This window comes from Mchenga conophoros, linkage group LG17 (assembly GCF_057382185.1).
Source record: "Mchenga conophoros isolate Kocher_MC1m ecotype Shallow Benthic linkage group LG17, M_conophoros_male_GT1.1, whole genome shotgun sequence".
NCBI classification, from domain to species: domain Eukaryota; kingdom Metazoa; phylum Chordata; class Actinopteri; order Cichliformes; family Cichlidae; genus Mchenga; species Mchenga conophoros.
Genome location: NC_140542.1, coordinates 5421721 through 5710078, shown reverse-complemented (window position 1 = coordinate 5710078; position 288358 = coordinate 5421721). Strand labels below are relative to the sequence as shown.

At 40.4% G+C, this 288358-nt stretch overlaps 9 protein-coding genes across 22 annotated transcripts in view; 5 read left to right on the top strand and 4 right to left on the bottom strand.

Annotated features, from left to right (window-relative positions):
• Positions 1 to 7154, top strand: part of LOC146554952 (basic helix-loop-helix ARNT-like protein 2) — a 25426-nt gene extending 18272 nt beyond the window's left edge. For both annotated transcript variants that reach the window (XM_085251451.1, XM_085251449.1), the window contains exons 10-17: positions 442 to 679; positions 3418 to 3524; positions 3680 to 3830; positions 3958 to 4013; positions 4101 to 4212; positions 4443 to 4533; positions 5356 to 5458; positions 6428 to 7154. In XM_085251451.1, coding sequence (XP_085107577.1) covers positions 442 to 679; positions 3418 to 3524; positions 3680 to 3830; positions 3958 to 4013; positions 4101 to 4212; positions 4443 to 4533; positions 5356 to 5458; positions 6428 to 6585 — 1016 coding nt within the window. In that variant the 3' untranslated portion in view covers positions 6586 to 7154. The remainder of the gene's footprint in view (positions 1 to 441; positions 680 to 3417; positions 3525 to 3679; positions 3831 to 3957; positions 4014 to 4100; positions 4213 to 4442; positions 4534 to 5355; positions 5459 to 6427) is intronic.
• A 4697-nt stretch (positions 7155 to 11851) lies between these two features.
• On the bottom strand, positions 11852 to 50731 carry LOC146554951 (uncharacterized). 5 transcript variants are annotated; one of them, XM_085253080.1, is made up of 6 exons: positions 50596 to 50731; positions 30823 to 31328; positions 14685 to 14876; positions 14273 to 14426; positions 14006 to 14191; positions 11852 to 13456 (listed from the first exon to the last, which is right to left on the bottom strand). In XM_085253080.1, the coding sequence occupies exons 2-6, from the start codon at positions 31106 to 31108 to the stop codon at positions 13123 to 13125; spliced, it is 1152 nt and encodes a 383-aa protein (XP_085109206.1). In that variant the 5' UTR covers positions 31109 to 31328; positions 50596 to 50731; the 3' UTR covers positions 11852 to 13122. The 5 variants fall into 5 exon arrangements, with proteins under 5 accessions (XP_085109206.1, XP_085109205.1, XP_085109207.1 ...); XM_085253079.1 differs by having other exon boundaries at positions 30823 to 31333; positions 50596 to 50729; XM_085253081.1 differs by having other exon boundaries at positions 30823 to 31333; positions 50562 to 50693.
• A 188-nt stretch (positions 50732 to 50919) lies between these two features.
• Positions 50920 to 74858, top strand: slc13a4 (solute carrier family 13 member 4). 2 transcript variants are annotated; one of them, XM_085253075.1, is made up of 16 exons: positions 50920 to 51047; positions 57614 to 57742; positions 61361 to 61497; positions 61623 to 61798; positions 61971 to 62034; positions 62278 to 62317; positions 62459 to 62545; positions 62668 to 62852; positions 67988 to 68107; positions 68349 to 68450; positions 68674 to 68775; positions 69020 to 69126; positions 69415 to 69536; positions 69797 to 69958; positions 71818 to 71955; positions 72125 to 74858. In XM_085253075.1, the coding sequence occupies exons 1-16, from the start codon at positions 50925 to 50927 to the stop codon at positions 72260 to 72262; spliced, it is 1932 nt and encodes a 643-aa protein (XP_085109201.1). In that variant the 5' UTR covers positions 50920 to 50924; the 3' UTR covers positions 72263 to 74858. The 2 variants fall into 2 exon arrangements, with proteins under 2 accessions (XP_085109201.1, XP_085109202.1); XM_085253076.1 differs by having other exon boundaries at positions 57614 to 57746; positions 61365 to 61497.
• coa6 (cytochrome c oxidase assembly factor 6) lies at positions 73556 to 76743 on the bottom strand. The gene is made up of 3 exons (XM_085253082.1): positions 76550 to 76743; positions 75770 to 75915; positions 73556 to 75555 (listed from the first exon to the last, which is right to left on the bottom strand). Coding segments are annotated over exons 1-3 (246 nt in total). The 5' UTR covers positions 76551 to 76743; the 3' UTR covers positions 73556 to 75456.
• A 9862-nt stretch (positions 76744 to 86605) lies between these two features.
• ptprz1b (protein tyrosine phosphatase receptor type Z1b) lies at positions 86606 to 154622 on the top strand. Of its 4 annotated transcripts, XM_085253059.1 has the most exons (33): positions 86606 to 86990; positions 109712 to 109780; positions 132394 to 132573; positions 134153 to 134304; positions 134392 to 134487; positions 134636 to 134702; positions 136011 to 136168; positions 137168 to 137318; positions 138197 to 138381; positions 139362 to 139488; positions 139656 to 139708; positions 140067 to 140540; positions 140700 to 140883; positions 141225 to 141428; positions 142199 to 143599; positions 144532 to 144676; positions 144767 to 144855; positions 144947 to 145032; positions 146017 to 146037; positions 147723 to 147819; positions 147915 to 147997; positions 148073 to 148207; positions 148528 to 148659; positions 148738 to 148895; positions 148991 to 149126; positions 149741 to 149887; positions 149988 to 150081; positions 150589 to 150662; positions 150752 to 150880; positions 150986 to 151135; positions 151220 to 151362; positions 151448 to 151583; positions 152246 to 154622. In XM_085253059.1, exons 1-33 carry the CDS (start codon positions 86927 to 86929, stop codon positions 152387 to 152389), a joined length of 5664 nt encoding a protein of 1887 aa, XP_085109185.1. In that variant the 5' UTR covers positions 86606 to 86926; the 3' UTR covers positions 152390 to 154622. The 4 variants fall into 4 exon arrangements, with proteins under 4 accessions (XP_085109185.1, XP_085109186.1, XP_085109187.1 ...); XM_085253060.1 differs by lacking the exon at positions 146017 to 146037 and having other exon boundaries at positions 86607 to 86990; XM_085253061.1 differs by lacking the exon at positions 142199 to 143599 and having other exon boundaries at positions 86615 to 86990.
• Positions 154623 to 155741: 1119 nt separating this feature from the next.
• Positions 155742 to 163174, bottom strand: LOC146554947 (HMG box-containing protein 1-like). Of its 2 annotated transcripts, none has more exons than XM_085253063.1 (13): positions 163042 to 163174; positions 162020 to 162121; positions 161591 to 161680; positions 161298 to 161502; positions 159163 to 159289; positions 158865 to 158976; positions 158668 to 158777; positions 158400 to 158556; positions 158175 to 158319; positions 157843 to 157961; positions 157546 to 157729; positions 157318 to 157459; positions 155742 to 157240 (listed from the first exon to the last, which is right to left on the bottom strand). In XM_085253063.1, the coding sequence occupies exons 1-13, from the start codon at positions 163157 to 163159 to the stop codon at positions 157223 to 157225; spliced, it is 1629 nt and encodes a 542-aa protein (XP_085109189.1). In that variant the 5' UTR covers positions 163160 to 163174; the 3' UTR covers positions 155742 to 157222. The 2 variants fall into 2 exon arrangements, with proteins under 2 accessions (XP_085109189.1, XP_085109190.1); XM_085253064.1 differs by lacking the exon at positions 163042 to 163174 and adding an exon at positions 162916 to 163020.
• Positions 163175 to 164554: 1380 nt separating this feature from the next.
• On the top strand, positions 164555 to 187252 carry pik3cg (phosphatidylinositol-4,5-bisphosphate 3-kinase, catalytic subunit gamma). Its single transcript, XM_085251981.1, has 24 exons — positions 164555 to 164754; positions 165851 to 166070; positions 166156 to 166327; positions 166447 to 166709; positions 169937 to 170023; positions 170116 to 170216; positions 170345 to 170514; positions 170600 to 170787; positions 172730 to 172837; positions 172958 to 173042; positions 173127 to 173556; positions 173665 to 173763; positions 173845 to 173980; positions 176546 to 176611; positions 176742 to 176885; positions 177682 to 177763; positions 181743 to 181846; positions 181998 to 182144; positions 182228 to 182318; positions 182453 to 182583; positions 184472 to 184583; positions 184718 to 184875; positions 185001 to 185082; positions 185301 to 187252. The coding sequence occupies exons 2-24, from the start codon at positions 165858 to 165860 to the stop codon at positions 185498 to 185500; spliced, it is 3369 nt and encodes a 1122-aa protein (XP_085108107.1). The 5' UTR covers positions 164555 to 164754; positions 165851 to 165857; the 3' UTR covers positions 185501 to 187252.
• Positions 187253 to 196747: 9495 nt separating this feature from the next.
• ano2b (anoctamin 2b) lies at positions 196748 to 273394 on the top strand. Of its 3 annotated transcripts, XM_085252920.1 has the most exons (27): positions 196748 to 196907; positions 206858 to 207054; positions 208647 to 208688; positions 212243 to 212653; positions 223496 to 223594; positions 223945 to 224096; positions 224477 to 224531; positions 224625 to 224676; positions 228085 to 228140; positions 230218 to 230265; positions 231011 to 231075; positions 232609 to 232743; positions 233346 to 233506; positions 235844 to 235926; positions 236230 to 236319; positions 239265 to 239348; positions 244650 to 244724; positions 245221 to 245422; positions 247667 to 247778; positions 247913 to 247970; positions 248103 to 248203; positions 249676 to 249818; positions 256477 to 256629; positions 257210 to 257262; positions 259002 to 259180; positions 266911 to 267016; positions 269515 to 273394. In XM_085252920.1, exons 1-27 carry the CDS (start codon positions 196871 to 196873, stop codon positions 269893 to 269895), a joined length of 3330 nt encoding a protein of 1109 aa, XP_085109046.1. In that variant the 5' UTR covers positions 196748 to 196870; the 3' UTR covers positions 269896 to 273394. The 3 variants fall into 3 exon arrangements, with proteins under 3 accessions (XP_085109046.1, XP_085109047.1, XP_085109048.1); XM_085252921.1 differs by lacking the exon at positions 208647 to 208688; XM_085252922.1 differs by lacking the exon at positions 239265 to 239348.
• A 14653-nt stretch (positions 273395 to 288047) lies between these two features.
• The window catches only part of LOC146554944 (uncharacterized), an 11061-nt gene continuing 10750 nt past the window's right edge, over positions 288048 to 288358 (bottom strand). For both annotated transcript variants that reach the window (XM_085252196.1, XM_085252195.1), the window contains exon 6: positions 288048 to 288358. This exon is cut by the window's right edge and continues 75 nt beyond it. In XM_085252196.1, coding sequence (XP_085108322.1) covers positions 288344 to 288358 — 15 coding nt within the window. In that variant the 3' untranslated portion in view covers positions 288048 to 288343.

The window sequence follows — 288358 nt, the reverse complement described above, 5'->3', positions numbered from 1 at the left end:
GTTACACTGTTAAGCACTGTTCTCATGTTTGCTTTTTCTTGTTTAAAAGAATCCACATGAGAAATTCAGAAGTCAAACCTCTCTTTGACAGGCTTACTGTCTGAAACCAGAAGAACTGGCCAACCCAGTTTCTGGTTTTCTGTAAAAAGCTTAAACAAATATGAACCCACGTGTTGAAACTTAAACAATACCTGTAGATTTTTGTCTTCAGGTAAGCTGTAACGGCAGCTGTGAATTAAAGCATGTTGTTTTTATCTAACATGGAGTGACGTTTGAAGGAGTAGCTGCTTCCTCATGTTGCCTGAAAAATAAGCTGGACTGTTGAAACCAGGTCTGATTTTATGTTCTGTGCCACTAAATATACACAGTTCACCCAAAACACAATCTAACAATACTAGAAAGGATATTATATCATACACACGACTTGTTTTCTACCTGCAGACACTTACAGATTCTGCACACTGCACTGCACCGGGTACATGCGGAGCTGGCCGAGCAGCCAGCTGGACTCGCTGGAGGCCGACGCCGACAAGGAAAGCTCGACCCTGACGTGCCTGGTGACCATGTGCCGCCTCTACTCTCACGCGTCCCATCAGCCTTCCAAAGACATCAACGTCAAGCCCACTGAGTTCGTCACTCGCTGTGCGATTGACGGCAAGTTCACTTTTGTAGATCAACAGTGAGTTTCCCCTTTCTAACTACATTCATGTGCACCATGTATCTTTCCGCCGTGAGTCATGGATTTGTTGTGCGCACGCAGTTCTGCTGAGAAAAGAATGGCAGAGGCGTTGCGTGGTGTGGAGGCCTCTGAGCGCAGCAGTGTGAGATTTGTCGGTCGGACTGTCAGTGGAGATAATCATTTCTGTGTCTGCCGTTGTTTCTCAGAAAGACCTGAGCATCTTGAGGGCATCACGTGAAAATCTCTTCTCATTTTTTGGGAAGTAATTTCACAACACAAGTATAGTGAATCACTTTATTAAATGAATTACCCATGTGTGTGACTGATGAATGTTACATGAGAGGCTTATTTATACTATGCTAACACTTTATGATAAGGGAGGTGAAAACTTTCTTAGTTGCCGAAGAACGAATCAGGAATGCCTTAATGAATACTTACTATAAAACAAGCCAACATCTACTTCAAAGTACCATATCACCCTGGCAGAGCCTTGACTGACTGCTGGCTTACTTGAATACTTACTAGAGTATTTAAAAGTACCCTAGCTTTCAGCTGTCAGGCCTCTCTTCTGTGACACCAGCTCCTAGTTTGGATTCAGAAGACAGACACTGTCTCTCCTTTCAAGATTAGACTTAAAACTATAGTTCAGGCTGGATCAGGTGACCCTTGCTTAGTTATGTTACAATAGGCCTAGACTGCTGTGCCTGTGAGGCACTGACTGCTTCTTCTTTTTACTGTATATGTTTATACACCATCTAATCATTAGTTATTACTAATTACTATTATTAATTACTCTGGCTTGGCTCTCTTCCACAGTGTGTCTTTGATCTGTCTTCCTACCTCCTCTCACCCCCAACCAGATGGCTGCCCCTCCCTGAGCCTGATTCTGCTGGAGGTTTCTTCCTCTTAAAAGGGAGTTTTTCCTTCCTGCTGTCACCAAGTTTTTGCTCATATGGGGTTGTGTGACTGTTGAGGTTTTCTCTGTATTATCGTAGGATCCTAATCGTACTTAAAGGAGCTTAAAGCGACTGTTTTTGAATGAAATGAACATATGCTATTTCAGTGGCGTGTCAAGTATGAATTAGTTCATAACTGTCTGGAAGCTAATCTCCCTGTTTCTTCATTAGCCTTCCTGATCAAAATGTAACCATTTATTTATTACATATTATCCAAAATTCCAATCAATTTCAGTCAGATTTATTTGCAATGTAGCAAATAAACCATCCACAAATATGACATAAACCCATTTGTGTTTAATGGCTGAATATTTTGGTTTCATGAAACATACATTAAATGACATTATTAATAGCATTTTTTAGACATGAAGCAAAGGAAAAGTCATGACCAGAATCACAGTTAGTCTTTTCTCAGATAGTGGGTGACAGATCAGCTTGGCCCCCTAAGTTTTTCCTGAAAAAAGGATTTAACAGTCTTTGCTCTGTGGTAAGATAAAATGGACTGTATCGCCAACAAACAGCACCACACAGAGGTTCCAGCATCATCTCCTTCACTAATGTGGATTTGTGATTCATCACTGAACATCCACTTCATCCACTCATCCACTATCACCCCGTCTCTGTCGTCACTGTAACCCAGTTTTCTGCAGTTATTTTTTTAAGCTTTTCTGGATGTAATCACATGTCATTCAGCCCATTTCTTCCAGTTGTGACGCTAACACAGACGCTTGTTTCTCTACTCTGTTTTTCATTTGTTTTGTTGTCCATTTTCGAGGCATATTGCTTAATTTTTCTATTCTGATGCTTTGTTGACCTCCGTCTAACCATATCTTTTCTTTCTATTATCTTCTAATTTACTTTTACTTGCTCTAAATTTTAGGCACAGGTGAACTGAATATGAGTATCTAAATATGATGATTACAGTCTCAACAAGGCAATAATTGTAAAGACAATCATCGCGTAACTGCATTGTTACCCTGGAATACAAAAGTAGTTGGTAATTTTTGAGTAATGTTTAAGTTGTGTGCTGTTACAGTAGATCCTCCACAGTAACTATGAATCATGACTCTTTTTGGCAGCACAGAAAGAGGAACATGCTAATGAATAAATAGTTAGTGGAGGGGTTTTGTGCAGGGTTTGGATCTAGAGCTATTAGGAAAGTATTAACTACAGCCTGTCCAATAAAGGATTTTTAAGACCAGTGCCTATATTGGTTATAGGTGATTGAGGAATTTAATAGGTTGCTTTTTTTTTTCCGCCCAGATGTACGAAACATAACATTCCCCTAACATTCATCCACACTCTGTCCAGCTCTGATCCGATCAGTTGATCGCTGGATTTGTAGTATTTGAAACACATCTTGGCAACAGGGAAGTGGCACAGTGCCCTCTGGTGGACAAACTGTGTAATGCCAACATTCATATCATAGCTGAAGGTTGTTTTTTTTCCTATTTCTCCTTTTTAAAATGTTAATTTATCGGATATTGCTGATACCACTAGACTGCAAAATACAGTAGCTAATAATTAAATAGAGCAATCTATAAGCTCTAGTCCTAACGAACAACTTTGTTAGCGATCAGATTGCTCCTGATTCGTTCTTTGTTTGTTTGCAGGTGACTAAGCAAATTTTCGTGTCCCTTTTTGTGAAGTGTTATCTATTCTGTATTTGCTTTGGTTCCATTTCCCTCTACTATTTTTAATTGGCACAATCCTGAGAGGCAGTGAAAGAAGCAAGACCAGAATCACTAAACTCCATCTTTTTCCTCTCTTTTTTTCCCTCAGAGCCACAACCGTCATTGGTTATTTGCCGCAGGAAGTTCTCGGCACATCCTGCTATGAGTACTTTCACCAAGATGACCTGCAGCACCTTGCAGGAAAGCACAGGCAAGGTAATTAGCAAAGCCACAACTGATGCCAAACTGAATCTATGCTAAAATAACTGTAGCTCAGTTTGTCTTCAGGTCAGAAGGAAAAGAAAAGGAAAGCGCTTGTAGTGACTTTTTTCACTTTGCTTTGTGATGACATGTGTCAAATCTCTTGGCAGTGCTTCGAAGCAAAGAGAAGATTGAGACACAGTGCTACAAGTTTAAAACAAAATACGGCTCCTACGTTTCCCTCCAAAGTCAGTGGTTTAGTTTCACAAATCCATGGACCAAAGAAGTTGAGTTTATCGTGTCTTTAAATAGGGTTATTTCGTAAGTACCAATTGCTGTCGTTTCAACTTTATTGTTGCTCTTTCATATGCACCGTGCTGCCGTAGTAAAGCTTTTAATACAACTCTGTTCTGGATGAAGCAGTTAAAATACTCCATTGCACCAACAGGGGGCCCGGTCACACAAAAGATGAGGAGGAGGCAGGCAGCTCAAAGGCACTCCAGGGTAAGAGATGCACACAGAGCCGTGTATTCACCGTGCTGTCATGTGTCTTTTTTGTCTGAGCTTTTTTTTGTCCTCCTGCCTTAAAAGACGACATAAAGCAAATACCAGTAATTCCCGGCTTCTCCAGTGGCACCGGCACAATGATCTACGCTGGCAGCATTGGGACCCAAATCGCAAATGAGCTCATCGACTCCTACAGGTACAGTCTGTCAACTCTCTGTTTGTCAAGGCTCGATGAATTTAAAATCATGTTGCTTTTCTTCGTAGAAAGGCGTCATATTTTCTGATAGATGCTCCAATAAATCTGAACATTTGGTACAAAAACATCCAGAATAACACTGAAACCCCGTTTGTGATAAATCCAGTGTTTTACTTACCTGGATGATTGAGCATGCATCAAGACCCAATGTTTTATAATTTTTTTGACAGGGTGAACTCATCTCCATCAAGCGGAGCTTCGAGTCCGTTTGGCCCAGCCCAGGAGAAATGTCCACTGGTGTCCCCACAAACCAGCAGGAGTGTGAGTGACCTAAATAATAGGACAGGCAACTTCCCCACTGTTACTAACAGTAACCATGAAGCACCAACTGGAATCAGTTTGCTTGGTGTGCTGCTGGGGGTTAATTTATTCATAATATTTCATCCTTTAGTTTATAGTTTTTGCCCTTTTTTGAACTTCTGGCACTTTTTTTTTGAAATCCTGAATCTTTACTGTTTGGATTTGGAGGAATGGTGCGATTCGTTTTCCGGTGAAACATTAGGAGTATTTCTCATTCTGGTTGATCATTTTATGGAAATTTGGATAAACATGCCATTTTAATGGGGGCCACCTTACAGCAGGAAGGTTCCTGGTTTGAACCTCGTGGTTGGCTAAGGCCTTTGAGTATGGAGTTTGGACGTACTCGCTGTGCTTCCTCTGGCAACTTCAGCATTTCTCTCAGAGTAAATAAACCTGCATGCTTGGCCACTTAGTGGCCTAAAGTGGGCCTAAATTCAATAAGCAGTTTGTAAAATGGATGAATAGATGGCTGGATGGTGACATGGGGAGGTCCGATATTGTGATTGAATTCACAATAACACTTTTATAATTATCTAAAGTATCAAGATTTGTCAGTATGCCATTACTTTATATAATGCAAAGCTCTGAACTGTACTTCCACCACAGCATCCTCACAAGGTGTATCATCATCCCCGTAGACAAGAAACTCTTCAAATGTAGGAGGAGATGTGTGTGAGAAAGAGGAAAGCAGCTTGTTTTCCTGAGTTTAATTACACACTTCAGTGGAGAAAGGTGAAGCGCAGGGTCCTGCACGCTGTTTTAATGTATAATGGCTTGTTGCAGGCATCCTGCAGGGAGGACGCAGCAGGCAGTTCATCACAGTCCCAGTCCCAGTCTGACTCAAGGACGGCAGCAGGGACGAGCAGCTCAACTTCTGAAAGCGCAGGTACTGCCAGCAAGACCATCACAAATACACTCTGTTAACAGTTTCTGTCTTTTCTTTTTCCTGTACTGCAGTCTGCAGTGAAGGACAAGAGTAACTGAGCACCACTTTATATTTTGTATTAGTAAATACCTCGGCTGTTTATGGTGTGCATCCCACTCGTGATTTCACAGCTGCAGGCCAAGAAAAGATGTAAGCAAGCAATCCAAATTTAGGCAATACAACAGCAGTTTATGGATAAACTTCATAAAAGCAGAATATACTGTATACACATGCACAAAACTGAGGTAAAGTCAGTGAGTGACACATTTAAAAAATGTAACAGTTTCTGAACTGAAGCTTCATCACTTCACTTCCCAATGATTTTGCCTCTGTCTTTCCTTAGAATAAAAAAGGATGCTAAAGCAGTGAAGCTGAAGCCAGTGTCTTCTGTAACTTTGCCAAAGCAAAAGAAGCTAACTGAAACCAGCTAACCTAGCAGCTCCCACAAGCTAATGGTAAAATGCTACTTTAAAATGAGCATTTTAATTAGCAAAAATGAGCAAACTAAAATTATTGATGAGATTTTTGGTCATTATTCAAAAAGAGTAACATATTATTCATTATTATTATTTTAAAGCTATGCATTATGTTACTTACATCACTTATTAAATTATGTTAGCGTTGCTTAGAGATGCTTTGGCACATAAAAGTACATAAAATAAATAAAAGCTGGACACAGAGCCATGTGCTAGATTGTTGTTGTTGTTTTTTTCATTTTTAAAGACAACAGCAGCGTAAACCAGTCCAGACAGCAAATATTGTTTCCCACAGCAGTTGTACTGTAGGAACATTTCCAGCCCATCACTGCTGAAGCTCAGGCTCCGGCTGCTTGACTTGACGTCACTCTGTTCTTTTCCGCTTACCGGACACTGTTAAAGGTGTTATTTTTTTCTCAGATCTCATTTTTTGTTTTGCTCGTGTTTCACTCAGGCGAGCCCGCCCAGCTGGACCTGGACAGCATGGTGGTGCCAGGCCTGAGCAGCTTCAGCAGCGACGAGGCTGCCATGGCGGTCATCATGAGCTTGCTGGAGACGGACGTGAACATGGGTCAATCAGGGGAGTTGGAGGATTTACACTGGCCTTTCTAGAGGGTGCTCAGACTCTTGGCCTCGCTCTCTCTCACAGCTGAGAACTAGGCAGTTCAGTTAATTCTGATCTGCCTGATACCTGAACTGGCCTTGCACAATTGAACTTACAGGACTTGTACCAAAAGTCACAACATGTCAGACTTGAGGACCGCTGAACAGGAAGTGTACAGGAAGTGTTGTGACTGAGATTAGCCTGCGGGTACTTCGTTTTTGCTTGAAAGAAGGTCTGGTTGAAGATCCCTTGGAGCCTGCGGTGATACAGTGTCTTCCTTAGTAACACTTGTGCATCCTGAATAGGGGTTGGAGACGAGACCTTCAACAGCAGGGAAATCTATTTGCTCTGCTGCCCTTAGTCACCAAGGCCACCAAGGTCTGAAGGAGCATAGAAGTCCTGTAATGTGCAGTAGTGCTGCTACAGAAACCTCAAACACTGACATTTGTGGAACCTTTGGTACAGTTTTAGGAATGACTTGTTTTTCATACATTGTCTGATTGTTCAATTTTTTTATCGTATGTTAAAGATTCCCATCAGACACATTTTAAGTAAAAGTAAAAAAAAAAAGAAAAAACTGATGAGTAAATTGCTGAAGAAGGTTAAAAAGAATGTGTCCTTTTTAGCTCCTTGATTAAAAACTGCAGCTAAATATGTACAAATCAGGGCACCTCAGTCCTTGAACAACCACTACTGGTTCAGCTAATTTTCATTTTGGACATGCCCAGCACAGCCACGCAGTGTGGGGTGAGTTAAAAACACTGTGTCACATATAAATACTGTTACCTAAAATTCTGCAGTGATTCACAAATGCCAAATTTTTGTAAGATCGTAATTGCAGGAGAAAAAAAGTTAATCACCTTGTAGTTTCTCTATAAAACAAACCCCTACTGCTTAATTAGTATTATTTAAGTATTTTGTGAATTCTTCATTCTCCATCGCACTTCACAAACCTGTAGTGGCAGTAATGGGGTGAAGAAAACAACACAAACTAGACACTAGACAACAGACACTGCTGGGGACATGCAGATCATGGGCTGTATTTGATAATGGACTATCAGAATTGCGAGATTGCCAAAGACACCCAGCGCTTGAATCACACGTACTGTATTATTTAAAAGAAATTGTGTTCATTCCTAATCATTTGTATACACAAATGATCCAGAAGTGTGTCTGATTTTTGCTTCTACTGAGCTAGCCGAGCACTTTTGTCACCTAATCGGACCACATGAGCAAAGATGCTTGGTTTACACTTAGAGACAATCAAAGAATTATAACAATAATGTGGTTAAAAGGTTTCATGTTATTATCTAGCACAATCAACACACAGATTCCAACTTTGACATTTAGCTAGCAATGGGGCTACTAGCAAGGATCGCTAATGCTACGAGGACCTACGAAGGGAATGTGTTTCAAGGAGAACGCTTTACTTCAGGACTGTTTTTATTAAAATAAATACTTGAATATTGAATACTGTTTACAGTTCTGATTGCTGAATGAATGGTAGGAATGGTAGACTCTGTAGTCTTTATAAATTTCTTACATATGTCTGACCACCTGGTTTCTCATTTAACAGGAAGAAGCTAAACCCTAGTAATAAATCAGCTTCACATTTAACAGTTTAACCACACAAAACAAAGTTGTATGGCAAGAATATCATGTGGAAGTGTGACTTTACAAATCACAGTCATGTATTTACAGTTTAGAGAAATGTGATTACGGCCTCCTTGTAAAAATCCATAGATTAAGTAAAAGAGAACACAAAGAAAACAAAATGCAAGGGTGTTTATATTCAGTATGTAACATAAAGCTGGTCAAATCTATGTTTCTATCATGAATTAACACTAAAGGATGAAGTTGAAGTCAGGCTGTAGTGTTTGCCCGTTAACAGAGATGTTCTAACATGATGCTAACGTGATCTCTTGTACAATGAACTCCTTTGAGGAGCCAAAGGACTCTGAGGACAGATTTCCTTTGTTTTGGCCCCAGAATATCAGCATAGAAATGAGCTGTGATATTTGTGTAGTAGAGCCACTCGTGAATAATCTCAACATTGTAGGTAGCTCAGATATACTGTCATTAGCTGTCAGAGGTCAGAATGCAAGCGGCCGTTTAGATTTGAGCAAGAGCTGTAGCCACAGTCGTTACCGAGCTTACTCTGAGGTTACAAGAGTGAAAGTAAAGGTGAATTTTAGTTTAATTTGCAGTGACTGGCCTCAGTATAGCTCATGTAGAGTCTGGTTATACCACTGGTTCCTCAAATCTTGAAAGTATAATGTGACTCTGTTGCCTTGAATGCATGTCGCATCTGACAGGGTTCAGTTGGAAGTCATGAGTAAGACGCTCTTTTTGGCTTTACAAGGAAAACTCACCACATACTTTTGCCATCTGTGCCATGTGAAATGGACACTGAAGCATGATGAACATGCCCTGCTATCAAAGACAAAGTGTCTGATGTTTGTATGTGATAACTGTTGTCATTGTATCTGCTGTAACAGAGCCGAGGGGGAAGACTTTGTCAGTAAAAGAGCATTTTTAAGTAATTGTCCCAACAGTTTTTTTCATTTTAAAATTAATGTCTTTATTTGATACCAGTGCCAAAATGGTTTTCGCACAGTAATTACATCCATGCTTGAAAGTTTTTAAAGCATGAATTTGCCAATATGGTGAAGACAGTGAACTATTTAATTCATTTTTAAAATAATATTAATATACAACCACTTACAAAAGGAGTCAAATCTCACAAACAACACAGATAATGATGTCATGTTATCCATAGAGTTATTCCATTAGACATTTAAAATAATTGCTTTACAAAGAAGAGGAAGCAAACAACGAAGAAAACAACCAATAAGGAAAAGAGGACGTGAAAATGAAAAATTATGCTCCATTTTTAAGAACAGCTTTTATTTTTAATATAGAGAAATTTTTATGTAACACATTAATTTACAGTTATGTATAACATTTAATTATATAACATGTCAACTACTACTTATAAAAATATTAATTCCCAACAACATTATTAACGTATGCTGTGTAGGAGACAACTGGCACCAAATTGAAATGAACTATTAGAAAAAATTTAAAATTTTTGTGTGACATATAGATGTTGTCTCAGAACAAAAGCAGATAATCATTAATATTATACTATTAGGAGCAGTTTTGGCTTACAGGAGCAGATTTAGATATGTTCAACCTTGGTTCAGTTCAATATGAACATCGGACACAAGAAGCCTGCTTCCTTTAACACTGGGATTCTTATAAATGGCAACTATTTTTTTCTGTCAATGCCTAAACTTCAAGATAACCTTAGATTGCAATATAGCTAGTTTTGGTTCATTTTTTATGTTCATCTCTGCAATAGATTTATATAATATAATATAATATAATATAATATAATATAAAAATGTATTTATCACGGTGGTAAGCACTGTTGCCGCACAGCAAGAAGGTCCTGAGTTCAATTCCACCATCAGGCCGGGGTCTTTCTGTGTGGAGTTTGCATGTTCTCCCCGTGTTTGCGTGGGTTCCCTCCGGGTACTCCGGCTTCCTCCCACCGTCCAAAGACATGCAGCTTGTGGGGACAGGTTGATTGGAAAATCCAAATTGTCACTAGGTTTGAATGTGCGAGTGAATGTGAGTGCGAATGGTTGTCTGTCCCTGTGTGTTGGCCCTGCGACAGACTGGCGACCTGTCCAGGGTGTTCCCCGCCTCTCGCCCTATGACAGCTGGGATAAGCTCCAGCGCCCCCCGCGACCCTGAAAAAGGATAAGCGAATGGATGGATGGATAATATAATATAAAATATAATAACCACAACACAACCAAAGCTAAGACTCTGCTTTAAATCGAGGCTTTAAACAAAAACACTGGATTGCAGTTGTTACATTTTTTCAGCAGACGTTCCTCTTTTCATATGGTATAGGTATAGGTTGATCTTCTATAAGATCAACCTCTGGTATGGGCTGATCTTGTGGTGAACTCTCTCTGCTTGCTCTCTTAAAGTCTTCTTTTTATGGTACACTTGGAAAAATTTGATGTCTCTCTCCTGGTAAGTATTCTTAAATTAGCTGGATGTACATGGATTACATGACATACCCACTTTAGTATGTTTTAGGGCGCCAAGGGACAAAACACTTTTAGGCCTAATTAATATCACCTGTTAGGACACTTTGAAACTTTGCTGTGCATAAGTAGAATGTAAACGGTATAAGTAGCAATGTGACTGTAGTTTCTAACAGTGTCAAAACATACTTTGTGTTTTTGCAGATTTGGAACTTCATCGCCAAAGCCTTTAGGGAAACAGCTACTTCTTTTTAGTTTCTAAATGCAAGGGTTTCCATAGCAACTTTGCGTTAAACATCACAGTCTTCTATGCTGTGGGTAATTCCCTTGTGCAAAGTCTATATAAATGCAGACTTTTGGAAGGAGTGTATAAAAAGCACTTAATATCTGGGAAAATGTCCCCATGCCCTTGGACATTTTGACAGCAGGACAGCCCTGAGGTCTAAGGGTCTTGTGAGCTTAAAGCTTAGTTGATGGAATAAGCTCAAAATCTTTAAGTTTGTGAGTGCTAAGGTTGTGATTGAGTCATAGACCTTGTTTTTACCTCAGAAAGTATGAGCCACGTTGCACCATGTGCCAGCTCTGTAAAGCTGTTACAGATATCTGAATGTAGTGAAGTAGATTCTGGGGTTGGATTTTACATGATGTCCTAACCTAAGTCACACTTCATCGTGTTGACACAAAAGCCCGGGCGGTGTAATAATCTTGGTCTTGCATTAGTTGCAATCAAATGTCCAGTTAGTGGACTTGTGGCTATGTAAACTTTTACCTTTGCCTTTACCTTTGAGACAGACAGGGTTTCCTTTCCTCCAAAAACACCCAAGGTTGGGAAGATGGTATGAGCGATGTACCAGATTTCATGATGTCATCAGAGATCCCCAGTTATCGTTAGTCGTGGCAGGTGGCTGCCCCTCCCAGATCCTGGTTCTATGGGAGGTTTCTTCCTGTTAAAGGGGAGATTTTCTTCCCACTGTCACAGAGTGTTGCTTATAGGGGTTTTTTAATTGTTGGGTTTTTTCTCTCTATTATTGTGAGGTCTTAACCTTACAACATAAAGTGTCTTGAGGAAACTGTTGTGATTTGCTGAATGTGAAAAACATGCTGAAAATGTAGGCCAGCTTGTCATTTTCAGCTGCCCGGACACAGTGATGAATTGGGTCTGTAATCATCTCTCCATGCATTCCTTTTGAAAAACTCTTAAAACACATACTGAACATATTGAACTCTCTTTATTCAGCATTTATGGCAGTCCTGTTGTTATACAAATAGTTTACAGTAAAAGACTAGCCATTTAAAAAAGGGTTAAAGTGCAGATTTATTAGTGTTCTATTAAAAATAAAAGTAAATGGGCCTTGCACAGTTTATGATTTAAATGCATTTAAACAGTTCAAAGGAACAATAAAGGTTTAGCATCTCCACCCACTGCAGACTCAGTGTGCCTGACTTCCTCATGTTTCACTAACATTGCACAAAAGATCTTCATAAAATTAAATATGTTGTCATAGAATTAATTATAACGTGATGATTTTTTTTAAAATTATAACCCACAAGCGTCCCCAGAATAACCACGCTGGAATGTTTCACCAGCCACAGTGCTGATCACTAAAGCTTTTCTTATTAATTTTCTTATTGTACTACACAAATAGCTGCAAGAAGGAAACATAAACAGACACAGACAGAAGAAAAAGTTAAAAGTAGTTAACAGTGTTGAAAGAAAGAATATGTGAATTAACAATAGCCAGTGTGCTGTTAAATCCACACAAGCTGGCTTTGCTCAGTGGTTGCTACAACGGCGCTTGCTGCCAATAAAAGCCCTCATTACTGTGTTTTACCCATTCATTGTGGGAAAATACCTCAGTGTATTAACAAGAGCTGCTTTCATTACATCACACATGGCTCTGGTAAAAAGATGGGTATGATTCCAAGAAGATATGTCAAAAAATATATATTTGTCAATTTATTTAGCTCAAGAGAATAATATGTGCGATGATGGCTGATTATTTCTAAACAGTTAGCTATTAAAATGTACATTTCTGAGAGCTGCCTAAACAAAGTCTTCCTTCAATGAACAAAATTAGTGGAATCTAAATAACAACTCTTTGTGTCCCTTTGTTGCTAGGCTACATCGGGTTTCAGTAATGACGATCTGGTGGTTGTTAAACAAAAGCAGGGTTTTCTCCACCAGTCTCCCCCTGCTGGTAACATAGCTTCATCTGAGTGAGAATCAAGGGGAAAAAAGTTGTTAGGTTCCCGCTCAGTCCAAACTGAGAAGTCCATCAAGCATGCACAACAAAGGGGAGCTTCTACGCTGGCTGCATGTCCATTTCTACATGTCTGCTTTAGATTATTGGCACTGGCAGACCTCTGTGGGAGAAAACTGGGATAAGAAAGAGTAAAAAGACTTCATGTGTCTCTGAACATGCCCGTTCTTCAGTAGGAGCACCACAGCGCCCAGAAAAAATGGAAGCGGAAGTACGTAGCTTACTGCCATGGCCTCTGTGGTGTTGGATTGGGGTTGGGATAGATGGGCGCCGGTGTTGGGTGGTGGTAGTTTGGCACTACATTGGGTTTTGGAGGATATGTTGGGGTGGGGTACTGTGGCATGCCGTGTGGCTGGCTGTGGGGGATGGTGTGGGCGGGAGAGGAAGCGGCAGAAGAGGAGTCAGGGAGGTGAAGGTAGAGAGGAGCCGAGGGAGCAGTCGGAGCGGACGGTGCAGTCGGCGTTGGGACCCTCTGCAGGACAACATGTGGGTAAAGCTGAGACTCGGAGCGGTAGAGCCCGGGCATGGAGGCCTTCAGCAGACTCTCCTGACTCCTGAAAGACAGAAGCACAATAAGCCATCTGTTATTACAAACAAGAGAACTCATATGAAATGTATCCACGTTAGGCTAAGGCTTCACTTCAAGATTAGATTAAAGTACAGATCGAAACAAACAACTGGTTTATTGAAACATGTCAGGAATTATAGAAATGCTACAACTATAAAATAACCCAAGTTTAACTTGACTCAGCAGATGGTTGTTACACAGAACCGTTAGTGAGTGTTTTCACACCGTAATTGCTCTCAAGTGCAGATCAAAACAACCCCACCAGGACCCTCAAGAGGAAGTGGTCTTGGTCTGGTTCCAAATGATCATGATTCATTTCCCTTTTTTTTTTTTTACATGTATAACACAATACAGGCATGTTCAATTTACTTGTATCAGTCGCATGTATCCAAAATAAAGGTCTAAGGTGTAAACCTTCTTACTTACTATATTTGTCTCGGCACAATTTGGGAGAAATGTTGAGTTTATTTTGTTTTTAGTGACTTTTAAAAAAGATTTTCTGTGTGTTTGGTTCCTGTGAATGTTGCCAGGTTACCTTTGGTATCCTCTGTTCTCGTATCCACTGAGGCCTTCCGTCAGGTAGAGCGGGCTGTCTGGAGCAAGACGGGGGTTCATCCTCTGGGACAGGTGGAAGATCTTAGGTGGAGGGAAGGCTTCCCATTCGCCCTCCTCTCTCTCTAGCCAGCACTCGCTGCGACGGGCGGAGCGCTTGTCTCTGCGTCTGACGAGGTCACAGGAGAGATTTATCAGTTTTTGAGAGTTTGATACCAACATAACTCCGCACCGCCATCCCCATTCCTACCTGATCCGTCCATCTTTCTTGGAACGGTCCCGGCTGGATCGCTCCTGCAGACAGCAGATGAGAAAGGACAGGGACATGGCGAGGATGACAATGCCACTAACAACTGAGGCCAGCACAGCCACTCTCAGTCCACGGTCCTCCGGCCTGGGGATAGCTGTTGGGAGAGCAGAAATGACTCTTCAGGTTCTCTCTTCTTTCCTCTTTGCTTTGATTGCTTGCATGTTGAGAGGAACAGTTAGACTTGTTCCCTGAGCACACAAAAGAACTGTGTACTGTCAATGAGTCTTTTTTTTTCTTTCTTTTATAAAAGTAGAAGTTTGAATGGTGAAAACTAAAAAAAAGTAAATGCAGGAGAGAAATCTTTGGGCTAATGTATTTAAGTTTTAGGTTTTCCATACTTAAATCTACACACCTTCACAGACAGGCAGGTAGTTGCTCCACTGCGCTTTACCATTCCTGACATGGCAGTAGATTTTGTCGCTGCCAACCAGCTGGTATCCATCTCTGCACCAAAAGGCCAAAGCACTCCCGATCGACACACCTGTTCCACCTTCCACATAGAAGGAACCCCGACGTGGTGGCAGGACAGGCATACAGGACAGACCTGATGGGATGTGGGACAAAAGTGCTTAGATCAACCAAACACATGGTCATTGTGCTAAAGAAAAAGGGGATTAAGTTAGACAGGGCGCCCTCCAAAAGTCCTCAAGGGGGCACTGAGGTTTAGTGAGTTGAGGAAGGTACACCTTCCTTTAAGCCTTCTTTATTCTGATTGAAAGCCCCTCGCAAACAAAAGGCTGGATGAGTAGGGCTGCTGCACTCACAGCCAGAGGTGTGCCAGAGATAACTATGTTAGGGATATCTACTCTCAGGGACACCGCAGAGCAGGCATCAAGACACCAAGAGCCTAGAATAGAAAAATTATGCTTAGAGCTCATTACAAAGACCTCATTTTAACCTTTATCCATGTGGAATATCAACTTTAGGTCCTATAACAGTATATGTATGCGACCGAGCAAGGAAAAGTATAGTAGAGCCCTCTAAAGGTTTTTTCACTGAGGTCATGAGTTAGTGTGTGTGAGCCAACATTATGCCTTTTCATGGATTAGTGCCATTTGATTTCTGTGGAGTTAATGTCTTTTCCAATAGCTGGACCATCTTTAGCAGAGTTAATGTCCCCCCCCCCCTCTTTTCCCGCTTCTTTATCCATGTTCGTTTCAGGCATAACCACAGCTTGCTCCCAAGTTTCTGCAATCTGTGGTGGGGCATTTAGATTACCATTTTCACTAGCAGAGAGCGATAGATGGAGAAAAGCAGAGGCATGCAGCACTATTTTTATCTTCCTCATGCTACAATACACAAATACCTCTGAGAGGTCTTGTGATACAGCAGCTATTGTTAGCTTGTGCTGTGGGGATTTTTGAAGCTCTCAGAAAATCTCATGTAAACATACAGCATCACTGATTGCACAAAATGTGCCACATTTTTATACTGCAGCTTACAGAAAAGCAATGCAAGCATTTTTTTGTTTGTTTTTTGCATCGCTGCAAAGAATGATAGAAAAAAATGAACATATGATGCAACACTCCCATTTAGCCAGCTCAGACTTAATTTTATTTATTTTATGTTTAATTATACACACTCTATTGAGCCTGCACTTTATGATTGCATATATTTATCTATTTATCTACTTTTTTAATATATATATCTATATATATATGTATTTTTTTTTTTACGGATTTGACTTATTACGATGACTAAGCTGACCACTTATTTTAAATCTTAGACCTTTTTTTTGTTTGTTTGTTTGTTTGTTTGTGCAGGGGTGTGGGTCCACTTTGTATTATTAGCTTGGATCTCTCTCTCTCTCTCTCTCTTTATTTATTTATTTTTTTTACATCTACTGGCACTGTTGTAATTATGATGTGGGAATGTATGTCTCATATTGTTTTACGTTCTTCAAAAAGAAAACAGCATACTGTGCAATTTGTCTTTTGTAAAATTGATGCATAAAATTCAACAAAAATATCTGGGGGGAAAAATGAACATGCGATAGGGGCTGACAGGGTTGTGCATACAGTCGATAGTAGTGACGATTCAGCAGTCACCAGGTGTAAATTGAACTGCAGAAATTCTGGGTTTTAAAATTTTTTTGCCAGAATGTTGCATTTGAGTTATATCTGCAGAGTTTTATACTAATAATGGCGGATATCCAGCAGAATGTACAGAAATATGTTTTGACCTCATCATGGAATTGGAAAGCTGCATTATCACTTGAATTATTAACTGAAGAAAACTTTCACAAAGGAAACAAGACACTTGTCACCAATCGGTTTATTGTGTTGGCTGGTCACTAGACAATATTCCAGGCTCTGGTAACCCTCTAATGGATTAATTATCCTGTCATATAATACTTTAGCTAACTACACTAATCAACTAGTTGCTTCAGTTGCCCACGTAGACGCTGAACTTGGTCCACCCATTTTGCGTCACCAGTGTTTATAGCACCCATCGTTACCTGAAGTCTCAGAGTATTGTTGACTTTTAATGTGGTCCAGATTAACTTGGAAATTGGAATTTTTGAGTCCCAGTTGGGATTTTCAACTGGAAAATCATCAGATTCAGCCCAATTTAATCTGTTGGGCATTTTGTTTGGACTTCAGACAACAATTCTGATTGCTTCACTGCCAGACAATGTAAAATTTTAATATGAACTTTTAATCTATACTGCCACTGCTATTTGAGATTTGCTAAAAAAAACAACCCACGCAAAGCACTGACCAGGATCCACCCATGAAGATGCTGCAGCGGTGGCAAATAAGCATCGTGCTGTATCGATAGTGATGCATGAATGTGTTGACCTTTCTAAAATGCAAAACAAATCCTGTTTTCTGACTTTACTATTGGAACGCACTAACGCAGTTACTAGGGTTTCTATAGTGTCTAGTAGCTAAATGCTATGCTAGCAATCAAATTTTTGCTGCACTTTTTTTTTTTGGCCCAATAATTATAATATAATTATTTTATAATTATATTATTTCATGCCTATGGAAAAATGTAAAAATATGTAATTTCCTTTGGTAAAATTATCTTTAGTTTATTGTGATTTCATTTCGGTTTTGGAAAGTAGCCCTGGGTCATCCTTGAATATAGGCTAACTTTTTTCTCTTTCTCATCTACTTTTACGATACAGTGTAGGTTCACACTAGATGTGTGGTATGTATAGTGCCATCATGATCCTAATATTTCATGTTTTAAATATCAAATCGGTATATCACAACAGCCCAGAAAGGTTTGCTGAACACAGCAACTGGAAGCAGGTTAGAACATGAATTTCTTAGACTTGAACAGTTAATCTGCACGAGATTAAAGCTAAATGCTAAGTTGAAAGATGCTAATGGAGGATGACCAGGTTGATTCTTTGTGGGTTGGACACCTTTGTTCTATCTATAGTAATATTTTCTATTTTTAGTAAAAAAAAATAATCATTTGTGCTTTAAAATGGATTAAAGAATTAAACACAGAAAGTGTTTGCTATTATGGTGTTTTAATGAGTAATGGCCAGAGGAGCGCGTGATACCGTGGAATGCTTTGCTGTGTCACTATTAGTGTAATCTTGTGTGTGTGTGTGTGTGTGTGTGTGTGTGTGTGTGTGTGTGTGTGTGTGTGTGTGTGTGTGTGTGTGTGCATGGGAGAGAGAGAGAGAGAGAGAGAGAGAGAGAGAGAGAGAGAGAGAGAGAGATCATCCCTATGAACATACAAGCTGCTCTCTGCTGATTAGGAGCGACAGATGGGAGGATTTCTGCTGCGTTAGAGACAGTGAGGGAGAGGATCCCGTGATCCTATGCGAAGATGACAGCATCCTCTCCCTCACACACACACACACACAGAGTTACACAGCACAGCATACACGAGACACGTGCGTGATTGCTACAGTACAGGGAAACAAGGACAAGCTGACTCTGTTCTTTTTTAAACGGGGGACTAAAAGCCTTTCTGTTTCCCTTAAGAGACCTTTTACTCATGCTTTGTGTTTGTATGTAGTATATATCTATCTGGCGACCATCATGTATTTTGTAGAGGGGGCTTTATAGTGTACTTAAAAAAAAAACAAACGCTTGAATTTTTTAGGTCCTGATGTCTGTATTGGCAGAGCATGCACACACGGCACTAAGATAAAGAAATGACATTAAAGGACATCATCTGTTTAAATGATTCAAACAATCTGCTTTACAGTCATGAAATACAGCACACCTTTAACTTATAAAAGACGTTATGTTTAACCTTGTTCAAGAAAAGTTACACACTCAAGATGTCATCAGTGATGTGGATCAGACTCAAGTCAAATTTCTTTTATTTTCCAATACTTTGCTCTTTTCTTTTGCTCCTTTGCAACATTCAATATTCCTGCTGTGGAAATAAAAAGTAATTGCTCATTTGTGTTGTAGTGGGGCAAACCTCTCACAGAAAGAATATTAAAGAGATAAATTTGCATTTGAATGAAAGCTAAATGATCTTTAATTAAAACGAGGTGAATGCAATTATCATCAGAGATTCATCTGGTGAGTTTATCAGACATTATTACGGCACCAGGAGCTCTCAGTTTATGACCTATTAAAAGGCAGCGCACTAAACAACACATTGTTCACTGTCCTCATGGTCATATTGATTATCAACTGGTGGAGATTATCAACCATATGGATTTGCATTTAGCTGCTTTATTTACAGTAGGATTCTAAAGGAACTTGCAGATTTACAGAGAGCCAATGACTGGAGGTCAGTGTTTCCTGACCACAAACCACAGCATGCATTAACAGTGTACTATAACAAAACAATGTCACTATCGTTGCTCAGCAATGGACTCACTCTGTTTTAAATCAGCAGGCTATTACAGTATGGATGGATTTGTAGTACTCAGAGAGACAAGATCAATTTTAAATACTTTAATGACTAAAGCAACATTAGCATTCATTTTATTACATTTTTCAAAGGTAACTTTCTTGGTTGTCACTTACTCATAATTACAATTCCTGGCAAGTACCATCTAAACGGTTCACCCTGTTCAACAGCTAGCAGTTAACTTTGGCTATGTGTGATCTGCAGCTAGTGGACACTGGGCTTGAGCTACAGTGTGTTTACAATGAACAACAGGTTCTTGGTGTGATGACAATTGAGACACTGAGGTTTAATGCTAAAATGCTCAGTAAAGCTGAAAGGAATGGACAGGCAGGCTCACAGCCCCTCCTCTCACTAGCAGCTGAACACCTGAACAGAGGAACTTAAAGCTCCCATTTCAACAGCACTTAAATTTTAAAGAGTTATCACAAATGCTAAACTGGCTGGCACACATGTTAACCATAGCCATTTAACTATTAGTAGTACCTGATAGCTGCATTAGCTATCTGTTAAGTTACAATTAAGGTAGTGAGTAGTGGCTAGCAGTCATCATTACCAGCCCTGTCCCAGTAGCAGCCCACTTTACCAACTCGATTTAAAAAATAAAAAATACAGCCAACATAAAGTACCTTAAACCTGCCGGAAAATGGCTCTTTGTTTTAACCTCTTTCTTGCTGTGCTTAGTCATTTTGGGTCATATTTTTCCCCGCTGTATTGAAAATTGTAATATTGTGACAAAACTAGTGTTCAACAATAAGAAATAAATAAACATAAAGTAATCCTATTCGCTCTCGAGGTTAAAACACTATACACGAAATAATGGTAAATGGCCTGGCCTGTGTTTATATAGGGCTTTACTAGTCCCTAAGGACCCCAAAGTGCTTTACACAACCAGTCATCCACCCACTGGTGATGGTAAGCTACATTGTAGCCACAGCCACCCTGGGGCGCACTGACAGAGGAGAGGCTGCTCGCCCAAGGACACAACGACCGAGACTGTCCATGCCGCGGCTCGAACCGGCAACCTTCCGATTACAAGGCGAACTCCCAACTCTTGAGCCACGATTGCCCATCAGCCACGATCGCCCATAATGTTAATTGTGTATTGCTGGTGCAAAAATGGTCTCTTTATGTAATTCTGCAGCTCATGACCATAAAAGGGTGTGGCTATTTAAAAGTACTGTTGAATGTCAACTGTCGTTTTTATTTTATTTTAAGCCTGTTTTTCACCAGATATAATTAACCATTAGTTGGCCAGCCAATTATTCATCCAGTTTCAAAAAATCTAAGATTCCACCAGCCAAAAGCTTCAAAATCCAATGAGGTTTATCGTGGTGGCTTTATGTAGTCCTTTGACAAAGTCAGAGTCATCCCATTAACTGATATCCATTTATCAGCAGTGTTTAAAGTGAACTTACTAAGCAACACATTAGGAAACAGGGTGCACTATTTAAGACTCTGAGATGTCTTTTGAGATTCTTAGCTTCTTCCCTCTGGGTTTTTACTGTAGAAAAGGAACAATGAAGACAGTGTAGAGCAAACAAGCATAGTGTCCTCAGTGGTGCTCAGAAGCAATGAAAAGCAAAATTAATGCTGAAAAGATTGAATCTGTGTTGGCTGTGTTGGAGTGTACTTTTTTCTTTATCTGACTTTAACTGAAATGAATGCTCACAGGGGACGTGTGAGCGGGGGACTGACAGCAGCTTCCAAGCACAGACTTCGTTTGCTTCTGTGAGGTATGCTGGTGTTCAGGTATTGTGTGTTTTCCCCAGAGAGAAGACAGTATGAGCGCAGTGAGGGTATGTGTGTGTGTTAGCTCTGTGCTGTGTTTGCCCAGTCGATTTGTTTCAGACCCATTCAGAAAAAAAATATCAAAGAGTTTGGCTGCCAACAGGGTACTAATACAACTCTGCCCCCCACCCCTCCCCACTCCCCAAACCAGGCAACCCCACACTGTCCAACCAAACATCCACTGGGTTGTATTCTTCTTTATCACCTCCCTCACTCGTCTCTGTCATGGAAGCACTCGGAATAGTTTGTGATTAAATAAAGATTAGGTTCTCCACATTAAAGATTCAAACACATTCACACGCAGAGGGAACACATCCAATACACACTATCTGTACCCACAGCATGCACAAATGAAAATGCAGTGAATAAAAAATGCATGCGTGTTTTTATTAACAGCAGGTTTATAGAGCCCTTTACCCATTTTATTTCAATTTCAGCTACTTATAGAAACTCAAATTTATAATCTTACCTAAAAAAGGCAATTGTAATACTTGTCTTATGTATAAAAAAACAAGCATTTCACAGAGTTGGGGGATAGTTCAGGAAAAACATGGCTAGTGTCCACAAAACCTATCCTTGGATACACAATGCTTCCAAATAAACTTCATTTGAGTCACGCAGATGCTAAAACTCTGAACTGATATTAATGAGAGATGGGGTATCTGGCTGACTTGCTGCATCTTGTTTGTCCTCAAGTTCCTATCTTCTTGAGCACTTCTTTTTTTGCTCCATTTGCTCCAGCTGCTCTCTTACATGGTCTGAGCTCAAACAAACATCGTGCTTCCCTGTCCTATCCATCAGTGGATCTATTTCTGTGGCACCTTGCTGATGCGCTGCATCACAGCTGATTACCTAATGCCCGCAGCTCTCTCTGCTTGTGCAGCGTATGCTCCTGTGCAAACCCTTAAAACCTCAGCTGTGAATTAGTGCATGTGTTTATGGCATATGTTTAATCCTTTTTCCTAACATGTGAAATGATCATCACATTTATGAGGGATTATCTCTTGGTTTATGTTTTCCTTTATTCATTGAGTGTGCAAAAACTACAGACGTTAGCCGAAAGCTGCCAGATTTGACCAAGGATAATTTTTCCAGGTAGAGATCTGACAGTAGGACTGAATTTTGAGCATCGATAGTGTCTTTTGAGTTTCTATTAGCCTTGGCGACAGCTCCATGAATTCAGTACATTCTGCACAAAATAAAAAGGGGGAAAAAAGAAGAAAAAAAAGCACATCAAATTTATATAACAGGACTATTCCCACTTTCTCCGCGTGCATGTTCCACCATAGTGCCTGTCACTTTGTTTCAAATGCAGAGAGTCAAGTAAAACTCATGCTTGCCTTTTAAAAATGTAGGAAATGGAAATACTGAGAGGATAAATTAGTATACTTATATCACAAAAGAAAATCAAAAATGACAGAGTGCAAGAGCAGTTGTTCCCCTTCTGCTTCACCCATCAAAGAAGAGAGAAGGCTCATTTCCAGCTCCAGCTTAGTGACTTTGTTGAGCTAGTTTTAAGCTGTGGGAAGGTAATAATGAAGTTGAGTCACTGCCAAACGCCATATTGGATTGACAGGCCGGGTACAGAGGCAAGTCTTTTTTGTCTGAAGCTCACCGAGCTGGACAGCTCTGGAGTGACGACAGTGTTTGTCATTGACAGAAATACCCCTGGATCTACGTGTGTGTGTTTATACATCATCGTGAGGACCAAAAGTAGGAGTGCTACTATACTTGTGGGGACCAACAGTCGCTTATGGGACAAAATGCCCATAGAACGAGTTTGAAGGCATTTTTCAGACTCAAATTTGGTTTTACTTTCAGGGTTACAATTACATTATGGTTAGGGTTAGACATTCATTTTTGATGGTTAGGGTTAGGGTAAGCATTGTGTCAGTTAGATGTCCTCACTAAGATATGAAAACAAGTGTGTGTGTCGTGGCTTGTACCATACTTGTCCCCAAATAAATTCCTGTCAGTCAAACTGCAGAAATCTAGAAACTGCCAACATTATCTTTGCCAAAACGCTCCTCTGTGTATCACCTTTCTTGAGTGTTTCTCGCTGAAGGGAAATTAGCGAACATTATGCGGTAACTGATACTAGAGGTTGGATTGGATGGGCAGCGCTGTTGCCCCACAGCACGTCCATTTATGGCCCATTTTGTGTGGAGCTTGCATGTTATTCCTGTGCCTGTGTGAGTTCCACTCAAAAACATGAGATTAGTGATTCTAGACTAACCACAGATGGGCTAGCTAAAGGTAGATAAACTGAGTAAAGTGTATTCAATTAAATGGCATATGGAAAAAATGTGCTTTGAGTGGTTAGTAAGACTAAAAACATGCAACAGTATTATACATAAGGGAAGAAGATTAAAATGGTGTGCTAATGGGAGAAACGTATGTTATTTTTAGCTGGTGGAGAAAATTTTTTTATATACAAGTGGACAGAAGTAACTCATGTTAAAATACACTGGACTCTATCTGCTACCAATGAATGCATCTTTATCCGCGTGTGTCAGCGTGTCAGTAACAGGATTTCTTGCACTAGATGTAACCTAGAATAGGCAAAGGTAATAGGCTCTGCCAAGAAGGTAATCAGATTAAAAGCATTAAAACATTTTACGTTTACGTTTTTGGCTGACCTTTTTATTTAAAGCAACTCAGAGTGAATAAAAGCAGCTTACAAGCAACACTTAAGTAGACAATGTGTCTAAAATTGAACTTTATTGTTCTTATTCGCAAAGTTGATTCGCTTTAGAGTATTTAACTTGATTAACTTGATTAAAAACACACTAAAATATTATCTATCTATCTATCTATCTATCTATCTATCTATCTATCTATCTATCTATCTATCTATCTATCTATCTATCTATCTATCTATCTATCTATCTATCTATCTATCTATCTATCTATCTATCTATCTATATATATATCTATATATATATCTATCTATATATATATAGATAGATATATATATCTATCTATCTATCTATCTATCTATATATATATATATATATATATATATATATATATATATATATATATATATATATATATATATATATATATACATACATATGTTGTCTCATTCAGTCAAACAATTGTAGATTTTTTAATAAAGATTTTTTGGACAGAAATGTCTTTAGAGGGAAAATAAGCAATATCCCAGACAGTCTAAAAAGGATTCGCTGTCAATTTTGGCTTGTTTAGATTAAATAGCCCAAAGGTCTGCCAAGTAACAGATATAGGCCTAATTTAGGGATTAACATTAACTCTTACACTCTGTCGCGGTTAATAGGTTGTGTTATCATGTTAACTTTGAGGCTTACAGCTTTTCTAAAGCTGAAATAACTGCTGCTTATCAGGAGTCTGCCAGTTCCTCCGCAGGAAGTCGATCTGGACATCAACATGCACTGCTGCAGCTTCTCACTCCATCTCCAGCTCAGTCTGCTATTGACCACATATTTAAAGCTATATAAACCTGAGAAAAGTCGTACAAAACAAAGTATTTCTACCAATGATTTCTTTTTATGCTGATATCTAAGTGTGCAGTGTTCAGTTCGTTTCAAGTTCCTACTTTCCAAAATTTCCAACCCTAAGACAACTGGTTTCTAATTTTATTCAGGTCTATTATTTCTATCTGTATGCTAATCTGAAGGGGTGTAGAGCTGCCAATGTCAGTCTACTGGTCAGTTTAACATTTAGGCTTCAAATCCTCATACAATATTTGATGAATCTTATTCCCCTAAAAATTTGTCTTAATCCTTTTTTGATTTTTTTTTTTTTTTACCTTCAGCATCAGCAAGGAAACCACATATTGCATGTTTTAGCTTCATAATTTGCACCTTCCTGGTCGCTTCATGAATCCTAATATTTTAATCATTCATTCAGTTCCAGGATGAATCTTGTGTAGTTTATGACTAAATGTCTCCTTTCATGCAAGGAACATTATGTACAATGTAAGTTCTGTGTGAAAGATACTGCATGGAACGTTTTGGATGGTAGGTGAAATGAAGGCTGTGAATCATAATGATCTGATTTTGATTCTGATCTGATTCGATCTGAGATAAAAATCCATCGATAATTTAATAGTATGAGTAAAAACTAATAAACGTGCATTATTTGAAACATTTCACAAGAAGAGAGGAAAAAGAAGAGAAATGTAAACATAGTCAGATGTAAAAGAAGAATCACTTGATCAATAGAGATCAATTTACTTCCAGGCAGTGGTAAGGATTCCTGGATGAGCTGCATAATGAATCGCAGCTTCTATCGATTCAGTCTGAAAGCTCTGTTTTACCCGACACTCCAAGGATCTTTGAACTAAACTTTAAGACACCTGCTTCGCCAGCCTCATCGATATTAACACTGTGAATTCTGCTAACAGGACATCTCAGTTGTGTTTTCAGACACTAAATCTTGTCTTTAATAGCTATAAATAAATAAAAGAATTGACCTTGCTTATAATAGATGCAGATTTTTTAAAGCATATTATTACAGTACAGTGAACTGATGTGGTTTGATCTTTGGGACATCCTGCTGGAAGCAGCCATAAGAAGATGGGTACACTGTGGTCATTAGAGGATGGACACCCAGTGTGGTCTTCTGCTGCTGCTGCTAATCTGCTTCAGTTTTGATAGGTTACGCATTCAGAGATGCTCTTGGTTGTTATGAGGGATTTTCACCCAGAGAACTGCCTGCTTACTGGAAAATGTTTTCAACCGTTGTCTGTAAACCCTAGAGGTGGTTGTATGTCAGCAGTTTCTCGAATATTCACACCGTCTGGCTCCAGCAATCACCAATTCAAAGTCACTTAAATCACCTTCTTCTCCATTCTGATACTCAGTTTGAAATTCAGCATGATTACTTGAACATGTCTACATGCTTAAAGGCAGTAAATAAATAAAAGAGTTCCTGACATGGCTGGTTAGTTTATAGTCATGTAGTGTTGAATGGTTAAAGCTGTTAGCTGATCGTAACAGCTCAAAAGTAATTGAAAAGTGGTGGAAACAGCTGTAAATAATGCATTAAAGGCTCAATGAAACTGCTCAAAGTGAATGTTAAACGGTCCAAACCAGTTTTTCCAACCGTTTGGAGCCACGGCACATATTTCACCTTAGAAAAATCACACAGCACACCACCAAACAGAAATGTCACAAAAACCATTTTCACCATTTCCCCCCACACACCAGGCGTAGGGGAATTGGCTTAGTTTGTCCCCAGTATACCTTTTTTGCGTTCTTCTAACCACTACTAATGCTAGGGCCTTCATTTGGGTCAGAATTTTCTCCAGGACCCAGGTCAGACTGACTACTTTTTCTTTTCAAATATTTATCTATTGCTAATACACGCTGCATCGGCTCACATCATGTGATTTGTTCTTCCTCTCCTTCTGTTTTACTGGCAGTCGGCAACCCATTTAATTAGGGCAGGTAGTTGTACTGCCCTTCAGTGGAAGAAAATGTTGTTCTGCCTGTTACGCTGATCGTTGGTTAGATAATCTTCCACAGCATACCTGATAATTTCTCATGGCACACCTATGTGCCGTGCCTCAGTGGTTGGGAAACACTTGCCTAAACAAGCTAAAAGCAATGGACAAATAGATCAGTTTACTGAAAAGTAAATTGAGTTAGCTAAATGTGTTACATTTAGTTAGCCAAATGTAATGTAAAAACTGCAGAATTAGGTTAGAGAAATAGATTTACAGATGGCTGAATTACTTGTTAAAAGCAATGAACAAATGGTTAGCTAAATATCAAGGACTAATGGGTGATATTAGCCGAATGGCCACGTGTGATAAGTTGCAGTAACAGCAGAGGGAGATATTTCATTTCAAGCCTACATGAAAAGAATTATGGGAAAGTGTTTAAACAGACTTTACATGTTAGCTGCCTAGCTGGAGTAGAAGGATGACTTTTTGGCTTTAAATAAATTTTCTCCCCCTACTGGTACTGGAACTTCTGCATGCTGTCTACCACGCTTTGGAGAGGAAATGGGTGACATGCTAGACATTTTTTTTTACTTTTTACTTTATTATTTGACTTTGTTCATTGCCTTTAATTTGGCTGCTGAATCAAAGTGCTCTGCATCTCCTATATTTAACTGAATTAATTTTTGTCACCTGACAGTGGCTTTATACTTACAAAGCCAAAACTAAAACACCTATAATGACTAAACATAAACACTGCATTGCTGCTGTAATCTGGTCCTAAAGTAAAAAATCAAACAGCTTTAAAGTGATGGGGGTAAGTAAACAGAATCTGGAGAGCAGCTTTTATCTCTTAAAGCTAGCTGATTAGGATTTGATTTTTTCATAAACATAGCTACCACTCACATGTTGCTTTTAGGAGAGTTGACATTAATCACACGTTTAGGATTTAAAATTTTTGGGCACTCTCTTGCATAAAACCTCTGGTCAAGTGAAAACCCTCCATGTGGTGCAGTGTGGCAGGCCAGCTGATTACCTGTATGTGTGTGTGTGTGTTATTAAAGCATGAAGTGCTTATTCCTGCTTGGTCAGACAGATTGCTGCAGTTGTGAAATGAGCAACTGTGTTGTTTATTCTCTAAACCTTTAAGAAGATTGCTGTCGTTTGGGCTGAGTGCGTCCATTTCTAGTGTGTGTGTGTGTGTGTGTGAGAGAGAGAGAGAAAGTGAATTATGTGTGTATTAGCCACGTGAGCTTTGCATTTTGTCATCTGCTGTAGGCTGTTTGTGTGTACACGTGAGGATATGGGCAGTGTGACTGAGAGGAGGGTGGGCGAGGACGTAAGAATAAATGGTGGAAAACCAAAAAGAGAGAGAGACAGTGGGAAAAAGTAAAAGAAAAAATACAAATGATAATAGAATAAAGAAGGGAAATGAGATGAGATGAAGAAAGAAACCAAGTGACAGAGGATAAAAAAAAGCAATTAACTGAGAAACAGAGGAGACAGGGATTGGTGAAACGGAGAGACTTATAGACAGAAAAGCAAAGAGGAATAGCCTAGATGGGCAGTGGGAGAGGAGGAAAAGATAAAGGCAGCTCATGCTCCAGTAGAGATGAAATCATGCGAGTGGCGCTGCAGCTTTCTCTTCAGGCTGAGCTGCTCCAGCGTGGACATAATGAACTTTCTTTAACTGCATCACCTGCCGCCTCACACAGCACCCACTTACACTTCTGTACCGGGCCGCGAGAGTTGAGGCTCGGGTGTGTAATGTATGGTTTTCAGGGTTTTTAGCGTTATTTTGTTATCGTTTTTATCGGTTTTCCTGGGTCTTTTCACATGTGTTATGAATAAATCTTCTTTTTTTCGGTACCGGTACTAGTTTTATTTTGCTGTATTTATCCGCGACACCTTAAAGAAAATATTGTCGGGCATAAACCGGTCCGTGGCGCAAAAAAGGTTGGGGACCGCTGCCAAAGAGGCATCAGAGAGCCAGACATGGAAACCCTCAGTTTGTACTTAAACATGCTGCAAGTGTAGCTGTCTGCCAAATCATAATCCAACTACATCGTATATGAAATGTTGAAACTTGGTATTTTGTGGTTTTTTTTCTTTTATTTAAAATAATATTTTTGGAATACGTGCATACTATGGTTTGATATTATCTTGCTCAAATAGGCAAGCCTTTTCCTGAAAATGGATGGCAACATATTGTCTGCTACTCATTGATAGTGCCTTCGCAGATGTGTGTTGCTCATGCTCGGTGCACTATTAGACCTCACCTCCTTTTTACCACAGAAGCTGTGGCATCCATGAGTTCCAAGTAGAATCACAGGACATGAAACTTTTCCACTTATCTCATAAGACTGTAGTACTGTATATAAAGCTGACAGGAGACAGCAGCATTTATTTTTTGAATGGCTTTGTTTCCTCTTTGCATGACAGAGTTGTTGCTTACATTTACGGATTTGCGTTTACTGATAATATTAAAGTTGTTTCACACCAAACATTTCAGGGATCCCATGGAAGCTACCATTTTTTTTCTCTGTTTGCTTTCCACGTTGCTCATATGAGCTCTGCAGTGATGTAATCCAACAGCATCTCTTGCTGTAGCCTTTTATTTCCTTCTAATGCTGTTTGAGCTTGTTTGTTTTTTCTCTCTAAATTGCTCCATAGTGTGATGGATGCCTAACAAGTTGAAAAAAATGACTGTTATACATTTTTATATTTAGGTCTGCCAAGTCAAAATCACATTGTATTTCCTCTGTTACACATAGGTTTAATAAAGTCAGGTTTTTACTGCTGGTTCATTTTTCTGTCTTTTATTTGGTAAATGTGAGCGCTAACGTTAGAGCTGCCATTTACGTGGCTAACTGGATTGCATTTAAATGACTTATATATAAATTGTGTCACTCAAAACGCCTCGTGTTTTGGAAGCACCTACTAGACCCTAAAAACACAATAGTTTCAGCTTCCTGCACAAAACAAGAGGGTACTATCTGCTTATTGTATACCAGCTCATGCTAATAATCAAACTGAGCACACTGTTAGTTGCAGCAGGCCACAAAGTCCACCCCAAACAATCCGGGCAGATCTGCCAATCTTAATGTCAGCCCACAACTGCTAATGGCTCAGCTGGTACACTACCACGCATCCAATTAACAAATCTCATAGTGGCTGTGGTAATCCTCTGAGACTTAAGCCATCATAGCTGTTAACCCTAACCCGTTCTACGTTTTGGAGAAAGCAATAACAGACTTTCATTGAAAGAAACAGTAGTTTTTGATGTATGTGACAATGATTATTTTCTTAACTGGGGAGAACAACTTATCCTGATTGGTTACAGTTGTCACTGATGATAATTTAGACATGAGAGGTTTAGGCTGTTTTATCCTGCCAACATTTGCTGCAAATCTGCAAGCCGCATCTTTCACAGCTTATGTATTGTTTATCTGACTTATTGTCAGATTTCTTGTGACTGAAGCCTGCTCTGTTCTGTACGGGGGTCTTGCTCCTTTTACACATGTGTCCTTGCATGTACTTGTGCTGCCAAATGTTCGCACGATTACAAAACTGCAAGCTTACTTAACTGCAAACAGAAGGATTTACTATAAATCAAAAGTAAAGGCAGGCCTTCATAAACAGTCCAAATGACTGAGAGGCACACTCATCCACTATAACAGCCAGAGTGATAACATGCCTGTTCTATTTTGTTTTGGTTTCTTTCTGTTTTTTTACATCTTTCTTGTGAGTGAACTGAAAGACAAAGTGGAAGCTTTCAGAGCGAGTAAGTTGCTTTTTTTCTATGGGTGCTCAAGCTGAAAATTTCAAACCAGCTTTAAGCAAAGGATAAAACACAAGTAAAGCACTGCATAAAACACAAGTCCACTGGACTTTTAGGTACTTTCAAAGACACTTTTGTAGATAAAATGCAGTGTTGCTTAAATAAAATGATCTTAGAGAATTTTTGTTGCTGTTGTTGTGGTTTTTGTGCTTAGGTTGAGTTCAGGTAAGGAACCAGATAAAACCATAGTGAGGTTGACTGGAGAGGAGGTAGATATGCAAAAATCTTTTTGTAGTGTTTTTGTAAATACCCCATTTACCTGGATTTTTATGCATACTGTGTTATGTTGTTATTGTGGTCCTTTTTTCACAGTTTTTGCAATTTTCCCGGATTATGTGTAAAGAGTTAGACTTTAAAAAAAGACTAAATTGACTTTTTAATACACTGTTTGTTGTTGCTGCTTGTCTTATTTGTATGAATGTTTTATTCAGTGTGGGATTTCAGTCTTTCCATAGATTCAGCTTTGGCACTCAGTCATCCTCCTCAAAATGTTTTGCTAATAAGCAAGAATGACCATTTGCCCCTCATGCACACTGAAATATTGAAGCAGTGAAAACAGTAAAAGTAAAAGTAAAAGTAAGGCATTAGACCAACCTGTATAATTGCTGGTGACACCCTGGGTCTGCATATCTGTCAGAGCCTCTGTCTGTGCTTCTGTCTGTGCCTCTGTTGGTGTCTGGGCTTCAGTCTGCAGGTCTGGCTGGAGTTGTATTGTTGTGCCGGTCAAGTCCTCTGGCAGCAACGTGGCAGCAGTGCTCCGCGAGTCCTCGGGGCTCAGTGTGGAGCCTCCAGCAGGGACCAGAGCACAGAGCAGGGGGCACAGCAGCATCAAGAGGTGGGTGCTGGCACTTTTACTGGTGGCTGCCACTTTTAGAGACATGGGTTCAGCTACTGAAGAAGAGCTATGAGAGAGGAAGAGAATTCAGAGCCTCATGGTAAGTCTCAAAACGTGGAGGAAAGATCCTGTAGAGGAAAGTTTTCTTCTTTCTTTCCTTTTTTCTCTGTCTTGCTTTCTTCAGTCTTCTCCTCTCCTCTCTTCTTTTCCTTACTCCCTTGGTGAAGAGAGGTAAACTCCCTCTGTGTGTCCTCTCATGATGCTGCTGCTCTGCATAGAGGCATGAGACAGAAGAAAGGATCGTGACAGCGTGTATATAAGTGTGTTCGTGTATGCATGTGTAGTAGATCCAGCTGTAATCTGCCTGCTCTCTGCTCACTTGCTGCTGTTTTCTCTCCAGCCTGCTCTTCGCCGTCTCTCGGCTTACTTGCTTGTGCTCTCACTCGGACTGCTGCTGCTCTCTCTCTCTCTCTCTCCCTGATCTCCAGCTGGGCTGACTGAGCTCTTGCATAACAGTAACTCACTCGCTGAGCCGTGCTGAGCTGTAACTCATGCAGCCTTAAGTCCTGATATTCCTGGTGGCTGCTCTTTCCCTCTCTGCCCCTCTCACCCTCTTGCAGGTTGCATGCATGGAGCATTGAATATTGGTGTTTACATTAAACGATTCAGACTGATGATTATTCGCTACTTGATGACAGCCAGCTAGGAGATTGCAAGCTGGAGATTAGACTACACCATGCTAAGAGAAGTTAAAGCTTCCAGAGCTTTTGGCAGAAAAAAAGAATGGAAAGCCTGGAACTTTTATCCCATACAGTATGTGGTTAGAAAGTCTGACTGCATAAAACACAAGGTCCTGCAACAAACTCAAACATATCGACTGCATAGGCAGTGAAACACACCAAGTGGCACAGAGAACAAATACTTGATTTAGCTCATGGCCCAACATAGAATGGCTGACACCTCAGGTCAAGTCTACCAGTATCTCTGCACAGCAGGTGTTAGCAGACTACTTGACTGACTACGGGACAGATTTACCAACACGTTGCACCGATGGTGTTTGGTGTAAAAAAATACTGTGGGTATTTACAAAGAGAATGAAGTGACAGCACAAAACTGCAGGGAGGAGAATATTTAAATGAAGCCCGCAAAAAGATTTACTAATGTTTGCGACACGCAGTTTGCTGCTGATTGCACCAATCTTTACCACAGAAAAAAAGCAATTCTTATTTTTTGCACTTGATGTTGAAATGAACTGATTGCACCTGTGTTTGGAAAAGAGCACAACTTTTGTAAATCCCCTGTAAAACTAAGCAAACCTATAAGTACTATTTGGTGATTGTGCTAACACACTATTTTGCTGCAATTTTATGCAATTTCTTTGCTTGGTAAATCTGCCGCATTGGCAATTTTAAGTTTGGCCACCTTTTCTTCTTACCTTGTCCTTCAATAATATTAATCCTGGGTTCACTGGACCAACTGTTAGATTTATTAGTGCCTATAGAAACTGGGAGAAGGAAAAACTAGGGGTTATAGAACCACAAAGTCTGCTTAGGGAGGAGGTTGGGGTGGATGTACGGGCTGACAAAACATCTTAAACACAGGAGAACTGAGTTTGTTTTCTGTTTCAAATTTTCTCTTTGCACTTTGAATTTAATTTGAATTTCTTTTTTCCCCATTGTTGTGATTCTGTCACGACGTACGGGGTGGACTCACGCGCTGGACTCCGGGGATGATGCACACAAGGAAATTTATTGCAGAACAATGTCCAAAGAGAGTATATACACAGATATGAGGCAGTGCTATGTACAAAAGGTGAGGGGGGCAGGGCTCCGGGGAAAATCCAGGGGAACACACTCGTCTCACTCCACACAATCCAGACACGAATCCACTCACACACCCGGGGAACAGTCCAGGGAATCTGTACACAAAGAGACGCTTGTTAAATGCTGAACACATACACTGCATGGGAAAATACTTGCTGGGGCGCTCGACTTTCACTGACGCGATTCTCGCAACGATCCAGCGAAGAACAGCCGTTGCTTCCCCTCTTAAATACCACACTGATAAGGCACAAGGCCTTCCTCCGAGGCCGTGGGCCAAAGGCGTGAACCCATAATGAGTTCAGCCCTGGCGAGAAAGCGGAGAAGAGAGAGAGAGAGAGGACTAGAGAAAAAGAGGGGGAGACAGCTGATCAGCGACCAGCTGAACCCCCAGGCCGTGACAGTTTCTGACAGTTTCATCACCTTAAAACAGTTTTAAGAGACAGATGGTCAAATCAGAAGGTGAGATTAGCTATACGAAGATTTGAAGTGAGGTCCAGCTTTTTGTTCAGCAAAGGTCTCATAATGTCAATTCAGATTAAAGAGGGCTCCTGACAGGAAGGGGAGCTGCTATGGTTAGCTGGCTTATGCTGGAGAGACACACATGAATGTGTCAGCAAACCTACAGCAGAAAAGGGAGAGATGAGTAGATCTAAGAAGGCGACCGTGGCTCAGGGGGTTGGGAAGCGTATCTGTAACCGGAAGGTCGCCGGTTCGATCCCCGGGCTCTCTGTCCTGGTCGTTGTGTCCTTGGGCAAGACACTTTACCCTACTTGCCTACTGGTGTTGGCCAGAGGGGCCGATGGCGCGATATGGCAGCCTCGCTTCTGTCAGTCTGCCCCAGGGCAGCTGTGGCTACAACCGTAGCTTGCCTCCACCAGTGTGTGAATGTGAGAGTGAATGAATAGTGGTATTGTAAAGCGCTTTGGGTGCCTTGAAAAGCGCTATATAAATCCAATCCATTATTATTATTAAGAATGCACACCTTCTAAATTTTGCACCTTCATGTCAAACAGCAAGTCTAGCAGGCTGATTTGCACCCTATTTGATGGATTTTATTCAAAATATTAAAGAGACATTTTATCACATGTTTGTAGCCTTGCAAGATAAGATAAGCCTTTTCTTGTGTTCACTGAAGTCAGGAACTCAGCCCAGCATCCAGCCGTGAAAACTGTCTGTCAATCCAAAAATAGTAGCCCTAGATTACCCCGTGAGGCAGATTTGAAGCTTTGGTGACAGCAGTGTAAGAAATTATCTAGCATGCACTGTGTCTTGCTATCTTCAAGCAAGGTTTGAGAAAGTACACACTTGTTTGGCATTATACTCCCAGGTCAGCCTGTGACTATCTTACAATATGTCACCGTTCCCCAATAACTCACCAGTTGTTGACTCTTTCACAGAAATGAACAGTGAGCATCAGGCATGTTCAAATCACAACAAGGAGGATGTGTTTTGGTGACACAGTGCACAAGGCTTTATTTCAATAAGACACTGAAGCCTGTGAGGTGAGTTTGATGCCTTAGTCCAAAACTGAGTTTCTCTGCTCATTAATTTATCATCACTGTTTCTGATTACCTTTTTTGCTGCATTCATGTGATCAAAAACGTGACTTGAGTACCTGACTGCCTTCTCTTGCGTCACTAAATGTGTGCACTATCGTCCATTTGTGTTTAACTGTATGTGTGTGTGTGTGTGTGTGTGTGTGTGTGCATGCATCCTCATGTGGGACAGCGTATGTCACAGGTGTAACATGATGACCCTGATAGCTCTTGTTGATAGCTCTCAAGTCAGAAAGTCCATGCAAAGATATGAATTATTGATGCAGCTGGGACCAAAAATAGGAGAATGAGACAGAGAGAGAACAAGATGTGTAGAGCAAGGAAAGGAGGTAGAGTCTGAGAGGATCAAAAAGCAAGAGAGGAGCGGACAGAGTGAGCGATGACATGAGAGCGAGGAGGAAAGCAGTGGGAGAGAGAAAGACGGCAAGAGATTGAAAAAGAAAGAACGATGGAGTGATCTGGCCCTTTTAGCCTGCGAAAACTGCCATCTATCAAATGTTCGGCCAGTAAATGGGGGCTCACTAGGCTCCGCTGCTGCAAACTACATTATTTACAGCTACAGCTTTGCCAAAATGGACACAGGGATGGCTTCAAAGGACTGATCCAAGGTTTTATTTTAAGCCATCAAATTATAGCTGAACAAGACCAGGTTTTTATGGGAAAAGTGCTGCTGGCATAAATCACAAAATGTGGCTAGAACAGAGAAAAGGTGGCTTCAGGTTTGAGCTTTAACCTCTAATGCAAGTGTGAACTAAAATGCTGGCAGAAAACTCAAACACAGTGAATGTTTAAATTCTTCTCAATAGCAGCATGTTATATCATATGTGATATGTGAATTTCTACTTTAAAAATGTAGTCAGCAATATACTTTTGATTTGACATTTTTGTTATCATCTTCATGTAACCCACCAAGGGATGGCAGAGTTAGCTTTAAGCTAACTCTGGTACAATGCATCCAATGGGGGGCATTTGTGTTAATAATGTACATGGTCTCTTTTCAAATAAATGTCAATAAAAGCAAAAACAAATACTTTATGTGTAACATTAAAGAGGTTTTTCATAGGAAGGGACACTGAGCTCTCATTGTAGTTTCCCCTTAGCTATAAGGAGCGCCTTAAGCCCCTTTTCCAATATTAGCTACTCGGATCGACTGGTTTTCCATTACAATTGAGTACCTCCTAATGTGCGTGGTCATTGTCATAGAAACGTCCTAGCATCCCACGATGTAATTAATGAACGATACAACAAAAGTGGACTTCGTGGCAAAGATATACCAGGCGGTTTTGATTTTCCTGAATGAGATGCTCTCACAATCGAGTGAAACTACTGACCAGCCAGTCTGTGGCATGCAGTCTGAGAACGTCACATGTTAGTACCTGCTAGGAACTCTGGCTGAGCAGGTACTATCTTAGTACCTGGTACTGCCATCTAGGGCAGAAGGATTTTTCTTTACTGGTTGTTGCATGCTTTGTTGTGTTTGATGATAAGAGTATTTTTCTTTTTTTGCATGCTTTTACTGTATTTATTGGGACTTCTTCTGGAGAGACTCCTCCCCCCTGCTTTCCCTAACTAATTAGATACACCTGGAGGGCATAGAGGACGGCAATCAATCAGGCCTCCCTTGTTGTTGGTCGGAAAAGGGAAACATAGCTGGCAAAGGCAGTGAGAGCCGTGGGGTGGCAATTGGCGGAAGGGCGCGACAGCAGGAGAAGAGAGAGGGTCCAGTTGATGGCAGCTAAACACTAAAGGCACGGAGCAGTGGCAGGCAGAGTTTGGAGCTTTGCCCTCGCGGGTGGAAGGTGGTGTGGAATGGCGAGGAGACGACGGAGGACGCTGTCAGCCTGGCTCCCACTGGTGGACTCGGCGGACCCTTAACGGCCAAGAAGTGTTGCAGAGCCTGATTGGGACCCTTGGGACTTTAGCTCACTGACTGAGGACCTTTTGGACTTTTATTGTGCTGAGTTTTATGTTTTAAAAAAAATTCTCTTCCCTGGTCAGGGTATTTTTATGCTGTAAATAAAGTGTATTTATTTTTATTTAACTATTTTAACCGGGTTTTTTGTCTTTCTGCTTCCGTGATCATCCCTTGCTGCTCGTCCAGTTTCCCTTCTAGTATACACCCATGACAGTACCAGGTACTATGACCTAATGATAAACCCTGAAAACCGTGGCAAACCATGGCGAGTCGATTCAAGTAGGTAATAATGGAAAAGGGGCTGTTGTGGTATTTAGACACACAGCTCATTTCATTTACCTAATTTTGAGGCTTGAAAAGCTCTTGGGAGCCCACTATATACCACATGCTCAGCACCGAACCAAAAATTAACTGCTAGCTGGAAAACCCTTAAGTTTTACAAGTTAAGAACATAGACAATAAAAAAAACTGATGGAGTCACCCACTGATCCTAGATTGTATATTTTGAAGCTTCAACATTAGCGTTTTGGCCACTACCGTGTTGGCCTTTTGGACTGAGAAGTTCCTTTGTCTGTATCAGTGTTGGTCAACTTACTTGAAAAAAGTAATCAGTAACTAATTACTGATTACTTCCCCCAAAAAGTAATCCCGTTACTTTACTGATTACTTATTTTCAAAAGTAATTAATTACTTAGTTACTTTTTAAAAACACGATTTACAACCTGAATAGGTGATAAAGCGATAGATCTTTCAGCCCAATTCTACTTTTTTTTACATAATCCATCATACAAAATGTAATCAAATGGAAAAGTCTCTTTTTTAAACTTGTTTTATTAGTTTTAATCTTTTCACTTCATGCATAAAGCAAAAATTTTTTTTGTGTTTACACTCACTCTTTCAAATAGATGCAAGTAAAACACAGCAGAAAATAAATAAAGTCAAAGACTAGCGGTCCTTTTGCTCTATTTTCACCTGTAAAGCAGGAGTGGCGTAGGCGGAGGTTTACCCTGGTGCAGGTGTGCCGCAGCGGTCAGTTGAAGAATCCACGAGTTTCTCTGTGAATTTCCCATTACGTCGTTGCGCACTCGGTGCTTGCTTGGAAGTTTAGGGGGGTTTTTCGCTTTAAAAAGAAGTTTCCTTCCCACGCACAACGGATGCTAATGTTTTTAGTAAGGTCAGTACTTCCACGCTTTAAACGCTGCACGCTCATACTCTCTCCCGCACTGGATATTGTTGATCTGCACACAGCTGTTGTCACAAACGACGCACTTGCTTACGTCACTGTCATGAGACCTTCTCGCAAAAAAATCACGGTTTTTGTAACGCAGTAATGCAGCGTTCCTACGGGAAAGTAACGGTAATCTAATTACCGTTTTTGCAATAGTAATCCCTTACTTTACTCGTTACTTGAAAAAAGTAATCGGATTACAGTAACGCGTCTGGATGCTAGCTAGCCTCTGCTAGCTTGCAAGATGCATTGATAAACTGCACTGGTGCAATGAGGATATGCTGATATGCTAAGTAACAGGCTAATAAAATACTTGAAAAACATCCAGTCATAAAATTACATAAATAAAACTACGAGCAAAACTGCATAGCATGCCAGCTCATTATTTATTTAACAAAAAAGAAGACAAAATTCAGTGAAGCAGTATGTAAACCCTTCCAAACAAGTATGGTTTGTTTAAAAAGTTCACACTCAGGTTTCTACTCTCACTGACTTAAGCACAGTTTGATCAGATTATGTATAATGTGCTCCTTGCTGTGTTTTTTGAACATCTATAAATAATTACCACATTAATGCTTAACAAATTCAATAATAAGTGCAATGAGAAAGTATTTTTCAGTACTCTGCATTCCCTCTCCTGATTTCTTGTTTTGCTCACAGTTAAATGCTTCAGAACATCAAACATGTTCTAATATAAGTGACTCATAATCCAAACAAATACAATGTGCAGTTTTTAAACAATTATCTAATTTATGTCAGGAAACAAGCTTAAACCTGCCAGGCCCTAAGTGAAAAAATACTTACTGCCATGTTAAATCACGACTTAACTTAACCACAGCTTGAGTAAAAGGAGTCCAATTGTACTAGCCACACCCAAACCTAATAATCACCAGGCTGTCTAATCAATCAATCAATCAATCAATCAATCAATCAATCAATCAATCAATCAATCAATCAATCAATCAATCAATCAATCAATCAATCAATTGTTTGGTTATTTTAGTTTGGTTAATATTAAAATGTGTTTGACGATCTGAAACAAGTGTGATATATATACAAAAAACTAAGAAATCAGGAAGGGGGGCAAATACTTTTTCACAGCACTGTATATCTCATGCCAACAGCCTGAACAGACTATCAGCATTTACTCAGCATGTTACACTGTGAGTGAGGAGGTTGGATGTTGAATGCAATCAGCTGGATTGCTTTAAAAAGAGGAGAAAAGCACAAAGAGGAAACTGAAAGTCAGCTGGGTTAAGAAGCGACAGACATGGATAGCAAGGGGAGGTGACAGATGTTCACGACATGTTCACACTTTTAAGCCAAACATGTTTATTGACATGTCTTCTTTCAGCGGTATAGTAAGATTCAGTGACACCTTTGATACGGTTGAATAAAATCACTACTATTCGCCTACTGACTAAGACAATAATCAGTTTAGGATTTTTGATGACAAAGTTTAATGTGCCTTCATACAAATATAATAATGTCAAAAATAATCCAGTGTCAGTAACTATTTAACACTCCAACACAGTGGCTGGAGGTATTGCAAGTTAACACTGTTTGCCATCTGCCATAAAACACAGGGTAGGACACTGTTACTACCCAGCTCTCTCTCATTCCCAGGGCGTCAAATGCTGGTGTTTTGTCAAAGCTGTGTCTCATGACACAAGCTATCTATCCCTTGGCATCACCTGGCTATGTCTCAGTAGTGAGAGCAGTAAATTGGAGCAGAGTCATCAGTAGGATCTTGCTGCTACGTTGTCACATATAGAAGATTACAAAAAAACAACTTGGCATTTTTAAACATGCACAGTTATACTATTATAATCAAACAAAAATCTAAGGAAGTAATTCCTTGCATTAAAATCTTACCAATGTGTGAGTGAAAATGAATGGAAAAACTTAGATAAAAACATGCAAAAAACACAAGGCTTCCAAAAGAACCACACTTTACTGGCTGACTTTACTCTGCTGCCACCGTATCACCAACTGTGAACTATATCACACCTCAAAAGAGGAAGATAATCTGCCATGATCTAATATTGGTACTGATGCACTAAAAGCACTGATGCAAAAGGACAGTTTATGTATATAAGTTGCAACACCAAGGGCATTTGACAGAACAGCAGCGTTTGACTCTCTGATTTAGTACATAATAACTAATTTTGGGGAGTTTTGTGATCACAGTTTTTATTTAAATCAAAATCAAAATCAAAAACAAACCAACCAAAAAGTAGCTATAGAAATAGCTAAAAAGCAGCATACTAATTTTAAAGCATTCATCCTCCTCGCACTGGCTGTTTTTCTTAAAAAGCTAGAATATTCACACCAGATTTCCCAGTTTTTGCGAACATCAGTCTTAAGTTTTGATGTCTGGGAGAGCGTGGAACATCACAACATAAAAACTCCAGCTTATCAACCAGAGAGAGAAGCCTCATTTTGCTCTGATGAATAATAAAGCTGCCTGCATGTACAGTGTGGTTAGTATGAGGAATATTAAACATTAGAAGTCTGTCTGTGTGCGTATACACTGAGGCGGAGACAATCTGCAGCACAGTCACTATCAGCCTAATCCCTAATGCGACATCTTAGAGCACATTAAATACTGTTATATAATAGAGAAACAGAACACTCACGTTTTCGTGTTTCTCTGTGTGTTTTCATTTCTGTCTGTCTGTAGCTGTTATGTTCAAGCAGTTGTATACATTCTTATGTATTCTGTCACTGCATCACATGGATATATATATTTATAAAAACGTCAGCGTCTGATAGTTTATATTTTATTTTGAATTTAAATGTCAAATAGCTTTATGTGGGAATGTTATGACATCATCTTAAGAGCCACCCAATTTTGCAGCTTTCTCCCACAGTGCAGAGCATTTTTGCTCATTGTTTTGGTTTTATGGCCACGCATTAAAATAGATTTCGAACCAAAAGTAACAGTTAGATTTGGACTTGACTCTTTCTGTTTAATAAAGGACTTAGTGGTTTGAATTACACATATTACTCCATGTTAATCGAATCGTTCAGATCTAATGTGCAACACTGTTTCTTGTTTGAGTCTTTTTTTTAACGGTTTTTGTATTTTTTAAACTTAATATTAAAGCCTTCATATGTAAAGTTTGTCTTAATTGTCACAGCTTCTGATAATACTGTTAAAGATTAGACTGCAAAAAAGTTCTAACTTTCAAACAGTGTATGCTGGCAGCACCCACGAGTGAATTCATTCAGCTCATTATTTCCAATGAAAGGAGCAGATTAGTATACCCAGCTGCTTGTACAAAAACAAACACATTGTAGATTGCAGAAACTCAAAATGATTAAAATCTACATTTAAAGTGCTAAAAAATGAAGCTAAAGCTCTTCAAATGTAGGACTCTCCAAAAGCAGGTTAAAAAGCAGAAAAAAAGGTTTTTAAGGGTGGCTATAGCTAATGTCTCAGTTCATGACAACAGTACAGGAGGCGAATTACTATATAGTGTTGAAATTGAATTAGCACCCAAGGTTTAAATTATTAATGCCTGCTTTGAATGTCAGGGGTGCTTACACAAAACTACAGGGTGGGCCATTTATATGGATACACCGTAATAACATGGGAATGGTTGGTGATATTAAAGTCCTGTTTGTGGCACATTAGTATATGTGAGGGGGCAAACTCCTCAAGATGGGTGGTGGCCATTTAGACGTCGGCCATCTTGGATACAATTTTTTTTTTCAACAGGAAGAGGGCCATGTGACACATCAAACTTATTGGTAATGTCACAAGAAAAACAATGGTGTGCTTGGTTTCAACATACCTTTATTCTTTCATGAGTTATTTACAAGTTTCTCTTTGTTCACAGCCATTGACATGTCGAAGAGGTTAACACGTGAGCGGATCAAAATTGTGTTGATATCTGGTGAACACAGTAACTGGGTTATTGCAGCAGATCTCAATGCAAGACACCCTACGTGACCACCCATCTCCCATGCTACAGTTAGCAAACTGCTTGCTAAGTTTCGTGAAGCTGGTTCAGTGTTGGATTTGCCAAAATGTGGACGCAAGAAAACTGTCACTAATGAAGAAACATCAGTGGCTGTCCTAGCTTCATTCAGCAAGAGCCCACAGCGTAGCACTCGCCGCATGTCACTGGAGACTGACATTAGTCGAACATCCCTTCGGAGGATCTCAATGAAAACAAAAATTGGAACAGGACCCTCAGTTCACGCAGAAGATTTTGTTCAGTGATGAGGCAAACTTTTATGTGAATGGTGAAGTTAACAAACAAAACCACCAGTATTGGTCTGACACTAACCCACATTGGATGGATCCCTCCAAGACTGTTGGAACAACAAAAGTGATGGTTTGGTGTGGTATATGGGGTACAATGATAGTGGGTCCATTCTTCATCAATGGAAACCTCAAGGCCACTGGATATTTGAAATTACTACATGATGATGTGTTTCCCTCTTTATGCACTGAAGCTGGCACGTTCCCTGAGTTTTTCCAGCAAGATGGTGCAGCACCACATTATGGGTGCCAGGTCCGAGCATTCCTAGATGAACAGTTTCCTGGAAAGTGGATTGGTTGTTGTGGGCCAGTTGAATGGCCCCCAAGGTCTCCCGATCTGACCCCCTTAGACTTTTATCTTTGGGGTTATCTGAAGGCAATTGTCTATGGTGTCAAGATACGAGATGTGCAGCACCTGAAACTACGGATACTGGATCCCTGTGCTGGCCTTTCTCCTGCGGTGTTGCTATCAGTGTCACGGGGTGCCGAGGCAGGCCGTGTGAAAATATAAACGGACCCAAGATGCAGACTGCGTAGTTGTGAGCGAGCTTTAATAACCAAAGGGGTGGAGTACAACACAAAGCAGGGGTGGCGAGAAACAGAACTGAAAATACTCTAAAATGGGAAAAACTAGAACTTAAACAACAGAGAACACAGGGAGATTACACACAGGTGGGGGACACAGCTGGGAGGGATTAACGTGACGAGACTAGGGAGGCGAACTGAAAACACTAAGACGCAGACCTTCACAATAAAACAGGAACTTACACATGCAAGGACACAGACTAAGAAACGCGGACTAGATAGAGGAACACACGGGCAGAACAGAGTAAACACTAAACAGAGGAAGAACAGAACCAAAAATCACACTAATAGAAAACACAAAACCCTGGGTCAAAAGGACCCAGGACCATGACAATCAGTGTGTGAAGAGTGGGAGAAGAGGGTTGCATTGACAATTCCACACAATGGGCAGCACATTGAACACATTTTATAAGCGGTCAGAAACTTGTAAATAACTCATGAAAGAATAAAGTTACATTGAAACCAAGCACACCATTGTTTTTCTTGTGACATTACCAATAAGTTTGATGTGTCACATGGCCCTCTGCCTATTGAAAAAACAAAAGTTGTATCCAAGATGGCCGACTTCTAAATGGCCACCATGGTCACCACCCATCTTGAGGAGTTTGCCCCCTCACATATACTAACGTGCCACAAACAGGACTTTAATATCACCAACCATTCCCATTTTATTACGGTGTATCCATATAAATGGCCCACCCTGTATAACCACAGAACTATAACCACTGGTTGCCTTAGCTTAGCTTAGTTTAGCTTAGCGTCACCTCAGATAATCTGAGTCTTGGAACTTGTTTGTGGTGTTTGTGGTCTTATCAAAGGATTTAACAGATAATGAGCCTCAAATTCTTCCAAGGTGGAAGAAGGTGGAGACCAAACTAGAGCTAAAAGATCTCAAGAGAGAAGTAAATTTTAATATTTGCAGAGTATTCATAAAAACCTACAATAAAGCAGTACCCGGAAAGGAAGCGGACCTTCCTGAAAGTGACAGACACTGTTTACACACTATATTTGACCTTATACTATCATTTAGGTTTTCCTGCAGTTATGTCATTTTGTTGTGACTGTTTTTCTTCCATTTTCATTGAAACCAGACCGACCGATCAGATTTTTTCATTTTCTGTTTTCATTTCAAAAAATGAAATCCAGGTACAAATTTGATGTAGGGATATAAAAGCAGGCACTATTTTCTCAAAGTTTAGCTGCTATCAGCTCCTATACTGAACATTTTTTTCAGCTGACCTCAAGAAGCCAAAATCATCCTTTGCAGCACTGAAAGTTTTGTATATTGGCCAGCATGCTTATGTGCTTTCACCATTGGTATGGGAAAGTGAAGCTGGGATGCCGTGAATAGAAAACAGAGGGTCTTTGTTTGCTATATTTGACTGCTGTTTTCTCAATCCATGCTAGTTTCCTAGTATGTTTCCTTCTGACTTCTCTCCCTCATTTCTTGTCTTCATATTTTTTTGTGTGAGTTATTCCCTCTCTTTTCCTTACTTCCTGTTTTATTTTGACAAGTAATTTGCTCACGCATCTTATTGTGTTTTTACTTCCTGCATGTGTGTTTTGTTTTTTGTTGTTGCCTCCTTTATGATTCACCGCCTGCCTTCTTTTTGTTTTCCTATTCATTCGTTCCCTATTAGTTCCCTGTCTGTTTATGGTCCCGTCTCCCTGTCTGATGTCTGTTTGCATTCCTGTCCTCTGTGCTCTTCAGTTCCTTATGTTTAACATTTTTTTTAGACATCACTTCTCTAAAGTATTACTCAGTGCCTTTTCTTTGACATTAAATCTAATTGAAGATGAAAAAAAGTCTTATTGCTCAGACTGCCTGACTCGTGTCTTTTATTTGGTTCCTAGCTTAGACAGATTGTAAACACTCTTGCAATAAGATTAGGAGTCAGGTGTCGCCAACTGTTGCAAGATTGTGGCTCTATGTCACCAAAGGCTTCGTTCATATTTTATACTGATTTTGTTATGATTAAGAATGATATTGTATATATATATATATATTGCTCTAGACCTGTCTGCTTCCAAATGAAGCTGCCTCATTACTTTCAGTCTATCTGCACTGCATATAACGCAGACACAACATCATCATACCCAGCGATAAACAGCTTACAGGGTCTTACTGCAGCACAGTGGGAAACTGTAGATTAAAAAAAGATCTGCCCTGATTGGATTCATCTTTTTACGGCATTAATGATGTGTTTCTTTTTTTAGTTTCTTTTTTTTTTTTCTGATGAGAACCAGTTGTATCTTGAAGCATCTGTTCCTGCTGAGACAAACCACATTTGACCTCAGAGGAAGGAAGCAGTCAAACACGACAGAGGGGATTTGAAGGGCAAAGCTGCTGGTTCAAATCATAGACTGTTCAGAAACTGTGGCCCAGCTGGGGAATAAGTTCCCACAAGAGGTTCCTTGAGCGGTTACTGAAGTATTGTCGTGTGTGACACAAGATTGGGCTTATTTGTTTGGACTAAACAGAAGTGCTTTTAGTTTTATTTGTTATTTTTTATTAATATTTAATGGGGGGAAAATGTACTGCCCACACTGGTTGATTGACTTGTTGAGAGCTGGAGTGTAGCCTGAAAATTCTGCTTTGCCATCACTGAGGTAACCGTGACACATGAGATGAGAAGTCATTGATCTCTGTGGGGGAAACTGCACCATCACAGCATCTGAAGACCAAAGGAGTGTAAAATAGAAGGGAAAGACAAACATGATACACGAGGGAGGAGAAAACACTGAGATTAAATGTAATGTAATGATTAAATGTACACTGTAATCAGAAGTTAAAAGTTAATGCTTCCACTTTGATTCTTCTCTGGTTTCCACACCTGGACACTCAATTTAGTTCTCAGGATTGGAACACTTAACCACTTCCTAATCTGTAGGATGAGGATTTAAGTGAAGATCTGAGCTTTGGGTGACTCCCCACAGCGTTGACGTTAATTTGGGAGGGAAGTAACAGTGGCAGATTAAAAATAAGCAGTCAGATAAACATGTGAACTTGCAGTGACACGTCGAGAGGCTGGGGGACTGGAGTCCTGTAGAGTGTCTGAACTCCTGTCTGATCTACACCGCAGGCTGCAGTAAGAGTCCAGTAATAACTGGTACAAAAAGTGATTAGACGCTGCTGTTTTAAGAAGAGTTAATGACAGTGAGGCATTTTAATTTATAAAAAATGAATAGGAGCACAAATTGATATAAATGTCTTTAAAACTACGTTTATCGTTTTAAAAGAATTGAGTGAAAACTACAAACTATTTCATGTGAACTGAGGTGGATTTGGCTCTCAGTTTCGATTATCATAATATAATATCAACTGTTTCTAATAATAAATTAATTAAAATGTTCAGCCTTAATCTAGATTCCATTTCTGTTTACCTTTTATTTTACAGTGGATGTGTATCTATAAGAGTGCCATCTATAAAACAAACCATGCCAAATGCTCCAAAAACATACCTTGGGGAGGTATACAGCACCATCTTGTAGCAATCAGAGGTTAATGCAGTTCAACGGTGGAAATCAGAGAGCACAAAGCGACAATTGGCAAAGAATTGAAACCTATATTTTGCTGAAAACAGTACAAACACAACGTTTTAAATGTAGAACTTTTTTACATTTTTTTTAAAGTGTATATAATTTACTTTTAAAGCTGATGCCTCCCTCATTAAACATTGGACACGGGTGTGTCACTTAAACACTACCTCTATGCTTGTTAGAGATTATGAAGCAGTGTTTTTCTACTTCTTCTTCAGTGCTATACGAAAGTCTTGAGCTACCCCTCATTTCTTGATATCCTCCAGGCTTTTTTGTAATGTTTAAAGTGCTCTTGAGCTATAGTTTTCCAGTTTTCTGAACTTTTAAAAGATTTTCTTTGGAGTTTCTTTCAGTCCAGTCCTTGTATCTGACCATTATCATAAGAATTTTTTTTAAAATTCTTGTTAAACCACTAAACACCAAAACATTCAAGCATTCAAGCATGCGACCCAAGGTATGAACCATACACATAACAGAGAACCAATTTTAAATGATATCTTTGGGCTGCTTGTTACTTGTAGCCTATCACAGAAATCAACTTGTTCCCATATCTTTAGCAAAATCTATGAAAAATGCCAAAGATGACAGTTTCACTGGCATAAAATAGTATTTTTACACCAAAAACGTTAATCACAAAGCACTACTGACATATTTCAGCATGTTTTGCAGCGTGTCCTTGAAGATATCTGGGGAAACTGGACAAATGGATGACAAAGGAAGAAGTGGCAGACCTAAAAACAAATATCTACAGCAGGTGAACAGTATTTGACCACACCTTTGTGTTTCAAGGGCAAGATATCTCCGCGCTTCCTGCCCATTGATCCTGCGATAACCTCACCTTTTGTTAATCTTCTCATTCCCTCGCTACTACTTAAGATATTCTACATGCTGGAGTCTTATGTGTTGCATTTGTTTTTGATAAAATGTCTTGCTTTAAGTGGCTTACTAGTTAAGGACTAGTGTAGCACTTGACCTTTTTTAAAAAAAAACACAAATCTGTGCTGATGCCGAATGTGTAGAATGTCTTTGACATCAAAAAGACATCTGGGTGGAAACCTGTGTTCATGTAATCTTCACTTCTATCTTCACTTCATCCTAAAATGAGCTCAGGCCCAGAGAAGATAGCATTGTTTCTGGATCTTGTGTACATATGTATATTTTCTTTGCATGCTACAATTTTCTCTTGCACTGAAGAGTGTACAGAGATTTCTGTGGATTCCCTGAACCCTTCTCCTTTACCGTTACTTCTGAAACCCAGTCATGTTACTAATTAAACTAATTAGCGGTGAGATGGTCCACCAGTTGGTTTTTCAGCATAGAAGAAGTTTTCCAGTTTTTTTTTAAATTGCCCCTGGCTTTTTTTTAATGAATTCAAATTCAACCAGACCTCCTATTTTTTTTAAGTCCATTTTAAACATTTCATATACTGTCTCTACTCCTATTTTAATTAGAAATATTCTTTACTTTTTAAACATTCTATTATTTTATCATAAATACATAGAAACACAACATTTAACCTGTAGTCAGCACAGTTGTGTACTGATCATGCCTCGAACTAATGATGTGTTGAAAGCAAACTGCTGCTAATGAGCAGCCTTCAGCACCACAGAAGGGTGGACAGCTCCCCTTCTCTGGATAAGCAGGATTTCAGAGAAGCTCCGCATAAAACTTTATTATATCTAATAAGTAAAGTGATATAAACATGCAGCAGGTGTGAACAACTGAGAGGTCTCAGAGTATACAAAGCCTGTTGATGTGCAACTGTTTCCTTACTATCATATTTTCTGTTGAATGATTTGTTATGAGGATAATTTTAATTTTAATTCAAATCTATTTTATTTATATATTTTATTTATATTTATATTATAGGATAGTCTGATCATAAAGAATTATAATAGTGTAGCCTAGAAGTAATCACTCTGAGTGATCAGCATCACTCTGAGACAGGATGTTTAGAGATATTGTGTCAATGCAAGTAAGCAGTCTTACATATTTGTTTAATGTGCATTGAAGGACATATCCTGGTCAGAAATGACTCCAAGGTTCCTCAGTGTTACTGGAGGCCAAGGTAATGCCACCCAGAACTGGAATCTAGTTAGATACCATTGTTCTAACATTTTCAGGGCCAAATACACTTACCTCAGTTTTATCTGAATTTAGAAGCAGGAAATTAGAGGCCATCCAGGTCTTTATGTCTTTAAGACATTCCTGCAGTTTAAATAATTGGTGTGTGTTATCTGACTTCATGGATAGCTAGAGTTGGGTATCATCAACATACCCATGAAAATGTATGCTATGCCTCTGAATGATACTGCCTAAGGGAAGCGTGCATAATGTAAACAGAACTGGTTCTAACATGGAGCCCTGTGGAACTACATAATGAACCTTTTTGTGTGAAGAAGACTCCTGTTTACATGAATAAATTGGATTCTATTAGAAAGATGTGATTGAAACAACAGCAGGGCAAAACTTTCAATATCGACAGCGTGCTCTAGACTCTACAATAAGATATATATATATATGACAATAAATCACAGATGTGAACTGTTTGGTGCAAGCAATGGAGATGGATCCACAAAGACAATTTCTGTTGTTTTAAGATCATATTCCTAACAATAGGATGATTTCAACAAAATCATGACATTTTCGAAGGCTATTAATAAACATCAGCACCCTTAATAACAGCGTCAGTCTTAGAAAAATACTAAAGGACTGAAAATGGATGGAAAACTGCCATGTTGGGATTAAACATATTCACTGAGAAAAAGCTTTTGTTCTCTGTAGCGTTACTAAAACAGAGATTTAAAAATCCTTTCTGTTAAAAGAGAAAAATGATTTGGGAACCCTTAGTACTAAATTCTTAACATTCATAGAAATATTGTTTTTACTGTTGCAAAGAACTAAAAAAAATTAAACTGTTATTATCTGTCTATAATAGAAGTTACTTTATGAATTACATTTCATTATTTCTTCATATATTAGAAGATACAATAACAGTTACCTTTTGATAACTGTTTAAAGATAAAGGTTGTATTAATCCCAACAGAGTCAAAATTTTCAGCAAAAATAAAAAACATATATATAGTTTTTCTCTACCTGGATTAGCAATAGGCTAAACACTAACATCATTGTCAGGGCCAGCAGGAGTCTGGTGGAGGAAAGCTGTTTAGAAACTTCACTTGATGCCATTAACTCTGTGAATCCTCTAGATGGCAGTGTATGAATGCGGCCACACGTCAATGGTTTCCATACTGGCCTCCTGTGTTATGTTTTTATACCTGCTGGTGTGGTAGGGATTTCTGTTACATACAGAATAACATAGTTTAAACCTATATAAATACATTTTTCTCCATTAACCCCTCATTTATGTTGCAGTTCCAAAAGTTAGGACTATGCACACCCACTGTCCAAAAACAATTTCAAAGCAAAACTCCCAACTTTGCATTTTGAAACATTAAAGAACAACAGTGACATTTCCACAGAAGGTCAAGAGCTATGCTAACACTTTGATGCTTTATGATGCTTTTAATACAACATGACATTAGCCTGTTGCTTATGTCCCCCGATGACTAATTCATACTAATATATGAGCCACAGATTTTTTCCCTAATTTGTGTGACACTGACCTTTGACCTTGTATGCTATTATCTTTAACCATATGACTTGAGCAGAACTTTCTGAAATCTTTGGCTTCTATAAGCTCTAAAAACTTGATATTTTAAGATATTAATGCAATGTGTGATTTTTTTGTGATGTCATATTGAAAAGATCTAATCAAATACACTGTGTCACTTCTCTGCACGAGTGTTGTGCAGCTGTCTTGATGGCCTTTTGTATGACATATTACGCAATATGGTTCCCTGAATTTTTTCTTCAAGGTCAACTTTGATCTTGGCCATTAACATGAAGGTCAAGGTCAAATGCTTCTTCAGCCTGGGTACTCATGTCGCACAAGGCCAGTATATTGCTGTGAAGTTTGAAGATGATCTATAAAAAACGTTTCTACTGGTTTTCACATTTGGTGTGACCTTGATGTTTCAGCTAAATTAAATCAGCTCGAGCTATTGTTGGTATCTACCGTCACTCAAAGTTTGAAAATGATATCTCAACAACTGTGGACAATAGACTGCTGACAAACAGACAGACAGGCCGATTACTTAGAATAATTGTATAATTATAACAGAATAATGTTTTGTCCTCTTGCTGCGTTCTTGTTTGTTTTATTTGATCGTCATCATTGGATCACTGTTTCGTGATTGTTTGACCTGATTGATTTGTTGCTTCTATGAGGCGCTTTGTTTTATGACTTTAGAAACCTTCTGATAATTGCTATGATTCACTTTATAAGACAAACAGTTTTTGTGTACGAGCCACTGTTTTTTTTTTTTACATAATTGATTAAGAAGTATTTCCTTCTCATCCCTTGAACACGTTTTTGTGTGTGTGTGTGTATGTGTGCTTTGCACACACACACACACACACGCACACTCTCACCCTTGCGCAAACTTTTTTCACCCGCCCTGATTGGTGGCCTCACAGCCACAGAGGGTGGGGAAACCTTGGGATTAATTAGCATACCTGTGCAGTCCGATAAATGCGCCGGCACGCTCACCTGATGCTTCGGAGAGCGTCACACACAGAGAGGAAGAGGGGGACCTTCGTGTGTAGTGTACGGTGCGAGTGAAAGTCACCGTGGAAGTAAAGCTCAGCCAAGCTCTCTCACCTCACCGAGAACCCGATCAGGCTCCGCCGTCTGTGCGTTAAGGCGCACAGCCCAAACTGAGAACTTTACGCTCTCCCTGGAGGATCGTACCACCCCCTCCTCTTTCCTCCGGCTCTCCCTGCTTGACTGTGCCTTGAGGCTTTCCGTAGGCCACTTCTGACTCTTACGCCCGGTTCTGCTGAGTTGTGGCCGGTTCCACCCAGAGCCCCGGGTCACCCATGAGGCTGGAGGCCGCAGCCAGGATGGATCTGTTCAGGAAGCTGTGGAGAGCGAGGAAGCTGATCCTTGTGGTGTTCATTCCGCTGTCCCTGCTTCCCTTACCGCTCATCCACCCTACCAGTGTGAGTACGAGAGAGAGAGTGTGAAAAAATGTGAAGTTTTTATCATTACACGCAGCATATACACGCAACAGAACGCTTACCATAACCAAATGGGTTTCAAAATAAGAGCACGGTAGAGTTTAACTGTATAATTTTCACTATCAATGTATTTGATGGATAGAATATAAAGGTATTAATATTCTATTGGAAATTATTGACATATAAATGCGTCAAATTTATTGAAGTTAATTCGTAGTTCGACAGATACACTTTTTTTTTAAATGCACAGATGTGAAACATTTAAAGACGAAATGACGAGAAACTACTTTTAAAGCACCAGAAAATCTCTTCAAAGCATTAAATGTGATGGATATACCAGTGCCTATAAGAAATAAATTAAAGATGTATGTTAAAAATAATCAGTATATGCGAACTTAGGTTAAATCAAACATCATGCGCCAATAATTTACTCTTAATAAATACCTAGCAACCATCCGGCACAGCAGTAAACAAGATATCCAGTTGATCTGTGGGTGGTGATGCTGCTGCTCTTGGCCTCAGTGTCCTGATGGGATCTTGGTGTGTGTGTGTGTGTGTGTGTGTGTGTGTGTGTGTGTGTGTGTGTGTGTGTGTGTGTGTGTGTGTGTGTGTGTGTGTGAGGGAGAGAGAGAAAGGCGCACTGTCCTCCGTTTTGATAATCGCTTGTCTCGAGCTCCCCCGATCATCAGCTGAGCCGTGTGTGGAGAGGAGATGTCGCGACATGTTAATGACCTAAACATCATCGTGCTCCTGAAAAATAAAAAAGTGAAGAGGGAAAAGATGGGAATAAAAGGAGAGAGGTCCGTTCCTCTTTTGCGTGTCTTCCCTCCGAATCTGGGATAGCTCTGTTTTCAGTGTCCTCGGATTAGTGAAATCGTAATGAAAAGCACAAAATTACATGAGCCATGTGCAAGCATTCGCCATTCTGAGACTAAAACCTTAAACTTTTGCTGCTGGGGAGTGAGTTTCATGTATTTTTTAAAAAATATTTGAATATTTGTTTTGTTTGTTTCAGACTTTCTGATTGTGGTGTGGTCTCATATTTACCGAGGCTCAGACCAGTGCATTTCTCTGATTTGCAGAGCCTCTCTGGTTAACGTGGTCACCTGTCAGATTCCATGATATCCAGTAGAAAGCACTTTTTTCCCTCTAGTGTAGGTCATACTGAGAACACCTCAATTGGGATTAGGATTCTTTTTCTCCCGTGACCAGTGAAAGACAGTAGCAATCAGCAAACCAAAATTGAAGCTTTAAAACACCCTATCAGAGCACGTCACTGTATTTATGATGCAAATGGTACACATTAGCTCCAGTTTGTGACTTTAATGTATTACAATCTGAGTCACAGAGGTAACAATCAATTTAAAGGGAGTGAGAATGTGTTGGTTTGAAAGGCCCACGTCATTTCAAAACTCAAGGCATGCGCAATGCATTTTCAAAATCCTCAAGGTGTTCTGTGATAAAACAGTCGTAAGAGAGGCGATGCGCTTTAGATCATATTCTGGGACATGGCCATAGTGTTTTCTACACATATATCAATTGTAACTACAGGTGTTTCTCTGTGTTTATTTTAATGTCATTCATATTCAAAGAAAGTGTTATGCTCCACAAGTTGACCGTCAGCCAATAAGAGCGATCGCCAAGGAGCCCTGCTGTTATGTCAGTGGTGGTGGATGTTTGGCATGAGTAAGTGGTGCAGGATGAGGCCAAGAAAGAACAAAAGAACAAAAACTTGACTACAAAGAAAAAGAAAGAAACAACCCAAGCAATTAAGTTATATAATCAACCCACAACCACGCTGGATTTGAGCCCCCACGTGGCTTCCTTACGACACCAGGGACCCCAGACTGTGTCGGGAATGTGACGGGTTCAGAGAAACATTGTGTGTGTGTTTGGAGAGGTCCTGTGTCCAGCTGCAGCTGAACAGGACATCTGTAGGATGCAGTCAGGCCAGGTCAGAGAGACTGAGGACAGGAACAAAGAAGCAGAGTCAGTGGCAGATAAGCACAGTGCTTATCAGAGGCGCACGTGTGCAGTTTCACAACTTTCCAGAATTTTTGCTGAGTCCAGACAGCTACGTATACACACATGCAAAGAGATGTTCCCTGGCCTTTGGCTTGGCTGCTGTGATGCACACACTGAAAAATTGCTGCTACTGTTAAAAAACTGGCAGTTAATTACGATTTATATTTGGTGAGCCTCTGAATTTTCCTTTAGCAGAAATCTGGCATTTGTGGTTTTTAGCTGTCTTGTCATGTGGATGGATTGCCAATGAATGTACCCTGTAGGATGATAACTGTGGTGATCAGGACAAATATGTGTATGACTCACCTAAGATGGTCTTTTTAGCTGTGATGTGTACTGATGTTCTTTTAAAAATGCTTTTATTGTCAGAGCAATTTGGATAATTAATTTGTTTGACTGATATGTCATCCATTTGTTACCCAGTTCAGGGTAGTGGGGTCTGTAGGTGTGCACTCTATAACTGATGAGATAGCCGAGGTACACCTTGGACAGGTCAAACTCCAGTCTTAGAAAAGGAAGTTTCATCAGTGTTGTCAGTATCAAGTCAGTTTTCATGTGAGTATTTTTCCATACAAATGGGCACAGGAGTGAACCGTGTGCATGTTATCTATTGAGCCGTTTAGCCTTCTGCTGATTGACTCAGTGAAAAACGTTTGAGCTGTGATCTAATCTGCCTATCAGACATCCTTAGGTAACTGTCTCTTCTTTTTCTAAACTGAATAATATTCCTGTTCATTTCCCAAGCTGATCACGGATAACAGTTAGTTGACGAGGCAATCAGTGGGCTTCTGTTTAGAGAAAAGCTGACCTATCAGCTGTAAAACACTGAGATTTCAAAGAAAAACATCTTTTCTCATCCCAGTAAGCTCACAGTAATCGCTTTGCTCAAAGCTTCTAAAACCACACCGGGCTCCGATGCAAAAGACTCAAGAAGTGTCTAGTGAATAGCTGTAAAGAGAAAACTTTTGCATTCCTCTTTCTTCCTCACAGATCTCACAGGAAAGTAGGAAACAACAAGTCCAGGGCATTGTTACAAACAAATTATGAGTCCTTTTGGTGTCCTGATTGTTAAATGCATTTAAATGGTCTAAAGCATGATCTATTTCACTGTTTTCATTAGCACAAAGAGAGTAATAGGATGCACTGTCACTTATGGATGTTTCTTATGACAAACTGCAGCTAAATACCCAGAATATAAAAACTTATATTTTTCTTCTCTGCAGCATCTTGCTTGAGGAAAGATACGATTGTGCCTGAAGGGTCCATTACAGTTTGTTAAGCCGTTTAACATTTTCCCTCTGGTTCTCCAATATCACATTTTACAACAGAAGCAGAAATCAAGTGAACTCTCACCTAGATGGAATACAAAAAACAGCATCTCACACTTTCATGCCTGTCACAGCCGGGGTGGCCGGTCAGTTGTCCACTTTCCCTCAAAAATGGCCCTGCAGGTGGCACTTTCATAAAATATATGTAGGCTGATTTTAATTTTGTCACCACAGAGAGTTGCTAATTTTGTAGTTGAAATGATTTTTAAGATTAATAACTGGTTACATAACCTTCAGAGAAGCCTGCCTTAAATCAGCACAAGCACAGGTTATCTTTCATGTGATGACTTCGGAACCTCGACACGTCTTAGCGTGAAGTCTTTTCAGCACAAAGGTTGAAGTACAATGGCTTTAAAAACAAGCCAAACAAGGAAGCCAAAGAGTAGGATTTGAGGATCTAACTGAAGCTGCAGTTTCTGTGGGGCAACTGTGCTCTGATAAATAGTGACCAATAATCAATCATGGATTACTGCTGATTTGTCTTTTTTGTTTATCTGTCCATTTGTTTGTTCTTTCCGAAGGTCACATTTCTTTTTCTCTTTACATTCTCATCAGTGTGCTTTCCCCCCCGCAAACCAGACCTTTGGCATGGCTTTAATCCTATCCCCCCCAGGATTAATAAAGCATTCTGATTCTGATCTGGCAGACTTCCAGCACGTCCTCGGTGTGGTGTTGTGTCCGACACAGGCAGGAGCTGTAAAGCTAGCTGTTAAAGTGCAAAAACTCATTATTTGGACACAATGTCTCTCTTTATAATACTGGAATGTTTTCTTCGTGGATTTAAATTGTTGTAATCTTTTCAGTGGCGAAGTTCTCTTTGATTATGAACCCCAAACATCTCATTTGGTCTAATCAGGCAGCTGCACCTAATGCCTGGAAATGCCTCTTAAATCTTTAGGAGCGTTTCCAAAAAGTAAGCACCTGTCTTTAGAGTAAAAACCTGTGTTGTCAACAGCAAATCAAAAACAGAGCAACGTCAGAGCACATTTTATGCTTCTGCTTATTTTCTGTTAGAGTGGTAGATGCTTGTTAAATATGGCCAGTGCTTCATATAATGAGAGCTTTGTATGTGCAAGTAATCCCTGTGAGCCAACAGCTCCGGCTTTAAAATGCTCTAAATGCCCCTTTTGAGACATTTTAACATTTTTGGCTGTCTGTGATATCAGTTAGAGCAGAAATAGGGAGTCGTCTTCACACACTGGGGTTAAGGTTAAGATGTGGAGTTCCACAGGGTTTCATGCTAGGACCACTTCCGTTTACATTATAGATACTTCCTTTAGGCGGTATTATTAGAAGGCATAGCATACATTTCCATTGCTGTGCAGAGGATACCCAGTTTTATCTACTCACAAAGCTAGATGACCAGTAAATTTAACTGCAGGAACGTCTTATAGACATAAAGACCTTACTCCATCTGTGCAATATGTCTAAAATTAGAAACAGCCTGTCTCGGAGTTATGCTGAAAAACTATTTTACCATCACTCTGCAACATTTATTACTTCTAGACTCAACTACTGTAATTCATTTTTATCAGGCTGTCCTAAAACTGCCTGAGAAGTTTTCATTTGATCCAAAACACAGCAACAGACAAGCTGACATAGACTACAAACAGAAAGCATATTTCTCCCATACTGCCTCTTCATTGGCTCGCTGTTAAATCCAAAATAAATTTAAAATCCTTCATGTCACATAAAATATCTTGAATAATCAGACCCATCAATAGTACTGTAAGGTAGTTTTTTAAATAAATAAATGTGGTAGTTGAAAATAATAATAGGCTTTTAAATATTTACTTGCTTGTTACTGTTTCTATACTACTTCTACAGCTATTAAAACTTTTAATATAGCTATTAAAATGGCTTATTGTAGCTTTATAATAACATTAGTTGCATAGCACGTTTCAAAACACAGAGTTGCAAAGTGGTTCACAGTTTGAATACAAACACATGATAAACACACTGAAGATCAATATGCATATTCAAACATACTGAGCTGCCTTAAAAATGGTCTGCGAGCAGCAGATTACCAACAAGCATTCTCTCATATTTCTTGTCTTCATTGATATGTTGATCGTCAAACTGTAGTTTGGCTATTGTGTTCCTTTTGAACACCATTTTTTTTCTTTTGCACACTGGCCACATTTGTACAGTCTCTTTGTGGTTGTTGTCACATGCACTGAGGCATCTGTGCTTACCTGTGGATATTTTGAAACTTCAAAGTTTCAGGGTTCTTTTATAATGTCTTTGAATTGTAATAATGTACATGGGTTTTCTTGCAACATAATGTAAACAGCAGGCATGGATAAGCTTGACTTCTGAAAAGATTTTTTTTTTTTTTATTATTATTTTTTTTTAAATGGGAGTTCAAGCAGGTCTGGACATGGTTCACGCTGAAGTCCTGTGGCTAATTCTCCTCCCTGTGGGTTTATTAACTTGAGATTAAGTGACCTGCTACAAGCGAAATGCTATACTAAGCATTCTTCAGTACAGACTCCAGCAGCGTTTGATAGAAGCTAATATGAAATCTGTGTTCAACAAAAGACTATCCAAGTCTCATATTATAACATAGTGATAACCTGCATATATAATAGCACTATGTGCACCCTGTCTATGACACATTCATTCTGACCTAAATTAAGCTTATTAAGCATTAAGCATAATTCATTTGTGAACAAACTGTATTTTTCTGCGAAGCGAGTGTCAGCTATAAAAGGTCTTAACAAATGTCACGAGATTCAACTTTAGTTTTGAAGATTGGAGAGCGTGTCACTAAGCCCATTGGTGTTGCGACAGAGCGGTATGAGAGGCTGGCATGCTGACATTATATAACCAATAACAAGATTAATGTAATATCAGTGTGTGTGTGTGTGTGTGCTAGAGTTTTGTCAGAAAGAGTGTTAGTGTGTGTCCCAGTTGGATATTAAGTACAAACAACACTCCCCACTGCTGCCACAACAATAAACTCACACAATATTTGTACTTGTACTTGTAATGTATTCTAAAAGACTGTGTGCATCCATGTGAGCACATCCACACACACACATCCATGTGAGCACATCCACACATGGATGTGTGTGTGTGGACAATGTTGCTACCAATCTAAAATAATAATGCAATTGCTATAGAGACCTGTGTCTTTTTTTCTGTATTGCTTATTGTGTGGATGATATAGACAGACTTTTTTGGGGGTTGCAGGAGGCGTGTTGTGCTTATGTGTTGATGGTGACGGCCGTCTACTGGGTGTCTGAAGCTGTTCCCTTGGGTGCTGCTGCTCTGGTCCCAGCCTTCCTCTACCCGCTCTTTGGTGTACTCAAGTCCAGTGAGGTGAGTCCTTCTTTCCAGCTGATTGTCTGGTTTGAGCTTCAGTTCTCTGAAACCTGTCTTATAAACTCTATTTGAGATGCCAAATTAAGAGTGAGTTGTATATTGAAAATTGTAGCATCTATTGTGAGCTAAAAGTTTTGATTTTTCATAACTGCAGAGCCTGGCAGAGAAGGAGAGCAAAGAAAAACAAAGATCCCGTTTTTCAGAATGAACGCGACCGATTGTGGCAGTTTCACATAGTCGGGTTAGAACATGCAGAGCAGAGACACTATGACTATGACCTCATGCTTTAATGCGTTATAAGTGAAATCTTAAACTGATTGGTACAAGGTGCTAAAAGACAGTTCAGTGTCCCACAAAATACCTAAAATTTTGCTTGCATGTTTGAAAATTGGAGGAAGTTTTAGCATCGCCTGCTCTCAATTTCTGAAAAGACAATATCTTAATCTTAGTGTCATTCTGTGCACCAGTGAATGCTGTGTGTGCTGATTCCACTTTTCTGTCTTTGTATGGAGATTTTCACATCATGTTTCTTGGGTTTTCAATGTGTCTTGTGATTAAAATGCCCGTTTGAACATTGAAAAGCACTGTAAAATAGGATAGACAGTCACGCTGAACGAAGCTTCTGACCTTCACAGGACTGAGTGCTTAACTCTTTCATGAGCACATATGCAATGTGTGTAATAACATGATTAAAACTATATGTTCAATAAATTGAATAAATGTTCTCATCAAATGCCACTACTCAAAGCTTAATAAAAAGGATATAGAAGAATAAACATAATATAAAAATGATATAATTCCCACACAGCCATGTGCTGCAAATCCTGCTACAGCACCATGCGTAGCTAAATATTTTCAAGGCAAATTACAGCTTTGACACAGTGCAGTAAATCTAAACGATAACAATTATTCTTTAATTTATTACATCCTAATTCTGGATGTCTTTTGTTAAAACTTTGCCTTATTATGCAAATATCCTCCTCCGTTCTTTCAGTTTGAAAAGGCACCAGGACTGAGACTCCTGTAGCAGTACAAAAGTCTTGGTCAGATTCTTGTTAAGGTTTTTGCTTTTTGCTAATTAAACAAGTGGGGCAGGGATAGCTCAGTAGGTAGAGTGGGTTCCCCATCGTCGGAAGGTCTGGGGTTCGAATCCACTGAAAGACTACCCTGAGATACCCCTGAGCAAAGTACTGTCCCTACATGCTGCGCCTGCTTAGTGGCTGCCCACTGATTGAATGGGTCCAATGCAGAGAGAGTAATTCCCCTATGGGGATCAATAAAGTATACATTATTATAAGTGTTCTTGTAACTGTACAGTATGAGGCACAGGAGTCCCCAGTAGGTTTTTTTTTTTTTTTTTTACAAACTTCATCAATTTTTAGTGTTTACAGTTTTTATAAAGTAAAAATCTGCTGTACAGATCTCTATATATCTGTTTAAGTAGAGTTATGTCCATGTTAATAGGAAGAGGTTATTGAATAATTAAGAATATTCTCCTTAGAAACTGCATTGTCTTACTTTATTGGGGGTTTGCTACTTTTTTTCTAAAGCAACATTAAAGCAAGAAAAGAAAGAAAAAGGTGGTAGTAAAAATATACGTGCAGATCAGACGGTGCATGGTTTTTGTGTTCTGGACTGTGCTATGTATGCTTAAAGAAATTTGGTCCATGTGTGTGCTCCTCAGACATACATCAGTTTTTTGATTTACAGTTCTCTGTTGCTTATCCTATTACACTCCAGTGTAAACCAGAGGCATGGTCAGTCAACTGTGAAGGTTTCATTAGACATGACTGAGTGGAGAGTGCAGATGAACCCGTTAACCCAGCACTCATCATCAGTACCCACTGATGTTCTTCACATGGCCACACCCAGCCTCTTTACGACCATTAACACCACTGCCGATCCTTAATACAGTACGATTGGCGTTACTGATAGTGGTGGCCATTGGCGTCAGTTCCCTTTTTTTTTTCTTTAAAAAAAAAAAAAAATACCAGTAACAGTTTCCTCTCAATTAAACTCACCTTCATCATCTTTACCTTTGTTATCTGCATTACATAAAAACTGAGTCGTGACCAAAGCGCCTTGACAAACAGTGACAAAAGCTGCCTGTTAACACTGCTGTAAGCCGCTTGTGATGGTGTTCCATAAATATGCCAGCAGAGAGCTTTATGCAACATTTCCAGTCTATTATAGCACTTTCATTTTTTTGTAATCTCCTCATTTTCTGCTGCTTTAATGCTGCTAATTTAGAGATTAGATTCCATCTTCATCTGCTGCCACTCAAGAGTGGAATATAAGAGCATCAACAATGCACAGGATCTTATCTCATCCAGTTAACAGTTAAAGTTTTCTGCGGTCATAAGTGTTCCATAAAAAAGCTAGTATTTAAAGTGATTGGAAAGGACTATGACTTGGATTTGTACCTGCAAATTGAAATGAAAACCGATTAGCCGAGTTTCAGTGCTAAACAGCTGTGGAGGATAATCTGTACACTGTATGTGAATACTGTAGCAATGATTATGTGTCTGTTAAACCTGGAGCTGTCACTACTAAGCTTTGCATTAGCTAACACTGAGATTTTAGCTATTTTAGTCATTCCTTTAACTTAATAAACAGCTTAATAACAGCTGTTATTGTTACTGTGAAGCAGCTGATAGGCTTGGATGCATTCCAGCATCTGTCTGATTCCCATTCAGGCTAAAAGTTGGTTTCTTGTTTTTAAAAGTTCATTTATGGGATTTTGACATCTTATATGACAACAAACAGTGTGGAGAGACATTTTATAGGGCCTACCCTGTGTACTTTTGTTCCCAAGAAGACCAAAGTGTAAACGTTCAGCTGCCTGTATTATTACTAGGACTTCCTCTACCCACCACATCTCCCCAATCCTGAAGCAGCTTCACTGGCTCCCGGTTAAATTTCGCATCCATTTAAAAATAATCCTCTATACATTTAAGGCTATTCATTCTCTCTCTCCACCATACCTCTCCGATTTAGTACAGATGAACTTCCCATCCCGGTGCCTCAGATCTTCATCTTCTCTTTCTCTCTCTGTTCCTTCCGCTCGTCTGATTACAATGGGGGGCAGGACTTTTAGTTGCTCTGCCCCTCGACTTTGGAATTCCTTACCCCCTGACCTCAGAAATATTAGTTCATTCCCTCTTTTTAAGTCCACCCTCAAAACTCATCTGTTTAAAATTGCTTATGTTTAAACCTCTGTATGCTCTAACTTTTATCTGTTATTCTTATTATTGTGTATATTTCCAGTTTCTGTGTTTTTATCTGTTGTACAGTGTCCTTGGGTGCTTTGAAAGGCGCTATTTTTTAAATAAAATGTATTATTATTAAGGAAAATTAAAAGATTTTAGGTGAGAGGTGAGTGCACTTGCAGACCTGTGAACGCTGCTGATGGGAAGTAGAGCAAATTAAGAACAACAAACCGTAAGTGCTGATCCTGTACGAGGGAGGGTGGACCGGGTGAAAGGAGGGTCTCGGAACTTCTTCCTGCCTACAACATCTCATTTTGTTTATTTTCCCAGCATCTGTTGAATTAGTTTGAAATGATGTAGACTTATCATTTGAAGTGATAATTTTTGTACCTCTGTGCGTGTTCAGGTAGCAGCAGAGTACTGCAAAGACACAACTCTGCTGCTGATGGGAGTCATTTGCCTGGCGGCCTCCATAGAGAAGTGGAACCTTCATAAACGGATTGCTTTGAGGATGGTGATGATTGCAGGGGCCAAGCCTGGCATGTGAGCATCACACTTTTGTACATTTAAACACTATAATGATGGTAAATGTAGTCATAATGTGCGCCCCCCCCCCCACACACACACACACACACACAAAAGTATAAAATGACCTCCTTCTTGTGCAGGTTGGTACTGGGCTTCATGTGCTGCACCGTATTTCTCTCCATGTGGCTCAGCAACACATCCACCACAGCCATGGTGATGCCCATAGCTGAGGCCGTCCTGCAGCAGCTGATCTGCACCGGTCTGGCAGACAGTCATGTTGACTCTGAAACAGCAGAGGTGCCTGAAGAGGACAGTGGTATGTCTGGGTCTGTCACTACATTTCTGCAAATATAACAACAGTGCTTGCACCAGTGTGGACATTAGCTAGAAGGTGCTGTAGCAGAGAGGGTCTCCTGTTAACAGGCAAACAGTCAAACTTTTCAAACTACTTCTGTCATTGACTTGACGATGCCCGTGTTTCTCTGCAGCTGTGCCAGACAAAGAGGAGAACCTGGACAAGAACCAGCTAGAGCTGCTCTACCGCAACAACTGGTATGTGTCTGTGGACATTTTGGGTCTTTATTTATGCAGTGTACACTCGATGATATGTGAATGTCTGTTTAAGTTGTCTACACAGGGTTCTGTGGTATTTCTGCAAGGATTTTACCTCTTTATCTGTGCTAATAAGTTACATCAAATGACTGTTTTCCTTCAGTCTCACTCATTTTAACCAAAGTAAAGTCAATTTTCTCTCACACAACCATACTGATTTTCTTTCTTCTCTTCTTATTTCAGCAATGACAACAATAAGCAGGAGCTCTCCACACTAAGTGACGTAAGTGACGTGTGTGTGTGCGTGCGTGTGCGTGCGTGTGCGTGTGTGTGTGTGTGTGCGTGCGTGAAGTACACAGAATGTGGAAATTAGCCACAGAAAAATCTATATGCTTTCACTGATTTGGTATTCTGTTGTTTTCAGACAAAAACCGCTGAGGTCAACGGTTTGGGTCTCAAGCCCATCTCAAACCAGGAATTCATAAAAAACATCAACGGCCACCTGCCACAGGTGAGCAGTGTGTCAGTGAAGAGGGTGGGCCAGAGCCATGTTGCTGGAAACAAGAGCTAGAAGCAATCTTCCTGATTGCTTCTCATGTTTGCTCTTCGTTCACAACATTTTCATCACTCTAGGTTGAGATTGAAATCCCAAATGTAAAGAGGGTGAAGATGAGAAGAGACTCCCAGTATCCCACCAAAAGGGATCACATGATCTGTAAATGCCTGTCACTAAGCATCACGTATGCAGCGACCATCGGAGGACTCATCACCATCACCGGCACGTCAACCAACCTCATCTTTGCTGAACAGTTTAACACGTAAGTATGCTCACGTATGTGGTATCTACACAAACGCTTGCTTATGTAATGATTTAAATAAGCTTCCAAAATCTGTTGACAGTAATATTAAATCTACTTTACAAACCGTTCAGAACCAGAGAGAGATGCTGGTCTGTAATGGCTTTGGATGACTGCAGACATCTCCTCAGTTCTCAGACATGTTTACAGCTTGGTTGATTTCTTGGCTGCTGTGTTCTCTATTTTGAAAAAGTTTATGTTAGCTGAGTGTCTGGGGCCACAAGAGATCAAACTAATCAGCCTCTACAGTGCTCACAGAGATGATTTCATCTGGCCACTGCCTGACAGAATGGCCTCCTTCATGTCACAGCTTGTGGACAAAGGTCAGGTTTTGATCTGTGTGGGATTGCGTGTGTGCTAGTAGTTGTGATGCTAACAGGGACAGCAACAAATCTAAGCAGTGTAAAGTAAAATCTCATAGATTAGAGATTTAAGCTTGAAATTCGTTGATTGTGTGTACTTGTTCAGTTTAGTTGATCCAAAACTGGAGTCCATGCTCGTACAACAAGTGATAAACTTGACATCAGTTGCTTTGACAAGCATATTTGTACAGATTGTGGATGTGATTTTAGTCAGTGCTGCACAAATACAACCAAACTTATAAAAATAAATTCAAACATACAGACAAATTAAACAAAAAAGCCTTTTTATCTATGCTATGTGCTTTTGACACATTAGTATGTGTCTACACGAAGTGGAGGACTTGTCACTGTCAGTCCCATGATATGTGAATGAGGGCAGAGACGCTAACAAAGCAATGTTAGATTTATCGGAGGGTTATTTTAGTACCCGGCTAACTTTTAGAAGCTGAAAATGAGCTGTTTGTTTGCAGGTTTCTCTTAGCTAGCTACTTGTGGAGTTCCATAGGGTTCTGCCTGGGACCAGTTCTATTCAAATTATTCATTCATCACTTAGGCAGTATTCTGTGTACATTTTCATTGCTATGCAGATGATACCCAGCTTTATATATCCATTAAGCCAGATAACACACTCCAATTAATTAAAGTGCAGGGATTTCTTAAAGACATAATGACCTAGAAGACCTCCAATTGTGAGATTATTGTACTTGGCCCTTAAATATCTTAGAAACATTGTATGTAACCAGATATTTACTCTGGATGGCATTACCTTGGCCTCCAGTGTAATGACTACTTTCCTGCATTTGCATAAAATCTCTAAAATTAGAAACATCCTGTCTCAGAGTGATGCTGGAAAACTATTCCATGCATTTATTACTTCTAGGGTGGACTACTGTAAATATTCCTGAAAAGCTTTCAGTTGATCCTTTTTTTTTTTTTTTTTTTTTTTTTGTTTGGCCTGTCCCGTTTGGCTCTTTTGCCATCAGAATTGTTGTCTAAAGGCAAAGAAAGATGCCCAACGGATGGAAAGATGCCCAACGGATTGATCAGTTGATCCTAAATGCTGCAGAAAGAGTACTGGGAAGGACTAGAAAGAGAGAGCAGATTTCTTCCACACTGGCTTCTCTTCATTGGCTCTGTCTGTTAAATCCAGAATTGAGTTTAAAATCTTTATCCTCACATACAATCAGGCTCTGTCTTATCTGTGAAACTCATAGTACTGTATCACCTCAGTAGAGCACTTTGCTCTCAGACTGCTGGCTTACTTGTGGTTCCTATAATATTGAAAATGGAATGGGAGGGAGAATCTTCAGCTTTCAGGCCCCTCTTCTATGGAAGTTCTGATTCAGGAGATAATCTGTCTCCTTTTAAAAGAACGCTTAAAACTTTCCTTTTTAGTAAAGCTTATAGTTGGGTCTAGATCAGGTATCCCTGAATCCTTCCTTAGTTAACCTGCTGTAGACTTAGGCTGCTAGGTTTTCTCTGTTATTGTAGGGTCTTTACCTTACAATATAAAGCACCTTGAGCCAACTATGGTTTGGTGCTATATGAATAAAATAGGATTGAATGGAACTGCAAACATATCATTACTCATAGCTTTCTGAATCAACTCTTTTTATTTTTAACTGATGATTCAGAAATGTAGTATCCTAAAACTGAAATCAGGATATTTGGTTTTATTTTTAAAGTCAGTTTATGTTGAAGTCTCTGACTAATTGCCAACGTTGGCTTGATCTATAATCTCAGTAAACATTTTCCTGATGAGTTTATGGTCTCCAGTCGCTATCTTAATTCTCATTGAATACACTGTAATGCTCATTTGATACATTATGGTCCCCATTAGAGTTAAAAAGGACTATAAAGACAAGTAGAGGCTGGTTACCATAATGACAAATAATACCCATACGAGATCTAGGTTAAAAAAATCCTGCTAGCAACATCCATCTTTTATGTACGTCTGTGCTGAAGCCTCACATCTTATAACTTTCTTCCACTTTTGTCTGCTGATGAAAGGCTGTTTTTTTTTTTTGTTTTTTTTTTTTTTTTTAAGTGAGATACTTTAAAAATTTAGTTCTGTTTTTTTCTGACAGGACTGCATCTTTGAATTATTACCCCCTCCACTGTACGCTTAATTGTTCTCGGTCTCCATTTGTACATAATTTTGCAGTAATAGAAGCTGGATTTTGTGTTTCAGTGGTGAAAGTTCTGCTCTTATTAAAGATACTCGTGTAAACTGGGTTTCAACTATTTAAACTGTGCAACGAATCCAGTGTTTCATGGCTCCAGAGCCCCGCCAGCAGACTGTCAGCGTTTTTAAATGTGTCTCTTTAGTACGGATCATAAAATTTAACCCAGCACAGGAAATCCTGATGGACACTGACACTGATGTTGTCAACATATTATGATTTTTATTACTTTAGTTCTTTTTAAAATGCAATTTGGTTTTAAGATGAAATCTTAAAAGCTCTAGAATAGTTTCATACTTTTATTTAATTTATTGTGTTCTTGTTTTTCATAAATGAAACTTTCTATTTGCCTGAAATATCTCATTTTTTTCTCTCTGCTGTTATTTTATATAGAAACTCATGGTTCCCAGAGGTCTGTTTTCCCTGATTCTTTCTGTCGAGCTATGAGGTTGATGGGGTTTTCCCCTCATATTATCTAGGTGATGGGATCTGTAAAATTTGATGCAGATATCTATGATCCTCAGAGGATGACAAGCAGCCCAGTCATTTTCCCATACTTTTTATTGGCTCGCTTTCACTTTTCCATCCACGATGAGAATGCCCGGAGGTCAGAGAAGGCATGGCAGAGTTGTTTGTGCAGCAGATACGTGATCACCGTATTTGCATGTCACCTTTACTCTGCTTAGTGTCGTTACAGAGCAGTGAAGCATATCAGAGCAAACACACTTTATTACCTATATAGCTTTAAATGAAACAACAGTGGAGACCAACAACTTGTCTTATAGCTTAAAGTGCACTAATCATAAACTACTGATACACTACACAGAGGGCTATTAATGTTGATGATATGGTCTCCTCACAGTTTTCTCAGATTTCTTTTTCTCTGTGGAAAAAAGGGGGAGGTTATCCTCACCTATCCCAGCTGTCACTGGGTGGAATTAGGGTACAGAGATCACCAAGGATACATAGTTAACTGAAAAAACAACAACATTTTAATTAGCTAAAATAAGAATAAAAACTTAATCTTTGAAAAAACAAACAACTGAAACCATTTATGAGCTTAGAAAGCAACAGTGAATGTCATTTAGTTCCAGTGGATTCTAGATTCAAAGTATCTCCAAATCTGAGCAACTAACACCTAAACATTCCACATCAGGGACGTCAAACTACACGTTGGGCCACTTTGATCGTATCAATCGTATCAGCGAATCAACCCTTTCTGTCAGAATAAAGACATTTCACTCAACATTTAATCCCTGATAACTCTTAATATCAGAAAAAGAAGTCCAGTTTCAACAGTACATTTCAACTTTTCTACATGACAAATGTGTTAAATTAAATAGACGTTCTAGTTAATCACAGAAAATATAGTAAATCTTGAAAAACAGGAACATTTTTGTCATTTTCCTGTGTATCTGTTAGTTTCTTGCAGTATGAATGGCAATGGAGAAGGTTTTGTCAGTAGGGAAACCTGGAAAACTTCTCAAAATACAGTCAGAAGTTCCTAATTTATACACATTTTCCAAAACCTTCTAGGATTGGAGGAGTTGCTGGGCTAATTCCGGCCCCCGGGCCTTATGTTTGAAACCACTGTTCTAGATGTATGAACAGCACTACTCTTTAAACATGAATACATTTAATTAGGTGATAAACTTACCTTTCAATAGGTTATCAATAAAGGGTTGTAAATATTAATAGTATATTGCAGAAGTGTGTAGCAACCGTGTGGTTAGAGCAGGTCGTCTACTACAGTAAGGGGAAGGTTGGTAGTTTGATTCCCCCCTGGATGCTCCAGGCTGCATGCTAAAGTATCCCTGAGTTACTCCTCATATGAGTGTGAATGTGAACTTAGATGTAGGGCATTAATGGATACTTTTTGGCTGCTCTCTTATCCACAAGGGGGCGCTACACAAGTCCCTCCACACATTTTTTGTTATAGCAAATGTTACGCCAGATACCTTCCTGATGCAGCCCCAAAGGGATTTGTGTCTCTTCCCGGGATTGAACTAATATCTTCCACTTGTTAGGTGAATGTGTAAAGATATTACAAAGCTTTATATATAAGGCTGAATATTAGAAAGTGGCATCCTTTCTGGCATGTCATGTTGGTTCTCTTCTTTTAAAATAGATAGATGCTGCTGCTTTACTCTGTAACTGCGTTCTGCTCTATAGAAGCTTCTTAAGTGTTTCTTAAGAGAATTTCGGTGACCCATTATGGCTTCTGTCCAGTAGTGTAGTATAGCTCTCTGAGCTGTGATAGTCACAGTCTTATCAGTGTGGACAGTCAGCTGTAATGCTGCACAGATAAGTAAATGAGAATGACAACATCTGTCAGTCAAAGCAAACACACGTGACCGAGGCTGATGTGAGTTAATCGGCTATTTTTAAACGTGATAAGGTTCCATTTTTATCGGCCGTGACACATGCCGTCACAAGTCATGAGGCTCAGCCCCTAAAGAGCCAGTGTGTAGCAATGCGTATATTACACATTAAAGTGAAATGAATACCGATGAGTGTGGTTTAAAGCTGCTGTTTCCAACTGTCTTTCCAGCCGTTATCCAGACGCAAAGGTGATCAACTTTGGCACATGGTTCATCTTCAGCTTCCCCATCGCCATCATCATGCTGGTTCTCACCTGGCTGTGGCTGCACTTCCTTTTCCTCGGCTGCAAGTGAGTGCCCGTTCGAGGATCTTTGTGTGTGTGCTGTGTTGCTAGTTGCTGTGCTAATGGTCACAGGCAGGGGTGTGATTACAGAGGTGGGTCTCCTACTTGCCCACATCTCCATGTTGTCATTATGGACTCATAGTAATCCTGCTGCCTGTATGTTGTTGAGGCTACAGCTTGAAAAGCACAAAGCGACCGTATCAGGTCACCGTGTGGTTGATCTTGTTGTTGCTGTCTGTGTGTTCAGCTTCAGAGAAACCTGCTCACTCAGTAAGAAACGCAAAACCAGGAGAGAGATTCTGTCAGAGAGGAGGATCCACGAGGAGTACGCAAAGCTGGGACCCATCAGGTGTGTGCCAGAGCTGAAACGATGCAAAATAATTTCCCGAAATTCCAACTCTGATGTCAACTCTTCCACTTTTTATGTATATTTAAAGGACTAAATTCACCTGTGTGTAAATATAAGCTATGCATTTGCATCTTACTCACGAGCCTAGACGTGACATTTTGTCCCCATCGTGTTGTCACTCATGTAATTGTTGCTGACGCGCTTTTGTGGATTGTGTGTGCAGCTACCCAGAGGTGGTGACAGGTGTTTTCTTCATCCTGATGACACTGCTGTGGTTCACCAGAGAGCCTGGCTTTGTGCCCGGCTGGACGTCGCTCTTTGAAAAGTAAGTACTGATAATGTCGCGCCGGATCACCACAAACGTTCAGAAGTGTTAGTGGTCAGACACTTTAGGGAAGCACTGGTTCTCCGTAACAAATACACACCCTGTCACATAGAGTAGGTATAATAGACACTTAGTAAGGAGTGCTTATGCTCTTTTCATACACCATATTTTTGATTTTTGGCCTCTGTTAGAGTACTTTTGCATTATCTGTTTTATATCTGTGTATTCTTAATTTCTCTCTCAGGAAAGGCTACAGGACTGATGCAACGGTGTCTGTTCTTCTGGGCTTCCTCCTCTTCCTCATCCCTGCCAGGCGGCCCTTCTCTTCCTCCTCTTGCTGTAAAAACTCAGGTCAGCACTCGAGCACCTTTGGGTTGTCTCATCAGGGCTCCATTTGGTGGCTTTAAAACATATTGAATAATAAAAAAGGGCTCAGTGATGTTGTTCAGCTAGCTTCGTTAACATTCGTATACTACCTCAGATTATTTTAACAGCACATTACAGATGTTGTGAGCCATTCATTTGAGATTTGGTAAAATAAATGACTTTTCAAGTGTTTGTCAACCACAAGTATTACATGATATTATTCCCCCAGATCCTGCTCTATTGACATTTTTTTCTGTCAATTTAAAATATTAGATGATGATTCAGAGTCTGACCCACTGGCTCCCATGATCACCTGGAAGGACTTCCAGAGACTCATGCCGTGGGAGATCGTCATCCTGGTTGGTGGAGGCTATGCACTGGCAGCGGGCTGCAAGGTACTACGAATATATGTCTGTGTGTTCTTGTATTACTCTACTGCTCTGGCATCATAGCATCTGGGTAATCTGAATCTGCGATCCATTTTCACCATTATAAATTTCTTGATTACTTTGATGGAGTTAATGTGATTTCAACACGTATCTACAAGAGACTGTAGCTATAAAAGAGAAGAATCATTTCACATATTATTACATTAGGTAATGGTGGGGATATGAACAGCATGTAGAAAGCTGATTAATGTTGCGTGTGTGTGTAGGTGTCCGGCCTGTCAGTGTGGATTGGCAGACAGCTGGAGCCCATGAGTGGTCTTCCTCCCTGGGCGGTCACCCTGCTAGCCTGCCTGCTGGTTTCTGCGGTCACCGAGTTCGCCTCCAACCCAGCAACTCTCACCGTCTTCCTGCCCATCCTGTCTGCGCTGGTACGACATATTCTCTTTCATATCGCAACACCTGTTCCTCATTAATGATCATAAAAATGTCATAAATCATTAAAAACACTCACATAAATGACCTGGAGGATATTCAGTCTAACAGGTCTGCACTAATGTGCTGCTTGAAAATACTTTTTCATTTTTAAACTGTGCTAATTACTTCTGATGTGGGCCACGAATTTGAATAATCTTTACCAGGTGGTCTAAATAGTACTGGTTACATAACCATTACATAAGTGCGTGCGTGTAACAGTGCAAACAATGTAAAGCTTGAGGCAAGTGGCACTGATTGTGAGGCCGAGTTCTCTTTTTATATACATATAGATATCTAAAACATATGGAAGCCCGTTTCCGCCACTAAATAAAAACAAAGAAGCTAGTATCCATAACTCGAAATTTCGAGTTACTTTTCTCAAAATTTCGAGTTACTTTTCTCAAAATTTCGAGTTAGCTCTGCCAATCAAAAATATACGTGAATGAGGTCACTTTCTTGTTACCCGGAAGCATATGGCGCAGAGGACCGCACACTCAAAAACGGATCCCAACAAATTGGCGCTTTCGCGAGTATGTTTGCTGATAGTAACACCATGTGATTCAGCCAATAACACAGGGATTTCATCATTTGTGAAGCCAGGCTGAAAACACTCAGCAATCTGTGCATTCACGACTGGATGTAATACTGGTAGCTTAGCTGTAGCATTTGTAGCTGAGGGCTTCAGCTTCCGGGTAACAAGGAAATGACGTCATTCACGTAGATTACTGATTGGCAGCGCTAACTCGAAATTTCGAGTTACTTTTCTCAAAATTTTGAGTTAATAAATCGAAATTTCGAGAAAATAACTTGGAATTTTGAGTTATGGATCCTTTTTTTTTTTTTTGTATTGGCGGAAACGGGCTTCCATAAAAACAACCTGTGTTATTTATACTCTTATACTATACTGGGATAGCAGCACAAACACATGTAAGAGTAGGGGAAAAATATTTGTGCATCTGCACATTATGACCCTTTTACTCAGAACCCCCCCCAAAAACTGCTGTACTGGCAATAATCCATTTTAGCTGTCAGTGGTGACGTTTTCTCACCAGTACGTCACAAGCCATTTTATTGCAGAATGGCGCCTGTTCCTCGTGCACTTACTCATAAAGTGCACATCAAGGCTCTTTTTATTTCACAGCAGGTGCCATAATACTTCACCTCTGTCCAGTTGTTAACTGATGATGTATGAACCCTGCTTCCGGCTCCAAACTACACTGCATTCATTAAGGCTAAAGTCTTTTTTTTTTTAACATGTTTTAATGATTTTTGTCTTGTTCTATGTAATCTCAACCGGCCCTTAAAATATAGTCAGTGATGTCTGTCGGCTTCTGTGGGTTTTTATTACCACTCTTGTTGCATGTTTTAAAGTTCAGTTTAAAAAACAAACAAACAAAAAAACAACCTTAAAATGCTTACCATTGTAACAGCAGATAAAATTGTACATGTGCAATTTTATTTTTTTTTTTTTCCCCACATTGCAAAAGTATGACATCATAGCGACAGGATGGGTCAGTTGTGACGTTAATTCTAGACAAACATTTTTATGATTATATTATGTGAAAATGTTGTTTTTAAGTGTCATATCAACTTTTGTAGCAGTTGGTAACTCCGACCTTCTCTTTCTCCCATTTGTTAAATTTTTCTTTATCATCCTTTTTTCTTTTCTCTTCCCTCCTTCTACATTTTTCCGAGTTATCTATAACCTCTGTACTCCCAACCATTTCACCTCTCCTCTTCGCACTTGTCTTTTTTCTTCATTACTCTCTCTTTACCCCCTTTGTTCTTCTTCATTGCGTACTTCTCTGTCCAGTCGGAGACTCTGCACATCAACCCCCTCCACACTTTGATCCCTTCCACCATGTGCGTGTCATTTGGGGTCATGCTTCCAGTGGGGAACCCCCCCAACGCCATCGTCTTCAGTTACGGCCACGTGCAGATCAGGGACATGGTACGACACACAAACACACACTCACTGTCCCACAATCTTCTTGCACCTGCGGAATCAAAAGACTTCCGGGAACAGCGTATCCAATTCGAGGCTCTTTTTATTTCGTACTATGTGGCAAACAGAAACTCTTGATGCTTACTGAAGTAATTTTTCTCCTCCTCATCTCCAGGTCAAAGCAGGTTTTGGGGTGAATCTGATTGGCGTGGCGGTGGTAATGTTGGCCATCACCACCTGGGGGGTTCCACTCTTCAATCTGACTGAGTTCCCAGCCTGGGCACTGGCCAGGAATGTCACTGGGAGCTTATAACTAACAGTGGGCAGGTGCTGGTGGTACAAAGCGGGGATGAACTCAAAAACAGATGAGGAAGAGACTGGGCAAGTGTTGCGATTGCTCAGAATTATACTGATTAAACAGACCTTAAAAGAAGAACATGGATGTGGTGAGAAGGAGAAGAAGTGGAGAAACAACCCTCACCAGCTGCTTAGATATACTATTATATACTGGCCATACTGGTGTGTTACAAGGAATGTTAAACGCCTTTGGCCACTGGAGGACATTAAACTCCAACTGAAACCTTAAAAAATCAAGAACTGATTTAGTTTTTTTGATTTGTAGTAGAAGAAAAATGATAAGTTACAGTTTTACAGTAAACCTGAAATACATTTTCAGATCTACAACATCCTTTCATTTCACTGTTTTTAGATAGAAATAAGCTACATAAGGCCACTGTAGACAAGTCTCTTTTTATTGCATGTTTGCTGAACTTAAACATTTCCAATGAAATATACTTTTTACAACTAAATTGAACACATTTCAGCATTTCTGGAAAAAATCGGTCTTGTCTTTCGTGTAAGAGGGAAGAAGTGGTTGCTGGATTAAAGCGAGAAGAGCATGAAAAGAGAAATCTACCGTGGCTGCCAGTGTACTGTATATGTAGAGCTACTGTACTTTTTACGTTGAACACCGTGGGCCTTCCTTACACATTTCATGCACATTCTTACCAAAGTTTCTGAAGCTGCTTTTGTGTCCTAAAATGCTGTGAACGTTACAATTCTTGTTGCTACATGTTACTCGAACACTGCAGTGCCTTTTACAGTGCCTTGTGTTAATGAATTTACACACTACTTTAACATGACCTACTATCAAACTTCTTATCCCAACAGTGTTCATGTCTTCCTGTGATGTCAAAGCACACTCCACCCTCATCCTCACCCTGGTTGCGGTAGTTTTAGTCAGTTTTGCTTAGGAAGATTCATAAAATGAATGATGTGCACCTGGCAGCCATAACAAGAGCAGCTTAAATGGTAAATACTAAATAAGGGGGCTTCCTTTAGCATATCTAGAGATGCCCTGGTGGTGACCAGTCGGCAACCCCCTGGGACCCACCGCTAGGAAAAATATTCCCTGACTCCACCAGCCATCTGGCAAATAAAAGTGTGACTCCTAGTGTATCACAGACATGATACGTGAGTTTCTGAAATGTCTTACATCATCAGTGTGACCTCCCCCCCCAAATTGTAAAGAAATTGCACAGTACATTTTTAAGCAAAAAAAGAAAAATCTGATGTAGCAAATATGGCACAATTTAAATCTCAGATATTCAAATGATTATTTTATTAATTAACAATAATTGTCAGAAGGTTCAATAAAGTCCATTTTCAAAAAATCAGGTTAATGTGCCCTTTAAAAGTGTGTCAGTTTTAATGTTACCTCAGAAGACCAGCTGGAAGCACAGGACCACGGTTCTTTTACTTCCATGAAGGCCAAGGAAAAATGATCAGAAAGGCATAAAAGTTGGGGTTTTTGTGACTACTTGACTGCAACCAGCCTTTTTACCTTTCTCCTTCAATCACATAACATAACGAAGTTTAGAAAAGATGTATTTACGCTAAAGACTTGAGCTGCCTTCAGTTACTTTTTGCTCGACCTATGCCAGAACTTTCTTTTCCTAATTGCAGAAGCTTATAGACCAACTCTGGTCATTACCCAGTGAACCCAGCAGGGTGTTTGTCTTTGTCTCTGCGCTCCTGATTTGCATTCATGTCACATGTTGAAAGGATCTGGAAATTTTTAAAGGTAGATCAAGTCGAACAAGATAATTTACCTACTTATTGAAGTATGAGCTTTAACTGTGGCGCTCATGTTAGTCAAACATTAACAAAGGATCTTTATGAAATACAGAAAGCTTTTTTAGTAACTGCAGAAAAATTGGTTTCACGAAATCGTTCACTTGTCGCACCATAGCGTGACCGCTTTTTGTACTTTTTCATTGTCTCCTGGCAGGAGCAACATTTCTCCTGGCATGTAAAGAAAAAAAATGAAATGCCACTGTGGGAGGCCGCAGACTCCCTCTGGGTACTGGTTCTTTAATGCAGCACGCAAAGAAAGCATTTAAGGAAAAGACTGTGCAAGCAAGGAGTGGAAGGGTGTAGTAGTTTGTTCAATCAACTGTCAAATCACAAAAAAGGTTTGCACAGAACACTCACTGTACTGTGCAAAAATGTAAAATATATGCCTTTATATATTTGTACACAGATTTTAAGTGTCATTAGTCACTTTTTTTTTTTTAATATCACGGCATTGTAAGTACAGTATGGGTCTTTAGCGTAGCCTCAATCAGAAGCATGTCTTTTTCTTGTGTAATTTATTGACTTCTCCTGAAGGTTTCGTACATCTCAGTCGTGTTACAGCAGTGACCTTTGACCCAGGGGCCACGCTCTTCTGTAAATACTTTAAAGACTTGTAATATAAGCATACTATGTCCTTGCCTGTTTCAAATGAGCTGTAACATTCTTAAGTTTTGTTTGACCCTGATAGTGCATTTATATCCAGCCACAACACAACCTAGGAGTCAAGATGATCCAATATTACTTCATGTGCAACAATAAAACCACTAAAACCACTCTGTTGTTTTGATTTATTCTTGAACGACACAAGTCATTCAAGCTTTCAAGATTTTCAAAAAATGAGAGTAAAGAGTTTAAATCTCCACTATCAGATCAGCTCTTATTTGCAAATCACATATTTTTAAGAAAAACACCAGGCAGACGCAAAAGCAGAACAGATTCTCTGTTCTGCTGAGAGAAATACGTGTTAGGGAAAAAAATTGTTTTGCTTGAAGAGAACCACAGAAACATTAATATTGGACAGTGTTGTGAGAACTAATGGCAACAGGTTGAATGTGAGACTTCAGAATTCCAGCAGGAGGTAATGATAGTAAAATCTGTCCAAAATGACACGTTACTTTGAGGTGAAATCCTACTGGACTCCATAACTCTGGACTCTTTAGCATTTCTGGGGATGGAAGATATGAGGATTTTCAAACAGGTCCCTTGTGCTGCCACTTGTATTTCCTAAAGCAGCCTTTATTTTTAAAAATAAATAACATTATTAGTTTGATCTTCACGCACTCTGTCCGCAACAAAGCCACAAGCTCCTGTCCAAGTCCTGCACCTCAGCAAACCCAGGCCAACTTGCAGCTCTTGATGGTTTCTAGGTGATTAGGATGCCCCCTGGGGGCCTTCAGCAGGTGTGAATCCCTCTGTCTGCATCTTCTCCTTGTATTTCAGGAAGTCTCTCCTTTTGGTAAAATACTTCACCTGCAGGGGAGAATGAAAAGGAGCAAGAAGCTACTGAAGGCTGACAATCTTGTTGCTGCTTAGGTTCTTTAAAATGTTCTCTAAATGTCTACATTTAACTTAAAGTTTCCAAAATTGTCCAATAAACACTGTCGGCTGCTCATCTGTGACACTGCTATCGACACTATCTGCAACCCTAACTTCAACCATTAATAAAAAAGATGGGATATTTTACCCACTGGGCCGGGCATTTGGCCTCAAATTCGCTCTGGAACCTCTGGCACGATGCAACATTGTCATCATTATCATCCAAACACTTCCAGAGATGATCCCTGGCATCCCAGCAGGTCTTCCTTTCTGCTGAGTTTGGAGCTGTCATCACTGCCCCAAACACAAAGAGAAAATTAATCATCAATAAAACAGAAATTTTAATAGCTAATGACTTAGCACAGGTAAACTGTTAAAATATAACAGTTTCTCTACCACAGAAATCTATTCTAGTCAGGAAAGTCCCCTCATCCATATAACAGTTAATCTAAGCTTTGTATATACAGTTGGGTAAACTTTACCTTCACATATTGTCCAGGTTTTCACAACTTTCTGTGTTCACACTGAAAAAACAGCCTCAAAAAGAACTTGCACATCTTCTAAGCCTGCTTTAATACCAGACTGCAACCTTACACAACAACAGGTGCCGTGGCAAAAAGTCAGACAACAATTAATTTCCGGTATTTGCCAAAAATGACTATATTTCATCTGTTGTAAATGACTGGACTAACTGATTGGATATAATGTGGGTGCAAATACAAAGAGTCATAAAAATACTTGCAAAATAATCATTATTTTTTATATATAACACCTTTATAAATCCTCTTGAATACAGTTTATTTACCAATATAAGCAAACATATTGGGCACTAAAAAAGCAGAGAAATATTAGAAATGACTTTTGTGGCACCACACCGGTAGCTGCCAAACCAACTTCACCTGTATAAACTTAGCTAAACGTCACTCACTGAATAAAAACGCGGAAACCTCTCAGAGCACGTCTCCCTTCAGTCTCCCGCGTTCACTCCATAAAGCCCGACCACCCGCACAGAGCTACTTGTACTCCACAAACGACAGACAGACTTTTGTAACCTGCTGGGGTGTTTGTAGCGTAGAGCAAAGTGAAGGACGCTCACAGAGGCGCTTCCTTGTCGCGCCGTGATGACGTTCGGACGTAGCTACTGAAATGTACCAGGTGATGGCGCCATTGTTAAACCAAAGAAGCGCGAGGACGACAGGTTTTGAAGTTGTTGTTTTTTGTATATTAATGTAATATTAAGTAATTCATCCGTTTAATTAAATTGTATTTTTAAACTGTGTTGCTTGTGAGGCAGGTTTTGTCTGGGTGGTATGACATCTCTCTCTCTATATGTATATTACAGGACGGTATTTCCTAAAGGAAGCAACATGTGAGTGATTGATAGCAAATTTTCCACTGACAGCATTTATTTTTCTATTCTACCCACTGTAAAACGTTCACATCTTTTTTATATTTTTATTTATTTATTTATTTATTTATTACACTGTCCAAATGGTAATATGTGCCAAATGCAGTGAGGTGTTACAGTGGTGTCTGGACAGAAGAAATCATTGGACTAGAAAATCGTTAAAGAGAAGTGGACTCTTTGAAACAGGCCACTTGGGTTTTAGAGAAAACCACAGGACAGAGACAGCTGATGAATTATAAGCGCTGTATTTGACACTCTTGGATCGCTAGATTTTCTTTTTGAGTTGTCTCCAACAGTGGGTTGGCATTTCTAGTTTAGGTTTTAAGGTGGTTTTATTCTTATTTGCCAGATAAGTCTTTTAGTATTGTTATTGACAAGTCAGTCCTCAGGGAAGAAAGTACCTCCAGTCTAGTTTTATGAAGCTGCCATGCCAGATAAAACCCACACAGACACAGGGAGAACCTGTTGATCGGTTTGGGATTTTTCAAACTGTAGATGATTTCTCTCAATTTCATTTTTTTTTCATTTTCTTATGCATTTGTAAAGATATGAGGGGAAAAAGACTGTCTCATAATGGCAAAAAAAAAAAAAAAATCCCTCCAAAAAATTCTGTTTCCTGGATCCAGATCCAGATTAACTTCAAAACTTAAACATTTTAAGTGTTAAAGCCATAAGTGTGAGTAATCCTGATAACAAACAGACTGAGCGAGACAACAAAACCTCCTTGGCAAAGGTAGGAATGCTGCTAGTTGCAACTTGGTTTGGAATAGTATAATGTCAGTAAACACAGGACCACAGGAAACCCCAGCTGTGACCGTGGGTAATTTTGCTAAAACTTTGAGTCTGTTTGTATGGGAGGTCATGAATTTATTCATACCTCCATATTATCCGTGGAAGCCTCAGCAAACGCTAAGTGAATGTAATGATTTTTTGTGTATGTGTGTGCATGTGTGTCTTAGTGGGAAATGCGTGTTGTTGATTAACTCTCCTTTTTCTTTCCTCCCTCAGCCACTGTGATGGAGAATAGCCCCACTGGTTGCCATGGCGCCCAGCAGAAATCCACCCTAGTTGGTGTGTAGACTGAAGGGAATGAAAAACACAAGCACCCCCGATGCAAGGGTGAGAGGCTCACCCTGTTCTGGGGAAAGTAAGTGTTTGTGCGTGTCTTGAGTGCGTTTCTTCAGAGACAGAACTTCATTCACTATTTATGGCACAAACCATTTACTGACCTCACGTCTGGTGTGTTACTTCCTCTGTTAATGAGGGGTTTTCATTTGAGCTTACTTCATTACACAGATTTCAGCAGGTATAGAGCAGCTCTCTGGAAGTGCGTGGAAAACCAATAAATAAACGAGGGGCTGTGATATTCAAAAAAGTCTTAAAGTGGCTAAAATTGTCTGCAATTACACTACACTACTAAAATTGTTCCATTACAGTGTGATGAGTTCATTGATTGGATTTTTGTTGACACACAAGATGCATATTTCATGCTATCATAGAAACATCAACAACTCACATTGACTCACATTGAACCAGTGCTGTAAGATAAAGTCCTAATATCTAAAAAGAGAGCCTGTTTCATGTGGGAGGAATCCTATGCATTTGCCATGAGCTTTATCCCACCAGGCTCTAACCCTCCGCCAAATCTTATGGTAAACATGCTTGTCGGCTTATGTAGCTCCTGTGCAAAAGTAACTCAGCTTAAAAAATGCATCAGGCTCCAAGGCAAGCTGCAAAGTTTTGAAGATGCGTTGTAAATCTCTGAGTGATGAATAATGAGTGTCTCCCTCATGTCTGTAATTTGTGACTCGCAGTTTTGCATCCTTATTTCAGTTGACTGTGGACTTACGATGACTCGTTTCATCTGGGACACACACTTATTAAGAACTAAAGGATTTAAGAATCAAAAGCTGGATTCAGAGATTAGAGCTAAATAGTTCAATAGATTTTATTTGAGAATCAGAGGCAGTTGAGTGCAGCAGAGTGGTTCAGGCAGCTGAGATTGCTGGAAGCAAACCATACATGAGGCTCAACCCCTTATCAAGCAGGATCCATACAGACCTAATGGACTTATTTTGTCATTTTAGCTATAGAATTAAAGAAATCAATCTCATCTTTCAGGAAATTTCTGACTTTTAGCAAAAATCGTAACAGAGTTGCAGTTATTTTAAGAGTGCTTACAAAATGGGCCTGCTGGTGAACCCATGATGAATAAAGGGTTAAATTAGTCTGACTTGCAATTTGAAAGATGGTAGTGGATGAGACAGAGGGTTAATTAAAGAATTTAAAAAAAACTAGGTTTAAGTTTAAAATATTGTTGACAATACCAACAGGGAGCCTGGTTCTGCCGGAGGTTTCTTCCTGTTAAAAGGGAGTTTTTCCTTCCCACTGTCGCCAAAGTGCTTGCTCAGAGGGGACCATATGACTGTTGGGTTTTTCTCTGTATGTATTGTGTAGGGTCTACCATGCAATATAAAGTGGCTTTAGGCAACTGTTGTTGTTATTTGGCACTGTATATATCAAATTGAATTGAAATTGAATACCATAAGATTTCTGCCGCTTGGTTATATTGAACAATGTGGTGGAGAATTAAGAACCATGTTGTACTGTATACACACTGCAAGAGCTTAATTATTGAATGAGTCTTTGAGCTCTAAACTTCACACGAGTTGAAGTTTAGACTTCACACGGTGAGAAACAGGGAGTGCATGTCACGATCCTGGGTCTTATGACCCAGTGTTTTGAGTTTTAGTTCTTTTGATGTTTATAGTGTATGTTTAAGCTCATTAGGTTTCCTATGTGCATTTGCTTATTAGTTCCCCCTTGTGTTTTCAACCCCTGTGAAGTCTCCCTTGCCCTTCGTGTGTTTCATGTCTGTGTGTCTTATGTTGTCAGGTCTGCGTCTCATTATATTTCCTGTTTTATTTTGAAGGGGTCCTGTGTTCCTATGTTCAATGTTTTTAGTGTTACTCTCTCCTTGTGACGTCGTTGTGTTCATGTGTGTCAGCTGTTTCTCCATGTGTTCCCACTTCCCTCATTATCCTCCTGTGTGTATTTAGTCCGTGTGCTTTCAGTCATTCTTTGTCAGGTTGTCTGCTCATCCACGTCACAACTTCAGGAATCTATGTCAGTTCACCATGTTTAAGGTTTTTTCATGTTTAGTTTTAGTTCACCCAGTTTAGGTTATTGTTTAGTTTCACCAATGCCCTTTTGTTTGTACCCTTTTTTGCTAGCCTCAATAAACGGCTTGTTTTTTGTTAACTCCACGCCACGTTCAGTTTTTGGAGTCTGCGTTTTGGGTCCTTTTGTCAACACATACAGTCTGCCCTCGCCGGACTGTGACAGTGCAAAGCCACAGCCATGGAAAGCACTGTTGGATTAAGATCTGAAACTAATACACAACACAGAGCAACAAATATGGAGGCAAAACAGAAAAACACAAACATTCAGGAACACATCTTGTTTTAAAAGTAGAATGGGAGGCAGAGCATTTTGGCTCCTCTTCTGTGGAACCAGCTTCCACTTTGGATTTGAGGCTGAGACTGGCACCCTGTCTGCTTTTTAATTTGTTTTCTTTTTTGATAAAGCAGAATCAAAGCAGAGCCACGGCAGATAGCCGTCCTTCCCTGAGCGTTGGGTCTGCTGGAGGTTTCTTTCTGTTAAAAGGGAGTTTTTCCTTCCCACTGCTGCCACGTGCTTTCTCATAGGGGGTTGTCTGATTGTTGGGGTTTCTCTGTATTATTGTAGGATCTTTACATATAGTATAAAGAGACAAATGTTGTTGTGATTTGGTGCTATATAATAAAACTGAATTGAACTGAAGTGAATTTTAATTTGCAGTGCAGTCACAGGCAGCATTAGAGTTCAGACTGGCTTCTTGAGAAAACTTTGTTTCAATAATGAGTGCAGGCTGAAGAACAGAGGTCCACACATCTGATGACGCCACACTTCATGCCATGTTAAAAACTAAACCTCATTCACAGTGACCCTTTGCACTTAAAAACCACTGCTTTCTGCAAAATCAGGAACTCCAAATGAAGTATACTGTACCTCTCGGCCCAATTATAATCTGCCCCCTATATACCCTCTCCCTGCAAACTCTCACTCTCATTCTCATGGAAGGTCTGCCACATTATGTGCTGCTTCAAACCAAATAACCTTAAATGGAAGTGGGTTATAAAGCCAAGGCTTAGTAACTGCATTCTGTGAAGGAGCAGAGCTGCTTTTAGATCCAACACGGAGGGCTGGGTCTGCAATAAACTAAATGAAGCGCCATTCCTGAAACGTGTGTATGTTTTTGAAAAAGCGCTTCATATTTTATTTATTTATTTGTTACAAATTGTGATAATAAGCAAAAAGAAGACAAAATGTTATGAACCACTGAATAAAGATTAAATGGAGCAGGCACATTGCTGTGATCGTGATCTGTCCATATGAAGTTTTTGTTTCCAGAAGAATCTCTCCTACCCCACAATTAAGAGATGTGACTACACATCAAAAATACATCGGGCTATTATGAAAGTTTTAAAATGTTTAAAAGAGAAATAAAGCAGAGCTCAGAGGTTTGGAAGGTTTGTGCTTTCATGAATATTCATTTCCTCCTCTTTTTTGCTCTTAAATGACCTGGCTGTTTTTGACAGTTGTATCATTTTGTGTGTGTGTGTGTGTGTGTGTGTGTGTGTGTGTGTGTGTGTGTGTGTGTGTGTGTGTGTGTGCACACTCCACATACAATGTGGGTCATCTCTGGAATTTGAAGCTTAATTCTATGGGATCAACCACTTGGGTAATGTAGGCTCTCACCACTTTCATTTGACTCTGATAGATCTCAAAGTTATTTTCTCATTCTGTTTGAAAGTCTTGCTTTCATTTTTTTTTTTAAATGAACTGGTGAGGTGGTTGATCCATTGTGTCATTTCAAAGCTATTAAAAGCACTAAAGCATTTCCTCTTCCTCCTACTGCAATGTTGTCAGCAGCAGAAGCACCATCTGATCTGGCAACAGATTCTTTGCGGAGAGAACCAGAAATGTGAGCAGCGACCGTTAGATTGGAGCAGTGTGATGTATTATCCATTCACAGTTGTCAGGAATAATGCCACAAATAGAATTTAAAAAAAGCTGCACCAGTGGAAGAAGTACTTTTTCTATATTTTTAATGCATGCTTTAAATTGTATGAGCACCTGTTCCTTTGGGGTGACCATCAGTCTGCTGTCACCTGTCAGTCAGTGTCACTTCGGCCTGTATGTCAAGAAGAGGTTTACAGTACTTGTGACAAGACAGTTAGGTTTAAAGTCAGTTCTAAGAGCAGTTTAAAAGGGATTATCAGATATAATGTGCACGCTGTCTGTAAGCTAAACTTTAAAAATTTTATCCTTGCTTGTGATTTTTAAATATTGCAATGAAATACATCTTGCAACAGAAGAAGCCTCTTGGATGAGAGTTGAAACACCTTCAAGAACTTAAAAATGTCCAGTCGCTTTCTTTCAAAGCTCTTTAGACTAGCATGACTTGGATGACTGAGAAACCTACAGAGACATTTCACTAAAGCTGTTTTCTCTTTGTTCTTTCTGTTTTAAATAGTCCTATTTAACATTATTATCACTTTAACGCTCAGATCAATCTATTGACGTTAAAGGAGAGTCTTTATACTGTACTTTCTATTTTTTCACTGTATTCTTCTATGATAGATTTTATGATTGGGCAGATGTGATTTTGTCTCTAGGCCATTAATCTGTCCAAATATCCTTAATGAATCTTTCAGCTACCAGTCTGATTCTTGTTCTCCTGCTCTCACTGTGTGCCTCTATCTTTCTGTGACTCATAGAAACTGTCATGTAAACACTTCATTCAAGCAAGGTTAATGAGACTATGATGTTAACATGAATTTGTGTGATATAAATGATCTGCACGTCTGGATTTGTTCAGCTAGTCCATTTATCAACATGTGCTAGGGGCCATCATATCAGAATATTTATGAGTGTTGTGAGATGGCATCTATTCCCCAGAGACAAATAAGAAATGAAGGAGCCGATAATGAGGTCTGAATATTGTAAAAACAGAATTACAGATAAGTAAGTCCTTTTTCTCCCTGCTCACGTGATAAATAGAGTGAGAGATGAGTCATTTGACTTCAAGATTGTTAGTGGAAACTTTAGTATTCCAGGACGGTAAATGTCAGATCACAGTCACACACTTGCTCGCATTCAGTTTCACTCTCAGATGAAAACACTTACACTCAGGTGCTGCTAATATAAATCGATGACCGTGGAAAGAAAAGAAAAAGAAACCCCTTTCTCTCCTGACACTGACTGATAGGTCAGCTTACCTTTTAATCGCAGAGAACACGGAAGCTTGGCTCACGAATTCTCAACACAATGTACTGTACAGTGTTTGAGCAACCACCTACTGTATAATGTGCAGCCCAATGTTTTCAGCACTTACAGTAAGCATTACATCACTCACTCCACGGCGGAGGCATCTCTTTCTTTCACCCACAAACACAAACGAACACATCGAGCAGTATTTGCCAAACCAGTGGTGTCCAGGATGCTGACCTCCCGTTGCCACCAGTCAACCAGTCAATATCATTGTCAGTCTGGAAATGACATCCACTGTCATGGTAACAGAAGTTTTAGCATTTCCACACTCATTTAAATAACATTTGTTGACACTATATGCACATGTGTAAATGTGAAAGAAGCCACATGAACGCTGCAAAGATTTTTTTATTTCTATGTGTTTTAAAACACTCAGTCAGCTGCCTCTCCATGCAGTCCACTGTCCTGGACAGCAGCTGGCAAGAAGAGTACTGACTCTGCTCGTGTTTGGTGTATCAGTGCATGAAAATTCAGAACAGGGTACAAGGGTTTTTGTCAAACTGGTTTATTTATGTTAAAAACTACTTGAGTAGTCATCCACAGTTAGAAGTATATGAGGCAAAGATGAATGGAGGGCAGCTGCGGCGTGAATCTTTTCTTAAAGTGTCATTAAATCAGTGATTAGAGGCGCCGCTGATAACGTGGCGCAAATCTTCTCTGTGGGTAACCTAAATGAGCTCCTGTCAGGTTATTGACCTTGTTCCAGTCGTGATGTGAATGCACAGTGAGAGTGAGGAAAGAGAGCAAACACGTAATCCATAATCCATAGCTGCCTGTGTGCACTGGAAACAGAATCAGCTTTACTCAGTAACAGGATGTGAGAAAGCTCTGGATGCTTTTGCAGGAGGCCTTCATCAGGCTGCAACTGTCAGAGGAGACCGTGTGTGGGTCTGACATGTTTGTTATCAGATGATTTGATTCATTTACCCCTCTTTTCTTACACTCATGTTACAGGCTTTGACTATAAAAGGTAATGTTTGTGCGGTTTGAATGAGACTCGGTGAGAGAAGATTCCCTCCGAAGCTTAACTTTTCTATTCGTGAGTAATTACACAAACTGAGGGTCCAATCAGCATGTTTTCCACAGACAACACTCCCGTTCTTTCACAAACATGCATGCACCTTTACTCTTATGTGCCGGCAGCACGGACGCCAGAGGGGATATTGTAACAAGCATCCGAAAAAATGTTGGTCCAACAAGTGAGATGAGGCTCCGGCCTGAGTTAAGGGGGGGATTAGCTCTCTTAATTTATGTTAATGATAGCACACAGAGCAACAAGAGCTGTGTGTTATTGTGTGACTGATGCCTGTCTCACAGACACACAAAAACTCCTGAATCCATCAGTCCACAACCAACTACAGCCAAAACTCTCTACCATCACCCTGTTTCCTCTGTGGGACTGCGCTGGCTCGGCTGCTTCCACATTCTTGTTTTTGTTATTTGTTTCTGCTTCAGCTCAGCAGACTGTCGTCATTTCTCTGCTTAGCTGCGCAAATTCAAGTTGGTTTTTTGTTGTTGTTGTTTTTTTAAAGGTCACCACCTGATGTCCGTCTGTGACATTAGAGCTATTTGAAGTAACCTGCTTTTGTTTTTGGTTGATATTTCTGTGACATCACAGCTGTCTAAATTGCCTGTGGGGACGCTTAGCCCATGAAAAGCCATGCTCATTTCCTATCAATGGGTTTCCTATCACAAACACACACCACAACCTTTCGACTATTTTTGTAATAATGAAGGCTGGAGGGAAGTCCCACAAACAGACACGAGAACAAAAAGGATTGAAATAAAAATGAGCCTTTAATGGCTGTGAGAAACATCCAGGAGCAACAAAGTCTAATAACTGAAGAAACCATAAATCCAAAAAGTAAACAGAATGGAGCAAAGGGATGAATCCTAAAGGAATGATGTTCAGCACACAAGGGAGCATGCACAGATAAACCAAACCGAGACAGGAAACCTCACAACATTCAATCACCCAAACAGAAATCTAGACTTAATAATAAATACAGTTCCAAAACACCACAAAATCTGTGGGCCAGGAAAACTTTTGGCACTCGTGGTATGTTGTGTAAATCATATAGGTTTGATCCTGGAGAAAAGAAGGCTGGATGCAGCCCAAATACCCATACTGTGTACCAGTGGCTAAAGCCCAGATGTAGCCCACATCTCCAGGTTTCATTGGGTCACAAAAACTGTGCAAAAGCCGCCATCCCTAATTTCTTTATATTTTGCTTCCAAGGATCCAGACTGTCTTGGAATTTTTTAAAGCAGCCTTGAGTGGCAGTTTTTCAGATTTCTAAAGAACTTTCAAAGATTTTCTTTGGACATTGTCTGCTTTTTCATTCACTGCAGTCTTGTATGTGACCATTTTTAGTATAATTTCTTTCTTGTTTGTTAAACTACTTAACACTTACCTATGAATCAGTAATGCATTGAAAGGGTCGTAACTGAAGGGATGAACAACTTTTGTGTCTGCACAAATTAGACACATAGTAAAGAACCAATTTTCCATTTCTTTCACCAAATCTATGAAAAATAACAAAGATGACAGAGTTTGACAGGGATAAAGTATTATTTTTGCATGAACAAGGTGATTCCTAAAGAGATATTAGCCAAAAACTTGGTTTAACATGGCATGGTGTGCAGTGTGTCATTACAAAATTTCTTGACGTGTGGAGGACATGAACCGTACCTGAAAATTATAAGAAAGTTCGCATAAGAGAGTCGAGGCTGTGTCACCAAATATTGACTTTTGAGCTTGTGAGAATTGTACAAACTCGGTTTTTGTTATATATGCAGTATTTGACTGAATATTTCAGTAAATCACTGCAGCTATTTCCATTTTTAGCCAAATATGAAGAAATGAGGCTCAAGAATTTTGCACAATATTGTGTAAGGGATGAAAAAAATCAATAAAGTGAGCTATGCAGTGAGAAATGAGTGTGTCACTATACAGCACTGTAACATTAGAGAGCACAGGTACAGTTACTGCATATCCTTGTCATTCCCACAGTGCCACATATTACCAAGATCTCATTGGGTAGATAGGAGGAATACTGTATTATGTGTTGTACTGCCGCCCTGGGATATAAGAGCCTGATCACAGTCGCATGCCACACACACACACACACACACACACACACACACACACACACACACACACACACACACACACACACACACACAATGTCCCTACTACCATAAGGAATTTCGCAGGAGCGAAACAGTGATTTCCATTAATGGCAGTGGGCGGCGCGCGCGCACAGCTCGTCTCTTACTGCGATGTACATGCGCGTCCGTAATCGTCCAACCAGCCAGCGAGCCCGCACTCCTCAAATCAGACCCAGCCGAACCAACCCGAGCCGAACTACAACGATCCGAATCGACATCCCCGCCAGCGCAGTCCAAGGCTGGAGAGACGGAATGATGACCTCTTAACGCATCTTTTACGCACTCGACCCGCTGTCCGTCCCTTAAAAGCTCACATTCCGCCTGTTTGCGCTTGATTCGCGTGCTGAGATCATGGACACAGCACTTCTAAGGACCCATATTATCTTCTCTCTGCTTCTCCTTTTCATCCAAATAGGTAAGAAACTGAGGAGGAAAATGATAAGAATCCCAATTTAAGTGATTGTGGTGGCTGACAAGTGATGCCGTGAATGTTTCTGAACGCCGTTTAAAGACCGAGCGGTGGGTCCGTGTTATTCCCCCGGAATATTCGGCACACTTTCAGCCCGTGTTTCCAAATGTGCAATCGGTGGAAAAGACAGAAGGATTACACATGTTGCCGCTGGCTTCTCGGGGTTTCAGGATTGTTGTTTCAGAGGAAGCGTGCGCAGTGCATGCAGCGGTTTCCCTGATCATGCTTTAGACGTGTTGAAGCGTTTTCAAAGACAAGTTGAAGAGTGAATGAAATGTGATGCTCGCTGTGAGCGCGCTCGGTGTTTGATGTTTTATTTGGTGAACGCTCGCGGTCTTCTAAACGCATCTGAGAAGATAAATATTAATCAACATTTTCAGTGACATGACGGGATTCCACTGGGCTTTCTCTGAGTCACAAACATGTAGATACAATCTACATTTTCATTTAAATTGGAAGACGCGGGAATCCATATGAAAGCTTAATGTTTAGCACATTGTGGTTTAAGTACGGTTCTATATAATGTTTGAAAGTACTTTTTGGTTTGGCTGCTGAATTCACGCCTTTAACATTTACTCACCTCAGTTATTATTTTTTGACCTTGTTGGCTCATTTTAACCTCACCTTAATAGCTTGTTGATGCCAAATCACAGATACTCATTCGTGTATTGAAATTGGTACAGATTTGCGTAACAGGTGGGGAAGAAACTGTGAATTCTGTGTATCCTGACTGCAAACACATTACCAACGACTAATAACTGGAATACATAAGCATCCGATCTGTTCAGATTTCATCAAAACCAGATTAGTGGCAGTTCCAAGATCTAGCCCCCTCATGGAGCAAAGCCAAGTTACATGAATTAAAGCGAACAGTGTAGCTTTAGATGGTAACTTTCGTTCACTGTGAAATATATTATAGTAGTAAATTGATGCTGAAATATAACCAATATGGCATATCTAAGTGTTATCATAAAACCTGAGGCAAACAGTAAAATTGAAGTGGCCCCAGGAGGGATTTTCCTGGCACAGAGTCAGGAATTTTTCAACAAGAGTTCAAAAGTGAAGAATGAAATGAAGACGTTTCTAAATTTGCTGAGGTGCTCTTTGAACTACTTAGAGGGACGCCTGCCAATCTCAACCAGCTTCTGTCTGAAGCTGGTTGAAAAACGTTGATTTTGACCTCATAACAAACAGTCAGTTGTTCAAGGTTGAGTCTTAATGAGGTTATCCAACTGATTTTTATTCAATCGGCTGTTCAAAAGGCAGAATCCCATGACGGTCCAGTTATTAAGCCGAGATCAGACGGTTTCAAACGTTTTCACGTCCCGAAACACAAACCTGTCTGCTCCCATTTGATGAGATTTTCTCTGATGACATCCTTTCTTTTTTTTCCTTCTTTTAATTTGATAAACTCTAAATTTGTACAGAAATAGATGCATCATGATAGATGGTACGAGGGAGGGAAGATACCTGAAATCTTCCTCTACTACATGGTTGATTGGTTGGATGGTTGAATTCAATAATAGCAGTGCAATTGCTATTGCTCTCATGTCAAGAAAAAAAAAGAAGAAGAGGATCAGAATCTGCATAAATTCCACCGGCCTTTAACTCCTTCCACCACCTGCTGTCACCACAGGGTAAAGGCCATATCTTAATTAAATGGAGATGCTCGGAATAAAGAGATCTGTGCATCTGAGATTTGGTGTGATCGGCTGAGATCATTTTCTACTGAACTTTAGAGGAGTTCCTTTCTAAGAAAAGCCTTTGCACGGTCAAAGTTTGAGATGAAGTTGTTGGCGTCCACTTGTTGTTGATTCTCTTTGCAATTATCTGATGCAGTTTGGTCCATTGCTTTTTGAATGTTTATGTGAAAGCTTATGTTTTCAGATACATAGTGAGAGAAATATTGTCTCCCCTCTCTCGAGGAAGCACAGCGTCTCCCCCCACCATCTGTCTCCCAATATGCCTGGACACCACACAACATCACACACATTTTCTTGCTCAGCCTTGCTGTCACACTCCTCCGTGCAAACACACACACATACAAATAGCAGTGAACACAGTCCTTTTTGCTGCGCCTTATGCTTTTTAACAGCACAGTCTCCATACAGCGTACATCTGACTTCTCAGTGTGTATCACACCTGCTGCCTTTCATGCTCTATCTGCAGTTTAGCAGGAAGGAGAGGATGTGAGCTTGTGTTCCCTTTTGGATACAACATTTTGGCTTTGTACATATGAAGAACCAAGTGTTTGGAAACCCCCATAACATGGAGTTTTAGTATCCTGTGATCCTGCTGGTTAGAGATTTAAACCTAATCTGATTCAGCTCAGCATGGTGGTTGTCTCCTCTGGTGCTCTTACCACTTCACAGCACTCTGGGCTTCGCTCAGCTCACACGTTAAACTCAGCTTTCCAAACACAACACCTTGTAGCTGATGCTTTTTTCCCCAGCTTGGTTCTGCAGTTGGTTGCGCGGTACCACCAATCATTTTGTATTGAGTTTAGCTCTAGTGTTGAGCTTGGAAATAGTAGCAAAGGCACTGTGGCTGTAATAGATTTGGCAGTGCATGACAGATAGTTAGATGGAGTGAGACAGAAACAGGCTGCATGCTATTGATCAGTGTGTGTGTGTGTGTTTGATCTGTGAGTGTAGTGTGTACTAATCTCATCAAAATTCCTCTGATCATCAGATGAATTTCATGAAGCCCCCTGTGCAGAAAATCTGAGCATTACAGCACCATGCACTGTCATCTCTGAAGTGTTCAGCGAATTGTACGGTGTGCTTGTGAGATACCATCTGGCTGGCCAGTGCACTCTGGGAATTTGAACCAAAGGGGTTGCATCCGGTGACATAAGGATAGGATGCCTGATGGTGTAATAGTAATTGGCTACAAAATATTGGCACGTACATCCTGGCACCCCTAGTGAACTGAGCATGCTCCATGTGTAAACACATCAATTATATAAAAGAAGCAGTCGAATCAGTCAAATAGATGGTAATGCACAATAGACGTGTCTCTTCTGTAACAGTTAGATTTAAAATTTTTACTTTTAAATGAGATCTGTTGCCTTTTTTCCTTTTTTTTAATATACATTATAGAATATTTATTGCTATGGTGGTTGATGCTCATATTAGATATGGTCGAAGACTCTAATAAGAGGTTTATAGAGAATATAATACATAAACTGATACATACAGTGCATACGACTGTCCCTGTGTCCCCTCAGTTTGAATGAAGACACCACCTTGTCTCCAAACTGTTGCCAACTGCTCACTGAGCCATAAGGAAACTTGAAAAAGTGAGATCCAAACCAGAAACGGAGAATGTTTTCCTTCAATGTAAAAGCTGTGCCTTATCAGTGCAACCAACACGTTTCAGAAGGTGCAACAACCAATTGCTAACCAGCAGGACAATGCCCATTTTTCGCTGGTGACCGGAGTTTGCCAAGGGGTTGTGATCATTCTCTTGGGCTCTGTGACAAGTCTAAGAATTAAGAATGAATGAAAATTAGTTCTTTAAGCGAACTTTAAAATCACCATATTGACATTAAATCTGTTACTTTATCAATCTTCGTAGGCAAATTGAACACCACGATAAGCTGTGCAGGTTCGTAGCTTAGCAAAGTCGTACTAAAACATTTGACAGATTTTCCAGCGCCGTGTAGCACATAAATCGTTTCCAGGTCAGTAAACACAACCAGAATTCATACATAAGGCACACGGGATTATAAGCTGCACTGTCGATTTTCAGAAAAATCAAAGGATTGATTTTAAGTGTGCCGTATTTTCCAAAAAACACGGCAATAACGACGGCCCGCTAGCATGTTCTACCAAAAATAGTGCTTTGTTGTGTATCTGACGGACGAAAGCCAAACCAGTTCCACACCACTGAAGTTGCAGCATTTTTACAAACCAATTCTGGTTCATCCGTTTCACTCAACGATCCGCTTTCGCCCTTCTCATTCTCCGTCGCCGCCATGCTTTTTCCACCATGTGCGTATGAAAACAAAGGCACTGCGCATTTACCCATATCACGATATTTCATTTTCTTATCGTTGCCCAACATTATACCGTGAATGGTATGATATGGCCCAGCCTTAAATTAAATCATGACAGACAGTGCACGTTTTCAGCTTTAATTTGAAGGGTTTTACAAAAGTAATGGATTCATTGTTAAGGATTGCAGCCATTCTTGTACACAGAGAGCCATTTGCAGAGGCTCAACAGTAATTGGACAAGCAAACATAATTTTAAATATAAAGATTATTTTTAATACCTGGGCCTAAATTCTATGCAGTGAGTGACTGCCTGAAGTCACATACACATAACATGCTTCCCTTGAGATGCTCTGCTGTGTCTTTACTACAGCTGCCTTCAGTTGCTGTTTTTTTTGTGGGTCTCTCTGCCTTTAGTTTTGTCTTCAGTAACTGAAGCATGCTCCCTTGGGTCAAGATCAGGTGACTGCTGTGGTCATTCAAGAATATCCCATTTCTTTGGCATGAAAAGTTTCTGGGTTGCTTTTGCATTATGTTTTGGGTCAGTATCCATTTTCACTGTGAAACATTGTCTGGTTAGTTTTGGAGATCAGTTTTGACTAAATCTGAACAGAAAGTACACCCTGTACACTTCACAGGCCATCCTTCTGCTCCTATCAGTAGTCATATCATATACACATTAGCCGAGCCATTCCTGCACGTGCCATAATACTGCTTTGGATCATGAGCTGTTCCTTTCCTTCCTTCATACCTTTCTCTTCCAAACATACTGGTTTAAGTTACAAGTCTTAATTTTATCTCTCCAACGAACCAATTACAATGAGATACTTCCCTTCTGTTCTTGACAATGTGACATTGGAAATAACTCTGTGATCATCCACTTTGTCCTCTGTGGCATTAGGCCTTTTGGTGTTGCCCGTACATGCCTTCTTTTTAAGAATATAGAATACATTAGCCAACTTCTACATTTTTATTTTCTGCTCTCTCTTTGGTAGGTTTATTTTGTTTTTTTCAGCCTAATGATGGCCTCCCTCACTCACATGGACATATCTTTGAACTTCATTGTTCCAGCAAACAGTTACTGAATGCAGGTTCAGCACTTCGAGTCAACTAATACAACTACTACAGTGCTTTTGTAAAACCCTTGAATTAAAGCTGCACCCAAATCAAATCTTGAATGTTTGATTTAAAATTCACCGTGGTGATGAACAAAGAAATAATTACACACATTCAAAAAAAAAAGAAATTTCACTGTCCAACAACTTACAGACCTAAATGAATAAAAATTTAAACTAATAAATGTATTTATGTTGATAATTTCATTTATTTGCACATACTATACTATAAGCTCTGCCTGATTTTACTTTCAGGTTCACTGCTTGTGCAGTGATGTCAATAGTGGGCAAAACTGAACTGAATTGAGCAGATCGACCTCTTAGATTGCTCTGTTGTCACTGATTACAGAGCCATTGTAGGGTCTTCACCTGACAAAATAATGTTAATATAATGTGGTGCTACATAAATGAAATTGAATCAAACTGAAAATTAAAAATGAACTTGGATATCCAATGTATCTATTTGAGGCAATGTTAAAGGATACCTCATAGAAAAATCAGGTCACTGCCTAATTTAAAAATCCAGAACCCTCTGAGCGTTTTAGTTGGTGTCAGCATCAACATAACATAGAAGTACTACATATTTCTATTTCGGAGCCCTGCTGTTTTGTACATAGGATTGCATTTAAGATAAAGTCTGTTTGTCAGTCTCCATCTACCTTTAACTCCATACTTAAGATGAGATTATGTGCGCACTAATTTACACACATGCACACACACATTCATACACACGTGTGCAGGCTGGTGGAGTCAAGCTTGGTCAACCAACGAAATAAAAATCTTCACTGAGGGAAATAAATCTTGTTAGAAAGATTTTCCAAAGCCTTCTTAACTGTCTGGCATTTGGGATTTAAAAAAAAGTGTATATATTTATATAAAATCTGATTTCTTTTTTTCTTGACAACACACTGGGGAGAGGATGATATTGCATTAAAAAAAAAGATTCATTCTGAAAGTTGAGGAATCTATTAACATTTCTGTGTTCTGCAGACTTTGTACAGCAAATCGTATTGAAAGCCAAACTTGAATGTTGAGTATACATGCAGAGGTAGGAAGAACTGTCCGTAGCCACTGCTGGGTTGGTGTTGCTAAAAACCACAGCTGTTGCACTGAATAATTGATTGGCTGCTTTCTACTTTGATAATTTTTCTTCCTGCCCTCTGTTTTTCCCCACTCATGCAGCTACTTTTCTGTCTGGCCCCTCCATCTAAAGCATTATACTCGTAAGTGCTCTTATTCTTTAATCCACTCAGACGCATTCTGCTGCGACTGTGACAGCGTTTGGTCATGGCTATTTTAGAGCTGGTCTGTGCCACGAGGACTGACGGATCTCTTTGATACTGAGCGGCCTGAACAGGAAACTCAGCTCAATGAATTGCTTATGTCAGTCAGAGCTTTCTTTTTTTTTCACAAATTACTTTGGTTGCTGTTGTCAGTTGTGATTTAAAAATGCATAAAGTGTCAAAGATAAAAGGGCATCAAAACCTGCACAAAGAGGTAGTGGGAATGATTGAGGATTTAAAAAAAACAAAAAAAACCAACTTAGTTTCTATATTTTAAAAATAAACTTTAGTCAGTTTTCTCTCGCAGTTTAGTTTCGTTTTTAATCAGTGTTTAATTTTCAGTTGTCTCATTCCGATTCACTGTTTCAGTTGGTTATGTTCCTAATAAGGTCATGGTTTAGGCTTAAATGCATCTGTGGCGGCAAACATATACAGTGGGGCAAAAAAGTATTTAGTCAGCCACCGATTGTGCAAGTTCCCCCACCTAAAATGATGACAGAGGTCAGTAATTTGCACCAGAGGTACACTTCAACTGTGAGAGACAGAATGTGAAAAAGAAAATCCATGAATCCACATGGTAGGATTTGTAAAGAATTTATTCGTAAATCAGGGTGGAAAATAAGTATTTGGTCAATAACAAAAATACAACTCAATACTTTGTAACATAACCTTTGTTGGCAATAACAGAGGTCAAACGTTTACTATAGGTCTTTACCAGGTTTGCACACACAGTAGCTGGTATTTTGGCCCATTCCTCCATGCAGATCTTCTCGAGAGCAGTGATGTTTTGGGGCTGTCGCCGAGCAACACGGACTTTCATCTCCCGCCACAGATTTTCTATGGGGTTGAGGTCTGGAGACTGGCTAGGCCACTCCAGGACTTTCAAATGCTTCTTACGGAGCCACTCCTTTGTTGCCCGGGCGGTGTGTTTTGGACCATTGTCATGTTGGAAGACCCAGCCTCGTTTCATCTTCAAAGTTCTCACTGATGGAAGGAGGTTTTGGCTCAAAATCTCACGATACATGGCCCCATTCATTCTGTCCTTAACACGGATCAGTCGTCCTGTCCCCTTGGCAGAAAAACAGCCCCATAGCATGATGTTTCCACCCCCATGCTTCACAGTAGGTATGGTGTTCTTGGGATGCTCAGTATTCTTCTTCCTCCAAACACAACGAGTTGAGTTTATACCAAAAAGTTCTACTTTGGTTTCATCTGACCACATGACATTCTCCCAATCCTCTGCTGTATCATCCATGTGCTCTCTGGCAAACTTCAGACGGGCCTGGACATGCACTGGCTTCAGCAGCGGAACACGTCTGGCACTGCGGGATTTGATTCCCTGCCGTTGTAGTGTGTTACTGATGGTGACCTTTGTTACTTTGGTCCCAGCTCTCTGCAGGTCATTCACCAGGTCCCCCCGTGTGGTTCTGGGATCTTTGCTCACCGTTCTCATGATCATTTTGACCCCACGGGATGAGATCTTGCGTGGAGCCCCAGATCGAGGGAGATTATCAGTGGTCTTGTATGTCTTCCATTTTCTGATGATTGCTCCCACAGTTGATTTTTTCACACCAAGCTGCTTGCCTATTGTAGATTCACTCTTCCCAGTCTGGTGCAGGTCTACAATACTTTTCCTGGTGTCCTTCGAAAGCTCTTTGGTCTTGGCCATGGCGGAGTTTGGAGTCTGACTGTTTGAGGCTGTGGACAGGTGTCTTTTATACAGATGATGAGTTCAAACAGGTGCCATTCATACAGGTAACGAGTGGGGGACAGAAAAGCTTCTTACAGAAGACGTTACAGGTCTGTGAGAGCCAGAGATTTTCCTTGTTTGAGGTGACCAAATACTTATTTTCCACCCTGATTTACGAATAAATTCTTTACAAATCCTACCATGTGAATTCATGGATTTTCTTTTCACATTCTGTCTCTCACAGTTGAAGTGTACCTCTGGTGCAAATTATTGACCTCTGTCATCATTTTAAGTGGGGGAACTTGCACAATCGGTGGCTGACTAAATACTTTTTTGCCCCACTGTAGCTGGGAAGTCACCAACCTTCTGATTTGTAGCTGACCGGCTTCACTAATAAACTCCAGCCCCTTCCAAGAAGTATGACCTGTAGCGACCTTAGTGAAACTTAGTTTGCTGGGGAAGTGACTCTATGCAGAGGTGAAAGTCTTCTTTCACCAGATATCTTCAGTTGTCTGGTGTTATGGCAACTCTGACCTCAGCTAGTAATGCTACATTTCTCCGTGGCTTTGGCAGTGTTTGTAACGTGGTGGAGGATCAACATTTCATTAATGTTTCTATGAATTCTCTGAAAACCATGCAACACAATGCTGATAACATAAGACGAGTTCTGGTTACCAACTAGAAAAGCCTTCAGTGCTCTTCAGTTTTTCAATGATCTCCTCTTTTGCTACAACTGATACTGGCAACATCAGCACTACCTCTTTAGAACCTGGGATTGGATTCATCATACCTGAAATACAACCATCCAGCTGCCTTGCACTGGCCCAGCAATGTGTGGTTAAATGTTTCTCTGAGAAATAAGATGCCCGGCTTTCTTGTGTGGTATCTAGATGCTAGGTGACTTGGAGAGTAAGAGAAGTTCAAACCCATGTTACTTTGTCACTTCACAGCAATTGGCCGTCACAGACTTGAAATGGTGGTAAATTTGTCTTCACCATTTAGTGCTTTAAGTCTGAAAATGTCCAGGAGCTGATAAGAGGATGAAGATAAGGATCAGAGGAGTTTGCATCTAAAAAGGCCAATGTCTGGATAAGAGGGGACAAAAGGTGAAAAGGAGAGGAAGAGAGTAACTAAGCCAGTGAAACCAGTGCTCAGATATACAATGCCAATGCCAATGCTCTCTCTGTGGTCTCTCCAGTTGAGAAAGTCTGTCTGAAGTTACAGCAGCTGACAATGGCCGTCTGTCTCTGTCTCTGCCCACATACAAAAGCTACTGTTGTTGTTTTTTTTTGGTTTTTTTAAGAGGCTGGCACAAGGACCAAGGCTTCTGGAGAGGGAGTACCTTTCTAGTATGTTTCTGTACTTCTGAACTCACACAATCACACTTTTAGGACAGTTCTTAGTTAGATAATTGAATAAAGTTAAGCTTTATGCTAAAGTGTAATTCAGACTTGACTTTTATTTAAATACCAATTTATATCTTTAGTTATGTGTGCTGCTGATAGACCTATAACTGCAAATACTTTTGTTTGGCATCTTAGACCTATATCAGAGGTTAGACTGACCATGACAGCACAGTATTGTTTTTTTTTTATTGACAACAAAAATTTCAGATGTAAAGAAAATGGAATAATGGATAAAATAATATGTGACACTGAAATTAATCAGTATATTAATTGTTTGTTGCACCCCTTTATTCCTCAGTTGCTTTAATTTGAGCTATATGATTTGGAACATACAAGGTCTTAAATAATCAAATCCAATTTGAGCCGACTGTTAATTTGATTTGGCGCCGTAAAAATAAAATTGAATTTAATTGAATAATGCAGAAAGGTGACAACCAGGACAGACCTACAACATCCAGAGCCTTAAGGAAGTCGGGGCACCCCAGGGCCCTGGCACTGAGCAAAAAAGTGGTTGTATTGAAAGTTAAAGGAGATTTAGCTTTTACTTTTTCAAGCACAAAATTCAGAGAGGGGAAGAGTAGAGGTTGAGTGAATTTGAGCAGAGCATTAAGTTTTTTTTTCTCCAGTGGGAACGTTCATTAAGTTGCTGCTGCTGTGACCAATGAGTTTTTTGAAAGTTGATTAACCCCCACCAGCCAGCCACCCCATTAGTCACACATGCTTGCGTGCACATAGAGATTCTTGAATCGAAAGATTTGGGTGAGCTCTTGGAGCAGTCTCCCCTATATTTGTGTGCTTGAACACTTTTTCAACAGCCCTTGAATACCTTTGTATACGTGCATAAATACAAATGTATATGTGTAGGGATTGTTTTTGAAGTCTGTAAGTGTATCCATGTGTTTTTGTGTTGCTATTCCAGCCTATGTGTGTTTGTGTGTGAGCGCTTTCTGCTAAACAGGAGAAGAATTGGGGGCGTGATCCTGCCCTGAAAAATAGAGAGGAGAGGGGATGGTTTTGTATCCATGGAGATAGAGAGAGTCAGAGTAGGAAGCCGACAGGAAGTCAGGGTGTTCAGCACGCCATCAGGGGCTCTTCCGTTGTCATGACGCTGTGAACTGTTGTCATGGGAACTCTGCTGATTGAGGCTGAATGCTTATGGAAAGCATGCTGAATAGACTCTACAATGAGTCTCGACACTTGTTGATAGGGAAGTTTTTCCACAATTACGCTTTAAGGAATCACCAGATGAACAAGACTGTGCGATGTTGTTGGTCTGTGTCGTAACATAACGTAAGATTTAACCAACCTAGAGCAGAAAATTCTCAGAGAAAACAAAACAGCCTTCAAGAAGCCATATGTTTTTTTCCTTATGTCCTTTTTGTGCATTCAGATTTGTTAGCTTTCCTCGAGTAAACAAATCTTGCAGATCCTAGGAAATCTTCAAGATGATCTTTGTTTAAAACCACAAACAGATGTATCAGTGTGCAACCTGGCCCCACTAAACTACAGACTACTAATCGCATATTCCAAACACACACACACACACACGCGCATATCCAAAGATGCTGTGATGCAGTTTGTGCCAAGCAGATGGAAATGGTACATCTCACTGCTCTAATGGGCAGATTAGTGAGACGCACACACATGGACGCACAAAGCTCGCTGATGACTAAGGTGGACATGTACACAACAGTAACCACAACACATAACCAGTGGGAACACGGGAATTGGGTTGAAACATTAAGCACGGACATGCACACACACACACACACACACACACACACACACACAGATAAACAGTTGTGCGTGCCAACTGGCTGCTTTCCTTCAGTCCACTGCGCTCCTTCCTGCATACATATGTGTGTCCTAGATGTCGCCTCACATCACTCATTCGTTACTGGTAATACGTGTGTCATGGCTTATTTAATCTCCTTTGATAATTGTGTGTTCACCTCATTTGACTAAGAAAATGATCTGACACGTACTCACATGTGTATGTGTGCCAGAGAGAGAGAGCATATGCTTTCATGTGCTGCATTTATTCATAGGCTTTGGATAAGAAGGCTCCTGTCTGACCTGCTAGTTTGATTTTTATCTAGGAGAAAAAATTTGAGGTCAGTCCCCTGCAGGGCCTCTGCTACTCACAGTTCATCAGAAATATCCCAGCTGCAGGCTAAAAGTGGAGAGAACATGCTCATTCATCTTCTTAACATCTGGCTTTAACCCAAGGCTGGGATCTTTTTTTCAGAGTTTAACACTATAGCTTTATGAGCTTACCTCATTTAACTTAGAAGATTATACTGAAGCCCAATGAACAAGACAAGAGCTCTCTCAATCCTAATTTAATAGAACAGGAAGATAATAAAGTACTGTATATAAATAAATATACTGTATATCAAAGATGGATCCAGCCAGAGTGGTGATCCCCGCTGATTTGAAAGCTATTTCTCTTAATCTCAAGTTTGCCATTGAGGTCATTAGATTATTTTTTTTTTAACTAGATATGATCATATATGTCTGAGACAGTAGTGCTGGGGGGGTTATTAGCTAATGCTAGCCTGGCTTAGTTAGCAATAGTGATATTTAATTGGATGCACAATAATAAGTTTTAAAAAAAGAATTTTATTTTTGGGAATATCGTATAGTTGACTCCTTACAGTGTTTTTCAGCAGCTACAACTAAACGCCGAAAAGGATTAGAAAGCATCCACCTGTCGATCAAATTGGCTACACTCCTCCTGTGCCCATCTTCAATTCAATTCAATTCACTATATATCGCCAAATCACAACAACGGTCACCTCAAGGCGCTTTATATTGTAAGGTAGACCCTACAATAATACATACAGAGAAAAACCCAACAATCATATGACGCCCTATGAGCAAGCACTTTGGCGACAGTGGGAAGGAAAAACTGCCTTTTAACAGGAAGAAACCTCCGGCAGAACCAGGCTCAGGGAGGGGCGGGGCCATCTGAGCCTACATCTAAAATATTCCAGGAATTGTTTACAAAAAATCTTAACAGAATAACAGAAAAATACAGCAAGAGGACACCTGCTCATTAATTTTTACTGTTGTGGTAATTGCTGCTCTCTGGACACTGCCTACGTATGATATTGTCATTCAATTTATTGTGTGCAGTAAACAAGAATATTGCACAGGCGAAAGAAAATGTTTAACTCAATGCAACTCTGATTACATTACTAACTCCTGCTGCCAGTGTGGGGATTCCCTTATAGTACAGTCCGCACCCTGAAACACACTAAAGCTTTTGTCCCATGGAGACCCAGCAGCCACTTTTGAGTTGTCAGGCGGTGTGTAGATGAAACTGGTTAAAGCTGAGAAGAGTTTTAAATTACAGAACAAGCTTGGTTTTATTAGATTTTCATGGAGCCAAATGGCAGGAAAGGAATATGTGATACCTCATCTGGCTGGACATAGTCGGGTGTCAACGCTCTGTGTGTGTGTGTATGTGTGTCTGCATATGTGTCTTTTAACCCTCCCTTTCCCAGCTGTTCAAGACAGGGCCCCATATTTTCATGGTCACCTCTAAACCAGTCACATGCACACGCATACACACACTTTCTCACAAAGCTTATTTCTTTGCCTCTTTCAGAACAGCTGGAGTGCAAGACAGTCCACATGCTCTGTTACACACACACACAGAGTGCAATGATAGGCTTTTGTGATAAGGTTTTATATTGCGCTTTTAATGTCGTTGACTCTCTGCGGAACAATGTTTGGTTTGTTTAGCACACAGAAACAATATCCTCCATTTTATATGGAGCCTAATCTCTTAAACTCATAACCTGCACTGGTGGACTTTATTCTGAGGTTTCATTCTTTCAGGTGGACATAGATATATGTGAGACATCTTAAACACAGCAACACACAGAAAGACCAGAAAAGGTCCCAGAACTAGGCAAAACTGGGCAAAATCTGCATTTTATCTATAAGTAATTAAATTACTGGGATTTTATTAGATGGACAGTTTAATAAATGATGTTCATTGAACCATTTAATGGATATTTAATTAGACTTGTAAATAACAGGGTGCTTGTGGTACAACCAACATTTAAGCTGTCTCTTGTTTAAATCTTCGTTCTGTTTAACCATCCTGCTAATGGACCTGTGCATAGTTTCCAGTATGACACACAGGAAATCAGACCGAGGCTGATAGAGTACGATAAGGAAACAGACATAGTGAGACGGTGAGAGATGACATGCATACTAATTTAACCAGCTGATGGCTAACACAGCTGAGTGCTATATAAGTTATAAGATGGCCCCTGGTGGTATGTGCCTGTGTGCGTTTGTGTGTGTGTTTGGGCTTGTGTTTCTGACGCTGAGGTCAACAGGTGTCACGTTTTATGTGACGCGGATGTAGTGTGTTCATCAGAGATCCGTCAGGGCAGTTTTTGTCACTGCGTCCTTTCACTTAGCAGTGTTCAGTTTATGGTTGAATGCCTCAATTTGGCTTTGGATGTTGGTTTGACACTCAGGTCAAATTTAAGATGAATGTAAGATTAACAAAAAGAGGCGACTCTCCCCCTTTTTGTATAGTTTGTCTGTATTCAGGGGCCAGTCTAGTTTGCTATCTAGTGGTAAAACTAGATATTTAGATTTTGTTACCACTTCTATGTCCAACCCACAAACTTTCACAGGGTGGAGACGAGCTCTGAATTTTTGCAAATCTACTATTGTGTCCTTCTTCTTAGAGTTGTTCAGTATGATGTAGTTTATTAAATGAGCCAACAGTTACATCTCAGACTCTACAGGCCTCTGTTAACATCCTAAATGTTAAAGTTCTTGACAGAACAATTAGAAAAAGATGAAAAAATTAAAGCGTGTTTGGAAGGGTTGCCAGGAGAAAGCCTCTTCTCTTCAAAAACATAAAAGCGCGGCTTATGGTTTGTAAGGATGTATCTAGAGAAACCACAAGACCTTTGGAATAATGAGGTTTGGACACAAAGGGCCAGAGTTAATATGTTTGGCCATAATGGCTAACACCAAACACAGCATATCTGCAGAAACACTTCATAACAACTGTCAAGCACAGGGGTGGATGTGTGATGATTTGGGCATGTCGTGCAGCTACAGGACCTGGACATCTCACAGTCATTGAGTCAATCATAAACTTTTCTATGAGTTAAATGTGAGGTCATCTGTCAACAGCTAAACCTTGCTTGGGGTCATGCACGAGAACAATAATCTGAAGCAGTAAATTTACAACAGAATGGCTGAAAAATAAAAGAATAAAATGTTGCAATGACCCAATCAAAGTCCAGACTTTGACCTGACTTAACAAAGCTATGCTTAAACTGAAGCGAGAGAGCCTGACAAAGCCACGTGAGAATGATTATTTTGAGTTTTTATTTCCAGGCAGTTCTACAAGCTACTGCATTTTTTTAACAGTCTATTTCTGCATTTTGATTTAGTTTTTGTTAGATAAATAGTGACACAGTGGAATTCATCATGTTTTGTTGTTCACTAAAGCTTTGGATGTTTATTTAAAAAAGTCTTCATTTATCTTACAGCAGACAAATATGATGCCTCGCAGCTTGAAGGTTTTGAGTTTTCTTTCTGTGTGAAATTTGCATGTTCTCGCTGTGCCAGTACATGCCAGCCTATTTGTGGAGCCTAAATTGGCTGCAGCGGTGGATGTGAGCAATAGCAGGCTGTCTCCTTGTGTTAGTCCTGTTATGGTTTGATGACCTGTCCAGGGTGTACCCCATCTCTTTCACAATGTCAGCTGGGATGAGCTTCAGCCCTCTGTAACCCTAGTTAGATAAGCAATGGTCTGAAAAAAAATCTATTTTAGTGGATGTCTCTTTAGGGTCCCCTTTCCTAAAAGCTCCCTGTCTGCTTACTGTAAGCCTTTGTTGGAATCATTTCAGAAAAACTAACAATCTAAGTATCATAGATTTCTGCTTGAAAATGGTCTCTGTACAAATTAGATCCATTTACATGTATTATTAACATTGTAACATTGTAACATCGTACATACAATTGAATTCACATATGATTTTTACCAGGCTTCAAAGTAAACCCCTTATAAATGAATACATTCACAGGACCTCACAGACACCTTTCCCTCTGTGGGTGAACACATGTGGGCTTCCTGTTGGAGTGCTGAGACTCATTTAAGAGGACAACAGTAATAACATCTACCATTAAAAATCAGTGTGTGTTGGTGTAAACATAGCAGCCTATTCCCTCATCTCAGGAGTCGGGCTAAATCTCCCCCAGGAGTCATGTAATCCAACACGGTGCTATTCATTAGTGTTCAGCTGGGACAGCTTCGCTTTTCCTTAATCTAATAACAGTGAGAAGGTTTCAATGAATCATTCCCGCAGCATCTCCATCCCCCCACCGCAGCCTTCACCAGAAGAAAACCAATGCTATTGCTGTATAAATCTAATAAAAACAACCAAAAAACAAGTGACATATCAGTTTAATTCAGTGAATGAGAAATCCAGTGATCCAAAACTAATGCAGGTTCACAAACTGCAACACTAAAATTCTTTGCCTAAACATCAATTCTTGATTTAATTTGGTAAGTTCACGTCCCTGCTCTGGGCAGAGGGGGATTGGTAACTAAAGAAGGAGAAAAGGTCACGGTCAAATATGTAGACTGAAACAGTAAATTTCAGCACTTCATCACCAAATCACGTCTGGAATGAATCAGTGTTGATGTAATGAAATTCGAGAGGTAGCACTAACCCGTCAGGGTGATGGGAGCAGGAGGTAACAGTTTCATGACCTTTGCCTTTGTGATCTTTGTCCCCTTTTCCATTTAAAAGTTGTTTTTTAAATTTTGTCTACAAGAAAAGTGGCACTGTAAATTAAAAATGCACCTACTACTAATACCTGCTATTTAATTTAAGAAACGTGGTTGTGTGATGCTATTTTATTTTTTATTTTTTTTTAAGGAAAATAGTTTTTCCCAACCAGCTGATACACATGTGAAAACGAAGGATCTTTTGTGCTTATATGCATGAGTGTTGCTCTGATAACAAATTATCCTCACTGACTGACACGTCAGTGTAGTCAGTGTCGTCAGTGTCAAGTGCCTGTTCCACGCCTTTCAGTCAGGATTTCATTCATCTTAATTACTTTCATTTATCACAGGACATCAGTTACTTCTGGATGCCCTTGATGCAGGTATCAGATAGTAGCCGTGTGATTGTTTGACAGTGAAACATTGTTGGAGCGCTGCATGTCCTTTGACTTTCCTGTCTAAATAAAACACCGTTCATAGAAAGTCTTCTTTCTGCAGCAGTCTCTTAAAATTTTAATATCAGGAAATCTGATAAAGCAGATAAAGTGCAGATGGGTGGAATAATACAGTGATTCAGCTGTGAGCTTTATGCATGGCCAGCCTGTAGCAGTGAAAGCCCATCAGTCTCCGCTATGCTCTTAAAGCAGAGAGCACCAGTGTCTTTTTGCTCCTGGCTTTTCACTGTCTCGTCATCTCTTCCCTCAAGTAGTGTCTAAAAACTGACTGACAGCCACAGACCAAATGTGGCTTTGTGGCTCTTGTGGCTAGCTCCTGCTGTAGCTATGAAACCTATCTGTGTGATCCAAAATGTCCACAAACCCCCCAATATATGCCTTATCTTATCTGCTAAAAGCTTCAACTTTACAGTTTTTGCACTGGAAAAACCCCCAAAAGTTTCCACATGTGTGCATTTCAGCATAACGTATTCATTACTGATAACAAAAGGTATTTTCGTTAGCAGTGCTGCATGTGTACTTATAACTTGCAGTGAAGACAGTAGTAACCCTGGACAATATGTGCATGTTGTGCAGAGAGTTGGGACTTGTGTGTAAATGGTGTTTTGTAAACTTTACATGAGGGGGGAAAGGAGGGGCAAGAGGTCTAGGCAGGGTGGCACATACCTCTTCAGTGAAGTAAGTAAGTATGAAAATCCTCTATATGTAAAAGGAGTCAATAAAATATCAGCAAAACACTTTAAAACTATTTATTATACCATTATCTCTTCTAAGGAAACTAAGAACATTTTTAGGTAGGTAGGTTTAGACAGTTAGTTTTTTCAAGTATTTAAGGACGTAAAAGTTGGAGTTGCTGAACAGAAAAAAAGTTTATTTTTAAGGATTCTTCACTAAACTGAGAAACACTTTTGAAAAAATCTCTTAGGATTCAACAAGCCACTGTTGTAAAGGAACATCATGAGCTCAGGCAGTATACCTGAAGCTGCTGGTTCCTGTTCATGGAGAGTTTTGTCTCTTTCTCTGCCAGCTCTTTTAAGAGAATGCTTGTCTTGGTTTCCTCCTTCTGGTCTTCCATCTACATTTGTCCTGCTGAGCAGTATTCTCTTAAAGGGCAGCACTCTGGAAAAGCACCTGTGAGAACCTTTTCATTGTCTAATTTTGAGAAATCTTTTCCTGCTTTACCAGCATCATTTCACATGCAGGGCACTGCCAGCATAACGTGCATCCACAAAGTAATCACAGCGCTTCACTTGTTCCACATTTTGTCATTTTTTCAGTCTTATTCCAAAATGAATTTTATATGAAAATTTCACCTCAAAATTCTACATACAATACCCCATAATGTCAAAATAAAAAAAGTTTGCTTGAAATTCTTACAACTATATATAAAAAAAACAAAAAACAAAACAAAAATGTAACGTAAGCATTCACAGTCTTTGCTTTAGACTTTGTTGAAGCACTCTTGGCAGCAATCACTGCCTCGAGACGTTTTGAGTATGGTACCACAAGCTTGGCACACCTATTTTCGGGCAGCTTCTCCCTTTTGTCTTTGCAGAACCTCTAAAGCTCCATCAGTGTCTCTTTTCCTGCAAAATATATGAATTTAGCCAAGATTAAGCCGCTCCACAATACAGCCAGTGTCCAGAAAAGTACAGTGCACTTACATTGTAAGATTGTGATTTTTCATCAAATTACCAAGAAAGTACTCAGCACTCACAGTACTTACGCAAATATAATTTGTGGATCCCTTTATGGAAAATACCTGAACTTTTGCAGTACTTAAACGTACTCATAATCTACCTAAACTACTTAGGCATTATTCAAAATTTGTTACAATCAAGTTATTTTTTTGGTTTCTTTAAAAAACTTGATTTGTTACCCATTATTCCAGTATGCCTACCTTTAAGTATTAGTAGATACTGTAATTTTAAATAAAATACATACAGAAATTTCCTTTAATTACTTGGGAATTACACTCTTAGTCACAGGCTGTATTATGAAGTGAAAAACGTGCTAAGTTTGCTGTGTTCATTCGTGAATTCCTGTCACTTGAGTTAGAGAAGACTTGATACAGTTATTATTAAGTTTCTCCTGAAAGTTGCTGTATTTTCTGTCCCATAGTAAACTAAGGTTTTGTCTTTTGATTAAGCAGAAAACCGTTTTTATTGTGAGAAAGGACATGAATTCATAACTGCACAGCGGGTCATGGATGTCTAATCAAGTGTCGTCTCAGTGATCACATGGGAAGGAAATACTGCTGAGATGCATTTATTCTGCATTTTCATTCAATTCTGAATATTTGTTTTCCACGCATTGCCCATGGCAGTTCTCCGGTTCTCCTGTTTTTCTCCAAAGAAATACTTCAAATCCCTTTTCAGATGGAAATTTAATTCTAGAAAAAAAACCCTTGAAAATCCAAGTTTACCAAAGAGCATTACCAAATTAGATTGCGCATAGTGTGACGTTAATGAAGTCATTATTAAAGCTCCAGCTGACTCCATTCATTTCTCCTCAGTGCTTTTCTTCGCTCCTTGTAGACACATAATACACATCTAAAGTTATTGTGACTACATGGACCATAATAATTCACAGATACAGATCTGGTTGTAGTTTTCTTCACTTGACCATACACCTAAATACACATCATTTCTCATTCTTGCAGTACAGGCAATATGCAGGGTAATACACGCATTAACTACATACATTTCCAAATGTAGTGGATTCATCGGTGACTGTGGGACTGGATTCATGTAAAAGCGATGAAGCACAGTAAAGGAAGTGCGGATTCATGTTTTTTTGTTTGTTTTTGTGGATTGAAGCATAAGTCACTGTTCAGATATTTCCAGAACCCTTTTTCCCTCAAAATGTTTTCTGTTTTTAACTCTTCAGCCAGCTAGTTAGCAGTGAGCTGTCTGTAAACTCCAAAAAGAGAGAGAAGAAAGCAACGATTCTTTTATTTTTTCCCCTTAATTCACTTATGGGGTAAAAACGCGGAAGAAGCAACAATGAGTCAGACAAGTGTAAAATACATTACATCCCCCTGTGGCTGATTCTCTGTCAGCATTTGTTGAATATTCATTAGGAAGGAGTTTTAACAGATGATACAGAAAGGATTTGTGGCAGCGTTGCATTAAATATATTTGGTGTTTGAACAACACAAGTGCATATGTCACATGTGCAGTAATTTACCCAGTGTTTCTATCCTGCTGCTTTATGCAGTAAACAATGGGATTATTCTTGAGCCGCACGGACAGATTTAACGTTGTGGATATGATGGTTGTTGTCCGTGACCTAAATCTGACTCTGCGCAGGGCTTTCATCTTCCTGGAGGACAGGTTTTCTGTATTTTTGCACACAGTAAAAGATCAAAGAAAGAGAAGATGGTTTCTTATAGTCCTCTTATTTTTTATTTATTCATGTTGTTTTTGACACAAACCTTTCAGATTCTATGTTGCAGTCTGGACTGTCATGGAGCCCCCTGCTGCTCTCTTTGTGGGGTTCAGTGTAGCAACAGGCTTGTTGGACCACACGTAAAGATAGACATCTTTGCAGTTTTGATTAACAGAAATGCGAAGATTTTTTTTTATAATGTTGTTGACATTATTATCCAGCTGAGATTACCCTTGTGCCATGAATAGAAATGATTAGGAAATACACTTGATAGTACTCACTCAGCTCTCCTAAAAACCAACCAACCAAGTTAAGAAAATAAATTCACATGCAGTCGATTCTTTCATTAAATACCTTTCATTACCGAACCCTGTTTGAAGTAGGAAGGAAAACTAAAGCAGAGAAAAAGATTGGTATGCAGAATGTGAAAATAGAAAGCAAGAGTCTGAACTAGATTTAGCACAAGGAAGAGAGCGTTGTGCGTTTTTATGTTGTTACACTGTGATAATAGAAGAGAGGGTGGTTATGGAAGGGCACAAAGCTGTTAGCAAATGTACAGCTAGTGGAATTATTAGCTATGCAAGCAGCACTTCCACAGATACACTGAAGCTGCGACACCATTCATCATCGTGTCCTCATCTGTCCCAGAGTGAAAGTTACTGCCGTGATAGATAGCTCTATGAATGTGTGTTTGTGTGCGCGTGTATGCTAACAGAATTACAGTTACTTCCTGCGCTCTACAAAGTCATCTCTTGTTTAGTGATACTCTTTTATTTCATTTGCATCACATACTTAGTTAAAAAGATGGAAAATGTTATTTAGATTTGCTATCATTCGTTACATTTGCCAAGAAAAGTTGTAATATGTACATTGTTGCAATTTATCACCTGCACCCTTTTCTTTTATCTTTGTTGGACTTGTAAAGCTGTGTTTAACATGGGTGTATACACATAAATGGCAACCAACAGAGTCCAAATGAAGAACGGCTGTTAAGAAAGACAGATTTACTTTTACTGCCAAGACTGTTTCTTTACGGCGACAATTCAATTTTAGCTGGTGCGGAAACTGAACTGTTTAATTTTCAGTTATTACAACTTACAATGTTTCATTCATCATCAAAGCAGGCAAATTTACACGGATTCATTTGCAAAAACACAGGTAACTAAAGTCGGCCTGTACATGCGAATATATATTTCTCACCGTGCCATGATTATTCTGTTTAGATTTTAACAAAAATTATAAAAGAAGTGATTGAATTTTATTATTTTAGTTTAATAATTTCATAAATACTACCAAAGCATGGTGTTATTGTGCAATCGTATCATAATCATAATAAACATCCAAATTATCATAAATTATTGTTGTCAGGTTGCTGATCCCTGTGTCAGAGAATAGTTTAACAGTCAGAGGAGCATGATGAGCTCAAGTGGCAGAAAATGGGAAGAAGGAATTATTTCATTAATTAAACCCATCCAGCAAAGACAGATTGTTACTCAAGGCTACACACAGGTCATTTTGATGAAAAATAGAGATGTTTTGATTCAGTATAGAATTCATTTGTTGGTTTGTTTAATTAAGACATCAAAAGGCTCTGGACTGGACTACCCAGGATATAGAATATGTTTATTGTAAACCACCTAACCTGCATTCATTGCAAACATAAATTAAAAACATGTCTATTTATATTCCTGGTTATGAATTGTAACTTTGAAACTATTGTATTTCATGGGAAGTACAGTGTGAGGTGGGATGTTGTCACTTTGGAAAAAATGGTAAATGATCTGTATAGCGCTTTTCTAGTCCCTAAGGACCCCAAAGTCCTTTACACAACCAGTCATCCACCCATTGGTGATGGCAGCTACATTATAGCCACAGCCACCCTGGGGCGCACTGACAGAGGCGAGGCTGCCGGACACTGGCGCCACCGGGCCCTCTGACCACCACCAGTAGGCAACGGGTGAAGAGTCTTGCCCAAGGACACAACAACCGAGACTGTCCAAGCTGGGGCTCGAACCGGCAACCTTCCGATTACAAGGCAAACTCCCAACTCTTGAGCCACGATCGCCCCAGAACTATATATTACATTACGTTCAATACATTGCAAATTTGTAATGATGAAATCTGTCACGTGTGGGCCTTAAAAGGTAGTTTCTGGTGTGAGTGGCATTTCAAACACCTTGACCAAGATTTTATTTTGCCCTTCAAAAGTGAAAAATAGTCATTTCATATATTGACATAGCTCTGCGGAAGAGAAAACATTTCTGTCAGTGTCAGAATTCTGGGAAAATAAAATCCAAAACACACCCCAATTTTTTTCAGTGGCCCTATAAATGTATAGGGCCACTGAATAAATCAGTATATAACACCAGTTGGAAAAATGGAATAATTCAAAGTTGTGGCTGTTTCAGTGTTACTTAGAGAATCTTACCTTTGCCGTGTGCTTAAATGAAACTAGTTTTTTTCTAATAGGCAGCTTGGTGAATGAACTGAAGTGAACCCAAGAAAAAGTCATTGATCACGTCATACTTAATAATCTCTCTCTGTCCCTGATAGTTGTGGAAGCTGAACCATTGGCCCAAGGCTTGAGGAGGCTCACCGAAGATGTCGACTGGTCATACTCAGGTCTGTGTGAGCTTTTTGTGGCTTTTCTTATTTCCTTTTCTGACCTTTTTTGGCATTAAGAGGAAATTTCAGATGAGAATCATCAGAAATCTGATCTGCTGTCAGTTACACGGCGCAATAAATGGCAAATCAAATCTCTGGTCTATTTTTAAGGCAGTGTTGTAATATCTTTGAAATATATTTTACATCGCTAATATGAAGAACGATAAAGGAGAAGTGAAAGACAAGCAGGAAAAGAAGGAGAGCGCACTGCAAACTTGCAAACAGTGACAGAAGGTTTCAGCCAGAAATCCCAGAGGATTTCAAAATCACTCAGACGCTTCCTGAAACAGACAGCTACACCAGACTGGTCAATGTCAGTCTGGACCGTCTGAACATCACATCAAGCAAAGGAATTATGTGTTACTATCTCCCACGAGAGAGCCTTGATCTACCTCAGACCATATGGTTGGATGATAAAGGCTAACTCAGCACGAAGCTCCTCCCGAGCTAAGCCGTGGGTCTAACAGAAACGAAGAGTGGACGCAGACAGACAGCGATGGTCCCAGAGGGAGAGATTAGCTGTTCAAGGGGAACCGGGAGGAGCGAACAGGCTTAGCAGGCCATCAGGGGGTTAAATGCAGAGCTATTAGACTTATTAACCTGCACTTCTAAGTAGCATGTTGGTGATAATAAGCACGTCATTTGAAGCTCATACAAGAGAAATGGTTAGTTTTAGGCTTACAGGGATCATAGACAGTATAAATCAATAACTGGCAAATCAGCAACATATTCTGTCTGGTTTATTGATCCGACTCCTGATGAGTACACAGAATATAATGTGCAGCTATGAGTATTTGTTAGAAATGTTTATTGATGGGCATACTGAGCAGACAGAAACATTTTTTCTGTAGAAGACAGATGGCAATGCTGTTCTCCTGCACACCAAATCCACTGTTTGGGTTTCTGTTCTTTGAATCCCTGTGTTTCAGCTCCTTAAAAGGGAAGCTTACCATTGCAGAGATTCGCAGTTAACGTCACCGCAAAGCAAAAGATTAATGTTCCTCTTGGTCTTCATTCCTTTACCTGAATTTCTGCAAATTACCATGACAGTGTCTCCAGCTCTCACACAATTTAGCATGTGAAAGTAATCATTCGCAATCTGCTTTACCGGTGGATGAATTGTCACCGTATTCCCGAAACAGATATCGTTAGCCTGTGAAAATGAAATGTCGCGGCTGTTTGTTCCAAAGTACAATTCATCCACGTCCTTGCTAACTGGGTGAAATATGAAACATGTTAAAAACAATGAAGCAAAAAGGATAAAACGGGATCGAATCGGCCGTCACAGAAGAATTTAATTAATTAATGAACCGATAAATCACTTCTCGTGCATTTTTGAAGGAGGAGTTACATACATGCGCACACACACAAAATTCGCATACAGCTGTGTTATTTTTTGTTTCCGAGACTCGCTGTAGTTCTATTTGTCAAACAGCATGAATGTCAACATATTCATATGTATTTTCATCTCTGTTTTTTTCTTCCTCCCCCTTGTCAAATCTGTACAATCAATTCCTCGACAGACACACACATACGCCCTCTTTGTCAATGTGGAAAAGGGTTTTTTGTGTAAATGGTTAGAAACAATGACAAATGTCTACAATAGACATGGTTCTTTCTTTCATTCTTTCATTCATTCAAATGTCATTATCACAAAATAAAGGTAAGTCAGTGGCAGTTCATTTAGATTCATTCTATCTGTGTGTGTGCGCGCAGTCTTGTTTTCCTGACCAGCTCTGTTTCTTGCCTTGTGCTGTGCACTGAGCCATGAGTAAAAGCATTAACATGTGAAAGAAATACACTTCATTGTGAAGCACTGTGCACTGTGTTTTAGTTAGGTCAGGAGTGGGGGTGGGGGGTGCGGGCTCAAAAGGAAATAAAAGAAAGTGTGTGTGTGTGTGTGTGTGTGTGTGTGGGGGGGGGGGGTGTTAGAGAGTTGGAGAAGGTTTCAAATTAGGTTACATCCAGATCACAATACCCTTTTTGAGATGCTTACCTCAGACGTACTATGGTTTGAGTCCTAATAATGTTTAAAAGTAAAGAACTGAAACACAATTTCTGCTTAGGAATTTGTGGCGGCCTGCCTTTTTAAAGAAGTGATAGTTTATACGTTTTAGTCCAAAGCAAGAGTGGTTGGTCTGTGTTTTGTCGTCTGTACAAGGGATAGTTTTTCAAATCATCGTCATCATTGTTGGCAAAAGCTCGGAAAAGCTTGAGAAAGTAAATAGTGAGAGATACTGTATATCAGATAGTGAGCTATAATATGAAGTCAGTATAAATCCCTTGTCATGTTGTTATCTGTTTAGTTTATGGCTGGACAGGCATATTATTGGGCCTCTTGTTACTGTCACTAAGACACCTGGATAGGACTCCAGTCACCCCAGCCATAAACTGTTCAGACTACTTCCATCAGGAAGGAGGTTCTGCAGCATCCGGTCCCGAACCAGCAGACTGAGAGACAGCTTCTTCCACCAGGCCATCAGACTGATGAACACGTCATAGACACCTCAGCTTCACTACTGGAACTTTAACATTATGCACTCCATACTGTACAGTAATGCCACTGTTTTGCACATGTCTCAACTCTGTATATTTTTATATATTTTATTTATTGTTTACTCTATTTAATTTGTAAAATACAGTGGGGCAAAAAAGTATTTAGTCAGCCACCGATTGTGCAAGTTCCCCCACTTAAAATGATGACAGAGGTCAGTAATTTGCACCAGAGGTACACTTCAACTGTGAGAGACAGAATGTGAAAAAAAAAATCCATGAATTCACATGGTAGGATTTGTAAAGAATTTATTCGTAAATCAGGGTGGAAAACAAGTATTTGGTCAATAACAAAAATACAACTCAATACTTTGTAACATAACCTTTGTTGGCAATAACAGAGGTCAAACGTTTACTATAGGTCTTTACCAGGTTTGCACACACAGTAGCTGGTATTTTGGCCCATTCCTCCATGCAGATCTTCTCGAGAGCAGTGATGTTTTGGGGCTGTCGCCGAGCAACACGGACTTTCAACTCCCGCCACAGATTTTCTATGGGGTTGAGGTCTGGAGACTGGCTAGGCCACTCCAGGACTTTCAAATGCTTCTTACGGAGCCACTCCTTTGTTGCCCGGGCGGTGTGTTTTGGATCATTGTCATGTTGGAAGACCCAGCCTCGTTTCATCTTCAAAGTTCTCACTGATGGAAGGAGGTTTTGGCTCAAAATCTCACGATACATGGCCCCATTCATTCTGTCCTTAACACGGATCAGTCGTCCTGTCCCCTTGGCAGAAAAACAGCCCCATAGCATGATGTTTCCACCCCCATGCTTCACAGTAGGTATGATGTTCTTGGGATGCAACTCAGTATTCTTCTTCCTCCAAACACGACGAGTTGAGTTTATACCAAAAAGTTCTACTTTGGTTTCATCTGACCACATGACATTCTCCCAATCCTCTGCTGTATCATCCATGTGCTCTCTGGCAAACTTCAGACGGGCCTGGACATGCACTGGCTTCAGCAGCGGAACACATCTGGCACTGCGGGATTTGATTCCCTGCCGTTGTAGTGTGTTACTGATGGTGACCTTTGTTACTTTGGTCCCAGCTCTCTGCAGGTCATTCACCAGGTCCCCACGTGTGGTTCTGGGATCTTTGCTCACCGTTCTCATGATCATTTTGACCCCACGGGATGAGATCTTGCGTGGAGCCCCAGATCGAGGGAGATTATCAGTGGTCTTGTATGTCTTCCATTTTCTGATGATTGCTCCCACAGTTGATTTTTTTCACACCAAGCTGCTTGCCTATTGTAGATTCACTCTTCCCAGTCTGGTGCAGGTCTACAATACTTTTCCTGGTGTCCTTCGAAAGCTCTTTGGTCTTGGCCATGGCGGAGTTTGGAGTCTGACTGTTTGAGGCTGTGGACAGGTGTCTTTTATACAGATGATGAGTTCAAACAGGTGCCATTCATACAGGTAACGAGTGGGGGACAGAAAAGCTTCTTACAGAAGACGTTACAGGTCTGTGAGAGCCAGAGATTTTCCTTGTTTGAGGTGACCAAATACTTATTTTCCACCCTGATTTACGAATAAATTCTTTACAAATCCTACCATGTGAATTCATGGATTTTTTTTTCACATTCTGTCTCTCACAGTTGAAGTGTACCTCTGGTGCAAATTACTGACCTCTGTCATCATTTTAAGTGGGGGAACTTGCACAATCGGTGGCTGACTAAATACTTTTTTGCCCCACTGTAAGTGTTCACACACACACACACACACACACACACACACACACACACACACACACACACACACACACACACACACACACGTAGAAAAATATTTAGTATACACATCCAGAAATGCATATACTATTATATATTGTACATATTAGTTTCAGATGTAGCCATTCTTGTATTTTGCTTGTTTACATTATTGTATTTTGCACAACTCTGTTGCTTGTGAAGCTCGCACACAAGAATTTCACTCACATGTGCTGTACCAATGTACCTGCACATGTGATGTGACAATAAAAGTGATTTGATTTGATTTGATTAAATGTATTACATACAGCATGTGGCTGCACCATTCACAGTTTGTTTTTTTTGTTTGTTTTTTTTAAGTTGCTGATTCATCTACTTGAGAAATAAATTAGACTGCTCAAAAGAGTTAAAGGAACACTTTAAAAACACATCGAATCTCAATAAGAAAAAAACATGTGGATATGTATACTGATATAGACTCGGTAATGTGTGAGGAATGGAACGATGTCACACTTTTGATGGATTTCATTGGATCAGGTAACTGTGGGGCCATTTAGTGGTATCAGTTCCTTCGTCCTCCAGAAACTGCCTGCACACTCTGGCATACTCATACATGAGGCCATATTTGTGTGCAAAGTGTATCAGTGTTAGTCCTTCCTCCTCTTCCTCCTCATCGCCTTCTCCTCTGTGTTGTCCTCATCATTACTGTGCTTTGCCTTCAGGGTGTCCATTGGATCCTTCTGCCTGGAAGACACCCCTTAGGGCCCCATCTGTTATGTGTATGTGTGGATGTAAGAGTGGCCTGATAACCCAGAGTTTCCCCTGCTTTTGCCTGTTATATTCATATCCTTATAGAGGAAATAGACATACAATAGCACTATTTATTAATGGATATCAAAAATAAGTCAGTGGTTTCTATTTGCTTTAAGTTACTTACCTCAGAACCACATAAAAATGAGCCCTCGTAATAGATGTGATCACTGTTATATAAGACAGTATTTTCACTGAAGCAGTAACAACATGATGCTTTGGCCTTATGACAAAGACAAAAACAATTTAATTGAATGGAAATGCTGAATGTTTTTTGTCCCCCCCCCCCAGTATCTGTATCTGAGCTTCTCTGTGTGTCTCTCTGCCTCTTCCCTCTTCTTGATCCCACTAAGTCATGGCCGAAGGCAATGCAGGCTTCAATACTCCCCTCATTGTCTGGGGAAGACACACACAAACGCACACACATGTACATGCATGCATTTGCAGATTTTAAATATGAATACCTCTGTCCTTATGCATTTGTAAAATTCCCCCCTAAAGTTTTCATTTTATCTGATTGGAAGGAGAAGCAGACTATGAATCAACCCATATATTTTCACATTTAGATTCAGATCACACATTTGGTTAAACTGTGCAGTGGTTTCCAAGAAAACATCCTGTATCTACGCTGCAGTTGAACAGAGCGCTGCTCTTCATGCAGCAGAATCATTAGGACTAAAAAGAGAGACTGCGTAATAGCTTAATTTTGGCAAATCTCAGAGGAGTTTGTGATTTGCTCTGTGTGTGGGTTTATAGTCTGTGAATATTCAGACAGTGTGGATTTCGGCATGGATGGAGGGGAAATATTGCACTTGTACTATTAGGCGAGTGAGGAAGTGAGGAATGTCTCTGACTCAGAAATCTTAATTTTAACCATAGCACTATTTTGTAGACAGTCACAGTATTGTGATCTCAGTTAGCAGCTGCACAGCTTCTCCTCTGATCCATTGTACACACAGGCTGATTGATATCCATGGATGAGGCAGAAGGAAAAAGAAAGACGAGGTCTGACATTTTTCAATCCGACAAGTTGAAACAAATTAAGCTAACTCATTTTCATCTTAGAAGTTTGCAGTTAACACATGCACATCTAAAGAGGTTACATCCCGAAACAAAAGATGCAAAAGTGACTTGATATCATGTTGAACTGTCTGGTTACACTCATCTAAAACCAGGACCAAAGAGTAAATCATGACTGCAGGTTGATTCAGTTGGGAGAATATTAAATGAGAAAAGCAGTGAATAATTTATGAGAAAATTTAGGACTCTGTACGTGTATTTTATAATGGTAGAGAATGCCTGAGAGCATCCGTGCTTGTTGAATTATCTTCTTTTATATAAACAAAAACCTAACCCAAATCTCTTTAGAAGAATTGGTCGAAAACATTCTACAGAATAAAGAAAATGATCATATTTGATTCTCATATTACGCATGGCCAAAATTTCCAAGTAATGAGGTCACCATTAATTCCTCTTAGCCAAAGGCTCAGGCTTCAGACTGCGCTAAACACTCATTTTATGATGAGAGCACGGAAAATCCACCCACCCGCTGTTACAATCTTTTGTTTATGAGGGGCAGCCAATCCGAAGAAAGTTGCATTGAAGCTAAAGTATTTATTTCAACCAATGAAATAGAGAGGTGCATAATGGGAAGGCAACGTAGTTCAGCTATACAATGTTCTTCATGTAGGAACAGGAGCACAGTATGAATAAAAATGCAATCACTCATTCATTTCAATGATATCACATAATGTTAATTCAGACAAAGGAGGCACCAACAAAATTTTTGCATTTCCAGTCATATCATGCAAACAGAGTTCTTAGTTGTTCACATTAGAGAAAATAAATCGACTGGTCGCTATAGAGCACTCAAAGTGCTATTTTATTATTATTTTTTTTTTACTACAGCCTCATTGTGATAGAAAGGTGTCAGAATCCACCGTGCATCACAGTTGTTGTTGTTTGCTGTTTTGGCAGGAAAAGGGGGAGGTAGTCATTTGGCAGGTAGTCATGCCTGATTGGTCCATGTGTGTACTGTATGTGTATACACGTTCAGTATTTAGTAGGAGAAGCAAGCACAGGTATGTAACAAATAAACAAAGGAAGGAATAAGAGCTCGGCAGATCTTGACAGCATTCGTTATTCTTCTGTTTACTGGATGTGAAATGACAGAAATTTGTTTTATGTGGACTTTATTGTGTCATTCTTTTAGTTTTACAACTTGAAGCTTTACCTTCATAGTTCACACTTGTCCTTTTTTGCAATGCTGTTTCCAGATGCAGTCTATGACAAGCAAACAAGCAAACCAAAAGCTGGATCACACTTTACATCGCTCTGTCTGCAGTAAACAGCAGGCAGTTCTAAACTTTTGTCGACATCACCTGAGGTGCACGTGAGACTCTGCCCATAATCGTCAAACTCCCTGCCACAAAGCCTGTTTGAAGTCCGATTGCACCGATTTGTGCTGATGTGATAGCGCATGTCCTCTCACAGCTTGTGAGCGACTGCTCTGTGCTCTCCCTCTCGAATGCTCTAGTCAGGCAGCATGATTTCCACTAGTACCTGATGCAAACTATCCCCTGCTGTGTGCAATGTCTCAGCCTGATTCTGCTGCTGTTTCCAGAACAGTGAGTGTTTATCAGCTACAGGATTTCTTGGCCACTAAAGCAGAGAGGGGAATGTTGGACTCTGTGTCTGCTGGATGTGTTAATCGGATGTTTGATGACTTATTCGGCCCCACCTTACCTTATCAGGTAAGGTGGGGATATAGTCACTGTTGTGTCATCTGCATGATCCATTGACCTTAAGCAGTGGTGGGCAAATCATTTCATTTTCAAGGCTGTTCCATTAAGCTTATAAAGAGATAAAATAAATATATTAAGCAGAAAATAGTTTAGTAATTGTTTTCTTCTGCTTATTTCTGCCTTCTTTAAATGGAACACAAATTAAGACAAATCTTGTTTTTAAATCTACGGGCTAGACAGTTTTCATATTTATTTGACTTGTATAGTGACTACAGAGCCCCTCTGATGACATGGTCCAAAAAATAAATAAATTGTGGCCACAAAATACTACTTCGTGGGCACCAAATGGATATAACGTGCCCGCGAAATACTTATTTGTGCCCACGAAATACTATTTTGAGGGCACGAAATAGGCATAACGTGTAATGCTAATTAGTGGGCATGAAACACTTGACCGATAACCGTGATCCTTCCTAGGCCCTTGCAGTTGGTTGACAATAAAATCTATCCTGGCATCCAGGTCGTGCTTTAGTTTGTAAAGTAACTGGGCTCTCAATATCCTGTTTAAATGTCTCTCCGTAAAAATGGTTCTTTGCATTGCCAGGCTTTTCAAAATGCATTTGTAGCTCTTTCCCAGCCTAAAATAAAACTCAATCATACTGTCTCTGTCCATGGTGTATAGGTTTAGCCTACTCTTATGCTTATGTCTCTACGCAGCTGTCCAGGAATTGTATCAATATGATGTGTGCACGTTATCTATTTCGTTGCCACAAATGCGTAATTCGTTGCCACATTCGTTGCCCTCGAAATAGTATTTCGCGGCCACAAATAAGTATTTTGTGGGCACGTTATACTATTTCGAGGGCACAAAGTAGTATTTTGTGGCCACAATTTATTTATTTTTTGGACCATGTCATCAAAGGGGCTCCGTAAGTGCCAGACCTAGCATAGGTCTTTCCTTTGTATCTTACATAATGGGGTGAAGATGTTTTAGCATTGTAGAGCGAAACCTATTCCCCAAGGTGCTTAGTAAGAGTGGAGAAAAGTAACTCTGTGACACACCAGACTCAGTCGTTTTGACTGTCTGATGACAAATCAACACTGAAACTGTTCGGGATTAAAACGGCCACTGCTGTATTTGTGATTTGTGAACACACTTTTTAATCCCATACTTTCAGTGGTAGTTATTTAAATGTGAGAAGTGCCAGTTAACTTCCTTTTGCGTTTGCAATTATTTTGAACGACATTGTCTTTAATTAGTTATTCATCATTTGTTGCTTATTACACTGACACTAGTGACACTGACTGCTAGGGTAAGTGTAGCACTGGTAGCATGAGGAGATACCTGGACCATACAGAGGTTGTACAGGTAGTCCAGCTCTTCCAGAGTGGCACATCAATATATGTCATTGCCAGAAGGTTTGTTGTGTCTCCCAGGAAATAGACCGCTACTCTAGGAAAGCTAGACAGACCCATAGAAGGTCCTCAACCTATCTGCAGGACTGATATCTGCTCATTTTTTTCAAACAGGAAGAGAATGAGCCCCGTCAGAGCTACAAAATTACCTTCAACAGGCCCCTGGCCACTTCATGAGGGAGGCCTGATGGTCCTCTAGTGTGCTTGCTGCCTGGCACCGTGGAACCCGATTGGCATCTGCCATAGAATATCAGAACTTGCAGGTTCCTCATTGGCACCTTGTGCTTTTCACAGAACATCATTTTTTCATTTTAATTTTTGAGGTGTCTTTGAATTCTGCCCTCTGTAGGTTGGTCATTTATATTTCTAGTAAAAGGTGTGGCATCCTTTCATTCCTAGCACATGACCCAGTTCACATCAGTATAGACATCAGGCATGATTTTGTTTCCTCACTGAGATCTGATTTGTCGCTTTAATTATTCTCAGCCATCTTATTTACCGCTTTTATTTCTGATGAGTGAAAATTTTAGAAACAAGCTTTCAGATCCCGGTTTAAAAGCTCTCATTGTGCCATTTCCACTGTGACATGAAGAAAACATTAAATCCTTGTTATTTAAGTATCTCTCAGGCAGCTAGCAGTGCATTGCACCCTTCCTTCATGCGTTTGTTGTTTCTTTTTCCCTTTACATGCTTGTGTTCACCACCCACTATGTTCTCAACAGCTCTCTTAGTCACCAAATACTTTACGCCGGCTGCTCTTCTGCTCCAGTTGTTGCTCAGCCTGTGTGGCTGCTCTTGGAGCCTTGTGGGAGACATGAGGTAATGATGCAGAGGTGTGCTTCTTTATTCACAAATACACAATATGCACTCCCTATTTTCTCTCCTTTTCACTTGCTCTCACCAGTATGTGGTTGGGTTAATGAGTTCTTTGCTTGGGTTTTCCCCCCCTGCGCACTGGCAGCACTACACAGCCTTGACGGGAGATGTTATGAGGTGACTTCAGCATTTAAAAATGTTCAAACGCCACACTTCACGCTTATGTGTACCCGCATGGCCAGTCTAGTCTTTTTTGCCTAGCAGTCACAGGTCAACAGGTGGGATTCTAAAAGATACAAGCTCGTGTCGGCAGTAGGAATAATTTTAGTGGTCAAAGTGAATCTCGTTTTCTGTAAGAAATACAGATATTTTTATTTGAAAACTTCAGATAAATAGTAAATTCATTCAGAGAGCCAGTCTACCAGTTGGTGTTTAATATTTATGCAAGCGGCGGTTTGAAGACTTTCTCACGTTCACCACTTTATCGAGTCATCGAGATAACGTAAAGTTCATATGGGAACTCTGATTCACTCCCCCCACCCGCTTGCTTTCTTTTTGAATTTTCTGACGGGTCTGTTTGTCAGATATGCTGGCTGCTCATGTGTGTGACAATCTGTCTTTGTAGTCGATCTTGTTGAATGAGTGATGTGCGATTGTGTGTGTGTGTGTGTGTGTGTGTGTGTAGTCTATTCTCTGTCATTCAGAAAGGATTCATTTAGTGGCTCAGATCTTGTCAGCTACAGACTCGCTTCTTTGTGTCAGTCAGTCTGTGTGAGTCTGTATGTGCTCGCAAATGAATAAAAATTACTCTCACACAAAGGTATGATTCTTATTTGTGTGCTCAGCTTTTAATCAGTGATACTGCTAGCTGAGATGCTAATCGAAACACCTGACTCCAGCTGAGACAGAAGAATGGCTCTCTAATTGTAAAATCCACCACTGAATATTGAGGTTTACGAGAACAAGGTTATTTATTTGTAGTGCATAAAAGTGCTTAACTGTTAACCCTACATAACAGTTGCAGTGCGATAGCAGTGATCTGTGCTCGCTGTTATCTGCTCTTTACACAGGGCTCTAGACTAACTTTTTGCCATGGGCGTACCGGTACGCCTAACTTTAAAAAGTTAGGCGTACCGGTACGCCCATGGCAAAAAGTACGCCTAACTTTAAAAAGTTAGGCGTAATTATTTTCTAATAATTTATATAATTTAATGTGTTTTTCTGGATACACTGTGCTTTTTCAGCATTCAAAGATTGATGACACCGTGTCAGAGCACTGGCTATGAATTTCAGAAGGATCAGGCCTTAACTTAACAGAAAAGTTAGCAATAGTTCTTTTCCTATTACAGCTACATCCACTTCTGTCGTGCCTAGGCTGCTCACTAGGGCTGGGTATCATCACTGATTTCTATAATCCATTCGATTCCGGTTTTCAAAGTCCCGATTCGATTCAACTTAGCCTCAGACAGTCAGAAATATTATAATTCTGATCATTTATCAGTACTGATACACATGAGACTTCTTCAGAATTGTGAAAATCACAGCAGATGCCTTTGTGTGAAAGTAACTGAGAATAAAACACAGAAAAACATGAAGGAGATTTTCCCTGGTCTGGCTTTTTATAGCAGATAACCTTAAAAATATTCTACAATGTTCTGCATATAAAGTTTAAATTTCTTCAGTATTGAACAACAGAAAAAATTGGCTTTCTTGTCCGAGGTCATTTAAGTGAAAAAAAGAAAAGAAAAAGTGTAATACAGAATAACCTATGTCATATTGAAGGGTTAATTAACGGGAATAGTAGCCTCTGTCGTTTGTGTGTGGCTTGATTACATTAGCATCCCTGTGATAAGGGCCTGCTCTGTCAAAACAAAAGGCCAAAAACATAAAAAATGCAGCAGGTCATTAACCAGCTTCACAGGTTTTACCTCTTAATCAAAGAGAGAGATGTGTGGAGTGTGGAGCTTCATCACTAATTAGTCTCTCACAGGACAAATAGATACATTTAGCTGGCTAGGATACTGGCAACGGTACTACTGGTAGCGTACACTCACCTTATTTGTCCCCAGTAGGAATCATTTATGATAATTAGGAATTTCCCAGATTCCAGTGTGTCGATTCAGTTCCAAGCTTTAAATGGGACACGCCCCCTAGGATGGTTGATAATGACCTGACCTGAGCTAATGATGATGATTCTGATGACTTCTAGATACAGACATGTATTGTTAGGCTCATTTGTCCTAAAGAAATAGACTTTACATGTGATAAACAATTTGCATACATTCTTGTGTATGAGAGTCTATTCGCCACTTCAAAGAAAGTTTGACTAACAACAGCTAACAGCAGCAAAAACAGAAGTTCTTACCTTAACCTCCTACGACCTGGCGTCCACATATGTGGACATCACATTTTGGGTTATTTAGACCAAAATACTCAATTTTGCTCTACAAGGGCCTGATATCCACTTACGAGGACATAATACTGCTACTGTTCTATCAAAATTTTAAATGAATATCCTCATATGTGGCTCGTATTTTTCTTAGAAACAAAAATTAGATAAAAACAAAATCTGGTAATTCTTTGTTTTTACATTCATCAGGTCCCAATCAGCTCAAATATCCATCCATCCATCCATCTTCATCCGCTTTGTCCGGGGCCGGGTCGCGGGGGCAGCAGCCTAAGCAAAGAGGCCCAGACCTCCCTCTCCCCAGCCACCTCCTCCAGCTTATCCGGGGGAATACCAAGGCGTTCCCAGGCCAGCCGAGAGATATAATCTCTCCAGCGTGTCCTGGGTCTGCCCCGGGGCCTCCTCCCGGTGGGACATGCCTGGAACACCTCACCCAGGAGGCGCCCAGGGGGCATCCTTGTCAGATGCCCGAACCACCTCAGCTGGCTCCTTTCGATGTGGAGCAGCAGCTGCTCTACTCTGAGCCCCTCCCGGATGGCCGAACTTCTCACCCTATCTCTAAGGGAGAGGCCAGCCACCCTTCAGAGGAAGCTCATTTCTGCCGCTTGTTTCTGCGATCTCGTTCTTTCGGTCACTACCCACAGCTCGTGGCCATAGGTGAGGGTAGGGACGTAGATCGACCGGTAAATTGAGAGCTTCGCTTTTACACTCAGCTCCCTCTTCACCACGACGGACCGGTGCAGCGTCCGCATTACTGCAGCTGCAGCCCCAATCCGTCTGTCGATCTCCGGCTCCCTTCTCCCATCAGTCGCGAACAAGACCCCGAGATACTTGAACTCCTCCACTTGGGGCAGGAACTCATCCCCGACCCGGAGTGGGCACTCCACCCTTTTCCGGCTGAGAACCATGGCCTCAGATTTGGAGGTGCTGATCCTCATTCCCGCTGCTTCACACTCGGCTGCGAACCGTTCCAGTGCGAGCTGGAGGCCCTCACCCGATGAAGCCAACAGAACCACATCATCTGCAAAAATCAGAGATGAGATTCTGAGGCCACCAAAGCGAAAGCCCTCCGCCACTTGGCTGCGCCTAGAAATCCTGTCCATAAAAATTATGAACAGAACCGGAGACAAAGGGCAGCCCTGGCGGAGCCCATCACCCACCGGGAACGAGTCCAACTTATTGCCGGCGATGCGAACCAAGCTCTTGCAACGGTTGTATAGGGATCGAATGGCCCGTAGCAATGGGCCAGACACCCCATATTTCCGCAACACCTCCCACAGGACACCCCGAGGGACACGGTCGAATGCCTTCTCCAAGTCCACAAAACACATGTAGACTGGTTGGGCAAACTCCCATGCACCCTCAAGTATCCTGGAGAGGATAAAGAGCTGGTCCAGTGTTCCGCGACCAGGACGAAAACCGCATTGTTCCTCCTGTATCCGAGGTTCGACTAACGGACGAACTCTCCTTTCCAGCACCCTGGCATAGACTTTCCCAGGGAGGCTGAGGAGTGTGAGCCCCCTGTAGTTGGAACACACCCTCCGGTCCCCTTTCTTAAAGATGGGGACCACCACCCCGGTCTGCCAGTCCACAGGTACTGCCCCTGATCTCCACGCAACATTGCAGAGGCGTGTCAACCAGGACAGCCCTACAACGTCCAGAGCCTTCAGGAACTCGGGGCGGACCTCATCAACACCAGGGGCTCTGCCACCAAGGAGTTGTTTAACTGCCTTAGTGACCTCGCCCCCGGAAATTGGCGGGTCATTCCCCTCATCCCCAGACTCTGCTTCCTCCTCGGAAGACGTGTCAGTGGGATTAAGGAGGTCCTCGAAGTATTCCTTCCACCGCCTGACAATTTTCTCAGTCGACGTCAGCAGCGCTCCGCCAGCACTATACACAGTGCAGGTAGAGCACCGCTTTCCCCTCCTGAGACGTCTGACGGTTTGCCAGAATCTCTTCGAGGCAGTCTGAAAGTCTTTTTCAATGGCCTCTCCGAACTCCTCCCACACCCGAGTTTTTGCTTCAGCCACTGCCCGAGCCGCATTCCGCTTGGCCTGTCGATACCTGTCGGCTGCCTCCGGAGTCCCACAGGCTAACCAAGCCCGATAGGACTCCTTCTTCAGCCTGGTGGCTCCCTTCACCTCTGGTGTCCACCATTTGGTTCGGGGATTACCACCATGGCAGGCACCAACCACCTTGCGGCCGCAGCTCAATGCAGCAGCTTCGGCAATGGAGACGCTGAACATGGTCCATTCGAACTCAATGTCCCCAGTCTCCCTCGGAATGCTGTTGAAGCTCTGCCGGAGGTGTGCGTTGAAGATCTCGCGGACTGGGGCCTCTGCTAGACGTTCCCAGCACACCCTCACTACGCGTTTAGGTGCACCAGGTCTGTCCAGCGTCCTCCCCCGCCACCTGATCCAACTCACCACCAGGTGGTGATCAGTTGACAGCTCAGCCCCTCTCTTTACCCGAGTGTCCAGAACATATGGTCGCAGGTCTGCTGATACGATTACAAAATCGATCATCGACCTACGGCCTAGAGCGTCCTGGTGCCACGTGCACTTATGGACACTCTTATGTTCGAACAGGGTGTTCGTTATGGCCAAACTGTGATTAGCACAGAAGTCCAATAACAGAGCACCGCTCGGGTTCAGATCAGGGAGGCCGTTCCTCCCAATCACGCCCCTCCAGGTCTCGCTGTCGTTACCCATGTGAGCATTGAAGTCTCCAGGTGGAGCACCCCCCCCCCCCCCCCCCCCCCCCCCCCCCAGGGACTCTAAGAAGGCTGGGTACTCTGAACTGCCACTCGGCGCATAAGCGCAGATGACAGTCAGGACCCGTTCCCCGACCCTAAGGCGCAGGGAACAAACCCTCTCGTCCACCGGGAAAAACCCCAACGTACCGGCAGCAAGCCGAGGGGATATTAGGATACCCACCCCAGCCCGCCGCCTCTCACCAGGGGCAACTCCAGACTGAGACAGAGTCCAGCCCCTCTCCAGGAGACTGGTTCCAGAGCCCAAGCCATGTGTAGAGGTGAGCCCGACTATATCTAGCCGGTACCTCTCAACCTCACGCACTAACTCAGGCTCCTTCCCCACCAGAGAGGTGACATTCCATGTCCCTATTGCCAGTCTTGGCAGCCGGGGGTCAGTCCGCCAGGGCCTCCGCTCCTGGCCGCCACCCGGCACACAATGCACCCGACCCCTATGGCGCCTCCTGCGGGTGGTGGGCCTGCGGGAGGATGGGCCCATGTCTCCTCTTCGGGCTGTGCCCGGCCGGGCCCCATGGACTAAGGCCCGGCCACCAGACGCTCGCCCTCGGGCACCCTCCCCGGGCCTGGCTCCAGGGCGGGGCCCCGGTAACCCTGTCCCGGGCAGGGTAAACTGTTCCCTCGGTGTCCTTTTCATAAGGGTCTTAGCTCAAATATCAAAGAGAAATTAAAAATGCATGCTGTGGAAGAGTTCGGGCCTTAGGAGGTTAAAAACAGTTCAGGACATCCTCAACATCGGACCTCAGTATTGTTGTCATCTGACATAAGTGAACATCACTTAACACATTGGGTTACTTTCAAGTTTTAATCTTCTCTAGCATCTAAACAGCAACAGACTTCCTACACTCACTACAGACAAACAACAACCATAGTTGTTTTTCCTACAGTGGCTAACGTAGCTAGGATTTTGCATTGAATTGGGAGGGTTACGGAAAACTCAGATGACTACAACGTAGTAATATTAATGTAAGTTAATCAAGTAGGGAAGTTTCATTGCCAAAATTATGCTGATTTCCAGCTTCATGTTATAGTTTTACATTAGTCTCAGTCCAAAATAATCTTTATTTGGCCTCGGTTTAGTCATTTTATCTACTCCCTGCCCCCATACTAATCTAATCCGACTTTCTTCTCATTGGTTGCCTCTTACAAACAGAAGATTTTAACAGCAGGGTGGATGGGGGTCATAGAGAAAAAACACATATGCTGACCTCATTGTTAGAAACTTTGGGCATGTTTGATATGAGGTAATAAACAGTAAACTGACAGTACAATAGATCGATTTCACAGCTTTACAGCTTTTGTTAAAATTGCTCATTCATCTCTGTCATTTTCTAGAGAGAATGATTAAAAAAAACCCTGCCAAAAAAGATAAACAACCCAGCGGGTAATGAAAGCAATAAGAACGTGTTTAAGTACATAAAATGTTACATCCAGGGCCTTTGAGAAATAGTGGGCTCTCAGTGCATGAAATGAGGTTAAGCTGTTTAACTGGTGTTTTATCTATGTCAGCCAGACGATAATGCAGATTCGAAATAGGCAGTGCGAGTTAAACTAAACCAGAGGCCGTTTTTCGGTATTTAATATTTGATACATATCCAGTTATCTTTGCCGCCAGTGATGCAAACAGGAGCAGACACTCACTAAAAAAGTCAAGCCCTACATTATTCAGAGTAATAATCCCGCATGTTTTCCGAACACTTCGCTCACTCGGCAGTGCAGAACCTTTGACAGACAGTGAAATCAGCTCTCGGTGTGTTTATGCTGTCCATGGGAGCTTAATTGGTGTAAGCGTGGGCGAGGGGAGACAGACACACACACACTACACAAACATGCCATACGTCTATGTGCACATCCTGTGCTGTTTGAAACACATCTGCACTGTACCTCATTGCACATATGCACACTGCTGTCCTCATTTTGTCTCATTCTGTGCTTCTCTGTTCCTCCCACTTGTCTTGCATATCATCCTCTCTCTGCTCCTCTTTCTGTTCTTACTTTAGCTTCCTTGCCCTCTGCTGCTGTATCTCCTTTTCTTCTTTCTGCCATCTATCCACTCTCCTCCTCTCCTGTGTTTTCTCTCCTCCCCTGAGTGAGAGGTGAGCTCAAATGACTGGGGATAAAAAGGAGCAGCAGCATCAGGTGTAAATGGTTTCTGTCTTGACCACTTTAACAGCTGACTGCTCTTTTGGCTGAAAAATAGCTTTTATTTATGATTTCTTTCCTTTCTATCTGTCTTTTGTGGTGCTTTAGTTCAGAGATGACTAAATGACAATTCTAATAATTAATTACAAATTGCTTATTTCGAAGCAAATGAATCAGTTTTAGCAGCTTAAAACCTGTTGTTCTCTTTATGAACAACAACGACAAACTAAAAAGGAAAATGTACCACACAATGCAAAACAACAGTTATACAGTATTATAATTTTTGTGTTTTGTCATGGGTCATGAGTTTTCAACCAGCTGTGCATCCATCAGGTTGGTTTTTAAAGATGCTAGAATTTGGGACATGTTTTGTACCTGGAGCATGTTCACTACTGTGTGTGTGTGTGTGTGTGTGTGTGTGTGTGTGTGTGTGTGTGTGTGTGTGTGTGTGTGTGTGTGTGTGTGTTGCCATTTACTATTAGCTGAAAATAGTGTGAGGTGATGGAAACATTGCTTTAGTAGAAGAAGCAATAAAATGGTTGGATGTAAAACACTTCATTACAAATAAAACTGTATTATTGGCAAATTCCAGACAAAGCAGCAAAAATAAATATTCCTCCTCAGCGTTACATGGATTAGCATTATTGTGAGCTCATTTTAAACACTTTACATTCTGCTTACAATCAGCTCAGAAACACAGGCCTACATTTTGATTTACCGAAGTATATTAAATATATTTATTTAAAAACAGGTGAATTAAAGGCTTGAGCCTTTGACTTTCAATATCTACAGTAGGATTTGTATTAGAAAAACAGCTGGTTAAACTTGATGCTAATCTGAAAGCGTTTGTGGAATCTGTTTGACACAGGAGGAGTTACCTTCTCCTTCATTGAAGCTTTCTTTACTAACATGGTAAACAAGTTACATATGTTACACATGTTGGCTGTGATGGTCAACAGGAGAAACTCCATTCAACTCAAGTGCAGTGAAAGCAATGTAAGCTTGTCTACTATGCTAGTCTCCCATCCATCACCTGTGATGGAAATAGATGTGTGAGAAGACTTCTGACACAATACTGAGATGAAAGGAGAAAGACCCTGACAGAACACTACTGTTTTATACATATTTCAGACCTGGTTATGTGTGTATGCTGGCGATATGAATGAGGCCCCAGAGGTTTAAAATATGGGTAACTAAAGTTTTTTTTTTTTTTTATATAAGATCAAGGATCTGTCCATGTCAAACAAACTGTTGGCTTTCAGTCGTGTTTAGTCATATTTATTCCTGTTTAAAAAATCCATCAGTGAATAAATACTTAGGTCAAATATTTTTGCTCTACAACACCTCGGTAAGAAATAATAAAAACACTGTATTACTGAGCACAGGAAACTTATTAGAGCTTCAATTTAAATGGAATATAAGGACTTGTGCCACTCTGCTAAGAATGAATACAGTAAATACCATTATTCCTCTTACCTGTTACAGATAGATTGTAGGAAAGCGCACCTTACTGCATTTATTAACTTGCCAAAAAAACTCATATCTCCACCTTAAAATTAATAAGACTTGACATTGTTATCTGAGACTCTAAATTCATCAGGAATTTTTTTTTACTGAGGTTACATGTCAATGGAGGCTGAAGGGTAGTTTTGCCTTAATGTCTGTGGTGGTGGCTGTGTTGGTATGCTATATGAATGAGTAGAAATCATTAAAATTCATCTTTCTAAGTTGTAAAAATTAAAACATGAAAAACACATGTTGACAAAAAAAATACATTATATGATTTTAACAACAGCCAGTAGCACTGGCAGCATTGGCTGACTTTTTTCTGGTATTACTCTGAAAAAGCAAGTGGAACTCAGAGATATGAAATGTAATTTCCATATTTAATCATCTGTTTGACTCCTTTACCGAGTGTGAGCTGGTGTGCGAGTGAGTATTTATGGATTCAAATGAAGACTCCAAGTCTAGCTTCAGGGGATTTTTTTTTTATTCCTCTCACCAACCTGTCAGCTACTTGTTGCCATGGTAGCATTATGTCAGAAGAGTGAGTGTGTGTGTGTTTGTTTGTTTTTGTGTATGTGTGTATGTTTTATGATGTTGACAGATGAAGCTGTAGGGGTGATGTGCTTATTGATACATAGAGACGTTTCTCCGACACCCACGTGTGAACAAACATCAGTAATGCACATAAAGAATAAATGCAAAATTATGTCATTAAACCTGGGACCAAAATAACAGTGTGACCAGCATTCTGCTTTGACCTTTTAACTAGAGCACTCCACTTTGATTGCCTGCAGTCAGTGAAGTAAAGTAGGATTTGAGGTTTTGGTGACAGATACTGTGTGTTCAAATCTTAGCCAATGTAAAGGCTTAAAATATGCTTAAATCACAGTTGCACTTTAAAGAGTCTTTAAGGGACAGTCCAATATTTCTTTTGGAAAGAATGATACCACTGTTTTATCTTAGCTTCACCAGCAAACACTGAAAAATCATCCCATTTACTGCTTGTTTAAACTTGGCAAACAGCTATACATTTATATTGTGCTTGTTATTCAAGCACTTTACAATTTGATTGTCATACACCCATTAGCACACACACCAAGACTGTGAACCAGGTTATAAGGTGACACCACTGGCAGCCACTAAGTGCCCCCCCTTTTAGCTGATTTTAATACACTGGTAGAATGGCTGGAGAATGCGATAATTCCTCAGTGGAGCTGGAGGTAGCTCTGAGGTTTTCAGTCTCCACAGTCTCTTGGTGTAGCATTATACTCGGATACTGAAGGTCATATGTCAATCTATACTTGATGCAGAGATAGATGCTGTTGTGTGTTGGGTTTCTGAGTGGTCAGTGCACAAACAAATTGGGTCACAAATCTCAGCTTGTAAAAAATGGGTTGTTGATTGGTGACTGAATCCCCTTCAGTGGTTTGAAAAATTCAATTTTGTATTATATTGGAAAACAGCAGAGTGAATGTCGCTTCAGCTGTGTCCCCGGGCGACAGCATTAGAGGAAAAAGTAACACAACTGCTTATCGTACATGTGGCATCTTTGGATAGAAAAAAAGCACCTGCCTTCACCCTCCGTATTCAGCTGTTGAAAGAGGGCACAGCGAAACAAGGATCACAGCGATCGATTTCGATCAACGCTCTCTCCGTCACACACATGCTCACACACGCAAGCAGGAATGTAAAGCCAATAGCTGTTTGGTCATGTGTGACAAGTTACAGTTAAACCATCTGCTCTGACCTCGTTAGACTTATTGTCTTTACTGTATACTATACTATACTAAGTATACACATGCTAATGATTATATTTTAGAAAAGAAGCGTCTAGTTATGCAATTTCATTATGCAGAAATGTTAATTCTCACAATAGGTCTTTGCTCAATTGTTATTGGTAAAGATGCATATTTGATGCATTCATCTTTTTTTTTTTTTTAAATGGATCAGATTGAAAAGAATGAAGTAAAGTCCCAGTTGTTATTGTAAAACCTATGTAAAATATGATATTTACAGTACTATCTTTTATGGTATTTATCAGCGTTGCAGAAAGCTCAGTAAGTTTAGTCAGCATAATAAATGCATTTAACGAGCGTTTCCCTAGATATGCCTGGAGGAACTGAGTAAATGTCATGGATTTGGATGCACAATAAATTAAAACATTTATTTATGCAGAAACATGTACTTGTGTGTGCCTGAATGCATGACTAGTAATATATAAGTTGCACATAACAAGTAATGTTTTAACCACTTGCACATATATCTTGTTAATAAATACAAAGGTGCAGTTCAGACATGAACAAAATTAAATAAATGTTGAATATGAAGCAAATGTAGCCAAAGCAGAAAACAGTCATTATACAGGTGGATTTAAATGCGGAGTATGTGTCATGCAGTAGATAAATTCAGAAAATCATCATATACGTACATTCTGACAGGGTCTCATAAATAATAATTCACAGCACAAAGACATTTGAGCTGGTGAAAATTAGCATAAAACTCCTTCCCTCAAAAAAGAGGAATGCTGCTTTTGGTTTACCTCATTGGGATTATTCATGTTGCATTTTTCACTACAAATGTGTTTTTGTTTAGTTTTTATTTTTAATCTTTATATGTGAAAAATACAGTCTTGTTTAAAAAAAGACATCTCTTCAACCACAGCACATCAATATTAAAATATAGAGTAATTAAAATGCTAGCATAAAGTTTGACTGATGCCAATTGGTTACTGTTGAGTTTGACCGTCTGCTCTGAACTGACTAAAAATTGAAACTGACACAATACATTCTAATTGAATGGACCACTAAACTGTACTGTACACATTACATTACTGTGCAATATACTGAACTGTACATTAAAGGGAAGATTTCTTTTTAGCACAAAGCAGAAGTGGTTTCTTTCTTCTGGGTCCACACATTCAGTGATTAAACTTGTAAGTGGCCTTGTGCCTACTCACAGAACAGGAGTTACATTTAGTAACAACTGTTATTAACTACTGTTTTTGTACAGTTGTTATTCTAGCACTCATTTAAATTGTAATGATCAGCCAAAAATGAAAAATAATACCTTTAACAGTGGTATGAGACCGTTCTCATTCTCAACGCATAACATTACCAACGATTTGTCACGTCTCGAGGCATCCCATAGAAACGTGAAAGGTAACCTGTCGCATCCCTATGAGGAGCACCGGATTGTGGATGGAATCCAACAGAATGACACTTCTGGCGGTAACACATGTTCCAGCTGTTTATTCCAGCCCTAACCCAACCATAACCTTATCCCTAACCTTAACCACAATCTTAATCGTATTAGATAGTGTTTTCCAAAGCGATTATTGATGAGAAAATAAATATACATCTGTAGATTCATTCCAAATGGTTCTCGTGTTTCCGAACACGTAACATACAGACAGGTTGGATGGCCGAAAGTGTAACATATCGACATTTGTCACATGGCGTCGTATGTTACGTTATGGGATAAGAACGTGTTGGTGATATCAGATGATTTGTTTTTTGTCTTTTTTTAGTATTACTTTTTACCTTTATGATATATGAGACCTTGTTGAGTATTTTTACCTTTTAGTTTTGTGACACCACAATGTACAGGTGTAATCCTTGCCTTTCGTGTGAATATTGTCTGGTGGTAACAGTTGTACTTTAATAGCTTTTATGAGCACTAATCCACTTTCTCCATACTGTATACAGGTACCCTAAACCAGCGCAAGTGGGGTAAGAAGTATCCATCCTGTAACAGTCCCAGACAGTCTCCTGTGGACATCGACGAGACATTTACCCAGGTTAGGCTGCAGTACCAGAATCTACAGCTAGAGGGCTGGAACAGCTTGACAGCAGAGTCTACCACCATTCACAACAACGGGAAGACTGGTATGTTGATAGCCCTCTACTGTCCCTTGTGTGCTTTTGTTTGTGTTTGACCCTAATACGTATAATTTCCAGCATCTATCTTTTTACCTTAACCAGTGCTGTTTCTTAATTTTCTTTAAAAAAATATTCTGTCCTGTCCAACGACAAGCCAGTTCATCTCTACTGAACTATTTCACCAGCTTATTAAAGTATTAAAGTAGCGAGCACATGAGGTAGAGATACAATATATGGTCAGTTCAATTTACGGCAATGATTTTGACATACTCGTGGAGCTCGAAATTACAACATCTTAATCTCTGGCTGTGGAAATAAGCTTAACTTTCTAAATACCACAAAAAAAATGATTCACAGTTCTGAGGTTAATGAAGGAGAGCGCAGCTAGGATTTAAAGGAGAACAAGTCAAAGGAAGATGAAGAGAAAGAGACTAAGTAATTGAGAGCGATGCAACTAGAGGGACAGCAGCAGAGGGAGACCGTGTGGAGAAAGAAAGATCGATGCCAAGAGGCAGAGATGAAACTGAGCAAAAGAAAAGAGGCGACAAAAGAGCAAAGGGAAAGCGTATAGAGAGGGAAGGCATGAAATGAGGACGATGTGAAGAGACAGGCAGGAGAGGCAACATGTGGAGTGATGTCTGGTCTGATAAACAAATGAAAGCTGGCTGAGCTATCATCACCCTCTTTCCAATACTGCCTGGGCTGTGGGAGTGTGTGCTTCTGTGTGCGCTCTGTATATGTTAATGGTTCCAAAATTAATCCTTTCTTGCTCTGTCTGAGAGGAAATTGCATATTAAACAGATATTCCATTGCTGGCAGGATTTTCATGAGAGAAATGTATAGCCTACAGAGTCTCATTAAAATGTTTTATTATGTTGTGAGATATTTTTCAGCAAAGTAGAAAGTGATATACCAATTGATCTGGTGATCACCAGTATTCAGCTGATGGGCCATGACAGGAACCTAACCAATCAGCCTCAGATGTATCAGATTTTGATCTCATAAGCCCGTGCTTGTGATTGTTCTGCTTGGTAGCAGTATGCTGTGTGAGCACCTAAACCAGTATAACACTGGCATATTGATTCTTCTCTGAGACCGTAATGCTAATGCTAACACTGTAACTAAGTAGGTTCGAGCCCAGCCTTGTGGTGCTTATGACAAAAAAATTGTTATTGTTTTTTTAAATTGTTGCTGCTCTAGCGCAGCTGAAACTGATTAACAATTCCCTCTCCCACTTAACTAACCAGATCAATATGCTAGAGGTTTAACTGGCTTGATGCTAAACTCGGATTAAAAAGTGTTTCTTTAATTAATTAATTTTTTTAGAAGATAATTTTGAAGGGGTGATTGTGCCAAATTTGATCACATGAAGTTTTTAATTTTTATGAGGTGAGAAGTATGTTTCAGAATTAAAAGTTACTACTGTCTAATCTGTTGCTTAGGCTGTCAAACATTAAAGACATACTTTGAAGTTAGGAGAGACTGAATACATATAAGTAATGAGTCCTGCCTAAACAAGATTGATGATCGGCCTTTTTGGCTTCTGTGAAACTCTTTTAAACTTGTGTTCTATTGTGCATTTTAGTGGCAATCGATGTGGATGGGGAGTTCTTTGTGAGTGGCGGAGGGCTGAGGTCCAGGTTTCGTGTTGGCAGAATCACCTTCCACTGGGGTCGCTGCAATGCAACATCAGATGGGTCTGAACACAGTCTGAATGGAATGAAATACCCTCTGGAGGTAAAGGACAGTGGTGCACAGCATCAGTTTGGCTTTTTTAACCAATAACCTTACACCGTGATAACTTTTGTGTCTCTTATGGATCAGATGCAGATCTATTGTTACAATTCAGAGGAGTTCCAAAGTCTGGATGAAGCTATAGAGAAAGAAGGAAGGGTGGCTGCCTTAGCTGTGCTATTTGAGGTAGGCTGATCTGATAACTGACCTGATCACCTGATAACTAAAGTGTCATTATTAGGGTCCAATCGGTTTCTCCTCAGATACTGTAAATGTAATATTGTCATTGTTTGTCTATGTGATCCTCAATAATAGCTTGTGCTTTTGTCTGCAGATTAGCTTGGATGATAATGAGAACTTAATTCCTGTTGTGGAAGCCATTAACACTGTCAGCAGGTTTGGTAGGTTGAAGCTACAGGACAGTGCATTGCAGCTTGTGAACAATGAACATTAAATATCAAGCTATCAAATCGAGAGATAAACAAAAGCGTATGTTTTAGCAAATATAACCCAAAACACGTAATCAGGGAAAGCAGGCCTAATTTCAATTTTTCACTTAAAGGTACAGTAAATATTTTCTTTTGAGCTCAGATAGAATGTTGTACTCAATATACATCAAATAGTGTGAAATTACTTCTTACAGCAAGTTTTGTGTTCTCAAAAAGAATTAATCCATTAAAAGTACATAGGAAGCAGCGCTGCTAGACATCACTGTTCTGCCTTATCATGTTTTATATGTGTGACTAGAGACTGTCCACATATGTAGTATGTCTTATAAATTAAATTTAAAGATCACAAAACTCTTGTGACCATTTAACATATTTTCAAATCAATTAAATTTTATTTATACAGCGCCAAATTACAACAACAGTCGCCTCAAGGCGCTTTATATTGTAAGGTAGACCCTACAATATTTTCATCATCTTTTTCTCATCATGTCTTTCTTTATCTGCCTACTCCACCACTGCTGTTTTTCCCCTCTTATTTCTTAATTTCTACCTCAATCTTCTTTCTCCTCACCAGAAGCATCACCTCCTAGGCTGAAGTCAGGGCTCTAATACATGAAAACATGCATAGAAATGCTCATTTACTCCCAGTATTATTGCTATTAATTATGAGACTGCTTAGACTCCATTCCGTCTCCAGACCAACTCAAAACAAGCCAGATAAGCAGTAACAGCAACTAGTTATTAGCTAAAGTTATGCATTAGGCTCGAGCATAATAAAAATCACACTTCCCCTCTGATAAACATTAACCCCAGGTAAATTACATTCTCAAACTGTATAAGAGTTTATTTGTTAAGTGTCCAAATCTAACAATGTTGGATCCGCTTTAAAGAAAGTTTCACTGATAACAGCAACTGACCGAGGCTAACAGCAGCTAACAGCAGCAAAAACAACAGTGCTTACCAACAGAAAAGTTCAGAATATCAACAACTCACCTTAGTGCAGCTGTTATTAAACAGAAGTGAGCTTCATTGACTCATCGACTCGTATGGGACTTCTTTTGCAAACCTTCACAGCCTCAGAATGACTGCAGTCATACATACAGCTGAGGTAAACAGTGCACGACAACCAGAATGAATCTGAGAAAAATTATGAAGGAGTGCTATAAATGACCAGAGAACAACATTTAGGGATATTTTTAAAATGTTAAAGATGTTCTTGCAGCTTGTAGAAAAGATTTGCTATTTGTTGTTTTTTGCAAGGTAAGAGTGGGTCAGTGGAGGCATTCACCTTGAGGTCCTTGCTGCCAAATAACACAGACAAATACTACATCTACAACGGCTCACTGACTTCCCCCCCATGCACTGAAATGGTGGAATGGATTGTCTTTAAGCATGTTGTGCCCATATCGGAAACACAGGTAAGTACACTGAATCACACACACGCTTACCCCCAAAACTGGCCAAATGTAACACTGAATTATTTATTCAAAAGAAAAAAAAATACTACATAGAATAAAACCATTCAAATATACATTACAGCATTATTTATATAATCATGAAAATGCTGATGCTTCTACGTGTTTAAATTTCGGGACCTTTGGTATTTAATTAAGTCAGAAGTAAAGACTCCTACAAACAGCTACAAGCAAGAAATTCAGCTACTGTTATTTATTTTATCACCTGATCAGGTTTGAGATTCGCATACAGAGACAGGTCTGTGTCAGCCTGTCATTTATATATATCTCATTATCTTGTATTGGCGTCCCCTCCAGCACTTGGTGCCCTATGCACAGCACATGATGTGCATGAACAAAACAGCAGAACTGCCTGCAGTTGTGTCTGGTTGTTGTGTGAGGTTGGCATCAGGTCAATTGTCTTTGACATCTCTACACAAAATAAAACAAAATGCTGCATTGAAGCGATACAGTGTGACACATTAAGTCAAACTGCACAGAGCAGGGTTTTGTAGCAGGGTAATCCGGTAAACATGGCATCACGGGCTGACGCAGCAGCATTACTACATTTTGATTCTGGACTGACGACGCTTAAGGACCCCTGACTTGATGAATTGATCCGTGTAATAATCATCACTTTTGCAGCAGAGTAATGGAGAGGGAATGAGGCCTTGCGAATGGTTGCGTGTGTATTGTACATGAATATTTGTGTGTGTTTTGTGAGTGCATGCATGATTGAAACAGTGTGGCAAGGCATGACACAGGCATATTCATGCTAACCAAAAATAGAGCAGCGCTGCCTCTCTGCCTCAGCCTGGCACCAACACAAGCCACTTTAACACACACAGAGAAACACTCAGAAGCATCACTTTTGGTTTATTTCAGCAGCCTGATAGAGATTAGCAGGAAGATGTGCAACATTTTCTCTTTGTTTACCTCTGTGTGTTTTCTGTCTGCCACCAGCTTGAGGTGTTTTGTGAAGTGATGACTATGGAGCAGGCTGGTTATGTGATGCTGACGGATTACCTGCAGAACAACTTCAGAGAGCAGCAGCAGCAGTTTATGGGTCAGGTGTTTGCCTCTTACACTGGAGTCGAGGAGGTGCTCACACCCAGTATGTCATCACAGTCTAAAGGAAAAGTTTGCCATCCATTTATCCATCATATGTGTTTTTACTGACCTTTTTACAAGTTTTTTTTATGATTATTTACTGTGCACACTAATAGTCGCATTTACCAGCGTCTCCAAAAGTAAGACATTGAGATACAATGCTATTCACCCCCATCCCAATACAGCATGCTATAATTTTAAATTGTGAAAAAAAACATCCTTATTAGGTTTTAAAGAGTTTGACTCAGAGTCTCTGAAGCTTTTCACCAATCTAATTTATACCAAATTTTACGTGCGTGGAGGAGAAAATTGGATCACCGCTCAGGGATCAGTATAAGTATTGCATTATTAATCTTATGTTTTTTCACTCCACTAAAAATATTGCCCATCTTCTGCATCCACTATGGTTGTAATGTGGTCCTTCAAGGCTAGCCTGATTATGATCATCAAAAGATACAATTCACCGCACTCTCCATTTTCATAAAGGGGACCTTGAAATAAAGTGGGTCTTTTGGGTTGCCAAGCAGCTCGACTTTGTAATTCAGTGGCCCTGCTTCTCTCAGTGCAGGCAATTTATTTTGCAGCTCTTTTTGAAATTGAAATAACGTTTTCAGAAATTCAGAAAGGCTTTTTTTTTGTCCCTGTAACAAATTCATCCACCCATGCACACACGCATACACTCAGCCTCCCAGTTTCAGCAGCTGATTAATATCAAGTTGCCTCAGAAACTCAGAACTCAATGTGGGGAACGTTTATGTGTGCTCATACTTGATGTTTACTTGCAGTTGCTGCTATCATCTCTTTATTTCTCATTCTTTTTTTAAAAAAGTTTCTTGCATGCTATTCATGTTAGTAACCTGTCTTTCTGTGCACTGCCTCCAGCTTGCAGCTCTGAGCCACAGAATGTTCAGGCTGATGCTCAGAACGACACCACCATCATGGTGACCTGGGAGCGTCCCCGTGCAGTGTATGACACAACCATCGACTGGTACACTGTCACATACCAGAAGCTGCAGGGCCAAGACCAGCGCAAGCAGGAGTACAGGACCGACGGAGACCAGGATGTGGTGTGCAAGATCTTTTTATATCTCTCCACAAAATGCTGAAAAACAGCGCCTGGATGTGTAATTTCATGTTGTTTTGTACTATTATCTACTGTCCACACAGCAATATTAAACTGATAAATAGGTAACCGATAGAAATTACAGTAATTTCCTGTACTTTTGGTGAAAATCAAGCATTCCTACCATCTGCTCTTCCTCTCCATGTATCTCTCACATAGTTCAGCTGCTGCTGTTGGTGGTGACAGTCAGTTTTTGCCTGTCAGTGAGTCACTGAACATCCCTTATTGTGACTAACAATATCCATGTATTTGTATTTCAGAGTACAAGATTTTCAGATTTCGGAGATTTTCATTTCCAGTCTTTATTTTATTATTTTTTTTATTGTCGACTTGTAGTTTCATATTTGTTTTAGTGTGATAGTGGTGGTGAATTTAACTTCCTTATACTTAAAGACATCCAGGAGTCATGTGTCATCCATGTGGGTAATTCTGAGAGAGAGTACATGAAAAAAGATGAGTGACTGTGTGTAGAAAGAAGCAAGTGAACAGGCAGATAAATGCAAATAGATACTTAGTAACTGTTAAGAGGGTTAAGTATATCTTTAAGATACTAAAAGTGTCATTGTGACTGCAGATTCATTGTAAAAAGACATTCGGTTCGACTCAAGAGGATTCGCATTGAATTCACTTAGAGCAGGGGTGGGGGAACTCCAGGCCTCAAGGGCCGGTGTCAGGTATTAGATGTGTCCTTGATCCAATACAGCTGATTTAAATGGCTAAATTACCTCCTCAAAGGCTGTGTCCAAATTCAGGGGTAGCATGCTTCGAAGGACCCAACCTATCCACTCCACGTAGGGTAGGGTCCTTCGAAGCATGCTACCCCTGAATTTGGACACAGCCAACATGTCTTGAAGTTCTCCAGAGGCCTGGTAATGAGGGTCCATTTGAAAGGATCTAACATAAGTCTAACATGTAAATTTGCAGGGTGCCATCATCTCCAACCTGCTGGCCAACAGCAGCTATGTGGTCCAGGTGGTGGCTGTTTGCACCAATGGACTCAGAGGACGATGGAGCGACCAGATAATCGTGGACATGCCATTGGAAGACCCAGGTACAAAGACACACAAGCATGCTCCTGGTGAGAGCACATTTTTACATGCTAACTCTTTCTTTCTTTCTTTCTTTCTTTCTTTCTTCCTTCCCTCCTTCCTTCCTTCCTTCCTTCCTTCCTTCCTTCCTTCCTTCCTTCCTTTCTTCCTTCCTTCCTTCTTGTTTTAGAAAGCGATTCTGACCCTGAAGCTGTCACAAAGGATTTGGATGGAAACAGGGAGGTAAGCTTGTCTGAGCTATCTGTGTTTTCACTTGACCACATAATTGAGCTGAATTTTGTGCAATTATTTTGCAGTGCTGACTTTTGACCTGTCGGCAATAAAATCAGTGCATCTAATTATTATGCAGATTAATGTAATTATGTTTGTAGAGGCTGTGAGAGCTTTATAAAAGGTTGTGAGGGACTTTTTGAGGGACATGTTGAGTTGGGATTACCAGAAAAAACAGTAATCCTACTGTAATTTTTCACTCTTTTCAGGAGGAAGAGGTGAAATTGTAAAACTCCTTCATTTTTTTGTTTCTAATTTCCTATAAACACAGTATACACATGACATACCTGTTTTTTATTCCTCTTTTAAGCTTTCGTCCATAGTCAGATGGGAGAAGCCAGTGAAGCAGAATCCGATGCATTTAGCTTCAGAGGACAACAGCCCAGTGGAGGCGATTCCACTGGAGCAGACCAGAGTTTACCAGAACCAACCTTCATATCATGAGAACCAGCCCACAGACCGAACCCAAGCCAGCCAGAACATTCCAGTCCAAGAAGGCACCACTCCAACCCCGAAGACACCCACCGAGGCCCCAGTTTCTCAGAATGTCAGAAAGAAACAGGGTAAAAAATCACATGATGTGGATCAGAACTGGATTGAAGGTGACCAGATGATGAACCAGCCTTTCACTAATGCAGGCTTTGAGGGCAATAGCGCAATATGGGTTACCACTGAGCTAACTGAACAACCAGGCTTCCTATTTCCAGTTGTTCGGACAACCTCTCTGCCAGCAATTCGCCGGCAAATCACAGAAGAGGCATCGCTGTCAGTGCTGCCACATGAGGTAGTTGCTCATACCGCAATTTACTTTGATTTTTTCACTTTAAAACTTTTAATTTGAACAAACATAAAGACTCACTGTTACTTGCAGCAACAATTTTTTTCATTCAACCTAATTCAGTTCTTCATCTGTTCTTTTATCCATTGTATCTTTTGCTCGCAGACAAGAGATCAAGGCCCACCACAGCAAGCCAGTGGAAATAGCCTCCCTTCTGCTTCACCAGAGCTCTACACAACTCCTATGGAGGATATCCACATCACAGATGTCTTCTATGAAGACACAGTCAACAACTCTCCACAGGAAATCATCACCTCCCCTCCAACGACGCCTGCCTCTGCAGTGCCAGGTCAGATCAGAGAATAAGTGCTTTTCTTGTTTCTTTCTGTTTGTTTCTGCTATTGCAGCTTGTCACGCAGAGCGAGGAGGGAGTTTAATCTAACAGGTACAAACAGAAGATTAAGTCCGCTGGGCACTTGCCAAGTGGTGTAAATCTTTTACTGTTTAGTTTCAGTTTGAAACTGTTTGTCTACACTTAAAATGAACTAAACCTGAAATTATAATCACTGTAGAACATTTAGACCTTCTGGAACATCGTTTCGGCACAACGTGTCTTATGAGACATATTGAGAATGAGACAGGTTCAGTTTACACCATCTTTTCTTATTTATCATTTTGTCCGTTATATAGTAGACGAAGCCTTCCCGCCGCCCTCTGAAGATGACGATGCCCCTGTAAATGAGCCCCTGCCAAAAACGCTACCCTCCTCATCTCTCTGGATCACAGAAAAGACGGCGACCCCCAGCAACACACTTGCCGATTCAGTTTACAAGTCCTTCACTACCTCCTCTCTCCTCAGAGTGCTGATGCATACGACTCAGCCCATGTTCAATGGTGAGATGTAACAACTTCTCTAGGAATCAATCAAACACACCATTAGACAAAATAAAACACCAAAACTGATCTCCAGGTCTTAATAAAAGCAGTTGTGAATTGTCATATTGATTAATTTTAATGCATAGGAACATGATTAAGTTCTTCTGTGGTGGAAAGCTGGATTTAAGTGTGGTGGTTGTTTGCTTTTCTCCTCTAATGGCCTGTGGCTGTGTAGCTAATCACTGCTGCGCTCTCTGATCAGTTGTTTAGTGACATGATGTGGATAATGTGGTGGTGGTAATTATGATGGCCAGGAAAATTATGTTGGCTTTGATGATTAGAGTGATGATCAGCAGCTTCCTTTCTTGCTTTGGTTTTTGGTCCGGAAATTAAATATGTTTGACTCTTGCAAATCTTTCAGCACATACCTCAAGAAGGTCAAGTTTTTTCCTTGCTCAATGTAATCTACTTGAATCCACTCGAGCTTGGTGATTATCGTCTGCTTTGGGACTCCTTCTCTGTGTCTGAATTCTTTCTGCGCCTCAACAGCGCACTCTGGTGGTTGTTCTTTTCCTCTGTCCTCTTTAAAGAATGAAGGCTTTGCTTCATCTCCAGGGTGCCTCATCTGCTAGTACCCTTTATGGAGAATTTTCGCACACTCAATGAAGAACAGTTCTTTCCTTTGCTTCCATCTTTGCTGGCTTGAGAAAAACAAAATGAAAGGAGATATTTCTGTAAGCTTTCTGTCTTGGATTTTTTTTTTTTTTTGACTTTGCAATATTTTGCAGCAAATACAGCCACGTCGACGGTTGAAGACTCGACCATTGATGCCTCGTCTGGCTTCAAAAACACTCAAAAGGGAATTATCATCAACCCTGCACTTGCAACAGTCTCTGAATGGGCATTTTCTGCTGAAGGAGATTTATCCAGTGTAATCCCTCCATTACAGACACCCTTCAGCAAAGACCCTGCCATCTTCCATCTTTTTCCTGCCCTCCATGAAAACAGGAAAAGTGGTGTTATCGTTCATCATAATGACAAGTCCTCTGAAGAGCCCACTTTTGTTCCTTTGCAGACTGATGTAGAAAACCCTCAATTCTCTACCACGTCTTCACATGATCAATTATTTGCCACTTATTCCCTTCCTAATTCTGGTTGGAGTACCATAAACCCATCAAAAACAAACACTGCTGATGGAGAAAAAAACAAGTCTCCTCATTCTCAAAGTGATAGCAAGATAGGAGAAATGGAAGCCAGGGCGGATAAACAAATTGATAACTACAATGTCAGTGCAATAACATTTTTCTTTAATTCCAAAAGTCTGGATTTGTCAGAAAGTTCAGCAGAAGACAGTGGATCAGGCTCTGGCCTTGGCAGCAATGGCTTCAATGAGGAAATCAATGAAGCTGCTGCAGTAAAAACTGAATTTTCAGTGTTTGACATTTCAACTATTAGCTTCGAGGACAAAAGTAGATCAGCAGTAACTAAGATGGTCACTGATAATGACAGATCAGTGATCAATGAAAGAGATGTAACAAAAAGCAAAAACTATGAGAATGAAAAAGAGTCAAAGAATGAGATACGGGAGAATGAAAGCGAGCTAAACAGAAAGGAAGGAGAAAATATAAGAGAAAGGGGAGTAAGAAATGAGAGTTTAAGAAATATTGAGGAGATGCTGAAAGAAAAAAAGATAGTGGTAAGTGTATTAGGAACGACAATATATGGTGATAGCGGAAGTGGAGCTGAGGATGTCAGTGGCTCTGGGGAGCATGATGGGCTTGACTTTAGAGAAAATCTAAAGGTACTTAATAACAGTAAAAAGGGTTTTAGAACTGTAGGTGACAATAATGCCAAAGGTCTTAAAGGCAATTTTTCAAAAAGTGAAAAAGCAGAGTCCATACTATTTGACCACAGTGAAGAACAAGGCCATGGTGACAGAATTTATAAACACAATCAAAACAAAAGCCTTATAGGTCCATTTTTAGGGGTTGAATCTACTTTTGAGAATAAAGAATACTTAAAAGGAGGTACTAAAGAGGACAAAGAAGGCATAGCTGAAGACAGTGTGCACGAGTTCTCCAGTGTAGATGGGTTATTGTTTGATGGTGCAAGTAACCCTGAGTTGGGACCTCTTGTTCCTCTGGTCAGACTGACGGACACCGACAAGGCAACGGAGGAGCAACTGGAAGGTAAATACTGTAGTATTTGACACAGCCCTGGCTGTTTGTTATGGAATGTGACATGCATACAAGTCCAATTTCAGCTAACTAGGTTTGAGGTCTCCAAAAGTTGATTCATCTGGACGTAGCGTTTTCAGTGGGAGAAACGTTTCGTCACTCATCCAAGTAACTTCTTCAGTCTCAGCTGACTGCAGGTTTCCCCAACCTTATAAACAGTATATTTGCATAATGACTGAAACCAGCCCACTGAAGGAACGATGGGCTGGGAGGTCAGCCCATTGTTTGAGGTTTGAGGTGGTGGACTTCTCTTAATTTAACCTTGATCAGAGTCAATAATCAAGTAGAATACAGAAGCAATATTACTGGTGGAGACACGGACAGTTAAATCTGGATCAACTGACTATGCGTTATGTGGTAAGATTGCAGACAGCACATTACAATGTTTGACAACTGGTTCTGGCTTGGTCTGAATCTTTAGCAGGTGAAGATCCAGAGCTTTTTCTCAGGAGTTCGAGGAGAAAATTGCACTTCTCTGTGGCAAGACAGGAAATCTGATTGATAGTATATTCAGCTCTCTTAATACATCCATGGTAGGAAACAGTTTGAAAACATGCTAGATATGTCATCTTAGAAGATGATAACAGACTTCTGATGGTAGGAAAAGCACTGGTGATTTGAGACAAGCTTTGTTAACAGCTCCTCTTAAATGGAATATAGTCAATCCCACCTTTATAAGTATGATTACTTATGTCCAAAAGTGGGCATTAGATCCACACTTAATTCCAGACCAGTTGTTTTTCACAGGAACCTTTGGGGAACAGTTTGAAATTCTTATGTAAAGTTTTTTTGTGCTCTTAACTGTTGCTCTGTGTTGTAAATAATAGCAATTTAAATTCATAGTTCATTCTTGACTTTCAAACTTGTCTTCTACTCTCTTACAGAGCGAAGCAACAGCAGCCACGAGTCTCGGGTCGGACTTGTTGAGGGTGTGGACAGAGAGAAGAGGACAGTCATTCCTCTGGCTGTCGTATCCACTCTCACCATCCTTTGTCTGCTGGTACTAGTGGGAATACTCATCTACTGGAGGTACGTGCCAACTTAAACATACTGTGCCTGTCTGTATAGTTTGCACCCTTGCACTTTACTTCAGATTTTATGTCTGTGTGTATGTCACAGAAACTGTTTCCAGGCAGCTAATTTCTACCCAGATGACACATCGCCTAAAGTTGTATCTGCTCCATCTACACCCCTGCTGTTGGCCACAGGTGACATGCTCAAAGGATCCCCTAGTAGTCTTATTGTAACTGTTAGGCTGAGGTGACCAGGATGTAGTTAATATTCAGTCTTGTGTTCCAGATGGTCACGAGCCGCTGACAGTGAAGCAGTTTGTGAAGCATGTCATGGAGCTCCAGACCACCAACACTTTCTCCAAGGAATTTGAGGTCGGTGACATTTCCAGTCACAGTGTTTGAGTTCAGAAGAAGATATTTTTGTTTTTAAAAAAAACCTAGTGAGTTACAGTATGTTTGCGCTTTTAGGAGACTTACAAAAATTTTCTTGTTTTTGGATTTGTACAAAAACGTAACCAGCATATAAATAGATCACCTAGCTCTGGTCCATGTGTATAAGTATTTCATTTGTCATAGCCCCTTAATGCTCTTCCATATCTCTATTAACATCACGTTCTTTAGGCAGATCATTTAGCATGGCGTTGATGTGTAACGCCCATGTGCAACATCAACATGCAGGAAGGTTTTGGTACTAACCATGACCGTGCAGCTTTCTTCTCACACCAGACTCTAAATTTAAACCTGTTGACCTGAAAACTGGACTTTACAACTGAAAGACAGGTTGTCAATGCTAGGCCAGCTACTTGCAAACTACCTGTTGACTTTCAGGCTTTTAAAATCTCCATTTTAGCTTGTTTAGAATGTGAAGAAAGAGATATTAGTCTTATGTGGAGTATTGACATATCTGAATGTTGGTTAATGGTTTGAGAGAAACACATGGATTAATTTCAACAGGTACATTTGCATGGCATTAGTCACCCCTGTTTCCTAGCATGAACCTCCTAAGAAACACACACAGATAGGATTAGATAAAGTTTACTTCTCCCTTATTACTGCCAGGGGGACTTACATTTGCTTACTTTCTCTATATCATTACATTAAAACTAGCCTGATTTATAATTATACTTGTAAAATAACAAAACATGGTTTACATAGTAGCAGGTTTAAAGTCCACAGCTCAGATGGGAGCTGTGGACTTTAAACACACCTCTCTGTGTGTATCTGAACCCCTATATCCTGTACCTGCACTGACTCCCTGTCTGTCTGTCTGTCTGTCCATCATCTTGGTCCCCTATCCCACTCTCCTCTCATCTCCACCATCGCCGTGCTTTCTGCATCCTCACCACCCTCCATTAGATTGTCAAAGAGTCCTATGAGGTAAGACACCAACCATCCCTCTCCTGTTGCAGAGCTGTTGTTGTTTTCTTGGCCTGATTTTTACAAGTGTAACTGCAACTGTAAAAAATCTAAAATTTACATTTTAAAATTTAGCGTTCCATATTGATGTTTTAATTGGGAAGAAAATGTATTTTTCTTTTACTGCACTCGCCATGTTTTACACACAATAATATGGTCGCCTGTGCAAGTTAAACACACTTCTAATAAAAGCAATAGAAGTCAGTAAAAATGGCAGAAATACAGAGAAATATAAGAGTAACTTTGATTACCCATCCACCAGTTCTAGCAACCTGTGTCCTTTGACTGTATGGGTACAATGCACAGAGAAAGAAACAGGCAAATAAAATATATTCACCAAAAACTGAAGGATAGACTTGTTCGAAGGACTACTAGCACACTTAACCAGACAGTAATCCATGTTGTTTGTTAGATGGCTGCATTCAATCACTCCAAAGGCACAAACACAGAAAGGAATGCTACGTCCATGTCTCAAGCTAGCTAAGGTGTGGCCTAGCAGTTGGCTAATGGCTATAGCCACCTATGTTTAAACCTTGAAAAAGTTTAACAAGGTGAACTGCAAATTAATTCTGGTACAATTCATACAAGAGTTTCATACAATTCAATACAGGTGACCGGGCGTTTGTGGTTGTAGCGCCGAAAATGTGGAATGATTTACCTCTCCACATTAGAGAGGCCCCGACCGTCAATCTTTACAAATCCCATCTTCAACACGTTTTTACTCACTTTTAACACCGCATGAGAGTTACCTGTTTATCTACTTACTCATCGGTTACCAGGTATTTTTTATTTGTTATTGATGTTATGTGTTACTGTGTAATATTTTTTTATCATTGTAAATTACTTTGGCCAACATTTTGTTTTTTTTTATTAAATGTGCTATATAAATAAAAATAAAGTAAAAGTACAATTCATAAAGTCATAAAAGGTGTAGCAGCTATAGAGACCAAAATTATTTTGTCTGCCAAGATGTAAACATGCTTAATTTTAAGTGGCCACTCCAGGAAGCTCTTCGAGGTTGCTGCTTGTTGGGACTGGCTGTTAATAGTCGCCTTTCTCTCCCAGAGCTTGCAATATGAGGCTTAAATATGGGGTCATCATCACAGAATGAAAACATTTGTATTATGGCGACTTGTCCAATCCCATGGGGTGATTTTATTTCTTGTTCTCTTAAATCTATACACAGCTCCTCCTCTCATTTGATTACATTTTATTTGTATGGCAGCAAGTCACGACAAGAGGTGCTCAAGGTGCTTTGTATTATAAGACCCTACAGCAACCCCAACAATCAGAAGACCCTGTATGCGCAAGCACTTGGAAGCAGTGAGAAGGAAAAACTCCCTTTTAATAAGAAGAAATCTCCAGCAACACCAGGCTCAGGGAGGGGCGGCCATCTGCTATTGGGTGCGATGGGAGGGAGACGGGACAAAAGGCACACTGTAGAGAGACAGAAATTGATTTGATATGATTCAGTTGTGCTTATTTCTTGTTATTTCCTATAGTAGCTTCTCTATATACCTGACCTTCACATTGTAATGTGGCAAATGAAGAGAACGCAAACCTCCCTGCTTGTAAGAAAAACAGCCTCATTGTGTTCATCTGAGTAATTACTGTCATTCTTATTAGTATTGGATTGTGTGTTTCAGGAGGTGCAGGCATGCACAGTGGACATGGGCATTACTACAGACAGCTCTAACCACCCTGACAACAAAAACAAGAACCGATACATCAACATACTGGCCTGTATGTCATCCTTCACTGTTCACTGGATCGCTGTTCAACTTTTAACTGTGTAAGCCAGCAGGAATGTTGCTAATGACTCTTTTTACTTGTCTCAGACGACCACAGTAGAGTTAAGCTCTCTAACAGTTTGGACAGAGATGGGACATGCGGGGACTACATCAACGCTAACTTTGTTGATGTAAGTAAAGGTCCTTTTACGTGTACACACCTTACATCCAGGCTGCCGCAAACCAACTGATGTTTCCTTTTGCAGGGTTATGAGCGGACGAGGGCATACATTGCAGCTCAGGGGCCTCTAAAATCAGGCAGGGAGGACTTTTGGAGGATGATCTGGCAGCAGAATATTGGAGTTATTGTCATGATCACCAATCTGAAGGAGAAGGGACGGGTAGGAGCTCAAACACAAGCCTCACCGCAGACATAAGTGCAGTTTTATCTGATATCATTCACACTGACCCCAGGCAGCTGATTTCTTTTTAGTTTGTGTCTTCCATCTCTTGTCATGAGCAGACACCAGCTGATTCACTTCAGGTATTTCATTTAGTTTCACTGCAGTCTGACAGCTGAAAAACTGCAGAATGGACACTAGTGCAATCTGGCTTTGTTATACACTTGAGGACTTTCCTTTTGACATGTTTTCCTTGCGGTTTCAGATGTATTAGGCCTAAAATTAAACTACATCCACAGAATTTTTCTCCCTTTCTACAGACAAAATGTGATCAGTACTGGCCAGAGGAGAACCAGGAAGAGTATGGGTCTTATCAGGTGACACTGAAAAACACCAAGACACTTGCTTACTACACACTCCGGACGTTCACTGTCAGGGATACTGCAAATAAGGTAAGCCCTTCTCTCTATGCAGCGATAGTCCAAAGTGGCTTTGTGGTTAGGTTTCTCATACCCACTTCGATCCTCTAGGTATCTCAAAGGAGAGTTGAACACACAGTCCTCCATTACCATTACACCCAGTGGCCGGACATGGGCGTCCCAGAATACACTCTGCCCGTCCTCTCCTTCATCAGAGCGTCCTCCAGGGCCCGCACGCAGGAGATGGGACCTGTGTTGGTACATTGCAGGTAGAGTGTGTGTGGAATGATTTATTGCTCTTTAAGACTTACCACAATTTGATGGTGTGTGTACTGCTAACATGTGATGCATGTGTCTGTCACAGCGCCGGTGTGGGAAGGACAGGAACCTACATTGTGATAGACAGCATGCTGCAGCAGATCCAGGATCAAGGGACAGTGAACGTTCTTGGCTTCCTGAAACATGTCCGCACACAGAGGAATTTCCTTGTTCAGACAGAGGTAAGAGGGTGATACAGCTGTGGGAATTCACCTTTCCTTTTGTGGGGGCAATCCCAGAAATGTAATATCAATTTAAACATTTGCAAAGAAGGAAATAGTGGCTAGATTAAGGGTAATTTTAGCCGGTGTAATGAGGTCTGTACGGACTTACTCAACAACCACGTCACTGTGCAGATGGAGGCATTTGTCGATCTGTGTGTAAGCTCACTGCATGCTCCTTTTTCTTTTGGAGGATGAAGACGGAACGAGAAAAATATAGCCCCACACATTATTATTATTATTATATTAATACGCCGTATTCTCTTACAGCACATTTTTTGACAAACTGGGACTTGATTTCTGCTGCTGAGCTTTTTCAGTATAATTTTTGTACTTTTCGCGCCTCGAAGCCTCAAAGTCATTACTAGTTCCATTTTATTCAAGCACAGGCAAACTAGGCCACTTATATAAAGACAGTCTAGATGACTAAACAGCAGCAAGGGCCAGAGGAAACACATTCATATCAGATTTCTTTCTTGTAAAAATGTAACTCGTGGCATTTAAAAGTGTTTCACTAGTGTTCACAAAGACATACCTTACTAAAACCAGGAAGTCATTTTTTTGCTGTCTTCTAGGAGCAGTACATATTCATCCACGATGCCCTGGTTGAAGCTATTTTGAGCCGGGACACCTTGGTGACCTCTGACCTCCTTCACAATTACGTCTCTGACCTGCTGACCCCTGGTGCCACAGGCAGGACACGTATGGATAAACAATTCAAGGTACAGCATGCTTCCTTTTTCGCCCACCAACTTGTAATGAATCATTTGTGATGTTCCTGCCATGTGAATGTAACCAAATGTTTTTATTTTTGTGTTTCAGTTAATTAGTCAGCGTCAGGCGAAGCACGCAGACTACAGCACTGCCCTGAAAGATGGCAACGCTGAGAGGAACAGAGCCAGAGCTCTAATGCCTGGTAAGCAGATCTGGATTACTCACTGGGCAAAACCGGCAACTCCCAGCAATATGTTGCAGATAATTTCTGGAAATTTCAGTCCATACATAGCACACAATAAACCAGAAAGAAAGGCAGAGTTCAGAGTTCAAATATGACATGATATTTCGATGCAAATTATAACGTGATGTTTAGAATCCCCATAGTTAATCACTGTATGCCTGTATTGTCAGTGCAAACAGTGGCATTAAGAAAGAGTTTTGAATAGCTCTATACAAAGTTATGACTTTGACCTTTAGATCAATGCGTTGACCTAGAAGAAGAGGTCAGAGGTTAAATGTGATATTTCGGTTCAAGATTATGACGACAAGTTACCTGATGCCTCATCATTTCTTCCACAGCTTGCTCAATAATCCCTTATGGTTACTTTAATTAACTATAATGATGAACTTAAATGCAGGATTATTGTTTTTTGTCTTATTTTGGGGGCATTTTCTCTCTAACCTGGTTCTTCATGTCTCTGTGAAGTGGAGAGATCAAGAGTCACTCTGACTGCTTCAGAATCAAACTCCACAGGCTACATCAATGCATCCTACGTGATGGTAAGACCACTGGAAATTGCAAATGTTTTCCAGTCTCGAAAACCTCGAAATCAGCTGGTGGATAAATATTGCTGCTCGTATTTTCACAGGGACAGCACTACACTAAGGAGTTCATAGTGAGCCAGACTCCTCTGAGCAGCACGGTGGCAGATTTCTGGAGAATGATCTGGGAACACAATGCACAGATTGTAGTCTGTCTGCCAGACTCAAACAGCCAGGTATAAAACACACACATACTCCATGTAGAACTTATAGATACCTATACATATAGATATATCTATATAAAACTACACACACATAAACATGTTTCCTGTTTATCTCAGAGAGACGAAGAGTGTCGTGCGTACTGGCCCAGTAAAGACCAGCCCCTGAGCATTGATGGCTTCACTGTGTCATACTCCAGGGAGGAGCACATGTGTCTGTCTAATGATGAGAGACTTTTAGTGCAGGACTTCACAGTCCAGTCTCCACAGGTAACACGCGATAAAAGAGAATATTTTACATCAATCAAAATGTTTTAATACAGTCTGAGACTTTAAAACTGTTTTTGCATCTAGAACAATTATGTGCTGGAAGTGCGTCAGTACAGCACCACCTGCTGGCCCAACCCAGACAGTCCGATCCGAAACAGCTTTGATCTCATTAACAGAGTCAGAGAACAGAGCACGCACACACAGGGACCGGTGATCGTACATGATCCGTGAGTATGAGTCAGACTCCTTTTAAGGACATAAAACTGTTTAAATCCGTCTAATGTTCTTAATGGTTTTTTTGTGGATGTGTAGTTTGGGAGGTGCTACGTCAGGACTGTTTTGTGCCCTCACGACCCTGTCCAATCAGCTAGAGGAGGAGGGATCAGTAGATGTCTACCAAGTGGCACGGATGACCAACCTCATGAGGCCTGGGGTATTTAATGATATAGTAAGTACTGGAATGTTTCCTTTTAATTCTCATCTACCAGCATAATTTAGAAAAAATAAATAAAATCAAATACATTGCACCAAATCACAACAACAGTCCTGTCAAGGTGCTTTATATTGTGAGGTAAAGACTCTACCGTAATACAGAGAAAACTCCAACAATCAGAGAACCTCTTATGAGTAAGCACTTTGGCAAAAGCAGGAAGGAAAAACACACTTTTAACAGGAAGAAACTTGCGGTCACCGGACCAGGCCGTAACTATATGCATTATCAAAAAGGAACGTTTTAAGCCTAATAAAAAATACCCAAGTAAGCCCACAGTCTGAGAGCTAAGTGCTCTATTAGGGTGATGTGATGCTATGGGGTCTTTAAAATAAGAGAGGACCTAATTATTCAAGAGTTTGTATATGATGGGAAGGAATTCAAATTTGATTCTGGAGTTAACAGGAAGTGTGCTCTCTCTTTCTCGTCCCTGTCAGTACTCTTACTGCAGCATTTTGGATCAACTGAAGGTTTCAGGGGGGGGGGGGGGGGGTTGTTTTGTTTATTTAGGACAATCTGATAATAATGAATCACAACTGTCCAGCCTAGAAGTAATAAATGGATGAGACAGGTAACAAGTGCAAGCTTTTACCAGTGTTCTGCCTCTTTACTCCCTACAGGAGCAGTACCAGTATCTGTACAGAGCGGTGTTGAGCCTGGTGAGCAGTCAGGAGGACCAGAGAGCTCTGCAGAATCCAGAGACCAACGGATCTGTACCGCTGGGCCAGACCAACATCGCAGAAAGCCTGGAGTCGCTCATGTAGACATCCACACAAAAATGCGCATGAAAGAGAAAATAAATCACACGAGCGCACATTTGAGATTACGAGGAGAAAAGAGTAGGTCTGCTGATCATGCTAATACTTTCATTTACCACAAATTCAAAAATCATTATTTATAAGATCATTTTTCAAAACAGAACAATCTAATGAAATGACATTTAATCTAAAAGACCTCTGGTCTAAAGTCTTTTCCCTTTCAATCACTTATTATGAAGAAAATTCTTACTCTGCCCGACAAGCGATGATGAAACACCTGAAAGTGTCCCTTTTGTTATGTTAGCATGCACAGCAGACAAGGCTACCAGATGAGAGAAAAAGGTACCCTTCTGCTTCTAAGGGACCCTTTATAAGTGAACAACAAACAAAACCCTGCATCATTTATAACAATACATTATTATTTTATTTTTAATCATCATTTAAAGCATTAGTTGGAATTAGGGGTGGCACGGTGGTTAGCACTGTTGCATCACAGTAAGAAGGTCCTGAGTTCAAATCCATCAGGCCGGGGTCTTTCTGTGTGGAGTTTGCATGGCCTCTCCGGGTACTTTGGCTTCCTCCCACAGTCCAAAGACATGCAGTTAGTGGGGTAAGGCTAATTGGAAACTCTAAATTGCCCATAGGTGTGAATGGTTGTCTGTGTTAGCCCTGCGACACACTGGTGACCTGTCAGGGTATGCCCTGCCTCTCGCCCTAAGACAGCTGGGACAGGCTCCAACTCCCCTGCGACCCTGAAAGGATAAGTGGAAGAGAATGGATGGATAGTTGGAATTAGGGGATAGTGGTAAGAAAGTCTCCATGTCTGTACCTGACACTGGTCAGCATGAAGTTTTTTTGTTTATTTCTAATGACAGATCCCTTATAATTAAATTCAATCTGTCTATTAATGTTTCTTTTATCTATTGTTTCTTTCATTTTATTAGTATATTCTTTTATTACCGTCATAGGTTACACCTTCCTTCTAAGAGAAAATAAATCAATATTAGAGAAATGCACAGGCAAAATGGAATTGTAGAAATGCCGATAAATATAGATAAAGTGCAAATTCTTACTTTATTGTTAAAAAGGGAAACAATGCAAGACAACCCTTCGTTTCCCTGCAAAATATCAAATGCACTGCACATTAACCAGCACATTGTGGGGCTTAAACTACCACGTATCCTTAATTAGAATCATGTTCTTACTAGCCAAACCTCTCCGAGGCCTCACTGGTGAGAACTGAAGCAACTGCTCGTTTTTTTTTTTTTAACGTTTACGTCACCTTGCAACTGGCTCCATGGTCCGTGGTACCCAGTGCCTTTTGTACGTCACGTTATTGTACTTTTAAAAACCTGTTTGTGTGACTAATATGCCAAAATCCTGGTGAGGTATTTTTATCTATTTTCTTAAAGGTGATTCCCTGTGTTGGTGATCTCGTTAAAAAAATGCCATCAGTTTCAGCTGTTTTGTTTAAAAAAGGAAAAAAGAAACAAAAAAGATCAAATCTGGGATTTAAAGTGATGTGCGGCTCAAAATCCATTTGAAAATAAATCTTAAGAGATGACATTTCTTATTTTCTTATAGATGTAGGCAGAGATAAGATTTTTTTTTTCTTTTTTTGCCATCACGTTGTAAAAATTTACTGCTGTGAAACGAGACAAGGGAGGAATTAATAGAAACTGCCCATATTCTTGATATTTTGGGAGGCTTAACGTTCTGTTAATACTCAGCGGCACAGGCTGGCAATGAAATTCTTGGTAGCGCTTGCTGTGACTGTTTCCATTTTTCTAAAAGGGTCCAAGTATTTTCTATTGCATCAGACACATTTAGCCAACCTGTGAATCTCTTTCTGGTGTAAATCACAGAGACCGCAGCTGAACACGCTCAGAGCAGTCCTAACTGGAATAAAAAGTCTTTATGTGTAAAGATCCCAGAATACTTTAAAGGCCAAATTACTGTATGTTTATACTGTACCTCTACATATTTTCTATTTTACTACAAAAAGTGATTTTCTAGTCCTTTCCACACACACACGCACACACATACATATATATAACTGTGTGGATTCTATTTGATAATTTTAGCCTGGAAAAATTGATCATGTTTATAGTTTTAATGAAATGGCATCTCTTTTTATCTCTATAATTACAGTAGCAGCTTAATGTCTACACCTTTATCTCCAGCTATGAACTGGTGCTGTATGTATAATGCAACAAGATTAAAGATTTGTTCAAACCTTTATTGTAGACATCTTCTCGTCTTTTCAAATTATCATTATTGGACTCAAAGAGAAGTAAAGACATGGAGCATTACATGTTTATCACACTTTTATTTTGACTATAATACACTGTATTGCATTGTCTCCCCTGATGGACCTGTACATGACATGATGGCAAAGACAAAAAGTCAAATAATCCAAAGCACAACCACGAAAAGTTACCAAAGATAAGTCAAAACCAAAAATATAGATTTCTATATGATCATATTAATGTTTATCTTTACACATTATACTGTAGCAGTCACAAAAAAATAGTAGATAAAGTGTATATAGTGCATTAAGAATAAACCTCGTTGTGCAGTGGGAGTTAAGAGTGCCCACCCTTCCTGCACTCTGCCTGGATAGCAAATCTACACAAACCCACTCTCTCATAATAATTGTGTGACATCTCTAAATCCTCACACAGCTGAGTTCCCATACACCTGTTGAATTCCAAACATTTCTAGCAGTGGGTGTGTTTACATGCACACGGGGAATATCTCCTGTTTTTTTATTAAGGTATGACGATTCAGCCCCGGGTCGCGCTTTTCAGGCAGAAGGTTTTCCGAACTGAGACGCGTTTCACTTTCAGTTATTTAGTAAGAGGAACAGTACTGTTAGTTTTTTTTTAATGCTTATGACTGTATACCAGAATTCTTCTTAGTGCCTTTGGCAAGCATTCCCTACTATCAGTGAGGCCTCAGGGCTGCTTTATTTCCTTTCCCATTTTCATCTTTGAGATTCTAAATTTTACAGTGTAAACAATTTTACATTTACAATGTAAATGTAAAATGTCCTTCCTTCTTTACTCTTTACAATGTGCATGTAAACACATTCACAAAGTTGTTTATTTTTGCCAAAAACAAAACATCCTGAATAAAATACACCACAAAACCTCATCATCGTACATTTCCCTGTTTCTGATCACATCGACTGCTCATGATGATTTCTTGGCATTTAGCTTCACCGAATGTTCACAGTAGCGGTTAATCAATGGGCACGTCATAATGTATGTATGTGTATATATATATATATATATATATATATATATATATATATATATATATATATATATATATATATATATATATATATATATATATATGTATATTTGTATTACTAATTTATTTTTATTATTTTATTTATTTATTTTACACGAAGTCAAGCCACCAGTAGTCACAGGTAAAGTTAAACTTTAAGCAGTGGGATTATTTACTGTCCAAGTAATTGTCATTTAATTCAAAGTACAATTAGAGTGTGGTTCTACTTCCTTAAATACATTTCTTATTTCAAAATAAAAGCTTTGGGCAAGTGAGGGATTCAAGGAGTTCAGGGAAGCTTTAACCCTGTAGAGTTTTAAGCCTCGTCTTCATGTAAAGCAACTTGTTTCTGGTTGTTGGTGGACCAGCGCACAGATGACCCTCTTTAGATGACCTAGAGTTACTGCACCACCACATTTCAATGGTTTTCTTTACCTCCATTGTTGGCCACTAGAATTGTTAACCTCAAAGATGAAAGAGCTTTAACTTGGGTTGACATTTAATGGTTATTTTTCCCTTCATCACTTCAACTTGATGAATTCAAATGATATTATGCAGTCTCTTGGTTTGTCACGCGATCACAAGGGTGACGTGATGCACAGTCCTCCAAATGACACGGCAGGTTTAGGTCACTAACGCCAAATGTAAACACATTTGTTTACATAACAACTCCACGAGGAACCCTTACTGAGAAAAACTGAAGCACTACTGGAGACTCACTAAAATACAGCAAATTATTATTATTGCTGCTAAAAAAGGCCACATTTAATTTGTGGGGAGGTGAATAAAACCCAGGCCCCTGTTTAAGAGTTTGTGGTGTTTCATTATTAAATGCTACGTGATAAATGAAAGCAAAGTTAACATATGTAGTCTTGTGCAATAACACTGAGTCCAAATACAAGTAATACAGACAATAAAATAAATTGTATATTTCTTATTGTACAATATAGAATTTTGGAAAAATAGCTACATTCTCTACTTTGGCTAAAAGCACCACAACTTCCACCTGTTTCAAGCATAGTGTGAGAAACTGAAGATCATCAGAATCTCTTCTTTTTTTGTGGATATTATCACATTGATGTAAGAATCACGTGTAGAGACGAACTTTGCTCATTGGAGCTAAAATCCGTTCATCTCTTTGGAAAAATATCCGGTCCCCAGCAGGAGACACTACGGGTGTCCCGCAGCATTTCAATAAAAAGGCGATGTTTGACACCTCTGCTAATTCCTATTAAGAAATAATGATTTATAGCACTTCAAGATTTTATAAGTAGCACCTTTGAAAGGCAAGAAAAAGGAAAGTGATGTTTGTTGAGAGCAGCCCAAGGTGTTCACCAGGGGCAGCTGTTTGTTTGTTTTTGTTTTTTTGCATTACTATAACAGGATTCAGGGATTTAGGAGATCAAGACAAAACAAATATAGAACTAAAGCGTAATATTCGGTTATGCATAGCTCTTTTTTTTAATGTGCGTATGTGAGTGCGTGTGTGTGTGTGTGTACACAACAGGCTCTGTCAGTTGTCCTCTTTTCTTTTCTGTAGCCTTAATTTCCTTGACAGCCCTGCAAGACAAAGAGGCAGGATGAAGCAGAAATACAAAACAGTGGGTGAAGCTGTGCAGGCGCATGTGTGTACTCACAGAGTTGGTTCGTTTCCGTTTCCAGCAGTCTGGGTTGAGTCTTTTCTGCTCGTCTGCGAGTGCTTTGGCCTGCAGGGTGAACACGCGACGCTCCTCACTTCGCATTTTCTTCCACCGCTCACCGAGGAGGACGCTGATGGCTCTGATGGCAGACGCACACATTTACTAACACACACACCTGATTACTCCTACACAACACCCACGCTAACAACCATGGCATGCACCCACCTGTTGTCTTTGCCCGGGTACATTTGCGTGTATTCCACTCTGAACTTCTTGGCAAACAGCATGAATGCATTCATTGGCCGCTTGCACTTAGTGGGTGTGGTGCTGCTGCCTCCTTGTGTACTGAGCAGCTGGTTTTTGGGGGGCTTTTGCTTAGTGGCGTGGGAATGACTGGGACTGTGCACATCTGTGGGTTCAAAACAGGGTTCACATGAATTTTTTTTTCAGGGATTTTTGCATCTTGCAAACTGAACGGTATCAGTGAGTAAGTAATAATTCAGGAGATTTGAAGTGCAGGACCTTGAAGCACGTCTCTGTCTGGAGAAACAGCTCCCCCACTGGACTGGGAAGCACGCCGCCTTCTCGCCATACTGCTCAATACGTAAACCGCCGAGGAGTCCAGAGGAGTGAAATCATAACTAAGTATGAGACAAACAGAGGTTGATTTGAAACTAAGTGGTGTTTATTTTAGGCTTAGCTGGTTCAAACAAGACTATTTTCCCTCTTTTTTTCACCCCAAACCACAGCCTCTATATGGGCATTTGATTACTGTTTTAAGACCTTTCCCTTAGTACTGAGTCATTTTCGCATAACACTGTATTTAAGCATGACACTGCAAACATCTGCTTTACCTTTTAAATGTGTCAAAGACTGGAGAATCCTCTGTGTGCTTGGCGTCTCTGTGTCCTGGAGGCAGGCAAACATCTCCCACTTCCATTTCATAACATGGTATCCCATAATGCACCACAGTCAAGCTGGGGTAAAAGGATGACCAGCCTGACGACAGAAAGGAGGATGAAATGTCTGCAGAGTCATTGATGCTGTTTAGTCTCTTTAAACCTTGACCACACTTGTACCTTTGTTTTTGACATAGAAGGGGTGATCCAGTTGGCAGCGGGCAGTCAGGGGGATATATCCAAATGTGCCGGGGTCAAAGGTCAGTTGTAGAACAGCCTGACCAGACAACACAATCTCTGCATGCTCCACCAGCTGCAGACCCTCAGAGCCATAACTCTGCAGAAGAACAAGTGGTATTTTTACCTCACTGTGTGATGTCTTTTGGTGGATCCCTGCTTGTTTTTTTTATGCATTTTCTCCCAGCAGTCTGCTGCTTGCTTAACGTACCTTCAGAAATCTAGACTGCTCCTCATCAGCAGAGTCTTCCTCAGCAGACTCCAAGTCCTCAGCTTCTCGCCACTCTATATTTGAGCTGCTGTGGAAATGCAGACGAGTTCCTGGTGACAGAGAGGAGCAGTGAGCTACTGTGAAATGAAAGAACACAATCAGTCCATCTTGACTGAGTGTGTAAGTGTTGTACGTACCCTTGAAAAAACAGTGCCAGGCAGTGGGTGGGCAGGAAAAACTCCAGCCCATGTCTTCATCATCAGACAGAGAAGATCTGGTGGACACTGCAGAGCCACATTCACTGCTTGTCTGTGGAAAGATACAGAAGCATCATCAGGATCAATGCATGCTGTAAGAAGCCAGAAAAGCTCTGGAGGTTTCACCAAAAAAACCACTACTGTATTAAACGTATACAATTATAAAAGCAGTGGTGTAAGTGAGTTTTCATAATTGACTGTGGGTGGTATTGAAGCACAGGAAATAAGAAGGCTCTACCCTGCAGCGCTGACGCTCCCTGCCGTGACCTCTGAGGGACGACAGGGGGCTGCTGGGGAGAGGAGGAGGAGGCCGAGCGTAGGAATGTAGATCACTGCTGCTGCTCGGGATGCAGACTGAAGAAGAACTGCAAAAAGAGAGGTGTGACTGTAAATGCTCAGAATGTCCACTTACGTGTTGCTAAAAGAGGGCTCAAGGACACAAAGAATTGTGTAATAAAGATGATGTTCTGAAGCTCGCTGTTGTCACTCAGATGTGGTGCTAAAGTTTTTCTACTTGTCAACACGAGCTGTAATTTTTGGTATGTTTAATGTCAGCAACTCGTGTGCACAAGTAGAAATATTAGGCATAGACTATATAACATCCCCTCTTTGAAGCTGAAGTGTCTTAGAAAGACTGCCTCGTTTTGGGAAAAGTCATGTGACCAAACAAGAAACTATAGAAAAAAACTAAGATAAGTGTTTGATGAGGTTATAACAATGAAAAAAGTAAGTCCAATTATATTTTAAATGTTTCACTAATACATGTGCAGTACCAGATTTCCCCAGGAGATGGCGCTAGTTTTGTTTCCATGTTCTCTGGTTAAAAACAATAAACCATTCTCTGTTGCTTCACTTGCTGCTTCAGTACTTTTCACGTGTGGAAAAGAGATTTTTGAAATGTGATTTGTTTAAATTTGGAGGAGAAAACAACCAAAAGAGAATAAAGCCTGTTTCTGACACACTTTTTCGTTGTAATGAAGTATATACATCTATGTTTAAGGTACAGTCTGTAAACTGTTGAAGTTATTTCATAGAAAAAAAATGTTGTATTCATAAATATACACTGATTAATGTGTAATCATATCTTAAAAAAACCGATGTCTTCTCATAAACTTAATACATTACAAATACAAAGGAGAACACAGCACTTGTTGCCCTGCCATACAGTGGTGGAGAAAGACATCGTGCTTCTGCCTTACTGTTTTATGTATGCTAGAGAACGGCCACATATGTTGCATGCCTTATAAGTTACTTTTAATTTAAAGATCACAAGTTTCTCTTTCAAACTATATATATGATATTTTAACAATTGTACATTATTCTCTTTCCTCCCTTATTTCCACCTCATCAGAAGAAGCGGCTTGAGGTGGTCATGTCAAGGCTCTAACATTTTAATAAACATTTTTGTGTGTGTTAGATATGTGACCTTCTTGTTTCCATACAACTAACAATGAGCCGGCAAGACAACAACCACAGCTGGTTATGTGGTAACATTATTCCATGTAATGTTAGGCTCAAGTGACCTGACATCTTTCCCTCTGATAAACTTTTTTAAAATTACATTCCCACATTATTTGAGGCTCTGTACAGCTATTATCGGACAGAATTGAGCTTCTCAGACTCACTGACTCGCATCAGACTCTTTCCTCAAGGTTTTACAGCCTCCTGCAGAGTACACAGATGTGGACACTAGCTGAGGTAAACAGCAGACTGACCTACACTCACTACTGATGAACGGCAGCCAGAGTTGATTGCCACACAGGGGCCACTGTAGTTAGGATAACAAAACTCATCTGACTGCAATGTGCAATATACTGACATCTAGTGGTCATATTTTACATACTTTACCTTTAAAGGGGATAATATATTGTTACAGTGGTGGGTTGTCATATTAATATAGCTCCGGCGTTTCAAATAGTTATGTCAGCAAATGTGCAAGTAATGTCTGTGAGTGAAAAGCTCACACTTGAGACAACTCTACACTTGGTTTCAGACATTTTTTCTACTATTGGCCCTGTATGATGTGAGGGAGACCAGAAATGTCTAATATTGTCATCTACAGAGGGACTTATATTTATGTGTTAAATATACACTATAGGTGCATCATAACCATGAACCCTTCTGAAACACTATCCCATAACTTACACCATAACCTGGAAAGAACATAGACTCTACGTAGATTCAGCACAGATGTATCACAGGTAACCCTCTAATGTGTTTGAAAGTTGAGAAAAATTGATCTCGGGTCACTAAATGTCACGGTGCTGTGAGTCACTTCACTTTGTTTACAAGACAAATTAAGACTATACACACTTCCAGTTATTTGTACCTTCAGTAAAGTATTCAAGCTTTGTTTAAGAGGCATGCACCTACCTGCTGTCAGGAGGCTCCTGTAGCAGTGGACTCTGAGGTCCAGTGGCAATGTGTGCTAGCTGTGTCAGCCAGCGTGTGTCCGGAGGCTCTGGTCTGTGTGTCTGTGTGTTTCGTTCCTGGTGTGACACACCCAACTCCACCTGGTACACAGGTGGTGATGTCGATTCCGTCTCCTCTCGAACCTCCTGTAGATCTGGGAGGTCATCTAGGAGAAGTAAACAGACATTAGAAACAGTTAAATTCCTTTTGATAAGAGCTGAAGCCTGCAAGCTGCTTCCTCGTGTCTTATATACCATATTCCATGTAACTGTCACTGGTGGGGAAGTGTTCGTCACAGCGCAGCGAATCATGCGATTGGTCTCCATCTGCATCCATCATCATTTCTGAAGGTTACAGCAGAGTCACCACATGCTTTAACGGTTTGACGGGGCTTTAAATAATTTAGTTTAGTCCAACTTCATTATACATATACAGCACCAAATCACAATAACAATCCCCTCAAGCTATTTTATATCACAAGGTAAAGATCCTGTAAGAATATAAAAAACCAAGCACTTGGTGACAGTGGGAAAGACAAACTGCCTTTTAACAGGAAGAAACCTCCAGCAGAACCAGGGTAAGAGACATTTAGATCTTGACCTTCTTTTTTTTTGGTGAGGCTTTCTGACGGCTTCATCATAGCACAGAAGCATGTTTAACAAACTGCTGTAATCAGTGGTTACCTGTGTCCTCAGCCTGAGGCTCGGGCTCCGGCACTTGGTGACATTTAGAGTGACCTGACAGCACAGTTGGAGTCACCACCTCCCACACCATGATGTCAGGCACTAAAACATACAGAGTGATTTACATGAGTCTCAGATACATGACCCAGAATTAAGGCTAATCTATACACTTGAATCAGCATTAGCCATGTTCCCAATCCCCATGGGTCAGCCGCAGGCACGCACACACACACACAGAAACATAATCCCTAACTGAGCTGTAATGTATAGGCTATAAATGGTTGCGGTGGCATAGGGGACAGTAGCCTGGCTGCTATTCCCCTCTCATAAACAGGTTTACTATAGACACATTAGACCCGTTCCACTTCACTACCAGAGGGACTAAAGACGAGAACTACCGCAGACCCCGAAGAGAACTTTTATCTATTTTATAATTTCATAATCATGTGACGTCTTGTTTATAAACTTCGTTCCTGGACGCATGCGCACAAAAAGCCCATTCATTCAATACGGAGAAAGGGAGCGATAATAAGAGTTGAAGAAAGTCGTCAAAACGAATAAAAAGCAAAGAAATGAAATCACCCAAAGCTAACGCAACAGCGTTACGTCACGGACTGCCCGTTTTGAAACGCGTCACTCGAGCATTTTGTATCGAAACTAGCTGTCGATAAAATTGTGTTTGTACTTCGACAAGAAAGTGGCCAAAAACATCTCGGGTTTTATTAAAACGCACCGAATACATTCTCAAAACATGTTCGGGGTGAAAATGCCATTAAATGGATGAAAATGGACGAGCTACACGGTTGCGCAAAAGACATTACAACAAAACAACAAACGTCAACAATGAAGCTTTACGGGGCGAGCGGCGCAAATGTATTTTACGACAAAAAACGCACGGTGTCAGCTTCACGCTGTTGCTCCGACGCCTAGTTCAATGAGAAACAAATCAAGTTGTGGAGTCGCTTTTTCATTTCAACGCTTTTAAACCTATAAACTATTTCAATGAACTTTCCTTAACTCACCAAAACAGTCTCCCTGTACGGAAAAGTGGGTAGGTATAAACACAGTTTCACAAGCTGTGCTATTGGTCACAATCGACGTCAATCCGCAACTTCTCTTGCGCTCATTGGTCAATTCCATTCCAGCTGGTTTTGTACATTGTGATCCCCGCAAAAAAAAACGTTTGTTAAAAATGTATCGTGTGTGTCTACTTTTCATTTTTATTTATTTTCTTTTCTTTTATTACATGTGAAGCTAAATAGAAAGTCATTTCCATTAGCGCAATTTTACAATAGCACTCTAAAATGAAACAGGAGTCGTATGCTTGACTCAAGCGTCTTTTTGTAAAATAACTACGAACATCGGCGGTCAAACAGCCTTCAGCTCAGTTCTCAGATCCAGCGCAACAAAAACACTGGGGGGCGCCATGTTGCCTGGTTAGGGTTTCTGTCCCGCACACCCGTTTTTTTATTTGTTTGTTTTTTCACCAAAGTTTGCAACTTCTGTGTGAAGCGATTAAATAGGTCTTTACTGTAATTATAGATGTCTATGTAAAGCCGAACATATGGATTTCAGAATTTGCTGTGTGATATTCTCCGTTTTGGCGACTGTTTTTACAAATCAAATATGGGCAACCAATGTTATCATTATGTGAAATGAGTGAATACACATCAGCGTACTAGTTTGAGCAAGACCCAGAAACATTAAACTCATCAAACCAGTTGAGCTTTAGGAGCATAACTTTGAGAGCACTACATGCAGAACTCAGCAAAAACAGTGAGGCGACCACGTCGTTAGTAAAACACGTGGAAAGTACATGTTTAAACAAATGTATTTATTTTTTAAAAAAGTATTGCGTGACTGCAGCTGGCACTAGGTATTTGATATGCAATTTTGTCAGTCACTACCCTCTAGTGGTTATGGTTACGGAGACTTATAGCAAGCCCGATAGATTAAGTTAGATCTAGTTACATATGCACATTTCCAGCAACTATTTCACAATAAATTAATAAAACACCAACATAAATGGAGCAACAACGACAGTGGGTAGCTCAACATATTTTATTCGTAAAATTCGGATCTTGTTATTTTTGCCCTTATTCCTTCACAAATGTATTACTTAAACCTCTCACGAGCGCATGTATTGGTAGTAATGTAGTTTCCTACTGTAGCCGCCAGAGGGCAGTGAACAACGGCAGTTCTACGGCATCGGATCAGGCATGATGCTGATGCCAGAAAGCACTAACTTAATTAGGGAACTATGCAAGTATGTATAATAATAAAAATAATAAATATACATAATAATATTGCTTTTATAGCTCTTACATGCTCCCTCTAAACATCCCTTCACTTTAGTTTGCCCTTAATATTTAAATGCTTTACCCTTTTTTGCTTTTACGTATTTTGCAGAAAGCGTGTTCAGCTTGGTGGGGCCATGTCATTGACTGTAAATATTATACATAATAACTTTCTGCACTGGTCTATGAGAGCATGGTGTCGCGTAATGGTATTTTATTTTGGAGAGAAGCCGGAAGTGTCGGTGTGACTCTGACTGGGCAAAAGTTGGCCAGAGAGTTTGACAAAGTTTCTGAGTAGAAGCACCGCGTTTCCTTAACCACAAACTGTGCACATTAGCTTGAAAGTATCATTTACTCTATTCCGTGGTCTTTTCTTTCCGCATAAATGCCGAAACTTTTGTCCAAAGCTCCGGATTTCGTTGCCATCTTCGTTCATTGGTGAGTTTTTATAAATTTTATTTTACAGAATTACCGCCTCTCCTTTCGATTATTGCGGCAGCTGTACCGTTACACCCACAGGCTAACCCTGCTCGGCTGTGGTCATGTTAAATACAGGCTGAACTATCCCCACCAGTAGATGCCCCACGGTCACTTTTCAAGTGTTTTTAAATGTTTATGACACAGTCGTCAAAACAGCAGACTGTCACTAAAGCCACTTGTAATCACATCCATGTTGTTTTGAGTTTTGCTTCCTGCTTTTCAAAGCTTCCTCTGCTGATGTGACAGAAGCAGAAGGGAAACCCCGGCCATTTAATCCTGAACACGTCAGCCAGTGAAGATGATTTGAAAGAAAAGATGAAAAAGTATTTAGTTATTAGTGAGGTATATGAGTAATACCGTCTTGGTAAATCTTTACTTTCCCAAAAGCAGTGCCAGTACATGCAGTCGCCCTCAGTGTGTTTATTTTCTGTGTCTGATTCTGAAGTGTAGTTAGAGGTAACATTTAGATTGCAAAGTGTATTATTCTTGTATAGGTCTAATTATAGAGAGCTGTGTGTGTGTGTGTGTGTGTGTGTGTGTGTGTGTGTGTGTGTGTGAGAGAGAGAGAGAGGGGGGGGGGGGTGTCAGTAAAACATTGAAGGTCTGTGGGCTGATTGCTGCATCTGCCTCTGCACTGACTGACTGAATTTTTCTGATACCAACTTTTAGGAAGTATGCCAATCTAAAACTGGATCTTAAAAAAAGAGAAGTAAACTGAATTTATGATGTGAATAAATGGAAAATAAGTTTAAAAAAGAAATCTGAAGTCTTTCTTAATCTGGGTAAATTTGCTGACACAACATTTTGCTGACACGAGGAGGCGTTGCTGGACGATGCTTGATACCGGGATGGCTCTGAGTCGTCTATCTTCGAAGATGCTTTGGTATTTTATATTTTCACCAGCCAATCATGGCCTGTCTCAGTTTCCAGCATCAGCAGGAAACACAGCATGTTTCCAATTTCAGAGTTTATTGAAGGGAAGGGCTCGTCACAAATTAATGACACCAGCGCGTTGGATTTTTTTTCCTATTTCCATATACTCATCCTCCTCAAGCTAGGCGATGGACAGGCAGCAGATCCAGGTGAGCGACGAAGAGTGTCAAGTACCACGAGAAGAGAGCCGAAGGAGGAGGAGAAAGAAAGCCATAACCTCGTCCTGCTCCACCTCCATGGATCAGATCTCTGTCGAGTTTGTGCTGCCCACAGCTGCGCGGGGTGGAAGTGGCCCCGACACTCTGCAGCTGGACGTGGCTGGGAACTGGACTGTCGAACAGGTCCGGCTCGTTCACTCCTTTTCTTCTCAGACCCGCGTACCGTCTGCTGTAGATGTTAAAAATCCTCACTGCGCCTCATTTGCAGGTGAAAGCCCAGGTATGGATGAAGGCAGTGACTTCGAACCTGTGCCCTGAGTTCTACCAGCGCTTCTCTCCTGACCATTGCATCCTGTTGTACCAGAAGAAGGGCAACGTTTGCGAGATCTATGACAAGCACCAGGTCTTCCAGACGCTAGACTGCATTCGCTACTGGAGAGGTACCACGACCCACTTCTACCTGCAATCAGAGTCTGAGCTGGTCTTTAGCTGTGATGTAAAAATCATGTTTTGTTAAATCATGTTAAATTGTTTTTTGTTTGTTTGTTTGTTTCAAAAGCTCTGAAGAAGGATGTGGGGCGGATTCAGCTAGTGCCCCGCCCACAGCCCTCACAGGAGTCTGTGGAGTACCAGCGCTACCTGAACTACCTGATTGGCTACGACGTAACCGACGTCAGCAACGTCCACGACGACGAGCTGGAGTTCACACGCAGGAAGCTGCTGACCCCACGACGCATAGAGCTGTCGGAACGCGACCCAAAGCTCTACTCCATGGACCCCTGGGTGACACGCAAGCCTCTGCCCGAGCACCTGCTCTCCAAGGTGTGTGTATGTGTGTGTGTGTTTTTAATAGTATAACACAGTTAGCACTGTTAGCTTTAATTACTGCAGTTCAAAATGACTTATATGTATATGCAAGGTTTGACCCAGAACTCCAAGCCCTGCAGACTTAAATGAAAACCTCTGTAAAATGATGTAGATGTTTTCCTATAATTATAAAGTAGAAAAGAAAAACGGGCTAGGTTATTTAAAAAAAATGGACCAACCTTTGCTACAGCTTCTGCTTCAGTCATAATAATTCATTTTGAAACCTAAAAAAAGTATTAGCTCCACACTTCATCTGCCTGTTCTCTCTTCTTCTTGAGTTATAAAGTCTGTGCTTGCGCTGATGACTGATACAGCTTTAGTCACACATAAAAGTGTGACTTGGAGTAGTAAGTTCACTAAAGAGCCACTTTCTTCACCAGCCTGAGCTTACAGGATAGACGGGGATGTCTGTTGCTACAGAAACCACCTCCTCTAGCCTTGTATACACCTATTTGCCTCCTAGTTGTATGATTGTAATGACAGGTGATTGGATCCTGGAGCGTATTACTACCAGTGTGAAACCCCAGGCTCTTCATTCAAAGTTCTTTCAAAAAAACTGACTGTGGAGTGATTTGCTTGGAGAACAGGGCAGAGAATGAGAGCAGCGAGTTTTGCCTTTGAATGAGATGAGGAAAATAGTGCATCAAGAAAACTGCAGATCAACAGGCTGAACTTGAACTTTCAACTGTTTGATGAATTTCTCAGTTTAGTCTTAATTAGAAATTATGTTCCACTAAATGACTGACCCTCCAAAAGTTGATTCTGTTCATCTGGATGTAGCGTTTTCAGTGGGAGAAACGTTTCGTCACTTATCCAAGTGACTTCTTCAGTTCCAGTTTTATAGACAGTACATTTGCATAATGACAGAAACTAGCACCACTGAAGGAACAATGGGCTGGGAGGTCAGTTCCTTCATCATGATTATGCAAATTCTCATGACCATTGATCAAAGACCACTGATCAATGGCCATGAGTACCATTCACAGAGAGTTGGGGAATGGCTGCAATCACAGCATTGTAAGATGGCGAAAGAGGAGGGTCCTAAGGGTACTTAGGCCCCCTCCTCGATTCAGAGATGGTCTTTTTCTCTTTTCACCTAAATGGCCTCCTTGACTCCAAACCAGCATTCCTTCCTGTCCAGGATGTGTACATCCTTATCATTGAAAGAGTGTCCACTGGCCTGTAGGTGTCCATAGACTGCAGAGTCCTGGCCTGACGAGGTAGCTCTTCTGTGTTGTGCTGTTCGCTTTGCCAGAGGTTGTTTGGTTTCCCCGATGTATGCCCCAATGAGATGCGGTGTTTAGAAAAAATGCGTCTCAACTGTTCCAATACTCCTGACATGTACGGGATAACTACAGGTTTTCGCTTAGTCTACCGTTGTCCTTCTCTCCTGGATCAGCTGGAGCTTTCTTTTGGCGCCTTCCCAGCTTTGACAAAAGTCCAGCTGGGATAACCACATGTACTCGGGGCCTTCCTGATGTGATGTTTTTCTTCTTCTCTGGCCACTGTGTCTGTGGGGATGGTGTTGGCTCTGTGTTGTAGCGTCCTGATGACACCCAGTTTGTGCTCCAGTGGATGATGAGAGTCAAACCTTAAATACTGATCCGTATTGTAGGTTTACGGTACACGTCAGCTTTTAGATGTCCCCCATTACTGATGGAAATCTCACAGAAGGCTAACCTGACACTTTTCATATCCTCCCTGGTGAATTTGATGTGTCGGTCCACAGAGTTAATGTGATCCATGAATTGTGGTACGTCCTGAGATTTGATTTGCACCCAGGTGTCATCCACATACCTGAACCAATGACTTGGTGGTGTTCCAGAGTAGGATAGCAAAGCCCTCTTTTCCACTTCTTCCATGTACAAATTTTCCAGGATGGGTGAAACTGGGGAACCCATGGCACACCCATGTTTCTGCCTGTAGAACTGACCCTTGTATGTCAAATAGGTGAAATGAAGGCACAGTTCCAAAAGCAAACACACTTGGTCGATGCTGAGAGTGGTCCTGTTGCTGAGGTTGGGATCATCCTGTAATCGCTTACGAACTACCTCCAACGCTTCCATGACTGGAGTGCAAGTGAAGAGAGATGTAACGTCGTACGAGACCATGGTTTCAACTGCCTCCATCGTAACATCTCAACAAAATCCAAGGTGTTCTGGTCGTGGTGTTCAGAGCTGCTTACCAGCGGGTTGAGGATCGAAGCCAGAAACTTAAAGATGTTATTGGTGACCGAGTTGATCATACAGACAATCGGTCTTAAAGGTGCACCCTGTTTATGTATCTTTGGTAAACCATACAGACTTGGTGTAGACTCCCCTGGGTACAGCCTGTGGTATGAGGTCTGGTCAATAGCATTGTCTCGTTCTAACTGCTTCTGACAGTCTATCACCCTCTTCCTGTAGCCACTGCCTGGGTCTTGTTTCAGGGGCTCATAAGTATTTTCATCATTGAGTAGTGACAAAATTTTCTCACGATAGTCTTTCTGGTTTAGCAAAACTGTGCACCTACTCCTGTCTGCCAGAAGGATGATAATGTTGTTGTCATTGTTGTTGTGAGTGCCTTCCTCTCCTCCATGGTGATGTTGGATGCTGGGAGCTTTGCATTGCTGCGACAGGCCGAAACCTTTGTCCGTAGTTGCTCTGCTTCCACTTCTGCAATATTGTTGTTTCTGTGGCTGTGATCAGTTCCACTAGCGGGATTTGTCTTGGCGTGACAGCAAAATTCAACCCTTTAGCAAGGATGTTTTTCTCTGTTTGGGTGAGCTGTCTGCCAGACAAATTCTTCACCCACTTGTCCTCGGTGTCGCATCCTTCTGTCTTCTGGCCGTTTTTGCATAATCATGATGAAGGAACTGACCTCCCAGCCCATTGTTCCTTCAGTGGGCTGGTTTCTGTCATTATGCAAATGTACTGTTTATAAGATTGGGGAAACCTGCAGTCAGCTCAGACTGAGGAAGTCACTTGGATGAGTGACAAAACGGTTCTCCCGCTGAAAACGCTACGTCCAGATGAATAGAATCAACTTTTGGAGATTTACTTACCTGGATGATTGAGAATGCATCAAAACGTAAATGACTGACCATTTGTCAACAAGCTGTTGGTCAAATGTTGGAGTAAATGTCTTAGTGTGTGTTTATTTAGACTTTCAAGTTGTTTTTTGTGTTCTGCTCCTCCTCTCAGATCAATAATGGCCACATTCTGGTGGTAATCCACATAGGGACAGCCAGCCAGACCATCAAAGTCTCCATTGATGACACACCAACACTGGTAGATGTGCAGTGATGAATTCCACTTATATCTTTACTGTTTCCTCTGCCTATTTCCTGTACAGTTTCCTGAAAGTTTGCCATCTTGTTTAGGTGTTGGCGAGCTTTTTTGCCAAGACATCAAATAAAAGAGCTTTGCTGGGCATCCCCGACAATGTGTGTGAGACTGACTTTGTGCTGCGGGTGTGTGGCAGGTAACCGTGCCATCGAGTTGGGCTTGAAAGCCGCTGATGGCTTAAACTGAGAACCAAGTTGAGAGAAACAGAGCAGCATTACTATTTTATTCGTTACATTAGAGAGTAAGCATGCCGCTGTCCCACAGGGAGGAGTACCTGTACGGAGAAAAGCCTCTGGAGAACTTTAACTGGATCCGTCAGTGCCTGAAGAATGGCGAGGAAATCCACCTGGTTCTGGAGATGCCTCCTGATCCCGATCTGGATCTGGTCCAGAAGGAAGACTGGGCCCAAGTTGATGACTGCACTGGAGTTGCAGGTAAACAGTTAAACTAAGCTGTTCAGTCATTTTCTTTCCACATGGCCAACCTTGTAACCCTAGTCTTTTGATTTTTCCCTCTCAGGCACCCATGAGCAGCTGACCATTGATGAGAAGGACCATGAACGGGTGTTCACCATCTCCATGTGGGACTGTAACAGGAAGTTCAGAGTGAAGGTGCTGGGTATTGACATCCCATCTCTCCCCAAAGTCCCGGAGTTTATTGTCTACATCGAGGCCAGCATCTTTCACGGGCAGCAGCTTTTAGCTCAGGTAATTGAGACAAAACTACACTTTTTCAAACGACAATTTAAGCCCAGCCATAAAACCAAGTTGATCCCTCTGCAGTCTCTAGATTAAATTACACTTTGTTTACCCTTTATTTTATCTTTAAATTGCATTAAACTTAAACTTAGACCACTGGCTTCCTACTGGTCTTCATCAAAGCTGAACCAAGTCATATTAACTTAACCTTTTGATCATTTTGTTGTGGCTTTGGAAGCATTTTTAGTGCATTTATCTGACAAATACTATTATGGCCTGTATTTGTATAGCGCTTTATTATGAGGTTAACTTCCTTAACTGACTGTGATCCAGTTTTGGTCCATGCAGATTCTCAAGCATCCAGCTCATGTCTTGACTTACCCAAACTGGCAGCGGGAGATAGCCTCCGCTTCTGCTGAAGGTTTCTTCCTGTTGAAAGGGAGTTTTTCCTTCCCAATGTCGCCAAGTGCGTCCTCATAGGGTCTCTAACTTACAATATTAGGCACCTTCAGGTGACTGTTGTGTTTATGTGTATGCTTCTTCCAATAATTAGCATATAAACAGAGGTTAAAATGAGACTAGCCAGGTAGGGTATACCTAAGATTGGGTGCTTCAGTGCACTCTCACTACTGGTAGCATGAGCATTGCTAACGTTCACTTCCTCTGTCCTGTCTTTCATCTGTCACACTTTAATGTTTTTTTCTCACCCAGAGAAAAAAAATACAGCAACTGCATATTTAGCTAGCAGATAGTTTGTGTTACAAACTACATAAAACAGTTTTGTGTTGAATTTGAAAATACAACGGCTGCACTGAGGTACCACTGAGCTCCCCGGGTGCTGAATTGCTGCCCACTGCTTCACTGAGTGAATGAGTTAAATATAACTATACAAGCCTTTCAGTCCGTGGAAATGGAAAACTCACTTAACTGTGGACAGTGACATTGGTGTTCCAGCACTTTTCCATTCCATGGCAAGCTTGAGCCTTGGTTGTTTCTGAGCATTCAAACCAGTTTTCTACCCTCTGAGGGTGACTGTTTGGGTCTTCTTCTAGACCTTGGTAAAACGGTAAGACATCCAACTAACATGTACTTACATTAACAGTTGTTTAAACTGCTGATCCTGGAATCTGCAGTTTAAACATAATGGCCCATTATGCTTCCTGAACAGCTTTGGCAGAGCTCTGACCTCAGCCTCTTCAAAATTAAATGGTAAATGGCCTGTATTTATATAGCGCTTTACATATCCAGTCATCCACCCATTCACGGCAAGCTACATTGTAGCCACAGCCACCCTGGGGCGCACTGACAGAGGCGAGGCTGCCGGACACTGGCGCCACCGGGCCCTCTGACCACCACCAGTAGGCAACGGGTGAAGTGTCTTGCCCAAGGACACAACAACCGAGACTGTCCAAGCCGGGGCTCAAACCGGCAACCTTCCAATTACAAGGCGAACTCCCAACTCTTGAGCCACGATCGCCCGTGGATTATGCTTAAATGCTGGGTCTGTGCCAGGAAACCAACCAATTTAAATGAACTACCAATTCTGCCAAGAAGAATAGGCAAATATACAGCGAGATTTATTGTTGGCTACTAATAGCACCTGGTTCAGGTGCAACTTGCTAAGGGACATTTAACCCAATATTAGTGGCAGCAGCATGTATATTTTAGACCCTTTATGTATACTTAAATAGTGGATTAAAAAATATCTAAAGGAATTTCAAATTTGTGCACTCACTTCTTGTTTTTGAACTAAAGATGTATGCCACCTTAGAAAAAGAACAGTTCAAAGAAAGCATTGGAAGCTCCAAATTACCCTCACATTCATGCCCATGATGACTTCTGCCCACAAATGTATAAGCAGCATGAAAATATATGAAATAGATGGGTTTGAAAAAGGCTGGAGGGTGATAAAAGCAGTGTTTTATTTATTTATTTTTTTTACATTTTTAAGGAGAGAACCACCTCTAAAACCTTCAGTGAAGAAGTGCTGTGGAACTGCTGGCTGGAGTTTAACATTAAGATCAAGGATCTGCCTAAGGGGGCATGCCTTAACCTCCAGGTAATCTAAGAAATTTCTTTCTGGTGCTGTTATCATTCTCTGTTTGTTGGTAGAATAAATAATCATTAAGCTGTAACTATTGTACTTTTGTTACATAATGGTTCTACGTTTCCCACCCAGGTGATCTGTGGGAAGCAACCCCAGATCCCAAATTCCAAAGGAAGCTCTTATCAAGAGAGTACAGCGGGAAGCAGCTGTCTTGATGGTAAAGTCCTCTCCCTTTCTGTTCTTTCGCATGTTGAAAATCTACAGAGCAATGCTTTATTCTGTGTGTTCACCCGGCTTTCAGGAAAGACCAAGAGTCGTCTCCTGTACTACGTGAACCTGCTCCTGATCGATCACCGCTCCTTGCTCCGCCAGGGGGAGTTTATCCTCCACATGTGGAAAATGCCAGAAAAGAGCGAGGAAAGCAGCAGTAGCATCAACGCGGACAAGCTCACCTCAGCCACGAACCCAGACAAGGCCTCTTCCATGGCCATTGCCATTTTGCTGGACAAATACTGCTACCCTGTGGTACTACCCAAGAGCCGGGATGTGGGCCGGGACTGGGCTGTTGGGGGTGAGGACGCAGAGGGAGGGGAGCGGGGTCAGAGAGAGATGCCAAACCACTTGAAAAAGCAGTTTGAGGCCATTGTAGGTACCGATCCCCTACATCCCCTCAGCCCTGAGGACAAAGAGCTGCTGTGGCACTTTAGACACGAATGTATGCGTGACCCCAGGTACTGATTTATTTCTTTATTTGTCCTTTTAAATTAAAACGACAATAAAGTAATGTTTTGCCCCAAAGTACTGAAAATATAATTTTATAACAAATGCCTTGCCCTTAGAGCCTACCCAAAGCTGCTGGGCTCAGTCAGATGGGGGAAACAGGAAGATGTTTTGGCGACGCATCGACTGCTGGAGCGCAGCAGCGCATGGGACACCAGGTACAAGAGCGTTTCAAACTGCCACTGTACTGTGTTTAGGATCAATGTCGTATCACCTTTCACCATAACATTGCTTTGCAGTGGTCTGGATGTTGGCCTGGCCATGCAGCTGCTTGACTGCCACTACTCAGATGCACAGGTTCGCTCAATGGCTGTCAGGAAGCTGGAGACGCTGGAGGATGATGATGTGCTCCGATATCTTCTCCAGCTTGTACAGGTACACCCTGTCTTTTTTCCTTTTATTTTAATATAAATAATATTTGGTTAATCTGAGTAAGAACCACTTCAGTCACAGAATTAGCCATCAGCTCTTTTCTAGGACCTTCCTACCTTTCTATACATGTGCATTCAGAGCTAAAGATGGAGGGAGGGTGTAAGGTCTCAGCACAGAGGAATCTGTGCCATGAAGCATCAGGGCACTCCTGAAGCCAAAAATGGGTCCAGTTTGACACTAGTGAGGTGTACCTAATAAAGTGGCGCCCTATGTGAGAGTCTCCAATTGTAATCGAAGAAGGCTGTAAAAGTATCTGCTGAGTCATCGACTGACGTGGGCCAGCATTAAAATCAGCTGTTATCTGCCGCTAACATTTGCATACCTAACATGTACTCGCTGTACTTGCACAGAACTTTTCTTTCCTCCATCTACAACCAGGAAACAGATGGTACATTTTGTATCCTGCTGTATTCTTTTGGCAGCTGAAACCACATTTGCTTACAAAACAATCAATCTAATGCATTTTTTAAAATGTTGCTGAATGCTAAAGTTGATCTTTTACAGTTTCTGTGTTGATGTGTCGATAATGTGAGACTGTTTGCACTTTAGAGTTGGACATTCGTTTCCTGTGTCAGATTCAGGCTCTGGTATCTATGTGACGCTGGTTAGCATAGCCTAGCGCAGACATGCTACACTTTAATCCTACGCTGGCAGTTTGTTTGGTGAACAAAAACACACACTGCCTGCTTTACATTGCTGCTGCCAAGTTTTGTGTTGTTGTGAGTTTATGATGCGGTGCTGATGAGCACACACTCTGCTGCTGTTACAGTTGTTTATTGTTGATTTCAAATGTGTAACCACTAACATTTGACTGGTCGGATAAATATTAGCTCGAGAGGACCAAGCCTCTTTTGCATTTACACTCTCACTCTGTCTGATTCACTGTTTCATGCTGTGAGTTTAGTTGACTCTGCAGTCAGCTTTGCATGAGCGATACTGTATCAGTCGTCAGCCGTGGCCAACAAAAGAGCCTTTTAGGAGAAAGACATCTTCCTAAATGCAGTTATGACATCTCACTGATCTGTGGAATATATTATACCATCAAAATTCTCCAGAACATGCATGTGTCAAAGTCTTTGTAGGGTGAACGTGAAAGAATACACATTACATACACTGTTTCCATGATGCTTCACAATATGCTAAAAAAAGGGATTCAGTCCTTTTTAAACCACTCGCTGCCTCTTTTTCTAAACATTTAAATAGCAGTTATGTTGGAGCACAGTTACTTCTGTGTTTTCATTGCACTTGCTTTACTGCCAGTCCATGCTGCTTCCCAACACACTGTAGCCTCTGTTAAAAGGCAGTTCTTCTGGTATAAATGTGTGCACACAGCCTGCTAACTTCACCTGGCAGATGATCAAATCAAATCAAAATTTATTTATATAGCACATATTAAAACAACAGTGTTGACCATAGTGCTTCACAGTCAGTAAAAGCATGAGACAATTAAAACAAACAATAAAACAGGACAACAAAAAATAGGTAACAACACAACAGCCAACTAGTTAGAATCAAAAGCCAAAGTAAAAAGATAAGTTTTAAGACGTCTAGGTGCCACGGTTACAAAGGCCCGGTTACCTCTCGACTTCATTCGAGACCTAGGTTGTGCTAGGAGCCTGTGATTGGATGATCTAAGTGCTCTGTTGGGATTGTATAAGTGGAGTAGTTCAGAAAGATAGCTGGGCGCTAAATTATTCAGACTTTTAAAAGTGAATAAAAGAATTTTAAAATCTATGCGATATTTAACAGGGAGCCAATGTAATTTGGCTAAAATTATGCGTTCATATATTCTCGTACCTGTTAAAAGACGCGCCGGTAACTGAAGCCGGTAAAGAGAAGAGTGTTGGAGGCCCGAGTAGAGGGAGTTACAGTAGTCCAATCTGGATGTGATAAATGCGTGGATAAGCTTTTCAAGGTCCTTTAAAGGAAGGAACGGCTTTGCTTTGGATATCTGACGCAACTGGCAAAAGCTGTTTTTTACCACAGTGGAGACGTGTTTCTCAAGTTTAAAAGAGCCATCCAGGAACACTCCAAGGTTTCTTACAGCGAGCGAGAGATGCTAGCGAGAGGGCCAAGGGCATCAGCTAACTGGTCTAGCGGAGTGTGACTACCAAAGACTACCAAAGATTTCGGTCTTATTCTCGTTCAATGTAAGAAAATTATGTGATAACCAAATTTTAACTTCATGCAAACAGTTGAACAGAGGTTGCAAAGAAGCGGACACGTCGGATTTCAAAGGTGAATAAATCTGGATATCGTCAGCATAACAGTGAAAGGAGATGTTGTATTTTCTAAAAATTAAACCCAACGGCAACATGTACAAAGAGAAGAGAGCGTGATGTTGTTAGAAAGCCCACCACCACGTGCTTTGGAGTAGGAAGAATGTTTCATTTTCCTTTTTGTGCATTGCACAACACCAGAGGTCACACAGGCTTGTTGTAGACACACATTGTGCTATCATCAGAAATCATGTTAGCTGCTTTGTTTATGTGTTTGTGTGTCCTGCAGGCAGTCAAGTTTGAGCCCTACCATGACAGCGCTCTAGTCAGGTTCCTGCTGAAGAGAGCTCTGAGGGTAAGCAGACATGTGTCTGCCTGTGTTATGTCATTTCAGCTCTGTGTGTGTGTGTGTGTGTTTTACTAGCACAATAACTGCAGTCAAAAAAATGTCAAGTTAAACAACACCTTTTGTTTTTCTTTTGCAGAGTAAGCGTATCGGTCATTTTCTCTTCTGGTTCCTGCGGAGTGAAATCGCTCAGTCCAAGCACTACCAGCAGAGGTACGCTGTCCTCCTGGAGGCCTACCTCAGAGGCTGTGGTGAAAATATGCTGCAGGACTTCCGGAAGCAGGTGACACGCCCTATTTATAGATGTTTCCACAATTGTATAGTACTGTGAAAATGTGATACGCATGGTCTGAAGGGCAGGCTGTGAAGACGCCATTCTTAAAGAAGGGAAAATTAGGGGCAACCATCAATAACTTTGACAGCAAATTTAAATGTAGTTTTAGTCATAATTAGAGTAGACTTAACACGGTTTTCAAAGCTTTTTAATTTTCCTTGATGTCACATGTGAAATGTTTCCATATGTCTGCTCATCTCTTCCTCCCAAGCGTTGAGATTTTGTGACGTTTTCATGAGACACAGTGTGAACCAGCTGTACTGATCCTGGGGGCACATCAAATGAGCATGTCTAACCTCACTGCACGTGGTGATTACTTCTGATTGGATCACTTCCAAACTTGTCCCGCCTTTCTAGACAACTTAATAGTTCTGATTGGAATTTTCCGTTCAGAATTATTTCATCTCGTTTTTATTCGCTGGTTTCTGTCCTCGTGCATTCACTTTTATTTAGATATCATTTTTCTTTTCATCAGAGGAAAAGAAGTCATTGATGAAAATTGTGACAAAAAATTGTTGGTCAGCAAAATCAACACTGGTGGCAGCATGTCTTACGGAGTCCAAATTTGGGATAATCTTTACAGAGAATGGAACAAAAAGCAGCTGACCAAAGAAGAGCTTTGCCGAAGACTTCTTAATGAAATGACGAGAAAGCTGCCTAGAAAGGTTCAGGCTGTGTTGAAGAAGAAGGTGTTTGGGGGGTTGGGTTTGAACACATCTTTGACAGAAAGTCCTGATGCTTGCAGGTGGATATGACAGAGGCTCTGCAGAAAGTCACCCGTGAGATCAAGACCATGTCTGCAGACAAGTATGATGTTACGCCACAAGGTGAGGAGCAGAAACAGAAGCACTGATATGAGCCTATATCGTGTAGCATGAACGTGCATTATTTGCTTATTTTTTTTAAAGTAATTTAGTGGTACTCCTTTGTGGATGCCCCTGTCACCTCACAGTAAGAGAGCTGGTAGTTCAAACCTGCCGGCCTTTCTGTGTGGAGTTTGCACGTGCTCAGAGCACTCTGGTTTCCCCCTACAGTCCAAAGACATGCCTGTTAGGTTAACTGGCGACAGTAAACTGCGTTTAGGCGTGAAGAGATCGGGCACTAAGAGAAATCAGTCTGTAATCCTACAAAAAAAATCTGTGAAAAGAAAATGTTTTATTGTTCTTCTGCTTCTTTTATCTGGAAATGTGCAACCTAATCCCGGTCCAGACTGCAAATGCTTAAGTACTCCTTGTGATTTCAAAACTTGAACAGGTCTTGGTATCACTCATTTAAATGTCAGAAGTCTTCTTCCCAAACTTGAGTTTGTGAAATTTTGGATGAAAGAGTTAGATACTGATATTCTTATATTATCAGAAACCTGGCTTACTAAATCAATTACTGACAAAGACATTGCAATAACGGGCTATAATCTTTTCCGTTGCGACCGCCCCAGAAAGGGTGGCGGTGTTGCAATTTATGTAAAAAGCAAATTCCATGTTACTGTCGATTCATCGGTATCTGTTTGTAAGCAGTTTGAACTTCTTGCCCTCAAACTCCAACTTTTCAAGGGCTATTTTATTACCATTGTGGGCTGTTATAGACCCCCCTCAGCTAGTAGTGAGGCTTTAGATTTTAATGAAATTGTGCTGGCCGGAGATTTCAACTGGGACTGGTTGTCCTCTGCCTCAGACAGTTTTAAATCCATGTGTGATTCATATAATCTCACACAACTAATTTACGGCACAACTCGTCCAAATCTTAAATGCCCAGAAAAGTCATCACTTATTGATTTATTTTTAACTAATATGCCGTATAAATATTCTCACACTGGGGTTTTCGCAAATGATATCAGTGACCACTGTGTGGTAGCTGTAGTCAGGCAATCGAAGCTCCCAAAATCAAGGCCACAGATAGCTTTTAAACGAGATTTTAAGCATTTCTGTGAGCAAGCTTTCTTTCATGATTTATGGGACTATAACTGGAGTAGAATTTACCTGATAACTGATCTTGAGCTGGCATGGAATTATTTTTATGATACTTTTATCAAAATTATAAATAAACATGCCCCTATCCGCAAATTTAGAGTAAAATGCAGAAACAACCCTTGGTTTTCTCTTCAGCTCTCTAGTCTACTCAAAAAAAGGGATGCTGCCTGGGCTAAGGCCAGAAAAACTAAATCCGAAGCGGATTGGCTGATTTTTAGACAGCTCAGAAACCGTTCAACTTCCTTAATTAAAAAGGCCAAATCAGAATTCTATCTTTCAAAAACTACTAAACATTTGAACGATCCTAAAAAATTCTGGAAAATAATAAAATCTTCTTATGGGGACATAACTACAAACGAGATGCCAACTTTTGTTGTAAAAGACTCCTGCACTTTAACAGAGAAATGCGACATTCTAAACTGCTTTAATGAGCATATTGTTTCTTCAGGATCTCTATTTGAATCTTTATATCCAGATTTAAAACAGCTTAATCAACAAGAGGCTCTCTCTGCAACCGCTCAAACTGAATCTGTGGTCCAACCCTTCAGTTTTTCTCCACTAAATGTTTTTAAGGTCCATAGGGCTTTAAATCTGTTGGATCTAAATAAATCTGCAGGACCAGATCAACTTGATCCCTATTTTCTTAAGTTGGCTGCAGATTTTATAGCAGAACCGATAACTTACATTTTTAATCTTAGCCTCTCGAACAGTGAGATCCCTGTAATATGGAAATCTGCCTATGTTCTCCCTTTGCTGAAAGGAGGTGATCCTTCAGATGTTAATAATTACAGGCCCATATCTAAATTGTGTGTTCTAGCAAAAGTTCTAGAAAAGTTCATTAGTGAACAACTGAAAGACTTTTTGGACAAAAATTCAGTTCTTTCCCAACATCAGTCAGGATTCAGAAAACAACACAGCACAATAACTGCTGCTATTAAAGTGGTTAATGACATTGTTGATTCAATGGACTGCAAAAAATACTGTGCTGCTCTTTTTCTTGACTTGTCAAAGGCTTTTGATACAGTTGACCATGCTATTTTATTAAATAGTCTAAACAATATTGGTCTATCTGTAAATGCTGTAAGTTGGTTTTCAAATTACTTGTCAGCAAGAAAACAGTGTGTCCGTGCTGCTGGGTCTTCTTCCTCTTTTCTCCCAGTATCCAAAGGAGTTCCGCAGGGCTCATATTAGGACCATTGCTATTTTCTCTTTACATAAACAACCTTTGTGATAATTTGTCAAACGCAGCATTTCATCTTTATGCAGATGATACAATCATTTATTGTTCATCCCCTTCAGTAGCACAAACTCTGCAATTTCTGCAGTCTGCCTTTGATGTCGTTCAGTCCCATTTAACTCAACTTAAGTTGGTGTTAAATCCAGAGAAATCCAAGTTCATGTTATTCTCAAATGGCAAAGAGTTGTTAGCTACGTCTCCTAAGATTAAAACAATTCAAGGATCTGAAATTGAAATGGTCACATCTTACAAGTATCTAGGGATCATTATAGATCAGAATTTGTCATTTAAGACTCACATTCAAAGGCTTGTGTCGAAGTTAAAATTAAAACTAGGTTACTTTTTAGAAACCAATCCTGTTTCTCCCTCCAAGTGAGAAAACATTTGATTCGTGCAACCTTTTTACCTTTATTGGATTATGGTGACCTGCTTTTTATGAATGCACCTGCCCACTACCTAAAGAGGTTGGATACTGTGGACCATTGTGCTTTACGTTTTATTACTGGCTATGGAAATCGTGTACATCATTGTTCTTTGTATGCTGCTGCTAAATGTCCATCTTTGCATATTCGCAGACTCTCCCATTGGTTGATTTTTATCTATAAATCTCTCCTTCGGCTGGTTCCATCTTATTTATGTGTTTATATGTGTAAAAACCACAACCAATACAACCTTCGTTCGAACAAAATCATACAATTGATTGTCCCAAAAATCAGAACAGAATTGGGGAAAAGGGCTTTTAAATACGCTGCCCCTGCTTCCTGGAATAATCTGCAGAAGGAACTGAAGTTATCAGAATTGGTTACCTTGGGAGAGTTTAAGTCTGTCTTAAAGGAACGAGAGAACAGCTCTTTTACTCAGTGTGATTATTTTTAATGTACTCTTAATTTGATCTGTTATTGTATATTTTACACATATTTGTATGGGATATTGTATTTGTTTTAAATGTTAGATACCTATGTGGTATGTGACTTTTGTTGCTATGATGCCAGGTCTCTCTTGGAAATGAGATTTTTAATCTCAATGAGATTTTTTACCTGGATAAATAAAGGATTAATAATAATAAAAAATGGTTGTCTCTCTGTGTTAGCCCAGGGTGTAAGCTCAGTTTTTGTCTTATGACAGCTGGAATAGGCTCCAGTGCCCTTGCAAACCCCAAAGTGGATATGTGGAAGAAGATGGATAGATGGTTTCAGTTTTAAATACAAACCCTCCAAGGCTTTGGTCCTGCTTATACAGTGAACCTGCTGACTTTTTCTTCCACACTGGTTTTATTTATTCTGTTATCAACAGAATATCACACTTTTGAGGTTTGCACCCCAAACCTTTGCTTTAAATGTCTACGGTTACCTTTCTTTGCTAAACATTCTTCACTAGTTTATTCTGGGTTGTACTTTCTGTGGTTAACACCAGCATTTGTATCTAAGCATGTGTAAAGCATGTCTGTTGTATGAATACATGGTTGCATGTATGTACTGTATGGTCAGATGTGTATTTATTTTTTATTTTTTGATGTGTCGATATTACTCTGACTATTCTAAACCTTCTAATTTGCACTAAGACTTGAAAAGACGTGTAAAGAAAGAAGTGTGTGTTTTTCAGTGGTGTTTCAGTTGCGTCAGAAGTTGGAGAATCTGCAGTCCTCTGGTCTGCCAGAGAGCTTCAGAGTTCCTTATGATCCAGGACTAAGAGCTGGAGCCCTGCTGGTGAGGAGCAAACACATCAACACGACCCTGCAATAAACACTGAAATTAGAACAACTTTCAGCTCTCATGAGTGCTTATTTCTGGGCAGAGACGTCAGAATTGTATCTATAAATGACTGAATTTTTGATGAAAACAATTTATCTTTATGTAGATTGAGCAGTGCAAAGTGATGGCGTCTAAGAAGAAGCCGCTGTGGCTGCAGTTCAAACGGGCCGACTCCACCACTCTCTCCAAAGACCCCATAGGCATCATCTTCAAAGACGGTGATGATCTCAGACAGGATATGCTCATCCTGCAGGTGTGTAGCAGCTCAGCCTTAGACAGGACTGAGAGAGTTATGAGAAGAAAAGTTCTGTAGCACTCCGTCTGTCTTCTTTGCAGATTCTGCTGATCATGGAGTCGATCTGGGAGACTGAATCGCTGGATCTCTGTCTTTTACCGTACGGCTGCATCTCCACTGGAAATAAGATAGGTCGGTTATTCCCTGCAGAGATACAGAAAACATATTAGATCCTGTGTCCCTCATTTATAACAACCAAGGCTGATCATGTGAGCCTGACAAATCCAAAATAGCGTGTCATCGCTGTCTTTATTGCATCACTGTAGGCATGATTGAGATTGTTAAGGACGCCACCACCATCGCCAACATCCAGCAGAGTGTTGTGGGAAGCACCGGCGCATTTAAAGATGAAATCCTCTACCAGTGGCTCCGGGACAAGTGTGTCAGTGAGGACAAGGTACGTACTGTATCACTGACAGCTTATGATGGTTTTACGCTTGAGCGGGGGTAGCACGAAGACAGTCTGCGGGCAGTCGTGGACAGCCTGACTACCTACAGAGAGTGTTTGTTGTCAGATGGGGTCAGTGTCAAAAATATGCAGTACAACCGGTCTGCGGGCTGCACTTGTTTGTCCTGTGGTCAATCAGCTGCGGTGAAGAGCGAAGTCCTAACACGCAAAGAGCTGAAGGTAAACCAAGTGCTAAACAATGAAGTTTCCACTGCTGTCACTGTGTTTTTCATGCTGTATTTTCCATCTTTGATGATTTTTCATGCTGCTTGCGTTCCTGGTCATCACTGCTCAGTGATGTGCAGCTGGGATTTTTTTTTTTTAAGCAATTTATTGCTTAAAAAATCACACGGATGATGTAGAAGTCTCAAATAAAACAAATGGCATTACAAAGCTGTCATCTAGTTTTTTTAAATCCATTGGTGGACTTTTTTTATGCCCTACTTCCATTTTCGCAAAGCAATCCAGCTGACCGGATTGAAGTCTTTGTCAGGCTGATTCTGGTCCCTGTCCCCCATATTTGATACCTCCGCTCCAATTCATCATTATACTTGATTACATGTCGCTGATCAGCAAAGCTTTAGTTACAAGCCTTGCACGCAATGCATGCATTAAGTAACTGTGTTGATAAGACCAGTTTTGCAGACTTTATTAGATCAGAGGAAATGACACTTTGAAGAGAGGAAGAGAGAGGAAGGAAGCAACCGTCAGAGTTTTTCCTGTCGCTATGGCACCCACGTGCGCTACTTTTAGCACAGACACCTGCACTCCCACAGTCTGCGCTTTTTCCTCTGCGTGGTTTTTTTAAACCGAGTTATGTTTCCAGTAACTACAAGGTCAAAGTTTCTTAAAGGGGACCTGTTACTCCTTTTGTCACTTTTGGCATTAACTCTGTTACAATAATTGATTCTCATATTAAATATGGCCAGAGTTTCAAATAAAGGGGTCAATATAACGTAAGTACAAGTCTTCCCAAATCGAATCTTCCCTAATCTAGCTCAGTTAGCATTGACTTCTTCTGCTTCTTGGGTGCTTTTGTTTATCAGCAGTGACTCACACACATACCATCAATTTAACCTGCCACCGTATAATTATGGCTGTTCTCTTTCCAAAACAGTATTGTTGTGTGTGTGAGTGAGTGTGCTCACTTGGCTTTTAATAGTGCAGCGTCTGTTGGGCGAGAGTGTAACTGAGGTTATTTGTTAAAGCTACAATTTACAGATGTGTCCAAAATGCATCACATGCAGGCAGTCAGAAAGCTACACTTCTGAAGCAAGGACTGATGCGAAGATACACTCACTGTGTGTGTGTGTGTGTGTGTGTGTGTGTGTGTGTGTGTGTGTGTGAGTGTGTGTTTGTGCCTCTGCATGTTCCCAGTGGGCAGATTCTGTGTTGGAGCTTTCATAACAACTGCTCATGCAAACTAGAGACTGTGCGACGCAAGTCATTTGTTCAAGAAAACTGAAGATGAAAATTAATAAATTTGACACAGAATTTAGAAAACATAGTGTGTAATAGTCTATCTTTGATACACTTTTAGGCTGTAAGAGTGATGGTGTTTCATTTTTTCCACACCCCTTTCAAAGACCTCTTTGAGATTTAAGACTTGGTTTAAAGGGTTAAGATAAAGTTAGGCTTAGGTCAGTGTAAGGGCTTTAGCCATTGCATTAGTCGTGATGATTAAACTTGGGTCTTCATGAGGAGCTGAATGTCCTTGTGCATGTTTTTAACAGCTACACTATTAGTGTGAAGCTCACTTATCAAAGCTGGATGGGTTACAGCCCGGATGTTGTCGTATACAAGTACATGATTAAAAACTCTGTTGTCTGTGTTGTAGTTCCAGCAGGCTGTGGAGAGGTTCCTGTACTCCTGTGGTGGATACTGTGTGGCTACATACGTCCTGGGTATTGGGGATCGCCATAACGACAACATCATGATCACTGAATCTGGTAATCTTACATCTGCGTTTTCACGTCACTGTCAGACAAAATACAGATTAAATAATTACAAAAATGGGATATTTTTAGAAAGAAATTAAACTCGAGTGGCACCACACTAAAAGACCTCCTTTGTGTTTCTGCAGGGAATCTCTTCCACATCGACTTTGGTCACATCCTGGGGAATTACAAGAGTTTCATGGGAATCAGTAAGGAGTGGGTTCCCTTTGTGCTCACACCAGACTTCCTGTATGTTATGGGAACTTCGGGAAAGAAAAGTAGCCCCCACTTCCAGAAGTTCCAGGTGCTTTTTTTCATGTCAATACAATATAGATGCAGGAACACACACGTCCCATTCTTAAATTCATGCAGATTCATGCAAACACCAGTTAGTCACATTTGTCTATATGAACATCCTCTGTGTTTCAGGACGTGTGCGTGAAGGCTTACCTCGCCCTTCGGCATCACACCAACCTGCTCATCATTCTTTTCTCCATGATGCTTATGACTGGTACAATCTCCTCCTGATACCACAACACCCAGTTATTAAAACAATAATAATAGTGTCATTTTCACAGGTTGGTCCAGTTGTACCCAATTTGAGTATGACTGGCTCACTGGTGACAAGTAGTTTTAAACAGATTTTCAATCTTTTTAGATATTGATACCAAAGTGAAGTGAAACTAAGACATGCTCATGCTTTGACACTTATTTTTGGTTCATTAACAGGGATGCCTCAGCTGACTAGTAAGGAGGACATCGAGTACATCCGCGAGGCCCTGACTGTTGGCCGCAGTGAAGATGAGGCACAGCGCCACCTGCTGGACCAGATAGAGATCTGCAGGGAGAAAGGCTGGATGGTTCAGATTAACTGGTTTGTTCATCTGGTCCTGGGAATCAAGCAGGGTGTGGAGAAACGGTCCACTTAGGACTTACTAAGATGTATTCCATGAAAAAAAAAAAAAAAGTCAATGACTGAAGAGTCATTGACTTTAAAATCTGAAGACAATCTAGAAGGATTTAAAATGTTTGCACACAATGTATTTTTGAAAGTGGTGTTTTAGGCATCTAGAGACTGGTCGGTGACCATTAGACAGCCACTGGTCACGAGGGAAAACCGTGTTCTCAACAAGTTTTTGAGAGTGGTTTAAAGAGATATACGGTTCTGCAACAAAAACCTCTTTCTGGTTGCTTTTTCAAGGAAGATGTTAACTTGTCTGCAAACACTTGAAAACTGCTCACCCAGCTGTAGTGAAACTGTTAAAAGTGCAACACAAACCAGAAACGGAACACATTTGCCCTCAAAGTAAAAGTTGGGCCTTTTGAAATGTGTTGGTTCCAGTGGTAAGGCAGAACTTTGAAGGTGAACCTTCTCTGTTTCCTGTTTGTGGTGCGCTTTTTCAAGTCAAGGCTGCTTGCAAACAAATTGCTGTCTTCCATGCAAGCTATGGGAGACTGTGGCAATCTAATAGTGACCAAAACAATCACAAGGACGATTTGTGGTGCAGCGCTGATGTCACCTGGCAACCTTCCCCAACTTCCAGGAACCACTTGCCAAGTGGTTGCCAAATACACAGTTTTGCCTAGCAACTAGAGGTTGCCAGGGGAGATGGCCTGATCAGTCTCTAGGCCTGTGTGAATGAGCTGAGACCATCTGAAATGAGATATTTCGCTAAATAATGGGATGTCACTGTCTATAAAACGTCACTAACTTAAATTTTATCTGCTGAGCCATTCCTGCAAAGCTTTGCGCTAAAGGTTATATGCTATGATTCAGACCAAGGGGAGAGATAAACCAAATACAGGTATGACTGTTTTCACTGCACAATGGACCATGTCAAACATCAAATGTGTCATTTTTAGATGCAAAATAGGAGTGACCTAAGACTTAAAAGCACTGAATCTGTCTGCTTTAGTGACACCACTTAATGCAGTAGTTAAAAAGAAAGCTTTTAAAACAGAAGCAAACAGTAAAAAACGGATCTTTGCAATGTTTACGTTCATCCTTAAAAAATGTTTTAAATGTGGTCAGAGTATTTTAGTAGTGTTTCAGTGTCCAGGTAATTAAATGTTTAATATATATATTTGACTAGTATGCAAGAGTTTATTGAAATGGTTAGATTCTCCTTTTCAGAGATTGCAAATAATATAACACATCCAACTTTGTGCTTGATGAGAGGCTTATTATTTATACGTGAAAGTGGTTTTTATTTGCGCTGCCCATTAAGGAAAAACTGTTCGATGTCTTTAAAACTGGAATTTCCAACTTCTAATTATGTAATGACTTAAAAACATGTTTCAGTCTATTTTATGGCTGTTTGCTGTCTTAAAGTTTAAAATAACAGCCATGTACAGAGATAAGTTGCAGCTTACTGTATGAATATGTACTTTTGTCTTTCCACAGTTTTTCTGAAATAAACAGGAAGTGGGATTGTGTTGTCTTTCCATATCAGTAGTATCCATGTATCTATGTTGGAGATAAAAGCTAAAAGAAAGTTAAATGCAGTAGTTTGACAATCAGTGTTTTTTTAAAGTTTGCATTAAAACATTATTGGAAAGATGGAAAACTTTCTTCTTCTTCTTTTTTTTTTGTAGCAGAAAGAACGTTTTATAATCAAGCCTTTTTGTGCGTGTAATTGCCTGTAGACGTTGATTCCGGACAATAAAAGGACTGAAACGTGTTTGTGCTGTTCAATGTAAGTCATGTCCTTTCATAGTAATACTCACTACAGCCAAGAAGTGTGCTAAAGAGCATCTCTGAATGCACAACATGTCATGTCAAACCTTGATGGAGATGGATTACAGCAGCAGGGGAACCTACCAGGTGCTACTCCTATCAGCTAAGAACAGGAAACAGAGTCTAGAGTTTGTACAGTTTCACCAAAATTGGAGAAAAGAAGACAGGGAAATGTTGCCTGGTCTGAGTTTCAATTGGTGCCTCAACATTTGGATGAAAGGGTGAGAATTTGGCAATATACATCAGTGCATGGATCTGTGTTGCCTTGTGTCAACGATTCAGGCTGGTAGTGGTAATAGAGTAATGGTGTAGGGGATATATTTTTAGCAAACTTTGGGCCCCTTAATACCAACTAAGGTACACTCGGGCAGGCTTTTAAACAATGCTATCTATTGATGGCTGCTTTGAGTAGGATAACACACCATGTCAAAACTCTCAAACTGGTTTCTGGATTATGTCAAGACGTTTACTGAATTCAAATAGCTTCCATCATGCCCATGGATAAAAATCTCTGTGAAGTATTTCCAGCACCTTGTTGAATCCATGCCATGAAGAATTGCCTCAATCTTGCCTCAATGATTACCGCCCAGTAGCACTCACCCCCATCATCACTAAGTGCTTAGAGCGACTGGTCCTAGCACACTTCAAATCCTGTCTCCCCCCCACCCTGGACCCCCACCAATTCGCATACCGCCGGAACAGGAGCACAGAGGATGCAGTCTCCATCGCAATGCACTCTGTCCTCTCACACCTGGACAACAACAACACCTACGCCAGAATGCTGTTTATAGACTTCAGTTCAGCATTCAATACAATCCACCCCTCACAACTCATCAGGAAACTGACAGACCTGGGTATCAGTTCCCTCATCTGCAAATGGTTACTGGACTTCCTGACCAACCGCCCCCAACATGTCCGGCTGGATAACCGCTGCTCATCTACCATCACAATGAACACCGGTGTACCACAAGGCTGTGTGATGAGCCCTTTCCTCTACTCCCTCTTCACCCACGACTGCAGACCTGCTGATGCTTCCAACACCATCATTAAGTTTGCAGATGACACCACGGTGATTGGCCTCATCAGTGACAACGATGAGGCCGCCTACAGGGAGGAGGTGGATCGTCTGGCTGAGTGGTGCGACACAAACAACCTGCTGCTTAACACCGAGAAGACCAAGGAGCTCATCGTGGACTACAGGAGGAATGCTGACCCACATCCACCCATCCACATTAAGGGGACGGCTGTGGAGCGTGTGAGCAGCTTCAAGTTCCTGGGAGTCCACATCTCCGAGGATCTCACCTGGACGACCAACTGCTCCAAGCTGGTCAAGAAGGCTCACCAGCGCCTCTTCTTCTTGAGGACTCTGAGGAAGAACCACCTGTCCTCAGACATCCTGGTGAACTTCTATCGCTGCACCATCGAGAGCATCCTGACCAACTGTATAACAGTCTGGTATGGGAACTGCTCTGCCTCGGACCGGAAGGCGTTGCAGAGGGTCGTGAAAACTGCCCAGCGCATCGCCTGAGCACCACTTCCTGCCATAAAAGACATCTACAGGAAGCGGTGTCTGAAAAGGGCTGGGAAAATCATCAAAGACCCCAGTCACCCATCACATGGACTCTTCACCCTCCTGCCCTCTGGGAGGCGCCACAGGAGCCTCCGGACTAAGACCACCAGGTACCGGAACAGCTTCTTCCCCACAGCTGTCAGACTCCTGAACTCTGCCTCCTGACATCTGACCCACGTTAAACTCATGGACTGAACATACACACACCCACAATGGACAACTGTACCCTCAAACACAATAATAACATGGACTGAACCACCACTCACAACCACTAGCACTTTATATAGCCTCTGTAGAAACTATCTACACCCTCACTTATCTTAACTGCACTATTGTATAGCTCTGTGTAAATAATCATTCTGTACATTCGATAATTTTTAATCCTACAACTGTTTACAACTTGCATAGTTCCCATTTCTGTATAGCTGTATATCCCAGATTCTGTAAAGTTATTTATTTCATATTCTGTATAGTTTTTCATATTTATATCCTGTTCATAGCCTGTACATAGCTTGTACTCACTACAGCCTGTACATACTTATAGTTATAGAATATTCACAACATACTTCATACCGTGTACATTATAACATACCATAATAGACCCATTTCTGTAATATACTCACATATCTATATTATTGCTAATATATATTGTAATATATCTATATCACTAAAGCACTTCTGGATGGATGCAAACTGCATTTCGTTGCCCTGTACCTGTGCATGTGCAATGACAATAAAGTTGAATTCTATTCTATTCTATTCTAATTGCAGCAGTTCTGGCGGTCCAACTTAGTATGAGCAAGATGTGCCTAATAAAGTGTCTGGTGAGTGTACTTCAATGATGGAAGTCCACTTTTACCACAAGATGGCGCAAGACCACAAGCTTGTCTCTACATTTACACGTCCCAAAGCTTGACAAAATAGAAACCAGTCTCATCCTTTCCTCTGCTCCTCTTTTTTCCCTGTATTTTTCCCTGTTCAGCTCCCCTTTTCCTTCCTGATAGTTATCCCATGTATTCTGTTCCTCCTCACCTTATCTCCTTTGTCTTCCCCAACAAAATTTCAGCAGAGTCGTGGGAGTAAGCGCACTGCACGAAGAACACATCTCTTTCAGTCTTTATGGCAGTACGCTTATGCCTTGTGATGTACAGTGTTGAGGTTCTAAATGGATTAGACAGATGAGCCTCCTCCTTTTGACTTTTTTCTATGTAATGTAATTTGTAAGGTTTTTAGTGTGCCTACGAACTGTATCGAAGCAAGACAATAATGGTGCTCACTGAATAGAGTATTTTTTTTTCTTATGCATTCTTGCAGATAGACATAAATCGTCAATGCTTTTATGTGCAACGTCTCCTCCATCCTTCTCTTTTGGACAACAAAAATATATTTTACACAGTGCTGTGCATAAGTATTGAGCCAGCCCTCATTTCTTTGTAGAAGAAGTGGTGGGCCTGCAAACTATTTACAGCAGATGGACAATATATGAAAGTCATCTCCTTAAGAAACAGGAAAACAAAATCCAGCAAAGACCTGATACAGGACCTAAGAGATGCATCTGACCCTTCAATTGATCTATTTACTGTTTATTGAAGCCTCATCAGAAATTGTGGCTGTCAGTAAACAGTTCTTAAGCAGAGGAAAAAGGGAAGAAAAGTCTGGGGTATGTCAAATTATACTTATATTGATTCTGTTCATCTGGACGTAGTGTTTTCAGTGGGAGAAACGTTTTGTCACTCATCCAAGTGACTTCTTCAGCTGACTGCAGGTTTCCCCAACCTTATAAACAGTACATTTGCATAATGACAGAAACTAGCACCACTGAAGGAACAATGGGCTGTGAGGTCAGTTTTTTGGTCATTAATATGCTAATTGTCATGACCAATGATCAACAACCAATGTTGACCAAAGACATATCCAAGAACTGGACTGAAAATCTGTGACAACAGGTCTTACGAAGTGATGAATTTGAAAGTTGTGCTCCAAATCATTGTCTATAAGTATGGAGGAGGTCAAGGAGGGAGGTATAACAGTGAGTGTCCAGAGCCATCTGTAAAGCATGGTGGAGGGTCTGTCATGGTTTGGGGTTGCATTGCAGCCAATCTTGATGAAAATCTTGATGGACCCAGAAAAGTACCATCAGAGTTTGGTCCACCATGCATTACCACTGGGAAAGTATCTGACTGGCAATGGGTTCATTTATCAGCATGACAGTGATCCCAAACTGCAAATGCAGTAACAGCATACTTGTACAAAAATTCACACAGTGAAACACTGTCATGGATTTCCTCCCTCAAGCCTGGACCTCAAGATTATTGAAGCAGTATGCGATCATCTTGACAGAGAACAGATAAAAATGCACCTAACATCCAAAGAAGAGCATTGAACAACCTTCAAGAAGCTTTGAGAAGTATTCTGGGCGATCGTGGCTGAAGAGTTGGGAGTTCACCTTGTAATCAGATGGTTGCCGGTTCGAGCCCCAACTTGGACAGTCTCGGTCGTTGTGTCCTTGGGCAAGACACTTCACCTGTTGCCTACTGGTGGTGGTCAGAGGGCCCGGTGGTGCCAGTGTCTGGCAGCCTTGCCTCTGTCAGTGCGCCCCAGGGCAGCTGTGGCTACAATGTAGCTGCCATCACCAGTGTGTGAATGGGTGGATGACTGAATGTGTAACGCGCTTTTGGGTCCTTTTACTACTACTAGGGAGTAGTAAAAGCGCTATACAAATACAGGCCATTTACCATTTATTCCTGAAGGCTGCTTTTTTTTTTTTTTTTTACCTTATATACTGTTTCCATTCATGTTTGCACATTTCAAGAAACCTTCAGAGTGTGCCAGTATAATCCTACTTAAATGTTCAGATTGCCGGTACATTTAAATAATTAACATTCAGTCTTGAGCTGTAGTATTTAAGAGCTGTAGCCCAGTTGGTCCTGATTTTCTATCAAAATTGCAAGAGAAAAACATCTTTTTATTTAACTGGATGGCTGTTATGTAACAAATGACTTAAAAAGTCCAAATTCGACTGTGTATGCAGCTCACCTGTTTGTCTGTTGGCTAAACAGAATTCTGAATAATTCTGAATAAATAATAATTCTGGGAACCCTCACTTTGATTCTCTTGCTGTAGGTAAACCTACAAAGTTGCAGGTATTTAACAAACTCACAGGACTGCTGCAAACAGCTGGAACTTAAGCTTTCCTATGTTTTGTGAAACATTGATTACATTTGTTTTTAGTAACTCTGATTAAAAACATATAACCCATCTGTGGTCTGCTGGCTTGTGTCCAAAGATGGTCCTCATAGTTGAAGCACTGATGACAGGACTCACAAACACTGTAGTGTTTCACCAGAAATGGTAACAAAACCTAAATGTGTGTATTTTTTTCTATGATAAAGAAATCAGTGCAGCAAATTTTAGTTTCATAGTAAATATGTAGGGGAAAAAAACAGAAAACCATTTAATTTGATGAGAGAGTCATAAAGTTACCACAGAACCAGATCCAAGTCAGCAAAAATTCTCTATATTATGTTAAATATAGAGGGATAATATAGATGGATATATAAACCCCTCGTAACAACAGCGAATGCACTTTTGAGAGTATAGTGGTGCAAAAACGATAGGTACAGATCCACAGAGAGGTGAAAGAAGCAGTATGGTTAGATGAGTCATCCTTTGTCATATTCTCAATAAGTGAGGAAATGCATGTTTGGCATCCACCAGGATAACAGCATAGGCCTGAGTGCTTGATCTGAACAGTGAAACAATGCAGTGACTCTGCTGCTTAAGCTTGAATCCATTGAATCCATCCACTGCAAATCAGCGTGCTTTAAATATACAGTATCGTGCTTTCTAACAAACCGAGAACGAGTCAAATTTACTGATGAGCACACTATTATGGTGATCACATCACAGAGGCTTTGCCTCACATAAATGCTGCGAGTTGTAGAACAGTCAGAAGTATTTCAACAGGGCATATTTCTGCTTCTGAAACAGCAACTAAATGATTTTCAGTAGCTTTTTTTCCAGGGTAAATGTGCACTGTAGCTTTTACAAAATAACTCCCTCGGCTGTGACAGGGCTGTGAGGTTGGTGTGGGAGGGAACTGGAAGAAACTGGAGTGAACTGGAGCATCTAGAATCGATTCCCTCTCTTTCTTTATTATCTCTTGTTCCTCTCCAGGAAGACATGAACCAGATCAGACAACGGGGGAAATCACTCCATTGTCTGTATGCGTGTGTGCGTGCACATGCTTGCGTGCCATCACGTACTGTGTGCATGAATGTGTGTGATCCTGTATAATCTTTGTGAGGAACAGTGGGAGTTTAGGAGCATCGGGTGAGGGTATGACCTGGTTATATTAGGGTTAGGACCTGGTTTGAGGTTAATTAGAAATAATTAGTGTGTGTAGGGCTGTGTAGAACCAAAGGTTAAAGACTGCAAAGGCACTAAAATAATTGTGTGTGTGTGACTTGTGCATGCACATGTGCACATATCTGTGTATGCACAACTATGTTAATGTAAATGCTGTTAAACCGTATGTGCATGTATATGCCTATGATGTGTGGGTGTGATTCACTCTGTTTGTGGTGGGTGTTTTGAAGTGGCTTGAAGGGCATAAATATAGATTTGATGCTTTCTCTCTGAATTCGCAGTGTGAGTGTGAAGAGTACATGTTAGCTGTCGAAGATGTCTCCATTCATGCGCTTACTTTTGATCTTTTTTGCCACTGTAGTGTACATTTTTGAAAAATTAGATGTGAAATGAAATTTCATGATAGGTAAACAAAATAATTACCAAACCATTTGTAATATTACTGCATTTTACACATGTATTTCTTGGGGATACTGGCAGAAGAATCTTCCAGACCAACCGAATCAAGAAATCGCTTAAATAGGGGCAAGGTTTAAATAGCAGTTTGCTGATCTGGACCATTCTGGTGTGTGCTAACACAATACCACAATCTTACCAGGAGAGGAGATCCCAGGAAATTCCCCTTAAGAGAAACTGCAAAAAATTCAAGAGCTACATTTCAGACTCTTCAGGCCTCAGCATGTTAAAGATCATGACAATCAAAGAAAGACTAGGAAAGCCTCTTTTCTCTGGAAAAAGAGAAGTTGTATCTTAACAAACCACAAGAACTCTGGAGCAATGTCATTTGAACAGATTGGAGATTGGTTGGCCATAATGCACAGTGCCACATTTGGCAAAACCAAAATACAGCCTAACAGCACAAATACTTGATTAAAAATGTCAAGCGTGGTGGTGAAGAGGTCATGATTTGGGCTTGATTTGTGGCCACAGGAGCTGGGTACTTTACAGTCACTGAGTCGACAGTTAACTTCTTTGGATAACAAAGAATTCTTCAGTCAAATGTGAGGCTGATAAACCTTGGACAATGATCCCAAGCACAGCAGAAAATCTGCAACAGAAATGCCGAAAAAGAAAAGAAATAGCTCAAAGTTCAGACCTCAACCTGACTGAAATATTATAGATATTATAACAAAATGACAACTGAACTAAAGCAATGTTGTAAAGAACAGTAGGCCAAAATATTATATATTACATATATTAGCTTCACACCCTGTACCTGTATACTTTACATTGCTTCGCCAAATGGTCAACCACATAACCACAGTCTGTAGTCTGAACATGACCTTTTACCGGTTTCCACGATTACAACACCTAGCCGTTAAAATTACAGCCTTTAATATTTAACGCCCTGAACATATCTGTACCCTCTGTAACTGGAGAATGAACGTGGAGTTGTGTCTGAGTACACACACGTGTGTGTCAGTGTGCCACATCAGATACTTTTACTGACAGAATACGAGGGTGCATGAAAGTGTGTGTTAGTGCGTGCATGCATGTGTGTGTGCAACCTGATGCTGCTTCTCGCACTCTATCTGTATTTAGCATCAGTTACCATCGGGTAGAACAATTAGTCACTGAGGAGAGAGGCCAAGCAGGAGGAAGTTTAACACACAAACCTGTAGCTAATTAGATCATTTATTTAATTAATTACTTTCCAAGAGAAGAAATAGAGAAGCAGTAAGGTCGAAATATATGCTTTTACTGATATGCAAATCCCATTTTAACCGTGGTGATTAAAACAGATACTTTGGTCCCATTTATTTAGCTGAATCACAGCTAAATAGTTTGACAGGAATAAAAATTATTTTTGCACTAACAAGGTGGTTCTGCACATCACAGTGTGCAGTATGTTCTTTTTTCTGAGAAAACTGGATAACTGGAGGACAAAAAAAGAAGTGACAGCCCCCCGCCCCCCAAAAAAACCTCCACAGCAGTGAGTATAAGACCTGACGCACAACATGAGAGATGCAGAGAAGACCTGAGAAAAAGCTGAAAGTCAAAGACAAAGGTGTAGCTAGTCATTTTGATTTTAATCGAATGAAGAAATTGTAAAAATGGCCATAAAATCCAAATTGGAAAAAGTAGCTACTAAACAGGACCCACTCAAAATCAGGCCAGCAAAGAAAAACACAGCTAATGTTAACATAACATAACTGACGTCCCCTAGCGACACACAAGAGTATATATTGATATAGGAGACACATAAAAAGGGGAAAACTAACACAAACAACAACCAAAAAGCCCTAACGTAGCATAACAATTTTTTTTACAAACCAACATTTATCATATTTATCATATTTATATAATCACATTTGCCATGACCCTCTCAACCAGCCAACCAGTCCTCTTGAGCTTAGGGAAACACAAGTAGCATTTGAGCCAATGGTGTTGAATTTGATGGAACTGTGAATGCAGATCAAATTTTAGATCTGTAAATCACACTGCACACTGTGCACACACCGGAAATTGAGTAGAAGCATACCTGGAGAGAGAAAACACAACATGCAATGCTATCAGTCATGGATTGGCCTCCCCAGAACCTTAACATACCAAGGAACAAATATCCAAAGAAGAGCTTTGAATGTCCTTCAAGAAGGACATGGAGAGCCATATCTGAAGGCTTCTACTTTCACTGGTTTTTTTTCGCCCTTCCTGACACAACTCCAGAAATAGTTGTGCCTTCTCCCAGGATCAAACTAGAGAACTACTGTTTGTTAGGTGAATTTATAAACCACTACACTATGGAGCCAGTCAAAGAAATGACTAAAAAACTGGCCTAAGAGAGATGTGTAAATGTGGCCATTGCAAATATTTAAACATACTGACTTTCAACCTCATTAAAACTGTACAAAAATTTTAAAAAGATCAAAATCAGGCCACTTCTATAAAATTGTTGCGACTCATAAACAAGTACCACAAGTGATAACACCTGACTCATCTCCATGTCACGATTAAAATGACAAAAGGGAATTAAATGTCGCAAAGGACTCTTTTACACTTCAACCTAGTGCACATATAAAGGTATAGGGCTGTTTTTCACAATCTTGCTTGAACATATATTCTTTATTCTTGCTCTATAATTAGCTAGTAATATCTGGACTTGTTATTGCCCTGTTGAAGGTGCACCTAAAGTCCGTATGTGCTGCTCCTAATGCGAACTGTCACTATCGCGCTCTCTGCTCCTTGTATAATTTTAATTTGTCCCAGGATGCCTCTCTCAGGTCTTAAGTCCTTTAAGACACCACAGGTTTGCAGCTAAATCTAAACAGAAGGCACAGTAATTACTGCACATTTGATGCCCCAATAATCTCCGCTCAAGTATGCGGGGCTATAAACACCCAATCAGCCAGCTGGTCTCTTACCCATGAGCCTGGTGTACAGTGCATTAAGCAAGTGTACACAATAAGCTGAGCTACAGAGTTTCTGTCGCCCTGCCAGCCAGTTGGAGAGGAGCATTATCCCATCAGAGCTAAGCTTCATCAGAGCTTAGGATTGTACTACTGAGTCAGAGTGTTGCTGTTCTTCCTCTTACCTGCTGCTCTCTGCAAAACAGCATGGTTAACTGACTGGCTGACTGGGAACTTATGGGAAACGAGTCTCTGCTTCAGTAACAGAGTTGGTGAAATGGCCTTCTGCAGATCTCCCTCCTCTACCTGTGCAGGTGAGTGCTGCAGACACAGATAGAAAGGCCTTGTCTCTTTCCTTTGTGTGGCCTGTGTGGCCTGTCCCTCCTGTATCTTCACCTAACAAAAGACAGGACCACTGTAGAGTAACCCACCTTTTGTACCTTCCCTGTTCCCCCAGTGTGTGTGTTTGTGTGATTGTGTCAGCAGGCCACGTGGGGCAGCCATCAACAGGCAGCTCTTTACAGCAGGCAGGGTATATGGTTGCATGTGAGTTTAATACAGATATGCAGTCAGGCCCCTCTTGAGCCTCTTGCTGTTCTCAGCTTGTCTCAGAGAGGAAATCCTTTGTCATATTTGAACAGAATTAATCAGTTTTGAGAGATGACTGTTTCTCAGACATGTGCTCTCTCGAGGTAAGCCTCAGGCAGAGCAGTAATCCCAATTTATTTACATGGCTGACTGCTGCTGTGATTCACTGTTAGTCAGGCGAGGAGCCTCCTGGGCCTAAGGTGAAATTTTATTTTTGGGTTTAAACAGCAGGATACTGGCAAGGCAACATTCTCAGAAACTCAGAAAGACATAGGTTAAAAGAAACCGTCCTTTTATGCCCCACCACCCCCACCTGGAGGCTTTCTCTCCCAAAGTCAATAAGAGAATAATGACTGATAATTTATAACTGTCTTTGATCTACTGCCCATGCTACCTTCTTTTTCATTTAATAGTGTGTACAGTATATGTGCATAAAAATACAGACACATGAATGAATCTGAAAGACACAAGCAGAAATCTGTAGTTTTTCTTGGGGGAAAGACATGGTGTGACATAAGGTATTGCCGTTGGTAACTGCAATACCTTATGGTAACTGTGAAGCATGGTGGCTTTGGCCTGCTTTGTTACCTCAAAGCCTGGATGCCTCTAATTGCTGGGAGAAAGCCATTTACCCATATTGTCCATAACAGAGAAAGTCCTTTAGCCAACATTTTGCAAGACTTGTACTGAATAATTTGTTTAATTATTAAGTTATTCAGGTAACATATTGGTACATTAAAAAACTAGTTCTATATGATATTAGACACAAAATACCTTTTACTTCACAGAAAAGTGCCTTCTCGTGGATTAAACATTACCATTATGTAGGCTGGACCATGACTGGTCTTCAAACCATTAACTAAGACTGATATACAAAACCCATCAAGAAATGTGAAATTCATTTTTCATCAAAGGGGACTTTGATATGTGACAAAAATTCTTGTGCAATTCAGCCCAGCTCAGTGCTCAGCTAATGGTGGAAGTCTCCAGCGCTGTAACACAATCATTTTTCCCTCTAATTAGTAGTTAATAACATAAAACCAAATAAGACACTGTTCAGGCAGAGGTGTCCGTGCAATCAGGCAACTAGAGCTGAGGCAGCATGTACTAAAAGCATCAGCATTAAGTCTATGTGCCGTGCTGCTGCCCATTAGCTGTTCTCTGAAAGGTGCCCTTTGTCTCTGCCATTAGAAATCAGTGTGAAAATAGAGAGAGAGTTTATCTTACACAATCATTCTGAGAAACAGACGCTGGATGAAACTGCAAGAGCTTCTGGTATAAAGCAACAAGGAAAGTGAGGAAGCTTTTTTATGTCAGGCACCTCAAAAGAGATACAGCGTCCCAATTTAGAATAATATGTCTCATGGGACACTCCTTGCAGTGCAATCTCTGAACACAAAATACAGAATAAACGTTTTGTATTCACATATTTTCCAATCAATTTTCAGAGTACAGATATTAAGCTATCACTTTTTCAGATTTGGACCCCCGCATGCTCCCTCTAAGACCCCCTGCTGCTCCCGAGAAACCATTTCATGAACAGTTTGTCATTTGCAAAAAATATATTTAATTACCTGCTGTGTTCTTTTAAGTTGGACTGCCTGTTGGTGTGTATGGCATCAGGGCCATAGGGGACACCTCGGGTAGCAGGGATAACCACAAAGGTGGTTTGGAGTGTATTGAATGGTATTTATTAGAGCCCGAATGAATGATTTTGGCATCTTTTATGGTTTTGGGGGGATACAATATTAGCTTATTAGCAGATATTTGTTGTATAAATGCACAGATACTGTTTGTCCACACACTGAGTTATACTGAGCAGAGAAAATGATGGGGTCATTATGTCACAAGCTAGTTCGCAACTTAATGTAAAGACCGCACTTGACTCATCACCTGCGCGGCTGTGATGCTACTCTGCGATGTGCCGCAGAGAGTGCTGCAAGCAAGGAGTTGGAGCTGCTCTCCTGCTCAAACTGTGTGATGACCATTGTTTGATGACACTTTCGGAATAACCCCTGGCATGTTTTTCTGCATTATGTTGTGTAATGTTGAACAAGCTGATATCTGTGTTAGGCCAATATCAGATGATAATATTGTCAGGCTGTCCTGTGAAGATATGTTTATGTTCTGTGGACTGAATCTGTCAGTACAGTAGTTTTGCAGCTGTGTAAAACTGTTGCAGGTGTTTATTAAAGGTCATGTATGAAGATGGGCGTGGTCTGGCTCAGGACTACTACTATATCGCTGGTACACATTCTTTTTAATTACCTCTGCCAAAGAGGTCATGTTTTTTTAAGCATTTGCATATCATACTGTCTGTAAACATGGCAGCTCACAAAGATTTAAATGAATTCTGATGGCTTACATCCAACAAGATCTCCGAGGTCAACCCAATGATTTATTGGTTGAAAATTGACAAAAAAAAAAAAGAGATTTTTACAAGTATTGTGTGTATTGTCAACACATAGAAAATATCATTTAAAGATTTCAAATAACATATTTCACCTCTGACCTCTCCTTCAATGTCAATAGATTGATCCGAAGGTCAAAGTGATAAGAATGCTTCATGGAGCTGTTTATTAAAACTATGTTTCCACCTGCTATTATTTATACTGACAACATACACTCAACAAAAATATAAACGCAACACCTTTGTTACTGCTCCCATTCCCCATGGGATGGACTTAGAGACCTAAAATTCATTCCAGATACACAATATAACCATCCCTCCCAAACAGTGGTCACAAATCAGTCCAAATGTGTGGTAGTGGGCACATCTGCTATATTGAGATAATCCATCCCACCTCACAGGTGTGCCACATCAGGATGCTGATCTGACATCATGAGTAGTGCACAGGTGTACCTCAGACTGCCCACAACAAAAGGCCACCCTGGAATGTGCAGTTTTGTCTCACAGCAAAATGCCACAGATGCCACAAGCAATGAGGGAGCGTGCAATTGGCATGCTGACAGCAGGAATGTCAACCAGATCTGTCGCCCGTGCATTGAATGTTCATTTCTCAACCATAAGCCGTCTCCACAGGCGTTTCAGAGAATATGGCAGCACATCCAACCGGCCTCACAACCGCAGACCTCGTGTAACCACACCAGCCCAGGACCTCCACATCCAGCAGGTTCACCTCCAAGATCGTCTGAGACCAGCCACCCAGACAGCTGCTGGAACAATTGGTTTGCACAACCAAACAATTTCTGCACAAACTGTCAGAAACCGTCTCAGGGACGCTCAACTGCATGCCCGTCGTCCTCATCGGGGTCTTGACCTGACTCCAGCTCGTCGCCGTAACAGACTTGTGTGGGCAAATGCTCACATTCGATGGCGTCTGGCACGTTGGAGAGGTGTGCGCTTCACGGATGAATCATGGTTCACATTGTTCAGGGCAGATGGCAGCTGAGAATGTCCCAGTTCTTGCATGCCCAGCATACTCACCGGACATGTCACCCATTGAGCATGTTCGGGATGTGCTTGACCGGCGTATACGACAGCGTGCACCAGTTCCCATGAATATCCAACAACCTCGCACAGCCATTGAAGTGGAGTGGACCAACATTCCACAGGCCACAATTGACAATCTGATAGACTCCATGCGACGATGTGTTGCACTGCATGAGGCAAATGGTGGTCACACCAGATACTGACCGGTTCTGGGTCCCCAGACCCCCAATAGAACAAAAAACTGTAAACTTCCAGGGTGGCCTTTTGTTGTGGGCAGTCTGAGGTACACCTGTGCACTACTCATGATGTCAGATCAGCATCCTGATGTGGCACACCTGTGAGGTGGGATGGATTATCTCAATATAGCAGATGTGCCCACTACCACACATTTGGACTGATTTGTGACCACTGTTTGGGAGGGATGGTTATATTGTGTATCTGGAATGAATTTTAGGTCTCTACGTCCATCCCATGGGGAATGGGAGCAAAAACAAAAGTGTTGCGTTTATATTTTTGTTCAGTGTATATGCATATAGGGAATGATATAGGGTGATTCTAAATGTCACTAAATGTCACTACTTTGGACCTCTGACCTCGTCTTCAAAGTCAAATAAGGTTAAAAATTCAGAAATTTTCCATTTATCTTTAAAACGATGCTGAAAATTCTACTGTCTTTGTTCGTATTGTATTGTATGTAGGAAATGATGCAGTTATGTGGGGGTTTTGACTATCACATTATAGTTTGCATCCAAATATCATCTCACATTTAACCTCAGATCTCACTTTTACATTTCACATCTGCCTTTCTTTTAATTGTTAAGAGAAATTATTAAGAGAAAGAGAATGAACTGCCTTGTTAAAGTATTTAGAAATATACTGTAGTATGATATTATATAATAACCTAAAAATATTCTTTACAAATAAACACCTATTATCCGTGACCTACTCCTACATAATGTTTGTGTAATCAAAGAAAACAGATGTTATACTACCCTTAACTCATTTTTGCTGCACTACAACTTTTTTGGTCATCTGTGTTTGAAGCTTGTGAGCTTTGTGTCTCTTCTTGTGCCCTTATGTTTCTTCCTGCTATTCCCTGAGTAAGAGTATTCTTTTAAACACTTTCATTTAATCTAATTTTGACTGTACATATTTGTTCTGAGCGTTTTTACTTTTTTGGGGCGTGTGGTGTTCATCAAAGTAAAGGTAAAATTTGAAGATGGGTGTAGTTGGAGAACTTGCTAAGATGATCTCAAGTTCATGTTTTATTTGACAATTTAGACACACTAAGTAGGGCTTTACATAAATATATAGTTTATGGGGATATTCTCAATAATTTCCCCCTCCTACCAGATTTAAATTGGCGACCTTCCAGTGACAGGCCTGCCTCTTGCACCTCCAGGCTACTGTGATGCTATATACAGTGGGGCAAAAAAGTATTTAGTCAGCCACCGATTGTGCAAGTTCCCCCACTTAAAATGATGACAGAGGTCAGTAATTTGCACCAGAGGTACACTTCAACTGTGAGAGACAGAATGTGAAAAAAAAATCCATGAATTCACATGGTAGGATTTGTAAAGAATTTATTCGTAAATCAGGGTGGAAAATAAGTATTTGGTCACCTCAAACAAGGAAAATCTCTGGCTCTCACAGACCTGTAACGTCTTCTGTAAGAAGCTTTTCTGTCCCCCACTCGTTACCTGTATGAATGGCACCTGTTTGAACTCATCATCTGTATAAAAGACACCTGTCCACAGCCTCAAACAGTCAGACTCCAAACTCCGCCATGGCCAAGACCAAAGAGCTTTCGAAGGACACCAGGAAAAGTATTGTAGACCTGCACCAGACTGGGAAGAGTGAATCTACAATAGGCAAGCAGCTTGGTGTGAAAAAAATCAACTGTGGGAGCAATCATCAGAAAATGGAAGACATACAAGACCACTGATAATCTCCCTCGATCTGGGGCTCCACGCAAGATCTCATCCCGTGGGGTCAAAATGATCATGAGAACGGTGAGCAAAGATCCCAGAACCACACGGGGGGACCTGGTGAATGACCTGCAGAGAGCTGGGACCAAAGTAACAAAGGTCACCATCAGTAACACACTACAACGGCAGGGAATCAAATCCCGCAGTGCCAGACGTGTTCCGCTGCTGAAGCCAGTGCATGTCCAGGCCCGTCTGAAGTTTGCCAGAGAGCACATGGATGATACAGCAGAGGATTGGGAGAATGTCATGTGGTCAGATGAAACCAAAGTAGAACTTTTTGGTATAAACTCAACTCGTCGTGTTTGGAGGAAGAAGAATACTGAGTTGCATCCCAAGAACACCATACCTACTGTGAAGCATGGGGGTGGAAACATCATGCTATGGGGCTGTTTTTCTGCCAAGGGGACAGGACGACTGATCCGTGTTAAGGACAGAATGAATGGGGCCATGTATCGTGAGATTCTGAGCCAAAACCTCCTTCCATCAGTGAGAACTTTGAAGATGAAACGAGGCTGGGTCTTCCAACATGACAATGATCCAAAACACACCACCCGGGCAACAAAGGAGTGGCTCCGTAAGAAGCATTTGAAAGTCCTGGAGTGGCCTAGCCAGTCTCCAGACCTCAACCCCATAGAAAATCTGTGGCGGGAGTTGAAAGTCCGTGTTGCTCGGCGACAGCCCCAAAACATCACTGCTCTCGAGAAGATCTGCATGGAGGAATGGGCCAAAATACCAGCTACTGTGTGTGCAAACCTGGTAAAGACCTATAGTAAACGTTTGACCTCTGTTATTGCCAACAAAGGTTATGTTACAAAGTATTGAGTTGTATTTTTGTTATTGACCAAATACTTATTTTCCACCCTGATTTACGAATAAATTCTTTACAAATCCTACCATGTGGATTCATGGATATTTTTTTTACACATTCTGTCTCTCACAGTTGAAGTGTACCTCTGGTGCAAATTACTGACCTCTGTCATCATTTTAGGTGGGGGAACTTGCACAATCGGTGGCTGACTAAATACTTTTTTGCCCCACTGTGTATATATATATATATATATATATATATATATATATATATATAAAAAATTGTGTGCTTGAAATCCTAAAAACATTTTACCCCTCTTGACCTCACGGATAGATCTCATTGTCATACCATATTTTTTAGCATGGTGCAACTATTTGGATGACCAAGAGAAAGAGCTGTCCGTGGTACTGAAATGAGAGCACAGCACGTGGCCTGGTGCGTTACTATGGCTACAGCTGTCTGTATCCCTAAAATAACCATACACACACACAGAGAGTAACCTTATTACAAAAAAATGGCAATCTGTTCAGTTCCTGATAGCACAGTGGTCACACTGATAAAAGCGGACAAATATCGTTTTTGTCACTAATGCTCTCAAACTCCCTCCGAGGTACCATTTGGAAAATCAGCACTCAGTGCTATGCAACAAGTAACCTGCTGTTTTTTTCTTCCTTCGTGCCCTTAATGCAGGATAAAAATGAAGTCTACACGCTTACAGTATTTTTTTTGTTTCTTGTATTTTTTTTTCTTTGTGTTACAATGTGTCCTTTGTGCTCTGAGGCAAATTGAGAAGTTGGCACTTTGTAGGCTTGTCTTTTGTAAAGTGCTTTGAGACAAACTTTGTGATTGACTGACACATGCATCAATTTGCACAGTGGGAAACAAAGCTCCACCGGGCCACTTTGCATATTTGCAGCTCCAAATACAGAGAAAACTGGCTGAAAATGTTGAACGCAAGACTGGCAAACCTGTGTGACACACTGACCTGGGGATAAAATAGTGTATATACCCATTTTCAAAAGGACAGATGGCAGCATGTTTATTGGTGGGTCACCTTACTTTTTGAAGCTGAGTATATATTATGTTGCATTATGGAGAAGAAATGCAGTAAACAAAAGCTTAAGATAGTGAAGAATGGTGGAACAAAACAGTTCTGGGATATAAATGACCTTACTGAGAGTTAGAGATGATACCTTCCATTCTCTTCTGCTTACCCAATTCAGTGTCACTGGAGTGCTGGAGCCTATCCCGACTGTCACAGGGTGAGAAGACAGGGTACAACCTGGACAGGATGCTAGAATTTCACAGGAGAAAATACTAGAATTATTTATGTATTTAATATACACCAAGCAAATGTTTCGAATGTTTTAAACTTTTTAAACAGATACAGTGCATCCAGAAAGTATTCACATCCTTTGCTCAGCACCTTGTTGAAGCACCTCTGATAGTAACTACAGACTCTTTTTCATTAGGATGCTACAAGCTTGGCACACCTATTTTTGGGAATTCTCTCCCATTCTTTTTTTGCAGAACCTTTCAAGCTCATCAGGTAGGATAGGAAGTGTCGGTGCCATTTCTCAAGAGAGGTTCAAGTCTCAGCTCTGGCTTGACTGGTCAAGGACATTCACAGAATGATTTTAAAGCCACTCCTTTATCTTGGCTGTCCAGAGTGCTCAGGAGCAGGTTTTCATCAAGGATGTCTTTGTACATCGCTGCATCCATCTTTCCCCAACCGTAACCAGCCTCCCAGCTGCCTCCCAGCTGCTGAAAAACATCCCCACAGCATTAAACTGCCACCACCATGCTTCACTCTAGGGATAGTATCGGCTAGGTGATGAGTGGTGCTGGTTTCCTCCTGACATGAAGCTTGGTATTCCTTTTTTTTTTTTTTTATCAGATCGGAGAATTCTGTTTCCCATGGTCTAAGAGTCCTTCAGGGGGCTTTGTCAAACTCCAGGCATACTGTCATGTACCTTTTTCAAAGGCGTGGCTTTCTTCTGGCCACTCTACCATACGGGCCTGATTGGTGGAGTGCTGCAGAAATGATTGTCCTTTTGAGAGATCCTCCTTTCTCCACAGAGTAAAACTAGAACTCTGGATCGCTCACTTCTTCCCTTTATGGATGTTGGAGCCGACTGTGCTCATTGGGACCTTAAATACAGGAGAATTTTTCTATACCCTTGCCCTGATCTGTGCCTCAATACAATCCTGTCTAGAGGTCTACAGGCAGTTTCTTGGATTTTTGGTTTGTGCTTTGACATGAACTGTACATGACTGAATCTTGTATAGACAGGTGTGTCCCTTTCCAAGCCATGTCCAATCAACTTAACACAAGCGGACTCAAGTTGTAGAAACATCAGAGAGATGATCAGTGGAAACAGGATGCACCTATGCTCAGTTTGGAGTGTACCTGTTATATTGTTGTATTTGCTTTTTTAATACATTTTCAAGAATTTCTCTTTGTCATTATGGGGGATTTTGTGTAGAATTTTGAGGTGAAAAATGAATGAAATCTATACAAGAATAAGGCTGTAACATGACAAAATGTTGAAGAAAAGAAGTGCTGTGAATACTGTATCTGTATGTAAATGTACAAAATATGTAGACCAAGGAAAAGCTTTCAGGCACTGGAACCTTTCTAGTTTCTGTTTGTAGTACACCTGTCGTCCCAGTTTTATTGACTGGGCTTGTATGAGCAGTCTTTGGTTACATGCAGGTAAACAGTCCAGGTGGAGAGTAAAAGAGCGATTTCATTTCAAACACATCTGCTGTCATGTGATGGTAGACACTAACTTTAAAAACTGTACAAACGATTAGTTTTGAACTGGATAGCCATTATCTGCTATCCACAGATCCTGGCTAAGTGAACAGACCAGCAGGTGTGTTCCACAATAGTCTGCAGCTTAGCATTAAAACATAAGTCAGACAGAAACAATTGGACAATGGTCGCACAGCCTGACTGGCGACCTGTCCAGGTTGTACCCTGCCTCTCACCCTAAGACAGCTAGAATTGGTCTAGTTTGCTTCAAATGTAACTAAATTTGTTGTTAAGTTCTTAGGAAGTTTGCAGGTTAACATGTTTAATCTTAATTGTGGTCAGTTTGGGGTTTTACGGAGAGATTATGTGTTGAACTATGTCTTGATGGGGAAACAGCAATTTCCTGAGACCTGGAAGCCAGTAACTTCAGAAATTCACTGCACCTGGTTACTCAAGTCACACAGTGAGTGTGACTTTACATGAAATCACACACATGAGACTTGTGTTTCATAATAGACAGATTTTTCTACATATACATAAATTACAGCTAGCTCATTGTTGTTTCTTCAGTAATTGTATTAAATAAAACTGATATGTGAACAATATCAGTTCACAAACAGTTGAATAATCTGCAGCTGTGTTTAATTTCCAAAATAAATGTCTTGCAGAGTCATGGCCTAATGGTGCAGGCTTCAAGCGAGTGGCCACAGTACTCAGCGAATCTTCCTCAATCCATAGTGATGCGCTGTGCTACCTGAACAAGGACATGTCCGGGATTGGACTGGAACCCATGTCCTACAGCACCCTGGAGCCTGGACCTTATAGAGAAGAACAATGGGCTGAGGAATCACAAAGTCTGCTACAGGTAACTACAGGACCAGAGAAAATGTGCATGTGTGGGGAACTATAATGACATGCTTAAAAAGCTATAATATTTTTTGGGGAACCAGTCTAATGTTTTTTTCCCCCTTTCATTCTTTCGTTACCAACTTCCTCAACTAAGCCAATCACGTAATATTTCCTGTGAGCTCATGTGTTTCATTGCATTGCATCATTGTATGATTTATCATGTCTCATTAAAATGACCCCAGATAAGACTGTGATAATGATGAAGGAGGCCAGTCTCTGAGGTTTAATGATGTTTGTTCCTGTACTCTTTCAAAATAAAAGTCGCATCTGAGATATTTGAACAGCCTAGAATCACCTCGGACTGACTTTGAGAAGAAGTTTAAAATGATTGTAAGAGTAAGGAAAAGACTTGAGCTCAATCTGTGTGTGTGTGTGAGTGTGTGTGTGTGTGTGTGTGTGTGTGTGTGTGTGTGCGGGTGGGGGGGGGGGGGGGGTTCTACAATACACCCTTTATAATGCATCAAAACACAGTTAACAGAACATGTATATACTGATGCAACACAAAATGTGCTCACTTCTCTTTCTTTTCTTTGCATACCGTTTCCTTACACTTGTACGTTAGTCCCTCCATCACACAAGTACAAGCGCACAAAAAGAAAGAAAAATCGTTCAAAATTTAAATTGGAAAAACTGGCATGCTGTGAAAAGCACAGATATGCTGCTGGGGCACAAAAGCACTGTTTCAAAAACATTTTGTTGCTTTAATGATGTGAAAACACAGGTCTCCCTGCAAGTTACATCACCGAAGTGTGGAAACAGCCAATGCTGCTCCCTCTCTCCACGCTGCAAAAAGTGTCCATCCTAACCATCTTACCCAAAACTAAAAATGAAAAGTAACAAACACTTTGGGGAGTCCTATATTTTACTGTAAATAAACTTGGTCTTTTTTTCAGGTGGTTGAATGTCATATACACTAAAAAAAAAAAGAAAAAGAAAAATCTACCCAAAATGCTGATTTTAACTAATAATGTAAAATGTCCACGTAATTTTGTTAGGTACAATAGGTACAATGTAAAATGTAATTTTACATTCAGGTTAAAGATTAAGTATGTAAATAAATTAATCTTCGAATATAGCGACATGTATACTCAAAAAAGGAAAAAAATATTCAAATTAAAAAACTCAAATTAACTGAGGGTGTTTTTTTTCTTCTTTTTTTGAGTATACATGTCGCTATGAGCAGCAAGACGAAAACAACATATTGGAGATGGGCATTTTTTACAGCGTGGGACGCTCCGTGCCAAAAGCGCAGGCAGCGCGCAGCCAGCCTCCAGATCACACAGTTGGATAGATGGGTATCACCAGCATGTGATCAGGCTGCCGATTGCATACGAACTGCCTCATACATCTGACAGACAAAGAAAATAATGAAACCTGAGACACTCGATCCGTCGCTCCACCTGGACTGTCGACTAACTGGAGTGACTTCATGAATCTGATGGGAGGGATGGGAGGGATGATGAATCCGGAGGTATTTTTCTGCCTAAACCGCCAACTTTCACTCCTGCTCTTCTTCTTCTCCCACTACTCCTCTGTGTGTCTTTAAAGCGCAACAGCATGCAGGTCTCCCCGAGTGAAGACAAGATCCCAGTAAGTACAACGACAGCCTCCCCGCACGCCGCTTCTCTTGGTCTTCTGGTCGTGGTCTGGAGTTAGTTTTTACTACACCTCAGTGTTCGTGACATATTTACGACTCTCTATGGTAGTTTTCATATTCGTTTTACATTTGGTGACATTGCCGAAAGCTCGGCTTTAATTTTTGATTTGAAGTGTTTCTCCATCTACTATATTTACTTGGAACCTATAATTAGTTAATTTGTCGATGGGGCTACAAGAAACGTAAGACGACGCTTTCGATTATACGTGAGAACATCATAATTGGCTATCATATACCACTTTATGATGAGCAGACAGGTGAGGCTCAGTAAAAGGTTTGGCAACCTCCAGGGAAGGTCTTCCCAGGAGTTTTCATTAAGCTCTTAACAGAACAACAACTACCGGGGGATTCTTGGTACTGGTTAAACTAAAGCAACTAAAAATCCCTGCACACCTGTCTCTCTCGCTCTGTTATGTGTGAGCAAACACAAGCACTATAGTGAAGCTCCAGGAGCGTGACTGTAGCAGCGTTTGTGTCCTGCAGAGTAGTGCAGACAATATGTATTGTTGTGCGGTTATGCAGTCAAAATAATTAGAGCTTTCGTAAGTAATTTGAGTAATAGTCTATAGACTTTGTACACATGCAGCAAACAGTTTTTGTAATAGCAACTGTAGCTGAAGCACAAGAACACCCGAGACATTAGGAACAATGCGCTGGAGTAATTTACACCGTTACACAGGTGTCTGTTGATTAGACCCAAGTCGGTCGGCGCTATACTAACTCAGCTTTTCTTGGGAGTCCGCTCAGCAGCGACTTTTAAAGTTCACATGGAGTGTTGTAAACTAAGTGGAATCTGAAAGTGAAGACACTGCTCAAAGGTGAAATAGGGTCTTTCATCCAGCAGGTGCAGCTAATTAGCTTGATAGAAAGAAACACCTTGAATAAACTACACCGATAAGCTAATCTGGTGAGACTTGGCAATACATGCTTCAGGAACATCTAAACTTGTTTTGACTTGCCTGAGCCATGAAATAAGTCGGTAATGCACACCTTCCTGAATTTGCACTCATTCGGTTTGTTCTACCGGGGTTTACATTTATTCAGTACTTGGCGAGATAGACAGGAATTCAAATGTCTAAAAAAGGCCTAGCTGTTTGGTGTGCTGTCTGTTTGGTTAACAATTGGCAAGTTAAAGGTAGCTAAGGGAATTATTATTATTATTAATTATTGTTTTGGTCTTTTTTTTTTTTTTTTTTAGTTGCTTCAGTCATTTACTGCAATGTATTTGCCAGGGGTGTGTCCAGAAGAAGGGCATGGGGTGGCACTGCTTCTCCCAAAAAGGAACAATTTCTGTCATGCTTGTTTCTTTGCCTCTATTCTACTATATATTGCATCAAAATATTATTATTTTTTATTTAGCTTCTAATCACATTGTTTTAAATCATGCTACTCAACAACATATAGGAAATTAAAACCATCAGCTGCATCATTAAAGTGATATAGAGTACACATTACTGAACTGGTAATCATGACATCCTCTACTTAGGATGAATTACAGATACTAGTGTTTAAAAAAAATGCACCAGTAAAACTTCAAGAACTGGTTCATTTTATTTACTCAAGTAAAAGTGGAAAATGAGCAGGTTCTGAAATGTACTCTAGAAAAGTTTAAAAAGTAGCTCTTTGGAGGATGTTTCTACTACCTATTTAACTCTAGTATCTATTTTTATGCAAAGCAAACTGAATTTTGTGCTATATTAATGTCACATAAAAATAATATTAGTAGACAGGAATACAAATATGATTTCTGTCTAAATTGTAATTCTAATAAAGGTACTCAACTTGAGACAGGTAAGCAGAACATGAGCAGAGAAAAGGAAGGAGAAAAAAATAGCTGTTGCCTGCATTGTAGAGGGTGACTTTCCCTCTAAACAAGAAAATGAGTAGGGTACAGGTTAAAGTGGGATTCAGCAGGTGGGGGAACCCTAAAATCAGCTGAAATGGCCCAACATCGGAACAAGAATCACAACTCACAATAATTTTTATCGAGAGGTCAAGTAGATTTTCTTAATGTACCTGCTGTGATCAGTTGATTGGGGATACTGCAGCTCTGAGGTTTACTGATCTTTGTGGATATACACTGAATTTAATACGATGTCAGCAGGTGTTTCATGAGTTGTCCTGATTAATCTCCATCCTCTACACTGACAGTATGCTGTTTATGCTGTCTTTATACTCTAGGGCATACAGTTGGCATGGAAGGTGGAATTCAGCTAATGAATCTAAGCATCATCATCATTTAACTAAATTAATCTCTGGTGCCCTTTAAACCATGCCTCATTTTGATTTGCTGCATGTTTCACAATATGAAAACCCCCCATAATACCACAAAAACATGAGGACTTGCATGCAAGCTTTACATTTCCATTGATCAAACACAACTGAGCAGTTCTTACCTTTAAATCTAACTTCTCTTCTTCCTCTCCTGTCCTGTCTTTTTTATCTTTCTCCATTTCTGAGTGAAGTTCACTCTTTCTTTTCTCTCACTATGGAAAAAAAGGATAAGGCCTACACTGTTGTCTCAAAGTTGCTCTTGTAATGTAGTTTTCAATCAGCTTTAGTGATATTAAGTATTGGCAAATTCAACAAAATTACTTTCAATAGTGATGCTAGCTTTTTCTAGCTATATCATATCAGATATTTCTAAAAACCAAGCTGTTAAACTTAGCATGTTTTTTCTTTCTTTTCTTTTTTTAGTGTACTAGTCTATTTCATGCTCAAATAGTTTAAAATGTAAGCACTTTGTGATCGTTCATGTACATCTTCTCTCTCCCTTGGTCTCTGTTTTGTCCTGTTTCTGGTCATGGCAGATGGTTACCCCCTCCCTGAGCCTGAATCTACTGGAGGTTTCTTCCTGTTAAAAGTAGTTTTTCCTTGTATTCTCACCAAGTGTTTGCTCATGAGGGATTGTTTGACTGTTGGGGTTTTCTTCAGAATACTCTGGTCTTTACTTTACAGTATAAAGATGACACTCGCTGTGATTTGGCGTTATGTGAAAAAACCTGATGTGTATTCAACCGAAGCACAGTGTGTGTTTAGGTTAAAGTGTAACAGAGTAATACAACAACATACATTGCATCGCTATACTGCTGTCTAGTAAGAAATCTCCCATCATGCTCAGAGTATAGAGCTTTGCCTCTTGTGTCCTCCATGTTTAGTCTCGCTCTCTGCTTTCCCTCTGTCTAAATAAAGAATAAAACAGCCAAAGGTGAGCTGACTGCCCACTCTGCTGCTGAAGGTTCTCACTTCAGTGATTTTGAGAACCTGCCAAAAGCCACTTGTGGTTGTGTGCACTGACACTGCAGTAATGTTTAAGTTCATTCAAACACTTATTACATAACTCCACTGCTGCTTAAAGGTGTTGTATGCTCTCTATAACCAGTTTGTATTTGACTGGGATACGCTACAATAATTATTCTAAATCTTTTAGGTTTTTTAATATATAGTGCACCAGTATTGATGTTTGCTTGATATTTATATTTTACAGGTCATGGGATCAACTTCAGGTCCTCATGCCATCGGAGAAGGCCTTTACTTCAGTGACGGCCGACGGAAAGTCGACTATGTTCTGGTCTTTCATCAGCGAAGGCACACCTCGATACGATCTCCTGCTAGTGCCTCCGTTTCACAAGACCGGTTATCTATTGTTTCTAATGGCAACTTTCCTTCAATGGCGGCCTCAGATGTGGCACCAGGTGGAAGTGGTGGTGGTGGTGGAGGCGGCGGCGGCGGCATTCCAGGAGGGGAGGGTGCGGTTGCCAGCGAGGTGTTCATGGAGCTTGGAGGAGCAGGAGATGGCGAGCCAATGGAGCCCGGTGACCATGAGATGCGTCTAATCAGGCAGGAGTTTGAGGCTAACCTACTAGAGGCTGGTTTGGAGATTGAGAGAGACAGAGAGGTGAGTGTGTGTATGGTCATGCTAAGCTTCTTTTATTCTCATTTGCACAACACTGGCTAAATTTAATGCAGCTGACAGGTAGGCTTTAACAGACACTTTCCAAAGACATGTAGTTAGTGGGATCAGGTTAAATGGTCATTCTAAATGGTGTCAGTTGGCGACCTGTCCAGGGGGTACCCCACCTCTCGTCCTATGGTAGTTGGAATAGGCCCCAGCCCCCCTGTGACTCTGATGAGGATAAGCGAAAGTGGAACTGAAAGTGGTATTTTAACAAAGTGGAAGGAAGCAATTGGGAACAACAGCAACTAAGCCACTAAGTGGTAGAACACGTAAAATCGCAGAGCTAGGTCAGCCAATGCTGAGGTGAATAGTGCGCAGAGTTCAGGTATATTTAAAAACCATTAGTTTTCATTAAGGCTTGGAAAAAACAAAAGCTTTGTTTTTTATTTTATTTTATTATTATTTATTTATTTATTTTTATCCCAAATCCTTGAGAAATAAATGGGATTATAATTTGACACACTAGACTCTGTGTTTTTGAACACAGGCTAAATTCTATAGCTTCACTGACTTCACAGGCTTTTTGAAGTTGAACCTCTACACAGGATCTGACGTAACACTATCTTGAGCTATTTAAGGTGAGCGCCTACATAGGAGCCTGGCTCAGATAGTAGAAGGAGGTGGGAGAGACTGTGTAACAACAGCAGTTGAGCTTGTCTTGAGGTTTCTGCTGATTGTACCAAAGTGTTCAACCTTCTTTAATCATCCTGCTGCTGTGGGACAAAACAACAGAAAACCTACATGAGTCATCCCAATTTAGGGCAGCTGCAAAGTGGGTTTGTCTTTAGGGGCTTTAAGTTGGTGATTATATTTTAGCCTAAACCATATTACGATATCGCCAGTTTCTGACTACTTATGTGAAATTATGAAACTTTATTCCTCTACATAATAATAATAATAATAATAATAATAATAATAATGGATTGGATTTATATAGCGCTTTTCAAGGCACCCAAAGCGCTTTACAATGCCACTATTCATTCACTCTCACATTCACACACTGGTGGAGGCAAGCTACGGTTGTAGCCACAGCTGCAACCGACAAATATTTCCATAGGTACTGGTTTAGACACCCCCATGACTCAGGGGTTGGCAATCTCAGTCCACGAGGGCCGGTGTCCCTGCAGGTTTTAGATCTCACCTTGGGTCAACACACCTGAATCACATGATTAGTTCGTTACCAGGGCTCTGGAGAACTTCAGGACATGTTGAGGAGCTAATTTAGCCATTTAAATCAGCTGTGTTGGTTCGAGGACACATCTAAAACCTGCAGGGACACCGGCCCTCGTGGACTGAGATTGCCCACCCCTGCTCTATGGGCTCCTGAGGTGTGGGGAGGGTAAAAAAAAAAAAAAAGGGTACAAGGAATTTGCCACTTGAATAAACACACATCAAAATAGAGATGCTTTACAAAATGGAAAGTCAGAATAAATGTCAGCATTGTGGGAAACATGGACAAAATTCATCACTGAAGTTCACCAATAAAAACAAACAAAAACCTCTAGAACTTAAAGCAGTTTCACAGAAACTTCAGTAACATTGTGGTTTTAGAGAATGGCGGCTTTCTGTGTCAGAAATGGCTTGTATCCAAGGGCAACCCACTGATGCATAACTTGGTGCAAGCTGCACCAAACCTGCAAACCTGAGTGATGGGAGAAAAAAGTCAAGCCTGAGTCATTCAGCCTTCTGCCTTCATCCGTAAATGCCTGCAGAAAGGAAACCTTTAACTGTCAGTGTTTTCTACCATTATAGATGGATCTGTGTCTACTGTGTTTACTAAAAACACAGAGATTGCTCACTGTTGAGCATGGGGTGGAATATAGCCAAATTAGCAGCTCAACAAGTTGAATTTGGTGTGTGCACATTCTACAGCGTTCCCGTACACTGGGCTATGTCTATTTACCACAAGTGATTTCATCACGTCAGATGTTTTGCGACGCACCTTTTGCCGCAAGACTTTTGCAAAGTCTTACCTTGTGACTTACCTTTGCTGCTGTTTTCTGGTTACTGGCAGTCTAAATTTAAATGTTTATTTATTGTAATTTAACATATCAGCAACTTGATGCACTGAGGCAGGTAGCCCAAATTGAGCATGGGGAAGAAGTGACTTTGAGCATGGCATGGTTGTTGGAAATGGTTGTTTGCGTTGGTGGACCTCTTGCTAAAACCCAGGTATGCATAATCTGTGAATGTACAACATGTCAAACTTTGGAAACTGATGGGCTGAAGGAGCAGAAAACTGCATTGGCTGCCACTTCTGCTGTCTAAGACCAGGAAACGGTACCTGTTATACAACCTGGTGTGATGAGTTTCAATTACTGCTGTGACATTTTGATCTGAATTTGGCACAAATAAAATGAGGCATGGATCCATCCTGGCTTGTATGAACTGTTTAGGCTAATGGTGGTGGTGTTTTGATATGGGGGTGTAGTTTCTTGGCAGACCTTAGTACCAACTGAGCATCAAAGCTCAAATGATCTCAAACTAGTTTCTTGAACATTGTACTTAAATGGCTTCCAGAGTCACAGCTCTCAATCCCGCAGAGCACCTTTAGGAAATGGTGGATCATAGATTATGGATATGGATATGCAGCGGACAAATCTGCAACAACTGTCCATCCATCCATCCATCCATTCGCTTCCGCTTATCCTTTTCAGGGTCGCGGGGGGCGCTGGAGCCTATCCCAGCTGTCATAGGGCGAGAGGCGGGGTACACCCTGGACAGGTCGCCAGTCTGTCGCAGGGCCAACACACAGGGACGGACAACCATTCGCGCACACATTCACTCGCACATTCACACCTAATGGCAATTTGGATTTTCCAATTAACCTATCCCCACAAGCTGCATGTCTTTGGACGGTGGGAGGAAGCCGGAGTACCCGGAGGGAACCCACGCAAACACGGGGAGAACATGCAAACTCCACACAGAAAGACCCCGGCCTGATGTTGGAATTGAACTCAGGACCTTCTTGCTGTGCGGCAACAGTGCTAACCACCGTGCCACTGTGCTGCCTTAAAACACCTTGTTGAACCATGAAAAACAAAGAAAGTTCTGATGGCAAAAGGGTGCCCAAGCTGGGTAAAAGCAGGGTGTACCTAATAAAATGTCCAGTTAGTGCAGATCCTGTTTGTTTTGAGTCAGCATCCACAGTGGCCTTGATGTTTCATCGGTGCTAAAAGCCTTTAATTCTGGTCACTTTAGCTGACACAGCTGCTGCTCTGACCTCTGCATCGATTTCCTAATTTGGCCTAAAACGGCTAATTTTGTTTTGACACGCACAAATCACTTTCGCTGTCATTGTGTGTTACTGGCGCTAGCTTGTGTGGCTCTGTCCTGCTTTTGTTGTTTGTGCGTGTGTGTGTGTGTGCGCGTGCATGCATGCTTATGCGTGGCACTTGGCACAACACACGGCCTATGTGCTCTGCCTGCTTGTGGTAATGATGCTCCAGGCTTACTGCCACAAAGTTGTACAAATGCAGTTTTTGTTAAACTTCCGTTTGTCAGTTAATGAGCTTCTGCTGCACTTTGGCTTCAACAAGAGGATTAAATTGTTAAATTTAAGCGATGCTTACTTGTTTCGCTCGTAAAGTAAAAAAACAAAATAGATTTTTTTTTTTTTTTTACACAGCACAAGGCAAAAACAGCATAAAAGTCTCATGTACTCTAAAATGTTTAAGAAATAGTGTACTGTAGTGTCTAACTTACCAGTGCAGGGCTTGTCGTGTGTATGATACCCATTTTGCTGTGTGTGTGCGCGCGTGTGTGTTGGCTGGCAGCCAGTTGGCAGTGTGTGGAGTCTGCAGGCTAGTATTAATCAGATTGTTGACAGTGTGGCAATGGAGCCTAAGCCTGGATGAGATTAACTGACTGACTGATAGCTTTTTATCTCGTCTCACAGATCTAGGGCTAAAATCTGCCACCGAGAGAAACAAACATCCCAATATCCTTAATTTGAACAAAGTGGGAAGCACTCTGACAAACATAACTGCTCTCCTTCCATCATTGTATAGGCCGCAATGGGTGAGAAGCAGCCTTACAGATATAATAAGTCATGTACCAAAAATCAATTTTCCACTGTACTCTGTGTGCACATAATCGGGTGAAGCTGTTCAACATTAATCATAGTTAATCAAGTGCATACAACAGAAGTACAAACTGCACCTCTAACTTAAAATAAAGCAGGTAATTAACGGATGGCCTGCTGGCGTATGTTGGTAGTTAAATGTTTTCCAAAGGCTTTGGAAGACACTTTTATTTTTGAGAGATTAGGGTCAGTGTAAGTGTCTCACTCGACATGGGTAATGACAAATGTCAAATGTCATTTTGCTTGAAATGTTTTAGCATTTTGAAGTTGGTAACATTAGTCTTTTTTCCCCCAGTGAGAATCTGATGCGTTTTAAAATGTTACTTTATTTACATCTAAAAGCTTTCTATCTAACATTTGAACGCATTCACAGTCTGATTAACGCATCAGGAGCAACTCACGGCTTAGTATCTTACGCAAGGGTACTTTGGCACGCAGACTGGAGCAATCAGGGATTGAACCAGCAACTCTGAGATTAGTAGATGGCCTATCTACCTGAGCTACAGCTATTCTTGAGTGAGGTAGAAGGAATAGTTTTTGCTGTTCTGTTTTAAAGATATATACATTGAGCATCACCAGTAGCAAAGTATACTTTTTATATAATAAAAAAGATGATCCTTATTGTGCCCAACCTGTTTGACTTCAGATTAACTTGATGCTGGTAAAGAAGAGTGACTCAAATGTCAAACTTGTTGATTGTGTCTCAGGATTATTGCGCTGACCTTTGATCTCTTAGGGACATCCTCTTAGAGAACATGCTTAATTAAATCAGTGCGAGATTTTAATTGAAGAAGTAGAGCTGGGACTTGTCAAGATTTCAGTCCATGGGGTTTTTAGAAACATTTTAAACACTTAAATGTTATGTTAGTATTTTTAGATGAAGGCATGGGAACATTAATAATCAGAAAAAATAAGTATGTTCCACTCGTCTTCTAAAACATATTTGTGTTGCTGTGGACTCCATGCTAGGATTCATCCGGCATCTTGCCTTAGTTTTAATTAACCAAATGAATAACAGCTCTATACTTGTGCTAAACATGCAAACTGCAAACCATACAGTATTTTTATACATGAAACTATTTTTCTTCCATTCTACACCGATACAGTGACTGTGTATTTGGCAGTAAGTGCTGCCAGAAAGCAGCACTATGTAGATAAAAATGTAGCGCCAAAACTGGTGCTCTGCTAATATTTTTGTCCTGTTCTTCCCACGTAGACATTTTTGTCAGCAAAGTAATTGCAGCTTCAGTCCATCACCTGTCTGTAACTGAGTATATGCATACACAGTATCAAGTGTATGTTACCTGCATTTTGACTGCGCTCTCCATCTAATACACCAGCAATGGGTTTTTTTTTTTTTTTTTTTTTTTTGGTTTTGTTTTATAAATTAATTTTTTTGTTGTTTTCAGTGTAAAGGTCAAAAATCCAACAACACTTGTGTGTGTAGAACACCTTGCTAGTCTAGACCTGTGTGTTTCAGAAGTAGGCTAAGGTGTATGAAAACCACCTACTCTGTTCCTAGTGCAAAATGAAGGAAATCTTTTTATTTTATTTTATTTTATATATATATATATATATATATATATTTTACTTGTTGAATTGCCATGAAAAACACACTGCACATTACGAAATCCAGTATATCCAGTCTACTGAACAGAATCTGAATCAGTCTAGCATTTTCTGAACCAAAATAACTGTTAAATCTACTCTGTTAATGTTGCAGATGGGCCACACTAATGACTGTTACAGATTAGCCTAGACTTTAACAGTTATGTTATTGTTAGCTTTAGCAGCTAACCAAAACCGTCATGATAATAGACCGCTGATGTGGCTAACACTTAACTGCTAATAGTTATATGGGTAACATGAAAGTGTATGACGGCCAGGTTAATGTTAATGAAAAGTGTTTAATACTTAACTGTTTTCAAAATGGGAGCTTTACTCACCTCTCGAAATTTCTCCGTGTTATTTAGTGTTGTCAGCATCAGTAACGGTTAATGGGAATTGAGTTGTGTGTAGGGCTGCTAAATGTCCCGTTTAAGCCGGGACATCCTGTATAATGAGCAAAATTTGTTTGTCCCTTATTCCAACTTAAATGTCCCATATATTGACCATTACTTGAAATGTCACTTTCTGACCAACAGATTTGCACTCTTACAAATATCTAATTTGACCACAGTTATATCAGACGAGTGATTGTGTCCTGGAGTCGTGACTCGTAAAAAGACGGTGCTGTTTGGTCTGCGCAGCATATTAACCTGGGTAATTGAAGCCTGTATTTGAATATTTTTTCTCTTTTGCTTATTTTTCAAAGGAAATGCCCATAGGATTTCTGTCATCACTTAATTTATTTTTCTTTATTGTTTTAGATGAGGTATTGATTACTATACACACCTGTCTGTGCATTGTGCTTCTGGCACACCAGACTGTCGCTTACTTGATAGTTAAAAAGGTAGCAACCCTAGTTGTGTGTCAACTGCATTGCATTTAGTTTGAATGCTATGCACCTCCTGCATTTAGTTTATTTATTCTTGATGGCTGGAATGACTTCTTGCTGGGTACACCCTGAACAGGTGTCCAGTCCATCACAGTGCTAACACAGGTGAGTTTTTTGCTAATTGATTTTAACAACAAAGAAAAAATCTAGCTACCTACAGGTATGATCCGACCACCTAGAGATCTGTAGAAAGTTACTGATGTCATCCTAACACCTAGCTATAGATGCTGTAAAAGATAGATGTACCTTGTGGATTGGAAAATAAAAGTGCCTCAAACCTGCATCTATCTTAAGGCCACCACATAGCGATAGCTGTGGTTGTAAAAGGACTTCTGGTCCTATAGAAATCTGACTTGAGCTCTGTAAACACTTTCTTTACCTTCTGTTGGCTGCTCCCTGTAGGGGACCACAGCAGATCATTTGCCCACGTCTCACCCTCTACTATCCTCCTCTGTCACACCAACCCTCTGCATGTCCTGCTTCATGACATCCATTAACCTCCTCTGAAGTCTTACTCTTTTCCTCCTCTCTGGCAGCTCCATATTCAACATCCTTTGTTCAGTGTATCCACTATATCCCTCCTCTACACCTGTCCAACCATCTCAGCTTTGCCTCTCTAACATTTTCTCTCAAACACTCAACCTGAGTGCTCCCTTTGAAGTACTCATTCTATCTTGTCCATACTGTCACTCCTGATGAAAATGTTAACATCTTTAACTCTGCCACCTCCAGCATTGCCTCCAAATTCCAATCTTGGAATTTTGCCTATGCCCATGTTTCCCATGGTTCAGTTTGTTTTTTGTATTTTCTTCGTTTATCTCACTCAACCAGTCCCCCCTCATCTCTCTTGATTTCTCTCCACTTCCTGCTATACTTTTCTTCCCAGCCATCCCATCACCCACCTGATCACCCTCTCATAACCCACCACCCTCCTACCCAAAGACGCCCCCGGCTGCGGCCTAGTTACGCCCCCAACAGAGATAAAGAGCTAATTGGAAATCGCTCTACTAATTAACCTTCTCCAGGCTAAAAGGTATTTATATCATCTGCTTTTTGATGGAGCGATAGCAATGGGAGGAGAGGTTGAGGAGGAGGAAGAGGGAGGAAAGGATTGGGAGACAGATGATAAATGTTGATTAAGCAGGTGAAACAGAATACTGGTGAGAGGGGCTACAAAAAAATTTCAAAGGAGCAAGTCGAGATGGAGTACATCGGCAATTCATTGCTTATTTCTCAGTTTTGTGGCAGATGGTCAGTTGTAAGGTTGCAAAATTTTCAGCCATCAGTTTGCTGCTTGACAAACACAGAAAAACCAGGTCAGTGTGGAGTGAAACCTGCTGGATTGTTTTGTCCTAAATTGACTGAAGTGTCTGCGTTTTTGATGATGGCAGATGGGGAAAGGGGTGAGGGTAAACCCTTGGGGGTGCAGAGGGACCTCGGGGGAAATGTAGTCTCTGGATACGTGTAGTCTAATTTTGTAAACTTTATCTAACAATAACACAGGCAGTAGAGTTCAACGGTTCTATCAATGGTACTTATGACAAGGATTACAGTTGATTACGCCAGAAGTGTTTACATTTTTTTTTTACTTCTAGTACTATGAATATTGTCATGAATCTAAATTTTGATTTAGACAAGAAAAGAAAACTTTCCTGAAATGATTAGATGAATTGTGGGAGTATCAAAGGAGATTGAAAAGGAACTGAAATATAAATCAAGAAATGCCCACAAATATAGGCCAGGCACTGCAGATTGTATAACATGTCTCTTAGGATATTCACCTAATGTTCAGGGGTTTCTTGAAACTCTGAGGTCTATAGTATTTTCAGTGTTGCACAAATGTGGTCTGCACACATCATGCAGAGTATCTGATTTAAAGAAAGGAGACAAAGAAAATCTCCTCTCCAAAAAAAGTATGATATGACTTTGTGATTTTGTTTTTGAGGAAAAGGATCTAATATCTGCTAGAAGGAAAAACTGTGTCTGGTGTCAAATATTTTTAGTTGCTGTTTCCCCCTCGACTAAAGATTTCTGGGAATTGCTAAATGCTAATATTTCAAATATTTATTTCAACATACAACTGTTATACAAAAGAGGTGAAAACCATGAGACCATGTTTCACAGGTGTGATAACACAGTTGTCCTGCAGTGGAGTAGCTCCCTTTATCTGAACATAAAACTTCTCATTAAAACAAAAACTTCTATTTTGGTCTCATTCATCCCAATAACAGTCATTGTTTAAGCAGCCATCTGGCTCATCCATGTGATCTTTAGCAAACTGCAGATGGGCAGCAATGTCCTTTTTTGTTTTAATCCTGCCATGCACACCACACATTCAGTGATCTCCCGGTGATGGACTCATAAACCTAAAACAGTAGACCAGTTTTAGTTGCAGGCTTTTGCTTGATTAGACGTTGCTCTGGACTTTAACACCTCTTACTCGTGGAATGATCTTTGCTGATCGACCACCCGTGAGGAGAGTGGTAGTGGTCTTTGATTTCCTTGATTTTTACATTATCTGTCTGTTTGGGATGAATTATGTAACCCTTTTATAGTCTGATAAGCATAAACAACCTCTCAAGTCCTCAGGAATGTAAGCTTTTTGCCATGACACATAAACATACTGTGATGTGACAGATCAGTGTGTAACAGGACAGCAACAAGGTGAAAGCACTTCAATTTCACATTCAACTGAGTCTCCTCGTACTTTAGTGAGATAATTTACTTGTGTTTCTTTTAGTTATTTTTCTTCTATTTTGGTCATCTGTAAATGGTAAAAGTACATTTATTTTGTATGTGTGTGTGTGCCCGCACATGGATTATTTATAACAAATACATCTTATTAAAGCGAGGTGAATCTCAGGTGCCTTCGCATTCAGCTGTATGCAATGTGTGGGACTAAAGTCTGTGTGGATGTGACAGAGGGAGAGAGATGATAATGAAATAAGAGCAGTAAGACTGACAGTGAAGCAGTCAATCAGTCAGTGAAACAGTGTCTAGCGGGCAGCACAAGCTACAGTAATATATGTGAGGAGGGGAGGGTGGTGAGGGGGAGTGAAAGATCTCAGGAGAGTAGGAGTCGAGAGGAGAAAGGGAATAGTTTCAGGTTTCTGTCATTTGCCATACCACCTTTCTCTTTTCACTTCCCCCCCCTCTTGCAGAACCTAATGGGGGGGTCTAAGGAGGGTAAGGTTACCTGGCTGTCATCCCCCACTGGCTCCGCTTTCATTTCATTTACTCTCTCACTCACACTAAAAACCAGGTCCATCAGGCCTGCTGCAAACAATTTTTTTTGAATTTACTTTTGGAACAAATTTCTTGGAAATGTGTTGCTTCACTTATACTTTCTATTTATATTCAGCCACAGGAATCCAGAAGAAGTTTTGTCATCGCGCTCGTATTCAGGAATTCAATCATGTATCTCTTGGTGCTATTTGAAGCAACCAATTATCAAATTTTGCTAATGCATATTAATATTAATATACTAATTACCGTGTGGGCACTGGAACATGATTCATTAGCAGCTAGATGAGTCAGAATTTCATCTTACATACAATTAATATGTTACATTTGAAGTTGGAGGTAAAATCACAAAAAACAAACCTCCAATGTGTTAGGAACATTCTGCACCAAACTGCAAACGGCTCCAGGCTTTGCTGTAGGAGCACAGGACACATCTATCTTTAATAGATATCAGAGGAATGCTGCTGGCTAAACAGGCTAGCCAAAGCTTTTCCGTAGGTCAGAATGATGGCAAGGATTGGTTGCATCTGGCTTGGATTTCAAAGAAAACTCCGTGTTGAATGCAAAATGTTGAGTTGGCCCTTGCAGATGTCAACTGTAAGGCCTGAAGGGAAAAAGCACTGAGAAGCGAAAATATCAAGTGAGGAGCAGAATGTATTTAGGTCTCTCCTGCTAAAACAAAGTCTGCTGTATTGGATTGCAAAGCAGTATTGGCAGATGGTCTGGTAAGCCATTTTTAAACAGCAGGTACTGTCAGCCAAGCAGTCTGCTGATACATTTCCCCGAGCATAAAAAGTTGAGGGCAATAAAGCATTATTGGTAGAAAACAAGCTCAGTCATGGTAAGTGCTTGTAAACACTGAATCATGGCTAATCAAAACTGTGTTTGGATCTGATTAGCATGTTTAATTTCCCAAATTGCTTACATAAACACAACTGAATGTTTTTGTTTTTTTCAGTTAAAGAGCCATGGCCCCAGCTTTACCAGAGTCCACGCACCATGGCCAGTATTATGTCGAGAGGCCGAGTTTCTCAAGATTAGAGTCCCCACCAAGACGGTAAGATCAGAGTACCTCACTGCAGCAGTTTCTTGTTAGGTTAGCAAACAGCTGAAGTTGATATTGTGTCTCTGTAGTTATTTTTTTTTTCTATATAATGGCTATTACAATAAACTTAAGGGTTGTAACATTTTAAGAAATTAAGTCTAAGACTTTGGTATGCCAGTTTTTTTTAAAATTCAGTTAAAAGTACAGAGACAGTCATACCCATAATTATATTTACACGTGGGGTTATTACTGCAGTACCACTCAGTGTTAGGTCTTTAATTCTCAGACAGTGTTAAGTTCTTTGGATGTGTGTATCTTACAGGTAGTAACATGGTTAACTCTGTATGTTTTGGTTACCCCAGAGTTATGAAATCAAAGAGGAAACTGGTTTCGGCTCCAGTATGAGCACAGTGTGGAGAACGCTGACCAAGCCTTTCCAGCCTAAAGTACCACATCAAGATCATGGACGCACCAAATTTCTTTCACACTGCTTCTCCAGGGACAAGCTACACTTGTGAGATAAATATGAACACAGATTTATTTTCTATAGAGCCTTATTTTATGGTTTCAGTATAAAATAAGACTAAGTAATGATAAGAAAACCAACTGTCTGGTACCAGGGCTGGTCCTTAGTTGGATCTGACTATGGATGCTATAGTCACAACCTTCTATTAACCTAAACAACAAATGATGTCAAATCATTTGTTGTCGAAAAGTCACTACACTTGTTTTTTTGTTTTGTTTTTTTAAACCACAAACTTGTAACACACAGCCACCTGTTTGGTGTTGTTGCAGGTGCATTTTGTGTTTAAAGTTGAAAAGACTATGTTTTGCAAAAACCTTAGCAGCCCTGCCATAGTGTACCATAGTGTTCATTGGTTGTGTTTCCTTCAGGTACAACATCACATCTAAAGACACTTTCTTTGACAATTCTACAAGGGGCAGAATAGTAAGTCTCTATGTTTACATCACTACCTCCTGTATCATATTTTTTTCAAGATTAGTCAATTTTTCCAGTCTAACAAGCTGAAATGTTCCACAGGTTTATGAGATCCTGAGACGGACGGTGTGTGCACGAACCTGTCAAACCATAGGTGAGGGTACAAAGCATTTCATTAGAAGTTTGCTGTGCCTCTGCTTTATCAGTGTTTAAATGTGTATTCCAATAGACTCCAATAGCAGATCTCAAGTGGTTTGCTGAAGGCATCAGTGTCTAATAGAAGTCACTAAGTTATTCACTCATTTTTTTTTAAGTGTCATGTTGCTAGTCTAAAATAGTTTTCAGTATAATTGATCTCATTCACCTGTGCTGGAAAGCAGCAACACTCCTCCAATCATATCCTTCCCAGCCTCCTGAAATTTGGTCCGCCATTGGTTACTCCCAGAACTAACTCATTTTAGATTATTTCTACACCAGTGCTTCTTAACAGAGACACACTGGTATGTCTTGAGGAAAGTTTATGTGAATTTATCATTTGCTAGCATAGTGTCAAGCATTATTTATTTATTTATTTATTTATTTATTTATTTATTTATTTATTTATTTATTTTTAAGTGCAAAAGGATCTGGTGTTCCAGATGACATAAACACTCTCTTCTGCAGATATAAAAACAGGTGTTGCTGGAAATTTTGCTTTGCTCTTTAGTGTGCCATAAAAACCTCTAAACCACTGGTCTACACCAGAGCCTATGACAATAAAACCCTGCTTCAAAATATGTTTGCATTCAATATGGATGTGTAGGTTCTCAGTCATCCAGATCATGGTAATCTCAATCTCATGGTAATCGAATCGAGGCACTCGGAAGAAACGTGACTGGACTTTCTATAGGCTTCTACTGCTGCAGATATGTGGATGACACCTGGGTCAAAATCAAAACCCAAGAAGTAGAAGCCTACACTGTTCACCTCAATTCAGTGGATAGAAACATAAAGTTCACCAGGGAAGACAAGAAGGATAATAGTTTGCCATTTCTGGACTGTGCTGTGCACATTGAAGAGAATGGAAACCTCAACATTGGAAGTTTACCAGAAGCCCACACACAGACCAGTACCCACTCTTTGACTCCACCGCCACCCTCTGGAACACAACATTGGAGTAATCAGAACCCTAGAACACCGGGCTGAAAACATTCCCTGTAAGCCAGAAAAGAAAGAAAAGGAACGCACACATGTAAAGAAAGCTCTTTAAACAGGTGGTTATCCCAATTCATCGAATCTGTAAAGATGCACAGGATAAAGGTCAGACACCAACTAGGAAGAAGCAGAATGACAAATGAAACAACATTGTCTTGTCATTGTCCACTTTGGGGTGGCTTACAACACCAACTTACAAGCCAGTTTTGAGATCCCTCCCCAGACACCTCAACGCCCACTCACATCTTCTGTGACTTGATCTCAATAGGTCACATGATCGGGTGAGCCAAGGTCTCACAATAGTTTCACCTGAAAACTCTGCTGATAATGACCCACACCCTTTTCACACCTTGGCTCATGTGATGAGGCACATAATCAATAGCGGGTCAACGGCCCTCTTAAGGGTTAATCCCACTAGGGATTAAATACTCCACCATTTGGTTTTAGAAATGAAGAAGCTTCTCTGATGAAGGTGAAACATCTTCAAGAAACCTAAAGAAATCCACTGGCTTTTCTTTCCAAGCTACTTAGATCTGTATACAATACGTATACAATACTGAGCATTTTGGTTACACCTTTGGTATAACAGCACATTGACTACACCCGTTTTATAGCACCCTTCAAACAGGGTGTAGCAATCAGGCAACATTTATTTGAGTCAATGATGATAAACTAAATAACACCCGAGCATCTCATATTGTCTTGTTCTCTGTTGTGAAAGGTAAAACTATAGATTTGTAGTTAAATGTTATACAGCAATAATTCTTAGTTTAGGAAGAAGAAGGTACTAGAAGGTCGCAGAGCCATGCAAGCTGTTTGTGCACTAGAGAGATAAAGTGATGTTCAAGTGGTTGTCTAAACAATGAGTGCTGTGCTGCATAGTTGGATGACACAGAGATCATTTTCCCAACAACCTATTCCCACCAGGCCGTTCCTAGAAAGGCTGCTCAATAACAATTCCTTTAACCATAGACACCCATAGGGACATTCAGCAGCTAAGTCAATATGTTCAGCCGCACTCTTTGTTTGTGCAATTGTGCGTGACCCATAATTTGTTGAGGTAATCTAGAAAATAAACATGCAAGGCACGCAGATGACGGCTGTCTTAAAGGCTTCATTGTACTTTCATTGGAATTTCCATTAAAATATATCCACCACTGTTTGTCCGTATGAGACATGAAAGAACTGCATGGTATCAGGTATCCCCTGATTCTTTGTTAGTGCAGCTCTTTCCTGTTTATATAACTGTAGCATTTAATTAGACGCAGATTATGGTTGCATCTGCCTGTCACACTTATAATGCCCATCGGTCCCATATAGATATGCTGATCTCAGTTTCATTTCTAATGTCCACCATATGTCTGGTTGGCTTGCCTATCACAGCAGAAGGTCTCAGCCAGCGGGTACTAATGAAGCTGTAGGGCAAGAAGGGACGAGAAAAATAGAGTTGCATCTTTTTAACCTCTATTTTCTCTCTTCCCCTCCCCCCGCCCACCCAGGCTCACACAATCCCCACACACACACTCTCCCTCTCTGTCTCTGTTGCTTTACTCCATCTCTTCTACAAGTGGGTCATACTTCCCGGGTCAGGCTGAGATTGAAGCAGGGGCCACTGGGAGTTGTGGTTGTTTCTGGCTGGTTGAGTGAGCATTCATGCGTAGGTGTATGTGTGTTGGTCGTGATGTTCATTAATAGCACAGCTAATCGCTGCATAGGTCCGTGTCCCCTTTGAGGCACTGATAATTGATTAGTTAGTTTGATGGAAGAGGTAGTTGTGTATGCCGCGTCATGTCATGCATCAGCGTCCACCCCTGACATTGACAGGTAACGGGCAGGCCACGATTTAACGTGTGAAAACTTTCAAGGGCAAAAGACAGAACCAGTCTGTCTGACACTGAAAACCAGACTTTTTAAAATGGTACAGGCTATACAATACGTGTGGGGAAAGAACCATTTTTCTTTTTTATTATTATCTTTTTGGGACAACAAATCACATCCTTAAAAAAATCGAATCACAAGTAAGTAGTGCTGGATATTGGATAAATAAAAGGAGGTGCTCTTTTTCATTGTCTAAAAATGAATTTCCTCTTAGCCTGGAACAGTTATTTTAACCTCAATCCTTAATTCTTTTTCAGTAAAAAATGTGCTTACACACCTCTTTGTAAGTGCCTCAAACACTTATTTTTTTAAAAGCCCAGCCAGCTGTTTGAGTTTCTGGTTGAAACCTCACTTGCCTTTCAATGCAAGTAAAAACTGTCGTCTTTTCAGAGGATGCAGTTCACGATGCTTAGCAGGAAAAGGAAACCCCTCATAAATGACACTCAAACTCTCTTGGGGTTGTCTCACGTCTCTGCTCTCTCTCTTTCAGGCATCAGCACATTGATAGCTAAAGGCGTGTATGACGCTGCCTTCCCTCTTCACGATGTAAGTGCAAAGTCCCCTGAGACGCTGATGGTTTTAATGTGTTTTACTAGATTTCAATTTTCAGTGAGTGGAAACATTCTTGGAGTAGAAATCTTACACTCTGACAAATGACGTAGCAAAATACTGACTAGTGCAGGAATTTCTCAAGTTTTGAAATTAACGGGTACATATAATACATAATTGGGCCTTGAGGCGACTTATGTTGTGATTTGGCGCTATATAAATAAAATTGAAAATTGAAATATAAGGAAGAATTACTGTTCTGTGTTAATTTTTGATTATCTAATTATATTTTGTGAGTGATAATTCAATTCAGTTTTATTTATACAGCACCAAATGACAACAACAGTCGCTTCAAAGCACTTTGTATTGTAAAGACCCTACAATGACAGAGAAAAAAGCCCAAAAACATATGACCCCCTTTAAGCTAGCACTTTGCGACGGTGGGAAGGAAGTCTCCAAAAGTTGATTCTGTTCATCCGGACGTAGCGTTTTGTGGAAGAAACGTTTCGTCACTCATCCAAGTGACTTCTTCAGTCTGCAGTCAGCTGAGTCTGAAGAAGTCACTTGGATGAGTGATGAAACGTTTCTTCCACAAAACGCTACGTCCAGATGAACAGAATCAACTTTTGGAGATTTACTTACCTGGATGATTGAACATGCATCAAGAAGTGGGAAGGAAGAACTCCCCTTTAACAGGAAGAAACCTTCAGCAGAACCAGGCTAAGGGAGGGGCAGCTATCTGCTGTGACAGGTTGAGGGTGAGTGGAAGGAAATTGGACAAAACATGTACTGAGGAAGAGAGCCAGAATCGAATATCTGATAATTAAATGCTGAGGCAAAAACAAGTGAGTGAGAAAGAAATGCTAAGTGAATCATGGAAAGCCCCAGCAAGCCGTGTCTATTGTAGTGTTTAGTTACACTAAATTCAGGATCACCTGATCCAGCCCCAGCTAAGCTTTAACAAGAGGGAAATTTTTAAGCCTGAACTTAGAAGACACTCTCTCTGCTTTTAAGTTCAAGCTGGGAGCTGGTTCCACAGAAGAGGGGCCTGAATGCTGAAGACTCTGCCTGTCATTCCACTTTTTAAATATCTTAGGAACCAGAAGGAAATCTGAGAGCTAAGTGCTCTACTGGGGCCTGATTATTTAAGACCTTGTTTGTGAGGACAAGGATTTTAAATATAATCCCAGCTTTAACAGTGATTGAAGAGGAACCAGTATGGTGGAAAAAAGCTGTTTGTAGTCCCTGTCAGTACTCTTGCTGCAGCACTTTGGATCATTTTTCCTAGAACAAATAAATGCATGGAATAGTTTTTCAGCATCACTCTTAGACAGGATATTTCTATTTTTTAAGAGATTGCACAGATGGAAGAAAGAAGTCCTAAATATTTGTTTAATATAATAGATTCCTTACGGTGATACTGGAAGCCAAGGTAATGAGGCCAAGCAGCCATCAGATTTCTAAGATCCTTAGGAGTGAGTCGAATAACCCCAGTTTGATCTGATTTTAGAAGCAGTAAATTAGAGGTTATCCAGTCTTTTTCTTTAAGACATTCCTGCAGCTTAGCTAATTGGTGTGTATCATTTACTTTCATAGATCCCCTGAGTTTCATCTGCATAGAAATGAAAATGTATGTCTAATTATGCTGCCTAAGGGAAGCATGTGTAATAGAATTGGTCCAGCATAGAACCCTGTGGATCTCCATATTTAACCTTAGTGTGTAGAAAAATCCATTTAAATGAACAAATTGGAGTCTATCATGCCTTCTCTGACCTAAAATGATAATTTCAGTTTCTGAAAAGTCTTTGGCTCTAAATTAAAGATGTACACTGGCATGGCCCCGTGGTTTAACCAGCTATAAAACTGACAATTACTCTGACATCTAACTTGATTGATATTAACACTTCAGACAACCTCCTCTTACCACATTATCTGCTCTTAACAACTTCAAATACTGTATTTCGAGTGTTTTTAATTTCTGTATTTCTACATGTTTTCCACAAGTGCACTGTGCTGCCTGTTGTCGTGCGCCTGTGTGCACTCATGCTTTTCATCCTCTCTTCTCACTGCTCAGGGTGACTACAAGGTCATCGGACACCTGGAGGAGAGGAACGACAGACAGGTGCGTTGACTCAGCCTTTCATTCCTGTCACCCCCTTTGTTCCTTTAAGTGATGTGGTACAGCTATGAAAACTCAGTCTCAGTCAAGTCAGCTGTCCAAAACATGTTAACTCCCAGCAACTCAAAAAGGGACCTCCACTTTTCTGAACAACTGAGCTTTAGTTTGCCATCCTCATCTCATATTTAATTTGATTTTCTTCCAACATCTGTCTAACGTGTTTACAAAACTCTCAAAGTGCAAAAAAACAGGATCCGACTCAAATTTCAAAGCAAAATATTAATAGAAAATTGAAATGTGAAAATTGAGAGGATTAGTCTTTATCCTTGTGTTTACTCCAGTTTTTGTAACATGTTCTAGTTCAACCACATACCTTGTTAGATTTTTATCTTTTAAGCACGAGGAGCACCAGGCTTCATAATGCGGTTTTCCTCCTCTCTTACTGCATTTCACTTGGCTGCAGGATAATGTTACTTATACTGCAGCTTGTTGGCTTCATCCACTGAGGTTTAATTCGGCCAATCAGAATGTTACTGCCTACAGATGAGCTCTACCTCTGAGAATCATTTTCAACTTACAACATGACAAAATACGCCCACACTGACTCTGACTCTCTCTCTCTCTCTCTCTCTCTCTCTCTCTCTCTCTCTCTCTCTCTCTCTCTCTCTCTCTCTCTCTCTCTCTCTCTCTCTCTCCCCCTCTCTCTCTCCCTCTCCCTTTCTCTCTATTGCTTTGTCTTGTCTGTCAGGTTCTGCATGAAGAGTGGGCTAGATACTCAGCCTTTTACAAGTACCAACCCATTGATCTAGTCAGGTAAAGTAACCACAGCATCAACACGAAGACCTCCGTTTTTCTTTTAATTTAATATGACTCTGCCATACATGATTAGTGAAAGATGTACATGGGGACCTGCCAGGCACGGGAGCCGCCGCCAGTCCCCTCAGAGCCCTTCCCCAAACAGCAGCTCAATTCATGTTTATGCCATTCACCTTTATCTACTAAAAAATGCTGTCAAACCTAAAATAAGAATGTCGGCCAGCTAGTGAAATGGTTCTTAAGATATTCACATGCCCATTTGTTCTTTGGCGTTACTAGTCACCATGTGTATACTGGTCATGAATGATTCCTTACTAGCCAAACCACCTTGTAAGACTGACAAATCAAGAATTTATATTTGTTTCAACTGCAAATTTTATATCTCAGCCTGACCCAATATTGACAGACTCAGGAACATAGAGGAGATTTTAGGAGCACAGAAGTTACTCTAGGAGAGCTGGACAGGGCTGTACCCATTAGCAGGACTGGTATGTGCTCAAGGAGGAACAGGATGAGCACTACCAGAGCTACAAAATGACCTCCAGCAGACTTCATACAGGTGGCCTGAAGGCCCGATGTCCCTTGTGCTCACTACCTGGCACTGTGGAGCCCATTTGACATTTACCATAGAACACCAGTCATAGCAGGTCCACTACTTGCACCCTGTGCTTTTCATAAATGAGAGCAGGTTCACCCCGAGCACCTGTGACAGTCGTGGGTTTGTAGAAGCTGTGGAGAATGTAATGCTGCATGCAAGCTCATTTAGTATGCCCTGTTTGGTGGTGGGTCGGTGATGGTCTGGGGAGGCATATATCCATGGAGGAATATCCACAGACCTCGACATGCTGGGTGTTGGCACCCTGACTGCCAGTAGATATGGGGATGAAATCCTTCGGCCTGCCGTCAGACCCTACACTGACGGGTTTCACCTAGTGCTCGGCTTCATATGGTGAGAGAATGCAGGCAGTTGCTTGAATATGAAGAAACTGATACCATTCAATGACCCCCGTACTCGCCTGACCTAAATCCAATAGAACACCCAATAGAGTAGGCTGAGGGCTAAAATACTATGTACTGACACAATTATTGACTCAGCAAAATTACACAGAATGAAGAATGTTGCTTATCTCATTACATGTGGACACATTTGCTTTGTGGTAATAAACCTCTGACAATCATAAAAACTATATATTCTGTTGATTTGTACTTCTAAATAGTATAACTAAATAGTGTAACTAATTATACTATTTTGATTACTCTGCAGTAAGTAGCACAGATTTATCCATTGTTAAGGTTAATTAAGTCCATGTTGGAGTCTTTAGATCTTGCTCAGGCAGAATTTGTACACCAGTCTTTAAGAAGCAACTATTAAAGGCTTTGCAGAGGTAGGAAACACCCTAAATAATAAGAGCATTAGCCCTCTTAATCTATTTTGGGGTCAAACACAGCATCAGGATCCTTACACCTGTTTTACATACTAATTCCGTCTGCTGTGCCCTAACCATGAACTGCATTATTCCTTACCCACAGGAAGTACTTTGGTGAGAAGATCGGCCTTTACTTTGCATGGCTCGGCGTGTACACCCAGCTGCTTGTACCAGCTTCCATAGTGGGTATCATTGTGTTTGGCTATGGAGTGGCGACAATGGACACTAATATACCAAGGTACATTAGAAATCCACTGCAAAAATCTCTAGTTTTACTGTTGCAGTTTCATTTGAGAGAGAAAATCATTGTACAATCCCACACTGTAAAAAGTGGTTATGGAATGAGATGTTCCCTAAAATACGGATTCTAGCATAATGCAGAAAATAAGGATTTGTTCCTGCCATTGCATGCACATATGCCCATACACACATTTACTAGACAGGGATTGCCCAGATACCTGCTGTATCTGGCTTTAGTCAGGGTTGTGTGGGTGGCGCACAAAAGGCTCAGCTGGCTCTGTGTGTGTGTGTGTGTGTGTGTGTGTGTGTGCGTGCGCGTGCGTGTGATGAAGTGGAAGGATGATAATTCAGCCTACACCAAGTATGAATAGGGTCAAAGTAGAAAAGCTTGTGTTGTGGTTATGTGTTAAAAGTTCCATTCATTTATTGTGGTTAAATGTAACAGACCCAAAGATCCATGCGCCTTTTTAGCTGAGAGTGAATCCACAGACAGAAATATAGAGCCTCAGTTAATCTTATAGTCATAAACATTAACACTACACCACGTGTTATATAATGGTGGGCACTCTAGATTTGATATTTTTTCCCCCTCTTCTTCAGTCTGGAGATGTGTGACCAGCGTCTCAATTTCACCATGTGTCCTCTGTGTGACCGAGCATGTGACTTCTGGCATCTCAGCACTGCCTGTGGAACCGCCAAAGCTTCACACCTCTTTGATAACCCTGCCACTGTCTTCTTTGCCATCTTCATGTCTCTATGGGGTAAGGTTATGTGTTTTTGCATATGCATACCGAGATGACAGGTGGGCTGGTTATGAAAATGCTCAGAGATACAGTCCTGATCAAAAGTTTAAGACCACTTGAAAAATGGCAAATAACATATTTGGCATGGTTGGATCTTAACAAGGTTCTAAGTAGAGCTTCAACATGCAACAAGAAGAAATGGGAGTGAGACAAAACATTTTTTTTGAGCATGCAATTTATTGAAAACAATGCTTAAACTGAAACAGACTGTTTTACAGCTGATCAAAGGTTTAGGACCACATGCCTTTAAAAGGCCAAATCTGTGCAAAATGTGGATTCATTGTCATTTTCTGTCCGGTAGTCATACTGTCATGGTGTTCTGATGGCAAAGGCAAAATGTTCCCTTTTTGAACGGGGTCGGGTTGCTGAACTGCATAAGCAGGGTCTCTAGCAGCGCACAATCCACATTTTTGCACAGATTTGGCCTTTTAAATGTGGTCCTAAACTTTTGATTGGGACTGTATCTTATGACCTGAATTTTATGTCCTGAGAGAATCTGTATAAAATTACATGAGACTGAACACTAAGGAAGGAGCAGCAGGTTAGAGTGGTTAAGGATAGAGATGGAATTCTACTAATGACTGAATAGAGTATGCTGAGAAGATGGAAGGAGTACTTTGGGGAGCTCATGAATGTAAAGAACATGACAGAGGAGGATAAATGGTGTATTAAGAAGTGCAGAAGATTAGTAAGGAGGAAGTGAGGACGGCTATGAAGAGGATGAAGATTAGAAAGGTGGATGGTTCAGGTGGCATACCTGTGGTGGTATAAAGATGTGTAGGAGAGAGGGCAGTGGGATTTTTAACCAGACACAATCTTGGAGAGTGAGAGCATGACTGAGGAATGGAGAAGAAATGGCTGATGTGCAGAGCTATAGTACAGCAATCCCCAACGTTTCTTGCGCCATGCACTGGTTTAATGCCCAACAATATTTTCACAGACTGGCCTCTAAGGTGTTGCAGATAAATACAACAAAATAAAACCGGTAACTGTACCAAAAAAAAGATTTATGCATAACACATGGGAAAAGACCCAGGGAAACTGAGTTAACGATAAAAACAATAAAAAAAAAAACGATAAAAACCCTGAGAACCATAAATTTCACACCCGAGCCTCAACTCTCGCAGCCAGATACCAAACGACTCACGGACCGGTACTGGTCCGTGGCCCGGGGGTTGGGGACCGCTGCCATAGTAGATACAGAGGGATAAAGTTAACGAGCCACACCATGAAGCTGTGGGAAAGAGTTGCTGAAGCTAGGTTAAGAAGAGAGGTGACAATCAATGAGCAGCAGTGTGGCTTCACATCTGTAGTTCTTTCTCAGCATGATGTTTGGGTGTTGATGGAAAAGTATAGACTGTCAGAAGGAGCTGCACTGTGTCTTTGATGGTCTAGATAAAGCATATGAGAGGGTGCCAAGTGCGGAACTGTTGTACTGTATGAGGAAGGAGTGATAGAGTGAGAGTGCTGGTAGATGACATGTATGAAGATGGTAAGACAGCTGTGAGGTATGTGGTAGGATTGACATATGTCTGAGCTTTGAGTGGGATTAATCAGGGATCGGCTTCTTGTTTGCACTAGTAATGGACAGGCTGATTAATGAGGTCAGGCAGGAGTCTCTGTGGGGTATCATTTTCACAGATGACATTAAGATCTGTAGTGAGAGTAGGAAGCAGGTGGAAGAGAGCCAGGAGAGGTGGAGGTATACAGTGGAGAGAAAAGGACAAGTCCCTGGAAACAAGACAGAATAAGTTTGTGTGAAAGATGTTTTGAAGATAGATGAGTTAAACATCTGTTGGCAGCTATCCAAAGCAACATACAGCACATGAGAGAGGTGAATAGGTGATTTTGTTGATAGCAGCAAGTGTGAAAGCAAAGGTTTGCAGGACAGTAGTGAGAGTTACTATGATGTCTGGTTTGGAGACTGGTACAAAGGCAAGATGGGAGGTGGAAGATGTTAAATCCTTCATTGGCAATGACCAGAATGGACACGATTAGAAATGAGTATATATGTTACAAATAAGTCATAGGAACAGCTCAGGTTGGGCAGCTGTAAATTTAAATTACACCAAGTCACTGTCAAAGAGCAATTAGGGGACAAATGCATTATTTCTCTCTTGCTTTCTTGCTTGCCCTCTATGTCGTTGAATCAATTGAAAAAGAAGTAGTTTAGTCAACTCTAAAATAAAAACTTAGGGTCAACTTTTAAGTCATATGATGCAGTTGGAAACTTGCAATTGGAGATTTACGATACTGTAACCTTTATTAAAGTTCCTCGTTTGTGTGATTGTGCAGCGGTGCTATTTCTGGAACAGTGGAAGCGACGTCAGATCAGTCTGAGCTTCAGCTGGGACTTGACAGGCATTGAGGAGGATGAGGTAAATGCTTTTTAAAGTGCAAACATAAACGCATCAAACCTACAAAATTAGCAGAAAAATTTCTGAACATTCAGATTGGCAGAGGTTTTTTCTTTTTTCTTAACCAGTTTCACTCCTACAATCTGCGTGTGGCCACACTACCTCCTCCTGCAGTGACACTTAACATTGGCACTAAATGCATTATCATCTAATGCTAATCCCACACTAGCCTGGAATGTACATGTGGCATACACATAGATGCCCACATGAGAGTCAGATAGAATGTCCAGAACCTAACTCCTTCTCACTCCTGTTTTCTTTCAGGAACACCCCAGGCCAAGATATGAGACCGTCCTCCTGCAGAAAAGACAGAAGAAGCAGAACAATAAGAAAAAGAAGAAGAAAAAGAATGAGGTAGGAAGGCAAAGAAAACAAAGCTATACTATTAAGGTGCTTACTATAGGAACGTGTTATGGTAACAAGTCATGTTTTTTAAATTCAGTGATCTGTATACATAATACAAATATGAAGGAAATATATTTCCTTTCACCCAGCTGGTTTTCAACATGTCCAAGATTATCTCATGACTGGGAGTGATCTAGATTCTCTGTGTAAAACAGGTCAATCACACTGAGTCCTGTTGGCCCACATACTTTTGCAGTGGTAACAGATGGCTGCCTGCTGCTGCCAGAGGGAAGCAGGGAACTGGTTCACATGACACAGGATCATCATTACACCATCCCAAAATTGATTAGGGAAGAAAAATAGAAAAATTTAAAAGATCTTCCTGGGAGCTGATCATATATACAGTGGGGCAAAAAAGTATTTAGTCAGCCACCGATTGTGCAAGTTCCCCCACCTAAAATGATGACAGAGGTCAGTAATTTGCACCAGAGGTACACTTCAACTGTGAGAGACAGAATGTGAAAAAAAAATCCATGAATCCACATGGTAGGATTTGTAAAGAATTTATTCGTAAATCAGGGTGGAAAATAAGTATTTGGTCAATAACAAAAATACAACTCAATACTTTGTAACATAACCTTTGTTGGCAATAACAGAGGTCAAACGTTTACTATAGGTCTTTACCAGGTTTGCACACACAGTAGCTGGTATTTTGGCCCATTCCTCCATGCAGATCTTCTCGAGAGCAGTGATGTTTTGGGGCTGTCGCCGAGCAACACGGACTTTCAACTCCCGCCACAGATTTTCTATGGGGTTGAGGTCTGGAGACTGGCTAGGCCACTCCAGGACTTTCAAATGCTTCTTACGGAGCCACTCCTTTGTTGCCCGGGCGGTGTGTTTTGGATCATTGTCATGTTGGAAGACCCAGCCTCGTTTCATCTTCAAAGTTCTCACTGATGGAAGGAGGTTTTGGCTCAGAATCTCACGATACATGGCCCCATTCATTCTGTCCTTAACATGGATCAGTCGTCCTGTCCCCTTGGCAGAAAAACAGCCCCATAGCATGATGTTTCCACCCCCATGCTTCACAGTAGGTATGGTGTTCTTGGGATGCAACTCAGTATTCTTCTTCCTCCAAACACGACGAGTTGAGTTTATACCAAAAAGTTCTACTTTGGTTTCATCTGACCACATGACATTCTCCCAATCCTCTGCTGTATCATCCATGTGCTCTCTGGCAAACTTCAGACGGGCCTGGACATGCACTGGCTTCAGCAGCGGAACACGTCTGGCACTGCGGGATTTGATTCCCTGCCGTTGTAGTGTGTTACTGATGGTGACCTTTGTTACTTTGGTCCCAGCTCTCTGCAGGTCATTCACCAGGTCCCCCCGTGTGGTTCTGGGATCTTTGCTCACCGTTCTCATGATCATTTTGACCCCACGGGATGAGATCTTGCGTGGAGCCCCAGATCGAGGGAGATTATCAGTGGTCTTGTATGTCTTCCATTTTCTGATGATTGCTCCCACAGTTGATTTTTTCACACCAAGCTGCTTGCCTATTGTAGATTCACTCTTCCCAGTCTGGTGCAGGTCTACAATACTTTTCCTGGTGTCCTTCGAAAGCTCTTTGGTCTTGGCCATGGCGGCGTTTGGAGTCTGACTGTTTGAGGCTGTGGACAGGTGTCTTTTATACAGATGATGAGTTCAAACAGGTGCCATTCATACAGGTAACGAGTGGGGGACAGAAAAGCTTCTTACAGAAGACGTTACAGGTCTGTGAGAGCCAGAGATTTTCCTTGTTTGAGGTGACCAAATACTTATTTTCCACCCTGATTTACGAATAAATTCTTTACAAATCCTACCATGTGAATTCATGGATTTTTTTTTTTCACATTCTGTCTCTCACAGTTGAAGTGTACCTCTGGTGCAAATTACTGACCTCTGTCATCATTTTAAGTGGGGGAACTTGCACAATCGGTGGCTGACTAAATACTTTTTTGCCCCACTGTAGTTGCAACTCAGGATTTAGTATCTTGCCCACAGATACTTTGGCATGCAGGCTGGAGCAGCCAGGAACCCACCCAACCTTCTGATTAGTGGATGAACCACTCTATCTCCTGACCCATAACCACAATGAAGAAATTGATAGAGCTGTTAGTGTGCCACTTAAAGATTCCTCACCATCAATGGGTTCAACTTCTTATACGTTGGCGAAAGACTTGCGAAAGTTAGCTGCAGGTCCTTCGGTGGCTTTCAGCCAATCAAATATGGGACACTCTTCAGAGCCAATGCACTTTGTGTTTGACCAGGTGTTTCCTCAGATTTGATGTGTTGCCATTTTTTTTTTTCCTTCATTTTCCTCTGCAAATGTTACAGAGAGCAATCGTTGCGCAATTTTTATTTTTATTTTTTGAAAGCGTAACCACACCTGAGAGATCTTTTGGTTAACTTGAGTGATAGTTAGTAATAGTCATGCTCTTTCTTACGCTTACCTAAAATTTGGCACCGAATGATTTAGTGTGAGTTGGTTTTCAGTAGATAATTCAGTCAGTACCCTAAAAAGTACAGAGTTTGGTACCCAACCCTGACTTTATCAGAGTCTTTAGGTCCTTCATGTTTTTTTTGTTTTTTTATTTTTTATTTTTTGACTTTTAACAAACTTGTATTAGGTAATATAATGTGGAGTACAGGAATGCTTGTTGCTGAAAGTGTGCCTCTGTACACCTACACAGATGGTCCATTAAAAAGGAGGTGTGATTCATAATTAATAGAATTGTTGTAAATCGATGTGACTTAAATAAATATGTTATATTTTATATAAACAAATATGCTTTATGTGCAAAGAGAAAAACATCCTCCAAGCTTTTGAGTGATAGTGGGTGTGTCTGTCTGTGTCTGTCTGTGTATTTGTCTGTCTGTCTGTGTGTCTGTAACTTGTCCCCCCTGTCTTTCAGCCAGCAAAGCAGGAGGACGGGACAGTGACAGGGAAGGACAGATGGAGACAAAAACTACTGTCAGCCATGTCTGCAGGAATACCGGTAACCCCTCCTCTCCTTCCCCTGTCCTCTTCTACCACCTGTCCTTTTCTTTTCCCTCCTGCTCCCACCTTGCTTTCCCTATCCTTTCTTTCCCCTCCTGCAGGCTGCTGTCTGTTCTTCTCTTCCTGTCCCATCCTCAGGGTGCTACCGTTTCCACTTCACAGGTATTTCTTTGTATGTTTTCTAGCATACCCCTTTTAAATATATCAATCCAGGTATGTGATGACCACAGCAGGAGTTAAAATTGCCCATATAGTTGGGCTAGTTGATGAACCCGAAAGCAGAGCACAGATATGAGCAGGAACAGGAAGATTGCGTATTTAAAAAAAAAAAAAATGCTCATTGTTGGTGGGAGAGAGTTGGGTTTGAATGGAGGTCACGATGAGGTTGAAGCAATAGGCAGGGCCAGGGCACCAATGCAGCTAAGGACTGCTGTATGAGAAGTTCAGAGAACAGAGAGCTCAGAACTGAGAAAGATAAGAAGGGGCTTAGGCAGATGAATGCTGCAGACAGAGAAGAACAGGTGTTGGTAAATGCGAATACATGAGTGGGCAATAAACTAACAGAGACTGCATGATCTGGCAGTTGTGTATACAATGTTTTCACAGTCAAAGTGTTGGATCTAGGTATTTATTGCAGAGCAGGATGATGACAAGCAGCTGGCAGTCTGACTTCCCCCGCTCATCACATCCTGCAATCAAGCAGGCAGAAAACAGAAACACAGAAAGTAGGGAGGGAAAAGATTGCGCTTTGCAGCTTGGTGGGAATGATGGTACAAGTGAAGGGCATGACACACAAAATTACCCTGCATTCCACTGCCCACGTCACCCTGTAGAACATGTGCTCTGGGAAAAATTCAGATAGTAGTGTATGATTTTTGCTTTTTTCTCAGAATGGAATGAAATCTGGCTCAACTTGGGTGCTGGTAGGTGACCCATGTGCGGCCTGGTTCTATTCCACCCTGGATGAGTTCGTGCATGTCTTTCCTTTCTCAAACTGCCTTGTCATTAAACAGGCTAAACACACGCTTTACACACTAATCAAAGAAGTATTAATCCAGGTCTGAAAATAGTTCTCAACCAAAGCACTGTAGTACTGTTTTCCCAGGTAGTTAAGCTAATTAATGTTAAGAAATCCTTCCAATATAGTCTTTAAAAAAGGAACATTCTTTATAACACAGCAAAGGTAAAATGATTTGTTGGATCTAAAGGATTTCTTTTCTACAAACCTTGTTGCTAGACAGTTAACAGGACCCCCTTATGAATTGGGTGAGCTGCTAATCCTTCTTTGCAACCTTTATCTCTGTGGGCTTTTTCCTCATCGCAGGTGTACCACATGACATTAATGGACTCAACGGAGACATACTGTTTGTTACACCTTTTCTTGTATGACAAGTTAATTGTGGTTAGGTCTACTGTCAAAAAAACAAACAAACAAACAGCTACAAGTACCTGGGGATCCCACAGGCAAATGGGAACCATGAAGAGGCCACTATGAAAGCTGCAAACACCAAGTACCTGCAGAGGTTCAGGCAAGTCCTGGGGAGTCAGCTGAATGGCAAAAACAAAGTCTAGGCTATCAACACCTAGCTCTGATCAGGTACCCTGCTGGGATAATAAGCTGGCTGAAGGAGGAGATGGAAGCCACTGACATCAAGACGCGGATGGAATTCTGTGAATGCAGAAATGACAGAGTGTGAGACTTAAAACACAAATTTATATGACAAAAAGATGCACAACACAAATAAGCCGACTTGGAGAAGTAGAGGGATGGAAAGAAACTGAGGGAGGGCGGGCTGAGTGGGAGTGATGCATGCTGGGCAGGAAGCCAGGGGTAAGATTAGTGACCGTCACTATGGCGACACACAACTCCCTCTCACACACTTGAACCATTGTTACCTGAATGTGCTGTAGGATCAAATCAAAAGATTATATGAACATATACGTGAGTAAAATGGGTCTTTGGTTTTTGAGTCTTCTACGTTGGTCCTGTTATTTTAAAGCAATATGCCTTCGGCATACTAAGCACTTATAAATGTTGGGTAAATCAAGTTGAGCATTCATTTTGGCTACTTTAAGTACAGAGCTCAGGCTGCATGCTTACATTTGCAAACTGACAGTAAAAGTGCCGTAACTACATCAGTGGCTAATCTTCAGTGACGGACAAATCACTGTCACAATGTTTCAAATCAGTTTTTGAACTACAGGGCATGTTAGTGCTAATAATACAAGACAAACTAAAAAAAGAGAGAGGGTCACATGTTTTAAAGCCCAGAATCCTAAAGGGAAGCCAGCTCTGTCTTAGACACTTACATTGCATTAGATGTGCCTGAAAATGGTGAAATGGTACTATATGTATAACATCATTCTTAACATTTAAGCAAAGCAAAGCAAAGAAAAGCATTTATTATGTTTGAAATGAAGGCTCATGTCCAAAAGGCGCGATTCTCAAAATGATGATAAATGTACAGATTAAAAACAAGTTGCTGATTTCGTTTCTGGTTCTTTTATACACTGCTCACTGCATAGACGTTATAAGTGAGAGACTGCATAAATCTGAATAATGGACTTGAGCAGAAAAGCACATTGTGTTCCATGTAACACTTTCATTTCCATTAAAGTTTTTATATTTAATATGTGCATGTTCAGTTAAGACAAAAGGCCCTCCGTTTGAAAGGCTAACGACTTTGTTCCAACAGAATAATGAGAAAGAAAAATGTTAGCGAAATTGTGTATTTTTAAATCAAATGTATTTCGTCAGTTGTAATCAGGATGAAACCTGTTTGTTATTTCTCAACACCGCACCCTGAGTGCAAACAAACACACTTTCCAGCGTTCACAAGTTTAGAAGACTCAACGAGGTCGTTTTCAAGAAGCTTGCCAAAACCATCCGGTAAGTTAATTAAATGAGTTGGTTTGTTGTCTGAACACAGTGTAGACATCTGCTGCTGGTTACCATGTAAAAACAAAGTAGAACGCACAAGTTGATTTACACACTTAATCTAATCTGATCTAAACTGACAAGTATGCACATAGTGCCCACGTCACATTCAAGTGCTAACACGTTTTATTATTCTAGTAATAGTCTTTTAAAAAAGGTTAATATGAAGAATTTATACTTGGTAGCAGTAATAGTTTTGCATACATAGTACTATTTAATAATAGAAGTGGTAGTGTCTGTGAAAAGTAGAAACTACTGATGATAACTTGTTGCAGTTTAATGCAGCCTTATTTTACATTTCATTTAAATCTTGTTTTGCTCTTCTGTCTCTAGCAGATTGGAAATTTGTCACGAGTCCTGGTGTGATCAAATTTTCCTTCAGCACTTGAACCAGGCTAAGAGTCTGGAAAAGGGGGAGGAGAAGTGAGAACCTTAAGAGAAGATGGTATGGCTTTATTTTGATTATTTTTGGTTTTTGCTGAAAGATTGTTTCTTTTAAATATTTTTGGTGTTAATGGTTTCTTGGATTTCTGCCATGAATTGTCCTTTTGTAGGTCATTTTTTTTTTAACAAATTACTAGCTGAACTTTTGAAACACAGCAATGGAGAAACAGTCAGGTGGAGTCTAATCCAGAATGCCAGAGAGCTATAAAAAGTCACAGTCTCTGTTTTAACTTTTAATCTTACTTATTACTTAGCAAATTCTCATTTTTAACTAAAACTTTATTAGAATTGGGTTTTTAAAATGACTTGTGTCTTTTTTTTTTTGTTATAGGTCTTCAATCATCAGCGAACAACCTACAACCTGACCCCAAGTGAAAGGCTTCTGGACTCACTGTCTCTCTGGGAATACTTGCCAAAAGCTGCAAAGTGAACAATGTTGTAGAACTGAAGTGACAATAAAAAACTTCACATTTAAGAGATTTGTTTGTAATCCAATAATTTACATGGCTAACACCTCATAATTAATTTGTCTCTTAAAGTTTGTAGTGGGCTTGAAAAACACATTATTAATTTTATAAAAACACAACTTGAATGTAGCATACACACCTCAGATCTGCAGTGCAAATGTTGGAGCAACCAAAGGACTACCTAATGATGTATGCAAGAAACATGCTTTAATGGTTAAGGCTGTCTAAATGTGCATTTACTATTTAGTGAAAAACCAAGAGGTCCTCAGATGACTAAAGGGCAGAACTCTTGAGTGGTTGAAGCAATTAGACCAGTATTAATGTAGTTCTAATAAATGTCAAAATGTGTCCTTGCATGCAGAAATGTGTACGTCATTTTAATTCTACAAGGTTCAAAATCCTTATTTTGAACCTTGCGTCCCCATATTTTAAACTGATGCTACTCCTAGACGTGGTGTCTTACTCTAAATCTCAGATTAAATGTCTAACACTCCCCTTTCAACCCACTGTATAAGCTTATTCGTGACGGTTCATATGTATATTTGCCTGTTTCTGTTTTTAAAAAGCTTGTATTGCAGGGTGTACAATGCCATCATATTCACTAGATGGTGCCATTGCACTGCCAGGCTGCATAATCCCTCTTCAGAGTATACAGGGTTTTGATCCACTCAGGTCTGTGTGTGCAAACTGACTTCCTATCACTGTGTGAAGATGTTCATGTATGCATTATTTCCATATGCCTATAAGCACCACCTGGGGGTGGAAGATTTGAAACAGTTTGACAGCGGTTTTGTTCCACTGTAAACTGTAACTGTACAGGTTACATTCCATTATTAAAATTTCTGACATTCTGGGCGAGACTTTTGTTTGCACAGGGTTTAGTAGCTGGGCAAAACCAGATCCTTCTGTCATCTCCTAGCATTTTAAATTATGCATTGCTACTGTCTCCTGGCTGTAACCTGGTTTTCGAGGTTGTAGAAATCAATCTTCCTATCTGAATCTTGGCAAGAAAGCAGATACTTGTGTTTTCTTAGACCTGAAATCGCTCCAAAGTAGAAGCCAGTTAATGTGGTTAATGCCTGGGAGAATGGATGAATCAGCTTCTGGATGTTAGAGATTTTCTGGAATAAAACGATGTCCTCAAGCAAGTGTTTGAATTTAGGCTGCGTACAGTAAAACACATTTTTATGCTCCCTTATGTCTGTGCTGAGATGTGGTAATGTTCCCCGTGGTCGTGTGAAATTCACTGGCTGCTTGTTTCGCTCTAAACTCAGTTTTTACAAACCATTTGAAAGGAGGAAGGGGCTTTGTTTTTCTCTCTTTTTAAGACGTCTCTGTAGGCTCTCTGTTCTGGATAACAGATTTAAAAACAAACTTAAAGATCCACAGATTCCTGTATGACTGATTTGGAATTTTCCCTCTTTTCTCCTCCTCTGTTTTTTTCTGTCAGTCTCCTATAGAGAAGCTGACCTGGAAAGATCGCCTTCCCGGATACTTGATAAACGTGTCCTCTATCCTCTTCATGGTGAGTATTTAAAAATGTGTTTTAGGGCCAGTGTAGGATGAGAAAAATGTATGTGCAGAGCTGGGAATAAAAGGGATTCCTTTTTCCTTTTTTTTTTTCTTAAGATCCATTTGACTTTATAAGGTTGGATTGACCTCATCAAGCAACAGCGGATAACAGAATACAATTAGATCTTTCTTTCCAGTTGGATTTAGCAGTAAAGAAATACTTTTAGCTCAAACTTACCAAAGCGCACATTTTTTCCTTCTAAATCAGAATCAGAATCAGAATACTTTATTCATCCCGAAAGTTACCACTTTAAGCACGAGTTTCTCAACATTACTATCCCCCTCTCTGAGATATGTATGATTTTAAAATAAGGTTTGGGTTACATCTGATCTAGCCTAGCCGTGTCATTTTCTCAGAATTGAAGTGTGAGAGCATAATAAGTCTAGCCATTGCTCTATAACGATTTGAGTAATAACTACCCTTCCTTTGCTTGTGTTTTTGCTCCCAGTTTGCGCTGACATTTTCTGCAGTTTTCGGCGTCATCATTTACCGCATCACAATCTCTGCGATTATGGCGATGAGCCCTGACCCGGAGATCAGGCACAATGTTCGGGTGACAGTCACTGCCACTGCGGTCATCATCAACCTCGTGGTTATCTTGATTCTGGATGAAATCTACGGTGCTGTGGCAGTGTGGTTAACTGAGCTAGGTACAGACACACACACAGATGTCCTTTTACTCTATTCTAGTAAAGTAACTTTGGTTTCAAGTACCAGAGAGAATGGGGGGGAAAACTGGATCCACTGGTGAACACTGCTAAAAACCTTGATTGGTTTTCTTTCCTGCCAAGAGTTAAGTAAAAAGATCATTAACATTTGAATATCTTTAATAATGAAGCTGTAACTGCACAAGATGTTAGCTTAGCTTAACAGTCACCATGCTGGTCACCATGCATGATATCAAGTCTCAAAGTCATCAAAGTCTGATTAACTTTAGAAATGTATTTTTTGAATTGCTATAAGTATGGGTTTTTTTTTATAGTTTAAAAACAAAAAAAACAAAAAAAAACAAAAAACAAAAAAACAAAAAAAAAAAAAAAAAAAAAAAAAAAAATATATATATATATATATATATATATATATATATATATATATATGGGTCCAGGATGAGACAACGAACATCCAAGAATACATTGGGAAGATGGCCCCAACTGACCGAGTGCTCAGTGAATACCTCAGGCAGCAGAAACCCAAGAAAGAGGAGGGAGACGAGGAACCATCATGGAAGGACAGGCCCCTGCACGGTATGTACCACCGGCAGATAGAGGAGGTGGCTGATATCCAGAAATCCTACCAGTGGCTGGACAAAGCTGGACTGAAAGACAGCACAGAGGCACTAATCATGGCAGCACAAGAACAAGCTCTGAGCACAAGATCCATAGAGGCTGGGGTCTATCACACCAGGCAAGACCCCAGGTGCAGGCTGTGTAAAGATGCCCCAGAGACAATCCAGCACATAACAGCAGGGTGCAAGATGCTAGCAGGCAAGGCATACATGGAACGCCATAACCAAGTGGCCGGCATAGTGTACAGGAACATCTGTGCCGAGTATAACCTGGAAGTCCCGAGGTCAAAATGGGAGATGCCCCCAAGGGTGGTGGAGAATGACCGAGCTAAGATCCTGTGGGACTTCCAGATACAGACGGACAAAATGGTGGTGGCTAACCAACCAGACATAGTGGTGGTAGACAAACAGAAGAAGACGGCCGTAGTGATCGATGTAGCGGTTCCGAATGACAGCAATATCAGGAAGAAGGAACACGAGAAGCTGGAGAAATACCAAGGGCTCAGAGAAGAGCTCGAGAGGATGTGGAGGGTGAAGGTAACGGTGGTCCCCGTGGTAATCGGAGCACTAGGTGCGGTGACTCCCAAGATAGGCGAGTGGCTCCAGCAGATCCCGGGAACAACATCGGAGATCTCTGTCCAGAAGAGCGCAGTCCTGGGAACAGCTAAGATACTGCGCAGGACCCTCAAGCTCCCAGGCCTCTGGTAGAGGACCCGAGCTTGAAGGATAAACCGCCCGCAGGGGCGTGCTGGGTGTGTAGTGTAGTATATTAATTATACTATACAAGCTCTTCATACATCCTGTTAACTACAGTCTATTTGGGAACATGTACTGGCATGACAGTTGCAACAGACTGATATTTCCTACGTTAAGGCTAGGCCAGTAGATTGCCCTGGTTTTGTTTCTAAGCTAAGGTAATTATATCCTGCTAGTAATTTACTCCTTGAATCTAATCTAACCCTGATTTCTGGAAATCAGGGAGTTGTTTCAAATATCCAGAATGACACATTTACAAATGCTAGGAGTAAAATAATGCCTAGGTCTCTTGATAAAACATGTAATCATCTTCATCTTCTGTATCTGAGAAAGAGTCCTTCTGCCTCATGGTGGACAGCTTGATAAAACTTTGATGTTTTCATGCTCCAGCCATCCCATCAGTCATCCCAGGAGGGTTTTCCTACATTTATATTCATATTCAAAACCTCTGAAATAGAAAAAAATTAGATGGAGAAATGTGAGGGAAGAGAGAGAGAGTGTGTGTGTGCGCTCGTGAGTGTGTGTGAGAGAGATGATGTGCAATGTGAAAAGTTCCAGTATTTTAACCTACTTCCAGCACAGTGATCATGTTAAACTCTCTTCACTTGCAGAGTTGTCACTTTCTGCTGAACAGACGCCATTCTTGTGCAGTCATAACAGTCTAGAGTCACACTGTAGAAAAAATAATGTGGACACCTTAGAAATACAAGCCTAATAGAGCTGTGCATGTGTTTGCTTGATGTTTCTTTTACATAGGCCCCATTTCATTTCTATTAGCATGCCTCTTTTTCTGTAGCACTCATGAAATACCGTGCTAACTCTTTCTCACTGTTTCACATCAACTATTTTTCAGAGATTCCTAAAACAGAAACCAACTTTGAAGAACGGCTCATCCTGAAAGCCTTCTTACTCAAGTTTATGAACGCATATGCTCCCATCTTTTACGTGGCTTTCTTCAAGGGACGGTAAGCCCTCTGTGTTTGTGTTCACCATTGTACCATGAACACCACATCTGAAATGTCACCTATAAAATGACACCCACTTCTTTTTAGTGTCACTACTGGGACCTAATGTTTTTTTTTTTTGTACGTTTTTGCAGGTTTGCTGGACGCCCGGGAAATTATGTGTATGTGTTTAATGATTTTCGGATGGAGGAGGTGTGTGATTTTTACCTTTAAACATAAGTTTGTTTTTCATTTGGATTAGCGAAATTGGATTCAAAAGTTACAGTGTAATGTGTAAAAAAAAAAAAAAAAAAAAAAAAAAAAAAAATGATATGTATCCCCCAGTGTGCTCCAGGAGGGTGCCTCATTGAGTTGTGTATTCAGCTCAGCATCATCATGTTGGGGAAGCAACTAATCCAGAACAACATCTTTGAGATTGGCATCCCGTAAGTCCATCGATTTGTATGAAGATAAAAATGAAAAGAAGCAGTCAGGCAATAAGATTGTCCCTTGTATGTGTTTGATTGCTAGTGTTTGATATCATTTGGACATTGACATAATGCTTTCCCCAGCCGCTTACTCTAACCCTGAAAATCAAAAATGAATACCTTACCCTAAACCTATGCCAGTGCACTGAACCTATAATTAATGGCTACAGAAAAACCATGCTCTTTATACTTAACCGTAACCCAATTATAAACCTGACACCAACACCACATTTTGAGCCTCAACAATGCCTTCAAACACATGGGGACGAGTGTTTTGTGACTGTTGGTCCCCACAAGTATAGTAGCATGCCAATTTTCTATTCCCACAAAGATGTCTAAACGTGTGTACACACACACACACACACACACACACACACACACACACTTGCTGACAATTTCTTGCAGCATCTGCTCTGCCCTTTCTTGTTCTAGTAACATTCCTTCCATGTCTGGACAGTGGTTTTGTGCAATAGCTTAGCAATAACATGCAAATCTGAAAGCTCAAAGGTCATCTACGTTTATAACAGATGTCAACCAGACACCCTTTCTAGCTTCAGGCTACACTTTTATTGTTGCTTTACTCACTCATTAGGTGAGCTTCATCAAAAGCTCTGTTAGTCATCTTGATGGACCTGCAAGTCGCAGCACATGCAATCATATCTGCATGCCATCCTTTCCACTGTTACACATTCATCTCCTTAAAAGTTTCACACCTGGTAGAATTGTTGTGTGCAGGTGTGTAACTCATCACATGTGCCCTGTTGCTCCATGTGTGTTTATGCAAACAAAACATAAAAAATATTTAGGTTGTATTGTATATCCCTTCACCAAACTGCAAACACACATGCATATTTATGGTTGTATTACTCATGTAAGAGTGCATTCTTAGAGAAACACCCATGCTCTCACTTTCCTTCACTGTCTCTTCAGTTCTCTGTTGGCTGTTCCCTTTTTCGCTTACATAAAAACCCTAAAACATTCAGCCCCTGGCTGTCAGTTCACTGGGTTTTCAACAAACATCAGCATTTCAGCACCTCTGTAAATACTTATTTTGCTATTATGTTTCACAAGCAGTCTGCAAATCTTTTATTGTTCCAGCTAAGGTCTAGAGAGTTTTAACGACTCTGTGCTGTGCTAGAAACTCCAAATGCGATCGTTTTGTTGGAGTCATTGCACTCATTCAACTGCATTGGTGCCACCTATTTTAGTTTCCAGCTTTGATATCTTTTACTGAAAGTAAACAAGAAAGCAGGAATTGTGAGTGGAAGGTATTCATGCCCTGCCTCTGACAACTTTAGAATGGATTTTTGCAGTAGGGATTAATCACAGCTATAACCCAGCAGTCAGTTGGAGCCTTACACATAGTACAGTTGCAGTAAAGGTAAAGTCTTTTATTGTCTTTGCACTTTCACCTTCCTTCATTTTAACAGGAAATTGAAGAAATTGGTCCGTACATTAAAGGAAAAAGAAACGACACCAAAGGCGAGGGAGGAAGAGAAGCCACCTCAGCAGTGGAACCTGGACTATGCCCTGGCTCCCTTTGAAGGCCTCACTCCAGAATACATGGAGATGAGTGAGTATGCATACACACAGAGAAAAATGGCCTCACAGTCTGTAGCCTGAAAACTTATATAAGACACATAAGACGTTTACATTATGCTGCTTTCCAACAGATGTCACTGCAAAACTGTGCAGTGCTGTGAGTTGATGAACTCTGTATACTACAGTGGAATGCAGGGACATTTACAGGAAGGCAAGCAGAGACGAAAGACAGAAAATATTAAAAACAGGAGGCATTAGTTTTTAAAATAAGAACAATAGTATTTAGAATATTTATTTATAATAATGGCAAGGATTCCCAAGAATTCCTGGACTCGTTCCTGGTGGGTGATGGGCTCCGCCAGGGCTGCCCTTTGTCTCCGGTTCTGTTCATAATTTTTATGGACAGGATTTCTAGGCGCAGCCAAGTGGCGGAGGGCTTTCGCTTTGGTGGCCTCAGAATCTCATCTCTGATTTTTGCAGATGATGTGGTTCTGTTGGCTTCATCGGGTGAGGGCCTCCAGCTCGCACTGGAACGGTTCGCAGCCGAGTGTGAAGCAGCGGGAATGAGGATCAGCACCTCCAAATCTGAGGCCATGGTTCTCAGCCGGAAAAGGGTGGAGTGCCCACTCCGGGTCGGGGATGAGTTCCTGCCCCAAGTGGAGGAGTTCAAGTATCTCGGGGTCTTGTTCGCGAGTGATGGGAGAAGGGAGCCGGAGATCGACAGACGGATTGGGGCTGCAGTAATGCGGACGCTGCACCGGTCCGTCGTGGTGAAGAGGGAGCTGAGTGTAAAAGCGAAGCTCTCAATTTACCGGTCGATCTACGTCCCTACCCTCACCTATGGCCACGAGCTGTGGGTAGTGACCGAAAGAACGAGATCGCGGATACAAGCGGCAGAAATGAGCTTCCTCCGAAGGGTGGCTGGCCTCTCCCTTAGAGATAGGGTGAGAAGTTCGGCCATCCGGGAGGGGCTCAGAGTAGAGCAGCTGCTGCTCCACATCGAAAGGAGCCAACTGAGGTGGTTCGGGCATCTGACAAGGATGCCCCCTGGGCGCCTCCTGGGTGAGGTGTTCCAGGCATGTCCCACCGGGAGGAGGCCCCGGGGCAGACCCAGGACACGCTGGAGAGATTATATCTCTCGGCTGGCCTGGGAACGCCTTGGTGTTCCCCCGGATAAGCTGGAGGAGGTGGCTGGGGAGAGGGAGGTCTGGACCTCTTTGCTTAGGCTGCTGCCCCCGCGACCTGGCCCCGGATAAAGCGGATGAAGATGGATGGATGGATGGATGGATGGATGGATGGATGGATGGCAAGGATTCCAATAAACCACTGTAAGCTGGAGCTGCCCAACTTATCATTGCCTGACACCACTCCATGCTATTTACGCCATTTTAAATGTATAGGCTTGCCATCAGTGTTGAGTGTTTAAAATCACCTTGGATAAGCAACAACTTCTCAGTTCTTTGTATGGCATCTTAGACAGGTAAGATGCCATACTCCTCAGATACAGTATCGAGGATACTTGAGGGCGCATGAGAGTTTGGCCAACAAGTTTATGTGTTTTCTGGACTTGGACATGGCATTCGACCTTGTCCCTGGGGTGTCCTGTGGGAGGTGCTTCGGGAAGCGTGATACAGCTGTTGCAGGAGTTTAGTCCGCTGGCAATAAGTCGGACTCGTTTCCGGTGGGTGATGGGCTCTGCCAGAGCTGCCCTTTGTCACCGATTCTGTTCATAATTTTTAGGCGTAGCCAAGTGGCAAAAGGCTTCCACTTAGATGATCTCAGAATCTCATCCCTGTCTTTTTTGCAGATGATGTAGTTCTGCTGGCTTCATCAGGTGATGGCCTCCAGCTCGCACTGGGTGACATGTTAGATATCAGTGAGGTTGCTGACTGGCAGCTTTGAACTCAGTGAAACCTTGTAAATGTTGTTTTTCACAATACAGCTGAATGCTATGCTTTACTGTGAATCCTGAGAGAACAGACTTCTTGTTTTATTGGATTTTAAATCATTTTGACCATGTTTTTCACTCTGTGGTACTGACAGGTTTTTGGTACCTGGTGGCGCTGTGATTAGGGCCTTTCTGTGTGGGGTTTTCTTGTTCAATCCGTGTCAGCGTGGCTTCTTTTCGGGTACTCCGGCTTCCTCCTGCAGAGCCCAAAGACATGCGGTTATTAGGGATAGGTTAACTGGTGATTCTAAATTGTTCATAGGCGTGAATGTGAGTGTGAATGGTTGTGTGTCTCTCTGTGTTAGCCCTGCAACAGGCTGACAATTTGTCTAGCATACTGTTACGAAATCAGTTTCACCCCGGTTCTTTTTATTCCTCGGGCATCCAGAGACTGCACCGGAACTCAGTAGTCATTTTCACAAAACCTTTATTCATCTTTATTCATCTTCATTTAAGCATGCATCTTCTAGAAGGGAAGACGTGCAAGGCCGGTGTCCCTCTGCAGATCTTCCACTCCTTTGTTTGTTACAGTCAGCTTTATAGAAGCGACCCTATCATAATACCCCCATGGTGTACTGCAAACTCTGTCTGTGTGTGTATGCACGAGCGCGTGAGTGCCTGTGTGTGTGCGCGTACTCGTATGTCTATGTGAGTGCACGTGAGTGAGTGTGCATGTAGGTGTGGGTGCATCATAACAGTCAAAGCACTGTGTGTGTGTCTCTGTTTGTGACTTCCTGCCGGTCATAAAAGTAATCTCCTCACCTGAGCTACACCAAATTCCTCTACACAACAGAGAAAACAGAGTTAACATATTACAAACACTGAGACCCCCACCCAGGTCTCCCCTGGGCAATTTCCACTCAACATTAACTTCTCTTTGTCTTACTTTCACAGTTCAAAGTGGGTGGGCCTCCTAGAAATCTACTCCTAAATTCATGACACACTCAGGCCTTTATTGCATCCAGGGCAGTGTCAGTGTCTCTACAATAATTCTACATCCTACCTAACACATTTCTAAACTCTCAAATAAGCTACGCATATCTTCAATACCCAGCCTGCTATAGGGCGAGTTGGATGAGAGGAAGAAGATGGATGGATGGATAGAGGAGCATTTGGACCCAGAAACTGTTACTTACTTCAAACTTAAGAAGCAGATTTAAAAAATTTTTGAAGCTCATTAGAAACAAAACAAAGCATTTTGTATCTCTCATCAAAAGGCACAGCTAAAACACAACAGCCAATACAGTGAGGATAACCTATGACAGGGGAGAGTAAATTCCATGCATCATGCCTGTTTTGCAAACAATGAAGCTAGTGATATTTTGACTAAATTTCATTTAAGCCCCAACATTTTTCTTTGATTGGTTGATTACATTTTTTTGAGTCAATCTAATTCAGAGTGAGCTTGTGAAACTGCCTCTTTCAAAAGGTTTTACTGAATAGATAAATGAACATACATTTGAACCCTAATTTTGTACAGAGAATAAAAGAAAACAAGAAACTGAGATACAATCAACAAACAAATGAAAGACGTGCACTGTTTGAAGGAGACATGCAGCGCTGGCCTCCATGCTGCACGGCTTGAGGTGTCTGATCATTTCCCCACTGCTGATAGAAGTCTAAGCGCTGCAGCAGTTTCACAAACATGCATCAACAAGCTTGACCTGTAAAAAAAATTGGTGTTGATCTTCGTGAACCCATAAAATGGGCCGTGTTTTCCTTGGATATCAGTGCCATATAGAACTTGTGTAACAGTGTTTTCAAAGTGAAGTTTTCTTGGCAGAATTTGATGTTTGTGGGAACCTTACACTTGGTTTCTATTAAGAACATCAAAATGATGGTAGTTTTATACTGCTGTAAAGTAATCCAGGTCAAACTGGATGAAAACCTGGTGATTTTTATGTTTCTGCTGTGTTTTAGTTATTTCATGTGACATGAATAGAGTGAGGACGGGCGGAACAAGAAGACTGGGCTGTAGCTGTAGGGCACACAGAGGAATGTCAGAAATGTCTGACACACGCACTGTAGCGAGTGTATGTGAATGGATAGTCTGGATTTGTGTTAACTCATTTTTTAATTTAATGTATGCGCGTCTTTCTTTGTGTGACTGGGTCGAACTCGTTAACCTCGGCTCAGGTAGATGTTGGGTTATTCTAAGCTTGCCCTTTAGCGCTCGCTGTGCCTCGGCCGTATTTTCTTCCTTTCCACTCATTGTCTCAGTGTAGTGTCTTGAGGTGAAGCCGTCAGTCTTCCGCTCGCTGGAAATCCCCGTTCCCACACTGCTAAAGTTCCAATGCTCTGACAGAAGTCCTGCACTGGCCGCAGTCAGGAATACTGCCTTGTGTTTCTCAGGTTTCCTTTCAGCATTCTTCACAAGCGGGTGAACTGATCATGAGACGACTTGTTAGACAATTTATTTCTCCAAACCCAGCCCCATTTTGCTTTGTCAAACCAATCAGACTGTAAGCCCACCTTGAGGTTATTGATGCTAATATCATATGAAAGCTTTTACAATACTAAGTGGAGAAAAATTTGTATCACAGCAAGATTTCAGTTGATGTCACAGCACATTTGCTCTAACAAATACTAGTCCAGTTCTACCCAGTGTCCAAATAAACTGCCTAACTGCCTTTATGGTCCTCAGCCAAAAATCCAGACTTTATACTACTTTCTAGATTACTGCTTCCACTCTGTGTGGTTAAAAAGAATGTATTCATCCATCTAAACCTATTGTTTTTAACTAACATCTATGGTTATACAAAACCTACACGGATATATTGATTATGATGTTTGACAAATTCAGATTAAATCCACCTGATTAAATATCTCAGTCACACAGCACACAGTGTAGATGCACACCCCCATTAAACACTGCTTAATCATAAAAATGTCTCAGCTTGGCTGCTGCAGCAGAGGGTTTAACCATAAAAGGCATCTTCTGAACCACCAAAAAGCCCAGACAGACAGTGTGACTCGTGAACAGTCATTTGTCTGGTCAAAAATGTCAATCCGAGGGTGTATTAGTGGCTACTGAAAAAATGTGCTTCCTGTGTTGTGGGTTTGATTTCCTTCTCATATTGCGTGAGATGTGGAAGAGCAGAAATACAATTGGAACCCAAAGTATTTGAGCAGTGGCGCTTCTTTGGTAGCTTGCCTATAGTGGATTTTAAACAATCAATATGTGATTGAATACTTAGATGCAAATTTTTTGAAGGTAGTTACCGCCTGAAGCCATCAGCATCACCAAATGTAATAGTTTAAATTTGAGATGCTCTTTCAGGCCTTTACTGCAGCTGCTTTCAGTTGCTGCTTGTTTGTGGGTCTCTCCGCCTTCAGTTTTACCTTCAGTCACCGAAGATTGCTGTCTTGGGTTGAGATCAGGTGACTGACTTGACCATTGAAGAATATCCCGTGTCTTTGCCTTGACAAACTCCTGGGTTTCTTTTGCAGTATGCTTTGGATCATTATCCATGTGCACTGGGAAGCACTATCTGATCCGTTTTGCAGCATTTTTGTGAATCTAAGCAGAGAGTGCAACTCTGTGCTCTTCATAATTTATCCTGTTACTTCTATCAGCAGTCACATCATTATTTAACACTATTGATGTGGTTCCAGTGGTTGCCATACGTGCCCATCCCATAACACTGCCTCCTCCATGTTTGACAGATGATGTTATGCACTTCAGAGCAGATTCTCTGCTTCTTTGTGCTCTTCTCTTAACATCATCAGTGGCGCAAACCACTGGTCACATTGTTCTGTATTTTCATTCATACTGGCAATTGTAGACTTTGCCATTGTCACTTCTTTGAAAATGTTGGTTTGTTGATGTTGTGAAGTGTTTTTTCCTAATCAAGGAAATAATTCTGTCATTTTGCACTGCAGTCATCTTCTGTGGCTTGCTGAGCTGCCCCAGTGCATTCATTCTTTTTATGAAGCTACCAGATTGTGGAAACTTGATTGAAAGATAAAAACTGCTTGTCTGTCAATTGTGTGATTTCTTTTAAGCCTATGAAAATGGGAGACTTTGCATAAAAGCTGACGTAAACAGTTAGTCTAATGCTTTTGTTGAACCCTTTGAATTAAAGCTGAAAGTCTGCACTTGAATTACATCCTGATCATTTGATTTAAAACTCTGTGGTGGTGTACAGGGACAAAACTGCCAAAAACAAGCATCATCGTCCAAAAACCTGTCGACGTAACTGCAGCTTCACAAGGGTTAACTTGAAAACAGTTTTGAGGCAGATCCAGAGATTTTCAGTTAAACAACTTTTCTCTCCAAAGCAAAATGTGCCAAACACTGGGGCTTATGTTAGCATGTGACATAAACTTGAACGTTGTAAACATCTGATTTGTTTTACTTTTCAATGGTTCAATGTTCTTTGTGCCCTTGAGACATCATAAATTAAGTAATGTAAATTCATGAAATGAAACTTTCATGAGTCCCGTTTTTGTTTTGCATGAGGCTTTGGGAGCAGATGTATTGTTCATCTTTATACTTAGATCATCACATCATCTACATGTAGAATGGCCATTAATATCATCAGCAAAATTACAGTAGGAAGTATGGGATATATCAACAATTAACATGTAAGCAGTGTTTTTTTTTTTAATTGGTAATTGTAAATATTGGTTTAAATATAGAACTTATTTATCTGAATACATGTAGACAAATTACCAAAAAACTTTTTAATGTCCTATATTATACATCCGATAGATGTAATAACTGTTTCTCTTTCTGCAGTCATCCAGTTTGGTTTCGTCTCTCTGTTCGTGGCTTCTTTCCCGCTGGCTCCTCTCTTTGCCCTGCTGAACAATATCATTGAGATCAGATTGGATGCCAAGAAGTTTGTTACAGAGCTGCGTAGGCCAGTCGCTGCACGAGCTAAAGACATTGGTAAGCTAATCTGACACTCAGTTTATGAATCGCCATTCTAAGCATCAACAAGATGCTACAACTCATCTTAAACCAGTCTGATTTGATTCTTTGAGTTAGCAGTGGCTTCAGGCAGTTTGGCTAATCTCACTAATACACAGACTGAAACCTCTCAGCTTGATTTCCAAGCATTTTTCACTGTACCCAGATACTTTTAAAGAGGTTTAATAAGCCCAAAAGCCACACTGTAAGGCAACCGATTCAATAACATTTTTCTAGGTAACTGATATCACCAGAATGATGGTTTGCCAGCGAAATAATTCACTTTGGATTATTAAAATAAGTAAATTCATAATCATCAGATGGATTATTTGTCTATGTGTAGCTAAGCTCTGGTCTATATGCAGATCACTTAAAAATTAGCTAACATTTGCATCACACTCAGTTATAAATATATCCTTTAAATACTTTATAGGTAAAGTTTAACTGACTGTCTCAGTCCCTATACAGTTTTATTACTGTACTTAATACAGACTTTCCTGTTTTTCCTGTTTATTCCCTTCAACTTATCCTTCTGTCTTTTTTGCTTCTCACCTTACAGGCATTTGGTACAATGTACTAAGTGGAATGGGCAAGTTCTCAGTCATTATAAATGTAAGTATAAACACAGTGTTCCACTCTTCCAGGTTTCTAAATTAGTAAATGAGGCAGATGCATGGAAAATAAAAACCTGAAGATAATTATTCTACAAATATTGTAGTAATATATGTGTTTTAATTACTTCACAAAACACCCAAACACTTAAACATTTATCACTGTTGGTGCAATTGGTAATCAATTTAAAGTCCTCTACAGCTCAGTTTATCTTGGGGAAAATGGTTGTATAGTATATATGTTGCATATACTGCATGGATCTTCCACTTCTTCATGTCTTTATAAGATTAAATGTTACCTGTTTTTAGAGACCGGAGACAGGAATGCACTAACAAAGTTGGCATAATGGTGCATTTCCAGACTTCTCTAACACAGATCTCTGTGCTGCTATAAGATAGGTGAAATTCAAAGTGCCTTAGAAATTATCAAATGAAAGAACAGAGAACAAGTGTAAAGTGCAAACGGGTCCAAACAGATCTCCTTTGAGCAGCACCTGGTGAGGAAATCCTCCTTTTAAAAGGAAGAAACCTTCAACAGAACTAGTCTCTGGATGGGCGGCCATATTTCTTGACTGATTAGTTAATAAGTAGTTAAATAATTGTTTATTATAGATTTTTAATAAAAAAAGATATTTGCAATTTTGGGGCAAATTTTACACGCAGGCATGGATAATGTGTGAAATACTCTTTTGGATCTGCTGATTAGACCTTTTGTCAATTTCATAACCTCATGAGATCCCAGAGTTGTATCTGAAATACATAAATATGCAATGTTTGTGGAGGGGAGGGGGAAGGGGGGTCAGGAAGGTTCTGCTTTGCATTTGTCTCTGGCCAGTGAGCTAAAGCCCATCTAGTTTACTTTTAATACTAAACAGATTTGTGGCAGATCCAAAAACAAGCAGCAGGAGTTTTTAATGTAATCTAGATCTGAGGGATTGGACACACACTGTGGACCGTGGCTGCTGGGGCTCTGTGGGTCTTCTCAGCCTGGCTGGGGGGCTTCTTTGCCTCTCTCCTGCTGTGTGCCCAGCCTGGAGGCTGCAGTCCGTGACCGGCTCCCGGTGCAGACGGCTCCCTGTGATAGCGTTTCCTCACCTGGCTCATGTCTGTCCAGCCCAATTTTACTTTTTAAGTGTGTGTGTGTGTGTGTGGGGGTGGTATGTATCCATGATTGTTTATATTAATGAGAGTGTGGGGAGTGAGTTGGAGGGCAGGGTGGGGTGGGCTGCTTTTAACCATGTAAAGCACTTTGTGCTACATTGCTGTATAAAAAGTGCTTTATCAATAAAGATTGATTGATTGACCAGGAGCTTCACAACAATAACAGATGTGTATCTATCAGTTCTACTGACTTTAATGTTCCTTAAACTCAAATGTATATTAAACAAATGCACAGTTTACCAGATTTTTGCTCTTTGTAACCCCTGTCCCTCCTCTCACTGAAAAGAACAAGCATCAGTCTGAGGTTTTCTGTCCTTTACAGCTACAGATAGTTTGGCTTTGAGTAATAGCTGATCGTATTCTGATTTGATTCTGGTCTTACAGTAGCTTAATAAGCTACATTCTTCACTGTGAGAATGTTTCCTTAAAAATCAAATTGTTTGCATATATAAAAAGTGAAGGAAGAAATGTGAACAGCATAAAACATGATTCAGTTTTTATACTTTTCTATATCACTGGTCCTGACAGACAGACTGTTTCACTCTTTCTGTTTTGATCTCTTTGTCTTTCTGTCTATAGGCCTTTGTGATCTCCTTTACGTCCGACTTCATCCCTAGGCTCGTTTACGAGTACATGTACAGTCCGACGGGCACCATGCACGGCTTCATTGACCACACGCTGTCCTACTTCAACGTGTCCGATTTAAAACCTGGCACAGCACCACAGAACTCTGAGCTTGGAAACATAACTTTATGCCGGTAAAACACACACCCATGCTCACGAAGTATATTTGTAGCAATTACGTTTTGCTCACATTTCTGTGGGACGAGCACTTCTGTATTCAGCAAATAGCCAGTCAACATGGGAATACCTATTCAACTTGTTTATTCACTTGTCATACATGGACAAACGCTGTGCGTTTGGCCTTGTTGCTTTTGTTCCCTCAACTGCCAGTGAAGTATTTGGTGAGCATTCAAGAAAACATTCAGGCCAATTCATCTATTTTTACATCTGAGGAATTTAATTTGGGGAAGGATAAAACAGCATTTCTGTGTTTTGTCATAACTTATAATTTTGGCCTTTGCAGAAACATGCAAACAGTGTCTCTATTAACAAGGATTCACTCAGATTATTATGTATAAATTAAGGTTAATGGCCCTTTAATCTTGACTAAAGAATGTTTGTTTCATGGAGTTGAAATCTTCTCTTTATATCTGAACTTGTATTTGAGTTTAGGAACTTTATTTAGTGCTTTGAACGTTTATCACTGGTCTCAAAAATGTTTCTGTGATAAATTTAGTTAAACGTTGCTAATTTTGAAAATCATTACAAGTTTGGATTGCTTAAGAGTGTTTTGTTTTGGGTACAACAAACACTTTTTAATGCTCAACCTGAAGGCCTGTTCTGCATCTAATATTAAACTCCAATCTGAGGGAGGGACAGCTGATTTATTGATTTTTTTTTTTTTTCACTTGATTTTTCTTGAGTTGGGTTGTGCTACAGGGCTAAGGGCTGCAGTTGAATGAACCAAAAACCTTTTGTAGTCGTCACTATCATACCAAATATTGATGTATTAATATTTTGTGCTAGCTACAAATGTGAAACACTCAATTAAACGGCGAGGAACTAAGTTCTTGATTAAGACGCACCATCGCACCCTCATGCAAACTGTAATGCCACTTTGAATGTGGAAACAACAAGAATGGATTGGAAAGGCATTATTGCAAAATGCACAATTGTATCTTTTATGCATTTTCACTCATTCCACTGGTAAGCATCTCTTTCATAATATCAATATAAAGCTTTGCAGAGGAAAAGGTCATGGATGCCAGCGCCCACAGACAACTGAGGCCGACCTGCTGTTACATAAGATGGCAAAGAATTACTATGCGAGAATGCAGTCTTTGTACCACTGTAGGCTGATATGTCACATCGCAAGAATGACCAGATAGTGTTCGCCTTGAACGTTTCATAGGCGTGAAATTGGCTGCAGGATGTTCCAGGAAGATTTTGTGTGTCTGCAGTGAGCAGAGCTGTGTAGTCATGTATAGACTGTATCTAGACAGTGCTGCTGATGTGGGCAGTGCCTCTGGGCTCAGGGCAAATGATTCAGCTCTGAATTTCAGATTCTCCAGACAATGGTTGCCTTTTTTTTTTCCTCCTTCTTCTTTCTGGCCCAGTTAATTTGGGGTTCTGGACATATGGATGAATGCATGCAATAGTCAAGATGAATGGATGGATAATAACTATCCATCCATTCAGAGGATGCAGAGATGAGGGGAGATATCATTGAACTGATGATCAGATAACAATACAAAGGAATGCTTTTTAAGACAGTAAGGAAACTGTTGAAATGGAAAGATATAGAAATACCAGTGAGGAAATGAATGAATGAAGGCAGGGGGGTGGTGCTGCATATGGATGGGTGGATAAATAGATGGATGGTGTGACAGAAGCTACCCACCAAGGTTTTACATTTTTAATAAAATTTTAAAAACAGCAGTGTGAGGAAGTTGAAGATTCTGCATCAGTGAGCAGAGCATGACTGTACATCTCCGCAGTCCTTTTTGTCCTACAGTGTTGTCGGTGTCATCAAAATTCTGAATGTGAAACAAAGAGTTAAACATTTTAAGACTATGTCAAGAAAAGGACATTTTCCTTTTCTATTTTCCATTTTTGATGATGTTGTGATGCTGATGTTAGCTGTTTTGTGTAAATTTATATGAAAATAGCAGTAACAGTGTATCTGGTTAAAACTTTAAACAAATAATTTTTATATTATTATATCTTTTTAGTGTATAGCTATTTCAAAACTGTTTATTTAAGGAGATGAAATTTGAAGTGTGGGATGTTGAGTAGCCCCTGGCGTAGAGTAAAAGCTCACTTTTAAAACAAAACAAAAAAATCAGTTTTAAAACAGATTTGGAGTGGCTGTACCTCCTCTTATATCACATCTTTGACCTTTGACCTCCATGTGTCTGACATCTACTGATATAAGTTGGTTATAATAAAATTATATTTAGCTTGAAAGTGTAGATTTCGAGTGATTTACAGAAAACAAGGAACCTACCATTATAGATGGAAATGTATTGAAAATCATAATCTTAGAGGAAAACTGTTAAAATTGCCATTTAGGTATATACCTGCTTTATATCAAGACAGTACTCACTCCTGAGCTGACAGGAAGTTGGCTTTGCTAACAGGCTTATCAGCAGGAAGTCAATTGAGGGTTAAGCGGTTATGCAATGGATTATCAAATAATTTGTAAGGAGAGGTTTCCTCTCAGCATTAGGAGAAAATATTCTTTATTTTCAGTGCTTGGTTTAGTAATTCAATTCAATTCAATTTTATTTATATAGCGCCAAATCACAACAGCAGTCGCCTCAAGATGCTTTATATTGTACAGTAGATCGTACAATAATAGATACAGAGAAATCCCAACAATCATATGACCCCCTATGAGCAAGCACTTTGGCGACAGTGGGAAGGAAAAACTCCCTTTTAACAGGAAGAAACCTCCGGCAGAACCAGGCTCAGGGAGGGGCGGCCATCTGCTGTGACCGGTTGGGATGAGAGAAGGAAGACAAGATAAAAGAAATGCTGTGGAAGAGAGACAGAGGTTAATAACAGATATGATTCAATGCAGAGAGGTCTATTAACACATAGTGAGTGAGAAAGGTGACTGGAAAGGAAAAACTCAATGCATCATGGGAGTTTTAAGGAGTTATTAGGACATCGTGATAATAATGAATTGCAGTGGTCCAGCCTGGAAGTAATAAATGCATGAACTAGTTTTTCAGCGTCACTCTGAGACAGGATATTTCTAATTTTAGATAGATATGATACAAACCACTGCAGCGCATTACCTGTAATACCTACAGCATGCTTTAATCGCTCTAATAGAATATTATGGTCAACTGTATCGAACGCTGCACTGAGGTCTAGCAGGACAAGCACAGAGACGAGTCCACTGTCAGAGGCCATAAGAAGATCATTTGTAACCTTCACTAAAGCTGTTTCTGTGCTCTGATGAGCTCTGAAACCTGACTGAAACTTTAATATATTGCCTCTGTATTAGTTTGCCATTACAGTATATTAATACTGTATTTGAGCAAATATTTGAAAATAAACTGGAATTACAGCAAAAACAAAAATGTCACAAGTGAAATGTTGAACAAGAATTCTAAAGCTGCTTAAACTAATGTCTGTTAAGTCAAGAATTTATGAAACAATAATTTAAAAACTTACTTTTTCAGGTTGGAGAGTATGGGTAATAGGGTTGTGACAAACATAGCACAGTAAAAAAAAAACCTTGAAACTTATAGGGAACAGGTCAGGAGAAAGGTACAGTAGTGAGTGTGTACAGTAATCTGTAAAACATAGTGGAACACTGTCATGGATTGGCCTCCCCAGAGCCCAGACCTACAACATTACTGAAGCAGTGTGGGATAATTTTGACAGAACAGAACATAAGTCAGTCGAAATCCAAAAAGCTTTGGAATGTCATTCAAGAAGCCTCTTAAAGACCGCTACCAACAGACTGCTACTTTTAGCTACTCCCTTATGTATAAGGAGTTACTACAGCTCTATGTATGATTTGGGAGTTTTATTTTGCCAGATGCCCTTCCTGAAGACTACTTGAAGAAATTACAGGAAAAGAATGACATGAAAAGTTTCTTAAAGAGTTCAGGCTGTGTTGAAGAACATTTGATTTGGTTTTCTGTCAGTTTATTATGTTCTTTGTGACGTAATACCAGACTGATTTGGCTACATCACGGCAACACCGAAGGTGGTCATATAAAATATTGACTTTACATTTTTTATTATTATTATTTTTTTGAATTGTACAACTGTGGTTTTGCCTTATGTTTTGTATTTCCATGTATGTTTGCACATTTAACTGAATCACATTTTCCTAGTGAAATATAAAGAGATGGGGACTGGCTCAAGACTTATATTACTGTACGCTGATTGCATTGATCCACATATAGTGTAAAGTTTAATACAGTATATACTGCCATTTGCCAGCATTAAATAATCCTCCATGTTTTTAGTTTGAAATGAAACGTGACCTCATTGGAAAAACAACATAAAATTTTGTGCCCCCAAAGTCTGCCCTCCAAAAGATTGCATCCGGCTCCATTTTCCTGCCTAGAGCGATCTAGAGACAATGAATAAACTGCACAAGGGTTAAAGGGGTTTGGGGCAAATGTGGGGTGATGCCAAACCTACCAAATGGATCCAATATGAAGCTCATATGTTCGTACAACAAACAGGATGATAGCTAACAGCTACCATGTTGCGTAACACAGGTTTACTGTGTATGTATTTATTTATTTATTTATTTATTTATAGATGGGAATGACCCAGACGAACACGCTCGTCTCACATAGTAACCCTAATCTTATTGAGAGGTCTTCTGAAAGAATATTGAGTTAAATGCTTCAGTGCTGCAGAGCTCCACTATTTTAACCAAACATGGAGCTTTGAGAAAACACATGCGTGCACACACACAAGAACAGAGAGAAAAATCATCTTTGATAGCACAACTGTATTTGTGATTCCACCTAAGAAGTGTTAAGTGAATTAAACTGACAGAGACTGGTCTTATTTTATTTTTATTTCATTTTTTTTTTTTATATTTCAAGATGACCTAAAACAAAATGTTACAAAAATATTACTGAGAGACTGAGAGACAGATGACTAGATCAAAGGAAAAAGAAAGGGAAAGAAGACTGACTCTCACGGACAGCATTCCTCACTCATGACTGTATAAGGAGAAGGAGTCAGGCATCATAAGACCATGCTAACACACACACACTGGCCCTCCCTCTCTGTTATTTCTATACTGTTAGTCAAGTGCTTAGTGAGGCAGCTCATTCAGTCCCTTTAATTTATTTTGACTTCAGAGGAATTTTTTCATGACAGTGTGTGGAATTGACTTTTGTTGTGCAGTCATTTTAATGTAAAACTTTGATGTGAGACATCCTGTTTGCGTGACGTGTTAAACTGCCCTGCAGTTCGAGCTTCCTGCATTTCTTTTCTGTTATGCTTTTGTTTTGCTTCTTGGGGTGTGCAGTTTTAAATACATCTATGTAAAATATAAGGAATATAGTTTTCAGGTTCAAGCTCTGTCATGATTTGCGGGTTTATTTGAGCCAGTGTTGTTGGGGATCTTCCAGAACTGATCGAGTTATAAATGCAGGAAAGAAATGACTGACTTTCTGACTTTCATGCTCAAAAGAATATTACAATCTCTGTAATTTCTGTGAAGGCTCTCAGTCATCCAGGTCATTGTAGTCTAAAGAGCTTGGAAAGAAAAGCGTCTGGACTTCTTTAAGTTGCTTGAAGACGTTTCACCTCTCATCCGAGAAGCTTCTTCAGTTCTAAGGGTCAAATGGTGGAGAGTCCCAGAATCTCTGTAATCATGTTTCCATAAATTGCTGCAGAAGTGAGAGAGGACCTTTGCACCACACTTGATCCAAGCATAGTGCAAGCAGTTAAAGTTTGAGTACTTGATTGAAAATTGTTCTTTGGTTGTGCTTTTCATAACATTTTAAGTCTCCACTAAAGTACATTTTTAAGTACGGAGTAAATGTTGCTTTTTAACCTGATTTTGAGTGTCTCCATGTCTTAAATGTGGACTGATTCAACCTAATGTTGAATAGATGTCTACTGTCTATAGCTACAGCTCCACATAAAGCCAGTCTTTGTCTCCACACTCTTCTGTACATTTAGTGGTTTCAGACGACGCGTTTTCTGCCTAAAGATGTGCTTGAGGTTAACAATAAGAGGGACTGTCTCCTAGTTCTTGGCTTCAAAGGAATGCTCTATGTTGTACTTTGCATCCCACAGGAAAATGCAGCCTCTTTTACAATAGCTGTGAAAACGGAGGCCAAAAGCAGTGTAACATAAAGCCAAGTGTCATTCTCTACATATTTGTAGAAGGTTGGTTGATGGTCAGATTAGTAACCTGCTGCTGAACTCTGGTGAGCTTCAACGTTTCAGATGTTTACAGGTTAAGGCTGTTCAATGCTTTTACTGGCATTTTAGTGATATTTCATAACATCTCATAATGCTGCAGGTTGCAAAGGTCTCTCAGCCAGTTCCATAACATGCATAGTAGTATTGTTATTTGGAGTTTCAATACCCACAATTTTACTAAATGTGTTTAGATGGAGGTATTTTAACCCACAGTTATTGCTCATTGCCTTTCTTTTGAAAATGCTTTTTTTTAAATCCTAAAGTAGGATGTAAAGAGGGTGCAACCTTCATTAAGGAGCGAGTGAATTTAAGGAACTTGGAAATCTAAATAATCTTGGCTGTGCTGAAGTTGGATCATCTAGACTGTTAGTTTATGTATGCAGTAGCTCAAATCAGATGCCTGTCCACAAATGCTTTTATTTTCTTGGGAATTTTTTTTTTTTTGTCCGTTTCACTTATTTTATTTTAAGAGAGAGTGGGTGGAAAATTGCCAACAAACCACTGAGGTTTTCTCCAACACTCACTCAGCAGGGTCTCTTTGATTTCATAATACTGCTGAATCTCAAACAGTCCAGTTGCAACTTGACATTTGTTTTCTAATCCTCTCTGGTTGCATTTTAGCCAACAGATACAGAAGCAGCAGCAGCTCTGGTACCTGAATGTACCAGCTGTACCAACTATATTATTCATGTCTTTCTTCCAGCAGCAAATAACTCACATTTTTTCTCCAGTGTTAACAAACCGCTTTTTTTTTTTTTTTTTTTTTTTAAGTTAAAGATATAATGAATGAATAATGAATAATGAACCAACTGTGCTTTATTTATTTATTTTTTTTAATTTCACGTGTTCACTCCTCACCTCCTTTTACCCTTGAACTGAATTTGGACGACATCTTTCTGTGATGATTAAAACAGACTGACACAATTTCTGTATCACATCTGGTATTGCTGATCCTGTGGGGACCGCAATCTAATTACTCAAGATTTGGGGAACGACAAATCCCCATAATCTCAGTTTGTGCTTTTTAGTATGATTGGTAAGGGTTTGGGTGAGGATAGTAGTAGTTATGGTTAAGTGAAGTTTCCAGGTATAATGTCAAAGTGTGAAGTGGTGGTAAAATGGCTCTACCCTGTCTACCTTTTTGTTGTGCACTTGGCTGTTATTCTTAGTCCTTGTTATCTTATTCTGCCTCTGTCCTTATTTGGAGCATGTAGACAGTTTGTACAACATGTGGTTTGAGTTTCCCCATGTTTGTTTTGAAGGTACAATAAAGAGTGTTTACTACAAGGACAACAAATGAAAGGAATCCTGATAAAGTTTATTGCACTTTAAGTTTCTCGACTGAGCCAAGGAGCTATATGTTTTGATTAGGCAAGGTCTCAGCTAGATAAAGATGCTGTAAATCAGTTTAATCTTATGTTTGCCTCATATTCTCAAACTCTGGACTCGTAGATATTCTTGTCTCCATGGGTGTTTTATTTTATTTTATTTTTTTTTGTTCTAGGTATAAAGACTACAGGGAACCCCCATGGTCTCCAGACGCGTACCAGTTCTCTAAACAGTACTGGTGTGTCCTGGCTGCAAGGCTCGCCTTCGTCATTCTGTTCCAGGTGCAATTTCAGTGTATTACTCAGTTTCTGTTTTTTTCTTTTTTTTAAATCCTGTCTGCATTTGCAGTGATGCATATAAAAGAAACACGTGTGTGTGTGTGTGTGTGTGTGGGTGTGGGGGGGGGGGGGGGGGGGTTTGGCCAGTCATTCCAAACTGAGTGGATCACACTCTGCTCTCATTATGGTCAGGAAAACAACCAGATGCTTCATGTTTCTCAAATGTCCTTGGACAAGTTGTTAAAGTTTCATTCTTTATTTCTGTTAAGAAATAATCATGACCAGAATTCAGGTACTATACAGTTGCTCTTAAACTTTTGGTTCAATAGTTTTTTTGTGATGTGAATGGAACAGTGAGAAATCATTTTTAGTTTTACCCACTTATGTCCTTTATCTGTGATTGCTGCAATTTCCACTAAAAATCCTACTCCCATAAATAGTTGCATTAGTAAAACTATCTGAAATAGATGTAAAATTGTTGTCCTGAATAAACTCTCATACGGCATCAGAATGTAATCAAACTGTTTGTCAGAGGGAAATTGTAATTTTTACGACCCTTGAGCATAACAACAGAAAAAACAGCAGTGCTTACAGACTGAAAAGTTTGGGAAATCCTCAACAACTCACTTCAGTATTGCTGTCATCGGTCAGAAGTGAGCTTCTCTCACTCATTGGTCCATGTTGGACTCTTCAGAATGTTTCACCCAGCACTGACAGCTCCGGTTAACAATAGAGTGACGGCCTGCGCAGATAGGGGAAAAAGTCCGGAGTCACTTTGGTATCTGAGTAATAATAATAATAATAATAATGGATTGGATTTATATAGCGCTTTTCAAGGCACCCAAAGCGCTTTACAATGCCACTATTCATTCACTCTCACATTCACACACTGGTGGAGGCAAGCTACGGTTGTAGCCACAGCTGCCCTGGGGCAGACTGACAGAAGCGAGGCTGCCATATCGCGCCATCGGCCCCTCTGGCCAACACCAGTAGGCGGTAGGGTAAAGTGTCTTGCCCAAGGACACAACGACCAGGACAGAGAGCCCGGGGATCGAACCGGCGACCTTCCGGTTACAGATACGCAGAGTACACACACTACCAGTGTTGGTCAAGTTAATCAGTAACTAATTACTAATTACTTCCCCAAAAGTAATCCCATTACTTTACTGATTACTTATTTTCAAAAGTAATTAGTTACTTAGTTACTTTTAAAAACATGATTTACAACCTGAATAGGTGATAAAGCAATAGATCTTTCAGCCCAGCTCTACTTTCTGCCTAATCCATCATATAAAATGTAATCAAATGGAAAAAGTCTCTTTTTAAAATTTGTTTTTATTAGTTTTAATCTTTATGACTTGACTTTATGCATCAAGAAAACATTAAATTATATGCAACATTCTCTGACTGGAAGAAATTTGTTTAACATCTAAACCTATTTTCTGCACATTCCTGCACATAAAATAAAATATTTTTTTGTGTTTACACTCAGTTTTTCAATAGATGCAAGTAAAACACAGCAGAAAATAAATAAAATCAAAGACTCAGCGGTCCTGTTGCTCTATTTTCACCTGTATAGCAGGAGTGGGGCAGGCAGAGGTTTGCCCTGGTGCAGGTGTGCCGCAGCGGTCAGTGGAAGTTTGTCTGTGAATTTCCCATTACGTCGTAGCATACTCGGTGCGTACTCGGTACTTGCTTGGAAGTTTAGGGGTTTTTTTGCTGTAAAAAGAAGTTTTCTTCCCACGCAGTGAACAGTGGACGCTAATGTTTTTGTCACTTTTTTGTCACATTTTTACTTTGAGCTTAAGTTTTTAAGCTCAAAGTAAGGTCAGTACTTCCACACTTTAAAAGCTGCATGGGCATACTCTCTCCCGCACTCGATATATGCCACGAACGTCGCACTCGCTTACATCATTGTCATGAGACACTCACAAAAAAAATTACAGTTTTAGTAACGCAGTGTGCTTACCAGAAAGTAACGGTAATCTAATTACCTTTTTTTGCAATAGTAATCCCTTACTTTACTCGTTACTTGAAAAAAGTAATCGGATTACAGTAATGCATTACTGCCCATCTCTGCTCACTACAGATGAATGCAATCTTCAATCTACTGACGTGTTGCGGTGAAAAATTTACAGACTGTACCTTCTCGTTCTCATCACTTGAACTGGTTTGTCTTTGATTTGAGCAAAGACCTCAAAGTTGCACAAAGGCAAACATCAGCTTCTGCATTAAACTGGTCCAAATTGCTATCAGGGATCATCACTGATCAGCTGGTTCTCAGGTATAACCCAGTGGACAATTGTAATAGTGCCAGGATCCATTATTTCAACTTTGGCGTGTTACGCTAGCCGCGTATATATTTTTGACATAATGGCTCAGTGACATTGATATGGTTGATATACAGTATGTCACTGTCACAGTTATCATCAATCGCACTTGTTTCCACATGCATCAGTCTTTCTATCACTTATATTCCCACTTTTCTCCTATTCTTCAAGAACCTGGTGATGTTCCTCAGCCTCGTGGTTGCCTGGGTGATTCCTGATGTTCCCAAAACCATCGTGGAGCAGCTCAAAAGGGAAAAGAAGCTCCTGGTCGATGTCTTTTTACAGGAGGAGAAGGAGAAATTACAACTCATCCAGCGGCTGTTTGCCAAGGATGCCACCCTCCACCCCAGCGGCAACACGCTCCCCCCAGGGCAGGATCTGCCGATCCCGGGTCGCTACAGTACTTTGCCATCGGGGCCCACAGCTGGAGAGGACCGAGGAGGAGGAGGGCCAAGGGCAAGATGCAGGGCAGCCAGTTTCAGCCAGTTCAACAGGAATATTGCCTCTTCGCCCATGAAGGAAAACGAGAATTCAAAACACACAGCGGTGTGAGATGAAACACACGTTACGGGGGTGCTTCAGCTGGTTCTATGGATTGTCACTTGGGTGACTCGGTCCATGTATGTCTTTTCTGTGTCTTTTGTGTCCCGGTATGTGTGGCTTACCTTTTGAACATAAATTTTAAATTCACTGATATGTGAGTGGTTGACTCTGCAATGTTCACATTGATTGACTAAATGGGTGTGAGCGTGTGTGTGTATGTATGTGTTGTTCCTACTCTCACTGACTGTTTACCTGACAGAGTTGTCGTTTTTACTTTTTGGTCAAAATAGTGAGGCATACTAGCTTCATAGCGTAGAGAAGCAATAATCATCATGTTAGGTTAAACAACTAAATGTTGCAGGAACCTGGAAGAGACTGGAGATGAAGAGAGGACTATGAACTAATGGGTAGTCTTAATAAGCATTTAACCAACATGATTAAACTGACAGACATTGTGGCTCCTCATTAGGGCTGTCAATAGTTTCCTGCTTTATGTGCTTATGCTATTCATGTATTTTTGTTTACAGAATTTGTAGCAGTTGAAAAATACCACATTTTCTGTACTCTTCTCTTTAGAATTCAGGAATACACTTTGAACCCCTTTTTTCAGAATTCACTAAAATTGCCACTAAAGATTGAGCTGCTGGTCATTGTTTCTCTTTACCTTACCCTGAGTTTGAAATGATGGAAAAATGCTAATGTGACAAACCATGTTTATGGCACTCATTTCAGTTGAAGCTGTCGTGACAACTTTCAGCTGACTGTTGAATGACTTTAATAACTTGTGAATGCAAAGGAAAAGCCATCTCTTTTATAGACTGAGTCAGGTGAAAATGATCACACTGTGTCTTATTGACAGCGAAACAAAAGGCATTAGCTGTCCTTTATTATGAAACACCTGACAGTGTACCTTGACATTCCTTCAGGTAAGTAATCAATCTGAGCCCGTTCTGCTTAAACAGAAGACCTTAACATGGACTCAACATGCCCATTTAGTGGAAATCTGCATCTTCACACACACACAGATTTCTTTGATTGCGGTTAAATCACGTTTTGTTTTTTTTTATTAGCTTGTTAGCTAGCCAATATGTAAAATGTTAACCCTAAGGTTCCCGTATTATGAAGGCAGTTCCATTCTCAATGAGTTACATGCAATGGGAACTTATTTTGTAATTTATGCAGCAGACCTAATTTGCTGCGGCGCAGATTATACTCTAGATTAAATATGAACACGTAAGAAATCACTGCCTGCTGACCAATCAGTTCTCTGGAAAATAATACCTGACTTTGGCAGGGAATTGTTTTACAAAAGTTACTCCTTTGAAAACGGGGCGCCCATTTGTCTTTGTAGACCTAATATCAAATTGGCGCGTACCCTTGAATTCTGTTTTTATATTTATTCTATTTACTCATTCAAATAGCAACATGACTGCAACTGAAATAATGAAAACTGAAATTTTACTTTCAGACCAATAGAGCGGTGATATTGGTAAGCCTGTTAACTTAGCCCATACAATCAGCATTTCTGCTAGCTTTCCTTATTGACTTTAAATATGCCCAATTTGATTAACATGAAAGGTATTCACAGATTTTACTGACCAAAGCAATTCAAGAAGAGACACATTTATACAGCGCTTTCCCCCTCTCACAGTCATCCTCTCACTATTGTATTATTCTAATATGATAGTTATGTCTTCCAGATGCTCTACTGCAGTAGAATTTTCCATGTTTGTGATTGGTCAGATGATGCCAGCACAAACCCTTTCATGTGAATGTGCTCTTAGCCAGATTGATGAACCCTGGGTTAAAATATCCTGACATCCTAGGTACATCAAACTTGCTTTGTAGTAAAGACCCCAGGTCTGTTGGTGTATAGTTAAATGACATACAGATTAAAAGAGCTTTTGCATGTTATTCAAAAATTAAATTCTAAGAAATATAAGCTGTGATCATATTGTAGCTAATGTACATGCAATGGCATAAAACAGCTTCTCAGTAGGCAGTTCCTTTGCAGTCATTGATCGTCTCTTGGAAGTCAATGTTCATCGATGTACCTACTGAAACAGTCCATAGCTATGTAGCCTACAAATGTTAATTTAACAGATGGTCTCCAAACAAGCCCGCTTGTTGATGGTGTAGAATTTGTGATTTTAGAAAATTTGTCCCTTTATAACATCCAGTGTCTTGCAAGACCTTAAGCTATTAAGCTACTTTCTTTTATTCAGACAATGTTAATGTGATGTGCATATCATACTGGAGTAAATAAGTTCCCATCATGAAGTAGCGCTCACTCATAACCAAATCTGAGAAGGTTGAATTTGCAAAGAGGTGTTAAAATTAAATGGACAAAGCTACACTGAACACAACATTTTTAAACATCACACATCCATATCAGCATTATTGCTATCTGATATTCCAACAGTTAATACTGTTGTCAGCAAACAATTTGAATGTGCAAAGAATGCAGCTGAGATTAGTTTTTATTTGGTTTCTTCATGTTTAGCTTTTAGGACCCTAATGGATGAGAAGCCAGCTGTTATCCAATAAAAGCAAGTTTCAGTGAGAGAGACTGGTTACGTGACAGACCTACAAAAGTCATGTGCTCTATAGATGAAAAATGTAAAGGCTATGGTTAGTGGGGTTTTTTGTTTGTTTGTTTTTTTTAATTTTCTTTTTTTAAAGGGTGAATGCATCATGTACTGTAGTCTGAATACTTTCAGTATTGATGAATCCCCGCAAGACTGCATCTTCTTTTTAAATTCTTGAATTGATGAAGCTTATTAGCTTAGCTTGGTAACTTATTTCAACACCTATGAAATTCAGCTCCTGTACACTTGGTGCTGTGTTCATCCTACATTACAGAAGGTCTGTCATGAGGTATGTTAAATATCTATTTTGTCACAGTAATTGTGATCAGTCTGTGTTTCATAACATGAAATAGACATGGTATTTGCAGTAGGAGTAGACCCGCAAGCTACTATAAACTATTTGTAGGTGTCACAAGATATTAGACTGCTCAATTAACCAAAACTGCTTCAATTCATGCCATCTTGGAAAAAAATACGGAGGGAAAGTGTTGTTAATTTTAATCTTCACAGATTTAACAGTGTGGAAGAATCACTCCTGCTGCTAATGTGTATTGCTGGCCAACTGCATATTGTATACTTTTCAAGGATGTGTGATGGGACAGTGAATCTTCACTGGAATGAAAGGGTACTTTCTTGACACTCAATATCTAGTTCTTGTAATAATGTTAATATGCCGACATGCTGTAAACCTTCAGTGCTGTTTCAGAGGCCTTGTAACTGCTCTTTACTTTGCATTTGTCACATCATCTGCCCATCTAATACTCAGTGACAGACTGTTAACTTTATTTGTATCGACTTTAGGAAGTTGTAATTAAGATCTATTTGTTAAACGACTTTCTGTTGTTCAAAAAATGTTGGTCCTAGTTTAAGATGGTGTACAAAATCCTAAATACAGAATTGTTAGATGGATTGGTTCTTCACATTGTGTGATGTGTACTTTTATCCCATAGTTCTGTTTATTTATTGGTCTTTTTTTGGACCAGGTAGTCTTAGTGGGATTACTTGGTCAAAAGAAAAATACAACATGACGAATATATGAGGCTGTTAGAGCATGGCATTATCAGTAATGTCTGCTGGTAAATCCACATGAACAGACACTGGATTTTATTGACCAGTAAAAATCTGATGCATCAAAACTGCAACCGATGAAGAGAATAATCCTCATAAGGGAGTCTCTTCGTGCCTATGTCCAGTGAAATAAAAGATGGTTTGCTTCAAAGTACCTCTCATCCTGCCAAACACTGTCATAAAATCTGACGTCTCTTTGGACTCCAGCAAAGGTTGTATTTCTACATTAAATTTATGAAACACACCTTTTTTGGATTGCTTATACTACCCTGTATATGTCCATGAACACCTTGATACAAAAGTTGTAGCAACTGTTGTTTTAGGGTTGTTTCTGATTATTCCTGCCACCTGGTGGACAAAAGAGGCCCCGATACAGCTTTAAAAGTCTATCTTGTATTTTGACCATTGGTTTATGGTGATTTTCTGCAAATGCAAATTGCTGCAGAGAATTTTCCAGTGATGTAATACGTTAAATCTTACTGAGTGAAGACACTGCTTTGCTGAATCGAAATATGAATTAATGGTTGAGTAGATGCAAAAATAAATACTGCACATTAGTAGCATCTGAGCTTTAACCAGATAAACAGTACTGTTTATCTGGTTAAAGCTCAGATGCTACTAAACAGTACTGTTTTGTAATTCAGTTTAATATAGCAGCCAACCAAAACCTGTAAAACGCAGTCTTTGCGATCAAAATTCATACATTATATCCAAAAAGAGGTGAAATAAACCTCATAGGTATATCTAAAAAATTTACATCATGCATGAAATTAGTACTGATTTCTACCCACATGTTTTTCTACATTCAAATATTTTTTACAAGGGAATTTTGACAACTTTTTTGCCAGCTTTAGTTGATAGCAGTTGATATCAACTTAAGTTGATATAAGATGTCCTCATGAAGATGTGGATTCGTATTAGTTTGTGTGACTTAAAGTTTATGTTGCTAACTGATAATTGAATATCTGAATGGACAGCCAAGATACTTTCTACAACATAACTGTAAGAGAAAAGAGATGATGTGACACTTTGTAATATTTTTACTCCCTGACAGTATCCAGCTGCAAGTGTGAGCAAGTTGCTGCTGCTCTTCCTTCTATCACTGGACATGAGGTTACTGTTCATACTTTATCTGCAACAGCTGCTCATTCTATAGCGCTGTTGCATAGTGAGTCATTTCAACTTGTGATGCATCTGTGAAAGATGCGTTGTCTTCAACAGCCATCACAACAGTCATTCCATGTCCACACAGTTTCATCCATTTAAATCAAAAAATCCTAATCATAGCAAACAAAAAACAATCATTGCTAGTTGTGTCATCCAAAGTCTGAAATTTTAGTCATAGATTTGTCTTGGCAGTGCTCTTTGGGAGAGGCAGTCAATCTCTGTTTTTCTTTCTAAATGCTGTGACACGAACGGGTGCCTAACCGCGCAGCTGCAGCTGACGGTGCACAGACTCTTACCATAGTCACAACAAGCAGTGCATGATACTGTATCATACAACAGCTCTACTCCATTGGTTAGGTGAAATGCAAATGGTATTGCAATGCAAGGTAAATATATTGTTCTTATATTTTTAAGAATTTATGTACAAAGATGGTTCGCAATGTTAGAGTGACACTATCCGAGGCTAATGGGTTTTGCCTCTCCCTGTGTGATGGGCTGTTGTCACAACAAACAAAGTGGAAAGTAATCAGATGACAGCTGTGTGAACCAATGTTGACAGACAGTACTCGGATGCAGAAAATGAAAGGTTATATGCAGGCTGTTCTCAGGTGTGTAGATGCCAGCCTGCAGAGATGGAAGGCTACTGGTGCTAGCACTACTAATGTTAGCCACACATGTATACGGTGCAAGGTTCCATGCATTTCAGTGTCATTTAAAGCTTATTAACCAAGACTTTGACAGTCCCATATATCTTGTATATACACCCCTAGTATTTGTATTGCCAATGTTTATTACAAATATCATTAACTGGATTTAATTTTTCTCATGATTAATCAACTACAAATTAGTCGCCAACAACATTCGTAGTAGTCACTCTAAAAATAAGAAACTACACCTGTAGATGATATTTAACAAAATGTGTAAATATGTTAGATTATGGCCTCATCAATAAGGATTATGATTTGAATACTTCTTTAAAATAACAATTTTCAGTCTGATGCTAGTGCAAGGTAAGAGCACACAGAATGTACTACAGTAAAGTAGTAATGTACTACAGTACTGTTTTTGCAAGCAATGTTAAATTTGACCATCAGCTAATGCTTAATTTGGAAAATCAATTTGTTTACTGAAGAAGCTTTGAAAAAAAAGTTGTCTCTTTTGTGTAAGATATTTTAAGTGTTGTCAGAATACTGATCAGATACAATAATACACATGTTTAACTGACTTATTAATTACAATATGTTGTTATTTGCATTGAGTAACTGACTATATAATAATCTGGCCCAACCCTGCAAACATGATTGCAACACAAGGCACAGAAATCAGACATCAACACCAAGTAATATGTACTACTGTTTGTGGCATTGCGCTTTCAAGTGTGTTGCAATGAAACACTATGAAAACATAGTTTTCCTTTTTTTATAGTGTGAGGCCAAATAGCTATGTTGTTGTTGGATGCCTAAGGAAAGCTAAACTTCACCACAGAAAATGAGCTTGTCGTTACATCAGATGACTGATGCTGGAAATGAACATGCATGAGCACAAGTCTAGCAACCTCTTTTCTCTGCCAACTTGTCCCTAAAGCCAAAATGTGTGCCCTACCATGTGCTGTGCGACCAGTCCACAGGACACACAAGAGCTAAACTAAGTCAACCTTCGTTCACCATTTGTCAGCTGGTTGAAACAGAAGGGAGCAACAACTCACAGAAATATGTGAATTATTCATGACCTCTTAATAATTAATCATGTGGTGGTAAGTGATGTGTTAAAATTACATAGCTACAACAAAGAAACAATGCCACTGGATGGTTAATTGGTAGCTGTGTTCTTGTGGGAACATAGTTTCCCTTGTGCTTAGAAACTGACAAAAACAGTCTGGCTTAAAGCGGTAGTTACTTATTGAATATAAGACTCTTACTTTGGAGCCGGGTTCAACTCCCTCGTTGGACCATTACTTTAAAACACGAGGTTTTTATGTTTATTTTCAGCTATTGTGTGGTTAGGTGTACACCTAAAATGCTGGCTTCCAGCGGCATTCTGTTTTATAAATCTACAAGCAAAAACGGCCATATCTTCTTGTGTAAGCGTGCAGTTAATTTTGCTTTGCTTGCTAAGCAGAAAGACAATTAGCAACGCTAACTAGCACAGTTTTGGTTATGTTTAGGTTAAAGAATCTTTCTGTTTTTTGTTTTTTTTTTCAGTTTTACTTCCTCTTCCCATTTGATTACCAAATGTTTCTAATTAGCCATTTCAGCTTAGTATAGGCAGTCAGCATCTCCTGCAAGTTTCCAGGTTGTCTTTGTGCTTCATGAGCACAAAGAAATGACATTTCTTTGTTTCTTTATTGGATTCATTGTGTACGTGTTTTTTTCCTGTTCACATTTAGTTTCCAGATTCAGTATACTCCATGTATGGACTTACCCCAGAAATACACTGGACATGACTGTGATTGCTCCCAATTAAGACAGTGCTTGGATGTCTTCCAGTGTGTTCAGTCCCAGCATTGGCTTTCCACTCCATGTTGTTCAAAATAGGTCTATTTTTATGGGAACTACATTATGCTGTACAGGAAAGAGGAAAAAGGCAGTTAGACACAGAAATCGGTGTCTGCTTAAATACTGGGTTGTTGTGAGAGACTCCACTCCTTTCTGGGATACTTTGAACATCAGCAGGTATTAATACAAATGTCTGATTTAAAAAATCTTCAGTCTGTGACCTCCCTAGTACAAAGCCAGAGGGAAGTAACGGTATGTGGTCAATTTTACAGAAAGGTAAGGACGTACACCGGGTGATGCACACACAAACAAAAAACATCTGCTTCCACTATTTAGGAATTGAAGATAAACTGGATCAGTTAAAAACAGACTTGCTGTCTGCAATCTACATGGACGTGTTTCTGCACTCCCTCCTGGTTGAACAATTGGAAAATTTTATTACTGCTATATTTAAATAAATAGCTACTATACTCCAAATATTATTTACTATTAGTTGACAACAACAAGTGGAGGATTTATATTACTGCTGCCAATATTTAAGGTTGAATTTGAATTATAGATGATGTATTTGAATTTCAGGAGTAGGACCACATCTCCATAGACACCTGTTCCAGTCTGGTGTTCTTGTTTACGTTCTTGTTTACATGCCCCACCCTCCCTGCAATTTCCAATTCATTTACTTTGCATTACTACATGGGGATCTGCCTGGCTCGAGAGCTGCAGCCAGTCCCCTGAGGCATTCCCCGAACCGCAGCCTCAATTCATGCTCAAGCCATCTGCCATTATCCACTAGAAATGCTGTCAAATCTAAATGAGGATGTGGTCCCACATAGTGTAATACTTTATATTCTGTTTAATTACCATCATCATATTCTATAAATCAGATGTTTGTAGTGGCTGTCCTGTGTGGACCACCTATCCATTAAATTAAAAAAAAACAAAAAAAACTAAAAGCTCAAACACAGGTCTGCTTCTTTATTTGAAAATAAAGTAATATTAAAATTTGTTATCAAAAAGAAAATCAGCTGAATTAAAAAGCTCGAGCAGGGTGTAATATGGTTATTGGTCCATACCAATGAAAAATGAATGTAGAGTGCTGGCAAAGTAGCTGGTTAAACATATTAGATTGAGACAATCGCGTAGATGCTATCCTGAAAGTGCTGTGAGCCTTCATCTTGCCTGTTTCATTAGACTAGATATGGTCAGCTTGCCCAGTTCCACTCATTTCAACAAGGGATGGCCACACCCATACAAGGAAAGAGACAGACAGCTACAGTTTCCTATGAGCACCTAACAAGCCCAACTTTCAGTGGCAGTAGCTGACTGTCTCACAAGATGGCAGTAACATATGGATTGATGGAAAAAGGTGAGAAGCTTTATGACAGCAACGTCCAAGATGAAAGTTGAGAGACATTGTTTTACTTTGGTATGTTCATTTATATCTATTTTTAGATTTGACAAGGCCTTGTCCTGACAAAACACCACTGGGTGATTGTCCATGAATTCACTGAGGCAATGGCTGTCCTGTTGGCTTCCCGCTCTACCCAGACAGCTCTCTTTGCCTAAGCCAAAGACGGTATTTCCAATGGTGAGAACAGAATCTAGTGTGGACTATCTCCTGCTGAGTGCAGTGGGTTGCTTATTCATCTGTGAAAGTAGCTTAAGTTAATTTAGAGAGAGAGAAAAAGGAGATAGCAAATAACCTTGTGGCTTTCTGTGGGCCAGACGCAGAATGTAGCAAAAACAGGTGGTTGTTCAAATATTTGTGTAAAACTAGGCTGAAGGACGTGCGCACACTTCTGTAGACATGGCCAAAATCTATAGAATCGGTCACAACTGTGTCTAATCACAATCCGCTTACATGATCGTGACACTGAGATTAAAATCAACACCAGCTGCCGAGTTGTGGGTGGTGGCAAACACATTCCTACAAACCGACATCCTGAGTGTGGCATTATGGGATTCACATTCCTCACATGGGCTAGGGTAAGGTTTAGTTGTTGCTAAAAATGTGTTTTCTGGTCTGTCAAGCAAACTTTTGCCTGACTTTTGTAAGTGGGCTGAGCGATCCAAAATTTGGTTATCTGCTCTCTAAAAGAGAGAAAATCACAGTTGCAGGCTAATGATGATGTAATGACACCGGAAATGTTCAAATTTCCTGTTAACTCAGCTAAAGCCGGATATGCAACGGATTTTTAACCTTATGTATTTGTCAGTCTGGTTTGACGGTCTGATCTCCTGAGTATATGTGTGCTTTCAGGGAGGATTACATTGGCCACAGGCTTAACAGGCAACGTATATTAAAGCCTGTAGCTGGGTCATTTGAAAAAAAGAAAAAAAAAACCCCAAAACAAACGAAAAAACCCTGCTCTTGGGGACCAGAGGCACATAAATATTTGGATTTATTGACTTAGTTTTAGCATGACACACAGTCTGAGCATAAGCTGATAGCTGACCACAAAATCATACGAACCTGTTGCACACTCTCTGTCTTCATGATCGAAGGGTGTAAATGAGGTAAGGATATGCAAAGACACAGAGCTGAATAAATGCAAGTCTGGTTTGAGGCTATTTGATTGCAGAATATTGCATGAATAATGTCATGTAACATAATGAAAACCTTAAAGTGAAAATGTAAATATAAGAGAAGGTTACCAAATGTTTTGGTCTGTTAAGCTCTACAAAGAAAAGAAAGATCAGCAGACAAAGAGTCAGAGAGAAATAAAAATGTAAATCCTCCTTTGTTTAATAAAGGATGTCTGGCTTGTCTGCTAAGCATTTGCTGCGATAATATTTAATTCATACTACAAATTGATTTATATTCTAAGCATGTGACATTTAGTTGCTCTTGTGGCGATTGCGTCGTTAGTCTGCAAACACCATAAATTAATGATGCATATCAGACCTTCGCAATGTGAAACATGTGAAATTAGACAGTTCTCACCTAAAGCTTTTTTTGTGCGCATGCGCCAACCAGCGTGCAGCCTGTTACAGTTGCTCCTGCTTTTTCTCTTAGTTTAGCTCTGTTTTCTTCTGTCTTTGTTAATGGTTATTTATAACGGAGCACTGTAACGAAAAAGAATTTCCCCTAGGGATCAATAAAGTATTCTGATTCTGATTAAAAGTGATCCACCAGGCACTAAAAGTAGATGACTCTAGATGACATGCACATGGTGTGCGTTTCATCAATTGTGTTTCATAAAAGTGTGTGTGTGTGTGTGTCAGTCACCTGCCTCAGGCTAATTCCTGACCTGCCCAGATTTGTCTCAAGTCTCCAATAGTGTTCACGCTTCTGCTTATGGTTCTCTGCACACACAGTTTGAGAACTAAATGTTTAACTAGCTCATCCTCCTTTATTACATTTCTATCATGAATTCTATTTGTAGGAGGAAAAAAAAAACCTTCATAGTCATAATACCGTTTACTTTTCTGAAAAGTGCTCCTTTTGTCTCTAGGTGTGTCTCTTTAGATGACAAAACTGTATTTCCTCCCATGATGCATCAGCTAGGTGCAGTTAACTTGTCTTGTTTTGGGTGTAATAACATGTTCTGCAAACTGTGGCATGTAACAGAGTTTCGCTGTCAGACTTATGTTGGTCACACAAATCTTACACTGAATAATTGCAAGACTTATAGCCAATCCTTTAAAAAAAAAAAAGGTTCATTTAAACAGGCCTCTGGAGCCTGTTCCAGCTGTCGTGGACAATGCTGTGTCGCACACACTTTTAGTGATAGAAATCAATATTTCCAAGGAGTCTTACAAACTTTTTTGTGGACTATGCAAAAGAAGTGCAAGACAACACAACACTACAGGTTAGTTTTCAACCACTGCTGTTCTCTGCATTAATATTAGCGTAACGGGAAAGGCTGTCTTAAGAGCTTGTAAAGAAGGCAGCTAGATTTTTTTTTTTAGGCATGTGAAGATGTTTCACCTGTCATCTGAGAGGCTTCTTGAGCTCTAAATACAAAAGGTGGAGACTCACAGTTTTATCCCTGTGTGTGTGTTTTCCCCCTGAGGGTCATTGACCTACTATTGAGCCAAAGTGTGAAAACATTGGGTGGGCTGGGGGGATTGTTAGAATCACCATTGGGGTTAAGGGTGAAACCACTGTGAGACCTTGTCCCACCCCATCATGTGACCGGTGGAAGGCACCCGAGGCAGTGAGTGGGGGTTGAAGCACCTGGTAATGCATCTCAAGACTCCACTGTAGGTGGTGGACAGCTGGTGTTGCCATGGTCGTTCACAGTGAACGATGTCCTCTTTTACCTCCCCTTTAAACCACCTCAGTCTAGAATGTGAACATTGGAATCATTGAAAGAGTGTGCTTTTCTTCTTCAAGTGAAGGTTTATGTTCTACAAGGTTCGAGGTCTGAACATATCAAACACTGTGCTGTGTAACTTGTGTTTGGGAGCTTGTCCTTGAGTTGAACCAGTTTTTGTTTAAGAGTGTTGCTGAGTCTAAAGTGCACCTTGGCCTATGTGACGACATGATCAATGCTAGTCCAACTACCCCGAGGACCACGTCTAAAGGGGACAACACCCACTAAGAGAACAGAATAAACTTTCTGGGAATTTCCTACCTGGATGATTGAGTATGCATCAAGACAACTCCCACTAGGGGTTAAATACCTGGGACTCTCCACCATTTGCTTTTAGAACCAAAGAGGCCTCTTGGATGAAAGGTAAAAATGTCTTCAGAAAATTTAAAGAAGTCCAATTGCTTTCTTTTCTTAAGCACTCAAGACTACCGTGACCTGGATAACTGACCCTACACAGACAATAAAAAAGGTCCTACATGCTAATGTGATTTTGCAATTCTCCAGTAGGATATTTGAGAACTGAGAAGTCCATTTTGCTGGATATTTGGGAGAGGAATGTTGTATTCTTGTGGACTCATGCACCTCTATACAATCAGAGATGCAGGCTTTTGAAGTGAGAGCTGATAACCTCTTAACCTGTCTTTAGTTCAAAGGATGTGGGGTCCATGTTTTCCAAAAAGAATTTCGATTCCTAAGACAAGGAATTTTCTCATTTTTCAACTTAGCCTCAGGGTAGGAGTTGTTGTTGTTGAGCTGTTTTAGAACACTGGTCAATTAAAGTGGCATCATCCTAAATTTATGCCTTAATAGGATCCAAATGTATGTTTGTTTGTTTTTTTTAATTCATCCAGTGAAATGAAATGAAAAGGGAAACCTGAATGGTAACAAAAACTTTTTTTTTTCACGCCAGTATGGTGGTGTGGTGGTTAGCACTGTTGCCTTACAGTAAGAAGGTCCTGCACGTGTTACTCTCCAGGTAGCCCAGCTTCCTTACACGGCCCAGAGCTATGCAGTTAGTGGGGTTAAGTTACTTGCCGTTTCTGAATTGTCCACAAAACATATTAAGGATTGTACATTAACATAAAACTGTTGTCGGAACCACACTGAACTTCACCACAGAAACATACACGCACACACACGAAGAGAGAGAGTATGCATAGTATGAGAACAGGACAAATCAACAACTGACAATGACTAATTAATATTAAAATCTGTAAAATAATGTATTGTTCGGAGTTTAGCCTGTTACTGTTACTATTTTTACCATTTCTTCTTGGAGCAACTGTAACCCACATAATTTCCTTAGGGATTAATAAAGTATTCTGATTCTGATTGTTTCAGGATGACCTGCCATTATCCAATGACACATCTGCTTACCTGCATCTTTTGCTCGTTTCTCCTCTCCTCTCTTCTTCTTCTAAACTGAGCACCTGATGGATTTGAACTTTTCTTGTCCATCTTCCAGTGGTTATAATTTTGCACTCCAGTATGAACACCCATCCCCTGACCCGAGAATCACCACAACATAACCTAAAAGACCTACACCTTAGTTCACAGATTCACTTTGTCTAGGGTTTATTTCTGGGATTACACGTAACCCAGGATTCAGATCATGAATAAATAATGGGCTTGGATTTACATCATTATGAATGAAATGTGCTATTTGGCAGCAGCCGGCCCCCCTCACCTTTCGACGGGTTGTGTGTGAGACTTTAAATCATCAAACTGTAAATTATAAATTTTAAATTGTTATTGATCCCTTTACCCCTGGTCCTAAAGTGTATGTTTATTTTCTTACTCTTCTTATATTTATTGTTTGTTTGTTTAACTGCACTGCTGTAACTGGAGCCTCGTCGTCTCCTCTCTCTATATACTGGACTGTATGTAGCAGAGATGACAATAAAGTTTTACTTTGACTTCGGCAGCAAGCAGGCGCACCGAGGGCTCTCGCGCTCACTTTTCGCGTATTGAATTTTGAAAAAACATCGGTGCAAATTATAAGTCTGTATTATAATGTCTGGTGTTTTCGTGTTTGTTGTTTTGTTTTTATTTTGTGAGTTGGTTATCCGGTCGTTAAGTGATGACGTGACGAATCCTACTTTCGGGCCTAAAGTAGTCTGCGTTTAATATGGCTTTTGTGTTGTTAACATGTTTAATGTTTTGTATTTTCTTCTATTTAATCTCAAAAAGCTCAGTGAAAACAGTCAGTGATCACTGTTGACCTCCCTTTTATTACCGCTAATCATTTATTTAAGCTCAGTTTTTAAAACCTTAGGATTTAACTACAGCCCAGCCCATGCAGCAGTATATGAATGACTAACCTCGTATTGTGGATGGATTATCTCAGTTGCTCTCCTGGCTGAAGTTTGGTCCTTTTACAGCATCCTGCCATGCGATTGCATTTGTTCCTGACCACCGAGAACACTCATGTTAACTTTTATCGAGTGGAAAAAAAGTTAGCTTGTTTTTATTATGCTAACATAGCTGTGTCGCTAGCAGTCACGTAGCACATCATTATATACCAGTTAGCCAAACTTCAGTAACCCTACAAATGTCACTGCTGTTTAGTTTTCTGTCTTCATTTACGACCATGGCTCAGGGGGTTGGGAATCGCATCTGTAACCGGAAGGTCGCCGGTTCGATCCCTGGGCTCTCTGTCCTGGTCGTTGTGTCCTTGGGCAAGACACTTTACCCTACTTGCCTACCGGTGTTGGCCAGAGGGGCCGATGGCGCGATATGGCAGCCTCGCTTCTGTCAGTCTGCCCCAGGGCAGCTGTGGCTACAACTGTAGCTGCCTCCACCAGTGTATGTGAGAGTGAATGAATAGTGGTATTGTAAAGCGCTTTGGGTGCCTTGAAAAGCGCTATATAAATCCATTATTATTATTCATTTATGTTGGAAATGATAACAGAGCTGTACGTTTTAATTTGTTTCCAAAACCCCACAGTCAGGACATGCTATATACTGGATGTTAAACTCAATTGTTACACCTGGTAGAGCAGAACGCTGATCATTTTATTAAAGATGAAAGACTTTAGACAGTTTTTCAACTCTCAGTAATGCCATAGTGATCGTTTGATATATGGACCTGCAGCGGAGTTTAGGCCCAGACACGGCTAGTGACGTCAGACCTAACGACCGGATTAGATGCCGCTCCAGCCAGCCAGAGACTCCCCTGCCGCCCCGCCCTCTCCTTCCTGTGCCGCAAGCAGCAGGCGAACCTCGCAAACGGAGGTCACCCTTACTCCCAGCAAATGGGCGATAGAAAACCGATCGGTGCCTATGCCATTCCCAGTATGCGCTGGCATGACGTCAGGGCAGCATGAATACGAGCAATTTTTTTTTTTTTTTTTTTGCAGATGCCCATGATGCCGCCTCCCACCACGATGCCGCCCCGGGCAACCGCCCGTGTCGCCCTTATCAAAAACCGCTACTGGGTGTGAATGGTCATCCCTCAGTGTTAGCCCTGTAGCAGGCTGGTGATCTGATAAGGATAAGTGGAAGAGGATGGATGTTGGTTTGTTTTTTTTGAGCTGGCTGTGAACATCCTTTTAGGTTGAATTTTAACATGTGGGGTTTTATAACGAAATTTTGCAATTCACTTTTGAAATCAGCCTCAAGTGGCCACGCTGGGAACTGCAGTTTTTGGCCTTTGCATGTTGGCTTCATTTTTCAGCCCTGCAGGTCGCTTCTTGGGTTACAGAAGACTGTTTCACTGGTTTGCAGAAACATTTGAGACACTGTCTCTTAACCTGTTTTCTCTCCTTGGCTTTCCAGTCTTCTCTTCACTATCAATAAACAATAAAAGCCCTCCCAAAATACACTAAAAAATTTACTGTTTTTCTGTTCTGATTTTATATGTAGCAGCTAGTAGATTTCAAATTATCTGGAAAACTGACACATGCTGATAAATCAGCTAATACTAAAACTCCCATAATTTTTCAAGGGAGCAGATTCTGATTGTGCTGTATCACAGACTTCTTCTGCTCCCTTTATTGTTCATCACAGCAAATCAAATGCCTTTATCTCATCCTGGCCTTACCATCCTCCTCTGTCACACCAACCCTCTGCATGTCCTCCTTTGTTATATCCCTGAACATCCTCTGAGGTCTTCCTCTTTCCTCCTGCCTGCCTGTTCTTTATTCAACATCCTCTGTACAGTATATCCACTATCCCTCCTCTGCACATGTCCACACCATCCCTTGTCTCTCCCACTTTGTCTCCAAACTGCTAAACCAGAGCTCTTCCTTTAAAATAACAAAAATCTTATCATCTCCAACTGTTCAACATCAAGCTCTACCACATCGTCCATCATCTCACAGCACTACAGTCTCGTAAACCTTCCCTTTCAGTTTTGCTGCTATCCTTCTGTAATCTACACCCACTCCAACCTGTCTGCACTCTTTTCTACACCTCTCTTGTGCACTCTATGTTGCTTTGGGTGTAACAGTTGAAAATGCAAAAATGAATAGTTAACTCCACAGAGCATTTGCTCTGCATATAGTGGGGGCTTTTTGTTCGTTAGAACATTGTGTGTTTTAATTGCACAATAAAACAAGCAATTAGAATAATAAAGCCTCTTTAATGTGGGAAACCTGTCCACAGTTTTAATAAATAAATATATCATATAAAATATAATAAATAATTATAAACACAGAAAAGGCTCACACTGTGGTATACTATTGAAGAGACACTGTGGGAGGGAGGGAAACGGTTCATGTTCCTGTATGTCTGTGTCCTCAGGCAATACTATACTTTGCATTGTAGGACATATTCTCCTCTTTTCTTCTCCTGATCTGCTCTTACACACTGGAAACTCCTGTTCCTCCTCATCTCACCTTTGCTCACTTCATCTCTTTCGACATGTTTTGTCCTTTTTTTCCCCTTCGGTGCACTGATGAAAGGGTCCTATAGGACCCAGGCCACACCTTAAATTCACACACACACAATGGTGGTGGGTTAATGCACTATATAAAATGTCCACACACATGTGCAGACAAATAAGTAAAAGTACTTTATCGCGCATGTGCAAAATGCACATGCTTGCATGTGAGGATGTGAACGCACAAAGCAGGAACTTTTAACTCCCACACACATTTATATTTAGAGGGATCACAGCTGAGACTCACCAAATTGTCTTTCCATCTGTGTCAATACATAAACTTTGAAGTGTGACAGGAAGGTGTGTGTGTGTGTAAGTTGTTGCAAGTCTTTCCTGAGTTTTTTCTTCATCGTTTCTTTTTACTTCCAAAACCCCCAAAAAACTCCAGAAAAGACATTTGGAAATGACGAGTGCTTACAGCAATCCAACTCATATTACCTTAATCTTGTTTGGCCTTTGCTGGGACATTAAAGCAAAGACATGCAAAATGGATGTTTACAGTGAACATTTCATGACAGTGTACTCAATTGATGGCTATGCCCTCTTTACACTTAACACTGGTTGGTTAAGTGCTCTCTTAGCGTAGCTCCTCTCCCTAGAATTTTCTTTTTAGTCAAAAGCCTATTATTAAAACTAAATTAAAATTTCAGTCAAAATTAACACTGCAGATGAAGCAAGAATGCAATTAAAATATTTCCCACAGTAACAAATTGCTCACACAAATTTTAGCCTAACGCTAACCACCACTGGGACATGGCGTGCGAGCACCTGCCTCCACTGTCAAAGTTCTAAGTAATGTGCTTAGCAGTACAGACTGATATACATACTTGGGGATAACAACTCTGACTATGCTAGCCCTGTTATTTGTTTCCTCGGTGACCCTAAAACTGCAGTAGACTTTGAATATATATAAAGGACTATTTTCTATCTTTTCCATTTAATCCCTCTATTTAGCCAGGCTTTCTTGACTGTCCTGAATGCACACACCATATTAGTTACATTGTATTGCTGGAAGCATAAATCCAGAGACCACTATCAGAGCCAACATACACTGAAACATTTTGAAAAATGCACCAAAGTGTGCATTTTAACATGCTGAAGATTTAAGTATGGGTATAATACCTCACTTAAGAAGCTGACCTGTGGACCAGAAGACATACGAAAAAATGAATTTACTTTCAGGTTCACAGTAGTTTTCAGGGGCCTGTCTTTCTGAATGTTCTTTTGGGCTTTTTCCCTCCCTTTAATTCAAACTAGGCTATGTTCTCCTGATAACACATGAGGCAGCCTCAGTAGTCCTTTGGACAACTGCGGTTTAATATAAGAATTTAACAAAAGAAAAGAAAAGAAACAGAAGCGATACAGTGGGATGAAAATGTATTGGGAACAAGTTGCTGCACAGGCTCCCAAACTCGCCCTTCCTTAATCAGCCTTCGGTCGTGTCTACTGTATTAAAATAAGACGTTTAACATTTCCATCATGTCTGGTTGCCTGATGGCTGGTTTGAACTTTCTGAAGAGAAACAAAACTCGATGCTGACAATCTATTTCTTGGATATCCTGGAGGGAGCTGCACTGTGACGAATTCTAGAGACATTTTGACTGTTAGTCCCCCCCCCCCCCCCCCCCCCCAAAAAGTCACACCAGACAAACAGCCAGCTGATTTGCAACAGCAAGGAGAATGCATGCTTCATTTAGGCAAGATCACAATGTAACCAGTTCTTTGTTACAGTGTATCAAGATTTTTGAAACACTTGAGGAAAAGAACAGCAATCTCTGGTATAATCCCCAAGAAGCACTGTCAGATACAATAACTAACTTTAAAAGATTAAAGTAGTTCATTCAGTATGTGACTGTTAAATTTATATTTGCATTAGAATGCTATGTTCTGGCCACTAAAGCAGCGGTCAGCCTTCTTCTTGATTATCCTTTAATGCATCTACATCCTTGTGAG

Coding starts and splice junctions, on each gene's coding strand:
- LOC146554951 (XM_085253080.1), bottom strand. CDS start 31,108: ATGTCTCTAAAAGTGGCAGCCACCAGTAAAAGTGCCAGCACCCACCTC. Junction 14,427..14,684: donor CTACCTGCCTGTCTGTGAAG/GTGTGTAGATTT, acceptor CTCTCCCAACAG/CTATCCCCAGGCCGGAGGAC. Junction 13,457..14,005: donor GAGAACAGAGGATACCAAAG/GTAACCTGGCAA, acceptor TCTGTCTTTCAG/GAGTCAGGAGAGTCTGCTGA.
- coa6 (XM_085253082.1), bottom strand. Junction 75,556..75,769: donor CCAAATGCCCGGCCCAGTGG/GTAAAATATCCC, acceptor TCTCCCCTGCAG/GTGAAGTATTTTACCAAAAG.
- ptprz1b (XM_085253059.1), top strand. CDS start 86,927: ATGGACACAGCACTTCTAAGGACCCATATTATCTTCTCTCTGCTTCTC. Junction 132,574..134,152: donor TCACAACAACGGGAAGACTG/GTATGTTGATAG, acceptor TGTGCATTTTAG/TGGCAATCGATGTGGATGGG. Junction 138,382..139,361: donor CCGACGGAGACCAGGATGTG/GTGTGCAAGATC, acceptor GTAAATTTGCAG/GGTGCCATCATCTCCAACCT.
- LOC146554947 (XM_085253063.1), bottom strand. CDS start 163,159: ATGGAATTGACCAATGAGCGCAAGAGAAGTTGCGGATTGACGTCGATT. Junction 161,681..162,019: donor GCCTCAGGCTGAGGACACAG/GTAACCACTGAT, acceptor TGTAACCTTCAG/AAATGATGATGGATGCAGAT. Junction 158,557..158,667: donor AGCAGTCTAGATTTCTGAAG/GTACGTTAAGCA, acceptor GTTCTTCTGCAG/AGTTATGGCTCTGAGGGTCT.
- pik3cg (XM_085251981.1), top strand. CDS start 165,858: ATGGACAGGCAGCAGATCCAGGTGAGCGACGAAGAGTGTCAAGTACCA. Junction 170,515..170,599: donor TGACTGCACTGGAGTTGCAG/GTAAACAGTTAA, acceptor TTTCCCTCTCAG/GCACCCATGAGCAGCTGACC. Junction 182,145..182,227: donor AGGATATGCTCATCCTGCAG/GTGTGTAGCAGC, acceptor TCTTCTTTGCAG/ATTCTGCTGATCATGGAGTC.
- slc13a4 (XM_085253075.1), top strand. CDS start 50,925: ATGAGGCTGGAGGCCGCAGCCAGGATGGATCTGTTCAGGAAGCTGTGG. Junction 62,318..62,458: donor AGCTCTCCACACTAAGTGAC/GTAAGTGACGTG, acceptor TGTTGTTTTCAG/ACAAAAACCGCTGAGGTCAA. Junction 71,956..72,124: donor ACGTGCAGATCAGGGACATG/GTACGACACACA, acceptor CCTCATCTCCAG/GTCAAAGCAGGTTTTGGGGT.
- ano2b (XM_085252920.1), top strand. CDS start 196,871: ATGGCCTTCTGCAGATCTCCCTCCTCTACCTGTGCAG. Junction 224,532..224,624: donor ATTCTACAAGGGGCAGAATA/GTAAGTCTCTAT, acceptor AATGTTCCACAG/GTTTATGAGATCCTGAGACG. Junction 231,076..232,608: donor CAACCCATTGATCTAGTCAG/GTAAAGTAACCA, acceptor CCTTACCCACAG/GAAGTACTTTGGTGAGAAGA.